Source organism: Callionymus lyra, chromosome 15 (genome assembly GCF_982586985.1).
Source record: "Callionymus lyra chromosome 15, fCalLyr1.hap1.1, whole genome shotgun sequence".
NCBI lineage: Eukaryota > Metazoa > Chordata > Actinopteri > Syngnathiformes > Callionymidae > Callionymus > Callionymus lyra.
The window spans coordinates 8,196,381-8,484,738 of record NC_141832.1 but is presented as its reverse complement, the minus strand read 5'-3'; the positions used below and the strand labels follow the sequence as shown (position 1 = coordinate 8,484,738).

General features: G+C 39.8%; 11 protein-coding genes and 1 long non-coding RNA gene across 26 annotated transcripts in view; 8 read left to right on the top strand and 4 right to left on the bottom strand.

Annotated features, from left to right (window-relative positions):
* The first annotated feature begins 53,856 nt into the window (after positions 1–53,856).
* Positions 53,857–78,611, top strand: tlcd4b (TLC domain containing 4b). The gene is made up of 7 exons (XM_087809026.1): positions 53,857–54,162; positions 60,782–60,934; positions 70,714–70,803; positions 76,398–76,456; positions 77,044–77,138; positions 77,600–77,673; positions 78,017–78,611. Exons 2-7 carry the CDS (start codon positions 60,789–60,791, stop codon positions 78,378–78,380), a joined length of 828 nt encoding a protein of 275 aa, XP_087665152.1. The 5' UTR covers positions 53,857–54,162; positions 60,782–60,788; the 3' UTR covers positions 78,381–78,611.
* A 9,907-nt stretch (positions 78,612–88,518) lies between these two features.
* cnn1b (calponin 1, basic, smooth muscle, b) lies at positions 88,519–97,118 on the top strand. Of its 2 annotated transcripts, none has more exons than XM_087809451.1 (7): positions 88,519–88,687; positions 93,972–94,093; positions 94,161–94,227; positions 94,290–94,427; positions 95,181–95,297; positions 95,477–95,503; positions 95,577–97,118. In XM_087809451.1, exons 1-7 carry the CDS (start codon positions 88,628–88,630, stop codon positions 95,826–95,828), a joined length of 783 nt encoding a protein of 260 aa, XP_087665577.1. In that variant the 5' UTR covers positions 88,519–88,627; the 3' UTR covers positions 95,829–97,118. The 2 variants fall into 2 exon arrangements, with proteins under 2 accessions (XP_087665577.1, XP_087665576.1); XM_087809450.1 differs by having other exon boundaries at positions 88,520–88,687; positions 95,357–95,503.
* elof1 (elongation factor 1) lies at positions 97,119–98,778 on the bottom strand. Its single transcript, XM_087809452.1, has 4 exons — positions 98,720–98,778; positions 98,314–98,431; positions 98,175–98,245; positions 97,119–98,076 (listed from the first exon to the last, which is right to left on the bottom strand). The coding sequence occupies exons 2-4, from the start codon at positions 98,427–98,429 to the stop codon at positions 98,012–98,014; spliced, it is 252 nt and encodes an 83-aa protein (XP_087665578.1). The 5' UTR covers positions 98,430–98,431; positions 98,720–98,778; the 3' UTR covers positions 97,119–98,011.
* Positions 98,779–99,206: 428 nt separating this feature from the next.
* tmem205 (transmembrane protein 205) lies at positions 99,207–101,744 on the top strand. Its single transcript, XM_087809148.1, has 4 exons — positions 99,207–99,303; positions 99,828–99,936; positions 99,996–100,159; positions 101,177–101,744. Exons 2-4 carry the CDS (start codon positions 99,837–99,839, stop codon positions 101,477–101,479), a joined length of 567 nt encoding a protein of 188 aa, XP_087665274.1. The 5' UTR covers positions 99,207–99,303; positions 99,828–99,836; the 3' UTR covers positions 101,480–101,744.
* Positions 101,745–102,882: 1,138 nt separating this feature from the next.
* rab3db (RAB3D, member RAS oncogene family, b) lies at positions 102,883–114,509 on the top strand. Its single transcript, XM_087809030.1, has 5 exons — positions 102,883–103,095; positions 106,232–106,471; positions 111,716–111,834; positions 111,896–112,020; positions 112,975–114,509. The coding sequence occupies exons 2-5, from the start codon at positions 106,232–106,234 to the stop codon at positions 113,160–113,162; spliced, it is 672 nt and encodes a 223-aa protein (XP_087665156.1). The 5' UTR covers positions 102,883–103,095; the 3' UTR covers positions 113,163–114,509.
* A 491-nt stretch (positions 114,510–115,000) lies between these two features.
* epor (erythropoietin receptor) lies at positions 115,001–122,492 on the top strand. Its single transcript, XM_087809017.1, has 8 exons — positions 115,001–115,769; positions 115,843–115,978; positions 117,789–117,958; positions 119,161–119,312; positions 119,383–119,536; positions 119,603–119,690; positions 119,768–119,855; positions 120,802–122,492. Exons 1-8 carry the CDS (start codon positions 115,679–115,681, stop codon positions 121,483–121,485), a joined length of 1,563 nt encoding a protein of 520 aa, XP_087665143.1. The 5' UTR covers positions 115,001–115,678; the 3' UTR covers positions 121,486–122,492.
* Positions 122,487–124,727, bottom strand: swsap1 (SWIM-type zinc finger 7 associated protein 1). Its single transcript, XM_087809029.1, has 2 exons — positions 124,459–124,727; positions 122,487–123,046 (listed from the first exon to the last, which is right to left on the bottom strand). Exons 1-2 carry the CDS (start codon positions 124,720–124,722, stop codon positions 122,516–122,518), a joined length of 795 nt encoding a protein of 264 aa, XP_087665155.1. The 5' UTR covers positions 124,723–124,727; the 3' UTR covers positions 122,487–122,515.
* Positions 124,728–124,994: 267 nt separating this feature from the next.
* On the top strand, positions 124,995–145,033 carry znf653 (zinc finger protein 653). The gene is made up of 16 exons (XM_087809612.1): positions 124,995–125,280; positions 125,349–125,389; positions 126,820–127,370; positions 128,505–128,698; positions 129,837–129,948; positions 130,021–130,135; positions 130,234–130,333; positions 131,241–131,414; positions 133,868–133,970; positions 137,960–138,037; positions 138,109–138,324; positions 142,961–143,035; positions 143,290–143,397; positions 143,460–143,600; positions 143,663–143,752; positions 144,744–145,033. Exons 1-16 carry the CDS (start codon positions 125,000–125,002, stop codon positions 144,801–144,803), a joined length of 2,439 nt encoding a protein of 812 aa, XP_087665738.1. The 5' UTR covers positions 124,995–124,999; the 3' UTR covers positions 144,804–145,033.
* Positions 145,034–146,420: 1,387 nt separating this feature from the next.
* Positions 146,421–156,680, top strand: LOC148064765 (tetratricopeptide repeat protein 39A). Its single transcript, XM_087809407.1, has 18 exons — positions 146,421–146,610; positions 147,521–147,625; positions 147,935–148,066; positions 148,656–148,714; positions 149,302–149,369; positions 149,434–149,498; positions 150,539–150,638; positions 150,699–150,764; positions 150,827–150,935; positions 151,003–151,070; positions 152,090–152,149; positions 152,203–152,364; positions 152,426–152,517; positions 153,482–153,602; positions 153,664–153,775; positions 154,765–154,879; positions 156,225–156,341; positions 156,406–156,680. The coding sequence occupies exons 1-18, from the start codon at positions 146,576–146,578 to the stop codon at positions 156,512–156,514; spliced, it is 1,695 nt and encodes a 564-aa protein (XP_087665533.1). The 5' UTR covers positions 146,421–146,575; the 3' UTR covers positions 156,515–156,680.
* gadd45gip1 (growth arrest and DNA-damage-inducible, gamma interacting protein 1) lies at positions 156,672–158,711 on the bottom strand. Its single transcript, XM_087809408.1, has 2 exons — positions 158,308–158,711; positions 156,672–157,122 (listed from the first exon to the last, which is right to left on the bottom strand). The coding sequence occupies exons 1-2, from the start codon at positions 158,694–158,696 to the stop codon at positions 156,819–156,821; spliced, it is 693 nt and encodes a 230-aa protein (XP_087665534.1). The 5' UTR covers positions 158,697–158,711; the 3' UTR covers positions 156,672–156,818.
* Positions 158,712–200,355: 41,644 nt separating this feature from the next.
* Positions 200,356–205,537, bottom strand: LOC148064763 (uncharacterized). The gene is made up of 3 exons (XR_015713397.1): positions 205,422–205,537; positions 202,654–202,733; positions 200,356–200,802 (listed from the first exon to the last, which is right to left on the bottom strand). It is a non-coding gene; the product is annotated as an uncharacterized LOC148064763 (long non-coding RNA).
* A 117-nt stretch (positions 205,538–205,654) lies between these two features.
* nfixb (nuclear factor I/Xb) overlaps positions 205,655–288,358 on the top strand; it is a 169,475-nt gene continuing 86,771 nt past the window's right edge. For 3 of the 14 annotated variants that reach the window (XM_087809014.1, XM_087809003.1, XM_087809000.1), the window contains exons 1-3: positions 205,655–205,708; positions 220,286–220,369; positions 262,082–262,613. In XM_087809014.1, the coding sequence (XP_087665140.1) occupies positions 205,706–205,708; positions 220,286–220,369; positions 262,082–262,613 (619 nt within the window). In that variant the 5' untranslated portion in view covers positions 205,655–205,705. Of the gene's footprint in view, positions 205,709–220,285; positions 220,370–229,186; positions 229,373–232,819; positions 232,856–260,677; positions 261,680–262,081; positions 262,614–288,358 lie in introns of those variants that run through there. The other 11 variants (XM_087809004.1, XM_087809009.1, XM_087808998.1 and 8 more) reach the window with 7 other exon arrangements.

Here is a 288,358-nt window from a genome sequence, read left to right as displayed (position 1 = left end):
TGAGTGGACTCGGACTGGGACGGGTCAGTGAGTGGACTTGGACCGGGACGAGTTAGTTAGTGGACTCGGACTGGGACGGGTCAGTGAGTGGACTTGGACCGGGACGAGTTAGTTAGTGGACTCGGACTGGGACGGGTCAGTGAGTGGACTCAGACTGGGACGGGTTAGTGAGTGGACTCGGACTGGGACGGGTCAGTGAGTGGACTTGGACCGGGACGAGTTAGTTAGTGGACTCGGACTGGGACGGGTCAGTGAGTGGACTCGGACTGGGACGGGTTAGTGAGTGGACTCGGACTGGGACGGGTCAGTGAGTGGACTTGGACCGGGACGAGTTAGTTAGTGGACTCGGACTGGGACGGGTCAGTGAGTGGACTCGGACTGGGACGGGTTAGTGAGTGGACTCGGACTGGGACGGGTCAGTGAGTGGACTTGGACCGGGACGAGTTAGTTAGTGGACTCGGACTGGGACGGGTCAGTGAGTGGACTCGGACGGTGACGGGTCAGTGAGTGGACTCGGACTGTGACGGGTCAGTGAGTGGACTCGGACTGGGACGGGTCAGTGAGTGGACTCGGACCGGGATGGGTCAGTGAGTGGACTCGGACTGGGACGGGTCAGTGAGTGGACTTGGACCAGGATGGGTCAGTGAGTGGACTCGGACTGGGACGGGTTAGTGAGTCGACTCGGACTGGGACGGGTCAGTGAGTGGACTCGGACTGGGACGGGTCGAAGGACGATGTTTGTTTAGATCCTGCCGATCATGTCTTCATTAACTATTGATGCTCCTGCGGCTCCTCCTCCACCTGCTCCTCCTCTCACCCTCCCCCACGACGCCTCCTTTATTCTTTCACGCCTGCATTCTCCTCTCAACAACCCCCTTTCACTCTTCATCCTCGCGCTCACTTCAACACACACACACACACAAACACACACACACACACACACTTCACTCTTTGCATTATCTTTCCCGGAAATTGCATTTCCAGCACAGCCAGGGCTCCATTATGAAGAGCGAGCGACATGTTGTAACCTTTTTAAAAAGCCATTAGTGATGCACCTGCCCCCGCCCCCCCCCCCCTCACAGCACCCCCCCACTACTAGACCCTCGCCCCCCCGCCCCCCCATGCCAGAGGTAATGACATTAGACTGATCCTCCGAGCAGATGCACAGAAGATCCTCCAGGGTCGACTGGTTCGATGGACGGAGTCGTCGACGATTCTCCACCAATCACGTGCTGCCAAAGGAAGGAGCGGAAAATTGTATTTTCAAAATTTCTTACTTTTGAATTTTTCGTTTAAACTTGTTTTTCTCACTTGAAATTTTTGTTATTTTTCCTTTCGAACCTTCCAAACGGGATTATTACCTCTGCCAAGGAGATTTTTATTTTTCATCGTTAAGTGTAAGTTCAAGAAAACTGGAAGTAAATCAGTGCCATCGGAATATAAAATTTAAATGTTTGTTTATTTTTTTATTTTTAAATAATTGAAATAAATACTGTCTGTTTTGAAACGTTGAATGACTAAATCATTGAATCAGCTTTAAAAAGGTGGCGGAGCATAATGTATCCTCTTGCCCTCAGTCATGGCCAAGATCTGGCCAAAAAAATGATTGTTCCTTTATCTGCGGTGGACGTAATGACTCTAGTGGCTGGAAGTTGAATTGCAACACAAGCAAACACTGAAACATTTTGAATTGTTAATTGTAGAAAAATACAAAAACATTCTTATTATTTATTTTTATTTTATTTTAAACTTTATCACAATATGAACCATAAAAATAAAACATGATTTAAAATTTAATTAAACGTTTTTCTATTTTTAAAAAAATATATATTAATACAATACAGTTTTTAAAAATCTAATATTTTCTACTTTTATGAAACTCATAGTTTGATATTCTCAATACAGTAATTACAAAATAAATTTTCTAAATTCAATATTTTAACATTTGTAGTATTTTAAATTCAATATAAAAAATATTGTGTACAATAGAGTCACCAGAAAAAAACAATAGAGCACCGAGCTACTTGATTGAACTTTCAGCCAATCATGTGACGTACAGAGGATCACATGACTTATAATTCAATGCTTTAAAAAACAACTTCGGTAAAAAAAAAAGTCTCAACATTTGAACTTGTAAATTAAATCAATACATTTTCTGATAAACTTCCAATAAAAAAATATGAGATTCAAGAAAGTAAGTTAAACACTTCTAGGATCAGCCTGTAGGGGCGTCAGTGAGCTCCGTCCCCTCCAGGAGGATCAGGTCTAATCCGAGGTCTCCGTTAACGACCGGTCCTCTCAGGGTTCTGATAATGAAGTCAGTCTCTTCCTAAACGGTCCGGAACCGGAACCGGCGCTGTAAAAAAACAGGTCAGCATTTTTTTTTAAACTCTTGCTAAGTGAGTTGCACTGAGGAATTCTGGGCCGCGGGCCAGCGCCGACCAATCAGAAGCTGAGGAATGAAAATGAACGAATTCAAACACAACTTAAGCATCACACACACACACGCACACACACACACACACACACACACACACACACACACACACACACACACACACACACACACACACACACTTACACACACACACACACTGCACCGTCATGTCTCGTCATGTGGCGGCTTCATCGTCCAATTAGAACGCAGGGATGAAGGAGGCGTGAGCAGGAAGTGAAGAACGAACGATAGAAGGAGGGATGAAGGAGGACGAGAGACAAACCAGACGCACAACTGACTCTAGATTCAATTTGTCCAGGAAGTGAAGCTTCTGTCCATCTTTTCTCCTCAACACCTCCTCCGTCCTTCTGTCCATCCCTCACACCTTCATCTCCTCCTTCAACCATCCCTCCATCTTTTTACTCTTGAAATGGAAGTATATCAGTCTGAATGTATATTTTGTTAATGTAATTTTTAATTGAGATTTTGTAGTTTTTTATATATTTTTTAAAATATTATTTAAATATATATTTGAAATAAAACATGTCATTTTTTTGAAGGTTGAACTTGTTTTATTAAACAATTAAATTCAAAAGGTCGCACATTTCTTTTTTTTCACTATTGAATAACTTTTTTTTTTTAATATTTTCAAAATAAATTGATTTATTTTTACACGTAGTTTAATATTCTAATTCCAATAATTAAAAAATAAATTGTCTACATTAAATGTGTTTTAATTTGTAGTCTTTTTAATTCAATATAACACCAACATTTTTATATTGAATTTTAAAAGACTACAAATTTAAAAATATTTTATTTTGAAATTTATTTTTGAATTATTGGAATACAATTGTAAAAAAATGTTTTATTCATTTTGAAAATATTATTAAATATTAAATATTTTATTTATTTTTTATTTAAAAAAAATTGTGTTTAACTAAATAAAAAATGAATCAATGCTTTAAAAACATTTCAATAAAACAATTAAAAGTTTTAAAATGTAAAATGTTGAATATTCTGATGCCACTGAAATACTTCCATATATTTCTTCTTCTGGTGTAAATCTCTCCATCCAACCGACATCCGACACTTCCTCCTCCTCTTCCCTCGTTCCCTCCAGACACCCGGTCGATCGATGACATCATCAGGGCGGGACGACCGTCGGCGTCTGTGGTTCTGACCCGTGAGTCGGCTCCGACCGATGACAAGGCCTCTCCAGAACCTCCCTCCTCGCTCCGGCGCAAACAAGCGCGCCTGCAGACGAGGAGGACGTCTCCCCCGGGTGGGAGCGCGGAGAGGAGGAGGCAACGGGTTTAAGAGACGACGGCGTCTCTGGAGTTGGATCTGTCGCCTCGATCTGCTCGCCTGGATGATGGAGGACCAGGAGTCCTGAGTTCATCCTCCTGTCGGGAACTTCTCATCATTGATGGAGCGTCAGAGAGGGGGGTTCATCCAGGTGATCTTCAGAACGTCGTGAGGATGCCACGCTAGGGAGGAAGAGGGCGGGATGATTGACAGTCGATGGACGTTTTCAGATCCAATCATTGCGAACTGTCTGAGAAAATATTGATACTTTTAATTATCGCAATGTTTTTTTCACGATATCGATATTCAACATTGTATGTTTTTATGGTTTGTATTGTAATAAAGTTTCTTAAAATATGCATTATTTGCATTTTTCTAATATTAACATTCAAATATTTTCAGGGTTTGTTTGTGTTGCGATTGAACTTCCGTACTCTAGATGGCAGCAGTCATGTCGTCCACCGCTGACAAAGGAGTACTGCGAGATTCCGGCGATGACTGAGGACGAGAGGATACAGTGAGTCCAGCAGCTTTTAAAGCTGATGTTTGGAAATATTTTGGTTTAAAAACAAATATAGCAGTTACGACTGAGGACGAGAGGATACAGTGACTCCAGCAGCTTCTAAAGCTGATGTTTGGACATATTTTGGTTTAAAAACAAATGAAAGCAGTTACGACTGAGGACGAGAGGATACAGTGAGTCCAGCAGATTTTAAAGCTGATGTTTGGACATATTTTGGTTTAAAAACAAATATAGCAGTTACGACTGAGGATGAGAGGATACAGTGACTCCAGCAGCTTTTAAAGCTGATGTTTGGACATATTTTGGTTTAAAAACAAATGAAAGCAGTTACGACTGAGGACGAGAGGATACAGTGACTCCAGCATCTTTTAAAGCTGATGTTTGGACATTTTTTTGTTTTGAAAACAAATTAAATCATTTACGACTTCGTCAAGAGTCATGTGGTCTGTAATAAACACCAGAGTAAGTAAGTAAGTAAGTGAGTAATCAAGTACTCGACAATACTACACATATTTTGTTTATATTCTCGGCCCTTGTTCAACGAGGTGATAGAACGACGAGGGTTCAAATCCCGTGACGAGGTGAAATGATTGAATAATAAGTGTTGCATATTTATCTGTTCTCGTCCATGTTGTCGACTCCCTGTGGATCAATTAGAGCCAATGAAAGGTGAGGGTTTGACCTCTGACACCCTCCCCTCCCCCCTCACCACCTGTCAATCAAAGTGTATAATAGTGAACGAAACAATGGTTTCACACGTCACCTTTAGCAGGATTCAAACGTATTCATTCTCAACCTGCCAGAACCTTTAGTGTCACATGAATGTTAGCATGAATGTTATCATAACCTTGGCATGAATGTTAGCATTAATTTTAGCATGATCGTTAGCATTACCTTGGCATGAATGTTAGCATGAATGTTATCATAACCTTGGCATGAATGTTAGTATGACCGTTAGCATTACCTTGGCATGAATGTTAGCATGACCGTTAGCATTACCTTGGCATGGATGTTAGCATGACCGTTAGCATTACCTTGGCATGAATGTTAGCATGAATGTTATCATAACCTTGGCATGAATGTTGGCATTCATTTTAGCATTACCGTGGCACAAATGTTAGCGTTAATGTGCGCATGAATCTTAGCACAAATCTTAGCATGAATGTTAGCATTACCTTGGCAGGAATGTTAGCATGATTGTTAGCACGAATGTTAGCATTACCTTGGCATGAATGTTAGAATGAATGTTAGCATTAATGTTAGCATGAATGTTAGCATTACCTTGGCAGGAATGTTAGCATGATTGTTAGCTCGAATGCTAGCATGAATGTTTGCATGAATGTTAGCGTAAATGTTAGCAAGAATCTTAGCTTGAATGTTAGCATGAATGTTAGCATGAATCTCCAACATTCCATGTTTCTTGACAAGATTTATGAATTATTAATTTATTCTGTCGTTATTTATTTCTCTTCCTACACAAAAAATTTGTCCAAGGAGGTCATGTGATCGTCATGTTTATGCATCTGTTAGCAAAATGCAAATACTGTTGATGCTAACTGTTCCGAAGAAGAGTTTGTCACTTTTGTGTTTGTCTATCCAGACTTTTACGCTGTTTGCACATTATTAGAAGACTGATTGTGTGTTTATTTTCTGATGTTTTTATACGTTGATTTGTTTATAAATCTATTCATTGGTTATTTGTTTATTAGTTTATGTTTTAATATTATTATTAGTTCTTATTTATATCCCAATGTTTTTATAACATAAAAATGTGTTTATTTATTATTTGTAAGTTTGTAAGTTTGTAAGCTGTTGTTTTTTAAAATATGATTAAGTTGTTTAAATATGTTTCAATTTTCTTGTTGGTTTTAAACGGTCATTTGTTTGTAATTTTTCTTATTAATATTTTGTTAATGTGTTTATTTGTCCATCTTATTATTTTTCATGTGTTTATTAGCGGGTTTTTTTATTGTAATGTGTATTAGTTTGTCTTGATGATGTTATTTGTAAATATGTATTTATATATATATTTGTTTTCTTTCTAAATGATTGTGTTCACTCGTTTGTGTCGACACTGGTGACTACAGTGAGTGATTGACAGGTCGTCGTTACTTAAACACGTTCTTTCTCACATGACTTCACGTCAGATGTCAGAGATCGACTCGACAGATGCTTGTTCAGGACTGTGTGTGTCTTTGTGTGAACGTGTATGTCTTTGTGTGTACGTGTGTGTCTTTGTTTGTATAGATGTGTCTGTTTTTTTTGTAAACTTAAGTAAGTAGGTATGTGTGACTCTGTGTGTACACATGTGTGTCTTTGTGCGCACAAATATGTGACTTTTTGTGTAAACATGTGTGTGTCTTTGTGTATGCAAGTGCATATCTTTGTTTGTTCACATGTGTGTCTTTGTGTATACATGTGTGTGTCTTTGCACACATTTGTTTGTCTTTGTGTACATACTTGTTTAACTTTGTTTGTACACACGTGCGTCTTTGTGTATACATGTGTGTATCTTTGTTTTTGTGTCTACGTCTGTATATGTGTATCTCTTTATTTACACATGTGTATCTTTGTGTACACATGTGTGTCTTTATGTACAAATGTGTCTTTGTATGTGTCTTCGTCCATACACATGTGTGTGTGTGTATCTTTATGTGTACACACATGTATGTCTTTTTATGTATTTTTGTATATACACATGTGCGTGTGTGTGCCTTTGTGTGTACACACATGTATGTCTTTGTGTATATAAACATGTGCGTGCGTTTGTGTGCCTTTGTGTGTACACACGTGTATGTCTTTGTATGTTTTTGTGTATATAAACATGTGCGTGCGTGTGTTTGCCTTTGTGTGTACACACGTGTATGTATTTGTGTATATAAACATGTGCGTGCGTGTGTGTGCCTTTGTGTGTACACACGTGTGGGTCTTTCTATGTATTTGTGTATATAAACATGTGCGTGCGTGTGTTTGCCTTTGTGTGTACACACATGTGGGTCTTTATATGTATTTGTGTATATAAACATGTGCGTGCGTGTGTTTGCCTTTGTGTGTACACACGTGTGTGTCTTTGTATGTGTCTTTGTGTATATAAACATCTGCGTGTGTGTGTGTGCTTTGTGTGTACGCACTTGTGTGTCTTTGTGTATATAAACATGTGCGTGTGTGTGTGTGTGCTTTGTGTGTACGCACTTGTGTGTCTTTGTGTGTAAAAGTAAGACGCACTCACACGTTCCTCCCCGACAACATCACACTTTTCTTCCTGCAGGTGCACAAACCACTTTTGCTAATCGCTAATTAAGGAACTCGTATCCTGACATTTTCCGCTGCACTTAGCGTCGTGAATCCAACACTGACACGTATCAATGGAAGCGACATCAGCTCATGTAGATTTATGCTGCGATACTCACACCTTTAAACCTTTCAGCGTTTGTTTCACTCGGAAAGTTGAAGAAGTTTTAAATGATTCATTATAACTTTTCATCATCTCATGTGTTTCTCTCAGAGCTAGCTAACAGAGCTAACATGCTACAGAGCTAGCACGCTACATACCACATCTTCTTCTCAGGTCATGTCCTCTACTGACACCTTCAGGCGCCTCGTGTTATGGCTGGAAATTAATAATCCACAAAAGTCAAGAGCGACTTGTGACACTGAGTTCATGCATGTACCTCAACAAATGGCGTCAGGAGTAGAGTGAGAGAAACAATTATTGGCATATGAATGAGTATGTATGTATTTTTCTGGTTTAAGGAGGGGTAGGTGATCTTAAGAGTGTTGTGTGGAAGCTTCTTGTTGTTCCTGAAACTTCCTAAACCTGTTTTTTCTAAGTGTCACTTTGCTTTTATGTTTAAAATCGCTCAATTTGCCACTTTTTAAAAAAATGATTATTTCTTCTTTCTACCTTCTAAACCGGATTATAACCTCTGCCAAGGAGATTATGTGTAAAAACAAAAGTGCAAAAGAGATATAGCGATGAGAAAAAAGTCATATAAAAACATGCTAAGCCAGACTTTTCTGCTACATTTTGGTTTTTAATTTTTTTTTTATTTAAAATATATATTTAGAAACTAGTGTCTAACTTACACACGCACAATTTAGCCTCAAAATAAAACTGTGAGAAAATAAATTCAAACTTGGATTCTTCTCGTCGAAAACTTTTGTTTCTCTGATCGTTCGTGGGTTTTTTCGATGGCGTCTTTAATTGATTCTAATTTTGGTTTTGGGTGAACGAGCGCGTGCGGAGGCAGCGGTAACCATGGTGACCACGTGCAGAGTTCAGAAGATATAAAAAAAAAAATCCAGAATCTTCCACCGACAGCTTCTGTTTTCACGCAAAACGAAGTAGAAAATGAGTTTGTGTCTTTTGTGTAGTCTCCGCCGGTGTCGCTTGTCCGTCAGTAACACACAAAAAGTGTGCGACACTCGGTCACAGCGTCGCTGTCCCCACACGACTGCTGCTGCTGCTGCTGACGTTTTCATTATTTCCCACAAAGTCTGGCGTAAGTCTGGCCGTATTTCTGCTGAGGATAGATTTGTGTAGATGTTTGGCTGCTGGATGATCGCATTACACGAGAGTTATTGGCCCTGGCTCCCGGCGCCGCGCGTCCCCTCCAGTCACATATACTTAAGGTTTATTTTACTCTCACACTTCCAGGTTTAATATAAAGTTAGCCGCGAATAAACACAACAGAGGATGTTTTTAACGCACAAACGTGCTACACACACGAGATATTAAAGTAGAACAGAAGATTTATCGCTTTATTTCTTCAAATCTCTTTCATTTAGCACTGTTAGCATGTTAGCTTGTCAAACAGGATGTTGGCAGAGCTTAGCAGGAAGTTAGCAACAAGCTAGCTCGTATAGAATATATATCCTTTAACAGTTTCTCTTATTTTTCTTTGGTTTTCTTCTGTTTCAATTAGTTTTATCTGGTTCAGTAAGACGTTTATAAACATATACAACATGTTAACATTTCTCACATTGTGTTCTAATCTTTTTACATTTTTTTTCACTACAGTTCTTTTCTTATTTTGTTTTTTTTAGTTTTTCATTTCTTTGATGGTTTGTCTTTACTTCTTGCATAAATAACCTTTTTTTTTTTTTTTACCGTGGAGACTCATCAAAACAATTCACATTTATTATTTTTATAACTATATATATATATATATATATATATATATATATATATATTTATTGTAACCTTTTGGATATCTATGTAATCATTTTATGTATTTTGGTTATATTGTTTTAGTTACAGTATTTATTGTAGTATTTATTTAATTTAATTTGATGGTCATTGTCATATTTTATATGTATTTAAAAGGTATTGTAATATTTCCATATATTTATCTAAGAATTTTAGATATTTATTATAATTTTCATGGACATTTATGTCATTAAGAAAATATATGTAATTATCTTCATATGTTTCTTTTTATATTCATGTAATTTCTTCAGATATTGATATATTTGTGTATATTGTAATCACAATTATTTTGAAATACTTACGTATTCATGTAGTACTGTTTTAGATAAATTAGATAAATTAAGTAAAAATTAATTTGAGATGTTTATTGTAATATTTTGAGAAACTTAAGTAATATTCTTTGAGCTAATTATTGTCATTATTTTAGACATTTGTCATTGTTTAAAGATGTTTATTTAATTATTTTATATATTTATCGTAATATTTGATATATTTATTGTCATTTTTTCACATATTTGTGTCTTATGTATTTTTAATTTGATTTATTGTAACATCTTTTTTGTATTTTCTCTATTTAATCTTTTAAAATATATTTTTTAGATATTTATTGTTCATTAATGTTTCTTATAATTGCAATAAATTCCTCTTCTATGACAACATGTCACAGAATCTTTAGATACTGTTGCTATACCTGCATAGCAACAGTATCTAACGAGGCTCCATCGTCACATGTGTTGGTCCAGAGTTTCGTGTCAGAAACCTCTGGGGGGGTAAGAGAAGTCGGACCCTAGACCTCGACCAGGTTTACATCACTTGACCGTGTGACCAGTGACATCACTTCCTTTTTTTTTTTTAATTTCCAGTTTGTGCCGCCGGGGTCGGCCTCGCTCAGAGGCAGGTGGCGCCGTTGGCAGCGAGGCAGTCGTGTTCTTTGATTCCTCAGCCAGTGTGTGTTTAATGTGTGTGTGTGTTTGTGTGTGTGTGTGTGTGTGTGTGTGTGTGTGTGTGTGCGGGGACGGCGGCGGCCCGGGTCTGGACCACATGCAGAGAATACTGATCAGAGAACCTGCCGCCGAAGAAAGGAAGGAAGCGCTCGGATGAACGAGGAATCACACACTTGTTGTGTGTTTTATTCCTGCGCCAGAGTGAGAGGAAGAGCGCAGGAGAGGGAGGATGAATGAAGAGAGGGAGCTGGAGAATGAAAGATCGGGAGAGTCGGTTTAATAAAGCAGCAATCTTGAGGGAGCGAGGGAGACAGAGAGGGAGAGAGAGAGAGAGGGAGAGAGAGAGAGAGAGAGAGAGAGAGAGAGAGAGAGAGAGAGGGTGAGAAATGTGCTCGTGGACGGAGGTCTGAGCAGACTGCAGAAGAGGAGGAGAGAGAAGAAGAGGAGGAGAGAGGAGAAGAAGAGGAGGAGAGAGGATGAGAGAGGAGAAGAAGAGGAGAAGAGGGGGGGAAGAGGAGAAGAAGAGAACGAGAGAGAAGAAGAAGAGGAGAGAGGGGGAGATAGAAGAAGAAGAGGAGAGAGGATGAGAGAGGAGAAGAAGATGAGGAGAGGGAAGAAGAGGTGAAGAAGAGGAGGAGGATAAGAGGAGAATAAGAGGAGAAGAAGGGTAGGAGAGATGAGAGGAAGAGGAGGAGAAGAGGAGAAGAAGAGAAGAAAAGAGGAGGAGAGAAGAAGAAGAGAACAAGATGAGGAGAGAGGAGAAGAATAGGAGGAGAAGAAGAAGAGGAGTCCAAAATCACTAATTGGAAAAAAAAAAAAACATTTTTCACCAGTTAAAAACATAAATGGTTCAAACACACTGAAGGTCAAAGGTCAACTGAGGACCTGGACCTGGTGCAGATCTTCAGTGTCCATGACTCACTGCTGAAGAACCTCCTCACACTCACATCTGGATCAATGGTTCAGTTGCTGGTTCAACTCCCAGTGAGACAGAAAAGTCAAGATCACCTGGAAAATGTTGTTTGACGGATGACATGTATGGTAACACACACACACACACACACACACACACACCCCCACACACACACACACACACACACACACACACACACACACACACACACACCTAAAACACAGAACAAAAAGAAATTCATACAATGACACACACACGCACAGATATGGAAACACACATACACTCACACACGAATGGAAACACGCATACACTCACACACACAAATGGAAACACACATACACTCACACACACAAATGGAAACACACATACACTCACACACACCGAAATGGAAACACACACACACACACTAAAATGGAAACACACAAACACAAACACAGATGGAAGCACACAAATGGAAACATAAACACAAATGGAAACACACAATCACAAATGGAAACACAAACACAAATTGAAACACACAATCACAAATGGAAACACAAACACAAATGGAAACACACAATCACAAATGGAAACACAAATGGAAACACACATACACTCACACACACCGAAAACACAATGGTAACACACAAACACAAATGCAAACACAAACACAAATGGAAACAGACACACACACACAAATGGAAAAACACATACACTCACACACAAAAATGGAAAAACACACAAATGGAAACACACGAACACAAATGGAAACAGAAACACAAATGGAAACAAAAACACAAATGGAAACAGAAACACAAATGGAAACAGAAACACAAATGGAAACAAAAACACAAATGGAAATAAAAACACAAATGGAAACAAAAACACAAATGGAAACACAAACACAAATGGAAACAGAAACACAAATGGAAACAGAAACACAAATGGAAACAGAAACACAAATGGAAACACAAACACAAATGGAAATAAAAACACAAATGGAAACAGAAACACAAATGGAAACAAAAACACAAATGGAAACACAAACACAAATGGAAACAGAAACACAAATGGAAACAGAAACACAAATAGAAACAAAAACACAAATGGAAACAGAAACACAAATGGAAACAAAAACACAAATGGAAACACAAACACAAATGGAAACAAAAACACAAATGGAAACAGAAACACAAATGGAAACACACGAACACAAATGGAAACAGAAACACAAATGGAAATAAAAACACAAATGGAAAAACACACAAACACAAATGGAAACACAAACACAAATGGAAACAAAAACACAAATGGAAACAGAAACACAAATGGAAACAAAAACACAAATGGAAAAACACACAAACACAAATGGAAACACAAACACAAATGGAAACAAAAACACAAATGGAAAAACACACAAACACAAATGGAAACAAAAACACAAATGGAAACAGAAACACAAATGGAAAAACACAGTAAGAGAAACTAAATCATGACGACAATCACCAGATGTTTCTTCTCAACTGATCCACTCCACGTGTCTCACAGACGCTGCGACTCACAGGAACCTCATCATGGAAGTATTGATTGACAGGCTTATTGATTGACAGGCGTATTGATTGACAGGCTGTGTGCAGCACTCGCTGACTTTCTTCTGCTTATGCCTCAACATTTCATCCTCCATGATGAACGGCGCCGCAGTCTCACGACGCTTCACCGCGTCAGCAATACTTATGCAAGAGTCGCCGCCGCCGCTGCCCCGGGGAGCTGAGCCGTGTAATCCAGGCCGGATCAGAAGAGGTTCGGGCAGATTTCGGGGAGCCCAGATCCCGCCGAAGCCGCCGCTGGAAATCCAGCGCCCGGAAAATCCCGTGGGATGGGATTAGAGTCGGATCCGGAGCCAGTGGAGGAGAAGTGGCTCCGGTGCTCGCCGCCCTCGCCGTCTGTCTATTGGCTCATCATGACCACCAATTACAGAGTCTGAGACCAGCCACGGCGCTGGTCCTGGACCCGGTCACCGACTGGAGGCCGAGTCCAGGATTTAAACCGGACCATCTGTGGGGAAGTTAATCAGCTCGGCGGTCCCACCCTGGCTAACGAGGACCTCCCGGTGAACAGGTTCATCGCCCAGTTGAGTTACTCTGTCACCTGCTGGAGACTCGGAGTACAGCAGCCTCTCTCTGGTCACATGGTGTGAACACCATCTTGAGTTTCTAGTCGTTAGCATGTTTGCTAGCTACAGTTAGTAAAAAACACATATTTTTTATCTTTACAATAGAGACATTTATAAATGTTTTACATTTTTAACAAATATATAACTTATATTAATGTTTTGTCTTGAGGTTTATTGTGTTTTTGTAAATAACCAAATTCATTAAATTATTTATTTATTTGTTTTTTCCAGTTATTATATTTTTTATAATTATTTGAAGATGTTTCTTAACCTCTAGAATTTTAATGTGTTCATTTTTTTTACATTTATATAATTTATAAAGAATAAATAATAATTTTGAATAAGTATTAACATATGCTATATGTCTAAATGATTCTTGAATATACATTAATATGAAATTTAAATACATAAATAAACTTTATGTCTCAGTCATTGATGAGATAACAACAGTTAGCATGCTAAGACTGTTTTTGTGATTGATTTTACATTAGATTTTACACATTGTCTTTTTATATTTCTGTTTTCCTGTCTTATGTTGTTTGTTTTACATCAAATATAACACAAATATGTAAAATAACTTCATGTTTTCATTTTTATCGCGGTGTTGGCATTCTGATGCTATCTTGCTACAAGTAAAAATACTCTTTACAGTTACTCGCTGTTCTCATCCAAAGTTTTTTACTAAATCTAATACATTCTTTACTTCTCAATCATTGTTAAATATAGATTTTAATTAAGGAACATAAACAAATTCACATGCATATAAAAAGTATGTCTTTGTTCGTCTCTGATTTCGTTAGCATGGTTGATAACAACGGTTAGCATGCTAACACAGTTTCTGCGATAGATTCTTTTTCTAATTTTGGTTAAATCTACTCCAACATATTCTTAATATAATATATATATTAAATGTATATTTTAAATAAAGACCATAAACAAATTCAAATTAAACCATTGTGTCCTTATTTGTCACTGATTTCGTTAGCATGGTTGACAACAACAGTTAGCATGCTAAGACTGTTTTTGTGATTGATCTTATATTAGATTTTACACACTTTCTTTTCAATATTGCTGTTTTCTAGGCTTATGTTGTCTGCTTTGCATCAAATATAACAAAAATATCTAAAAGAACTTCATTTTTTCATATGTTTATCGCTGGCGTTAGCATTCTGATGCTATCTTGCTACAAATAAAAATACTCTTTACAGTTACTCACTGTTCTTAAGTTGTTGTTTTTTTTAACTAAATCTAATACATTCTTTATGTCTTAATGATTTTATTTTAAATGTCCATATATTATCTTTAATATTTCTAGTTTTCTTTGTTTTCTAGTGTTATGTTGTGTGTTTCACTTTAAATGTATCACAAATATATCATGTTTGCATCAGTTGGTTGAGGGCGCGAACACACTAAAATAAATTAAAACACAACTAGAAACGAAAAACATTTAATTTCAGGGATTATCATCTTATATTGTTTGTGGGGGGAAAAAAAAGTCTGTTTATTCTCTGCAAATCCATGTGTAAAAACAAGTATATTTCCGGTGGACGCGTGTTTAATCAACAGACGCTGCTGTCAGCGGCGCACTCTGGCTCAGGAACCCCTCGCGACGCTGAGCCGCTCAATTATGAATGAGCCAGTGAGGATGAACGCGGCGGATGTTCGAGCCCCTGAATCTGATCCTGGATCCGCCGCGCCCCTTTGACCACGCTGACTCCAACAATGGGAGGAGAGACGAGAGAGAGAGAGAGAGAGAGAGAGAGAGAGAGAGGGAGAGAGAGAGAGAGAGAGAGGGAGGAAGAGCAGGAGCAGACGCTGTCCAGGATCTACAGGGAGGATAAACGCGATCTATTTTCTTCTCTTCCTCCCTTTTTTTTTTTTTTTTTTCTTCTTACCTTCATTTGTGCTCCGGCGAGGGAGAGGTTTCAGGGGGGAGGAGAAGGGGGGAGCGAGGGGGCGTTTCCCGCCTCCTGTGTTTCCACATTTGCCCAAATCCAGCGTCGACCTGCGCGTGAATTTGACAGACTTCCAACAATGAGGTGAGTATGTCACTCCTCCATCTTCTTCTTCTTCTTCTTCTTCTTCTTCTCCTTCTTCTTCTTCTGCTTCTCGTGCTGCTTTCAACAACCTCCGGGAGAATTTGTCGTGCAATTGGATGTTTTTTGTTCCGAGCGACGCGAACGCACCACGAGTGTAATTCACAGCTCTTTATTATTATTAATATTATTATTTTTTATTATTATTATTTGTGCCTCATGGTTGTCAAACTCCTGCGAGAAAAGTCCTGACGCTTGTTGCTCGCTCTGCGCAAACCACTCGTCAATTAATTTTTTCCATCTTAAATTCTCGCGTTATTTGGTCTTTCACGCGAGTTCAACCGCAGCTCGTGAGTGTGAACAATTTTATTATCTTTTTATTATTTCTTCTTATCAGGGTTGTGTAACCTTCCCCCCCCCCTGTACTTGTGTGTTGTCATGCTGCAATACAACACACAATTGTGTTACAAACTGCATTTTCTTTAAACAAATTTAAATTGAATATAAAAGTATATATATATATATATATATTTTAATTTTAAGTTGACATGTCACTCATTTAACATTTGTGTTTGTGTCGGCAATCGTGCGTTGAATTGCGGCCATAGGTCAGAATCGATTAGATTCATAGCCGTAAAAATTGGTTGGTCTCTTTTGACAGGTGTGTGTGTGTGTCAGTGTGTGTGTGTGTGTGTGTGTGTGTGTGTGCGCGGCTCACAGTGGGCTCAGCCCTCGGGCACGTTGGCGAGCGTGAACTCTCTGAACTCAATCCTTGTCCATTAAATTCCTATTGATCAAGCAGCAGAGAGAGACATAAAGTTCCATCTCCTCGGTTTTCATGTGGGCTCGGCCTTTTGGGCTCGACCCCCCTGTCAGGGGTGGGGGGGAGGGAGGGAGGGAGGGAGGGAGGAAGGGAGAGGGGGAGGAAGAGGAGGGTGAAGAAGAAGAAGAAGAAAGCGGGTTGAAACGGCGGGAATCCATTAGCGACGAAGGACGAGTTGATTAATTAGAAATTAGTGATCGTAGAAAGTGTGTTGGTGGAAAGTGTGGCCTTGGTGTGTGTGTGTGTAGCTGCTTTTGTGAGTCGGCGCAGTGTGTGTGTGTGTGTGTGTGAGTGTGTGTGAATCAATGTTGTGTGTTGGTTGAGCAGAACGGTGGAGACTTCCATTTAGTAACAAAGCAGCGGCTCCACCGGGAGCTGTCCTGAGTTCTGATCTGTGGCCTCGCACACACACACACACAGACTCACACTGACACACACTTACACACAAAACACACACTCGCACATCATCCCTCCGTTCCACCCTGTTGATTGACAACCACATGCTCTCCATTTGGCGCCGTATGCGCGCTGTACACACACCACCGGTGAAGGGTGTTTTTTCGGGTCCTCGGAGGGCCTCGAAGCAGAGAGCATGATGGGTAGAGGAGGGAGGAGGAGGAGGAGGAGGAGGAGGAGGAGAGGAAGAAGAAAAAAAAAAAGCAAATAGAAGCAGGAAAACAAAACATCTGTGTGGTAATTGGGCTCCCTTTAGTATTGTAACGCACACATCGACATCTGTTTGATAATTGGCTCCTCGGCGTGTGTCGTTCTAAACGCCGGTTTGTAAGAAAAAAAGAAAGGAATAAAAGGAGGGAGGAGGAGGAGGAGGAGGAGGAGGAGGAGGAGGTGATATTGTGAAGACTCCACAGGTCTCTCGTGCACACGTTTACTGCCATTGTCTGCTTCATAAAAAAGAAGGTGCGACGCCTCCCCGAGCACATATTCCCGCGTTTACCCGCGACAGATGAACGAATACAAGTGCGAAGTGTCAAGTGATTGTTTACAGCCTCTTCTGCCGGCGGCCTCCGGGGGGCGGCGGCGTTCGCCGCGGCGCTCCCCGATCCAGGAGCGATATTAGCTGCTCCTGCAATTTGTTCGGTCGGAAAGGGGGGAGCGGCCGTCAAATTGCATAGATAAATACGTTGAATAATTGATGCGGCGCAGGAGTCGAGGAGCCGGTTTTTTTTTCAGCCGCGAGATTTCGCCGCCTCAAGACAGACGGTCCGTCCTCGCGAGGGCGACCACATTACACCCCGCTTTTTTTTTTTACCCGGGGCCTCCCCCCTCGAAATCCCGGGCGCAATCCATCGGGCCCCGGCGACGCTGATTTATGACCCTGCCAGTGGGTGCTCGTGTCGGGGAAAAGGAAAAAGGAAAAACTCCGAACGCCTTTAATTAGGAGAGAGAGACGTTATCGTGACGGATGGATTGATGCCGGCGTACGTGCCGCGGCTTTAATCGCGAGCCGCCGCCATCTCCGCCGTAATACCCGCTGAGATTTTACCCGCGCAACGCATTTCTCACTTTCACCAGGTGTGACTTATGTTGGTTCTGGGGTTTTTTTTTTAGCGAGACCCCCGTCAAGCAGCTCACGTTGACTTCTTCTTTTTTAGCATTTGGAATTTTAGTTATTGCAGTGAGCTTCGCCCGACAGCAGGTGGCAGCTGGTGTCAAAGAAGTAGCTCGCTAAGTTGGCTAATAGTTACGTTTCCTTCAAAAAAGTTTGAGGATCCAGATGGAACTTTTGAAAACGGCAAAGTTTGTTCTGTTTTTTGTCAAATTATCAAAAGAAATTTTGACGTTTTTTTGCTAAGAGATACGTTTTTTTTTAACAGTAACACACATAAAATCCGACAGTTAAAGTGACTCGTTTTTTTGTTTTGTTCGCTTTTATAGCGCACAACTAGCAAGACTCCCATCAAGCAGCTCACTTTGACTTATTTTTTTTTAGCATTTGGAATGTTAGCTATTGCAGTGAATTGTAGCTCGTGCAGCTCAATCGCTAGCTAATAGTTACGTCTCCTTCAAAAAAGTTTGAGGATCCAGATGGAACTTTTGAAAACGGCAAAGTTTTGTCTTTCTGTTTTTTGTTGCATTGTCAACATTTTGTAAAGGTTGTTTTGCTAAGAGATACGTGTTTTTAAACAGTAACACATATAAAATCCAACTGTTAAAGTGACCCGTTTTTTTTGGTTTCTTCGCTTTTATAGCGCACAACTAGCAAGACCTCCGTCAAGCAGCTCACGGCGACATTTTTTTTTTTTTTTAAGCATTTGAAATTGAATCCATATCAGTGAGCACCAGCAGGCAGCAGGTGTTAGAGAATTAGCTTGCAACAACTCAAACACGTGGCTAATATCGACGAATCCTTCAAAATGTTTCAGGATCCAGATGGAATTTTCAAAAATGCACATTTCCAGGTCGTCAACGTTTTTCTCAACAGTTGATTTTTGTTTATGTTCTTGTTTTGCTAACAGATAAAAGTGTTTCAAACATTAACACACACTATTATCATACATACAATTACCTCACGTTTTTCAGCACACAGCTAGCAAGACCTCTGCCAAGCAGCTGACGTTGACTTTTTTTGGGGCATTTTAATTGCTTGCAGTGAGGACCTCCAGACAGCAGGTGGCAGTTGTGTCACAGAATTAGCTTGAACAACTCAAACAAGTTGCGATTGTATTACTAATGACTTCTTCAAAATCTTTGTGGATCCAGATGGAACTTTAGAAAAAATGTGAAATTATAAATTTCTGTTATTTGTTCGGTTGACATTTGTTGAGTTGTTGTGATCACAGATACACATGTTTTGAATCGTTAACACACATTATCATCGCACATTAATATCAGAACGATTCACTAAAAGTGAGTCGTTCACGTAGAATCGTTACGTCTCCTGACAAAACACTCGATGATTTCATGAAGTGAAATCAATCACAAGGATTGTTGCGGGTGTTTTCGGCGTCACGTTGTGTAGTTCTATAGACACTAGAGCGAGTCGTTGTGTAGTTACGAGGAATGCAGAGTGTGTTGACGAATACGAGGTTTCGTGACGATCTGACTCTACGCTCGTGAAGTCGAGTTGATTGAAGTTTTTCTAAAGATGGTTCAGTAGACGTTCAGTGTGTTGCCATGGTGATGTCTGAACAACCTTGTGTTGGTGAAGAAAAGTACCTTCAACACAACTTTGTAATCCTACAGTACAGTGAGTTTTATTTGGATGGAAAGCAGTAACATCACGACAAATAAGGTTTTATTTTGAAATAAGCATCGAAACATTGTGTTGTTTTTAATTCACGTTAAATGTTTCGTCGTCACAATTGTGTGTTTGATGTCAGATGATTGACAGATGAGAGAACAGAAGAATCTGATCACAATAATTTGATTTTTGTCTTTTAAATCAACTGAGAGACTTCATGTGTGTCCTGAGTCCGCCCCGGGGCCTCCCCCCAGTTACACTTTGGTTAAAATAAAATAATTAATAATTAAGTCAAAGTTTAAAAAGAAATAAAAGATCAAATGTTTCTTTTACATAAAAGGATAAAGAAGATTAAAGATTTATTGTATTAATAAATCTTGCATCACAGCCAACATCATTTTCATTAATTAATAATAATTAAAATAAATAAATAAAGTTTTTTTTTTTTTTTTAACAGAAAGTAACAATTGATCAAAAGCCAACCAAGTGTTTTATAAAATTGAAATTATTTTCAATAATTCAACAATTTATTATTTTTACGCAAAGGATTTGTCGATAGCCTCCGTGATGCTAATCGTTGTGTTAGCATCCCGACGGCTACTCTTGAATAGCACTGGTCACTATGATGAGTCAGCAGATTTACGTTCGTAACCATTTAATCGAACAAGCTGTCGGTGCAAAACTGAATAAGATAAGAAGCATCAGTGTTTGTTGATGAAAGAACTCCAGAGAAGTTGCATGCTAACGATTAGCATCGCGTTAGCATCAAGTTAGCATCAGCGAAGAAATATGAAAGAAGAAGTAAAAGGTTAAGTTAACAAAAATACTTAAAATAGAGGAAAAAACTGAAAGTTGATTCAACTAAATTTTTTCCTAAACCTTGAGATACAAACTAGATTAAAAGTTAATGTTGTCAAAACTAAACAGACTATAGAAGCGAAAAGTTTGTATCACATTACAATACTCAATACTGTAAATATTCCCTAATATATGGTTATGCACAACATACGACTTGAAATTATTGTTCTAATCTTTATTGTTTATTTATTTTTTTTTATTTTTTTTGCTCTACCTCAACCTAAAACATATAATAGTTGCTTCAATTATTTTTATAATAATTATTTAACATTAAATATTGTGCTTCTGTTCATTGTTACACGTTGGAAGCGTTTACTTACGCATTTTTCTCGATGACAGAAATATATGATTTTAAAATTTAGCGAATTTTTTATTGAATCCTTGTGGTATAAAAAATGTGACTATTTTCTTAAGTTTGGGTATCAAGTTGAAAATGTTAGCATCGTGACAACAATAGTTACAGAACGAACATTTAAGCTTTTAAATAAAATATCACTATATCAGGAAAGATTGTTTGAAAAGTAAAAGGATGACGTTAAGATCCGATATAGTAAAAATATCTGAAGCGTGACGTGAAAACAAACGTGTGCTAATGCTAATCGTGTTAGCGTGAGACAGCTAGCATGATGTGGAGAATCAAAGCCGCTTCGACTCCCTCGGGTGTGACTCGGCGAGAAACGTCGTATTAGCGTCGGGAGGGTTGTTTTTTTTTTCTTTTCTCTTCTTCGGTGAAAGGAAGCTAAAGTCCGATAAGAGCGGCGTAATCCTCCGACGCCGACCGCCCGTCCGCGGCTTAGCGTTAAATGGACAAAAGGCCGGGGTTCGAGGGATTTCTCTGGGATGACACTCGCCGGAGATCGAACGAAGGTTAAGAGCGAAGGAGTCCCACAGGAAGTGGGCGAGCGAGTGGGCGCGGCGTCGCCTCCTCTAATGCGGCCTAATGGGGGGGCTTTAGCGAGCGGAGGGAGTCGGGGGTTTTTTGCAATCACTTCCCACCACCACCCACCCCGGCGCGGTGTTCCACGTGCCGGGGTGTTTGGAATAATAGCGGGAAAATCACGGCTTTCATGTCTTTTCAGCGGCGCCGCCGTCGTCTCCACTGTTTGATTCCCGGGCCTTGAAGAAGCGAGTGAAGACTTCTTATCTCCTCCTGACACAGCCAATCATGTCGTAGGATGACAGTCCAGATGATACACACACACACACACACACTCCATCAACATCTTTTGAAATTACACTCGTCTCTTCCTTCCTTGACATTTCTCTTCCTCCTCAGAAAACCCAACGAGCTTTTTCTACGCCGTCGACGACGAACCTTCACAAGTCTCTCTCTCTTTCTTTCGCTCTCTCTCTCTCTCTCTCGCTCCGCCGAGCTTTTATATCTTTTCTTCCTGCGCCGCCTTTCATCCTGTTCTCCGCAGTGTGTGTGCGGCGGCGCGGGGGGGCATTGCGGGGGCAGCGAGCGCCGCCCTCGCGAGTGGCGGCCGATAAACACCGCTTTCCTAATCGATGGCGAGGACGACGGATTCTACCGACAGAGATTTAGCTCAAATATTTAACATCGAATTTAAAAAATAACATTTTGGAAAAAATCGATCAATAAAGAGCTTCCTGGAATTGTCCTCCAGCCTCCAGGGGGCGCCATTTTGATAGGTACACAGGTGGTTTTAATGAGTAAAGTGTGAGTCAATGAAAAGAAAACAAAGCTGAACAATGTTCTGTTTTTTTATAAGTAACAGAAATAAGCAGAAATTTCGTCCTCGATCAGCACTTTGCGTACAAAAGACACCAATTTACTATTTGATTTAGTCAAAGACTAATTTTATATATAATGAGTGGATTATATTCCTTGATTTTCTGGAACTCCTGCTGTGTTTTATCTTGCCCTTTAAAGTATATACTTTATTGAATATTGTTTTGATTGTTTAAGCGCTTCGTGACCCTGGTCTGGAAAAGCGCTATATAAATAAATATTACTTACTTACTTACTTAAGGTCTCATTGGATTAAGGAATGTTGCTTAAAGCACATATTTTTAATTAATTTTTTTTACAAAATAAGATTTTTTTTATTTTATTTTATTTTTTAATTTTTAATTTTTTAGTAATTTATCAAAAGCCTATTGAGTGTTTTTTATAAAATTAAAATATTTTTTTTTAAATATTTTCATTTATTAAAAATTTCATACTTTCTACACAAGGGCCACATGGTGACACTAATTCGACCCAATGAGGCCCTTCAGCCTCGACCTTAAAGGGATGTAAATGATGTTTCAAATTTTTATTTTTGTTGAGTTTTTTATGTGTTTGTTTATTTAACTTGGCCCTTGTATATTGGCCCACCACTGCTGTAGGGGGCGCTCTAGGAAAGTGAACCAAAAGACAAATACTTGCCTCTTGAGCAACTGATCTACCTTATTGGCTTTTTTTTAAGGGCATCTGAAAAGATTTTTTAAGTTTTAAGACCAGTAATCCTCTATAGATGAAGTCTTCATCTGGGTGGAGGCCCCCGGGCAGACCTGGGTTAGAGATGGTGTCGAGGTGGTCCTTCGTTTACATCCGCAGATCTGAAACCAGTTGTGTTGCTACTTTGTGGTGTATGGAAGTATATCAGTGGCATCGGAATATTGAATTAAAAAAAATTAAGCCTTTGAAACTTTTTATTAGTGGAGTGAAAGTATCTGGATGTTCTGTTCTATGTTAGTCTTTATATCCTTTGTCTTTGTTGTTTTTCTTTGATCTATGTTCTTTATCTTTATCTTTAGACTTAGATTGTGTCATCTTGTTCTTCCTCTTTATGTTCTTGTTTTTATTTTATTTTGATTTTTTTTATAAAAAATTGCTGTATGTATTGGCTATTGGAAAAAAAACATTTCCCAAAGGAGACCTCCTGAGGGATCAATAAAGTTTTACCTTACCTTACCTTATTTTAATGCTTTTTTAAGGATTTTTTTTTGTTGTTGTAATAGTTCAATACACATTTTATATATTATATATATATATATATATATAAATTCATCTTTACAGTAATCGAATAAAAAAAATCGAATATTTTTCTAAATAAATGATTTTACACAAATACTTTAATATAAGTAAGTAAGTAAGTAATATTTATTTATATAGCGCTTTTCGAGACCAGGGTCACAAAGCGCTTAAACAATCAAAACAATACTCAAAAAAGTACATAAAGATCAAGATAATACTGAGAACAATTACTTCAAAAACAAATTTCGAAATTCAATATTTTTTAACCGTAGTTTTTAAATTTAATGTTAAAATAATGCCACCAGTTAATACCAAAAGAGAACTGAGCTACTTGAGCGGACCTTCAGCCAATCACAGGCCCGCAAAAAAAAAAAAAAAAAAGTTTAACATTTGAATATTTCATATTTTGATGTCCCTGATATACTTCCATAGTTGTTGTTGTTTTTCCCCGTAAAGAAGATTTTTCCGAACTATATCGCCCCCTATAGGCTGGTGTGCGTCAGACAAACACTTGTTTCTCTTGTGTCGCATTCTAAAGGAACAAGTGCGAGACTTCGTCCGACGCCGTCCATCGGCTTTCCCGAACTCCTCTCACCCCTGCTGGCCGTCCCCGTGAACTGCACCTCCCCCCTCCAGCTCCCTCCTCCAGGGGGGGCGAGGGTTGGGGGGGGGGACCGGTGACCCCTCCGAGTTTTGCTCCCGTCTCGACCACGGGTATTCTTGGGTTGATAATACAGATGTCGATGTTATTGCTTGAGAATACGCGTAGCTGAGCGGAAGCCGTCGTCGCCCGGAGAACAAAAAATCGAAGTCACCGGGAGCGTCCGAGGTGAAGCCGGCAGGACTCGCAGGAAGTAAGAACCTCCCGGGCGTGCATCACACACACCTTTTTAGCTCTGATTGTTCATGCGCTTGACAGATGCCCTTATCAGAGTGCACGTGAAGAGGGGAATCCAATAAGTGCACATGAGGCGGCGGGGGGGCGGCGGGGGGGTGGTGGTCTCAACGGAACAGAAGGTCCAGCAGTCACACTTGCTCCTGTGGCTCGCCCGGTAGAAGGTCACGCTGAAAGAGCAAATCCAATATCCAGACAGGCTGGCGGGCAGACGGAGCAGCAGCATTTAGAAAAGTCAGAGATAAATCTGCGTCGACTTCCCGACGACAGAGACGGACCAAAAAAAAACAAACCTTTTTTGAGGTTTAAGTCACGTTCAAGTGGCTGTGAAAGGGTTTTATCTTGTTCAGGGAACTAAATGATAAACGTTGAGCTCCTTAGCTAGGTTAGCATGTTAGCTTTGTTAGCTTATGTCTTTGTGTCGAAAAGAAAAGTTAACTTGACACGTAACATTTTATTATTCACTTCATCTTGGTTAGCGTTTGTTAGCATAAGAGTGCTATGTGCTAGCACACTCAAAATTAAGCTACAAGTTATTTAAGGAATCCACACATTCCACACATTTTCATTTATTAGCTTAAAATAGTCATCTTGGTTAGCATTTGTTAGCATTAGAGTGCTATCTGCTAACACCTGTTGAACTGATTAAAAGTTTAGATATTTAGCTTGTGTCTACTTGATTTATTTTACACAATGTGTCAAATTGACATATTTATCTTCCACACAATTTTCTTTATCAGCTTAATACCGTCGTCTTGGTTAGCATTTGTTAGCATTAGAGCGCTTTGTGCTAGCACATTCAAAATTAAGCTACAAGTTATTTAAGGAATTTCACTTGTGTCTACTTGATTTATTTTTCATGGTGTGCCAAGTTAACATTTTTATCTTCCACACATTTTCATTTATTAGCTTAAAATAGTCATCTTGGTTAGCATTTGTTAGCATTGGAGTGCTATCTGCTAACACCTGTTGAACTGATTACAATTGTAGATATTTAGCTTGTGTCTACTTGATTTATTTTACACGATGTGTCAAATTGACATTTTTATCTTCCACACAATTTTCTTTATTAGCTTAATACCGTCGTCTTGGTTAGTATGTATTAGCATTGGATTGCTATGTGCTAGCACATTCAAAATTAAGCTACAAGTTATTTAAGGAATTTCACTTGTGTCTACTTGATTTATTTTTCATGGTGTGTCAAGTTAACATTTTTATCTTCCACACATTTTCATTTATTAGCTTAAAATAGTCATCTTGGTTAGCATTTGTTAGCATTGGAGTGCTATCTGCTAACACCTGTTGAACTGATTCAAAATTTAGGTATTTAGATTGTGTCTACTTGATTTATTTTTACACTATTTGTCAAATTAACATTTTTATCTTCCACACAATTTTCTTTATTAGCTTAATACCGTCGTCTTGGTTAGCATTTGTTAGCATTCGAGTGCTATGTGCTAGCACTTGTTGAACGGACAGCATGATTTATTTTTCATGGTGTGTCAAATTAACTTTTCTCTTCTACAATTTGACTTATTAGCTTACAAAACACTCATCTTGGTTAGCATTAGCATTAGTTCTACGTGCTTTTAAAGTCATTAAAAATGTAGCTACAAATTTTTCAAGGAAATTGGCTTTTCTCCTTAATTCTTGTTTCCGTTTTACTTTCTTTTCACCATAAATGAAATTTTTAGTCCAGCGTAACATCTGTTAGCATTAGATTGGTGCATGCTAGCAGCTGACCAAATTAAGTTTTTCAGGTTAGTGATCTTAGCGGCGTGTCAGATAATTTTTGATTTTAAATGTGATTTAATAATCCCAAATTATTTGACCTTTTTACAGATGATACTAACCAAAACCCCCATTACCCCGACCTAGGTTACAAGACAAATATGTTAGCATGTTAGCTCTGTTAGCTTGTGTCTTCTTTATCTATGTTTTCGTTGTGAGCCAAAATAACTTTTGTCTTCTACATAATTTCACTTATTAGGTCACAAGAAAGATGGGTTATGTTAGCATGTTAGCTTAGTTAGCTTGTGAAAAGCGCTATATAAATAAATATTACTACTACTTACTTACTACTACTATATGATTCTGTTGCTAAATTAACCTTTTCTTTGACTCGACTTTACTTTTTAGGTTCCAAGAAAGTCCATCTAGGTTAGCATGATAGCTTTGTTAGCTTGTTCCCACTATATTGATGGACTTTTCTGAGGTGACCACGATGTCGTTGGGTGAGTAGCCGTGTGATGCCGTAACATTATGACCACCAGGACCTGGAGAGAGTTTTTTTTGGGTCCCTTTGACGTGTTGTTTCCTGACAGGACGAGGAGGATCAAGTTTCTTCAACGTTCTTTATCTTCATGTCAATCAAGGTAAGTAACGAGCAGCTGTTAGCACAACGTTCATCACGCAACAAACTTTGACACACTTTCAAACAAGAGATGTGAATATACAACCCATAAATGTTTGAGATGTTAGTAGGTGACGGCCCGGGTCCCAAATCCAAATACGATACATCGTGATACTGTAGTAACAATTATATATGTGTAGTATTGTCCAGTACTTGACTTGTTGCAGAATTTACAGACCACATGACTCTTGACGAAGCTGTAACTGCTTCCACTTGTTTTTAAACCAAAATATGTCCAAACATCAGCTTTAAAAGCTGCTGGAGTCACTGTATCCTCTCATCCTCAGTCATCTCGAGAATATTGCAAAAATAATTGTGATATTTAAGTGTATTGATAGTTTTTCTAACAACCTGGTTACAACCAAGTATTATTATGAATAAAAAGATATTGAATGCATATTAAAGCTGCTGGAGTCTACTGTATCCTCTCGTCCTCAGTCATCGCTGAATTTTTATTGTTCCTTCAGCTGCGGAGGACGTATTAAACGCTTCCATCTAGTGGTCAGAAGTTTAATTGCAACGCAAAAAAAGACCGGAGTGAATGTTAGCATGTTTATTGTTAATAAAAACGTCAAAAAGTTAATTTTAAACACATTTTATTAAAATATAAACCATATACAAAAATAGAAAACAAAACATCACTTGAAAGCAACCCCCCAAAAATAAATAAATGCTCACAGTATTGTTGAAAAATATGTTCTTAAAAAGTAGAGATACAGATGCTAAATGCTAATATAAGCATAACAACTCTAAGGAAATGTCATGTTCATCTGCTCAGCCGTGACCACGTTTACCGACAATGTCGTGTTTTCTATCTTCGCACTCGTGCGACCGGTTTCCTCGGCGCGCGTGTGGTTCGTCCCCCGACTTGAAGGATTTGACGCGAGCGTCGTTGTCGCGGCTCGTAATGAGATTATTCAAATCCCTCCATTTCACAGATCGTGGCTCATCCACCAAAGACCCTTTGACAGGAAGTGTGTTTGTGTGTTAAACCCCGGCCAAGACGATTCTCCACGCCACTCCCTCGACACACGCTCAAGTGTGTGTGTGTGTGTGTGTGTGTGTGTGTGTGTGTGTGTGTGTGTGTGTGTGTGTGTGTGTGCGCATCCTCTCCTGCAATTAAAGCTGTAATTGATTTCTCTGCCGACACTGATTACCTGCTTCACCAGTTTGGTTTCCGAAGGTATCGGATTTAATCCGACGAGCGAGCGACTCTCCGGCGCCCCCCGGTGCGTCTCTATCGTAAAAAAAAAAACTTGCTTATGAAACAAAGACGGGCGACGCCGAGCGCTCGAGATATTTTAATAGAATTTTTGATCAAGAATCGGACTTTGGGAAAATTGCCTGATAAATAATTGCCGAGTCGCTGAAAAAGCGAGTCGACGTCAACCATCAATGATTCATGGCGATCGTTAGCGCCGTCGATACGAGCAGGTTAGCGCTCGCCGATAATTCCTCATCCTACACTCGTAAGTGCTTCTTAGTCAGCGGAGGCCAGATTAGCTCCGATTGGTTCCCAAAAACTGAGTGTGACTCCATCAAAAACTCGGACTTTTTAACGTGGTTTTCTCCTTTCAGACGGGATGAGGATCAGCTCCTCTGAATCGTAAACCATGGTTCTCAAACAGGGATCATCACCGGGTGGTTGTAGTATCTTAGGTGAGGGGGTTATGGAAGTTTACTCCTCGATTCAGGGGGGTCTAAAGTTAGTGGAGAGTCAAAATGGTGGATTTATTGTGTACGATGTTATGAAGGAAGTGATTGCACACGTGTGTACATGAGGGGTGTGTATTGTAAAGAATCTGTTGATACGATACAGGGTCAATAATACGATATATCGTGATACTGTAGTAACAAGTATATATATGTGTAGTATTGTTGAGTACTCTGGTGATGTAGAATTTACAGACCACATGATTCTCGCTTTAAAAAACGACTGTCGCAACTACTGTTGTGTATTGACATGTATCACGATACAGAGTCAACGATACAGTATATCGTGATACTGTAGTAACAAGTATATATGTGTAGTATTGTCAAGTACTTGACTCACAATTTACAGACTCTCGTCCTCAGTCGTAACTGCTTTTATTTGTTTTCAAACCAAAATAAGTCCAAACATCAGCTTTAAAAGCTGCTGGAGTCACTGTATCCTCTCGTCCTCAGTCATCGCCGGCATTCCATTGTTCCTTTAGCTGGAGGAGGACGTATTGACTGCTGCCATCTAGTGTTCGTAAGTTTATATGCGACACAAAACACTGTCAACATTTGCATGTTAATTAAAAAAATGTGTTATTTTATTTGATACACAGTATTGAAATATAACCCACATAGAACTGTGATAGAAAATACATTTTAAAAACTCATTTTTATCGATGCTGTTGAAATATTGATACGCTATCGTAAAAAAAAGGGATGTTAAAGTATATGTTCTCACACTCCGAGTCGTCATGTCTTCAGCTCGTCGTAACAACACACATATGCGTTTTTATATCCGCCATTAACAATAAAACACATTTTATGGACATTAACGTTGACGCTCGTTGTTTTATTATCTTGTTTACGTCGTCTTGAGGTTTAAAAAAAACTTTTTTTCTTTTTTTACAAAAACCCATCAGAGATAATTAGTCTTCTTTCTAAATTGGACTTGTTTTCGCCTCGGTCACGTGATCCCAGCATCAATAATGCAATATTGTATTACGGCGTGAGTCGCCGCGAGTGTGAACGACACATAAAGTCTGAGGACGGAGCCGCTATGAGGTCGTCCATCAAAGTAGAAAGTCTTGTTCCAGTTCGTCCTGAGGGGCTCGAGACCCGGAGCTGCAGGTCTGACCGAGACTTTCTCTTCTGCTGGACGTTTGAGGGGGAAAAGGGATTGGAAGAAAAAAAGTGGGACACCTGCAATGGGTGGAGGCCTAAGGACAGACCGGGCAAGCACTGCAGAGATGCTGTCCCTCGGTAGACAGTGATATCTAGTGGGAGTAGTAGAACCTCCATGTCGCCTCTGGTACTCAGCACACGCTCGGAGGCAATAAAAAAAACGTATTGTTCACAGAGGAAGAGACGCTGCGACTGTTCTGAGGCCCGACATCCTCATGTCTGGCATTTTCGTCGCTTTCGATCAGCTGACCAAGAAGTCTGCAGGTCAGACTTCACCACAACTAGACTTAAACAGAAGTATTTTTGTGTATTTGTTTGTTACAAAGTTTGACAATAATATTTATCATTATTCAATTCAGGAGTGTTTATCGGCAAGAATCTAGCATAAGATTCGTATCGCGATACAGAGTCAACGATACTAATATCGTGATACTGTAGTAACAAGTATATCTGTGTAGTATTGTCGAGTACTTGACTCTGGTGTTGTAGTATTTACAGACCACATGATTCTTGACGAAGTCGTAACTGATTTAATTGGTTTTCAAACCAAAATATGTCCAAACATCAGCTTTAATAGATGCTGGAGTCATTGTATCCTCTCGTCCTCAGTCATCTACGGAGTTTTTATTGTTCCTTTAACTGCGGAGGATGTAATGACTGCTACCATTTAGCGACAGGAGGTTTAATTGCAAAACAAATATTCGTTTTTTATTATTACTATTTTTAAAGTAAAAACTAAATGTAAACAGTGTTGTTGAATATTAGTAGTGTTTAGTGAAAAACGACGTTGCGATATTTACCCCGAAAATTTACTTTACACTCATATGGGATATGGGATTGTGGTGTTTAAATACGTTAGCGTTAAAATGTTTCTCATGCTAACTAGCTGCTACTAGAATATACTAGTAATAACCAGCGTCTGCTAATTGAACGCTAACGTCTGCGTGTGTAGCCGGTAAAGCTATCATGGCTAACACCAAAGTTGCTCATTTACCGGCGGAGGACGTAATGACTGCTGCCATCTAGAGGCCGGAGGTGTTTAATCGCAACACAAAAATGAACAAACACAGTGAATATTATGTCAATTTAAAAAATATATATATATGTCGATATATACGTGTGTGTGTGTGTGTGTGTGTGTGTTTAGGGTTATTCTCTTACACTCACAATCCTGATGACATTGTTGTGTTGAATCTAAGCTTCTAGCTCAGCTCTGAACCAAACACCCTCTAATGAAACATACAAAGACTCATCAGGCGTCACGCCGGAGGTTTCTTCCTCGTCCTCCTCATCGTCGGCGCCGTAATGACCAGGATCAGACAAAAGCTCCGGTGACGGCAGTAATTTCCCGCCTTGATGGGTCACTCCATTAGCCGAGTGTTTGTCCGGACAAACAAAGAAGCGATCTGATGGACGGAAGATAGCGCAGGTATGGAGGAGCGGGGGAGGAGAGGGAGGAGCGGGGGAGGAGAGGAGGAGGAGAGGGAGGAGAGGGAGGAGAGGAGGAGGAGAGGGAGGAGAGGAGGAGGAGAGGGAGGAGAGGAGGAGGAGAGGGAGGAGAGGAGGAGGAGAGGGAAGAGAGGGAGGAGAGGGGGAGGAGAGGGAGGAGAGGAGGAGAGGAGGAGGAGAGGGAGGACATCACGGAGCAATAAGTGGTCTCTCATTAGCGCTCGTCTTTATCACGAGCAGAGGAACAGAAGGAGAGTCTTATTGCTGCCATGATCACTGTTGCTCCCTGAACTCATGCTCACACCTGTGTGTGTGTGTGTGTGTGTGTGTGTTGTATGTGTGTGTGAGTGTTTGTGTCTGTGTTTGTGTGTGTGTTGTGTGTATGTGCGTCTCTGTGTATAGGTGTGTGTGTGTGTGTGTGTGTGTTTGAGTGTGCGTGAGTGTGTGTGTGTTTATGTGTGTGTGTGTTTGTGTGTGTGTGAGTGTTGTGTGTGTGTGAGTGAGTGTTGTATGTGTGTGTGTTTGTGTTTGTGTGTGTGTGTGTGTGTGTTGTGTGTATGTGCGTCTCTGTGTATAGGTGTGTGTGTGATGGTGTGAGTGTGTGTGTGTCGCTGTGTGTGTGTGTGTCTCTGTGAGTGTGTGTGTGTGTCTCTGTGAGTGTGTGTGTGTGTCTCTGTGAGTGTTGTGTGTGTGTGTGTCGCTGTGTGTCTGGGTGTGTCTGTGTCTCTGTGAGTGTTGTGTGTGTGTCTGTGTGTGTGTGTCGGTGTGAGTGTGTGTCTCTGTGAGTGTGTGTCTGTCTGTGTGAGTGTTGTGTATAGGTGTGTGTGTGTCGGTGTGAGTGTCTCTGTGTATGTGTGAGTGTATGTGTGTGTCTCTGTGAGTGTTGTGTGTTTGTCTAGGTGTGTGTGTTTGTGAGGGGCCTGGTGTGTGTGCCTGTGTGAGATTGTGTGTGTGGCTCAGTGTATTTGTGTGTGATAGAGGGTGTGTTCGTGTGTGTGTGTTTCTGTGCGTATGTGAGAGAGAGCGAGAGAGGATGTGTGTGTGTAAGAGAGAGTGTGTTTGTGGCTCAGAGTTTGTGTGTGTTAGAGAGGGTGTGTGTGTGTGTGTGTGTGTGTGTAAGAGAGAGGGTGTGTGTGTTACAGAGGATGTGTGTGTGAGACACATTTAGAATGAACAAATAGATAAAGATAGAATTAAATAAATAAGTAACAATCACATGCATTGCTCTCGGTGCCTGGCAACCGGATCTCTGCGTTGCCGTGGAAACAGTTGCTACAGAATGTGCGGTGATTGGCAACCGTGAGAACAAGGAGGGAATAACATTTGACCTGCTGACGACAGGACGCACGCCTGGGGGGGGTGAGGGGGGGTGAGGTGAGTGGGGTGGGAGGGGGAGGAGGGGGAGGAGGGTGAGGGGGGGGGGGTGAGGAGGGGTGAGGAGGGTGAGGAGGGGTGAGGAGGGTGAGGAGGGGTGAGGAGGGTGAGAGGGGTGAGGAGGGTGAGGAGGGTAGATGGTATCGTGAGTGTGTTTAGAAATCCATCCTGCTTTACTTCCTCAATACTAGTCTCTGCCACACACACACACATGTACACACTCAAACACCTGCCAACACACACACCTGCTAACACACACGCACACAAACACACACACCTGCCAACACACACATCTGCTAACACACACGTACACACACAAACACACACCTGCCAACTTACCTTACCATGCACACATGTACACACATGCTCTCTCTCACACAAACATGTACACACACAAACACACACCTGCCATCACGCACACCTGCTAACACACACACAAAAAACACACACCTGCCAGCACACACACGTGTACACACATGCTTTCTCACACACACGCACACAAACACACATCGGCCAACACACACATATACACACATGCTCTCTCTCACACACACACATACAGACACACACACAAACACACATTTACACACGTACACAAGCAAACAAACACCTGCTAACACACACACACACTTGCTCTCACAGACACACACACACACACCTGCTAACACACACACAGACACACTTTCTCTCTCTCACACACACAAACACACACAATCACACGCATACACACACCTACACACACCTGCTAACACACACGCACACACACACTTGCTCTCTTACACACACAAACACACACAATCACACACATACACACACCTACACACACCTGCTAATAAAGTTTTACCTTACCTTACCTTAACACACACACACTTGCTCTCTTACACACACAATCACACACATACACACACCTACACACACCTGCTAACACACACACACACTTGCTCTCTCACAGACACAAACACACACAATCACACACATACACACACCTACACACACCTGCTAACACACACACACACACTTGCTCTCTCACACACACAAACACACACAGTCACACACATTCACACACCTACACACACCTGCTAACACATACACACACTTGCTCTCTCACACACACAAACACACACAATCACACACATACACACACCTACACACACCTGCTAACACACACACAAACACTTGCTCTCTCACACACACAAACACTCACAGTCACACACATTCACACACCTACACACACCTGCTAACACACTCACACACACTTGCTCTATTACACACACAAAGACACACACACATCTGCTAACACACACACACTTGCTCTCTTACACACACTCTGACAAACACATATGCTTGTGTTCACAAACATACACACATCTCCACTCAATCATTACACAAACGAATACAACTAACACACACACATACCTACATACAAACACACCTTCTTGTGTTTTCAAACACACACACACACACACTTGCTCTCAAAACGACATACACATGCTCACACGTACACACAACTTCTAACCCTAGCGCACACTCACCCACATCACAAACACACACCTGCACACACAAGCTCGTTTTCACAAACACACACACGCACGTTTGTGTTCACATACAAACACACACATGCTTGTGTCGACACACAGAGTGAGACTTGTGCCACCAGAAGCACTCAGACTGATGCGGACGACGATCAAGTTGGCAAAGATCACACGTGGAGCGAGAAACACTGATGCGGAGGAACAGCTGTGTGTCGGCATCAGCTCCACGGCGCCCCCAGGGTGTGTGTTACGGGGCGCGCGCCCCACGTTTGACTCAAGGAAAGAGAGACGGTGTGTCGAGTAGTACGAGAAGATGTGTTTTTAAAACGAATTATTGTGTTTTCTTTTTGTCTATTAAGAAAACACAACCAGGAAGTAAAAAGAACGAGTACTTAAGTCCTAATAATATATTTAAATCTTTGCTTGAAATGTTCCTCGATAAACAAAACTGTCTTTGTGTTGTTTTTATTTAAAACATGTAAAGTTTCATTTATTTTTTTCTGCTCATGTTTTTTTTATAAACCAAAAGGTGATTGAAATTCCTTTTAACACAATTATTCAGAATTTTAGCCTCAAGCTGCTCAAACCCCACCACCTACCAGACTCACACACACACACACACACTCACACACACTCACACACACACACACACTCATATACACACACACGCCCTCATATACACACACACGCCCTCAGGACTTCACATCTACTCTTCATATATCACTTGTAGAATCTTTATGTGTCTGGAAAAAAAAAAGTGTGTATTTGCCTCATGGTTATTCAACACACGAGCTGATATGTATGCACACACAGACACACACACGTACACACAGACACACACTCATGCACACACACACACTGTGTAAATCAAGAAGGTTGTTTTGCTCCTCAAGCTACAATAAGTGACAAAGGAAGTTGTGAGAGATCTCAGTCATCTTCGCCACCCGAACCTCCGTTTCTCCCGACTCCCCTCCTCTCCTTCCGTCCCTGGCCCTGGCTCCGCCCGGCTAAACTAATAAGGCTGTGATTAATGGTCTGCTAATTGCTGTAATCTCAGTTCATTAGAGTGAAGATTCTTCAGGGGAGAGAGAGAGACGCGTTGTGTTGATCCGGAGCTACAGTCGCACACTCGTGGACGCGTCGCACACTCGGCGAAGCTGGCGCCGATCTCCGTCCAAGTGTGTCTGTTTGGCTGCCAGGCGCTGGCGAGCGGCGATGAAGTACTGATGTACTTCGAGGTCGACGTGTTGCGTTCGGGCGAATGTTTGTTTGTTGTTGTCGAGCGATTGTCGTCGCTACAGGTGCTCGCTTTCGTTATCAAGCAACACAACCACCTGGACGTGTGTGTCCAGGACAGGAGTTGGACGTCCAGCTGTGACTTAGCTTAGCATCCGGAGACAGTTGAGGTGTCCCTTCCATCTTGGTTCAACTGGGAGGAAGCCACGGGGCCAACCCAGGACACATCGTATCAGTGCAGTCTAAGTCTAACATTTGACCCAAAAACACTAAGAAGTTGGTTCAACATTCAGGAAGTAGGTTCAACATTCAGGAAGTAGGTTCAACATACAGGAAGTAGGTTCAACATTCAGGAAGTAGGTTCAACATTCAGGGAGTAGGTTCAACATACAGGAAGTTGGTTCAACATTCAGGAAGTTAGTTCAACATTCAGGAAGTAGGTTCAACATTCAGGAAGTAGGTTCAACATTCAGAAAGAAGGTTCGATATTCAGGAAGTAGGTTCAACATTTAGGAAGTTGGTTCAACATTCAGGAAGTAGGTTCAACATTCAGGAAGTAGGTTCAACATTCAGGAAGTTGGTTTAACATACAGGAAGTTAGTTCAACATTCAGGAAGTAGGTTCAACATAAAGGGAGGAGGTTCAACATACAGGAAGTTCGTTCGACATTCAGGAATAAGGTTCAACATTCATGAAGTTGGTTCAACATTCAGGAAGTAGGTTCAACATTCAGGAAGTTGGTTCAACATTCAGGAAGTAGGTTCAACATTCAGGAAGTTGGTTCAACATACAGGAAGTTGGTTCAACATTCAGGAAGTTAGTTCAACATTCAGGAAGTAGGTTCAACATTCAGGAAGTAGGTTCAACATACAGGAAGTTGGTTCAACATTCAGGAAGTTAGTTCAACATTCATGAAGTTGGTTCAACATTCAGGAAGTAGGTTCAACATTCAGGAAGTTGGTTCGACATTCAGGAAGTAGGTTCAACATTCAGGAAATTGGTTCAACATTCAGGAAGTAGGTTCAACATTCAGGAAGTTGGTTCAACATTCAGGAAGGAGGTTCAACATGCAGGAAGTTGGTTCAACATTCAGGAAGTAGGTTAAACATTCAGGAAGTAGGTTCAACATTCAGGAAATTGGTTCAACATTCAGGAAATTGGTTCAACATTCAGGAAGTAGGTTCAACATTCAGGAAGTTGGTTCAACATGCAGGAAGTTGGTTCAACATTCAGGAAGTTAGTTCAACATTCAGGAAGAAGGTTCGATATTTAGGAAGTTGGTTCAACATTCAGGAAGTAGGTTCCTAATCCAGGAAATTGGTTCAACATCCAGGAAGTAGGTTCAACATTTAGGAAGTTGGTTCAACATTCAGGAAGAAGGTTCGATATTTAGGAAGTTGGTTCAACATTCAGGAAGTAGGTTCCTAATCCAGGAAGCTGGTTCAACATCCAGGAAGTAGGTTCAACATTCAGGAAGTAGGTTCAACATTCAGAAAGAAGGTTCAACATTCAGGAAGTAGGTTCAACATTCAGGAAGAAGGTTCAACATTCAGGAAGTAGGTTCAACATTTAGGAAGTTGGTTCAACATTCAGGAAGAAGGTTTGATATTTAGGAAGTTGGTTCAACATTCAGGAAGTAGGTTCCTAATCCAGGAAGTAGGTTCAAAATCCAGGAACTAGGTTCAACATTCAGGAAGTAGTTTCAACCAAACTACCGTGAAGTAAAAAGGCAATTCTTACGTCATAATGACATCATAATGTCAACATTTTACTTGTTGGTCATTCTGGGACAACAATCACAAACGCTGCCACCTAGTGGGCGTAGTCCATTTTCTCCACCCTGAAGTCATTCAGAAAATAAGTAGATAAAATTTGTTTACAAGAAGTACTAGTTTTTTTAATTGATCGGCCCAATGGGAGAAAATAAGAAGTTCACAAACACACACACGTTGGTTTTCAAAAACACACACAGGTTGTGGTCTTTACACACACAACGGCAACACAACGCTCATGTATTCAACATTCAGAAAGTATTTGTGAAGTCAAAACATCTGTTTAAAATAACTAATACTTCTCTGCGGATTCTTGAACTGATGAGAATTCAGAAGCATTTAATCAGATACGCTGCCCCCTTGTGGACGGGAGGCAATTTTCTTCAGTCTTTAGTCATTCTTAAAATAAAAAAAAAATTTGCTTCTTTTGTCACAAGACCGGAAATCGAGTTCAAACAAGTAAAATGTACGCGAGTATAAAAATACTCTTTTTTTCTCCTTGAAGTCAAACGTTTGACCCGAATCTGCTCGTCGTGTCTTTCTGCTCTCAAGCCAGAGGTGTGAAGTCTGGGGCCTCGGCCCCCGCGGGTTTGAATGTAACCGAAGTGACATCGCACACACACGCACACACACACACACACGTGCACACAGATCCTCAGTGGCGTCGGACACTAATCCGAACACGCTCCGACGAACATGCACACGCCTCACCTCGACAGGGCGCCGCAGGTAACCGGCAGTGACAGCGAGGTGTCTGCGGGATGTTGTCCGGGGGCCCGAGGAGCCGACGTGGCATCGGTCGTCGCTCGGGATCGAGGAGGCCACAGCTGCCGGAGGAAGAGTCGCGGAAACCTGGCTCTTCTCGTGCGATGGCTCGTCAAACATCTCGACGTCTGGCGTCACGAGTGGGGTTAAATCACCCTGACAAGAGTGGCCGGTTCTTGTGCACGCATTTTGTTTATTTATGAGTTTCTCTCGGTGGAAGTTTGGTCGTGTGGGCGTGAAATGGAATAGATAGCACATGGCAACACACAAACTTATGGCACCCCCCCATCCCCCCCTCCCTGACGCCTCCACACACACACCCACACACATACTGGACCTGGCACCGGCTGCTCTTCCAACCCCGGCTGCTTTACATTCGCCAACGTTGCATAATGTTCCGGGGATGTTGAAATTGAGCCGAGGAGGATCTTCGCCGGCGTCCGCCGAGATTTGAGTTTGAACAATATTTGCTGGATCTGATGAACGCGGACTTCTGTTGCACTCGCGGATCAGTCCAGCTCTGCCGGTCTCAGGATCAAGTCTGCCATCTTGTGCGCCTGAGCTGAATAACAAGAAGATCCGAGATTCATTCTTACGTTTCAATCCTCATCTGACACCCTGGACAGGACTCCAGCCACACATATATTTGTCAAGATCATGAGGGACACCCTGGACAGGACTCCAGCCACACATATATTTGTCAAGATCATGAGGGACACCCTGGACAGGACTCCAGCCACACATATATTTGTCAAGATCATGAGGGACACCCTGGACAGGACTCCAGCCACACATATATTTGTCAAGATACTGAGGGACACCCTGGACAGGACTCCAGCCACACATATATTTGTCAAGATCACGAGGGACACCCCGGACAGGACTCCAGCCACACATATATTTGTCAAGATCACGAGGGACACCCTGGACAGGACTCCAGCCACACATATATTTGTCAAGATCATGAGGGACACCCTGGACAGGACTCCAGCCACACATATATTTGTCAAGATCATGAGGGACACCCTGGACAGGACTCCAGCCACACATATATTTGTCAAGATCATGAGGGACACCCCGGACAGGACTCCAGCCACACATATATTTGTCAAGATCACGAGGGACACCCTGGACAGGACTCCAGCCACACATATATTTGTCAAGATACTGAGGGACACCCTGGACAGGACTCCAGCCACACATATATTTGTCAAGATCACGAGGGACACCCCGGACAGGACTCCAGCCATACATATATTTGTCAAGATCATGAGGGACACCCTGGACAGGACTCCAGCCACACATATATTTGTCAAGATCATGAGGGACACCCTGGACAGGACTCCAGCCACACATATATTTGTCAAGATCATGAGGGACACCCTGGACAGGACTCCAGCCACACATATATTTGTTAAGATCATGAGGGACACCCTGGACAGGACTCCAGCCACACATATATTTGTCAAGATCATGAGGGACACCCTGGACAGAACTCCAGCCACACATATATTTGTCAAGATACTGAGGGACACCCTGGACAGGACTCCAGCCATACATATATTTGTCAAGGTCATGAGGGACACCCTGGACAGGACTCCAGCCACACATATATTTGTCAAGGTCATGAGGGACACCCTGGACAGAACTCCAGCCACACATATATTTGTCAAGATACTGAGGGACACCCTGGACAGGACTCCAGCAATACATATATTTGTCAAGGTCATGAGGGACACCCTGGACAGGACTCCAGCCACACATATATTTGTCAAGATACTGAGGGACACCCTGGACAGGACTCCAGCCATACATATATTTGTCAAGGTCATGAGGGACACCCTGGACAGGACTCCAGCCACACATATATTTGTCAAGGTCATGAGGGACACCCTGGACAGGACTCCAGCCACACTTACAGTATATTTGTAAAGATCCTGAGGGACATGTATCACAATACAGTAGCAACAATACGATATATTGCGATGTATCGTGATAGTGTAGAAACAATTATATATGTGTGGTATTGTCGAGTACTTGACTCTGGTGTTGTAGTATTTACAGACCACATGACTCTTGACGAAGTAGTAACTGCTTTCATTTGTTTTCAAACCAAAATATGTCCAAACATCAGCTTTAAAAGCTGCTGGAGTCACTGTATCCTCTCGTCCTCAGTCATCACACGGATCTCACTTGATTTTATGGTTCCTTTAGCTGCGGACGACGTAATGACCATCTAGTCGTCGGATGTTGAATTGCAACAAATGACCAGAATATCGTGGAAAAATAGAATTATTTCATTCTAAGAATAGTTTATTGTAATAATAATAATAATAATAATAATCTGTATTTATATAGCGCCTTTCTAGGAACCCTTAGAGTCGTAACTGCTTTCATTTGTTTTGAAACTAAAATATGTCCACCGCATCCTCTCGTCCTCAGTCATCGTCGATACGTTGTACCTTTACCTCCTGAGGATGTAATAGCTGCTGCCATCTAGCGGCCAGATGTTGAATTGCTACACAGAAATGAACCAAAATCCCCTGAATAATTGCGTGTTAATTGTATATTAAATGAATTAAAAAATGTATATATATATATATATATTTGATAAAACACACTTTATTGAAATATAAAAGAGCTAGCATAAAAAATAAAATACAATAGTTATAGTTCCGTTCATTTTTGTTGCTGTTCTAGTCTAAACCCAACATTTATTGTGTATTTATTTGTGGGGTGATTCATCCACACACAGTTGACCCGGAATCACTCTTGGTTTGTTCAACAGTTTTACTCCCGAAATCCCCGCCGGCGTCTTAATCCGCCAAAAAAAAACTTGAGCGCGGCGACGAATCCAAAAAACGCCGTGTTTAGCGGTTTGTTTGAACAACAATAACTGTTTTTGATCCACGACCTGCGCCCGGCTCTCTAATGAGCCTCCTCCTGAGATAATGAAATATATTCCGAGCCCTGCTGAGTTCAAACATTGCTCAGCGGGCCCCGGGGAGCTCCATAATTACCGTAATTGACTAAAGACGGAAGCCGTTTATTCGCTAATGTATCTGCCGCTGGAGAGCCAATCGGAAGGCGGCGTCGACGTACGTCGTTTCCATCGTCTCGCGTGAAGATATCATCGTCGAAATATCGAGGCCGCGGGCGTTTTTTTTTTAACATTTCTGCAACATTCAGACGGAGTTTTCCCGGCGAGCAGATGGTGGAGTGTTTTCTCATTATTCGCCGCGCTCGTCCTTGCGAGATTGTGGTTCTCGCCGAAACCTTTTGTGTAACGCCGGCGTACGAGCGCTCGCCGGTTTAATTTCATTACGCCATGTGGCCTTCTCGCCGCGGCCTGATTGTGTTTTATAGGTTCTCGGAGAGAAAAGATCCAATCAAGGGGCGGCAAATGGCCGTGACCCCGGGGCGGCGCCCTGACATTTCCTCGGCGTCTGGAGCTCTGTCTCACCACTTTGTCTCTTCTAGTAAAAAAAAAAACAACAAGGAAGACGGTGAACACGAGACGCAGACGGATGTGGTCGAGACGTTTACGGCGACCGTTGATTGGACCGTTCTGACATTTGGAGCCGCGGCTTTTTTTTTTTTATATATATATATACGGCGAATAAATGTGAAATCAAGACTCGCTCTTTGCACCACGTCTGCGTCATCAACTGTCGTTTTATTATGTTATACAGTTTTATATTAAAGGGGAGGAAACTCTTATGGAAGCTGTGGCTCTTGAATCGGGCCCGGGGGCCATTTGTGGCCCTTGAACAGATTTTATGTGGCCTGACATAAAAATATTTTAAAAATAAAGTTGTTTTTATTTGATTTGACAACTCGAATGTATAAAAAAAATAAAGCGATGCTAAGTGTCGATGCTAATTACTAAATTATTTTTTTCTGTCGGTGAAGAAGACGTTTTGTTGATGACGCAAGAGCTTTTATTTTGAAATTCTGAGTGAAATAACTCATGTTGCTGCGTGTCAAATCGTGCACTTCTCTTAGTGCACTGCTTTACAGTACATGTTAAGACAGTGCACTTACTTCAACAGGGTAGTACTGTCTCAAATCAAACTCTACTGCTACACACTTACAGGAAATGACTCGACAACTTCTTCTTCTACTACTTTTTAACGCTGATTGTAACCAGTCATTATTATCACTGACACTTGACAGCACTTTTCACCAATTAAAACAAGTTATTAAGTTGTGTTTCATTGTGTTACTACTGTTGTTGTGTTGTTTTGTGGTCAAATTAGTGTTTTCTAAAGACATTTACGTCGATATCTGCTCCGAAGACGCGCCGTCAGCTTCAGTTCAGCGTCATCTACGTCACTAAGATGGCGGACGTTGAGGGTGGAAAGCGTCCATCAATCCACACTCAATTTTCAGGCTGTTTCAGTGCTCATAGTGCACTACATTTTCACACACTCGGTGTGAACAAACAGGTGTACCCAAAATATTCAGTGTGTACAAGTGCACAGAAATGTGCGATTTGGGACACGTTATTTTATTTTATTTTATTTTATTTTATTTTATTTTATTTCATTTTATTTTATTTTATTTTATTTTATTTTATTTTATTTTGTTAACTTCACGCTACTTCACTTTAATTTAATTTAATTTAATTTAATTTAATTTAATCTCATTTTATTTTATTTATTATTTTTGTTTTATACATTTTATTTTGTAATTGTCCACCAAAACAAAACCCAGTTATTTTTTACAATACTGGCAATAAATGTTTTCTGACTTTAATATACAGTAAAGAAAACAACATTAGTTTATTTCTGTAATATTATATTTTTTTCTCATAATAACAAACTTTTTCTTTACCCTTTTTTGTTTATACTTCGTTGTCGCCCCCGTCACAATATATTATGTGGCCCATTATTATTACGTATATATATATATACATAACTGTATATTAACATGTCTAAATCAACACGTTAACTCTTGTATTTATCGATCTATTTCGACCGTATATCACAAACTAATCACGACTGAACCGGGCGACGGTCGTGACTGCATTAACGTCAGAAAGTAATACTAATAATGAGGTGTTGAGGGGGAGGCCAGACTGCTGCAGGAGGTGCAGGAGGTGCAGAGCGGACCTGCTAATGAGGAGCGCAGAGGCGGAGGTCTGCAGGAGGCTGGGGGGCAACACAAGGATTTGTATGTGAGGAGGAGGATTTTGTAAGAGATGCGGGAGTTGACGGCGAGCCAGCGGAGATGGATGAAGGTGTGTGTGTGTGTGTGTGGGGGGGGGAGTGGGGGGGGGGGTGGGTTGAGGGGGTGATGGGCTGCCAGGGTTCGGGTGAGGGGTCTGGCAGCTGAGCTCTGCACACACTGGAGCCTTTCCAGGGCTTTTCTGCTCACCCCGAGACACAGGCGAGCGCTGTAATGAAGCTGGAGGCGGGGGTTCGGGGTGGTGGTCTCGTGGGGTGGGGTTGGGGGGGTCGGAGGGGTTCTGCGAGCGGCGGCTGGATTCTGGAGGTGTTTTACAGCTGCTTATAAGCGGATTTGTTGATTGATTAGATAAGTCCTAAATGACAGCTGCCGGGATTAAAGAGTAGCTCGAGCTAACACACCTCAGCGAAACAAAAATATGTTAGCCGCTGCGCTAGCTACACACACACACACACACACACACGCACACGCACACGCACACGCACACGCACACGCACACGCACAGGAACGACTCCTTCGGAAACACAAAACAGCAAACGCGAGGTCAGATTGTTTCTCGCTCCGTCTGAACTCGTTCGTCCACTAAGCCCGGAGACTTTGAGGAACACGAGTCAAGGGTTGGACTTAATCGCGGCGAAGCAGCTTTAATGCCGGGTCAGAACATTTCATCCTAAATGAGCTCCGGCGCAAGGAGTTGGACTTTATTTTCTTTTTTACTTCCCGACTTGTTGAAGTGCAGACGAGTGAATCTACAAAGACCTCGGGGAAAACTGCGCTAAACTCTGGTGTCCCTCAGGGGTCCGACCTCGGTCATTTTTTCTTTTCTCAACCTTCGTACTTTTCTTTTGTCTTTTCATCATGACGCAGAAATACTTAAACACTTAATTGTCGCAATAATTTTTGATGATTTTGTCTTTTAAAACGTTACTATTTCCATAGTTATTTTAGGATTTATATTATAATCAAATGTTCGTACTGTGATATAGTTCGATTTTTATTAACAATTAATGTGTAAATATTCACAATATCTGTTCATTTGTTGCAAATAAACCTCCGGCCGCTAGATGGCAGCAGTCATTATGTAGTCCGCAGCTAAAGGAACCATAAAATCCAGTGATATCTTGGCGACGACTGAGGACGAGAGGATACAGTGACTCCAGCAGCTTTTAAAGCTGATGTTTGGACATATTTTGGTTTGAAAACAAATGAAAGTAGTTACGACTTCGTCAAGATTCATGTGGTCTGTAAATACTACAACACCAGAGTCAAGTACTGGACAATACTACAAATATATTCTTGTTACTACGGTATCACTGTATCGTATTGTTGCTCTTGTATAGTGATAAGGTAAGGTAAAACTTTATTGATCCCTCAGGAGGTCTCCTTCGGGAAATTGTTTACTGTTTATTGTTTTTGATACTTGATCGCCAGATTCTTGCTAATACAGATCCAGAACAAACACAGAACATACCTCTGCCAAGAGGCAGATTTGACTTGATTTTATGAGCAGTTCAAATACATAACAAAACTTTGCCGATACTTGAAACAATTGAACAAACTACTGTCCATCATGGATGATGACAGTCATCCTCTGAACACTGTCATCAGTGAACAGAGAAGCAGAATGAGAGCACGAATGCTCCTTCTCAGGTGCAACACTAATAGACTCAGGGACTCATTCATTCCTCTGGCTATTAAATTGTACAATTCTGAGTTCGGGGGCAGGAGTGGAGTGAAAGTATCTGGATGTTCTGTTCTATGTTAGTCTTTGTATCCTTTGTCTTTGTTGTTTTTCTTTGATCTAAGTTATTTGTCTTTATCTTTAGACTTAGATTGTGTCATCTTGTTCTTTATCTTTATTTCTCTTTGTTCTTGTTCTTCTTTTATTTTGATTTATTTTTTATGAAAAATTGCTATATTTTCTGTGGCTATTGGAAAAAAATAATCAATAAAGTTTGACCTTACCTTACTTAGGCGAGTACCCTTGTCTTTTAGCTTTAGCAACCTAGCATCGGAAACAGCGCGAAGTCAAGTGAAACGAAAATAAAACATTTTTTAACGACAATGAACATCCTGGTGATGACCGAGGACGAGAGGATACAGTGGACTCCGGGGAAGCCTTTTTCAAGCTGATGTTTGAGACCGACACTATGACCTTTAACCTTTAACCTTGTCAATGCTGCCACCATGTCGACAATATTGTTTTGTTTATTGACAATTCAGCCCAGAAATAGAACCAACGTTGCAAACATTTTTTTAGTCTTCAAAAACACTTTTGTTTGTCGGTGAGATCTCGGATCAAAATTCTCTTCACGAAGCTCCTGAACCTGAACCTGAACCTGAACCTGAACCTGAACCTGAACCTGGACCGTGACTGCAGCTCAGTCCTGCTGCTGCTGCGTCATCCCCTGCTGACCACCTTCTATACCGGCAGGTCATGTTCATGATGTGTGTGTGATGTGTGTGTTCAACAGTCACAGGACACACTCGGACTAAAAACATCCAGAACATTCAAAATGAACAAATAGATTCTGTTGGGACTCAACTAAATGATTTTCAAAATAAAAGTTTGATATCATTTCATCATTTATGTTCGTCCTGCACTTGAAACACAACAAACTGTTACAGAGGTTTAAGTTTTGTCATGACGTTGTTCAAACACTCGCAGGAGCCAAGGTCTCAAGCAGGTCATTTAGTTAGAAAGTGGATTAATGCGAAGGGAATTTTAAAATGAATGCTATGTTTCGCTAGCCAAGCTAGTGGCTAACAGTGCTAGCTAGAGTGAGGTGAACTTGTGTCGTTGTAAATGTAAACGATTTTATATTGTGTATGTGTGTAGCTACAGTGAAACAACAAAACACAATTTCTTATTTTAAACGGAGACAGGAACATGTTGAACGCTGTCAAATGAATGGAGTGAATCTTATCTTTTTACGGAGCGATTAACACGTCTTTAAAAACTTCAATATATTAAGTGGTTAAGATCGAAGAAGACGCCGAACAATGGCTTCCATTTTAATGAAGAAAGTTAAGAACTGAGCAGGAATGAAAGGCTCTAATTAGAAACATGTTTGTGTCGACAGATACAACATTTCATTATTTCATGGAGGATGAAACTCGATGTGGAAATTAACCCGAACATATTCTTTAATTAAAATCTCAAAACCCGTCATTTCAGGCTTTAGTCAGCAAGTCATTTTATATGACCACATGTGGCCCTTTAATGCAGTCAAAGGGCCACATGTGGCCCCCGATCCACACTGATCATGATTAAATAGGGTCTAATTATTCACATTATTTAAAAATAATGATAATAAAAACAATAAAAGCAATAACAATAACAACAATAATGATAATATTAATAATAATAATGATGATTATTATGATAATCATGATAATAATAACAACAATAATAATGATAATAATAATGATGATAATAATAATAATGATAATGATAATGATAATGATAATGATAAAAATAATAATAATAATGAAAATGATAATGATAATGATGATGATGATGATGATAATAATAATAATAATAATAATAATAATAATAATAATAATAATGAAAATGATAATGATAATGATAATGATAATGATGATAATAATAATAATAATAATAATAATAATCATGATAATAATAATAATGATAATGATAATGATAATGATAATGATAATGATAATGATGATAATAATAATAATAACGCTTATGATAATCATAATAATAATAACAACCATAATAATGATGATAATTCAACACGTCAATTATTGTTTATTTTAGTTTATTCATCACTTTTTAAAAACTTAAATGCATCTTAAATTAAACAATCTTCCGCTGGATCCTGTTCTTCCCATCCTCATGACACGCTTCACCTCCTTCCTTCACTCCTGCATCCCTCCATTCTCTTCTCCTCCTTGAATATCCTTCACATCACATCATTCACTGATTCGAACAACTCGTCTCCTGTACCTCTGTATCCTCCTCTCCTTTCATCCATATCTAATCATATCATTTTCTTCATGAATTTCCTTTCAATTGCATCTTTCCTTTATCTCGCTCTGTCCGTTTACATCACGCAACTCCTGCAGAAATCCTTTCTTATCTTTCTATTTTTCTATCCTTCCTGCATCCTTCCTTCTTTCCTCTTCCTCCTGTTACAGGTGTTGGTGGTGACCCAGCTCCCCGGGGTGAGGGGTGAGACCACCCTGAAGAGGTCGACAATCAATACGGACAGACGTCGACTCACACCTGCTCTTCACTCACCTCTGCTTTTTCCCAGAATTCCAAGAAAAAATCAACCTATGGTTGTTCAGATGCTGAGGAATAATCACAGCCGTTGATGGTTTAATTTCCTCTACATTATTAGAGAGAGGGACACCCTGGAAAGCTTGGTAGTATTTTACAAGAACAAGAAACCTGCCATTTCCTCTTTTTTACTTTTCTTTTTTTTTTTAAATCATCATCAATATACGGAAATGTAAGTGTTATGAGATCGAATGACGATGTTTATACTATTAATATTTATATATATATGTAAATATATAATATATATAAATGTATATGCGTATGTAAATATATAAATGTAATTGCAAATATCCACTTTGTTTTGCTTGTATTTCTTCGGTGCTATGCTATGCTATGCTAGGCTATGCTATGCTATGCTATGACAGTTCTCCTAGAAAGAAACTCATTATATATCATATATATATATATATATATATATATATATATATATATATATATATAAAACGTTGTTGCTACAGTATCGTGTATTGTGATACGTATCTTATCACACGTTTTATTTCTTGTTATTTCCTCATAGATTACCACAATTTATTTTCTGATCTTCAACGTATAAAAAGATTTTTAAAAATGTGTTAAACTTCACCTCACTGCAGCTAGCACAGTTAGCAGCTAGCTAAGCTAGCAATTGTAGCATTCAGTCAACAATAACATATATTATAGTATGTCATAAATTAATTTAAGTTAATATGAAGCTTTTGTGCTTGAGGCCTAGGCTCCTGAAAATGTTTGAGGGATGACGCTAAAAGAAAAAAATATTGGTTCTTGTTATGAAGAAGGAAACATTTTTATATTTACTTAAATCATTTTAAAAGTATTATTTTAATTTAAGTATTAAAAGTATTATTTTACTTAAATAATATTTTAACTCCAGTATTAATATGAAGGTGGTTTTATTATTTATTGTAAACAATTAGTATAAAAAAGTTTAATCAAAATAATATTTTCAATTAAAAACGTTTTTTAATCAAATAAAAAGTGTTTTTTATAGAGACTGTTTTCTTTCATTAACGTATTCTTTTCTGTTTTAAGTGTCTTGATTATTAAATCCCCCCAAAAAGAATATAAAAAAGATTAATTATTAAAAATGTATTTAAAGAAAAGTCGTTTTTTGAGTTTTGAGTCGTTTTTTGAAGCAAATTCTTTTTTCATTGATTTTTTTTTCTTAATTGAAAATGTTTTTTTGTTATTGAGGAATTTTAAATAAATAATAAAGAAACAAAATGACCTTCGTATTTAAAGAGTAAAATAATAAATATGATGTTGTTTGACTTTCATTAGGAAATTGTTTTTCTAAACAATGACTAAAAAGATCAATATTTACAAAAAATACTCACACACGTCAGAAAAATAGGCAGCATTAAAAAACAAACAAAAAAAACAGTGTCTGTGCAGTTCTGCTGGGTCGGTCCCGGGTCACCCTCTCCTGCAGGAGCCGGAGCTGGATTTAATGACTAATACATGTCGTCTTATCATCATTACAGGTTCATTACAGTGAGTTCACGAGCAGCCACGTGTAAATTAAGTAGTTTAAACTTAATCCATTCAACTAGTTCAACAAAGGAAAGTCTGTGGAGAATTGACTTTTTCTGCGCTGTTTATTAATTTCTTTTTTGATTTAATTTATCTTCACTCACGAGCCGTTAGGAGAGAAAAAAATCTATTCATGGGAAACAAAAAAAAAGATAAATTCATTCATTTCAGAGTGAGAGGCGAGAGATGAGCGGGAGTGTAGCGCCCCCCGGTGGCTGTTTTCTTGCCACCGCCTGTTTTCATTCTTTCTTCTGCCTTTTTTATTGCTTAGAAATGAAAATAAAAAGAGACAGCACTCTTCAAAAATGAAAGAAAAGCAACAAAAAAAAGATGCTTGAGTTCTGTGTTTGTTTACTAGCTAATGCTAGCTAATGCTGGTTTATCTATTTTCTAAAAGCTTCAGTAATGAATAAAAAAAACGTTTATCTTCTCTAAACCTAAACATGTGTGTTTTATTAGTAATACAATAGTGAATAAATGTTTTTAGAAGTGGAAAAAAAGGACATCACTCTTCAAAAATTAAGGAAAAGCAACAAACAAAAGATTCTTGAGTTCTTTGTTTGTTCATTAGCTAATGCTAGCTAACACGGGTTTATCCATTTCCTAAAAGCTTCAGTAATGAATAAAAAAAAACGATCTATCTATCTATCTATCTATCTATCTATCTATCTATCTATCTATCTATCTATCTATCTATCTATCTATCTATCTATCTATCTATCTATCTATCTATCTATCTATCTATCTATCTATCTATCTATCTATCTATCTATCTGTCTGTCTGTCTGTCTGTCTGTCTGTCTGTCTGTCTGTCTGTCTGTCTGTCTGTCTGTCTGTCTGTCTGTCTGTCTGTCTGTCTGTCTGTCTATCTGTCTGTCTGTCTGTCTGTCTGTCTGTCTGTCTGTCTATCTGTCTATTCTGAACTTATTTTTGACTCCAGCTTCCTCACATCGTTCTAAGGAACATCTACCTCTCCTTTAATCATAACATGGTCCCTGACTCGTGAATCTGATGACATTTGTGTCCGAACTATTGTTGCATCTTTATACAAACAATCGACTCATCTCAGCTGGTTTTATCCTGATGTTTGAAAATGCAGTTATTAAACCAGAGAAGAAGAAGAAGAAGAAGAAGAAGAAGAAGAAGAAGAAGGATCTGGTTCAACCAGATATGCTGCCTTGACTCGTCTGCAGCCTCCAGCAGAACAAAGAGATAAGATGTTTGAACCACATCGCTCTTTGGTTTGATCAACTTTAAACAGTTTCTGTCCATATGTCCATAATAATGGACTGGCTAGCTTTCCAGGGAGTCCCTCTTCTCTCACACATACCTGAGATGAGCTTCGTCCACTTTGAAAATCTGCTGCTAAATGAAAGTTTCATGATAACAATGAATACTTTAGTCTCTTTCATGTCTTTTGTTCTTACAGGTTTTGGAAAATGTTACATTGAGATGATCTTTCAACAGGAAACTCTGGAATAATGTTGTAGAGCTGAAGTTACGACGGTAGATCTCTGAGAATGTTGATGTACAGGTTCATTTATCTTATTATGCTGCGAAGATTTAATAGTAAAAAGAGATATTTATTTATTTTTATAATTAACTTATTATCTATTAATCTCCTGAATATTGTTTGATTAATTTACATTTTATTTTTGTTTTTCTGTGACTATAATATTATATTAATGTAAGAAAGTTGGTGTTTTTTCTTAAATTGTATATAAATACAATATACACAAATTTATTTAAATATTTCGATGTTTTTGTCTGTTCTTTGTGATTTCCAGAACAACGTAAATCTTAATTATGCCCATTAAAAAAGATGTATCTTTTTATTATTTTAATGTAATTTAAATAAATTATCTTGATTTTTTGTTTTCTACATGTCAAATATATATATATATATATATATATATATATATATATATATATATATATATATATACAATTCAAGAAAATCATAAAGTGAAAGGGTAAAATGTTTTTTATGAACAGTGTTTACAAAAGTAAAAAGTATATTAATTTAATTAAATTAAAGGATAAATAAAAGCATTATTTATTTATTTTTAATTCGACACATCATGAAGAAATAATACAACTCTAACTTTTACTACAATGTGTGTGTACTTCTATGAATATAAAGAGTGTCAACAGTTTAAAAAAAAGGACAAGTTTGTTTATGTAAATTAAGAAAAATAATGTCATTATATTTATTTACACAAAATTCAAGACAAACCATGAAGTAAAACTGGACTCGTGAATATTGCTTCCCACAAAAAAAAGTAGATAATTAAGTAAATAAGTTTAAAATAACTTGAAAAATCATGAAAATATTCTATAAATATTAATACAAAATATTACTTTAACTTCAACTACATTTTTCAATACACAGTGTGTTAAAGACAATTTTAACAAATGTTTGTATAAATTTAGGTTTTTTTTTTTTTTTTTCATTTTATTTTCATGCAAAATGTAAAATTGAATTCATATATTAATATAATTTTATCACTTTTGTGTAACACAAATATTTTTTTGATCAAACATCATGTGATAATTCTCTCTCCAGGTTCAAAGAATCCACTGATTTCTTCACAATCATTTGATTTCATCACTTTGTGGCTTTTTTTCCTCTAACTAGTGATTGTTGTTGTCGTCAATATTGACTCTTATCAGCCTGATGTCTGATGACTTCACCTCCTCCACTCGTTTGCTTCTCTTTTTCAACGTGTGGGGATCTGTGTGGAAACTGGGTCAGAACCTGAAGTGACCCGCGTCGGATTTAGTCCGTGACCGGAGCCGCCGCAGTCGGACCCACTTGTGTGAGTACATGCAACACAAACATCTCTTGTGAAACCACTTCCTGTTCCATGGAACTACGAAAACCACGAAAAAAAAAAGACTATTCAGTTCCACGAGTTGTTGTTTTTGGACAGCGAGGACGTTTACGATGAACAAACTGGAGCGAGAGTCGAGGACTGTGACAGTTGGAATAAAAATAATCAGGTCCTGGATCAGCTGCTGTTGGAATAAATATCTAATAATACTTGACAGTTTATATTTGCTGATCTATTCTTAGATACTGACTTCACTTTCAAGACACGGAGCTGAGATTAAATCTTGGAATTGAAGTGTTTTACTGAGATAACATCAAACTAGTTTTTTCCCTTTCCTTTTTTTTAATCATTTCTATGTTGCAAAGTTGTTTTAAATTGATCAGTCACATGATCGTCTGTGCGTCGCATGATTGGCTAAAAGTTTGATCGTGTAGCTCGGTACTTTATTGGTAATGTCTGGTGACTCCATTAAAACAACATTTTTATATTGAATTTAAAAGACTACAAGTTCATATATATATTAAAAAAAATAGACTTACATGTGCTTAAAGGAGAGGTAGATGCTCTTCAAAACCATGTGAGGAAGCTGAAGTCAAAAATAGGTTCAGAATATTCCAGAGATATGTAACATTGACGCTGAAAGTCATTCATTTGGAAAATATTTGAATTCTTTAATTCAGTTATAAAAATAAAAAAAACAATCATACAATGAACAAATTATTTAATTCATTTATTCAAAACTGTTCAATGCTTAAAAACATAAATAAAATAATAAACATAAATACAACTAATATTCTGATGGAACTGATTTACTTTCATTTTCAATCTATTAAATTATTTCTAGGTCAAAAATTCAAGAAAAAATGACTGTAAAATTTTTTGTATGTTTTTAAAGTTCAGTTTTAGAATTCAATGTCAAAAATGTTAACATCTGGGAAACCAAGGAAAAGCAATGGATCTGTGGCTTCACACGTATTCACTCGTACTTCCTGTGACCTCTTCCTGTCAGTGTAACCTGACGACAGGGATCCATTGCTTCTCCTTGTTTTCCAGATGTTGTACAATTAATTTATCTTTAATTAAAATGTTTCTTTTACTGAATTAATTTAGATATAATTAATATTTTACAAAATATTTGTATAACATTAGTCTTTTTTTCACATTGATTTCTTAACTCGGAATATTTTTTCATGTTATATTATTTTACACGTCCAGTTTACACTGAATATAGATATCATTTTAATGTATATATATATACGTATATTACAAATTAATATTTTTTTAATTGAATGGTTAACAATGAATATTTTTTAAATAGATGTTTTTTCACATTCAATTTTTCACTGAATCTATATAGAATTCTACCATATACGTATATTACATGGTATTGTTTAAAATGAATATTTTTACATTTAACTTTTTTTTACGTTTTATTATTTTACACATTAAATCTTACATTAAATTTACATAGAATTTTAACATATATTCATTTTACATGGGATTGTAATATTTTGTAGTACTATTTTTTTTAATACAGAATGGTTTACAGTGAACATATAATTAAAATAAAAAAACACAAGAAATTTCTAATGTAAGTAAGTAAGTAATTTTTATCTATATAGCGCTTTTCCAGACCAGGGTCACAAAGCGCTTAAACAATCAAAACAATCATAGATAAAGTATATACTTTAAAGGTCAAAATGTTGATGTTAATAATGCTTGACATTTGATGGTTATTCAAGTTTAAATTAAGATTTTGATACTAAAAATTTCAGTTTTTGAAATATATTCAAATTCTAATCAATTTAGTTACATTGAATTTTAACATTTACAGATATCTTTAAAATTGTACATTGAATTGTACCCGCTGAATATTTTTCTCACATTCCACATTTTGACTAATGCATTGAGAAAAAAATCGACTTAAAAAAATTCCCAGTTCTTGAAAGTTGATGACGTAAAAATTCCGTGTTTTCTAAGTCACACGTGACACATTTACTTCCACAAACCCTCCGACTGCTGCCCCCTTGATCTGACCTCGATATGCAAAAAATAATAATGATTCACTCTGGCTCGGGAACATCTTGTAACTGCAGTTTTTTCAAGTCAATATCCAGGTGTGAAATAAGAAAGTCACGCTTTTTTTTTTATTATTTAAATTTTTTCTTCCTGTGGGCGTGGCCGCCGGAAGAAAGGGGGCGTTCCCCGCCGGGGTTGAAAGGAAGGCGTGACGTCATCGGTCGGTACAAACCTGTCAAAATAAAACGAGGCTAAAAAACTTTTCACCGCGAACGTGTCCGTGTCACGACGCTCGTGGACGAGCACACACACACACACACACACACACACACACACACACCAACACACACCCCTCGCGAGCGGCGGTTATGGTCGTCCGCGCGTGTCCCTCGTCTGTCCCCGGGCTCGCGCCAGCGGGCTGGAGCACTTTAGCCGACGTGCTAGCAGCTGAAGCTAACTTGTAAGAAAGTGGAGGAGGCGAAGAAGAAGAAGAAGAAGAAGAAGGAGACGTAGAAGAAGAAGAAACGGGGGGAGCTCGCCCGCCCACGCACGCACACATCCCTATGCGACGGATAGCAGGTAAAAAAAACACCTCGAGTTTTCCTCCTGCGGCGTTTTTTTTAGCGCGTTTTCACCGGCGATGTTCCCTCGTTTATTACCGGTAACGCAGCGAGTGTTTCTGGGGCTCAGCAGCAGCAGCAGCAGCAGCTCCTCGACAACAACTTCTTCACGTTCGCGGCTCGATCTTTTGTTTTAACGCCCAGATACGATCTACTCCGTGTACCCCCCCCTTTCTCCTCCTTTCTCCTCCTTTCTCCTCCTTTTCTTCTCGTGCTCCTCCTGCACACACACCGTGTCTTTTGTTGCTCGTTCATCTGCATTCATTGGAGGAGCTTCAGCCGCAGCAGCATCAGAACCACCAGAACCATCGCTGTTGCAATGCGGGCTCGGTTCGTGTTTCACTGGAGAGATTATTTACGTTCAGGTCGATGTGTCAGGGAGAAGGAGAGGGCGATGCTTTGCTGACAACAGCAGCGAGCGAGATGGTCCAGGACATCCCGGAGGTTAAACGTGGAAGAAGAAGAAGAAGCAGAAGAAGAAGAAGCCGCAGTGGAGAGGCTTCCTCTGGTGCCTCCTCCTCCTCCTCCTTTTCCTCCTCCTCTCCTTCTTCATCTTCCTCCCATGAGGCTTTGTAAACCAGGTGAAGAATTATGAATTATTCAGACGCAAGTCTGGCACCTTTTTTTTTAGGAAAATAGTGTGTACAATTCCATAGATAAATACATTTAAATGAAACCAATATAAGCAGACAGGTCTTTTGAAGAACGAGTCCAGTCATGTAAGCATCATTTTTCTAGTGATAAATAATAAGAAAGTTATGTATAATTTCAAAAACCAGTGATTATAAACTTAAACCTTCAAGCGATGGCTCGCCCCAAACTTCACTCGTTTTCTACTCGTTTCTACTTCACTACCTACGCTAATAACATGGATTTAATTGATCTAAAACACAATATAATTGAGCTTTACATTACTCTACGTTTAAACGACTAGGAATTAACGGAAAATGTCGGTGTGTGAATCGATAAGATTTAAAAGTATGTGTGAATGGCTGAATTTCCCCTCGCGGGACTAATAAGGGTTTCTAAAAAAAAAAGAAAAAAAGACAACAACTTAAGACACTTTAATTCTTTCAGGCTTTTCCTTGATTCTCTTGAGACTCCTGTGTTTGTCTCGGTGTTGTCTTGACCTTTTAAGTATATATTTTAGTGGGTATTGTTTAAGCGCTTTGTGACCCTGGTCTGGAAAAGCACTATACAAATATTACTTACTTACATTTCACAGTTAAATGCATAACTTATATTATTTTAATAATATTTTCCAATTCATATTTTACTCACCTTAGATGTTTTTCCAGGGAGTTTTTGTCGAATGGAAACAACGTTGTCAAAGATTTGTGGAACTACTACTTGTATTGTTGTGTAGTGGTGATTCATTCAGGAAATACACACATACCTACTTGAAATGATGCCGAGACAAATAATCCGCCTTTTCTTCTTTGTCCGAGTAAGAATAAACCACATGATATTCATTAATACAAACATTTTTCTAAGAGCTTGTTGATCCCCCGGAGTGAAGCGGAGTTTTGCGATGGCGAGATATTGAAGAGGGTTGTTTTGATTCTTTTGCGAGATTCAAAAGTGGTTTTGTGGTCGACCGCAGTTGCACGGCAGCGTCTGTCGCTCACCGCCATATGTTACTTTCTTGTTTCCTGTGTTCTCTGAACCTTTTTACAAGAATAATCTGTTCCTTTTTTAGAGTCGGAGACAAAACATTTTTGTTCATTTTAATGTAGCGACTGGAGCTCAGTTGTCTTCGTCTTCATCTGCGTCCAAAAAAAGACACTAAAAAACATCAAAATACCTCCATAACTGCTCGTCTGTAACCTCCATCTTGTATTGAAGCATCGATACGAGGAATTGTTTTTCAAAACAATTCCACAAGTCTGTGTTTTAAGGTTTGATTTGAAAGTTAACAGCCTCTCAGTTCCTGTCTGGCGTCTCGCCTCATTGAAACAACTGTTAGCCTAGCATCGTCCGCTAAAAACAAGCTAAAAATACAGACTTGTTTAATTTATCTTTCCCAACAATTTCTAACGTCGAGGCTTTATTTCAAGATGGACGTTACAGACGAGCAGTTATGGAGGGATTTGGATGTTTTTAAGTGTCTGAAGACAACTGAGCTCCAGTCGCTACATTAAAATGAACAAACATGTTTTGTCTATAACTCTAAAAAGGAACAGATGACTGATTACTGAAAGTAGTTTGAATTTTGGGTGAACCATCACTGCATGTCCTTGTGATCAAGATGGACACAGTGTGTTGTGGTGTAAGAAAATATTGATACTTTTGTAACATCGCAATGTGTTTTTTTTAAGCACAGTGTTGTTTAACATTCAAATATATTCACTTTGTTTCTCTTACGAAATACAAATATCTTTATTTTCTAATTGAGTAACAAAACCTAATATATTGTCGTTCACAGTATCACAATATAATCGGATTGTTGCCCCAGTATCATGATGTGTATGGTAGTATCTTGGCAGTACACACCCCCTACACAGTAGATGTTTTTATTGCACATACATCTGTTTGGACCCGTACTCAGTTCCTCTTGTTTTGTTCTTTTTACGACGTCAAACGTGCCAAAACAAGTCGACTCGGGCAACATTGTCGTGTTCTTCTCCCTTGTGTTGTTGTTAAAGATGACCGGTTGTGTAGTTGTTTGATCAGATTCTAAATAAATACGAATATATATTTCTTTATTCGTCTCACACTATTGGTGTATTTACACATGTAGACTAAACTTCATTCCAATAACAGTCCGTTGTCCTGACTCGTATTGGTTTCATTTTAGATGCTTTCAAGTCACGTCTTGGTCCAAATTAAATTCCGCTTTCAAAAGAAAATGCTGCAATTTTCTTTCAAGGCCGCCGGTGTGTTCCTCCCACTATTATCTGCTGTCGTCCTCGTGTCTCTTCAAGCCTTTGTTCGCCGCGGCGGCCAAGAATGCTAGCATGACGGTCGGCATTTTCACTGTAAAAATAGAACTTTAACGTCGGTACTGAAGTGTCATGTGGAGTTAGCAAGCATGCTAACTACTTCTGTTAGGGGGCCCTTCACATCCGACCACATTATTTTGAGTTCCCGTCCAGGTTCTTGCGCAACATCTGCAGGCGGTTTGTTGTCGTGTGTCGGGTCAGAGTCCAGACGAAAACAGCCGTGTTGCAACAGATGCTGCCGACGACCGAGTGGGAAGTTACAAACTGCACACGTTGCTCTGGAGGTTATTGACGTTCATGTATCTCACTCCAGTTGGGAAAGTGTTCAAGTGTTTTCTTTTGAGATTCCATCCATTCTCAATTTTTCTTTTGAAGGGAAAAAAAGTTTAAACTTGTTTCAACTCACCAATGATGATTAACACTTTGGTCTAATATTTGTTTATGCTGTATATTTGACTTTGCAAGTTATTATCTGTGAAATTATCTTTAGTTATCTTTTAAGTATCTTGTAGCCGATCCCAGATACCCGCCCTCGGACCACATGAACTGGTTCGGATAGTGGGAGGCAACTGGAGGGCCACAAAGGGCAATAAAGTAGGGATGTAAAAAAAAAATCAATACACCAATGTATATTGATTTCTCTTTCACGTTATTGTATTGTTTTTTAATGGGTGTTTTAAATCAGTTTTTATACTTATCATAGTATTTATAGCTTATATTGTATACAAGTGTATATAGATTAAAAATACTCTAAATACTAATATTTATTTCAACCATTTATCAATTAACATGCAATTAAAATCGCAGATCACGGCCATGTCTGAGGACAAGGGGATACAGTGACTAAAGCAGCTTTTAAAATCCTCATGCACTAAAATATCCCCTGAAATCGTACAGAAAATATGCAAGTGCGCTGAAATGTATGGAATCGCATTGTATGAGATCTATCATGAGATGAGTGTATTGCTGCGGCTTGTGAAGTTTTTGTCGGGTTCTTAAACAACTTCTTTACCAACTGACTTACCCGAAAAATAAGACCGTCTGGTAGCCTCTTTCTTTTCCATCCATTTATCCTTCGACATTCATTAGAGACTCAAAATGAACTCAAAGCTTTTAACCCATGTTTTATGAAAAGACAGTTCTTTAAGTACAGAGTTTATTTGTAGAAAAGAAATGTCTGAAATTTAGCTGAATAGTTGGACTTGGTATTGACAACTTTTACGCTTCTCTGCATAATTTATCGTCTATTAAAAGCAGGGAAGCAAAGAGCGTCACTTTATATCCCGACTATCTCCTGTATACTGATCTTTAATGTGGATTTAATAAGAACTAGTTGAGCTCCGTCGCACAAGCTTTTGAACAAACACTGTCATTCCTCAGCCCTCGATTAACAAGATAATCGTGAACAAATGTGAGAATTCTACTGAAGTTACTCCAGAAATAAAGTATTTATTACTCATAATTATGCAGCATATTTCAGTGTTGTGTTATTATTGCATGACTGTGCATGCAGATGGTTCAGATACAGTCTTCAATTATTCAAGTAGAGTGGCTTCTTAATGAATTATTCTATTGTCTAAATGAGTGCAGGCGGGGACAGAACAAGTACCAGTTCTCACCGAGGTACTCGTCCCGATGGTCCGTCTAAGAAGTTTATTTTCTGGATATTTGCTTTTGAATTGTAATATTCTTTTTAGGATTAAATCACTTGAAGGCACGTGGGAGTGTTGGCGGACCAGTGCGGTTTGGCAGGAGGCGTATGAGGTCCTTAGGCGTGACTCTGGTGGATGTAGAAATTGTGTTGCTTTATCAAAGAGTTAATATTTGTGTTTGACTGATAAGTGAGTTTAAACATTTTGTCACTGATGGTTGTGATCGGTGCGAGCAAACAACTTTGTCGGGCTTATCGCAGAACACTTGTACACAACTTTGTCATCTTGGTAACTTAACTTTTAACTGGATTTTTTTGTTGTTTTATCTCAAAACTGTAACCTGGAAACTATAAGCAAGGCTTTGGTCTTCATTCTTTCCCTTCTTGTCTCTGGTAAAATGAGCATATTTTTCAGACTGTTGGTCGCACCAGATTACAAGGTGTGTTAAGCGAATCAAAACAGTCGGCATTGTTCAGTTGTAACACAAAAAACACAGAACAAAACATGCACTTTTGAAGTTTATTCCGTCGGCATAAATCAGTCGATTCATTCTGGTGTCCGAGTTCAACAGTTTCGGCATCAATCGTGCCTGAATCCGTCTGTCGTTGTCCGAGTATCGTAGCCGCAATTTCGACGCTCCACCAAGCACTGGCTACGTAGCTTAGCAAATTATTACTCAAACATTTTTACAGATTTTTGAGAGCCGTGTACCACATAAAATTGGTAAACCAGAATTAATCCATAAAGCCTACAAGGTAATAATCTGTAAAATCTTTGAGAAAATTCAAGGATATTAAGTAGGCCTTAGAGTCCATAAAAACCACTATCAACAAGGTAGTGTCTGGTATCAAACTTTGGTTCTTTTGTTGCACTAATGGAAAAGCTTTGGTAATAGTGTTTAAGTATCCAAGGCTTGATGATGTTTCTGAAGAAATACTGATGAGTGACAAAGGAAGTGAACATCAGTTTGATTTCTCACTTGTTAGCAAGTGTTTTTTTTATTGCACTGGAAATGATGTGTAGATTGTTTTCCTGAAAGGAAACGGCTTGTTGGTGTTAATTGACCGAGGCTGGAAAAATTCAACTCTAGATTTGTACTGTGTGTAATTGTATCTGTTTGTTATTAAACTTGTTATTGGTATCGGAAAAAAAGTATGGTTCAAGAACCGGTATCAAAGATTTTCAGCGGTACCCAGCCTTAGAACAAGGGTTCCCATCTAGTTTGGAGTCTTTCTAGACCTCGACCCGGTTTAACCAACTTCCTGTGGGACGTCGTTGAGTATGTAAAGTGGTGGTTATGGACGCTCATAAAAGAACCATGGGTTACCCAGAGAGAAGGAATCAATGGTGAAACTGTTAACAAGATCTTAAAAAGTGCTCTGAAAATCACCTTGTGGAACCGGAAGTCAGACGAGAAGATCCACTTAAGATGATCCCCTAATGTTTCAATAGAAGGAAGAAAAAAAAAACGTGGATCTTGCAAAGACCCGTCCTGAGGAGGTGGGACTCATGGGCGTACAAACGCTCCGAGCAACGTTTCGACACGTTGCTAGACCAGGTTTCCGGTGTGCCCTCTGACCCGCATCTGTGCCAGGAAACCAGACAGAACGCCTCCGGGCTCAGGAGTTGCTCCATCTTCACAATCCTCTTTGCTTCCCTCACGTAGCGCTCGTTTCCCCCTAAAGCTTTGTCCCGACAAACGCTGTAATCCTGTCAGAAAGAAAGTCGACGTGACGAGGGCATTTCACCGTTAATCCCGGTTTTGCAAGAGTTGAAAAGTTCTTGTTGGTTTGTACTTCCTTCTTTTGAGAGGCTCCGTCGGGCTCGCAGCCGTCACTTCCATCGGACGCTCTGTCGCCACTTCACATCGCCGGCGTAGCCCTCCTCGCCCTGCCGTCGCCCCCTGCTGTCGCCCCGATCGACGGACGGCCGTCGACCCGAGCCGTGCACCTGTCTCACCTGGTGTGTGTTCTGTTGTGTTTAGGTGAGTGATGGAGACGAGAGAGTTGACGGTGGTCGCCGGCAGCTTCGTGGGTTTCCAGCTGTTCTTCTCCGTGGTCAGCCCGCGGATCTCCTCGGCGCTCTCGCTCGGCTATGGACAACTGCTGCCCACCAAGCAGACGGAGTGGAACTCCAGGTTCGTTGCCACGAGTTCTTAAAAACTCATTTTCATGTTGATGTGCTGACAAAACTGAGGTTGAAGGAAACTTATTTAATGGGAATTTAATCCTACCTGTTTAGGCTTGTGTTATCTATGTTATCTTTGTGGTATCCCTTGTGTTGTCTATGGGTCTAAATGACCCTGAAGGCCCAAAAACAAATGTATTTGTAAGTAATTAAGTAAGTTATTTTTATTTCTATAGCACCATATTATTATTATTTCTAGACCAGGGTCACAAAGCAGTTAAACAATCAAAACAATATTCAATAAAATATATACTTTAAAGGGCAAGATAAAAACTGATAACTCGGGGTCACGGTGACCCGAAGGCCCAAAAACAAATGTGTTTGTATTATCCCTTGTGTTATCTCGGGGTCAACGTGACCCAAAGGCCCGAAAACAAATGTGTATGTGGTATCCCTTGTGTTATCTCGGGGTCGAGGTGACCGAAAGGCCTGAAAACAAATGTGTATGTGGTATCCCTTGTGTTATCTCGGGGTCAAGGTGACCGAAAGGCCCGAAAACAAATGTGTATGTGGTATCCCTTGTGTTGTCTCGGGGTAAAAATGACCCGAAGGCCCAAAAACGAACGTATTTGTGGTGTCTGTTGTGTTATCTCGGGGTCAAGGTGAAAAAAAAAAATGACAACAAAAGGGATACCACAAACACGTGTTGTTTTTGGGCCTTTGGGTCACCTTGACCCTGAGGTAACACAGGGTCAAGGTGACACAAGGGTTAAGACAGTTTTCGCTTGCAGGGCAAATGCGTTTGATATTTACCAGAATGTCTAAAGATTTTGAAAACATTCTTCCACCTAAAATAACATCTTGAGACTGCAGAGTATGTTGTTTTGGTTTTTTTTGTATTCTATTTAAATATTAATTAAATATATAAAGCATAATATTTAAATTCTATTATTTTTTAAAATTGACTCCAAATCTCTGAGTTCCGACTGAGCTTCTCATCTCTAGGCTATTGACTCTCGTTAATATTTTTAGATGAGATTACTCGCCTAGTATTTGACTAGTTTAAGTGGTAAATTTTCTGTTTTTTGATGCGTTTAAATCCGAGTGGTTACGGTAAAAAGGAGACGATGGATAATCTCTCGGAGAGACTTCAGGGAATCCAGTGTCTCGAGTAAATCTTTCAGCAGCAGCAGAGGTTCGTTACCTCCTCACATGACGTGTGACTCCAGACAACACAACACCTACTTTTGACCGACGAAGAAACGCCGCCTTGTTTTCTCGAGGGAATGATGAGAATTTAAAGGGTTTAATTCCTACCGGGATGACACTCTGCTGCCTCGTGTGACACTCGCTTCTTCCTCTCAACACGTGGGAAACACTCGGCGTTTGTCGAGACTGATCTAATTTGAAGTGAAACTGGAATTGGATTTATTGATCCCTTAGTCGGTCTTTGGTGGTTTATCAGTGTCACTGGAATATTGAATGGTTGAATTTAACGTTTAAAATATGGGAATTAAAAGAATAATAATAATTAAATTAATTATTTGTTTATTAAGCATTTCTTTTAATCATTTTATCCAATAATGTGTATATAGAAAGGTTGAATTTCTTTGAAATAATTAAATTGTATTTTGTTTTATTGAAAGGTTTAATGTGTTTTATTGAATAATGTAAATTAATAAAATGTATATTTGAATAAATTAAAATTAAATCAATTTAATAATCCGGATTGAATCTGACTACGGATAAAAAAAATATGGAATTAAGAACATTTACTACTGAATTTTTAGAATTATGATATCAAAATTAAATACAATTTTACTTGTATTTTTTTTTTTTTTTTTTAAATAACTCTATATACGAATTATTCAATTGGACTTTAATAAAAACAAATTCTTAGTTTCAATATCGGCCCTTTAAAGTATATACTTTATTGAGTATTGTTTTGATTGTTTAAGCGCTTTGTGACCCTGGTCTGGAAAAGTGCTATATAAATAAAAATTACTTACTATTGAATCCAATGCATGAAAAATGGTTCTATTCTTTAAAAAAAACAGAAACAAAATTCAGTAAAAAAATCTAAAAATGTTAATTTGACCATTAAATATAAAAAATGTTGTGTTTTAACAACAGAAATATTCACTATAACTATTTCATATTTAATCAATATTTTGACATCAGACGCTCACGCAGCCGACCGAGGAGGAAGTATTTTAGACAAACGCCGCCTCGACGGCTTCATTACACGCGAGTGACCTATTCCTCACTCCGCGCACGTCACATGACATTAGCGTGTCGCTAACCCACTCCGTCATGTGTCATCTCCACCAGCAGGTCGTGCAGGTAGGACGAGGCTCAAGTGAGGCGTGGGAGCAATAATGGCGAGTGATGTGAAACTGGCCAAACGAGAGCAGGCGAAGGCATTTACAATAAACCGACATTTAACCGCATCTAGTGTTTCAGAGGCGAGGGTTTCTCTTAACAAAACCTCAATTATTCAGCAGTTATTTAAAAAGAAATGGACTTTTATTGAATATTTTAGTCAAATTTTTCGCTCTTGTTTGATGGTTTCATGAATTACGTCTCTTGTTTTGATCTCGTTGAGTTTGAAGGATGATCCTGACATGGTTCCACGTGTCGTGTTGCGTATGTGTGACCCGGGAGCAGCACCTGGTCGCCGTTGAACCAGTAAACACTGTTTATTTTGGCGACGCTGCAGAGTTAGAGGTTGAGCGCCGACGTGGCCTCGGGACAACAACACCAGGCGCTCGCACACCAGGACGCGAGGGAAGCGGCGAGCGGAACGCGGCTTCGGGTTTCAAACGGAAACTTTTTTTTGCGGGGTCTGTGGTTCAAGAGGGCAGCGACGTCTCGCTGAGGATCTATCTTTGGATCACTCGAAGGGATCAACTTGAAACCTACTGTACCAGCTGAATTACAAGCAGCTATTCTAGCTCTTCTGTTATGTTAGCATGTTGCTAAATGTTTAACACAACAGCTGCTATTGAGAGTGATAAATCAGTTATTTTATGGTTCTGATATTTTATCAGCTCTTTTTAGTTTATATTGTAGCCAAAAGCTAATCTGTTGGTTTGAAATTTGATAGTAAAGCTCGCGCATAAGATCATATCTGTCTTCTGCGTGTTAGCTAGCTAGCTATGTTGAGCGACTTTCTGCTAATAAATTGAATAAACCTTTTAAAAACTCCCGAATTCAGAGCAGGTGCTGAAAGAAATGTACATTATACATGTATTTTGTAGCCAAAAGCTAATCTGTTGGTTTGAAATTTGATAGTAAAGCTCGCGCATAAGATCATATCTGTCTTCTGCGTGTTAGCTAGCTAGCTATGTTGAGCGACTTTCTGCTAATAAATTGAATAAACCTTTTAAAAACTCCCAAATTCAAAGGCAGGTGCTGAAAGAAATGTACATTATACATGTATATTGTAGCCAAAAGCTAATCTGTTGGTTTGAAATTTGATAGTAAAGCTCGCGCATGAGATCATATCTGTCTTCTGCGTGTTAGCTAGCTAGCTATGTTGAGCGACTTTCTGCTAATAAATTGAATAAACCTTTTAAAAACTCCCGAATTCAGAGCAGGTGCTGAAAGAAATGTACATTATACATGTATTTTGTAGCCAAAAGCTAATCTGTTGGTTTGAAATTTGATAGTAAAGCTCGCGCATAAGATCATATCTGTCTTCTGCGTGTTAGCTAGCTAGCTATGTTGAGCGACTTTCTGCTAATAAATTGAATAAACCTTTTTAAAACTCCCGAATTCAGAGCAGGTGCTGAAAGAAATGTACATTATACATGTATTTTGTAGCCAAAAGCTAATCTGTTGGTTTGAAATTTGATAGTAAAGCTCGCGCATAAGATCATATCCGTCTTCTGCGCGTTAGCTAGCTAGCTATGTTGAACGACTTTCTGCTAATAAATTGAATAAACCTTTTAAAAACTCCCGAATTCAAAGGCAGGTGCTGAAAGAAATGTACATTATACATATATATTGTAGCCAAAAGCTAATCTGTTGGTTTGAAATTTGATAGTAAAGCTCGCGCATAAGATCATATCTGTCTTCTGCGTGTTAGCTAGCTAGCTATGTTGAACGACTTTCTGCTAATAAATTGAATAAACCTTTTAAAAACTCCCGAATTCAAAGGCAGGTGCTGAAAGAAATGTACATTATACATGTATATTGTAGCCAAAAGCTAATCTGTTGGTCTGAAATTTGATAGAAAACCTTGCGTGTAAAAGCATAGCTGCTGCGCTAATACCTAGCTTCTGTATGTTAGTATTCTAGCTTTGTTGGAAGATTGAGTTAGTTTAGGGATTAGCTCGCAATTTATGAGCAGAAATGATTATTTTGAAACTGAGTCAACTTGTTAATTACGATCATAATAAAACCGATAATGTGATGTACTGGTCTGAAATCAGATAGAAAAGTTTGCATATAAGAATAAGTTGCTGTGCTTATTAAGCTTCTGTATGATAAGGTAAGGTAAGGTAAAACTTTATTGATCCCTCAGGAGGTCTCCTTTGGGAAATTGTTTTTTCCAATAGCCACAGAAAATACAGCAATTTTTCATAAAATAAGAACAAGAACAAGAACATAAAGAGAAAGAACAAGATGACACAATTTAAGTCTAAATATAAAGAACATAGATCAAAGAAAAACAACAAAGGATACAAAGACTAACATAGAACGTAACGTAAGTAAGTAAGTAATATTTATTTATATAGCGCTTTTCGAGACCAGGGTCACAAAGCGCTTAAACAATCAAAACAATACTCAAAAAAGTACATACTTTAAAGATCAAGATAATACTGAGAACAACACAGGAGTTCGAGAAATTCAAGGAAAAGCCTGAACAAATAGAAACGTCTTAAGATGTTTCTTAAAGGAGTCAGTAGATCCATCAAGCGCAAAGAGAAAGGAAGATCGTTCCAAAGCTTAGGAGCAACAGCCTGAAAAGATTTCTCTCCTCTGGTCCTGAACCGTGTGCGAGGAACCATCAGTAGATTCTGATCCACGGACCTCAGAGCCCGAGCTGGGGTGTAAGGCTGGATCAGATCAGTGATGGAAGGTCTGACCATGAATAGATCTGAAAGTACGAACCAGAATTTTAAAGTTGATCCTGAAAGAAACTGGAAGCCAGTGAAGAGTTTTAAGGACTGGAGAAATGTGAGTTCTTCTACTTGAGCGGCTCAGAATTCTCGCTGCAGAGTTCTGAATCAACTGCAGGCGAGACAGATCCTTCTTGTTTAGACATGAAAACAAACTGTTGCAATAGTCCAGACGAGAAGAAACAAACGCATGGATTACAAGCTCCAGATCATGTTCCGACAACATTTTCCTAAGTTTAGAGATTTTTCTCAGTTGAAGGAAACAGTTTCTGGTCAGTTTTCTGCAGTGTTGAACAAGAGACATGTCTTTATCAAATACAACACCCAGGTTTCTCAGGCTCAGTTTGACAGACTGACCTAAGTCATCCAAGTACTGACTCAACCCTGGAATCTTATCATCAGGAGCAATCACCAGTGTTTCAGTTTTGTCCACATTTAGCTGTAAAGTGTTTTCACTCATTGTTTGATTTCTAGCAAACAATTGACTAAGCTGTTCAGCCTCTGGGGCTCAGTTGGATCAAAAGAGCAGTAGAGCTGGATGTCATCAGCAAAAATGTGATAAGAAACATCTGGAAATCTCTGAATGACTTTACCGAGGGGAATCAAGTACAGCAAAAACAATAAAGGACCCAGAACAGAACCTTGAGGGACTCCACACAACAGATCTGCCGCTTCAGACCTCATTTGATTGGCAGATACACTAAAACTGCGCCCAGAAAGGTAAGATGAGAACCATTCTAACACAGACCCAGACAGTCCCACTTCATCCCTCAGTCTTCTCAGCAGGATCTGGTGATCAACTGTGTCAAAGGCTGACGACAGATCCAAGAGAACCAGAACAGTGGATTTACCCGAGTCAGCCGACATCATGATGTCACTGGACACTTTCAATAAAGCTGTCTCTGTAGAGTGATGTTTACGGAAGCCAGACTTAAACTTCTCATGGATGTCGCTCTGATCCAGGAACAAAGACAGTTGCTCAGACACCACCTTCTCCAAGATCTTGGACAAGAAAGGGAGCTTAGAAATAGGCCTGAAATTACTGAGGTCAGTTGGGTCTAAGCCTGGTTTTTTGAGCAGAGGCTCCACAATGGCATGTTTAAATGCATTGGGAAAAACCCCTGTGGAAAGGGAGAGGTTCACCATATTGGTAACCCAGGGGCCAATTACATCAAATACTTTGATAAAAAGCCAACAAGGAAGGACGTCATCTGAGCAAGAGGAGGGTTTTATCTTGTTCACTAAACGTCATGATACTTTCACTCCACTCCTGCCCCCGAACTCAGAATTGTACAATTTAATAGCCAGAGGAATGAATGAATCTTTGAGTCTATTAGTGTTGCATCATGGGAGGAGCATTCGTGCTGCATGTGCTTCTCTGCTCACTGATGCTGAGAGGATGACTGTCATCATCCATGATGGACAGTAGTTTGTTCAATGATCTCCTCTCAGCAACTGTCACCAGTGAGTCCAGCTTCATGCCAGCCTTCCTGATCAGTCTGTTAATATAATATAATATGTTAGCATGCTATCTATGTTGGAGAATTGCATTAGCTTACATTTTGTATGCAGAAAAGATTTTTATTTATCTTTTAAACTGAGTAGTCTTTTAAAAAAAAAAACGCCCAGACTTGGAGCAAGTGCTGATTATGGTCTGAAATTTTAATGAAAATCTTTGCGTATAAGAACATGGCTGCTGTGCTAATATCTAGATTCTGTTCGTTAGCATGCTAGCTATGTTGGAAGATTGTATTAGCTAAGACATTAGCTCACAATTATGAGCACAAGTTGTCATTTTGAAATTGAATTAACTTTATCAAAAAAGGTATTTATGTTTTTTATATACATATAATGTAGCATATACATATAAAGTCGATGTTTTGATCTGGAGTTTGATAGAAACGCATTTAAGGTCATCGCTTCTGTGGTAATATCAAGCTTCTGTATGTTAGCATGCATGTTAGCTTAGACTGTAGCTCACAATTCATGTCCTGAATTATCATTTTAAAACTTAGTAAACATCTTAAAGATGCTCAGAATCAGACCAAAATACTTGTTTTATTAAAAATTTAATGATTTAAGTTGTTTTTCTTCACCTTTATCTGAAACAACATGTTGTGCAACAGGACTAGATTCGTGTTATTGGCCAAGATTAGAAGAACTTTTACTGATAAGTTCGTCCGAGGTCGCAGGTCGGATCCGAACGAGTCAAAGGGCATTTACTAATGGTTCTCTTCAGACCGTCCTGCTGTTGCGTAACCGTCAACTCCTCATTGTGCTGTTTACGTAACCAGCGCTGAAGTGCGAGGAGGGAGAAGGAATTCCTGAAGAAAAGGCCACGACAATATTCCCCGTCGTCGTGACGACGCTCCCTCTGTCTTTACCGTCATTTGAGAGTCGATCCTGCGCCGACTTAAGACTTCGACGACTGCACTGAGCGGATAAGAACCCGACTGTTGCTCCGTCGGTTCTGGACGCTCGGGCCCGGCAGCGGTCCTTCTGCACGGGCCGCCGACTCGCAACGGCTGCGCGGTCACAATGGAGGACGAGTGGTTCTGGTGGAGCGGCGATAAGAGCCCCTGCAGCCCACGAGGGTCTCTTCAGTGGCCTAGATAGCCTCTTCAAATCCCAGGGGCAGGAGTTGAACCAGGGTTTATTAAAAAATAGTTTCACTCAGGTGCTCGCAGCTAGATAGGAGTTCTCGGCTCAGATTTAACCGAAAACTCGTCTTTATCTGAAGTGTACGTGCTCCACATAAATTAGTTTTTCACGTTTTGTTTTTTTCTATGTGCCTTGAATTACAGAATTGATTCATATTTAATTTGTTTCTCATATCAGAGACATTTTCCCGTATTAGTTAGAAATCTGACAATATACGTATACAGTGTACAGTGGCAACGATTCAATATATAGTGATATTGTAGTAACAAGTATGTATGTGTAGTATTGTCCAGTACTTGACTCTGGTGTTGTCGTATTTACAGACCACATGACTCTTGACGAAGTCGTAACTGCTATCATTTGTTTTCAAACCAAAATATGTCCAAACTTCAGCTTTAAAAGATGCCGGAGTCGACTGTATCCTCTTGTCCTCAGTCATCGCCGAGATTTAATTGTTCCTTTAGATGCGGAGGATGTAAATAGTAGTGCCATCTAGTGGCCGGAAGCTTAATTGTAACAAAAAAAGGAACAACTGTTCAATGTTAATTTTAATTAAAATAATCGAAATGATTGTGTTTTAAACACTTCATTGAAAAAAACGTCAAGAACGATGATAATGATGTGATTTGAATATCAATAGAGTATCGTGATTTGTGATATATCACTGTATCAATATTTTTTACTACCTTTTGTAATGTGTGGAAGTTACATTGTAACACAACAATGAAAAAACACCCTGAATATTTGCAGAAATATATATGCATACATGTCTTTTTTTAATATTGATCATGAAACAAACTGCAACATTTAGGTTTGTCGATATTTTCTTGCATCGCTAGTATTGGTTATGTATCCTGAACCAGTACTGTGGTGTCAGCCTTTACTATATAGAAAATATTGTAGATTCTCCATCTGTAGCTGGACCTGCTGCCAGGTAGAACCAGAACCAGAGACGGACGACGAATCTTTGGTTGACTCATGTTACGAAGTGATCAGAATGAACTTTATAAAACTGTGTCCTCGATCTAAAACAAGTCCTGGTTTATAGACCAGAACACACAAGTGTCTGTAAACCAGAAAACTATCTTTTGGCCGATTAAAGCGCATGACTTTTTTAAAAACTCTGATTATTATGGGCTGTTATAGCTTAGGTCACATGGGTCGCCACGAACCACTGCTTACTTCACCTGAACCGGGGCCGAGGACACATGTCCTTAATGTTGCACCGGTGGTCCTGGGACGTCTGGTCCACCATCTGAAAGTTGTTTTATTTTGAACAAAAAGATGTTATTTTCTCTAAGGCTGTGACTTCAGTCAAGTTTACTCCTAAAAATAAACCCGGAAAATAGCGAAAATTCCTGAACCAAAAACTGTATGATTAATCTTAACGCGTGTCCGGGACTGAAGCCTCTCGGATCAGGAACACAACAGTAAATCGGATGTTTATTTGTGTCTTAACGGCTGTAAAAACTTTATAGATCCCACCTTAAGACCCAGCCGTAAATCAAGCGGCGTCTTCTCTTAATCTGCTGGTCTTGAGTCGTCGTGGGAAAGTGTGAGTCAGGTTGTCGTCACCAATGTTTTCGGAGGCGGGTTCGCTTCCCTTGTCTGCTTTGTTCAAACCTCACAAAGAGCGAAGACCGTGATGATTGACGGCCTACGCTCCAGCGCGGGCGACCGTCAAAATCCTAGGAATGCCGAGTAAGCGCCTCGAGCGCAATTTTCAAAACGCAGATTATCAGAATATCTGCTGAGTAATGCCGAGCGAGTCGAGACTAATGCCAGGCCTTGAGTGACGCGGCGGCTGGTTTTGGGATCTGCCGAGACCAGCGTGGTGTCTGAAGGATCCCGGCGTCGGGATAAGTGTAGTTAAATATGGACGAGTGGCACGAGTGGAAGTGTTCTCTCTCTCCCTCGTGGAAAAAACACCCGTCGCTCGGTGACACCATGATAAGACGAGTGTTCCTGAACAACCATCTTAACCGTCTCTGTTTTTCCGCAGGTTGGTGTCCACGGTGCACGCGCTCATCGTCGGGCTCTTCTGCTTGTACATCCTGTGGTTCGACGACGCCGTCAACGCAAACCCAGTCTGGTAAGACCCGCTCCCCAAGAATTCCAAACTCAACTCGTGGCCACTTAGAGGGAACGTCTCGGAGACGATAAGAAGCTTCGACGAGATCGACAAGCGCTCTGATGCCCGAAATAGAAGTTTGTGTCCCGGAAATGACTCGTAAAAACTCTAAAGCGCCGGGCCTGGGTACCACTTCCTGATTGGACTGTGTGAGATGCAACCTTCTGGACCTATCCAGGGTCACCCCTGATATTTAGGGGTCTCACGGGTACAGTGGTCCTTCGCCATAGCGCGGTTCACATTCTGCGCACTCGCTGTTTTAAGGATGTTCTGGGTTTTTACATGTAGTTCCTGAATATCAAGGCCAGGAAAGGTTACGTTTTGCAGAAAGTCTTCTTTGTTTTAAGCGTCTGTTATATTAGAAAGTTACTGTAGAAACAAGGATATATTCATAGTATTGCCAAGTACTTGACTCTGGTGTTGCAGTATTTACAGACCACATGACTCTTGACGAAGTCGTAACTGCTTTCATTTGTTTTCAAACCAAAATATGTCCAAACATCCGCTGCTGAAGTCACTGTATCCTCTTGTCCTCAGACATCTTGCGTAATTTCTTTAAGTGCGGAGGACGTAACGAGTGCTGCTATCTAGCGGCTGGAAGTTTAATTGCGACACAAAAATGAAAAAATGCCGTTAATATTTGCATTGTGGTTGTCACAAGAGCCAATACTTATACCAGTAGGACAAAAAATACAACAATACCAGACTGTATCCACTCATCCTCAGTCATCTGGCGGGATTTCATTGTTCCTTTAGCTGTTGTGGACCTAATGACTGCTGCCATCTAGTGGCTGGAAGTTTAATGGCAAATTAAAAATGAGCAATGTGCATATTTGCTAATTAATTGGAAATAATAAAATATTGTATAATAAACCATACAGAAATATGAAATAAAAAGACCAAAAAACTAAGTGCTATGCACCAATCACCGCACAGATCTTACTTACGGTGCCGACAAAACTGTGAACTCCCATGATGCCTCATTACACACTGCTCTATTTGGTGACGGCTAAGTTATTGCCATAATATTATAGATCTGTGTAAAAAAGTGATTGACTGGCTGGGCGGCAAAGTATCAACGGAGCCGCGTTACTGGGAGTGTTGTCAAGAGAGATGTCGGCTTATATGTCGAGATAAAAGTTAATTAAAACAAGTAAAAACTGCGTATCTCGTTGAATATGCGGGAGTTTCAAGAACGTGATACTGTTACGAGCAACGACTAGTTGTTGAACGTAAATACCTTTGAATGACAATTTCTCGTAGCGTTTTCCTTTCATATTGCGATATTTTTTGCCGCGAAGGCAAAAACCCGATCCGGTGACAGGACTCGCTTCACGCGGCGCCGGCGCGTCAGACATAAGAATCAGCGCAGCGAAGATCTGCTGACGCCTGACCTGTCATCGATCTCGCCGTCTGGACTTCCTTCCTACATGCGACAGAAGCCCGAGTCTGGATGAAGCAGGAGGAGGTTTTTAATCCGTAAGTCATGATACGTTTCTCCTCCATCAGAACCAACGAGTGAATCTCTGCAGAGATGATTCCTAACGTCGTTCTTGAACTTTAAACGTTCCTGCTCAGATTCTCCTCAGCACTAGAAACCCACCAACAAGGCTCCTTTCATAGCGAACAACAGCCTCCCCCCGCCCTCCCCCCGTCCTCCCCCTCGCCTCGTATGCCCTCCACCAGCAGGCTGTCGAATCAATGCACCTCCCTTCGCTCTTATTGTCTCTTTGTCGGGGGCCGGCATCGCTGATGGGGCGAAAATCGGGAGAAAAGTGAAAAGGGACCCAGGAGGAGAGGAAGGGGGGAGAACAGGGGTGAAAAGGATGGGGGACAAAAGAGGGGAGAGGAGGAGGAGGAGAGTCTCATCTTCCTCCTCCTCCTTCTCCTTCTTCTCAGATCCCAGCTCTCTCTCTCCCTCTTAAACCACTTTCACCGAATTAATTCCCGTCATCATCCAGAAGATCACGAGGGTTTTACTTCTCCGGGGGCCAATCGGAGCGGGGCCGCCGCTAAGAGCCGTCACACGGCGTCATTGTTCCGCCGGAGAAAATCCGCATTGTTGTCGCCGCCGCCGCCGCTCGGCGTCCGATCATAATTCATTCACTTGGACGGCCGCGAGACTCCGCCTCCTGCTGGACCTGTCAATTATTTACAGTCATGCGAGGGTCATGTGACCACGAGTGTGAAGCCGTTTTAGAATAAAGATGAAAGATTTAAGACGCGACGCTGCTGCCAAATTCAAGTTGTATAATGACTGTAACCAGAGGAGGTGGAAGAAAATATTTATGCACTTAAAAATGTTATTTAACGATGCCATTTACAATTAACATGCAAATTATGGTTGTCACGATGCCCACATTTCAGTAGTTGGTACAAATACCAGTACTTTTCTTTTCTTTTTTAAATACTTTTCGATACCTTGGTTAACAAAAGAAGCCTGTACTTTGAAGTAGAAAACTTTATTAAATAAATAAAACTTATACAACTGTTAAAAGACTTCAAGTATGATAACAAACTGTGTAACATATGTGCAAATAAAAATGAAAATCAACCAATATTATATATACAATCAGTGGCACACGTGTATATACTGCCCCTGTTGGTTCTGTCAAGAAACAAGGTACCAATACATTCTGGTATCGTTGTATTTCTTGCGTGCTGGTACCAAAGTATTTGTTCTTGTGAAAACCCTGATGCAAATATTAACTATATATTTTTTGTGTTGCAATTAAACTTACTGCCGCTAGATTGCAGCGGTCCGTACGCCCTCTGCTGGAAAAGAAATCTGGCGAGATGACTGAGGACGAGAGGATACAGTGACTCCAGCAGCTTTTAAAGCTGATGTTTGGACATATTTTGGTTTGAAAACAAATGAAAGCAGTTACGACTTCGTCAAGAGTCATGTGGTCTGTAAATACTACACCAGAGTCAAGTGCTCGATACTACTACTACTACACATATATACTTGTCACTACAGTATCATGATATCGTATCGTATTGACCCTGTATCGTGATGTGTATCGTGACAACAAATTCCTGCCGATAGTAGCCGGAGAGCTGAATCTTGGTCATTAGCCGCTAACGCTAGCATCTCTGTGGTTGGTCACCTTCACCTTCAGACACTATTGCTGTGTCTCAAATCGCATACTACTCTTAGTATGCTAGAAGTTAGTATGCATGAGTCTAGTGTACGTACTAACTAGTACGCAAATTCTCCGCAGATAGTATGTCTCAAATCAAACTCTGCTGCTACACACTAACCGGAAATCACATGACAGCTTCTTCTTCTACTTCTATTTAACGATGTTTCAACCAGCTGTTTGAACGCTATCGCCACCTGCTGGCAGCACGTATTGCAACTTTGGAAAAAGAAATAAAGAAAAAATATGAGAATCTAAATAATCGCGAGATATTTAAACTGGTATCAGCAGCGAAGACGTGTTTATCCTCCTACTGCTGCTGAAAATACACCTGTAAGTATATGAATATATATGCATTTATATATGACGTAACTTCCGTTTAAAACGTCACTAAGATGGCGGCTGTTTAGTGTGTTTAGTGTCCATCGAACCATGCTAGTTTTGTGGGAGTGTTAGTACGCCAATTTAGTGTGCATGGCGCACTAAATTTCGGATACTAAGAATTGAGACGCACTAACGCACTAAAAATACTAACTTTTAGTACGCTAGTATGTGATTTGAGACACAGCATATATATATATATATATATATATATATATATATATATATATACTTCCTGTTGTCATAGATATGTTGTCGTCATTGTTGTGTACTTGTTTCTCTTGTACAGAACGACGACAAAGTTTATTTTCTCGACCCTGCGCTCCATAATGGACTTGATATTTAATTTGCGAGACAAATCCTCGTTGTGTACATGGACGCCGGGATCAGCTGTTATTTAATTACCCGGAGCCGGCTCGCACTCCAAGAGATTACCCTGCAGCCCTTTGGACTCTTTATCTCGGCGTGTTATCGAGGCGTGTTTGCATCGGAGGTGGAGAACAGGAGGAGAGGTGATGGCAGCGATCTTCATCAGCTCCACAGATTAGTTTCCGAACAGGAGAAGCTTCCTGTGGTCGTGACCTTGCAGAGGACGCATGAGATGGTTCTTCGTGTCTGCAGGCGGTTTATTTCTGGTCCTCTTCTTCAGAGTCGACCTTGATCACTCAGTAGGAACTCACCTTCGGATGGGTTTAAAGTTTGATGTGTCGACGCTCGTGATGGTTGTTACACTTTCTGAAACACTCTTGATATCATCGCCACGACGACCCTTGAAGTGAAAGTGAACCGTCACTGACTCATCAGGGAATAGAGCCGAACCGCTTTAGGACAAATGTAATTTTAATCTATTAAACTAATACTCGTGTTGTATTACTAGGGATGGATATCGATTAAAACATTTCGATACTGATGCCTTCAATCCGATACTGGAACCAATACATTATCCATAGAACATATCTTGAGTTTGTTATATTTTCACTTCAAGCCGTTTTCTTTAATGAAAAATACTATTTCCAGTTAAAAACACCAGAATAATCGACACAGTATCAAGACCTTTAGATGAACCATGTTTCGATACTTTAACTTTAAAGTATTTCGGTCGGTGCCACAAAAGAAATACACAAGTCATTCGTAAGTAATACTCCTGCCCTGTAGTCCAGGTCTGTATATGTTGTATTATTACATTATTATTATGATGATGATGACATGATTGATACATACATTGATTAGAATAAAATGTCTTTATTTCACTTTTTAACTCGTAATAATTGTCATGGTTTAAAAACCTTAAGTAACACAGAACAACACACCTGGAATAGACAATATAACAAGTTATTGCAATTATCTCACACATTTAAGTTATTCAAAATTCACACAATATAGTGAAGAATTGTTGGATACACCAGTGGACTCATCTTAAATTAAATTAAAAAAAGATAAATATTTATTTTTTTTGTCACCAAAAGCACTTGTTTCTGGCGCCACCTACCGTAGAGTCCGTGTAAGCGTTTCTTTAAGAAATCTCAATTTAGATATGAATCAGATATGAATTAATAAACTGTATTGATCTCTCTGAAAGGTCTCCTTCAGGGAATTCTTTAATCCTTAATTGTTCATCCCTTTCAAGGAATGTCAATTAAAATGTTAAAATGTTGCTATCGTTACAAAACCATCTGGATCCACCCGTCGTTTGAAGGGTCTGTGGTGCGGAAGAAGCTCTTCTTGACTGTGTTAATAATGCAGGAGAGTGTCGGGGGGTCGTCTGGGGTTCACTCTGACCTTCTGCACTCACGGATGTGTCGATTCACGCCGCGGGTTCAATTACACTCACAGCTGCCGGTCGACGCCTGCGAGCGTCTCGTGTGTCGGCACCTGCACGCCATCTTGTCAGACCTTCACTTATCGTCCGTCACCTGGTGAGGCCGGCGCTTATCCACGGAGACGTTTACCGTCGCTGACCTCCCGTGACCTCCCGTGACCTCCTTCATTGTTAATGGTTAGTGTGTGACGTCCATCTGGTCTCTCCTGCAGGGGCGAGCCGGGCCTGGTCAAGCTGAACGTGGCCATAACATGCGGCTACCTGCTGTACGGTGAGTCCTGCTGGAGCCTCCGCCGCCACCAGGGGGCGGAAGAGTCTCCAGCTGAGTGTGGTTGTTATTGTTGTTGTTGTTGTTGTCGTCCAGTTCCTGTCGCACACGAGTCACAAACATTACATCATTTATGATCTAGTTTGTGTTACAAAAAATGTTAATTTACACTAAAATAAGAAGATATAAATTAAATAAATTACATATAAAGACTTGAAAAAGATGTTTTGCTTTTCCCCCTAAATACTTAATATTTAATCAGAAAATACACACGCACACAAAATCAAGGAAAAAATACAATATCAATAATAAAATGAAATAATATTTCAGTCCATAGTCCAACGTATTTATTATTAACTGTGTAATACCTATGAAATAATCTTAATATTTCGATAAGTTATAAAATGTTAAGAATATCAACTACTAAACAAACTGTTTTTCTAAATTTATAAAATAACAAAAAAATAGTGAATTAATTAATTTTTGATCATACATTACATTTAGTTTAAAATGTGATTATCCACATGTGTTCTGCTGTGAGGGCCGCAGTGGTCAGTACCCGTTCAAGCCTCTCTGTGTCTCTCCGACAGACCTGGTGCTGCTGGCCTGTAACTGGAGCACAATGGGAGACACGTTTTTCGTCTGTCACCACTTGGCGGCGCTCTACGCTTACGGTTACGTGCTGGTGAGTGTGAAGTGTCACTGAGTCGTCAGACTATTGACTGAATTGAACTGTTCAGATGTTGGAACTTTGATTCTTATGATTAAAATGTTTTGTTTTTTTAAGTATTTAATTATTATTCTAAATGTTTTAATTCATTAATTTATATATTTCTTTGTAATTTAATTGAATTACTTGACTGTTTTCCAAATTATTTACAGTTTTACACGTATAGTTTGATATTCGAATGCAAATATATATATATTTTTTTAAATTCTCAAGTCAATATTGTGTAATACATGGCCTTTTAATTTCAATATGAAAATATTGGTTTGACAGTATCACGTTTTTATCTTGAATTTAAAAGGGTGCATATTGAATTTATAAAATGTATTTTTGGAATATTAAACTGAGTGTAGTAATAAAAATAATATATATATTTTACATTTTTTTCTGAGTTTCTGACCTGTTTTGTTTCTGCTCAGACTCGTGGCGTTCTTCCGTACTTCGCCAACTTTCGTCTCATCTCGGAACTTTCCACGCCGTTTGTGAACCAGAGGTGAGACGGTCGACACCCGCGGTGTCAGAAAATGTGGATACACTTAAATTATACTGCAATAAAGGAACAATTAAATCCTGCGAAACATCGGAGCTGGGGACGAGAGGATACAGTGACTCCAGCAGCTTTTAAAGCTTATTTTGGTTTGAAAACAACTGAAAGCAGTTACGACTTTGTCAAGAGTCATGTGGTCTGTAAATACTGCAACACCAGAGTCAAGTACTCGACAATACTACACATATATACTTGTTACTACAGTCACTATATATCGATGTATTATTATACGTATCCTATCCTCGGATTGGAAGCACTGCTCTGGTCGTGACTCAGTTCCTGTCCTCAGGTGGTTCTTCGAGGCGCTGAAGTTCCCGCGCTCGCACCGCCTGGTGGTGATGAACGGCGTTGGCATGTCCATCGTCTTCTTCCTGGTGCGTATCGCCGTCATGCCGTCGTACTGGGCCAGCGTGTTCGCCACCTTCGGCACCGAGGACTTCGCTCGGCTGGGCCTGGGCGCCCAGGTGGCCTGGATCACCTCCTGCATCGCCCTGGACATCCTCAACACCATCTGGATGTACAAGATCACGCGCGGCTGCTACAAGGTCATCACGGGAGCCGGGGCCAGCAGGCGGAAGGAGGCGGCAGCGGTGGCGGCGGCGGCGTCATCGTCGCCGGACAAGAACAAGAATGTCAACAACCACACGGACTAGGGCGGGAACCGGGCGTCACTGGAACTGCTCCTTTTAGCACCAGCAGCCTCGGCGGTCCTTCTCGGACAGATGGAGCCCACGAGCACACCTCCCTCACCGCCCCCCCACCCGACCCCTCTCTGCCAAAGCCGGATCCTCTGAAGTGCCTGTGATCGACAGGAGAGCAATAATCCTGAGGACGGTTTTTCAGAAGGTTCACCTCGCTCCACAGGGAGGTCCCGTCACGCTCCGTCCACTCTGGAGGTCACTCTGCAGGGCTCCCGTCTGGACTACGGAAAGAAACACCATAATGCCTCTTCTACAGTCTCACCTGCTGTGGCCTCCGAAGAAAAAAAAAGAAAAACCCACCAGCCATGCACCTTAACCGTCACCAGGGGGCGCCCACGTGAGACCGGACTCATGGGTGGCTCGTCCCCCCGCCAGATGCCCCCCCCGATCCTCACGGGACGGATTACTCTGGTGGTTTTCAGCCCCACGACGGTTTCGAGTTCCTCGCGTTCCCACTTCATCGCCACTGTAGCCGGACCACAGCAGTCCGGAGTTCTAGTTCTACCTCCTACTTTCAGGATCGCCCTGTCTCCCTCTAGTGGAGAGGAGATGGAATTACATGAGTCTTCTCTGGAGAGTCTTGGGGTTTTTTTTCGCTGCGTCCACACGACTCTCGATGCAACTTTTGAAACTTGTTATTAAAAGAGCAGGCGACAAATGTTTCTCTCGGTATGACTTCATCGGAAAAATGTGGAAAAACAGATTTAACTTATTCGTCGCTCACGGTTCCTGGAAAGTCGACTATGAGCCAAAAATATTATTATTTTCCAACCATGTGACTGTTTAGTAATATTTGTATGGAAGTGAATCAGCGACATCTGACTATTGAACGTACTTTTTGTTGGAAATTTCCTTTTTTTTTTTTGTGATGAAATGTTGTTTTTCTTGAGCATAGATCATGTGATCACCCTTGTGTCGCATGATTGGTCGACGGTTCAATCAAGTAACTCATTTTCACATTGAATTTAAAACGCTACCAATTAAAAAAAACATTGAATTTAGACGTTTTATTTTTTAAATATTGGACTGTAAATGTCAAACTCTGTGCAAATAAAATATACCTATTTAAAAATATTTGCATTTTTTTTAATTCGATTGATTAATAAAAGTAATCAAAAAAATCAAATTTTCTATTCATTAAATATTGTGATTTTTCAACATTTAAACCATTAAATAAACTGATGTCACTGATTTACTTCCATATGTTCGCAACTATAACTTCCTGAACCATCTTCATTATTTCACTGGTGAAGTATCTCTGAGGAGCACTCGATTTTTCCACCACAGCTCCACGTGTTGTCGCTCAAAGTTGTCGTCGTAAAGCTCGGGCGTGTGGACGCAGCCTCGGACCGATCCACGGTTCTCGCTTCTTCTTCGTAGAATTCCAGCAAAGACGACTTGACCCGGGAATTAAAAACTCTAAATGATCGGAAGATACAACAGTGTCGTCGACTTCAGCGTCAAACCATGTGATTTTAACCAAGAGTTTGATTGACATGCAAGATGGATTCTCGTCCGACAGTTTGAAAGATTACCATAAATTGAAGGTCGTCGTGTCTTTGTTTCACAATGGATTACTTTCTCCATCATTGATTTAAATAACGTCTTTATTTAATTTAATAATTTAATTCAGTTATTTATAGATTCAATTGTTAAATTTGTTTTCTTTAATTAAATACATAAACTGTATATGCATTTTTTTTTTATTACACATAGAGTTTGAGATTGTAATTCCAATAATTTAAAACTAAATCTTCTAAATTCGATATTACTTTATTTTAATTCAGTATAAAATTGTTGGCCACACAATATTGAATTTCAAAGCTGCAAATTAAAAGAAATTGTGTATTTAGAAAAAACTTTTAACTGTAGAATTAAAATATCAAACTACGTGTAGAGTAACAATTGTAATTATTATCCAAAAAAAACAAACCAATTTGACCATCAATATTCAAATTATTTAATTAAAAGAAGAAGAAAAATCAACATTTTAAATGTGAAATTCAATTTTCTGACGCCACGTATTTACTTCAATAATCCACTAGAGGCTGAACATCATCAATAGTTTGCCATATTTGCTGGAATCCTACAGAAGTCGTCATAAATCCGTCCCTTTACTCTCGGCAGGAACAGCAGTGAAAACAAAAGTGTACAAAGTGTAAAACTACAGCATGTTATTGTCTCGACGGGTTCGACCGCCGCTCGCCTCCTGGTTCCTCGCATGTCTCCACAGCAGCGGGACTCGAAGCGTATTTGCATGTTTTAATTTCTGTGGTCCGAGCCCCCCGTCCCGTCCGAAGCACACCCCCGACCCCCCCCTCCCCCCGCGGAGCAATACCTGTGTTGGGGTCACGACCCCCCGAGGAGAGGCCGCAGACCCTCGTGCCTTGTTCACCTCGAGGACGGACTCGCATGACTTTCTAACAAGTGTCCCACCTACTGTATACTCCACCTGTGTACTTTTATAATCTGCCTGCACAACCAGTTATCCGGCCAAGTATTATGTAATCCAAAGCTGATCCCCCCCCCCCAGGGGGCGCTGTTGTGTCATTTCTAAGGGGTTTTTTTTGTTTTTGTTTTTCTCTCCGCATGAATGTTTGTGCGCTGCCTTCACGGTTCAGTCGTCGCTCAATTTCCACTTTTGAACGCAAGAGTATCGTAAGAATATTCACTCACTTAGTCAAAGTTATTAAGAAGATTCCTTTGATGTTCTCGACTAGTGACGTCAAACTAGTCGCGACGAGTCACTTCCTCGCGCGTCACAAAAACACAATCGAGTCAATTGTTGCCACAGATAGTGTCGTTTAAAATGCTGACTCATCGATTCAAATCATTTGCCTAAACGTGAAGCGGATTCGTTCACATGAAAGGAAATCGATGATTCATTTGCACTGTGATTATTATTGCTGACTCATGATATGTACCAACTTTAAAGAACCTTGAACAGTTAAAACAAACATCATTCAATGACACCGTTCTTTAAAAACTAGTCCATGACTGATCATTGAAAAAAAAATGCTGACTCATGTTAGTGTAGCTAATTTTCATGTGTTGCAAAAACTTTTCCTGAACATCGTAATCGTTGTAAATCGTCACGTAACCATGACGGTGTCAATAATGAAGTTGGTTTTTCGTTTAATGATTTCACATCAAAGGAAATTGCTGATTAATTTGCACCGTGATTATTAATGCTGACTCATGATATGTACCAACTTTACAGACATCATTTAGTTCCTCAATTCAGTGACATCGTTCTTTTAAAAACTAGTCCATGACCGATCGTTGAAAAAAAAATGCTGACTCATGTCAAAGTAGCTCAATGTTGGTCACTAGTCCCGACATCAAAGGAAAGTGCTGATACCATGAGTTTGCCATGTGATTAATAATGCTGACTCATGATGTATACAGACTTTACAGAGTAAGAATCTTAAACAAACAAAAAAAAAAAAACCGTCCTCGAACGCAACACAACTCTGGAAACTGATAACTGGAAAAACGCTGACTCATGTGAGAGAAGTGCAATTTCATTCACTACGTCTTGTACTTTATAACGAACTTTATAATTCTATTAGACTAGAAAATGCCGACTCGTACTAAATAACTGTTTAAGACATTATGCTGAGTAATCCTTTCACTGTAACATCACACGTCTTCGGTATGCTTTTGAAGAAAAAAAATGCTGATTCATGTTTAAAAGCGCCGAGTAAGTCACGCTATAACGACGTTAGACGATCATAAACATACAGAGTCACAAACGCTCGGTGGTGACGTTCAATTTACGCTGACGTAATGGTGCGGATACCAAAAAAAACGCACACTCATGTTTAGTTAAAGTTAAAACTTCAGACGTCAATCAATTTTTTCCAAACCTCCATCAGCGTCTGCGAGGTCAGTGAACGCACCACCGCATGAGGCGACATTGTAGTTCCGACGACAGACCTTCAGGAATTTCGGGATAATCCCGTTTAATCCGGTTCTGATGAGATTACGCCGGGTTCGGGTCCAGGTCCAAACGTGTCGAAACCAGACGACCGGACCTTTGAGCAACGCACGCACAGATCCCGCTGAGATTAGCGGCGGCGGGTCAGTGAACGCGCCACGTCTGGTCATAGAGCTCCTGGAAAGGAGTCCAGGAAATCAGTGGGTTTTTTTTTTTTCTTCCTCTGATTGAATGATGTTCGGGTCGAAGGTTTGAAACTGGTAATTGAGCAATGCGTCTGAGGCGGTGTGGACGAGGCCTCCGTGGCATTAGAGCGACTCTTGTGTTTGTAATTAATCTGAATTTAAGCTGTGAATAATCCTACAATCAAGATGGACGCTGACGACGATGATGATGATGATGATGATGATGATGATGAGTCGCTTCTGTCTCGTGTCCAGAACTCCTGGTTCTGACGGACTTTCCTCCACCGGAGGTTCATCGGTTTCTCTTGCACGTCGTTTTTCGTTTTTTTTTTTTTGAAAGAATCTGCTGCTGCCGCGTCTTCTTCTCCGGTTCCCTCAGAATCACTGGTTGGAACCGGGTGTTGGCGCCCCCGTGTGGCGATTATTATTATTTGTGTCGTCGTCGCCGGTAACGAATGTTTGTTGTAACTGGAATCACTTTTGACGGCGTCGACGTTTTCAATGCAGTTTTTTTTTTTTTTTGTTCTCACTCATGATTTTGTTCTGTTTTCCTGACTCTGGAGATTTTAATGTGAAATAGATCCGCACGAGCGTCGGTACCGAGGCGTGAAGGTGATGAAGATGAAGGTGATGATGATGATGATGATGATGACGGAGGCGGAGATTTACTTGAAGGATGACTTCAATAAAGTTGAAGACCAACACAACTGTGTCTGTTTCTGTGAGTCCAGTGAGAAGTTGTTGTTTTTAAATGCTACAAAATATGAAATTAAGAAAAGCTTTTTTTTCCCTTTATTCTTCTTTTTTTTTTTTCTTTATTCTTCTTTTTTTCTGTCATTGTTTCATCCCTGTCTTCACTCTCCTCTTCACCTCCTTCTTACTGTCTACAGTCAGATCTATGCTGATTCATTCGTGATGAAATTTAATTATTTTTAATTTTAATTTAATTCTAAGCATTTGAGTACTTTTTAAATTCTAAAACTTCTATATAACATTTTATTATTATTTAATATTTTCAGAAGGATTTCTTTTTTTTTTTACACAAAGTTTGATTTTCAGAAATTGTATTTTTTATTAAAATGTTATTGTTTTACAAGTATTTAATTCTTCCTTTTAAATAATTAAATTAAATAATTGTTTTTTACACATACAGTTTGATATTGTAATTCAAATATTTAAAAAATAAAATTTCCAAATACAATATCTTTCAATTCGTAGCCTTTTAAATTCAACATAAACATGTATAATAGTCACCAGACATCACCAACAGAGCACCGAGCTGCTGGATCCAACTCTCAGACCTCGTAGAAGAACATTTTTATATTGAATCTAAAAGTCTACGAATTAAAAAATATTCTATTTAGAAATTATATTTTTTTATTTATTGGAATTAGAATATTAAACTCTTATGTGTAAAAATAGATTTATTTAATTCAATAATTTTTTTAAACATTTTTTAAATGTTGAATTCAATCAATAAAGATTGTGATGATTTAATTCTATATGTGCAGATGTGGTCTGTCTGATGAGTGTGTTTGTGTGTGTGTGTGTGTGTGTGTGTGTGTGTGTGTGTGTGTGTGTGTGTGTGTGTGTGTGTGTGTGTTCTGAGTGTGTGTTCTGAGTGTGTTCTGTGTGTGTGTGTGAGTGTGTTCTGAGTGTATGTTCTGAGTGTGTCAGTGTGTGTTCTGTGTGTGTGTGAGTGTGTGAGAGTGTGTTCTGAGTGTGTGTTCTGAGTGTGTCAGTGTGTGTTCTGTGTGTGTGTTCTGTGAGTGTGTTCTGTGAGCGTGAGTGTGTGTGTGAGTGTGTGTGTGTGTGTTCTGTGAGCGTGAGTGTGTGTTCTGTGAGTGTCAGTGTCAGTTCTGTGAGTGTGTTTGTGTGAGTGTTCTGTGTGTGTGTGTGTGTGTTCTGAGTGTGTCAGTGTGTGTTCTTTGTGCGTGTGTGTGTGTGTGGGGGGGTGTGTGTGTGTGTGTGTGTGTGTGTGTGTCTGTGTCTGGAGGGAATTCCTGGTCACAGGGTTCATCCGAAGCTACTTTACCAAACATGGTCACGTCAGACTCTGCTAGTCTGCGGCTGCTTCTCTGCTGGACTCGCTACTGTGAACAGGTCCGGCTGTGACCCGGGTCAGAACCTGGACCTCCCGCGGTCGCGTTGTCAACAGGTGTGTGTGTGTCGTGAACGGCAGATCTGTCGCCCCCTGCTGTCGGGGGGGTATTTTTGTCAATCCAACAATCCTGTGAACAGATTTATTTTGAGTGTAGCCATTAGCTCCATCAACGTGGAGCGAGAGTGGACGTCCGTCTGAGCCTCGGCGTCTCGGCGTGTGCGTTCAAGTCAGAGGTCAAAGGTCGGACCAGCGACAGCTTTATCAACCGAGTCCAGGTTTGTTTGAAGCTTCCTGTCCGGCTCACGCGAGTTATGGAGCCTCGGGTCGGCCCGCGGACCCCCCCCCAGAACTTCTACCTTAAATAGTCCGACGGAGAGAGGAGGATGAGAGGAGGATGAGAGGAGAGAGAGAGGAGAGAGAGAGGAGAGAGAGGAGGTTTTACAACCGTGTGACCTTCAGAATCAGAAAACCAGAGCGTCTCCAGGATCTTCTTCCTCTGATGCCTTCGAGTCACGATTATCTTCGTGATGCGTTCAAGTCCCGCTCGTTCATTTGCTCTGAGCTCATCGATTCTCTCAGTCCCAGCTCTCCGGGGTCGCAGGGCGATTCTACCAAAAGACTAACTTCCCCCGAAGAACCACAAAGATTTCACATCAAATTTACTGAATCATTTTTTTTTTTTAAATGATATAAAATATTGAAGAAATAAATCGTTTTTATTGTTTTAACAAAAAATCAATTCATTATACAAATAAAAAAACTAAATATTCAACTGATTTATTTGATAATAAAACGTATTTCCTTGTGTAATTAAAAAATGATTTTAAAAATCAATATTACATAATTATAGTTTTTATTAATATATAATAGTTTTGCTCATTTAGTTTAGTGACAAGAATCTTTTTACTACATGTTTCTACTTATTTTTAAACACAAAAACATTCAGAATAAAGTTTAATACAAATAAAAATCACTATAAACTTAATCTATAAAAGGTAAGTAATATAAATAGAAGAATTATTAACATATATACATAAAAATACACATATATGTTCAAATACACACACAGAATTATCATTAAACAAATTAAAAATACCTAAATAGTAACATTAATGTAAATGTAATTAATTAAATAAAATAAATATGAGTTTAAATTAAATATATATATTAAATAAGTGATAAAAATGAATACTATTCCACACATACGATGGTTGAACAAAAGTGTCGTAACGACGACAACTTTAAGCTTTTTATTGAAAGTTGAAAAGACGTTTTAATCGTTTCTTCATTGAGAAAAGCTGTTAAAAAGTTCCAATAAAATAGTTTCTCACACGAGCTTCATGTGAGAGATTCTCGTTCTGCAGATCTGGACCCTCGTCATGACCAAATAAAGAGTCTGAATTCCATCAGAGCGTCTCGTCTGTTTAGAGAGTGAGAGCGAGAGTGTGTGTGTGTGTGTGTGTGTGTGTGAGTGTGTGTGTGTGTGTGTGTGTGAGTGTGTGTGTGTGTGTGTGTGTGTGTGTGTGTGTGTGTGTGTGTGTGTGTGTTTGTGTGTGTGTGTGTGTGTGTGTGTGTGTGTGTGTGTGTGTGTGTGTGTGTGTGTGTGTGTGAGTGTGTGTGTGATGAGTGTTTGTATCTATGAAGTCTGTTTATTCTGTCGCTTTGATCATGAATCTCTACTTGAGTCAAAGATTTTTGTCTTTGAATTATAAAAAAACATTAAATATACTGATTATAAAAAAACAAATACTTCTGTATAAACAAGTATATCAACAATTTTATAAGTTTAAACGCGATAATACACTTTAAAGTGTTGTTAATGTAAAGGATATTTACACAGACTCTGGTCAGGGAACATCTCGTCGGTCCAGAACGTTCCTCCTGGTGAGTCACGCTCGCTGGTGTCGCTCGACCCACACGTCACTCGCACACATTCCTGGAGGGAGACGAGTGCGACGACGACAACTTTAGCTACACAAACATGCTGCGAACCTTTTGTTACAGTCGACAACACAACGTTGTTTGAATCTCTGTTGGATATTTTCGTGATAATACTTTATATATTTGTTTTCTTTTTTTTATAATTTGATTTATTTGATTATAATTGTATTTTTCTTTGTTTATTTCCCTTTAAAGAATGTTGGATTTATGTATAATTGTGTAATGAAAATTCAACAAAAACATGTTTAAAAAAGTACTTGATTTAATTAAATAAATGAATACATATATAATGATGTAAATATAAGTAAAATATATCAAAAGATTTTTTAAATATATTTATACTGTAAGAAAAAAGCTTGTAGAGATTTTTATTAGCAGTTTATTTTTACTTCTGTTTTGTTGTTAAATAATAAATAAATAAAATTATAACTATCCACACATGAGTAGAAAATCAAAGATTATGGTTAACAAATATTTAAACTGTAATGAAAATTTTATACGAATGTTATATAATCTTTTTACGTTACCTTTGCAGTTAAAATGTACAAAGATTATAGCAAAGATGAGCGAACAATACTATTACTATATTTAAACAGACAAGTGAGAAACTATTTTTTAAAAATGATGAAAACATACAATTACAGAAAACAAATATTTATACTGTAAAAAATGTACAGATTTTAATTAGACAATGTCTTTATATAATCGTTTTACTCCTGTTTGTCGTTAAAAAATAAAGAAATGAAATTATAACGATGTACACACTTAGAAGAAAATATTAAAAATATCGTAAACAAATATGTTTTCTTTCAGAAATTGGTAAAATTTTGATTGTTGTATAATCTTCTGACGTTCTTTTTGTACTTAAAACATACACAAATAAATCAATAAAATAAAAATGAAGTAAAGGTTTTAAAAAATATGCAATTATAAATATTTATATTGTAAAAAAAAAAGATTTTTCTTAGACAATCATTTTACAATTTAAATGATTCTACAGTAAAAGATGTATAATATTTATGAGGCTCTCTAGACGTCAAAGTAGGATCTTATACCAAGACAACAGTAAGAGTTAACTAATGATTTTATTTTGTATTTATTTTTTATATTCATTTTTTTTCCTTTTTGTTACTTTTATTTATTTTCAAGTAAATTGAATAAACTTGTGTTTGTATAATTCGCCATTTATTTTATTTTATATATAATAGAATAACAACTATATAGCTTTTTTAGCTTCATTATAAAACGTCATGGAATAATGGCGTCTTTTTTATCTCTTTTTTAGAGTTTGATTTTTTTTCTTTCTTTCGACGGCCCCTTACAATATTTACCGTATATAATGTGGCCCCTAAATGTAGTTCTAGGGTTTACATCAACTGACTTTAAAAACACTAAAATATGAAATACAAATAGAACATTTGGTAAAAGAGTTTTAGGTCATTCGCTTTTTAGAAATACAAAATACACATATTTCGATATTGATATACACATTTATTGCTGTATTTGTTTCACAGTAGCCATTTAAAGTTGTTTTTCCCTCTTTATGTCGCTATTTCCAAAGTATTTATTATTTACGAATTATGGCACTCTTGGTACGCCATAGAATTCCATGGTTTCAAACTCAAAGTCTATTTTTATATTAGCATGTTTGTTTCTGATGCTAACGTTAGTAAACGAGTGTTTTTTTCTCTGATAAAGTTCAATATTAATCAAAAGGATTAAAAACAGATAATTTTTTGGAATAATAAAAATAATTCGTGGCGTCAAAGCGGAAAAAGTGACACTGATTGGCGCCAATTCTCCAGCGATGACATCACCTCCCGTGATTGGCTGCTGCGCTCGGCCAATCAGCGCCCGCGCCCGGAGGAAGACTTTTAAAAAGAGAAAAGTCCAGAAGGTTCGGCTGCAGGTCCACTTGACGCTCCACGGGAACCACCGCCGGAACCGGGACTAGGACGTTCGCGAGCAGCGGCCCCCCGCCCCCCCCACACCCTCCGAGCCTCCATCTTTAAACCTCTGGTCCACGAGGATGTCCACGCACTTCAGGAGCGGACCCGCCTTCGGTCTGTCGGCCGAGGTGAAGAGTAAGGTGAGCCCATGACGTCATCACGGCGCATCGCTGCCCGTGTTCACTTGTTGTTTAAAGTCGACATTTAACGCCTTTTTTTGGAGGAAAAACGAGTCAAATGTGAAGAAACGAGAGGCTGGATTTCACAACAGAGGTCAAAGTTCAAGTTTGTCGATGATAATGATTAAAACAAAACTCGTCAATTATCCACAAAAACACACGTTAAAGTTTTATAAATGTTATGGCAAAGTTTCGTTTTGTTTAACAACTAGTCATTATGTTCTTCTTCTTATTTTATTTTTTATTAATTATTTTTTATTGTTTATGAAAAATTGCTGGCTATTGGAAAAAACAATTTATCAATAAAGTTTTACCTTACCTTACCTTACCTTACAACATTTCAGTTTAAAAACAAGATATACAAATTACTTACTTACTTATTAAAAGAAATATAGTTTATTCAGATCAAAGGAAACTAGTGCTATTAACTCATTTCTAGTTGTATTTATTTTGTTTAATGTTTTTAAAAAATATATAAGAATAAATGTTGTGTTTTTTTTATTCCACCTTTCATAAATGATCCTTTATCTCCTTTTTTAATTTAAGAAATCATAGTAGAAGAAGCTACTATTGACTAAAAGGTCAATTAATATATATATATATATATATATATATATATGTGTGTATATATATATATATATATTGTTGTTGTTTTTTATTTTTTTATTTCTTATGTTCTTGACTATTTTTAATAAATACTTGTTATGTAGGAAGCACTGGATGAACCGAGCTGATCAACAACTTTTATACCAAACTACGTTGTTGACGAAGAGTGAAGGGATTAAAAGAAAATCGTAACGTGTTGATGATGTCATCACCCTGCGTCACTCGTCGATGTATCACAACAACTTACAGGGTTAATTCTGTCACTTTGTTTGTTGTTGTTGTTGTACTTCTGTGTTGCACACCAGCTCTTGAACTTTGTTTTTTGTGAGTGTGTTACGGCGCCACCAACAGGCCTCTGGTCTTCACAGGGATGACGTGTGTATTTGTTAAATCTAGGATGCGAGTGTGTCTCTACAATCTGATGTGTTGGTGTCTCTGCTGATGCTCAGCAGCGTCACTTCTGTCCGTGGGTCGGATCCACACTAATGGCCTTTTAAGGAGTTGGTCTGTGGAGGAGAAAGTGTCTCGAGTCCAAACAGTTTACATCCCAGTCAGGTTGAAGGAAGGCAGGTGGACCGGCTTCGTCTGGCGGGCGTCGGCGTCGTGCCAGCAACCACTGTCAGAGTCTGACTGTTAGAGCTGAAACAAGATGATTCTCGCTTTAAAAACTACTGTTTAAACTACTGTTGTGCATTGACATGTATCACGATACAGAGTCGACGATACAGTATATGGTGATACTGTATTAACGAGTATATATGTGTAGTATTGTCCAGTACTTGACTCTGGTGACCACATGACTCTTGACGAAGTCATAACTGCTTTCTTTTTCTTTTTTTTAACCAAAATATGTTCAAACATCAGCTTTAAAAACTACTGGAGCCACTGTATCCTCTCGTCCTCAGTCATCGCAGACGCGTTTATTTTCTTCTAACTCCGGAAGGATGTAATTACCGCTGCCATCTAGAGGCCTAATGTTTAATTGAAACACAAAAATAAACAAGCTCTGTGAATATAAATTGTAATTTAAAATATGTGAATTATTGTATACCCATTTTTTTTTTAAATATTACCATAAAATAACTATTTTGAAAATGAAAATATTCTTTAAAATTTTTGCAGTGCTTTTTAACATCAATTAAGGGTTTGTATCGGCAGGAATGTATTGATACTATACTTATCACGATACAGAGTCAACGTTACGATATATTGTGATAGTGTAGTAACAAGTTTATATTTGTAGTATAGTCCAGTACTTGACTCTCGTGTTGTAGTATTTACAGACCACATGACTCTTGACAAAGTCGTAACTGATTTAATTTGTTTTTCAAACCAAAATATGTCCAAACATCAGCTTTAAAAGTTGCTGGAGTCACTGTATCCTCTCGTCCTCAGTTGTAACTGCTTTCATTTGTTTTCAAACAAAAATATGAACAAATATCAGCTTTAAAAGCTGCTGGAGTCGACTGTATCCTCTCGTCCTCAGTTGTAACTGCTTTCATTTGTTTTTAAACCAAAATATTTCCAAACATCAGCTTTAAAAGCTGCTGGAGTCACTGTATCCTCTCGTCCTCAGTTGTAACTGCTTTCATTTGTTTTTAAACCAAAATATTTCCAAACATCAGCTTTAAAAGCTGCTGGAGTCACTGTATCCTCTCGTCCTCAGTTGTAACTGCTTTCATTTGTTTTCAAACAAAAATATGAACAAATATCAGCTTTAAAAGCTGCTGGAGTAACTGTATCCTCTCGTACTCAGTCATCGCCGGGATTTCATTGTTCCTTTATATATTTATTATATTTATTTGTTTTAAACACACTTTGATCGAAACCATTATCACAATAAATATGTCATTGTTTTAAAAAACAGCCGTAAACTGAAAATCCACATCAACCCAACAAGACACGAGACGTTGACATGAACGTCCGCACGCTGGACGACATGCTTGTTACGCCGCAGGAGCAGCTTCCTCCGTCAAATCCCCAACATTTGTCATTCATTTGCTAGATTCTTCACGGGCACGCGAGCGCTCGCTCGCACAGCACCGTCGACACCAGAGTCTGGTGACAACGGCTGCAAACATCCACGAGGTCGGCAAATAATTCCGGTCGTCAGTGACGTCAGCATGAGACAAAACCTGCGATTCCAAACATTCTCGGCAGCTCCGGTTGAAGGTTCAATCGCACACGAGTGTCACTGCTGTGTGCGTCTGTGTTGTTGTTGTGTTGATCTGATGCTGTCGTGACCCTTGAGCTCCGGCTTTAGTGGAGCGTGATTGTTCCGCAGGAACCTGCTTGACATTCAGCTGCTCGACACGAGCGACGCACAACATGTTCCTGCTCCAGCCGCACAACTGTGTTTGCTGCCATGATGCCTTCGAGCAACTTCCTCAGTGCGTTCGTCCTCATGGATGGAGTTCAACTCCAAGATGGCTGTGGTTACAACTAATATCAATATATTTGAATATCTTTTCCACAATACTCATGATATCCAACAACACTGTGTTTATTTTTAATGTTTGTTTTTTTTTCAAATCATAATTCATGGACTAATGTCATGACATTTCAGCATAAAGCCGATGACTTGGTACGAGAGGATACAGTGAGCAGCTTTTAAAGCTGATGTTTGGACATATATTTACAACTAAGGGGTTGACTGAGGATGAGAGGATACAGTGACTCCAGCGGCTTTTAAAGATGATGTTAGGACATATTTTTACAACTAAGGGGTTGACTGAGGATGAGAGGATACAGTGACTCCAGCGGCTTTTAAAGATGATGTTTGGACATATTTTTACAACTAAGGCGTTGACTGAGGATGAGAGGATACAGTGACTCCAGCGGCTTTTAAAGCTGATGTTAGGACATATTTTTACAACTAAGGCGTTGACTGAGGACGAGAGGATGCAGCGGCTTTTAAAGCTGATGTTTAAACATACATTTACAACTAAGGCGTTGACTGAGGACGAGAGGATACAGTGACTCCAGCATCTTTTAAAGCTGATGTTTGGACATATTTTGGTTTGAAAACAAATGAAAGCAGTTACGACTGAGGACGAGAGGATACAGTGACTCCAGCATCTTTTAAAGCTGATGTTTGGACATATTTTGGTTTGAAAACAAATGAAAGCAGTTACGACTGAGGACGAGAGGATACAGTGACTCCAGCATCTTTTAAAGCTGATGTTTGGACATATTTTGGTTTGAAAACAAATGAAAGCAGTTACGACTGAGGACGAGAGGATACAGTGACTCCAGCAGCTTTTAAAGCTGATGTTTGGACATATTTTTACAACTAAGGCGTTGACTGAGGACGAGAGGATACAGTGACGCCAGCGGCTTTTAAAGCTGATATTTGGAAATATTTTTACAACTAAGGTGTGACTGAGGACGAGAGGATACAGTGACTCCAGCAGCTTTTTAAAGCCGATGTTTGGACATATTTTGGTGTGTGAGGAGAGGGGGGGTGAGGAGGGTAGTTGGGTGTGATGGCCTGGAAGCTGCTGCTGCTGCTTTTTAACACTTGTTGCTGCTGCTTTAAAACACTTGTTGCTGCTGCCTTTTAATACTTGTTGCTGCTGCTTTTCAACACTTGTTGCTGCTGCTTTTAAACAGCAACATCAAACTGATCTATGGACCAGTGTGTTGTTGTTGTGCGATTGTGTCAAAGTAGTGTTTGAGTCGTAGAAGTGAAGCTGAAGTGTCTTTAGACTCTTCATCCAAATCTATATATATATATATGTATTTTTAATGCATGAAACGGTATTTATAAAGTAGGATAAAGACTTTAGTGATGTTAGTTACTATATACATCGACTCTGACCTCATTTCTCTTTTCAAATTCTCTGGGTCATCACAGGTATATGAAGTACATCAGTGCCATAATATTATATATGGTATATGAAGTACATCAGTGCCACAATATAATATATATGGTATATGAAGTACATCAGAGCCACAATACATATGATATATGGAAGTACATCAGTGCCATAATATTATATGTATATGATATACTGTATGAAGTACATCAGTGCCACAATATAACATTATATGATATATGGAAGTACATCAGTGCCTTATATGTATATGATATATGGAAGTACATCAGTGCCATAATATTATATATATGGAAGTACATCAGTGCCATAATATTATATATATGGAAGTACATCAGTGCCACAATATAACATTATATGGTATATGGAAGTACATCAGTGCCACAATATAACATTATATGATATATGGAAGTACATCAGTGCCATTATATGTATATGATATATGGAAGTACATCAGTGCCACAATATAACATGATATGGTATATGGAAGTACATCAGTGCCACAATATAACATTATATGATATATGGAAGTACATCAGTGCCACAATATAACATTATATGATATATGGAAGTACATCAGTGCCACAATATAACATTATATGATATATGGAAGTACATCAGTGCCACAATATAATATTATATGGTATATGGAAGTACATCAGCGCCATTATATAATATTTAAATTCAACCATCAGATGTCCAGGTGGTCATAATGTTTTTGAAGTGAAGGTTCAGTCTGTTTTTATTATTATGGGATGTCAGCGGCTACAGGTAGCGTGATCTCCTCTGACCTTTGACCCCAGCTTGCGGGGAAGTACGACCGCGGCAAGGAGGAGGAGCTGCGTCTGTGGATCGAGGAGGTGACGGGCAAGAGGCCGGGCGAGGGCTTCATGGAGAGCCTGAAGGACGGCGTCCTGCTGTGCGAGTGAGTGACCTGGAGGTGGAACTCTGAGGAGTGTGTGTGTGACGTGTGTGTGACGTGTGTGTCGTAGACTCATCAACGTCCTGCAGCCCGGCTCCGTGAGGAAGATCAACCAGTCCAGCCAGAACTGGCACCAGGTACGGCTCCGGTGACCCGGGGTTCTCTGCCGGACCTTGAACTTTAACCTCTCCTCCTGCAGCTGGAGAACATCGGGAACTTCGTGCGAGCGATCACGGAGTTCGGACTCAAGCCTCACGACCTCTTTGAGGCCAACGACCTGTTTGAGAACGTCAACCACACACAGGTCCAGAGCACGTTGATCACTCTGGCAGGCATGGTGAGGACACACACACACACACACACACACACACACACACACACACACACACACACACACACACACACACACACACACACAGACACACAGACACACAGAGACACAGACACAGACACACGCACACAGACACACGCACACACTTGTGATATTGCATCACTGTTGCCATAGCAACTCTATGGACTCTATTGAATTTAACATGTTAAATGTTTAAACTTTTCTTTTATTGACATTTTGTTGTTAATATGAGCATTGAATAATATTTTTTATTAATTTAATTCAATTAATTTTATATTTAAAAGTAGATTTCTTTTTCATTAATTTAAAACAAAAAATTGTCATATAAAAAAAAATGAAAATCTAATCATAAAAAAATAAATGTACACAAATAATTGAAGTAAATTAATAAATAAACATTATTCATTGCTTAAGTAAACAAGGCTACCAATGAGAAAATATTGAATTTGGAATTTTCTTTGAGTCTATGGACTTAGAATATCAAACTCTGTGTATTTTTTTTTTTTTAATAAAATAGAATTGATATCCCTTTTTTAAATGTTAATATTTTAAATTTAATTATTTAAAAAACAAACAACCTTTCAATACAAAAATTGATTTAAATGATTCAATAAAAACTAATTGAGCGTTTCATTAACAAAAACATTAAATTCATTTTATTTTTTACTCTGAAAATGAAATCCAAAGTTTCAACATTTAAATATTCTGACGACACCGTTCCATGAAACTCTCTCTCAGGCCAAGTCCAAAGGTTTCGAGTCCAAGTACGACTTCGGGGTCAAGTACGCCGAGAAGCAGCAGCGACGCTTCGCTCCGGAGAAGATGCGAGAAGGACGGAACATCATCGGGCTTCAGGTTTAGAAAAAACCAGATTCTCAGTTCTCGAGCCGTCGCATCATTGCCCACCTCTGCAGATGGGAACCAACAAGCTGGCCAGTCAGAAGGGCATGACCTCCTACGGGACCAGGCGTCACCTGTACGACTCCAAGATCGGCATGGACAACCCGGAGGACCGCTCCACCATCAGCCTGCAGATGGGCACCAACAAGGGCGCCAGCCAGGTGAGCCGGCGTTCCATCTTTGTACCTCAACACCCGCAGCTGTCTGACTGAGCCCCCCTCTGTTGACCCCAAGGCCGGCATGACCGCCCCGGGGACCAGGAGGCTCATCTTCGACAAGAAGCTGGAGCTGGAGAACTGCGACACGTCCACCATCTCGCTGCAGATGGGCACCAACAAGGTGGCGTCCCAGCAGGGCATGACCACCTACGGGCTCCCGCGCCAGGTCTACGACAACAAGTACTGCACCCATCCCACCGAGGCGCTCTACGACGACAACGGCGAGGTGGTGGAGGACTTCGACGGCTACAACCAGTTCTCCGAGTGACGCGGGCCGGCGGTTCCGAACTCTTATTTAACGTTCTTAGATGTGGCCAGTTTAAAGTAATATATTCCTGAGGCTGAAGCTCTGAAACAAACTGAATCCTGTGCGAACGTTTCAAGCTGCTCTTTAGACACATTAAGTCCAGTGACGCAGTCTTGGAATGTTCTGTTGCTCTTGACCCACATTCAGTTTTTTTTTTGTTTTTTTTTCAGGATTCCAAACCCGGTTCGGAGCTGTTTTAAGCTGCTTTGTCGCCATCTGCAGGCTGATCCGCGCACTGCATCTTAAATAACTAAAGTGCGGCACATATTTTTTCTTAATATTTGCTTTGCTAGTTTATTTTTTAGTGATTTTTGTACGTGTGACGACGTAACAAATTCAAACAACGTTACGTTGATTTTCTTCGGCTTATCGCTGAGTTTGCACTTTAATTTTGGCGACACAGAATCTTGTGAAAAATTCTTGCCGAAGGTGTTGAATGTATCGCTTCGGTCGGAGCCACTAGCTTAGGACGCTCAAACGCTCACAGATGCTTCAGCGGTCAACCTGTCGCTCGACTTTTATTCCTTAAAGTATCGGATCACAATTGTCAGTATTATGAAGGAACATTTTGGGACGGTTTTTTTTAGACTTTTTTTCTTATCAAAACTGTAAGATTTGGGCTCTTTGATGAGCCGGGGTGACCTATTTAAGTGACACTGTTAATTAATAGTCAAATTAATAATATTTCAATTAATTTTTTATCACAAACTTTTCACTTAAGACACCTTTTTCTTTTCTTCGTGCACACAAAACAATCACAACATTTTCTATTGTTAAAATGTACTGTTTAATTTTTTCTTTCAGTAAAATCACCCCAGTTTAAAAACACTTTTGTTATAAAATAACTGTTTTTTTACGTTGAGTTTTGATCGCCCAAAATGAATTAAAATGTGGAGGTTTTGAAGGTCCAAATTTACGAGGTCAGTGAACACACCGTGTTGCGTTTATAGATCATTTCATTTACACTTAAAATTTAGCTGTGAAACCATTTAACTTCTCTTAAGGTTTTTTTAAATGTTAAATAACTATTTTATTGTCAAAATTATATCACAAAAAGTGCCAAAGCTTTTGATTGATTAACGTGGATACAGCCTTTGATTGACAGCATTTTTTTTTCCATTTAATAAAAAGTGTTGGATTCTAAACTTGATTTTTAAGTTCCAGACGATTAACTGTTGGACTTTTTCTTTCTTTTTTTAATTTGACTTTCACTGAACATGACATTTGTGCAATAAAACACTTGGAAAATCATTTAGTTTTTTTCTCTTTCTTTGCGTTTAAAAAAAACACAACATGTTTGTTACATCTTCAAAAATACTTTCACGTTTTAAAAAGACAACGGTTTTCAGTGCAGAGTGGACGAGACTAAAACACATGACGGTTTAAAAACAAATGGAATGTGTCGCGACAACTTTTTCTCTTGTGCTGTGTCTCAAATCACACACTTCTCTTAGTATACTAGAAGTTAGTATGCATCAGATAGTGTACGTACTAACTAGTAACTCATTCTCCACAGATAGTATGTCTCAAATCAAACTCTGCTGCTACACACTAACAGGAAATGACACGACAGCTTCTTCTTCTACTACTATTTAACGATGATTTCAACCAGCTGTAGGAACACTATCGCCACCTGCTGGCAGCACGTTTGGTTTGGATCAACAAATATGAGAAACTAAACCAAAGGTGAGATATTTATGCCGGTATCCGCAGCGAAGACGTGTCGTCCTCCTACTGCTGCTGAAAATACACCTGAAAGTATATGAATATACTGTGTATATATATATATATATATACCATTTACAACGTCAACGTCACTAAGATGGAGCCGTTTAGTGTAGAAAGTGTCCATCGATCCATACTTAGTTTTGTGGACGTTTAAGTACAATTTAGTGTGTATGGAGCACTACATTTCACATACTAAGAATTGAGACGCACTTGTGCACTAACAATACTAAGTTTAAGTACGCAAGTGTGCGATTTGAGACACGGCTCAGCTCTTATTTGTCAAAAAATGGTGGACGTGGTCGGGAGCGATGAGGTTCAGAAGGTGCACCGGCCCAGCCGGAGCTTCAGGTAAAAAAAAAACTAAAAAAAACTGGAGAGGTGAACTGGCTGATGGGAGGAGGAGGAGTAAACCGGGATCACTGATTGGCCGATTCGCAGGCGTCAATCCAGTCGCTGTAGACGTCCACCGGCTCGGACAGATCTTGGAAAACATCAGGTTAAGGAACAAATCGACAGACTTTCTTGAGGCGTTTACGATCTCTATGGATATCTATGGATCTCCATGGATGAAAAGGATACAAGTTATAGGAGTTTGAAACTCCTCCAGGCAGACGCTGCAGGAGATTATCCCAGTGTTCCGAGTTCTCTCCCTGGAAAAAACGGAAAAAACGGATTATTAAGATGTTGTTGAACTTCCTGGAGTTTTAAACAAACGTACATCTTAACGTCGCAGGACTTCTCGTGGTTGCAGAAAGGACAGGTGAACTGCGTGTCCAGGTTTCCGGTCATCTTCTTCTTAGGAGGAGGTTTCCTCTTGGACTTCCTGCGTCCCATTTCTGAAACATTCCTGCTTCAGTTCATCGCTTACGAGACGCAAACGTTGTCGTCATTCATCCGCCTCAGATGTATGAACGCCATGAATAGATTTAGATGTTTTTTTTTACACAGTAACTCGTATTGATGCAAGTGGAGGATGGAGGCTAACAGGCTAACATGCTAACGGCTAACAAGCAGATAAACGTGACGTAATTCAAGCGAATCATCAACAATAGTTGTGTTTAATGTGTTCATGACGATCATCTCGCTGCTTTCTTTAAAGCTTTTATTGTTTTTGTTCGTCTTACCTGCGGATGTTTGGCGGCAGATGATGATGATGCTGTGAGACGCTGCAGGCGACGGGCTGGAGAAGGCGGAACCCTTGAGTGAAAGGACGAGCTGATTGGATGTAAGTTGATCGACAGCCCCGAGAGCCAATGAGGTGACTCGACGCGGAGTTTTGGATGCTGCGTACATTGGGATGGCGTCAATAGAAACACATTTAAAATTAATAAAACATGAGACGATTTCCCAAAGAAGGGCGTTAATTACCTTAAATGTATTAATTAATTAATAAATAGTAGAATTGTGAATTTCGTTGCGATGATAAATAGTTGCTTTAATTAAAATAAAATAAAACAGTCTAGGTCAGATTCTGAACCACGCTAAAAACCTTTTAATCAAGAATATTCCAATATATTTTGTGTCAAATAAATAAATAAAGAAACTTTTAATTTATTTATTTTTTAAAACTAGAAGAGCGTCATTGGTCCGTGAGGGGAAGTGGGCGTGGCTTGTGCGCGTCAGGAAGTGGAGCGATGCTTGAACTCTGGTCTCATTTTTGAACTACTTTCTCTGCAACTTTTTTAGACTTAACCGAGGATCACACGCGGTGAGTGCATGTTTATTCTACATTTGAGAAAAGAATGCATCCAGAAAACGATTTAAAAAAGGACGTTAAAAGCTGTTAAAAAAAACAAATTGTGTAACTCTACTCCAGCTACGAAGCTAAAGCTAGTTAGCTTCTCACACAGCTGCTAATAACAACATTAATTCTATTACAACTATTTCCTGTTTTTTTATACGTGTATTCGGTGTTATTTTGCTCATTTTAGGGCGTGGGTGCATAAGTTATCTCTGCAGCAGCAGACGAGGAGTCACTGAGGATCTTATCTTGTCCTCACACACATTAGTTTAGTCTCCAAACGTAAACATTAAACTACTTTTTTAAATGAATGACGAGTTTTATCAGATGAAAACATGTCAACAGTGGGTTTTCATTGACGTTTATATATTGAAACGCTCAGCCAAACTAAAAACACTCTTTTATTGTTTTATTATTGACACAATGATGCGTTCACTGACCTCTTGAAACTGAACTTCTGACACTTTATACTGGTTTTGTTCTATGGAAAGTGGGTCATCATGGTGGCGGAGTCGGCGCCGGGCGACCTGATCAAAGTCCTCCACCTGCTGGTCCTGTCCTTCTCCTGGGGCATGCAGGTCTGGGTCTCCTTCATAGCAGGTCGGTTGGTGTCGGCGCCCGTTGCTGTTGCGTCTCTTAACGTCTGGCGCTGGTTGCAGGTTTCGCTCTGGTGTGGCAGGTGACGCTTCACACCTTCGGCCTGGTGCAGAGTAAACTCTTCCCCGTCTACTTCCACTGCCTGCTGGCCGCCAGCTTCACCAGCCTGGCCGTCTACGCCGTCTATCACCCGAGGGAGCTGCTGGACGCACACGAGGGTCTGCAGGTCCGACGCCGCCACACGTCCTCACACTCATGTATATTCATATAAAGACATAACATTATGACTTGGGCTGTAGTGACGCACTTATCTCAGTATATACGATATATTTCAATACACTTGCGTATTATTCACTTGTTGTTGATAGTTTAACTTTCTTTTGAAAGAACTGAAAGCCAAAATATTTCCAAACATCAGCTTTAAAAACCGCTGTAGTCGACCGTATCCCCTCGTTCTCAGTCACTGCCGGGATCTCGCAGGACTTCTTTCTTCCTCTAGCTACAGAGGTCGCGATGATTGCTTCCATCTAGCGGCCAGAAGTTTAATTGCAACACAAAAATTAACAAACGCTGTGAATATTTGCATGTTGCTTGTGAGTAAAAATTCGATACAGTGCTTTTGAATATTGATGTTATTTGGTTGTCTAAGAACATTAAATCAGAGTTCGGCAATTTTGGTCTAAACTGGTCCTTGTGAAGATAAAAAAATCTTCCAAGTTATTATTCTGACCAAGATTCTTCAATACCAACACAAAAATAATAACAAAGACAAAGAAAAGAACCACATTTTTTATCTAATATTTTAACACTTTAACATATTTTAAAATTCCTTGGTTTACTTGTTGCTAATGGCGTTGAACTTAAGGAAAATGGTTAGAAGAAGTTCCAGTTTTGGAACCAACAAAGTAGCGTCAAGGATGGATTGATTGATTGATAACAATATTTTTCAAGCACCTCATAAACTGGCACAAGGTATGTTTATTATGTTTTATTTCTTGCTAATTTTCTTTTTAATTTTCACCAGTTCAGTTTGGAGTCACTTTTACTGTTTAAACTAGTCCACTCGTGTTTTGTTTTGGTAATGCTACGCTACGAGCTAATGTGCTAACGTGATATGCTCTGAGCTAACGTTCCTGCTGGTGCACTTTAGCGCTAACGGTGACTTTGGGATGAATACAAACCATAAAGACTTGATTAAAAACTCGCATCCCACTTTTTTTAACGAAAAACCTTCCTCACACAGATGTCCCTGTACTTCGTCACGCTGGTCATGGCGGCTCTGAACGCCCGCTGGTTCGGCCCGGCGTCCACCGAGGTGATGTTCCAGATGAGGGCGGTGGAGACGGAACACGGCCTGGGAAACCAGATCGGACTCAAGAGCCAGAAGGAGGACTACGCCAAACTCCGGGAGCGGGACCCGAAGTACGGTGGTTACCGACGCACCTTCGGCCGCTACCACGGACTGTCCAACCTCTGCAACCTGATCGGGTTCATCTGCACGACGGTGAACCTGGTCTATGCGGCTCTGAACCTGTCCACCATTTAGAACCTTTTTAGGATCTTTTAAAAATGATTGTGACACAGTTTATGCCTTCAAATACTGACCTACATATTTCTGCTCCTCACGCTTTCAATCCTGTTCCAAGAAGTAAAATGTAGCTCACCATGTTTGTACATAAAGAAAATACATTTATAATTCATGCTTTTCTTTTTAATGTAGTTTGTGCCTAATCCCGCTGGGGGCGACAAACACTCGATGATAAGATATTTTTCTCTTGATTTAAATCGACAATAAAAATATTCTAAACAAATTATAAGTTTGTTGGTAAATGAAATGATATGAATGAATTTTTCAATATAGTTCTGTGTGTGATACAAATACTTAATTCTTAAAAGAATTCTTCTTTACGTCTTCTACTGTCTCCTCCAACAGTGTTTGACCAAAGACGAGTAAATCCACTTTGTAAGTTTTACAGTTAAAACCAGAAGTGACGAGTCATGCTAAGATGCACTCAAAATTCTTCTCGTGTCAAAAGTCACAAAACTGTTTATTATGTTGAGGCATGAGGAAGCAGCAGAACAAAAGAAACGTGCCAGACAAACGACGATTCTTGTTCCTCTGATGCAAGTCTTCCTCTTGAGAAACCTGGACCTCCACGTGTGCCCGGGGAGCCTGCAGCTGAGCAAGTAGATCCAGTCACTGAACAATCATGTGGTCACTGGGAGGTCAGTCGACCATCGGGGACTCGGAGCTGAGCCTCAGGTGTCAACATTCGTCTCCACTCTGGCTCTGGAACATCAAGCTGAGCTGGTTTCAATGTAAATGTGACACATCTTGAGCTGCTGCTGATTCTTTCAAGACTATTTCAAACAACAACACAAACCTACACAAGATGATTGTTTTAGGACTTCATTCTATTGTTTTCTCCCCTAACGGTCGCTTTGAAAAGTTCTGTTAAATTATATTTATTTTTCGAGTAAATGTCTGTTTTTAGTTCGAACTTTTCGATTAATTCTTCTTCATGATGAAGTTCATTTTAAATGTTAATTAATTTCCGCCCAAACTTCTCTATTTTATAAATATATATATATATATGTATGACGTCACGGCGATACACTTGTTCCCTTTTTTAAAAGTTCTGATCAAGATTCATTGATCGAATATTGACTCGACAGATGTTACTCTTGAGGATCAATATAAATATATATAAAAAATATATATTTATATATATATATACAGTATATGTATATATATCTATAGATATAGATATATATATCTATATATATATCTATATCTATCTCAATAAACCTGTTTCTTCCTCCGTCAATCCTCGTTGTTGACTCTCCATGTTGGTTTAACAGGGCGTGTGCGTCCTGCAGCGGGAGCGCGCACGTGCCGCGGGAGCGCGCCCCTCCTCCTCCTCCTCCTCCTCCTCAGCATCGGTCCAGCGTGGAAGTGTCATAAGGTCGCTGGTTCCACTCTCACGCGCACGGACTCCCACCCGCGGACTCACCACAGAACCTCCCACAGATCCGGGACCTGCTGCTGCTGCTGCTGCTCGCGTGCAGGCGGAGAACCTGGTGCCGGAAAAAAAGTTCTGGAGATTGACCCGCGAGGACCCACGGAACCCCGGGACTAGAAGTTGTTGACACAACAGAACCGTGAGTCAAAGTCTTGGTCGTTCACTTCCGTTTGTGTTGAAGCCGCTGACGTCACCGTGTATCCCGAGAAATCTACATTTTTATAAATATTTAAGCAGGTTTAATGACCTCGTCATCAAAGTTGTGTTCTTGTCAGAGATGAGGATCAGCGCCTCATATTCTTTCAGTGAGGTCGTCATCGATAAATGAGATGTACAGTAAAAACAAAAGAAGAAAATCAAGTTTCCAGAGGAAACAAAATCCAAATCGTATTGATGTCGGATGATTTTTTTCCCTCTTACCTGTCTTGGCTTTCCAGAGTGTCCCTTCCGACAGCTCATTTGAGCTTGGAAATGTATATTTATTTATTAAAAATATTAGTTTTTCTCTATTTGACGATTTACATTCTTGTTTTAAAAAAAGAGTCTAAAGCATTTAATCTATATATTTTAATATTATAAATAGGGGTTTACGTATCGCGATACAGAGAGGAACAAGTATATATGTGTAGTATTGTCGAGTACTTGACTCTGGTGTTGCAGTATTTACAGACCACATGACTCTTGACAAAGTCGTTACTGCTTTCATTTGTTTTCAAACCAAAATATGTCCAAAAATCAGCTTTAAAAGCTGCTGGACTCACTGTATCCTCTCGTCCTCAGTCGTAACTGCTTTCATTTGTTTTTAAACCAAAATATGTCCAAACATCAGCTTTAATAGCTGCTGGACTCACTGTATCCTCTCGTCCTCAGTCGTAACTGCTTTCATTTGTTTTCAAACCAAAATATGTCCAAACATCAGCTTTAAAAGCTGCAGGACTCACTGTATCCTCTCGTCCTCAGTCATGACTGCTTTCATTTGTTTTCAAACCAAAATATGTCCAAACATCTGCTTTAATAACTGCTGGACTCACTGTATCCTCTCGTCCTCAGTCATGACTGCTTTCATTTGTTTTCAGCCCAAAATATGTCCAAACATCAGCTTTAATAGCTGCTGGACTCACTGTATCCTCTCGTCCTGAGTCATGACTGCTTTTATTTGTTTTCAAAACAAAATATGTCCAAACATCAGCTTTAAAAGCTGCTTGAGTCACTGTATCCTCTCGTCCTCAGTCATCGGCTGGTACTTTCTTTAGCTGCGGGGGGACGTAATGGCTGCTGCTATCTAGCAGTCATTATTTAGTTATATCGCAAAACAAATACTGTTAATATTTTCATGTTAATTGTGAATACGAAAAAAAAAATCAATGTATTTTCTTTTATACACACAAAATAAAAAACATACATTTTGATTTGAAAGCCAAAAACTAAAATGTTCGTGGAAACAAAATCAATATTGATACAGTTTTGTTATACCAATATTTTCTCTTGAATTTGTAACCAGGGTATAAAAACTTTTATAGGTAGTATTATATATGAAATAATAAAGTATGTTTTCATGCTATAATGAATACGTTTTAATCTTCCTCGTGTTCTGGTCGCGGCTCCAGGTCGCCCCGTGTGACTCGCTTCAGCGCCTTAAGCCCGGTTCACAGAGTCATGTGACCCGTGGAGGTGCTGACGACCTTTACATCGTTGTGTGTGTGTTCTCTGACGCACAACTGCTGCGAAACACACTTGAACACAAACAAACTTCTCACGCACAAACACACAACCATAAAGGCAGTTTTGAGGTCAGTGTTACTTCCTCACGCTACGGCGCCCCCTTGTGTTCGCACCTTCGCCTGCTTCCTGTCTCAACACGATCGATATCTGACCACGAGCGGACATCTGGACACGTTCGGCTCCATAGAGTGGCAGCTGGTTCCTGCTGCGTCGTCACGGCGACGGGTCTCATCAGAGCCCGGGGGGGGCGGAGCCTAAGTGTGATCAGCTGTGTTTGTGTAGACGATTGTGATGAATCGAGGGAGACACTTGTGTAACCTGAGAACTGCTCTCACCTCATCAGACACACACACACAATCAACTACGCACACACACATGCGTATATGAAGATAAGGACGCACACACACACACACACACACAGATGCGTATAGACTCAAGCACTTATTGTGTTGTATACACTTCATATTGACACACACTAACAATCAGAAGCACACACAGAGGCATCAAAACACACACCGATGGACACACACAAAAAAACAGTAAAATACAGCTATACACACAACAGACGCACGTATTAAGACACACAAAAACACACACGTGCATGGACATACGTAAAGAAAACACAAACTGACATGCAGAAACACACAAAAAAACACCTGCATGGACAGAGATGTACACAAACAGGCACACACTGATGCACATATAGACACTCACACAAATACTTACACATAAAGGAACACAAAAAATGCTAACTTGCTAACACACTGACGCACACATAAAGACACACAGTCAGACACACAAACCTATACACTCATGGACTAAGAGACACGCACACAAATACGCACACATAAAGACACACAAAAAGCAAAATGGAATGGATACACGTGGAGACGCACACACAGACAAGCACTCAAAGACACACACACACCAATGCACACAATGGACACACAGACACACAAATATCCAAACATGAAGTTGACAAAAAATGTACACTTACATGTACTGACACACAACCACAGACCTACACAAAGAGCTAACACATTGATACGCACATGGACACACACAAATATGCTCACATTAATTAACACAAAAATGGACACACGTCTCAGACACTGACACACTAAAACGCAGACCTACACAAACAGCCACACATTGATACTCACATGGACACACACAAATATGCTCACAAATTATGAACACAAAAATGGACACACGTCTCAGACACTGACACACACAGACCTACACAAACAGCCACACATTGATACACACATGGACACACACAAATATAGTCACATTAATGAACACAAAAATGGACACACATCTCAGACACTGACACACACAAACACAGACCTACACACGTTGTTACACACATGGACACACACAAATATACACACATTAAATAACACAAAAATGGACACACATCTCAGACACTGACACACACAGAACAAACGTCATTTGAGTAAAAGGACCGAAATTTGGAAACACCTGTGTGTTGATCGAGTTTGTGCATCTTTTGGCGTCGCGCTCTGATGACATCATCGCCTCCTCCTCAGATGGCGTCCACCACCGACTCGCGGCTCCAGACGCAGCCGTCCCAGAAGGACGCGGCGGACCAGAACTTCGACTACATGTTCAAGCTGCTCATCATCGGCAACAGCAGCGTCGGGAAGACGTCCTTCCTGTTCCGCTACGCCGACGACTCCTTCACCTCCGCCTTCGTCAGCACCGTCGGCATCGACTTCAAGGTCAAGACGGTGTTCCGCAACGACAAGCGGATCAAGCTGCAGATCTGGGTGAGTTTGTCGACCGCTAACACACACACACACACATGGGTGTGTGTGTGTGTAGCTGGTGTTCTGGGCCGCCGGGTCGACGGCGGCCGCTGACGTTGAAGTTCACGGACGCACACAACGGTGTTGACTCTGCAAACACAATGAGTCACAGAGACGACAGTGTGAGACTCTGCTCGGAGCGTCGCGGTCCAGCCGAGTCCACGCCAAAACCAACACACACAATCGCACACCGGCCATGGAACAAACACACACCTTTGTTCAACACAAAGATGGAAGACGTCCGTTCTGGACTCATGAGTCAGCACTTTTCTTCATGCGTTGACCCTCATTCTGAGACACAAAACCTAAATCTAGAATTTAAGGTGAGCGGGGTCTGCAGTCTTGACTCCACCACCAAAAAGAAAATGGTAGCACGGCTAATGCTATCATCAACACAACACTATAAATGGACCAATCAGAAGTCTGTATTCCCAGAGCAGGAAGTCGGTTCACTCGTACTTGTATTCCCTTAATAATGAGTTGGTAGTTCACTCTTCCATTCATTCACTTCCTTGTATTCCCTTAATAATGAGTTGGTAGTTCACTCTTCCATTCATTCACTTCCTTGTATTCTCTTAATAATGAGTTGGTAGTTCACTCTTCCATTCATTCACTTCCTTGTATTCTCTTAATAATGAGTTGGTAGTTCACTCTTGCATTCATTCACTTCCTTGTATTCCCTTAATAATGAGTTGGTAGTTCACTCTTCCATTCATTCACTTCCTTGTATTCCCTTAATAATGAGTTGATAGTTCACTCTTCCATTCATTCACTTCCTTGTATTCCCTTAATAATGAGTTGGTAGTTTACTCTTCCATTCATTCACTTCCTTGTATTCCCTTAATAATGAGTTGGTAGTTCACTCTTCCATTCATTCACTTCCTTGTATTCCCTTAATAATGAGTTGATAGTTCACTCTTCCATTCATTCACTTACTTGTATTCCCTTAATAATGAGTTGGTAGTTCACTCTTCCATTCATTCACTTCCTTGTATTCCCTTAATAATGAGTTGGCAGTTCACTCTTCCATTCATTCACTTCCTTGTATTCCCTTAATAATGAGTTGGCAGTTCACTCTTCCATTCATTCACTTACTTGTATTCCCTCAATAATGAGTTGGTAGTTCACTCTTCCATTCATTCACTTTCCTTGTATTCCCTTAATAATGAGTTGGTAGTTCACTCTTCCATTCATTCATTTCCTTGTATTCCCTTAATAATGAGTTGGTAGTTCACTCTTTCATTCATTCACTTCCTTGTATTCCATTAATAATGAGTTGGTAGTTGACTCTTCCATTCATTCACTTACTTGTATTCCCATAATAATGAGTTGGTAGTTCACTCTTCCATTCATTCACTTCCTTGTATTCCCTTGATAATTGATAAGATTATGGGGGCCACATGTGGCCCTCAGGCCGCACATTAAGGGATCTAAGCTTTCCCAGCTACCTGGGGAGACAGGTAGGGGACACCTTGAACAGAAATGGACAGAAAAATCATTCACGCCTAAGATTGTGGGAGGCAACCGGAGTTCCCACAGGGAAGGATTCCGGGTCTGACTGTGCATGGGCGTGTTCCCTCGGTGCTGACTGACAGGCAGGTGTTTCCTCGAGGCAAGGAAGTAGACGAGCAGCAGACATAACAAAACGATCTCAGATCTGGTTTCCTTCAACTCTGCAGAGATAACAGAGGAAACAACAGCCCGTCATTCATGTGTGCCATGGAAACATGAAAAGCAAACGCACAACTTACACACACGCACTTGATACCACCAACACAACACATGTGCGTTTTCTTTTACTGATACACTATCTTGTGTGTGTTGTTTGGCAGCACAGACTCACAATAGTCGTGTCAGTGGCGACTCAAGCAACATTGAGTTGAGCTAAAAGGCATCATCGCGTTAATGGCTACATAAAAACCTTTTGTTTTACCCTGTTTGTTCAACAAATTAATATTTGTTTATGGACGTCTAAGTCACAGGTGATGTTGTGTCGTGTTGTACTGTGTTGCGGTGCATTGTGGGAGCAGCTCGAGTAGAGTTACTGACGTCATGAGTGACGCAAAGACAACACGTTGCCATGACAACCAAACGTCACAGAGCAGTCGACAGTTCGACTGACTGGCTCGGACAAGTTTGACGGAACTTGTTGAATTTGTGATGACAACCCGTTAAATAAAGTGTTTCAGTTGCCATGACGACCAGATGTAACACAATCAGAAGTACATTTACTTTAAAATTATATGTTTTTTTGTGTTGTCTCATGCTGTATTGTGTTGTCTTGTGTCGTGATGTTTCATGTCGTATCGTTCTGTATCATCTTGCATCGTATGTTTTTTGTCATTTTGCTTCTTGTTGTGGTGTGTTGTATCGTGTTTTGTCGTCTTGTTGTATCGTGTTTTGTCGTGTTGTGCCTTGTTGTATCGTGTTGTGGTGTGTCGTATCCCATTTTGTCGTCTTGTATCATGCTATCGTGTTGTTTCATGTCATATGTGTATCATCTTGTGGCGTGTTGTATCGTGTTTTGTCGTACTGTGTCTTGTTGTATCATGTGTTTTCATGTTGTATCGTGCTGTGGTGTGTCATCTTGTCTTCTGTCATGTTGTGTTGTGCCTTGTTGTGTCGTGTTTGTATCATGTTAAGATGTGTTGTGTTTGTATCATGTTGTGTTGTGTCATGTTGTGTTGTGTTGTGTCGTGTTTGTATCATGTTGTGTTGTGTCATGTTGTGTTCATTAGACTTCGAACACACATAACTGTAAGAAAATATTCAGGAGCTTAAATTAGATTTAAACCTTCAGAGCTTCAGTCGTTGCAGTGCATTCTGGGACTTGTCTCGGTCCATCTCGTGCAGAGTCACCGACATCGTGAGCGACGTCGCCATGACGACCAAACATCACATCACCTGTCATGGCTTCGACTGCCTGACTCACTTCAAACAGACACGCTCGACGTCACCTGTCGAAGCCGTGACGACGACTTGTCAAACATAGCGTCTGAGTTGCCATGACGACCAGATTCAACACAGTCGGGAGAATATTTCCATTGAAATGAATTCATGTTTTTAAATATATTTATTTATTCTTTTTATTTCTATTTCATATTTGAACCTTCAGGTGGATCTGAATGTTGTTCGACATCATGATTTAAATGTTATATTTATTAAACGCTGACGTTGTATTTGTAGATGATTCATTTGAATCAGGGAGGATTATTACGGCAGGTTCTCTCGGTTCTCGTGGATATAAGTGTGTCTTCAGGCGAGTTGACTTTCATCAGCAGGATCTTTCAGGGACGACTGCCCGGAGCAACTTCTGGCTCTAATGGAACATTCATAACCTTTAATGGCCTCTGGTTACCTGGGCAACCGTCTCACCCCCCCCCTCCTTCCTCCTCACGGACCAGAACGTCGGACAAACAGGACGTTGGAAAGTGTGCGACTTGTAACCGAGGAAACGGAGAGTTTACTTTTGTTCTGGTCGTCACGTCTCACTGGACCTCTGAGCTTCTGTTAGCATGTAGCTAATGAAGCTTTGTTAGGCTTCTGTGAGACTGTTAGCATGTAGCTAATGAAGCTTCTGTGAGATGGTTAGCATGTAGCTAATGAAGCTTCATGAAGCTTCTGTGAGACTGTGAGCATGTAGCTAATGAAGCTTCTTTGAGACTGTTAGCATGTAGCTAATGAAGCTTCTGTAAGACTGTTAGCATGTAGCTAATGAAGCTTTATTAGGCTTCTGTGAGACTGTTAGCATGTAGCTAACGAAACTTCATGAAGATTCTGTGAGACTGTTAGCATGTAGCTAATGAAGCTTCATTAGGCTTATGTTAGACTGTTAGCATGTAGCTAACGAAACTTCATGAAGATTCTTTGAGACTGTTAGCATGTAGATAATGAAGCTTCATGAAGCTTATGTAAGACTGTTAGCATGTAGCAAATGAAGCTTCATGAAGCTTCTGTGAGACTGTTAGCATGTAACTAATGAAGCTTCATGAAGCTTCTGTGAGACTGTTAGCATGTATCTAAGGAAGCTTCATGAAGCTTCTGTGAGACTGTTAGCATGTAGCTAAGGAAGCTTCATGAAGCTTATGTGAGACTTTTAGCATGTAGCTAATGAAACTTCTGCGAGACTGTTAACATGTAGCTAATGAAGCTTCATGAAGCTTATGTGAGACTGTTAGCATGTAGCTAATGAAGCTTCATTAGGCTTATGTTAGACTGTTAGCATGTAGCTAACGAAACTTCATGAAGATTCTGTGAGACTGTTAGCATGTAGCTAAGGAAGCTTCATGAAGCTTCTGTGAGACCGTTAGCATGTAGCTAATGAAGCTTCATGAAGCTTCTGTGAGACCGTTAGCATGTAGCTAATGAAGCTTCATTAAGCTTCATTTTCAGTAGGTGGCGCTCTCATCTTAAAGGTTTCATCTCAATAATTTCCTTAACCCAAAAGGTTAATCGACTACCACTGACTTTGATGAGTTCACTGAGAGGGGGTGAGGTGAAGAAAGTGAGTCTGGAGTCATGCAAACTTCTCACTACAATAACTCCTGAGCAATAGGTGACATTTTAGAAAATTAACAAAATCCATGAAAAAACGGCTTCACATGAGTTCGATGAGAGGGAGTGAGACAAAGAGATTGTTGTACAACAAGTGTGCAGTGAGTTGTAGAGCGTTAATTGCATCTGAAAAATGATTTGATTTGAGTTTGTAGACTTAGTTGTTTAGTGTTGTTTTCATATGTGTGAATCAAAACCAAATAATTTTGTGCGTTTATACTTTGTTGTTGGTTTTTTTATTCAGATTTTTCAAAAGTATTTTCTATTGTCTTCATATAAATTATATTAATGATTATTATGATTGCTCTGAAGCCACGTTTGTCTGTAAAATAAATAATTATTTTAGGTATTTTAAGGCCGAATTTTCAATTAAAAAAAAAAAAAACATCTCCCCCTGGTGGTGTTTATGAGCAGTGCCTTTATTTCGTTTATCGATTGTTTTGAAGAGAATATTTGTGTTAATATATGTTTTATGCGTTTGTTATTTAAGTATTGTTACAAATACAAATATTTAAAACGTAAATAACTTCGTAATTATTTATTTTACCTTTATTCAAGCTTAGTGGAAGTAAATATTTGACTTTTGTAATGAAATATCAATTATTTTGTACATATTTTGAAACTATTCTTAGTGAAGTTCTTCTCCTGCAGGACACGGCGGGTCAGGAACGGTACCGGACCATCACCACGGCGTACTACAGAGGAGCCATGGGCTTCCTGCTCATGTACGACATCACCAACCAGGAGTCGTTCAAGGCCGTCCAGGACTGGTGAGAAGATGATGGTCCACGAGATCTTGAAGGTTCATCTGAACCAGATCCTCTTCTTCAGGGCGACGCAGATCAAGACCTACTCGTGGGACAACGCTCAGGTCATCCTGATCGGGAACAAGTGCGACCTGGAGGACGACAGACTCATCCCGACCGAGGACGGCCAGATGCTGGCGGAGGATTTAGGTGAGGAGCGCCACCTGCTGTCCACTCTTGGATAAGAATTGTTTACGTGCTGTGACGGCCAGGGGGCGCTGTTGAGCCGAAATTAAGAAGAGACGTAAAAGTTAAAAAAACGAAAAGAAATCAAGTTAGTTTATAAAGGACTAAACGTTTACTGCATTTAAGAAAATATTGAAATAAATCAAATTATTTTAAATATATATATTAAAAAAAAGGGGTAATAATTAAAAATACAACAATACAATAAAATAAGAGACATTCAATTAAAGTGGGATTTAAAATGATTAATTCATAGAAATTAAATGCCTTGAATTAAATTAAAATGTTATTCCTGATCTGGACAAAGTTCAGGAAAGAAAGAAAGGATTATTGTTTATTTATCATTTTATTGAAATATCTACAATTTATTTTTCTACTTAAATATAGAACAACAAAACAATTTATTTGCACCTTATAGACTTTTTATTAAATAATCGTTATTTTATTTATTATATAACAGACAAACAATGTTTTCCTAAAAAAAACTAAGTTAAACCAAGAACCATAAGAACTTAAATTATATTTTACTTTATACACACAATAAAACCAGATAAGTGGAAGTTGGTATAAAGAAGGTGTTTAAAATAATTTTTTAAATCTTATAAAAGTGAATAAAAATACAGACGATATCCAGACACTGAGCAGTAATAAAGAAAACGTAGATTTTGAATTAAATGAGTTAAATTCAATAAATTAAATGTTAGAAACGGTTAATTTGACACCATCACTTCAGTTTTCGTTCCTTTTTTAACATTTTCTAATTATATTTTTTGGTTACTTTTATCCTCTAGGTTTTTTTTAATGGAAAAAGATAATCAATGAAAAATAGTATTAAAAAATGTAAATAATAAAAAAAAAAAACATGGCAGAAAATAAAAGTAATTATTAAAAATAAATGTTTTTTTTACTCTTCTCCAGGGTTCCAGTTCTTCGAGGCGAGCGCCAAAGACAACATCAACGTCAAGCAGGTGTTCGAGCGTCTGGTGGACGTCATCTGTGAGAAGATGAACGAGAGCATGGAGGGAGACATGAACCTAATATCCAACCACAGGAACCAGAACCTCAGAGACTCGCCGCCCGAGAGCCAGGGAGGCTGCTCCTGCTGAGACCCCCTTACACGTGAACACACACACACAACCACACACACACACACACACACACACACACACTGTGCCTCACAACAACATCTACCTGCTGATCTTCTATCAGACTCTGGTCTGTGTTGAGCTGATGGTTCAACTCCCGACACTTGACCACGTCTCACATCATCACCTTTTATTTATTCTGTCCAGAAAATGTTCTTAAATAACTGAGTCTCAGCGACGGAGACGAAATCCAAACTTTATTCATCCCAGTTTTTACCAAAGAAACAACCTCGAATAACATGCAAAACGATAGTTTAATCACAGAAAACTTCACTCGCGTCACTTAAACACCAACAGTATTGACGGTTCCTACTTTAAACAGTTATTTTAAAGCAGATATTTTCAAAGTAAATCACCTGTTTTAACTTGAAATTCAGTCGTTTCCTGCTGTAGCTCAAATAATACGTAAACACGTTTAGTTCTGCTGTAAATTCCCACATATTGAATAAATTTTATTTTAATTTCTCTTTGATTCAACATTGTTTTTACTCTTTTGTTGCCAAAAACTGTCTCTACTCTTACAAGAATCTTCTTAATTTTGTGTAACTTTTCTTCTCATCAATGAATCGTTTACTTCAATTCTCAACTCGGGAATTCTTTGTGGAATGTAGCCATTAGCGCGACAATGCTAACTAGCTTTTGTCTTTTCCTCAAATAAATCAATAGTTTCCTTCACAGGAAATCATTTAGCTTGTTAGCTTGTTAAGCTAAAGGCTAGCTGTCGCATGTTAGCATCACATTGACGAGTCTGAGACTGTTGCTGTGTAGACGACACTTGTTGTGCGACTCTTGTTGTTTTCTGGCAGTGAAACCAAAAAGGGTTTGTCTGAAAATAGATGGTCAAACTGTTATGGGGGGGTCTAATGCTATTGGAGAGTCAAAATGGAGTTTCAGAATTAAACCTTTACCTTTTATTTAAACCTTTATCTAAAAATCAAACACACAATGAAATCCTTGCTCCCATAGTGTAGTTTGTAATAGTACCTGTTAACAAAAGTAATAATAACCGTTAATAAAGTGTAGCCATCAGCGCAACAATGCTCGTTTGTTTAATTTTATAAAGGTTGAAAAAAAAAAGGACCATCGACTGGAGTCGAACTCTTTTTGTCGTATGCAACACAACTGTAACACAAACTAGATTAAAAAAAAGTTGACGCAACCTTTTTCAAAAACCCTGCCTGGTATTGCACAAGGGTTGTGTCAGGGCGGTCGCGCCCCCCGGCAGCGGTCAGTTTTATGACGGGTCGTGTCGTCATGTTTGCAGCGACCGTCGGGCGTGTAAAGAAATAAAGATCCTGTTACACTTTTTGTGAGTTTGTCGTAATTTACGAGCTTTATCAGTGCGAGCAGCGACACACACACACACACACACACACACACACACACACTCACAGGTTTCCTGTCCCAAACACGATCCTCCATTTCTTTTTCGTCGTAGCTCTGGCTTGACGAGGGATTCATTTCGTCACCCAACTGATGCAAATCCAGGGACGAAAACACCCCGAAACGAGCGCGTCTGATAAGACGCTCAAACGATCGGCGCTCGATTGATAAGAAACCGTTGGATGAAAATCAGTCGTTTCTCTCGACGCCTGTCGTCACCTTGAAGTTGTTAATAATATTTAATATCATTTATTTATTTAAATTGACTATTACAACGATAACTCCTGAGGAGTTTGCACGGTTTTCTTCTTGAATCTGGTTAACACAGTGATGAGTTTAATGAGAGGGAGTGAGATGAAAATAAAAGTGTTGAAAAACAAGAATAAAGTAAGTTGTGGTGGGTTTATTGAGTTAGAAAGTGAGTCTGAAAGTGAGTGTTGTTTAAATTAAATTGTGTTTTTGTGTTTATTGGTTCATATTATTGTTTTTTGTGTTTGTATATATCGACAGATTTGTTTGTATTCTGTTTAAAACACACAAAAAAAACATCGACTGGAATGGAACTCATAATGCATCATCATGTCGTGGTTGATTTTTTTCTTTTTATTGTATGCATTGAACCAACAAACACAAAAAAACACAATATTTGTGTAGCAGGATGTCAGGAAGTTTTGTTTGTAATAAAACCTCTTTTTTAACAGTAGTTCTATGAGCTGCGCTTTAAATATCTTGGTTTTAAGTATTATTCTTATTATATTGAATACTATAATAATATTTTACTATTTAATAATACTTCTAATGTGTGCATAAAAATACAGATCTATGCAAGTATGACTTTTAAATATTCATATTTTTTGAAAATAAACATATTTGATTTGCCTTCAACGTCCATCATCATCAATGAAGAACGCTGATTGCTCCGCCCCCTTTTTTTTCCCGAGAGTAAACAGCCTCTCGGCCACAAGCGCACACTCACTTCTTATCACGGCGCAACAGGCGTGCAACGGTGTCGCGCTATCCTCGGCATCTCAACCAACAAACAAGCGCTCGTCTGTTATGAGCAGAACCTTCAGACGCTCACTCAGGACTGAAGGATGACATGTGATCGCGGGTCGTTGGTGCTGCTGGTCGTCGCTTGTGCGGCGCTGGACGTCCAGGGCGTGTGGGAGTTGAACCACAGGAAAGGTAAATAAGTGATGACCTTGTGTGACCCCACACACGAGTGTTAACCATGTTTTTTTACCCCCGAAAACTTCAGTGTCCATCATGCTGGAGGAAGAGCCGAAGAACCCCAAGTGCTTCGCTGAAGGACGGAAGGACTTGACGTGTTTCTGGGAGGAGGATGAGGAGCGAGCCGGGCCTGTGGACCAGTACTCCTTCACCTACACCTACCAGTGAGACACACACCTCTCACACACACTGAGAAGTCCAATGAGTTCGTAGATCCTCTTCATCCATTTTTGGAGAAAACACAAGGGATACCACAAACACATTTGTTTTCCAGCCTTCTGGTCACCATGACCCAGAGACAACACAAGGGATACCACAAACACATTTGTTTTCAGGCCTTTGGGTCACCACGCCCCTGAGACAACACAAGGGCTACCACAAACACATTTGTTTTCCGGTCACCATGACCCAGAGACAAACCAAGGGATACTACAAACACATTTGATTTCGGGCCTTCCGGTCACCATGACCCAGAAAAAACACAAGGGATACCACAAACACATTTGTTTTCAGGCCTTCAGGTCACCATGACCCAGAGACAACACAGGGGCTACCACAAACACATTTGTTGTCGGGTCACAATGACCCAGAGACAAACCAAGGATACCACAAACACATTTGTTTTCGGGCCTTCGTGTCACCATGACCCAGAGACAACACAGGGGCTACCACAAACATATTTGTTTTCGGGTCACAATGACCCAGAGACAACACAAGGGATACCACAAACACATTTGTTTTCGGGCCTTCGGGTCACCATGACCCAGAAAAAAACACAAGGTATACCGCAAACACTTTTTTTTTTTAGCCTTCGGGTCACCTTGACCCCGAGACACCACAAGGAATACCATAAACACATTTGTCTTCGGGCCTTCAGGTCACCATGACCCAGAGACAACACAAGGGATACCACTAACCCATTTGTTTTCGGGCATTCGGGTCACCATGACCCAGAGAAATCACAAGAGTTGAAGACTCTAAATTGAAAAAAAAAGTGTTACTAATCCATAAATAATGGTTTGATATTTATTTTTCATTCCATATTTAGTTTAATCTAAAAACAAAATGATCTAAAAGCTCGACCAGCAGCTAAAAAATTAAAGTTATATGTGGATTTAACTAGTAATAGAATCGTTACATGGCTATCAGAAATATTTCTCAACGGTCGGTTTTCTAGTATTATTTTACCCCAAACTTCAGGTCAAAGGGCGGTGTGTGGCCCCCAAAACCCCCCCTTCCTGACCCTTGTTTTCCAGAACACACACACTTTCTCCATTAATCTGGAAATATTCACTTTTGTCCTTTGTGACATTTTATTTTGTGAGGTTTAGAGTCTTTAACTCTTGCGATTTCTCTGGGTCATGGTGACACGAAGGCCCGAAAACAAATGTGTTTGTAGTATCCCTTGTGTTGTCTCTGGGTCATTGTGACTTGAAAACAAATGTGTTTGTGGTAGCCCCTGTGTTGTCTCTGGGTCATGGTGACCTGAAGGCCTGAAAACAAATGTGTTTCTGGTATTCCTTGTGTTTTCTCTGGGTCATGATGACCCGAAGGCCAAAAACAAATGTGTTTATGGTATTCCTTGTGGTGTCTCAGGGTCAAGGTGACCCGAAGGCTCCAAAAAAAATGTGTTTGCGGTATACCTTGTGTTTTTTCTGGGTCATGGTGACCCGAAGGCCCGAAAACAAATGTGTTTATGGTATTCCTTGTGGTGTCTCAGGGTCAAGGTGACCCGAAGGCTCCAAAAAAAATGTGTTTGCGGTATACCTTGTGTTTTTTCTGGGTCATGGTGACCCGAAGGCCCGAAAACATTACTTATTTTATTAACATTACTACCTCACGTAAACCAACATATCATCAGCGTAGAGAGAAACCTTGTGTTCTTTACTTTTTCAGTGGTTTTAAGTGTAGAAAAGCGAAGTAATACTGTGATATAAAGTAATATCTGGAGGTTGATGTATTTCTCCGGCTCAGGGGCGAGAGCAGCGGTCAGTGTCCTCTGGTTCTGGTCCGACGGGCCGGAGGGAAGAAGCCACTGTACGTCTGCCACCTGAACCAGACCCTGATGTTCGTCAACATGGACGTGAAGGTTCAACGCCGGGGGGTGCTGATCCACAACAGCAGCCTCCAAGTCGAACTCGTCTGTGAGTGACCTTGACTGACCCTTGTTTGACCCCGTGATGTCATCACGTCATTTAAAATCTGCTGAGTCTGGGGTTTTTTTGTCTCACTTTCCATGTAAACAAAAGTAACTAAAGTTCATCAAATCATTCTCAATGTTTTTAGTTTTTAGTTAATTACATTATTGACTAATAACTAAAATCAAAGATTATATGATTAATCTTTTTTTAATATCTATATTTTTGATTTGAACATTCTCAAAATAATAAATACTGTTGCTGTGGAATCCTTGAATGGTTCCGGGTCGTCACATGATCGCCTGCATGTCCTGTGATTGGCTGAAAGTTCCATCAAGTAGCTCGGTGCTCTATATATTTGTTTTCTTGTATTTAATTATTGACCTAAATATAAACATACATAATAATACACAACTACCTTCACACACACACACACACACACACACACACACACACACACACACACACACACACACACACACTTGCATAATAATACACAACTACCCCCCCCCCCCACACACACACACACACACTTGCATAATAATACACAACTACCCCCCGCCCCCCCCCACACACACACACACACACTTGCATAATAATACACAACTACCTTCACACACACACACACACACACACACACACACACACACACACACACTTGCATAATAATACACAACTACCCCCCCCCACACACACACACACACACTTCCATAATAATACAAAAATACCTACACACACACACACACACACACACCAATTAATACACACAACTACACACCTAAATATACACCTACATAATAATACGCAACTACCTTCACACACACACACGTGTTTATACACATCTACACACCTAAATATACACTTACATAATAATACACAACTACCTACACACACCTATTAATATACATATACACACCTAAATATACACTTACATAATAATACACAACTACCTACACACACACCTATTAATATACATATACACACCTAAATATACACTTACATAATAATACACAACTACCTACACACACACCTATTAATATACATATACACACCTAAATATACACTTACATAATAATACACAACTACCTGCACTTTAATTAAATAAAAAAAAAAAGTTCAATATATAAAATTATAATATATATTATATTTCTCATCTAAAATGTTATACATTTTAATTTTAATCAAAGTATCTTGTCTGTCGTTGCTAGTTCTGTTGGACCCGCCTGCGAACGTGACAGTGACCAGTCTGGACCAGCAGGGTCAGCTGATGGTCCGGTGGCTCCACCCCCCTCTGAGGTACATGGATGACAGCATGATCTATGAGGTCGCCTACACGGAGGTCGAAGGTCGAGTTGAAGAGGTATTTTTTTCAACAAAAAAAAATGGGTTGGACTGCCGGTGAGGGGCTTCAACTGTGGTGCCATTTCCAGGTGGAGGAGGTCCAAGCCTTAGAGCTGGTCCTGAGGGGCCTCCAGCCCGGGACCAAGTACAAGGTCCGAGTCCGGGTGAAGCTGGACGGCATCAGCTACAACGGCTACTGGAGCGAGTGGAGCGAGCCGGTGTTCCTGGAGACGCTGCCGGCAGGTTAGACTCGTGTTCACGTCCTCGTTGGGATTCAAAAGAGATTTAAAATGTTTGCCATCAAACTAGAAATCAACCCACTCATCGTGTCCTTGACCGTCGTCATCACCTTCATCCTCCTGATGTTCACGCTCATGGCGCTCATGTCCTACCGCGGGTCAGTCCTGATGGAGGACGACTTTCCAACTGGATCTCTGGACAGAGTTCAAGAAACTTTTGTTTTTGTCGTCTCAGGTATCTTCTGAGGAAGATCTGGCCCGCTATCCCGACTCCTGACAACAAGTTCCAGGATCTTCTCACCATCTATAGAGGCGACTTCCAGGTGGGCTTCAAGAAAACATGTGCAAAGATACGATATATAGTGATACTGTAGTAACAAGTATAAATGTGTAGTATTGTCGAGTACTTGACTCTGGTGTTGTGATACTGTAGTAACACGGATATATGTGTAGTATTGTCGAGTACTTGACTCTGGTGTTGTGATACTGTAGTAACACGGATATATGTGTAGTATTGTCGAGTACTTGACTCTGGTGTTGTGATACTGTAGTAACACGGATATATGTGTAGTATTGTCGAGTACTTGACTCTGGTGTTATGATACTGTAGTAACACGGATATATGTGTAGTATTGTCGAGTACTTGACTCTGGTGTTGTGATACTGTAGTAACAAGTATACATGTGTAGTATTGTCGAGTACTTAACTCTGGTGTTGTAGTATTTACAGACCACATGACTCTTGACGAAGTCGTAACTGCTTTCATTTGTTTTCAAACCAAAATATGTCCAAACATCAGGTTTAACAGCTGCTGGAGTCACTGTATCCTCTCGTCCTCAGTCGTAACTGCTTTCATTTGTTTTCAAACCAAAATACGTCGAAACATCAGCTTTAAAGGCTGTTTGACTCCACTGTATCCTCTCGTCCTCAGTCGTCGCCAGGATCCATCTAGCTCCGGGTTTTTTGTTTTATAGCAACATAAAAATGAACAAACACAGTGACCAATTTGAAAGCAATATCGATATATTGTTTTTGAATATCGATCTGGTAATGTGGAAAAAACAACGTTACGATATTTCAGTGTATCGACATTTTCTTACAAGCCTGGTATCATCGCCAAATACAAACTTACATGAACACTGCAGCGCCCCCTGGTGTTCAGAATGAACCCTATTAAGGCCCAGGGGAGACCAGTTGTTGGTGGACCAGATGTGATCCTCTTCTCATTCTTCCCACTTAAATCTGAGGTTCTGTTGGTTGTTTCCACAGGCATGGTTGGGACAGACGGACGGACCTCTGTGGTTGGGTCCACCTTTGGTCTGGTCCGAGGAACGCCACAGTGCCGTGGAAGTCCTGTCAGAGCGGAGCCCCTCACTCCGTTCACCACCTCTTCCCCTGAAGACCTCCACGGCCGGTGGGGTCACCGTGAAGGAGGACAGGGGGCAGCTGGAGCGCGGGGACTCTGCCGAGACTTGGCGGTCCGCTCGGAACTCTTCGCTGATGGACCACCTCCGTGGGACCCACAAGCACACGGTGCCGTGTTCGCGCTCTTCCCTTCTGGAGTCTCAGGACGCCTACATCACGCTGAGCGACCAGCACCCCAGCGAGGAGGAGAACCTGGAGGAGAGCGTTCCTCTGGAGGTTCTGTTCGCGTCGAGAAAGGCGGCGCGATCCGAGTCCCACTCCGACCTCGGGTCTGTGCGGCAGGGTTCCGGGTCGGGGCGTCTGTCGTCCGAGTCCAGCTTCGAGTATCCTAACCCCAGCTTGAGCCACAGGGGCCCCGGGTACACCTACATGGCGGTGGCGGACTCGGGGGTGTCCATGGACTACAGCCCCATGAGCAGACCGGACGACTTCGGGAAGGTGGTTCTGTACGCCAACGACATCCCGGCGCACAGGAAACACTTCCTGTCCAGGCCGCAGGTCCTGGATGAGACCTGGCGGGACACGTGAGGTGGGCCGCGGACAGGGGTCTCCTTCCAACAACCAGTCGATACTACTTTTCTTTCAGGTCTTTATTCACTTTGAATACGTTTCTTTCAACACTGTCTCGGATTTGGTCTTTAAAACTGTAGATATTTTTACCCAGAATTCTTTAAATGTAGATTTGTTGGGAGGTAAAGTTGTCACCACACCTGTGTATTTACTAGGGGTGTGTATCGTCAAGAATCTAGCCATACCATACGCCTCACGATACGATATGTTGCGATACTGTAGTAACAAGTATATATGTGTAGTATTGTCCAGTACTTGACTCTGGTGTTGCAGTATTTACAGACCACATGACTGATTTCATTTGTTTTCAAACCAAAATATGTTTAAAACATCAGCTTTAAAAGCTGCTGGAGTCACTGCATCCTCTTGTCCTCAGTCACCGCCTGGGTCTTGCAGGATTTTATTAAATATATTTTAAAATATATTTAAAAATACTAAATAATAATTTGGATTATTTTATTCTGCCAATACTTTAAAAATAAACCATAAAATAGATTTTATTTATAAAAAAATATATACATTTCTGTTAAATATCAAAACAGTATCTTAGAAAAAAATACCCCACACCCCTAGTATTATAAAAGTACACATTTTTTGTACGTGTCTTGTTGCATTAAGCTGTTTAATCAATTACTTGCTATATACATTTTTTTTAATGCGTTTAAACTAGATTAGTTGTAGGTTAAGTCACATCTTAACTTTGAGGTCTTGACTCGTTGTGTTTAGTGCAGTTTAATGTTAATTTATGATTAAATAGATACATTTTCTATAGTAGTTTTTATTGTACATTTTTCCATCTAATAATTTCGAAACAACATAAAAATACTTTTTTTTAACATTTCAACGCTTTTTTTTTTCTACTTTATGTCAGAAATATATGTTGAATTATACATTTTGTTGTACAGAAGTCGACGTGAGAAAAATATTTTCTGTGGAATAAATAAACTTCAGCAACAAATCTTCAACGATTCGTCTCTGAGTGTATTTTTCATTTTTTCACCAACTTGAACTCCATGGACTCGTCCGTGGCGACCAGCAGCTGCCACTCCCGCTCCACGCCCGTGACCCCCGTGACTCCCGTGACCCCCGTGACCCCCGGGCCGGACAGGTAAACGTTCCAGATCTCCTGCAGGCCGGCGGCCGCCGCTTCGTAGCTGGCGTCTTTGTCCAGAGTGCACCTCGCCGAGAAGTACCGGTCCAGAACATCCAGGACGGGATCGGTCCCCGAAGACTCCGCAGCGGCCTCTCCGGACCAGAAGGAGGCGAGGACTCGGCAGGACCCTGAACTGGACACTCGTGCGAGGAAGGCGGCGGTGTCGCACAACAGTGCGGCGAGGTGCGCGGCGGAGGATTGTTCTCCGGTGTGGAGGCCCGGGTGGCTGCTTCCTCCGGGTCCACAGAGGAACTCCTTTAGTCTGTCCACGATGATGAGGGAGGGTCGAGGGCTGTCGGGCTCATGGAGGGACGCCACCTGCTGGAGAAGGTCCTCCAGTGTCCTCGGGTAGGAAAACTTGATTTTCTGAAGATGGAAAACACACAATTTAGTTAATATCCAAGGATTTGTATTTACATTCTACACATAAACTACAATTAAACAATGTTAAAAAAATTAAAATTAAACATTTAAACACCTTTTTACTTGAGGTGTGTATTGATCACGATACAGAGGCAATCATACGATATTTTGCGATACTTTAGGGATATATGTGTAGTATTTTCGAGTACTTGACTCTGGTGTTGTAGTATTTACAGACCACATGACTCTTGACGAAAGTCTTAACAGCTTTCATTTGTTTTCGCACCAAAATATGTTTAAAACATCAACTTTAAAAGCTGCTGGAGTCACTGTATCCTCTCGTCCTCAGATCAATTGGTCCAATATAATTTGACAGGCATATCTATGGAATGCCAGAAGTGCCGCAACTGAGTATTATAGAAAATGAATGGAAAGAGGGTTGCGTATTGTATTGAAGAAGGAACCAGAGGTTGTCGACTGGAAATGAGTGAACCCAGACCTGGTCAACAGGATGATGGATTTTATTAACTGTGGGTCGAAGCCCAGCAGATAATTCACGAGCAATCCGTACAAGCTTAGAATCCAGAAATCATCAAAGTCTTACAGCATTCACATTGACTTTATTCAGTGCACAGTGGGGTCGGCCTTCCGGACCTCCTCGGCATGACGATGCCTGGACACTCGGCCAAGGTGATTTCAAAAGATGTTTCCCAATCTCATTATATAAGATGTTTGTCTCTCAAATGTGTGTGTTTCTGGTTTCTCCAGTAGCTGGAACAGTCATTAGGATGATGTCAGTGATCTTGGACCAATAACCCTTTACGCCACAACAATTGGCAAATTCTTGAGATGCGATACATACTGATACTGTAGTAACAAGTATATATGTGTAGTATTGTCGAGTACTTGACTCTGGTGTTGCATCATTTACAGACCACATGACTCTTGACGAAGTCGTAACTGTTTTCACTTGTTTTCAAACCAAAATATGTCCAAACATCAGCTTTAAAAGCTGCTGGAGTCACTGTATCCTCTCGTCCTCAGCGATCAATATTTTGGTCCAATTTAATTTGACAGGCATATCTATGGAATGCCAGAAGTGCCGCAATTGAGTATTATAGAAAGTGAATGGCAAAATTCTGGAGATGCGATATATAGTGATACTGTAGTAACAAGTATATATGTGAAGTATTGTCGAGTACTTGACTCTGGTGTTGCATAATTTACAGACCACATGACACTTGATGAAGTCATAACTGCTTTCATCTGTTTTTTTAAACCAAAATATATCCTAGTGTCACCGTATCCCCTCGTCCTCAGTCATCCCAGGATTTCATGTTTCCTTTAGTCGTAATGACTGCTGCCATCTAGCGGTTTGAAGTTTAATTGCAACGTGGTCGTGGAGAAGTGTTTACCTTGAGACTCTCCGGACTCAGGTTCTTAACGCACTTCTGCACAGATAATGGCAGACTTTGTATCTTCGTCTGGGTGAAGAACTGAACTCTGACGCCCGCCTCAGCCGCAGCCGTCACGGCCGCCAGCACCAGCAGCGACCGGCAGACGCGGTGCTCGCCCACCAGCAGCGCGCTGTCAGCCGGCGGAGTCGAACCGGCGGCTTCATCTTCTCCTGCGCCTTGTGACGAGAACGTTTTGAAAACTCGTGTTAGAATGTCCACCATTTTTTCTAAGCGAGTCCACTTTCCCGCGTCTGTTTACATGTCGCACGCTTGTGTCACCGCGAATCTAGTCCCTCGTAACAACACTAGTTCCGCGTTGTTATTTTTTGTGCAAATTCGATTTAAAATACATTTAAATAGATATAAATATATTTAATAATAAACCATAATTTATTATGTTTTTAAAATGTAGAAGATGCTTTTTGTAATAAAGGAAATGGAAGATTTATTTTAAAAGCGGGAGGACTTCCGGTGTCGGGATCAAAACAAGCCAAGCAAGATGGCGCTCAGCCTGACGGAGTCTCCTCTGGACGTGGAGCCGGGGACCAGAGCCTCGGCGCGGCGGTGCCGGGGCCGACCCAAGCTCACGGACTCGGACCGAGCCCAGAGGCGCCTGGAGTCGCGGAAGAAGTACGACGTCCGGAGGGTCTACCTGGGAGAGTCGCACACGCTGTGGAGCGAAGTCCGCCGGAGGACCAGCCTGAGCGACGCGGGTCTGGCGGACTACCTGATCCTGCTCTACTCCACCTTCGGGGAGAAGTACCCGGAGGAGCACGGCGGGTCGGTGGTCTTCAGTCACCTGCTGTGAAGGTGGAGATGTTGTTTCTAAAGATGTCGTTTCACTGCAGGAAGAAGAATGATGGAGAGAATGCAAAGAAACAGAAGAAAGGTAAGAGAAACAACTGGGTTTTAAACAGAAATAGTTTGAGATGAAAGTGTTTTTTTTTTTAGTTTCTCATCTGAGATGTTTATTATTGTATGTACGTTTATCAATGTCATCCGAATATTTAAAGGTTAAATTCAAAATTTCAAATGGATTTTTCTCTTATTAAAAGGTTTTTCTTTAAGCAAAGATTTTTTTGATTTTTTAAAATAATTGAATTGAATATTTTTAATGAAATGTTTTAAAAAAAATCTTATTTATGATTGTATGATTTTTTTTTTTTTTTAACAATTTAATCAAATATTTCAACAGGTTTTTTTATACACAATAAACAAATACAATTCAATAAATCAAAATGTTCTAAATTCGGTTTTTTTTTAAAAATGTAAAGCTTTTTAAAATTCAGTCTTGTTTTTTTTTTACTAACATATTAGTATTAATAATAATAATATATTTTATATAAACTTGTGAGACATTTAATTTCACAGCGTCCTTCAAATAAATCAAAAACATGATTAATTAAAAAACAGAACAGTAGTAACAACAATTTAGATTCATTAATAAAAAGCATATTAGAGTAAAACTATTATGAAAGTCAGTAAAAAAAAAAAGTGAATCCATTTGACAGTTAAATATGATATTAAAAAAAAAGCAACGTCTGTTTTTAAAACGTGTTTCTTTGTCGTCATGTGATCGTCTGCACGTTGCATGATTGGCCGAAGTAGTTCGGTACTTTTCTTAAATATTATTTTTCACATAATAAATTGATACATTTATTTATTGTCTTCTTTTTATCTTGTGTATGTTTTATTAGTTATAGTTTTGTGCTTTTAGCTTATTTAATTTAGTCACTAATTCTCAAAACTCTTATTTTACTTTTCATCTTACGATTGTTTAATTAAACATTTATTTATTGTGTGTATTATCTCATTTTTTTATTTTATTTATTAACATTTTAAAATGTTCTTTTCTTGTATTTATTCTCAAAACTATTTTCTATGTTGTTGATTTACTATGGACGTATATCAGTTTTATCAGATTTGTCTTAATAAATAAGTATTAAATCCTTTTTTTAACGATTGAATTTGTAAATTTCTACCTTGAAACTTTCAGCCAATCCTGTGCGACGACGACAATCACGTGATTTCGATCTAGTAGCTCGGTGCTCTGTTGGCTTTGTCTGGTGACACTATTATACTAACATTTTTATATTGAATTTAAAAGGCTTTAAAAATGTTAATATTGAATTTAGAAAACGAATTTTTGGAATAAGAATATCAAACTCTATGTGTAAAACATTTTTAATGTAAATATTCGAATTTAAATGTTGAAAAAAATCTTAAAAAACAACATTTAAAAAAAATCAAATCAAAATTAAACCACTTAAAAACTGATATACTTCCCTATGGAAACCTAAAGAAACCTATGTATTCCAGGCATGAAGGAGTGCGTGACGAGCCTCCGCAGCCTGGTCCGCTGGTACCAGGAACACTCGAGCTCCTGCCCGAGCGAGCCGCACCTCATCGCCCTGCGTCCGCACTGCAACTTCTCCAGCGCCGCCGTCTGGAAGTGTGACTCGGACCACTCCTTCGTCCAGTACCTGATCTCCGTGCCGAGGGCGGCCAGCGACTCCGAGCGAGACGAGGAGGAGGACGCCGGGCCGGAGCGCACGGGCCGGAGGAAGCGCAAGGATAGACGAGGCGCAGATGTAAACATGGAATCGGATGAAGATGATCCACACGAGAGCGCGGCTGAAGCTCTAGAGGTCTCTCCTAAAGATCTACCCCACGAGTCTCCCTGGCCCGGATCGGCTGGAGTGGATGGTTCGGCCATGTTGTCGGAGGGTTGTTCGGTTCACCTGGACTCTGAGGTTCTGGTGCCGGCGTCGCTCCAGGAGCCGGAAGAAATGTTCGACGCGCAGGAGCTTCAGAGTGTGGCGAGCGGAGGTGTCGCGGCGGAGCAGAGGACGGCGTTGGAATCTTCTCAGGTGAAGACGGCGTCATGAGTCTAAATATCACTTAAATCGCTACCATTCTGTGCATTTTATTATGACATTATATCAGTGCCATCAAATATTAAATGACAGAATTTTACATTTAGAATGTGCAACCTTTGATTTTGTTTTATAGAAACAAACAATTTCTATATTAAAACGATGGATTTGTTGTCACTGATGGAAGGTCTGACCATGAATAGATCTAGAAGTAAGAACCAGAATTTTAAAGTTTACTCTGAAAGAAAGTGGAAGCCAGTGAAGAGTTTTAAGGATCGGAGAAATGTGAGTTCTTCTACTAGAGCGGCTCAGAATTGTTGCTGCAGAGTTTTGTATCAACTGCAGGCGAGACACATCCTTCTTGTTTAGACACCAAAATAAACTGTTACAATATTCCAGACGAGAATAGAAAAGAGCTTTACAAATATTACTTACTAACTTATTTTTATATTTAAAGACTGATTTATTTATTTTTTAGGTATTTTCACAATAAATATTTTTTTTACATATAGAGTTTGATATTCTAATTCTAATAATCCAAAAATAAATGGACTAAATTCAATTTTTTTTTATTTTAGTCTTTTGAATTCAATATTTAAATAGTATAAATGTGCCACCAGACCATACCAAACGAGCACCGAGCTGCTTGATCTTGTGCTTCTATGTTGTCACATGATCATCTGCGAGTCACATGATTGGCTGAAAGTTCAATCAAGTAGCTCGGTGCTCGTTTGGTATTGTCTGGTGACACCGTTATACCATTTGAAGATTGAATTTAAGAGTAGATATTAAAGAATATTGAATTTGGAAAATATAAATTTGGAATTATTTGAAATAAAAACCAAACTATGTGTAAAAAATAATAATAATAATAATTTAAAACGATGTCAACCTTTCAATATAGAAATGATTAACTTAAATTATTCAATACAAAATAGTTTAATGTTAATAAAACAACAACATTTCTATAAAAATATTCAATGTTAAATTCAATTAAGACACTGATTTACTGCCATAGATTTTACGGGTTAGAAATATAAAAAAAATGCTGTTAAATAAGTTAAAATGTCATAAAAGTGGATGTTTCAACTTCACGCTGGTCAATAAAAGGGTCGATGTTGGTTGTAGTTGATCATCATCACCGGACCCTCGTACCAGGCTCTGGCGTCCGAGGGGATCCAGCTCAACATGGCCGACGTGGGTGCAGACGACGACCTCTCGTGCGCCGCCGTAGAATCCAAGATGGCCGACGCTGAGGACGAGCAGCTGCTGCAGCCTTCGGGCGACGCTCTGAGCTGTGAGAGCGAGCAGAGTCTGAGCAGGTGACGTCCTGAAGTCCTACGATGATGGAAGTAAATCAGTGCCAGACTATTTATTGAATTTGAATCTGATTATAATTATGTAATATTGAATTCAATAATATATTGAAATCTTGAATTTTTAATGTTTATATTTATTAATAATTGAATAAAATAAAAAAAATGGGTTTTTTTTTTTACACACATTGGGTTTGATATTCTAATTTCAAACAATTAAAAAATAAATTGTTGTGAAAAAAATGTTGTAAATTGAATTTTTGAAGCCTTTTAAGTTTTATAACCAGAACTGAGTTACTTTCAGCCAATCACACGACACACAGACTGTCATGTGACATTTTTATATGGAACTTAAAAAGCTACAAATGGAAGAAAAAAAATTGAATTTAAAAAAATAGATTTTTCACTATTGGAATTTTGATATCGTACTCTATGTAGAAAAAAAAAATCCTTTTTAAAAAAAAATGATTTAACGTTTTGAATTTGGAAACAATGGAAAAAAATCTTTCAAAAACAATAAAGTTTAAACATTTTTAATGTTGACTTTTTTTTATGTATTTTTATGCATTTAATTATAATTATGAAATATTGAATTCAATAATATATATATATATATATATTAAAATGTTGAATTTTTAATTAAATAATTTGTAGATTTAATCATTAATATTTAAAAAATAATTGAATAAAAAATAATTTCAAAATGAATTATTTTTTAACACATAGCGTTTGATTTTCTAATCCAACAATCCAATAGTAAATGTTCTAAATTATTTTCTTTGCAGCCTTTTAAGTTCAATCTAAAACTGTAGTATCATAGTTTCATCAGACAATACCAATGGAGTACCGAGCTACTTGATTAAACTCTCAGCCAATCACACGACACACCGACTGTCATGTGATTGTTAATTTTTATATTGAATTAAAAAGGCTACAAATTAAATAAATATTGAATTTAGAAAATGTATTTTAAATTTTTGGAATTATTATATCAAACTCTAAGTGAAAATGTCCTTTAAATCCCATTTAAAAAAAATAATTGAATGTTTTAAATCTGGAGATAATGAAATAAAATAAAATAAAATATACAGTTTAAATATTTGTAAGATTTAACACCTAAATATTCCGATCCCGGCGTGTGCAGGTCCAGGAGGACCAGACGGGGTCAGGTGATCGAGGCCGACGGCATGTTGAAGATGTTCCACTGTCCGTACGAGGGCTGCAGTCAAGTCTACGTGGCGGTCAGCAGCTTCCAGGTCAGACCTCCAGGAACCTCCTCCTCCTGGACCTGGTTCAGTGCTGATCCTAACGTCTTGCTTCTCCGGCAGAACCACGTCAACCTGGTCCACAGGAAAGGAAGGACCAAGGTCTGTCCTCACCCCGGCTGTGGGAAGAAGTTCTACCTGAGCAACCACCTGCACCGTCACATGATCATCCACTCAGGTGAGGAGGAGACGCCTGACGGAGGTCGACGTGTGTGTGTGTGTGTTTGTGTGTGTGTGTGTGTGTGTGTGTTTATGTGTGTGTGTGTGTGTGTGCAGGGGTCCGAGACTTCATCTGTGAGACGTGTGGAAAGTCTTTCAAGCGTAAAAACCACCTGGAGGTTCACAGACGGACTCACACCGGAGAAACTCCTCTGCAGTAAGTTTCACTGAGTCTCGTTCAATACATACTAGTATTTGAATGAAGAAAACTTGAATATTGTAAACTTTGGCATCAGAATGTTGAAGATTTAATTAAATATTTCAAATTTTTAAACTTTTCTTTTTAATAATTCAATTCATTTGTTGGGGGGTTTTAAGAAAAAAATGTTTTCCACATACACTTTGATATCTTTATTCCCATCATTGAAAAAACCTTTTTCAAAATTCAAATATTCCTCAATTATTAACCTTTTGAATTCAATATAAAAAATGTCTGCGCGTCGCCTGACTTTTCAAATATAGGAATTATTGTATTTAATTATTTATTTATTTTAATTCAAACAATGTTATTAAATTCTTTAAAACCGTTTTTCAAAAATCATTTAAAATTTGAAATTCAATCATTCAAAACTCTGATGGCCGTTATACTGTTTTACATCATTTAATCTTGATTATTTAACTAAAGAAAATGTAGAAGAACTCAATTTTAACATTTAAAATACATTTTATTTTAGTAACTAAATTAAAAATGTTAAAAACATCAAAAAGATGAGTAATTATAAAAATATAAAATGATACATTTCATTTACAGTTATTATTTCAAAAGTAAGAAATAATGATTTTACAATAAATATGATTAAAAACCATTTTAGTAACTCGATAATAAATGTTAAAAACACAACTTTAACAAGAAAAGTATATAAAAAACATGATACCAATCAAAATAAATAACTGTTCTATTATAAAGTTATAATGCAAAAGTTAATCAAATAATAAGTAATACAAATGACAAAGTTTTAGTATCTATAGAAATAATGTTAAAAATACATTAAATAAAATAATAACGTATAGTTTAATTGCGTGTCTCTTAATTCCCGGTGGTTCTGATGATGCTGTGCTCACAGGTGTGAGATCTGTGGTTACCAGTGTCGTCAGCGGGCGTCGCTCAACTGGCACATGAAGAAACACACGACTGACGCTCACTTCAACTTCACCTGCGACTTCTGCCACAAACGCTTCGAGAGGCTGGACAGCGTCAAGTTCCACAAGCTCAAGAGTCACCCGGACAAGCAGGACCCGTGAGGCCCTTGGGGATCCGTGAGGCCTTCAGGGACCTGTGAGGCCTTCAGGGACCTGTGAGGCCATCAGGGATCCGTTAGGCCTTCAGGGATCCGGGAGGCCACCAGGGACCCGTGATGCCCTCAAAAACCTGTGAGGCCTTTAGGAACCTGGAAGCCTTCAGGAACCTGGAAGCCTTCAGGAACCCATGAGGCCTTCAGGGACCCGTGAGGCCCTCAGAAATCCGCGAGGCCCTCAGAAACCTGTGAGGCCTTAAGAAACATGTGAAGCCCTCAGGGACCCTTGAGGCCCTCAAAAACCTGTGAGGTCTTTAGGAACCTGGGTGCATTTAGGAACCTGGAAGCCTTCAGGAACCCATGAGGCCTTCAGGAACCCATGAGGCCTTCAGGGACCCATGAGGCACTCAGAAACATGTGAGGTCCCTCAGAAAAACGTGAGGCCTTAAGGAACCTTTGAAGCTTTCAGGAAACCATGAGGCCTTCAGGGACTCTTAAGGCCTTAAGGGACTCTTAAGGCCCTCGGGAACCCTTGAAGCCCTCAGGAACCCTTGAAGCCCTCAGGAAACCATGAGGCCTTCAGGAACCTGTGAAGCCTTCAGGAAACCATGAGGCCTTCAGGAAGCCGTGAAGCCTTCAGGAACCCGTGAAGCCTTCAGGGTCCCGTGAGGCCTTCAGGGTCCCGTGAGGCCTTCAGGGTCCCGTGAGGCCTTCAGGGTCCCGTGAGGCCTTCAGGAACCTGTGAAGCCTTCATGGACCCGTGAGGTCTTCAGGGACCCGTGAGGCCTTCAGGGACTCGTGAGGCCTTCCCCGGACCTGTGAGGCCTTCAGGGACACCCGGCGAAGGCTGACCCAAAAGGATTTTTGGCGCCCTCGTGTGGCAAAAGCTCCGCCCTCTCGACACTGACCCAGACGACCTTCAAAATAAATGAACTTTGACACTAATTTATTTTTCTACAAACACTTTTAAGTGGACAAAGAACATTGTGTAGTAATGTGTGTGTGTGTGTGTGTGTGTGTGTGTGTGTGGGTTCAACGCTCACTCTTCCACATCCAGTTCTCAGGAAAACATCGTATTAAAAGCACTTTTTCCTCTGACGACCGATGAAGTCACTGAAAGTTTCTTTTGTGCGCTTTGTTTGTCATCATCCAGCAGGATTGATTGTGTAACTATGTTTGAGTGAGTCAGAGATGAAGAGAAGGTCGACTGACATGTTCATGTGAAGCTGAACATCTTTGTTCTTCTCTGGAGTCACTTTACACACAACTCTCTGTCTGTCTCTCTGTCTGTCTGTCTGTCTGTCTGTCTGTCTCTCTGTGTGTCCCTTTGTCTGTCTGTCTCGCTCTCTGTCTATGAGTGTCTGTCTGTCTCCTGTGTGTCTGTCTCTCTCTGTCAATGTGTGTGCCTGTCTGTCTCTCTCTCCGTCTATGTGTATGTGTCTGTCTCCCTGTGTGTGGGTGTGTCTGTCTCTGTCTATGTGTGTGTTTCTGTCTCTCTCTCTGTCAATGTGTGTGTTTCTGTCTCTCTGTTAGTCTGTCTGTGTGTGTGTGTGTGTGTGTGTGTGTGCGTGTGCGTGTCTCTCGGTGTGTGTCGGTGTGTCTGTCTCTGTGCGTGTGTGTCTCTGTCTATCTATGTGTTTGTCCGTCTGTCTCTCTGTTTGAGTTTATGTGTGTCTTTCTGTCTGTCTGTCTATGTGTGTTGACGTCTTTCTCTGTGTGTCTGTCTGGCTGCCGATCTGTGTGTGTCTGTCTCTCCATGTGTCTGTCTCTGTGTCTTTCTCCATGTGTGCGTCCGTCTCCCTCTGTCTGTCTTTTTGTGTGTCTGTCTGTCTGTGTGACAATGTCTGCCGTTTTCTTTGGGTTTGTCTTCCTTCCTCTGTGTCAATTTCTGTCTGTCTGTCTCTTCTTTGACACCCAGACCTTCTGTGTACATGTATACACACAAACAAATACATTTGATTAATATAAATACTTCCATTTGTTTTGTTCAAGATAAAAAAAGGTAAAATAATTATTTAAAAAGATGCTACTAAACCAAAACTCCCTCACAACACTGTGTACTGAGTTTAGTTCTTCCTGGGAATCTGTCCAGAGACCCGGAGAAGCAGCTTGAGTGGGTTAATATTTATTCTAGAAATAAACTCAAATATTGTGTTTCTTCTTTTCTACAAAGTCAGCTTTAAAATATCTATCGTAGACCTGAACTCAGAAGTGAAGACGGAGCGAGGACGGAGCCCTGAGGTGCGCCCGACGAGTCCCCCTGACACATTGACGTTCCCTCCTCCGAGCAAATCTGGGAATCGTACTCGGGTTGCCAGGAGACGAGATGATATGATTGGGTCTCATGTTCAAACCAGTTCCTCCTGTTTGGATAATGGCAGTAAGGTCAGACGCCGTCTCCCCCTCCCTCCCTCCCTCCCTCCCTCGGCGGGGGAGACGGCTCCATGGCGATGATGTGTTGCCGTGGTCACACCCACTCGCTCTCTCTCGCTCGCCATCTCTCAACGCTCTCCCTCAGTTCGTCTCTGGAGCCACGAGAGGTTCTTCATCCAGACGAAGGTAAGACGTGTTTATTCTTCTGTGGAAGGTCTTCACCTCCGACTCACCCTCCTCACCCTCCTCACCCTCCTCACCCCCCTCACCTGTCGGACTCACCTGTCGGACTCACCTGTCGGACTCACCTGTCGGACTCACCTGTCGGACTCACCTGTCTCTCTGCCCTGATTGTCTCAAAGCCACTCGAGTGCAACATGTCGACTCGTGGGCACAACACACAGCTGGTCCCACACGATTCCCTCGAAAGGAGTCGCCTGTTGCTCAAAGGGTTGAAAACCCGAGGCAGGGTTTTTGCTCCGTCACCGCTGAAGATGGTTTTGTGTGTCACTGACAAAAGGGAACTTTGTTCTCGTCCGCGACAAACAAACACATCTTCATTCGACTTCTGTTTCCTTTGTCACGACGTGAAACCGCATCGTGGTGTTTTCACCACAAATGTGTGTTATGATGTTAAACATTATTAGTCACGTTTTAAACAATTATTACTTTATTTTCTCTTCACATGTCTTACTGATGCTGTTAATGCATTTTTTCTCATTAATTACTATTTAAGTTGTTTAAAATGTGTGTGGAATCTATTTTATATATATTAGAACTAATTATTTTGGCCTAATATAACGTTGCAGGCCTTATAAAAAGTTTATTATTTTTATTCTCATTTTTGATCATGTTGTTTAAAATATATTTAATATAACCATTATTTTTTCAATATTGGAATTTGTGACTTACATTTGTTATTGGCATTTATTAATGTATTTACCGAACGATTTAAATTTATTTTTGTAAAAAAGTCATTTAGAATAATTTATTTTCTATTTATTTACAGTTTCTACCGAAAAAAATGTCCCGTAATAATTATTTTTCTATAGATAACAATTTATTTAGCCTAATATTATATTGAGGTCTTATCAATTTTTTAATCTTTTTATTTATTCTCAGCAGAATATTTTAATTGTTTTTTTTATTTTTAAATATGTTATTTAATATAATCATTTACTTTATATACTTGTACATATCTGAAGTAAATGCTCACATTTTGACTTGATGAACGTTTCTGTTAGTTATTTATTCTCTCTGACTAAAATATATTTAAAAAATATTTCATACAAATTCATGGCTAAGTTCAATAATGATGCTTTAATGTGTATTTATTATTTAATATTATATTTATTATTTATATAACCTGTTTATATTTATTTTTAGAACCATTTTAATTATGTAAAAGTTTCACATTTATACGATTTATTTATTATTGCCGCATTTTAATTATTTATTTATTTACATTTTCTACTGAAATTGTACGTTATATTTTCTCATGAATTTGCCTTTTTTACTACATTCATTTTGATAGTTGTTTTATTTTTGTCTCATATTATGTTGTTCATGCCGAAAGGTTTTTGGAAAAAAAAAAAAATATATATATATATATATATATATATATAGATTTTATTATTTATTTTAAACATTCAACCTTATTATTCCATTTTTCAATAATACAGTTTAATATTTTCAATAATACAGACAAAATACAGTGTAACATATATATATTTTTAAAGTGTATATTCATTCTATGCTACTTTTCATTCCTAACCTTCTTCCTGTATCGAATCTAACGATGACTGTAAACTTTAGACCTCAGTTCTGGTCAAATGTTGTTCTGGTTATTGTGGTAGAGAAAAAGAGGAAGTTTCTCGTTTATCTGACTGAACCTTCTTTCATTTACATTTAATTTGACTGTTGAACTCACCGCCACTTCCTGGTCCAGACGTCAGTGCACGTGAGCAGCTGGTCTGAGGTCAGTTGAATAGAGGGACAGGTGTGGAGGCGGGAACATGGCTCGCTGCTCATTGTTGACCAACACAGAATCACTTGTTGTGTGTTTGCTGTTGATCGACTAAACACATCAGCAGAGATGACATCACAGGTGGTTTTATTTGTAATATATTTTCAATTTAATGTCGTACATCTTTAAACACAACAAACGTCAACTAGATCTTTAAACACGACAACAAGTCAACAAGTACATCTTTAAACACAACAATAGGTGAACAAGTACATCTTTAAACACAACAATAAGTGAACAAGTACATCTTTAAACACAACAATAGGTGAACAAGTACATCTTTAAACACGACAACAAGTCAACAAGTACATCTTTAAACACGACAACAAGTCAACAAGTACATCTTTAAACACAACAATAAGTGAACAAGTACATCTTTAAACACAACAATAAGTCAACAAGTACATCTTTAAACACAACAATAAGTCAACAAGTACATCTTTAAAGACAACAATAAGTAAACAAGTACATCTTTAAACACAACAATAAGTCAACAAGTACATCTTTAAACACAACAATAAGTCAACAAGTACATCTTTAAAGACAACAATAAGTAAACAAGTACATCTTTAAACACAACAATAAGTCAACAAGTACATCTTTAAACACAACAATAAGTCAACAAGTACATCTTTAAACACAACAATAAGTAAACAAGTACATCTTTAAACACAACAATAAGTCAACAAGTACATCTTTAAACACAATAATAAGTCAACAAGTACATCTTTAAACACAATAATAAGTCAACAAGTACATCTTTAAACACGACAATAAGTCAACAAGTACATCTTTAAACACAACAATAAGTCAACAAGTACATCTTTAAACACAACAATAAGTCAACAAGTACATATTTAAACACAACAATAAGTCAACAAGTACATCTTTAAACACAACGATAAGTAAACAAGTACATCTTTAAACACAATAATAAGTGAACAAGTACATCTTTAAACACAACAATAAGTCAACAAGTACATCTTTAAACACAATAATAAGTCAACAAGTACATCTTTAAACACAATAATAAGTGAACAAGTACATCTTTAAACACAACAATAAGTGAACAAGTACATCTTTAAACACAACAATAAGTCAACAAGTACATCTTAAAACACAACAATAAGTCAACAAGTACATCTTTAAACACAATAATAAGTCAACAAGTACATCTTTAAACACAATAATAAGTCAACAAGTACATCTTTAAACACGACAATAAGTCAACAAGTACATCTTTAAACACAACAATAAGTCAACAAGTACATCTTTAAACACAACAATAAGTCAACAAGTACATCTTTAAACACAATAATAAGTCAACAAGTACATCTTTAAACACAATAATAAGTCAACAAGTACATCTTTAAACATGACAATAAGTCAACAAGTACATCTTTAAACACAACAATAAGTCAACAAGTAAATCTTTAAAGACAACAATAAGTCAACAAGTACATCTTTAAACACAACAATAAGTCAACAAGTACATCTTTAAACACAACAATAAGTAAACAAGTACATCTTTAAACACAATAATAAGTCAACAAGTACATCTTTAAACACAACAATAAGTGAACAAGTACATCTTTAAACACAACAATAAGTCAACAAGTACATCTTTAAACACAACAATAAGTCAACAAGTACATCTTTAAACACAACAATAAGTCAACAAGTACATCTTTAAACACAACAATAAGTCAACAAGTACATCTTTAAACACGACAATAAGTCAACAAGTACATCTTTAAACACAACAATAAGTCAACAAGTACATCTTTAAACACAACAATAAGTCAACAAGTACATCTTTAAACACAACAAGTCAACTAGTATGTGCTAGCTACAGCTTAAAAAATAACCCTCACACACATGGCAATACATTTTGTTGTTGTTTTTGTTGCCAAATTCTCCAACGATGATGTGAGGGTAGATTTTTGGCTGCGTGTGACCTTGACATACATTTTTATTTTCTATACCATGACGACACAAGCTGCTTGGAGGAGGTATGCGCGCTAAAAGACAACTTAAAAAGAACATCTTGCTGTGGTTTGCGTTGCCAGACTCACAACGATGAGCTCCTTGGAGGAGGTATGTGCGAAGCAGGTGAAAATATAAAAAAAACGTGTTCCTCTTCTGCCAGGTCTTCAAACCAGCAGGAACCATGGGCTGCTTCGGATTCCTGAAGTTCATGATGTTCGTCTTCAACGGCATTATATTCGTAAGTCCCGACTCCACGGAGACATGAACCCCCAGATGTTGTTCTCCAGAGAAGTGTGCTGTGCTCCTCAGCTGGCCGGTGTCGCTGTCCTGGGCGTGGGCATCTGGGTGAAGGTGGACAGCGGCTCCATGTTCGACCTGCTGGGGAAGATCAAGAACCTTCCTCCGGAGCTGAACCAGGTGCTGCACGTGGGATACCTGCTCATCGCCGTCGGAGCGCTGCTGCTGCTCATCGGCTTCCTGGGCTGCTGCGGCGCCATGAAGGAGAGTCGCTGCATGCTGCTGATGGTACGTGACCTTATGAACCCGTGACCTTATGAACCCGTGACCGGTCGACAACGTGTCGCAAATATTCACAAACAATATGGTCCGAGGTTAAAATCCTCAGTCGTAACTGATTTCATTCGTTTTCAAACCAAAATATGTCCAAACATCAGTTTAAAAGCTGCTGGAGTCACTGTATCCTCTCGTCCTCAGTCAACGCCTAAGTCGTAAAAATATGTCCAAACATCAGCTTTAAAAGCAGCTGGAATCACTGTATCCTCTCGTCCTCAGTCATCTCGGGTTAAAAACAAGGAAACGTCCAAGATGAGTGGAACAAGGAGAAGAAGAAATACGAGAAGTGTCTTGAACGTGAAAAAGGGAGGATGAATAATAACAAGAAGAAAGAGTCAAGGACCAGGAGGAAGAACGAGAACAACAACAATAAGAGCAACGACATTGACAAGACAAATATGTCCAACAATAAGAAAGAAGAAAAACATTGAGATCAATAAGATGAAAAAATACAAGAAAACTTGAAGAATGCTAACAAAAAGAAGAGCAGAAAGGTCAAAGGTCAAGGAGGTAGGGTTGGAGAAAAAAGAGGAGAAGCAAAAAGAGGATGAGAAGGTATGAAATGAAATGGTGAAAATGAGAAGAATGGATGGATGGAGCTGAAAGAGGAGGAGAAGAAAATGATGTAGATGGTGAAAGAGGGAAGTGAAGGAGGAGGAGGAGTTGGGGAAAGAAAAGAAGATGTAGTATGAGGAGATGAGGAAGGTGGAGAAGAGGGAGGAGAAGAAGAAGTAGCTGGAGAAGGAGAAGAAGATGGAGAAGATAAAAGAGATGGAGAAGAAGATGTAGATGGAGGAAGAGGACAAGAAGACGGAGAAGGATGAGGTGGAGGAGGAGAAGGTGTGGATTGAGAAGAAGCAGGTGGAGGTAAAGAATAAGGCGGAGAAGAAGATGTTGACGGTGTAAGAGGAGGTGAAGAGGAACGAGAAGAAGATGTAGATAAAGGAGGAGGAGAAGAAGATGTAGATGGAAAAGAATAAGGAGGAGAAGATGGAGATAAAGGAGGAGAAGAGGATGGAGAAGGAGGAGAAGGTGTGAATTGAGAAGAAGAAGCAGGTGGGGGTAAAGAATAAGGAGGAGAAGAAGATGTTGACGGTGTAAGAGGAGGTGAGAGGAACGAGAAGAAGATGTAGATAAAGTAGGAGGAGAAGAAGATGGAGATGGAAAAGAATAAGTAGGAGAAGAAGATGTTGACGGTGTAAGAGGAGGTGAGAGGAACGAGAAGAAGATGTAGATAAAGGAGGAGGAGAAGAAGATGGAGATGGAAAAGAATAAGGAGGAGAAGATGTTGATAAAGGAGGAGAAGAGGATGGAGAAGGAGGAGAAGGTGTGAATTGAGAAGAAGAAGCAGGTGGGGGTAAAGAATAAGGAGGAGAAGAAGATGTTGACAGTGTAAGAGGGGGTGAAGATGAAGGAGAAGAAGATGTAGATGAATGTAAAGATAGAGCAGGGGAGAAGAAAATGTAGATGGAGGTGGAGAAAAAGAAGATGCAGATGGAAATAATGGGGAGAAGATGTAGATAAAGATGATGAGAAAAGATGGAGATAAAGAAGGAGAAGATGGGGATGGAAAGGATTAAGAGAAGAAGATACAGATGAATGAAGATATAGAAGGGGGAGAAGAAGAAGGAGAAAGATTAGCTGGAAAAGGAGGAGAAAAGAAAATAAATTGAAGAGGAGAAGAAAAAGATGGAGATGGAAAAGAATGAAGATAATAAGATGGAGATAAAGGAGAAGAAGAAAAAGTACTTGAGTTCATACTATGATGATGACATTTATGATGCTGTTGCTTGATGACATCATCATGATGACATCACCACGACGACCTAACAAAGGGAAATCTTATCCTCACTATAAAAGTTGCGTGCGTTCCATCTTTGGGCGTCATCAGAGTTGACATTAAGAAGAGTTGAGTTGAGAAGAGTTGAGAAGAAGAGTTGACATGAAAAAGAGTTGAGAAGAAGAAGAGTTGACATGAAGAAGAGTTGAGATGAAAAAGAGTTGAGTTGAGAATAAGAAGAGTTGAGATGAAACAGAGTTGAGAAGAAGAAGAGTTGACATAAAGAAGAGTTGAGAAGAAAAATAGCTGAGAAGAAGAGTTGAGATGAAGAAATGTTGAGATGAAGAAGAGTTGAGATGAAGAAGAGTTGAGATGAAGAAGAGTTGACATAAAGAAGAGTTGAGAAGAAGAAGAGTTGAGATGAAGAAGAGTTGAGATGAAGAAGAGTTGAGATGAAGAAGAGTTGAGAAGAAGAAGAGTTGAGATGAAGAAGTGTTGAGATGAAGAAGAGTTGACATAAAGAAGAGTTGAGATAAAGAAGAGTTGACATAAGAAGAGTTGACATGAAGAAGAGTTGAGAAGAAGAAGAGTTGAGATGAAGAAGAGTTGAGAAGAAAAAGAGTTGACACGAAGAAGAGTTGAGAAGAAGAAGAGTTGAGAAGAAAAAGAGTTGACACGAAGAAGAGTTGAGAAGAAGAAGCGTTGACATGAAGAATAGTTGAGAAGAAGAAGAGTTGACATGAAGAAGAGTTGAGAAGAAGAAGAGTTGACATGAAGAAGAGTTGAGAAGAAGAAGCGTTGACATGAAGAATAGTTGAGAAGAAGAAGAGTTGACATGAAGAAGAGTTGAGAAGAAGAAGAGTTGACATGATGAAGAGTTGAGAAGAAGAAGAGTTGACACGAAGAAGAGTTGAGAAGAAGAAGAGTTGACATGAAGAAGAGTTGAGAAGAAAAAGAGTTGACACGAAGAAGAGTTGAGAAGAAGAAGAGTTGACATGAAGAATAGTTGAGAAGAAGAAGAGTTGACATGAAGAAGAGTTGAGAAGAAGAAGAGTTGACATGAAGAAGAGTTGAGAAGAAGAAGAGTTGACATGAAGGAGGTCGCTGAAGGTCACGTGACGAGCTCGTACCTCAGGGTGAGGCACAGGCGTCTGGTCGCCCTGTTCTCGAGTGAGGTCACCGAGCCGCTGACCGACGACGGCAGCTTCTCCTCCGTGGACCTGAGCGAGGACGGCGAGGAGGAGGACGAGGCGGCGCTGGAGAACTGGAGCGTGGCGGAGGTGAAGTGGATGTCGAGCGCCTGCGACCGCTCCACGCTGGCCAGCGTCTGCCTGAGGAGGGCGGGTCGGCGGGTCAAGGACCTTTGCTGCAGGTGCTTCAGGAGGACCAGGGTTCAACTCCTGAAGCTCAGGGACAACCTGCCCTCGTACAAGTCGCTGTGACCTTGAGTTCAATAGTGTCATCGATGGAGGAAGGTTGAGGGTTCCAATCCCACTTGAGGCAAATTAAGGTTTCCTCCCAGCAACATTTAAAGGTCAACCGTTAACTAGAGTTATCGAGTGGTTGTCCGTGGATGGACTGGTGACCTTTCCAGGGTGTCCTCTCCCCGATATCAACAACAGCACTTTATCCATTTTAAAAAAGTGTATATTTTATTTTTGTGTCTGTTTTGGTTTATATTTAAATACTGTTTAAAATAAAGTAATTTTATTTATTGCAAGTATTCAAACCATTTTTTCATTTATGTGTTACAAATAAAGTTCCGGCCACTAGATGGCAGCAGTCCTTACGCCCTTCGCTACTAAAGGAACATTGTCGTCATGTGTCGGCGATGACTGAGGACAAGAGGATACAGTGATTACAGCTGCTTTTAAAGCTGATGTTTGGACATATTTTTACGACTTAGGCGTTGACTGGGGACGAGAGGATACAGTGACTCCGGCAGCTTTTAAAGCTGATGTTTGGACATATTTTGGTTTGAAAACAAATGAAAGCAGTTACGACTGAGGACGAGAGGATACAGTGACTCCGGCAGCTTTTAAAGCTGATGTTTGGACATATTTTGGTTTGAAAACAAATGAAAGCAGTTACGACTGAGGACGAGAGGATACAGTTACTCCGGCAGCTTTTGAAGCTGATGTTTGGACATTTTTTTGATTTGAAAACAAATGAAGGAGTTACGACTGAGGACGAGAGGATACAGTGACTCCAGCAGCTTTTAAAGCTGATGTTTGGACATTTTTTTGGTTTGAAAACAAATGAAGGAGTTACGACTGAGGACGTGAGGATACAGTCACTCGGGCAGCTTTTAAAGCTGATGTTTGGACATTTTTTTGGTTTGAAAACAAATGAAGGAGTTACGACTGAGGACGAGAGGATACAGTGACTCCGGAAGCTTTTAAAGCTGATATTTGGACATATTTTGGTTTGAAAACAAATGAAAGCAGTTACGACTGAGGACGAGAGGATACAGTGACTCGGGGAGCTTTTAAAGCTGATGTTTGGACATTTTTTAGGTTTGAAAACAAATGAAGGAGTTACGACTGAGGACGAGAGGATACAGTGACTCGGGGAGCTTTTAAAGCTGATGTTTGGACATATTTTGGTTTGAAAACAAATGAAAGCAGTTACGACTGAGGACGAGAGTCATGTGGTCTGTAAATACTACAACACCAGAGTCAAGTACTGGACAATACTACACATATATCCCTGTTACTACAGTATCACTATATATCGTATCGTTGACCTCGTACCTGGTCTTGCAATAAATCTTTATACGACTTTAACAGTCAAATGTTTTCCTGCCAGTTCTTCATCATTGTCCTCGTGGTCTTCATCGCTGAGGTCATCGGGGCCATCGTCATCCTGGTCTTCAGACCTTTGGTGAGTCTTCGTAGAAGGTTCAAACCCAGAGCGGCAGGAATTCAACCAACGTCGCTTAAGAGATGCAACAAAGATTTGTATTTATTTGTATTTCAAGGTGAAGTCATTGATGGAGTGATGAAGCTTCATGAAGCATCCTCTTCACCCTCCACTAGGGGGCACTCTCTAAGCCAGTAGCTTCACCTACTGAACCACAAGACGATGCTTCGTGAAGCTTCATCACTCGTCCTTCACTTCCTTCTCTGCCTCATCAGGTCGGAGAGATTCTGGACAAGGTCGGCGCGGTGGCGGTAAAGACCATCAAGAAGGACTACGGGAAGAACCCTGACATCACCATCCTGTGGAACGCCACCATGAGCACCGTGAGTCACGAGCGACGCCCCCTACTGTTCATGCAGGGGATTAACTTAACATCTGTGTCCAGATGAGCTGCTGCGGGTTCTACAACTCCTCGGACTTCACCGACTCGCCGTACTACGTCGGGAACAACGACAAGTTCCCGCCGCTCTGCTGCGCCAACGAGTCCGACGCGCCGTGCAGTGCGAGCGAGGTCGCCTTAGGCCCGGTGAGTCACGCAGACTCGGCGTCTTCTCGGAACCTGGTTCACCATCTTGGTTCCTCTCGCAGGTTCCCGGCTGTTTCCCGAAGATGAAGAAGATGATCGAGAGCAACACGGGAGCCATCGTGGCCGTGGCTCTGGCAATCGCTGCCCTAGAGGTGAACTTTGAACTTGACAAGACCTGGAGGAGCTGATCCTCATCCTCCTTTAGCTCCAGGATTTGGATTCCTTCAGGGGCCACATTATGTACTGTGAATGTTGTCGTCAAGATAAAAGAAAGAAGGGACTAATAAAAGGAGCATTCATATGATGGAGAAACTTCGAATTAAAAAAGAATAAAAAGGATAAAATAAGCTTAAACTATGATAGGATTAATGAAAATATACATTTAGGAAAATTATTTTCCTATATTTTGTTTAAAAATAATAATAATAAAATGCAAAAGCTATGGTCGTGTAAAAGCGTAGGTGTTTAATTGTGTAATAATTATTTTTAAATACATTTTATATTAAAAATATTATAGGAAAACACAAAAAATACATTACAAAATGAGCTCAAGCTGTAATTTATTTGAATATTATATGGTATTTCATTAAATATAAAATATAATAAGATTTATATATTTTTTCAAGAAAGAATATTTAAAGGGGAATTGTAGTTATGTCATAAAATAAAACCAAATATGCTATAGTTGTTATTTTAATGTGTATTATTTAATTTTAAATGTGATTTATTAAAAAATATATATATAATATAAAAAACACTTCATATAGAAAGAGGACATGGTAAAATTAGCTTAAGATGTCATTTGATTTCATATTATAACATATTTCATTCATTTGTTTTAAGATCTTGAAGAAAAAGAAAAATGTTTATATATTTTGTTACAAAACTAAAAAAAATATTAATGCTAAGTGAAGTTTACCTTGTCATGACATTATTAAAATTAAAAATAAATAAGCTAAAGTCCAAAAAAGGACCAATAAAAGAAAGAAAATAGTGAAAAAAAGGGAAATCTTCTGGAATATCGAGGTAAACAAAACTATCAATAACACTTGGAGGAGCTGATCCTCATCCTCTTAGCTCCAGGTTTAGCAATAGCTCTGTAAAGCGACACAGTTGTGCTAAAAGAGCGTCTTCTCTCTGCAGATGTGCGCCATGATCGTGTCCATGGCGCTCTACTGCCAGGCCAAGTCCAGGACCGTGTGACGAGGAAGGATCTCGTCGCCTTCGTCCAATAACTGCCAATTAATTAAATTTACACTTTTTACCGAAGGATTTCTACTTTTTACGAATAAGTTTGTTGACTCAATAGCAACTGAAATAATCAATATAACTGTTGAAAGTAGTTTTATTTGACTGTACAAGGCTTTATTTTTATGCCTTATGTGAAAATGAATTAGTGGGGATTTAAAAGTAAATAAAGGGCTTTATAATGATTGTTTTCATCTCTTTTATTTGTTTATTGTGCGTTTGTATCAAGTCAACAGTAGTACTTTGGTTTAAATTCACAATTTGACTCTTCTTTCTTTTTTTACCTAAAAGGACAAAAGTGTATTACAAATAAAATGTATTATTATTATTAATAAAGTGTATCTATCTCTCGATCTAAAAGCGTGATGGAAGCGCACCCTAGCGGGCAGAAGGTGCTAATGCTATCTTTGCGATTATAATAATTTGTAATATAAATAGTTTTAAAATTATATAAATGTAAACCATAGAGTTTTATTTGACGTTACATTAAAAAAAATAAAACCTGTTAAATAAATATTTTTTACTCTTAAAAAAAGGTTTTCTGTTGAAGTCATATATTAATGGATACATTTAAAGATCATGTCTATGGAATCATTGAATAGTTTATCTAATACTTTGAATTAAATAAGTTATGTATTAAAATGTTTATAGATGAAAACAATTTCCATCGGACTTTGAATATGAATTTCTAACACTGATTTTTTTTAACATTAAATGTATTTTAATTGAATTTATTTATGCATTGAAAAAAATAACAGTGCATTTAATTTGATGTTTTTTTAAATTCAAAGTTTGGTTTTGATGCTGTAAAAATATTTGATGCTGTAAAAATACAGTGTAAGTAATTCATATTCAAAATCCAATGGCACACATTTACTTCCATAAACATTGACATAGTTTTAGTTTCGTAGTATTTTAAAAGGTTTACATTAAAAACTTTTCAATATTAATTTTCTTTTACACATAGATTTTTATATACTTATTACAATAAATAATTTTCGGAATTCATTATATTTAATTCGTAGCCTTTTAAATTCAATATAAATGTTGGCACTATTATACTTGCATTTTTAATTGTCTTAAAAAAGGCTACATACATGTTTGAATTATTAGAATAAAAATGTCTGTATAATATGTTTCAAATAATACATTTGAAAATAAAAATATAACCTTCTGAAATTCAAGTAGTACCATTACCATATAAATAAATAAAAAAAATGTTTTACTAAAATAATAACCTTCTAAAAAATAAACTACCACACATTGTTGGTTATTTATTTAGCAGCCGGTTTTCAGTAAATTAAGTAGTTCTGGACAAATATTACTTACTTACTTAATGACTTACATCCAGTTTGTGTTTAAATAAAAAACAAACAAAGCAAGATAAACAAGTTTCACTTCCTGGTGAAAAATAATATATTATTTTGATTAATAAGGATTAAAAAAATCCTGTCGAATGTAAATATGAAATACATGTATGTTTGTAAAATAAAATAAATATCGTATGTGTGCGTGGCAACGTCGCAAGGGGGGCGTGGCCATGTGTCTCTCTCGCTACTGCGCATGCTCCAGGTTTGTGCTCACACTTGACGCACAGATGCGAGTCAAGAGTCAAAAACTTTACTTTTTTCGCTCGATTTAAAGCAACTTTTCAGCCTCTGCTGAACTCAAACCTTCTGTTTCACGGATTATTCGGCGGCAGCAACTTTCGTGTTGCTCAAGAGAACATGTCCAATGGGAAAGACGAACATTGTACAACGAAGTAAGTCGTTTAAAGTTGTTGTAAAAAAAAAGTTGAACCTACTTTTTTATTCGACATTAAAATCACGTCATGTTTTAGCGTCTGTAATAGTTCACGTCATTATTTTTGAAGTATTGTCCCTGAATTTTTAGTATTTAGTAAAACTTTTTTTTTTTTTTTTGAGGATGTTAGGGAATGAGGCAGGTGTATAGTGACGTCACGCACTGTATTTAATTTTAAATGTTTTATTGCTTTTAACTTATCTTTTCTTTTTATTCATAATGTATGTCTCGTGAAACTTAAAACAAGAAAAGTAAATTTTAAACGTTTTCTTTCCTCATGTCAACATGGCGGCCAATGTAAATAAAACCGTAAAATACATGTAAAGTAGCTGTGATACATTCACGTTAATAACCAGTACTATACAAACGTGTACTACATGTTTAACTAAAGGATTTTACTAAAGGATGTGAAATACACTTTTTAAATAACGGAAAAAAATTGCAAAATTAACCAATTCTGTGTTAGCATAGTTAGCATAGCATTAGCTCATTGAATTAATAATGTTCTGAAAATACAAACTAATAATAAGCATAATGCATGAAATAAAATGTAACTATTTATATGAGTTGTCAACTTAAAAACACAATTTGGAATTTCTAATGTTCTAATAATAAAAACGAACAAGTATAACACATAAGATTAAATAAACATATTAATACAAGTTAAACGGGGAAGAGCAAACAAAAAGAATAAGAAAGAGTCAAATATGAATAAAATTGAAATAACTTTGTTTTAAATGAAGTTTTTGTCGTGTCTTGTTTGAGTGATAATATTATATTTGAAATAGTCTTAAAAATATGCTGTATTTTTAAGCACAATAACAAGTTAACACGAGTCGTAGTCGAGCTAAAGTGTGTTTGTTTGTTAGCTCCTCACAGATGACCCTCAAAGAGAGTCTAGATGAATGCATGGAAGCGTTGGACCTGTTCCTGAACAACCACTTCAACGAGAGTCTGGAGAAGCTGCAGCCCAAGTAAGTGCACCGACAACCCTCCCTTCCCTTCCCCCTGCCTTGCTCAACCGGCAACCGAAGTCAACACCAGCTCGCCCAGGAGGCTCCATGTTGAGCTTCCTGTCAGTCTGGAAGCAGATATGAGAACGCCAGTCCTCCAGGATATGAGTGTTTGCCGAAGCTGACGCCCTGAAATAGTGATTCAACGGCAGAATAAACAAAAGCGTTTTGACCTACTGGGAGATGTTTGCACTTCCTCAACACGGCCGCGTCACACTCAAGATTGTCAACCCCCCTTGAAGTGATCATGTCGCTGTTGTTGTGTTGCAGAGTCAACGTGAGCATGTACCACGCGCTCATCTACGCCACGGTGCTGGAGATGCAGGCCATGATGACCTTCCAGCATGACGACATCAGCCACGCCGGGAACACCATGAAGATGGCGCAGGACGTGTGTCAGAGGTCGGATGTTCCCCCCCCCGTCGTCTCGTGGAGTTACGGGGATGGGATTTGAATGTTGAAGCGTGTCAACAGAGGAGGATGTTTAGTTTTCAGATTAAACTATTTTATCCGTTTCTGCTCCATGAGCTCAGACATGAAAAATCAAACCTGGATGTTAGTTTTCGTCAAGTGGTTTTGACTTAAACGTCTGAGAGAATCACTTGACAAGCTAATAAAATCACTTTCTAGCTCAGAAAAACAACTATTTGTCTCACTCCCTCTCATTGAACTCAGCAGCTGTGTTCAGCAGACGTTGCTTTCAAAATAAATGCTCGTGTTTTTCTCTTTCACTTGGAGTTATTGTCCGCGTAGCTCTTGATTCATGTGCGGAAGAATCTGCTCCGTGTTCGTCGGCCATGTTGTCAACGACGGGATTGTCAATAATATTATTTAAAAATACATAGAGTTACTTGTGGATTTTCACAATCCATTTCTTTGTATTGATCGATTTGTTTACTGCAATAATCATATTCATAATATTACTTGTGTATTTGTGATTATTAAACATTATAATATCTGATAATAATGTATTTTTTAATTTATTTTTCAGGGTTCGAAACAAATCTTCTGGTTTGGTTTACAAGATCGCAGGAGAACCACTCACTGAAGGTAGCAGTGCTTTTATTTTGAAATGTTTTAAATCCTGATAGTAACTTTCACAGTTTTTATACTATTATTGTTAAATATTCCTCAAGATTTCTGGATCATTTTCTCTTCATTTAATCATTTAAATCCTCTGTTGTATGATACAAATTTTTGTTTCTTTAATTCATAGATCTTTTTAAAACTACATCTTCCTGGATCATTTCAAAATAAGACTGTTAAGTGAGTTAAAAGAGGAAGTTGGTTTGACCCTTAACAGGAAGTTTAACTGTATCTCTATCTGTCTTTAAAAATCTTCTAAGTCATCAAAGGTTGATCAACACTGACATGAGAAGTTTTTTGAGTTTTTTCTTGAGTTTTTAAAGAGTAAAAATCAACAATAAACTGAAAGAGGATGTTTAAAAAAAAAACACAGACAGAAGTGACTAAAAAAGAACATGTCTGTCTGGAAAACTTCCATGTGAGGAGATCAGCTGATGGAACAGTCGTTGAATCAGAACTGAGACCAAAAAAAAACTTTTGAGGACCAAGCTCGGAGCCTTGGGGAACCCCAAAAACCCGAAAAACCTCTTTCTCTCGCCTCATGTTTTCAGAGCAGCTTCACGCCGAGGTCTGTTACGCCGAATGTCAACTCCAGAGGGCGGCGCTCACCTTCCTGCAGGTACAAACATCTTTTCCATCGCGACAAAAACGTCAAGTCTCGTAACACTCGCTCGTCATTCCAGGACGAGAACATGGTGAGTTTCATCAAAGGAGGGATCAAAGTACGCAAAAGTTACCTCATTTACAAGTGAGTCTGATTCAATTAAGTCCTTTTATTGTTCCACTTACTCTGGATTTTTTTTGCTAATCTCTAATTATGTTGGTGTTCAAATGTATTTTTAGTTTAAGAATGTAAAAATTAATTGGATATTAATTAGTGCTGCACGATATTGGAATTAAGTGTGATATTCGATATCGGTGTCACGTAGTGCGATATCGATATTAATGCAATGTTTTTTTCCTTCACCTAAAAATGTAGCTGTGTGCAGGAGCGAGTACTGTAGTGTAGGTTCCGGGGGTTTAGGGAAGGAAAAACGATGTGATATTTCCCTTTCATTTATTTCCGCACTTTGTTGCCGACATGATCGGTAAAAAATATCACTTATAGCGCTAAGTTTTGTGTGACTTGCATCGATTTCCCACGAAACTGAGCGACACCAGAGAGGAGCCGCCGGCGCATCGGGATATCAACAAATAAATCCTACTTCCTTGTACACGCACACGTAACAGTTTATAAATGACCTGACGCTAACAACTTAGCTTGTTAGCATACGGCGAAAAGTTTACACTTGTTTGGAAGTTCACAATTTTATAAGAAAACAACTGAGACGAGATGAAAAGTTCTTACGATATGTTGCTTTAACAAAGGAGGTTGAAAAAGACGAGTGACTGGATCACTAGTGTTTGACTAGATCATAAGTTAGTTTTACTTCCGTGTTTATACTGAGCTAAGTCAGCGCGCCGGCAAGACGCCAAGTCGCCATAGCAACCGAGTCTAACAAGCTGTGCCGCACAGTTCACAGACGGACGGAGACGTACACAACAACGAGACATAGAAGTACAAATTGACAACTTTACAGAACGTGACACTGATTGGTCGAAGTGCGCATTTAAGAAATGCTTGATTTATACTATAAAAAATTATAGCGTGCCAACATCGCAATATCGATATTTTTCCGATATATCGTGCAGTATTAATACTTCATGTCATTATTTTTGACCCATAATTGCACGTCGAAAAGTAAGTATCGTGGCAGTGACGTGATATTTTTACCCGTCACCACCCAGAGAGCTGCACTCGTTGATACAGTCCAACAACTGCGTGATCGGACCGTCTCACAGTCACCTGGTGGGCGGAGTCTCGTTCGGAATGGGCGCCTTCAACCTGGTGCGTTTGGATTTCAAAAAATAAAAAAAACGGCGCCACTCATCGATCTCCCTTTTGCAGACGTTATCTATGTTCCCTCCTCGGATACTTAAACTTCTGGAGTTTGCCGGCTTCTCCGGCGACAAGGTGGGGTTTTTTTGTTTGTTTTTCTCTCTTCGTCGAATACTTACGTCGTTTTTTCCCGTCAGGATTACGGTCTTTCTCTGCTGAACGACGGCGCCACGGCCATGAACCTGCGCTCCATGCTCAGCGCTCTGCTGCTGCTGTGTTACTACACCTTCCTCACGTTCGTCCTCGGTGAGTCCCGGCGTCAACGACTCGCGTGTCGATAAAGATCCGTCCCGAACCCGACTCTTGTTCTCAGGCACCGGGGAAGGGGAGGTGGTCGAAGCCGAGAAGCTGTTGGAACCTTTCCGACTCCGTTACCCCAAGGTACGTGATCCCTCTCTGCGCCACCTGATCCGCTCCTGTGACGCTTTGCCGCCCAGCCCACCGAACGCAGCCGTAGATCACCTTTTGTCATACAGACAATAGACGTAGAATTTAAATACAGTATCGTAGCGACCAATCTGCCAAAATGCATCATGGGAGTTCACAGTTTCGGCACCATTAATAAGCGGTGTGTGGTGATTAGTTACTAGATTAAGTTTGGTGTTAAAGTTAATCTACTAATGTTTGGTGAACGTCCTCTTCCTGGAAGTCGTCTCGGTACTTCCGCATGATGGAAATGAAAGCAACTGCCGTCTCTGCACTACTACATTTTAAAAGTTTGATGGTCGATCGGGTTCATCAAGTTACGTCATGACGAGAAACAGAGCATGTTTCTATGTAGTTTGTTTATTTTAAACTGTCAGTGAATTTGAGATTTATATTCAATAATTTAATCTTTTAATTAAACATAAAGAAAATCATTCAATGGGTTTGTGGTATCCCTTGTGTTGTCTCTGGGTCAAGGTGATCTGAAGGCCTGAAAACAAATGTGTTTGTGGTATCCCTTATGTTGTCTCTGGGACAAATGTGTTTGTGGTATCCCTTGTTTTGTCTCTGGGTCAAGGTGAACCAAAAGGCCCAAATACAAATGTGTTTGAGGTATCCCTTTTGTTGTCTCAGGGTCAATTGGACTGTAGGCCCAAATACAAATGTGTTTGAGGTATCCCTTTTGTTGTCTCAGGGTCAATTGGACCGTAGGCCCAAATACAAATGTGTTTGTGGTATCCTTTGTGTTATCTCAGGGTTAAGGTGACCTGAAGGCCCAAATACAAATGTGTTTGTGGTATCCTTTGTGTTATCTCAGGGTCAAGGTGACCCAAAGGCCCCAATACAAATGTGTTTGTAGTATCCCTTGTGTTATCTCAGGGTCAAGGTGACCCAAAGGCCCAAATACAAATGTGTTTGTGGTGTGCATTGTGTTGTCTATTTGACAAACCACAATAACACTCTCCTCCCTCCAGGGCGCCATCTTCTTCTTCTTCGCCGGCAGGACGGAGGAGATCAAAGGCAACATCGACGAGGTTGGTGCGCCTCGTTTTCCTCTGGTGGAATTGTAATGACGGCGTGTCTCCAGGCGGTGGCGCTCTTCGAGGACGGCTGTAAAGCCCAGCAGGCGTGGAAGCAGTTCCACCACATGTGCTACTGGGAGCTGATGTGGTGCTTCACCTACAAGCGGGCGTGGAAGATGGCCTACTTCTACGCCGACCTGCTGAGTCAGGAGAGCCGCTGGTCCAAGGTGACGAGCCGAGTGTTGATACCTGGTCGTCATGGTTACCGATTGTGTGTTTGTCCCTCAGGCCATGTATGTTTACATGAAAGCCGCTTACCTCAGCATGTTGGACAAGGAGGAGGCTCGGCCGTTCGGGGAGGACGAGGTGGAACTCTTCAGGTGAGCAGCGCCCCCTTGTGTCTTCCATGAAGCTTCACGAGGCATCATGAAGATTCGTCATTTCAAAAGTTTTTAGTTATTTTATTCAATGTTGTTTTTTCAGCTTTTAATATATATTTTTTATTATTTAATTCACTTTTTAAAATTATTTTTTTAAGGCATTCATTTATTTCTTTGAATAATTAAATTACATTATTTCCATATTTACAGGTTTATTTTCTTTTAGTTTTTTTCCAAATAATTCAAGTTAAATAATTATAATATATTTTCAAAATATATACTTTTTTCACATATAGAGCTTGATGTTGTATCAAAGTATATCAGTGTCATCAGAATATTTAGGTTGAATTAAACATTTCAAATGTTTAAACTTGATTTTTTATTTTTTGATTCAATAATTACAATATTTAAAGTTAGAATACGTTTCTTTTTTTATTTTCAAAATAAATTATTTTGTTTTACAGATACTTTGATATTTCTAATTCAAATAATTGAAAAATTAATGTTATAAATTCAATATCTTTTTTATTTTCAGCCTTTTAAATGCAATAGAAACAACAGTTTTATAATCGTCGCATGATTGATTGACAGTTTGATCAAGTAGCTCGGTGCTCTATTGGTGATGTCTTGGTGTTTTTTTTTTTATATTGAAATGGCTACGAATATAGACATTTTGCATTTAGAACATTTATTTCTGAATTAATTGGATAAGAATATCAAACTGTATCTGTAAAAAATATTTGTATTCATTTTAACAAATTAGAAAAAAAATTAAATTGTTTTTAATTTAAATTGTTTGATAAAATATTGAATTTCTTTAAAAAAAAAACATTTCAATAAAGTTTAAACATGTGAAATGTTAAAATAAACATGATGTCACTGATGTACTTCCATGTATTATCAGGATGTTTAACTGCGTCAATATTGACTTTCAAAGTTCTCTAAATACACTCGTCACCTGCAGACAGGTTCCCACCTTCAAGCAGAGGATCGCGGGCAAGTCTCCGCCCACTGAGAAGTTTGCGATCCGTAAGGCCAGACGCTACAAGGCCGCCGGCGCCGTCAAGCTGCCGCTCCCCGTGCTGGTCAGTCTGACCCGTGACCCGGCGCCGGAGGAACCCAGAGCCTGAACTCTTGTCTCTGCAGGAGATGATGTACATGTGGAACGGCTTCAGCGTCATCAAGAAGCGACCGGAACTGACCGCCGGGATGTTGGAGACGATAGAGGAGGCTGAGCGCGCCCTGCTGGAGGTTCCAGGTATTACATTTTTTTTTATCTTGAACCACGAAACGAAAGTTTTTAATGTAAAGATTTGTCTTCAATGAGTATTGGGATCACTCAAAGAATTTATTTTCATAGTAGTACATTACTTACTACTAGACAAAAGTAGAAGGAAAATACTGGAACTCCTGTGTTGTTCTCAGTATTATCTTGACCTTTAAAGTATATACTTTATTGAATTGTGTTTTGTTTGTTTAAGCGCTTTGTGACCCTGGTCTGGAAAAGTGTATATATATATACAAATTACTTACTTACTTACATTTATTATTAGATTAAAGTCGTCGGAAAATATTTTACCACGAGATTAAAGTTGTACAAAAAATACATTTATTAGTCATGATATTGTATTTTCCAAAGACTTTAATTTGTAATAAAGTGTTTTTCACAATTTAAATCTTGTAATGAAGTATTTTCCTAAACCTTTAATCTGGCAGTATTTTGTATGACATTAATTTCACAGTTAAGTATTTCTTACGACTTAAATCACGTAATCAATTATTTTCCTTCGACTTTAATCTTTTAATGAAGTATTTTTCTAAATCTTTAATCTGGCAGTATTTCGTACGACATTAATCTCATAGTTAAGTATTTCGTACGACTTAAATCACGTAATCAATTATTTTACTTCGACTTTAATCTTGTAATAAAAGTATTTTCCCACGACATCTCGTTGTAATCTTTTAATGAAGTATTTTTCTAAATCTTTAATCTGGCAGTATTTTGTACAACTTTAAACTCATAGTATTTTCTTTTTTGAGTGGCCCTGATAATCCAACGTAGACTTCCGTCAAATTTAAAACAATAAAGTTATTTCAATTTAGTTTCAATTTACAATTTGATGTACTATTTCACTAGCTCTTTTCTTAAAAGGGGCGGAGTCACACGTCAGTGATTGACAGGTCCATCATGTCTGTGAAAAGAAGGTTATTTAAGGGTTAAAGTTGAACATGTGGTTTGAACTTCAGAGCACGAGTCGTCGACGGACGACCAGTGTCTGATCCACCTGCTCAAGGGCATGTGCCTGAAGAACCAGAGACTCGTGCAAGCTGCTGAGGAGAGCTTCAACAACGTGTGCGCCGGGTGAGTCCGTGTATCCCCCCCGATCACACCCACAGCTTGAGTGTTGTTGAAATATTCACTACAGGTGTGTGTTAGAGAGAATCTCATGATATGATGCGTATCACAGGGTCAACGATACACTGTGATAGTGTAGTAACAAGTATATGTTTGTGGTATTGTCGAGTACTTGACTCTGTTGTGATAGTGTAGTAACAAGTATATATGTGTAGTATTGTCCAGTACTTGACTCTGGTGTTGTGATAGTGTAGTAACAAGAATATATGTGTAGTATTGTCCAGTATTTGACTCTGGTGTTGTGATAGTGTAGTAACAAGAATATATGTGTAGTATTGTCCAGTATTTGACTCTGGTGTTGTGATAGTGTAGTAACAAGTATATGTTTGTGGTATTCTCGAGTACTTGACTCTGTTGTGATAGTGTTGTAACAAGAATATATGTGTAGTATTGTCCAGTACTTGACTCTGGTGTTGTGATAGTGTAGTAACAAGAAAAATGTGTAGTATTGTCCAGTACTTGACTCTGGTGTTGTGATACTGTAGTAACATGTATTTATGTGTAGTATTGTCCAGTATTTGACTCTGGTGTTGTGATAGTGTAGTAACAAGAATATATGTGTAGTATTGTCCAGTACTTGACTCTGGTGTTGTGATAGTGTAGTAACAAGAATATATGTGTAGTATTGTCCAGTACTTGACTCTGGTGTTGTGATACTGTAGTAACACGTATATATGTGTAGTATTGTCCAGTACTTGACTCTGGTGTTGTGATAGTGTAGTAACAAGTATATGTTTGTAGTATTGTCGAGTACTTGACTCTGGTGTTGTGATACTGTAGTAACAAGAATATATGTGTAGTATTGACGAGTACTTGATCACATGACTTTCGTCCTCAGTCGTAACTGCTTTCATTTGTTTTCAAACTAAAATATGTCCAAACATCAGCTTCAAAAGCTGCTGGACTCACTGTATCCTCTCGTCCTCAGTTGTAACTGCTTTCATTTGTTTCATAAATAATTTAATACACACTTTTTGTATACAAGAACTTAGGTTAAGGTTAAATATGATTTTTTATTTTATGATGGTGTTGAATATTAAATATTACAATATTCAAGTGTATATTTTATTTATCCTCGAGCATCTACTGAGATAACTGGACACTCCTGTGAACAGTTGTCGAGAGTGTGAGTCCGTCAGGCGTGTGTGTATCCAGGCAGCTTAACATGATGTTTGTTTGACATTTTCTAAGGCAGTGCGAGTAAACGCTGCTTGTTGTCATGAGAGGAAGATAAGACGACGACCTGCAGCACAGACCGTTTTCTCAACTGACACTTGTGTGGTTCTGTCAGCGAGAAGAAGATCAGGTACGAACACTACCTGGTGCCCAACGCCATGGTGGAGCTGGGCCTGCTGTACCAGGACCAGGGCCGGCGCGAGGAAGCCATCAAGATCCTGAACAAGGCCAAGTAAGTCCCGGCGTCCTCCCCCTCGAACCCACTTCCATCTTGAACCGCCTCCCTGTTTTCCCAGACACAACTACAAGGAGTACTCCATGGAGTCGCGGACGCGCTTCAGGATCCACGCCGCCCTCGCCAAACTCAAGGCCGACCCCGGAGACGAGGAGCCGCTCGACGCCTGACACGAACTTTTTAAATATTTAACCGTAAGACGATTTAAAAATAAGATATATAAAATATTTAGACACCAGTATTGACGGTGAGAGGCCAGCAGGGGGCGCCAGATTCAAACCAAAAAATCTTTGTGTTTTGGGATGTTTTGATGAATAAACCGACATGTTTGAGGAATCGAGGAGGATGGTTTATTCACACCACATAAACACGGATCCATCTGTCGCAGTGAAACATGTTGACTCCAGATGGCGCCGGATCCTGAGCCGGTTTCGACGTCATTAAGACGTGACAGTTCGTTATATCAGTCCAAGACTACGAGGAGGAGGCGTCAGGAGGAGGAGTCGTGGCCTCAAGCGCCGCAGTCTGCTCCTGCTTCAGTCGGCGCTTCAACAACTTCTTCTTCTTCTTCTCCTCCTTCTCGATCTCCTCCACCATTTCCAAGAACTTGGAGCTGCGAGGGTCCAGGTTGGTGCCGAAGCGTATCCGGGCCTCGTCCATCAACTTGGCGCGACGAGCTTTCTCCTCCTTCAGCTTGACTTTGGCCTCGCGCTTCCCTCGCCGCCAGTCCTCGATCATCTGCGGCATCTTCGCCATGTTGGCGGCGATCAGCTTCTCTCTGCCGCGACAACACGAGCGTTAACATGTGGTTCCTGACCAACGTTTATGTTTAAAATCCTGCATTTAAGAGAATTATGTGAATAAACCCTCGAGAGTCGTCGACTCCTCGTGTCTGGTTCTGTTCCAGCAAAGTCCAAAAAAACATGTGAAAATATAAATGTTGCTTCATTATAATAGAATTTTTAAAGAACAATATTGTTGATTAATTGAACAAACAAACAAACAAAAAAGTAAATTAAAAAAATATTTGTTGCAATAAATATACAAAGAAATAATTGAGTGAGTAAAAAAAATATTCAGTTAAATAAATGTACATATTCAATAAATAAATATACAAAAGAATTATGGCGTAAATAATTTTTTTTTTTAAATAAATATACAAAATAAATTAAGTAAACAAATATTCAATAAATATACAAAGGATTATGGAGTAAATAAATATACAAAATAAATCAAGTAAACAAATATTCAATAAATTAATATACAAGAAAATAAACATTTCAATGAATATGTAAATAAGTAACAAATGTTCGATAAATAAATATACAAAAAAATAAAAAAGTGAATTGAGTAAATACACAATAAATAAGAATAATATTAAATATACAAAGTAAAAACATGAGTAAATAAAAAATGTGAATTAAATAAACATGGAAAGAAGTAACAGGTTGAATACATAAATATTCTTTAAATAAATATTTAAAAAAAAAGTAAATTAACAAACGTCAAATAAAGAAATATACAAACATAATGGAGTAAATAAAGACATAAATTATATTTTAAAAATAAATAAATAAAGTAGTAAATAAATAATAAACATCAAAAATATATATATTAAATTTAAATTAATCAATAACAACCAAAATACTATTAACTCCCTTTGCAAATTGTTTAAACACTATTTCAGAGAAGACTTCACTTTTACTCACTGTTGCCGTCAAAACAAATACAAAAAAACAAACAATAATATTGTTAATTGATGTAAGTGGGCGTGTCTTCGTCGTCGCACCTGGAACTGTGATTGACAACCGGAAGTGAACCATCAATGACCCCCTAAAGTTCTGCGGGGTCAACCTCATCTGTACGACCCTCACCAGTGCAACTTTTAAATAAACAACTACACGTCAAACACCGATGTGTAATAGTTGTGTAGCACATTATTGTGTATTTTATCATCACTCACTTCGCCAGACGAGCTTTCGTTTCCTCTCGTTCTTTCTCGGCGAGGTTCGTCAGCATGACCTCCAGCGAGGGGTTCCACTCGTGCTCCTCCGCGATCATCTGCTCCAGCTCCCCGGCGCTGGGCCACAGGGTCGCCGGGTCGATGCCCGACGACGAGCCGTACTTGGCGAACACTTTCCGGTCGTAGCGCTTCGTCTTCTGCCAGTGCGGCGTCTGCTCGCTGTCCTTGTCCGGGATGTACGGCTTCCGGAAGTTGATCTTCAGGGGTCTGGGGTTGTAGGCCGCGGTCTGGAGCACGAATCCCCCGACGAGGCTCGTTTTAAGGACGTGTTTCGTGGACGAATTGAGGTTTAAACCTCGGTAAATCCTGCACAACACGGGCGCCGCCATCTTTGTGCTGCGAGGACCCCCGGGAAGACTAGCGGGCTGCCCTTCTCGATGCCTGTCTTTTATTATCGATACATCAACCACAAATATTTAATTAATAAATGTCTGTATTATTCTCATTTTAGTTTAGTCGTTAAAAAAAATGTTTACAGGAAAGTCACAGTGAAACAAACCGCAACATTCCTGGATCGACCGGAAGAGGGCGCCCTTGTCTCCTGCGGAAAAGAAGATGAGTTGATCATTTTATCCTTATTTTATTTACGATGTGTGCGTGTATCACAATTAATCAACATTCCATATTTTATTCGTTTTTGTATTTTATTTGGCACATTTAGTATATGTACTGTATGTCTGGATATGATGTGTTTCAATGGTTAATAAGTGTTTTATGAACGGCTTAAATATTGGAAGAAGAAAGGCTTTTTTATCTTTGAAAAAATTCTAAAATTGTTGTTAATCTTGTCACTTTCAATTAACTAACTTTTTTTTTTATTGAAGCTCTTGTAGCTGGAGGAAATTATTTCTCTAAAATATATAAAATACATTTTCCTGAAAAGGTTATTGGATGAAAAAAAAAAAGCAATAACTTGTTCAACATTCATCATCAAATCAAGTATTTATAATACTATACCAACTATGGTAATAGAGTCCGAGATATCAAATATGTTTAATTAAAATGTATAGAATTAAAGTTTCTACCTTGACTTCCTGGGGCCACATTTTTACTCCCTAATACTTTTTACTCAGACATCTGCTTCCATTCATTTTCTCTCTGAATATAAATCACTATATCATCTGCAAACAACATGATTCCGCCATTAAATAGTCGCAGTTACAATTAAATAAGAATATATTTGAAGTTTTTCTTACTTTTTTTTAGGATACAATGATATATAAAATGGGAGAAACACTTTTTAAAGAGGAAATTGATACAACTTAATGGATCCTTTGGTGAAATCCATCTGGGGAAACTAGGAATACACTTTCATAAAAAGGCTAATTTATGAAAAAAGGCACAGGAAAGTGTAATTTATAAGTACTTCGGAAGGAGTGCTAGATATTTTCTGACGTCACGAGGCCCCCGGGGGCCACATTCATACTTTTGAATCACTCTTTATTCAGACGTCTGCTTCATTTAATTTAACCCCGAGTATAAATCACTATGTCATCTGCAAACAACATGATTTCCTGTTCATCACAGTCACAATAAAACAAAAACAAGTTTGTGTAAAATGTTAGTCTCACACTGACTTTATGAGGCCCTTGATCTCTGCTTTAATTCATCTTCACTCTGAGTATAAATCACTATGTCATCTGCAAACAACATGATTTCTTAATAACATCGTGACAGTCACAATAAAATAAGACGCAAAGACCCCTCGTGGGACGTGGATTTGACTGGAGTGTGTTTCAATGGAACCTGTTCTTTTGTTGTGTCGTCGCTCTCGTCTGAGGAACGCGTCCTTCAAAAGAAGGATCGTCTCGTGGTCGTCGTCCTTCTCTAATGTCATCGTTTCCTCGTCAACAAATGGCTTCTTTTTCTTTTTTTTTTTCCTGGAGAGCTGCACTTGCCGAGACAGATGTCATGTGCTTTTATGTGGCGGGAGCGAGCGAGCAGCTCTCAGTCGTCATTAAAGATTTAGGGTTCCCACGGCTGGGGAGCCACGAGGATGAAGGTGGGGGGGCCGGGAGGGGGGGCATGACGGAGCCCTAATTTGGCTCTGGAGCGATCTGGTGCCAACTCCAGCGCTTCAGGGAGCCCATCAACGTCAGTCACTGGTAAATAAGCGAAGACACGATCTATTTGTGAGTGAAGTGACGAGGAGGAGGGTCTCCGGAGTCCATCGAAAAAACACAGGTTGATTGACAGGTGCCCTTTGATGGAGAGATGACTCTCCCGGGGAGGGGTTTTCCCTCCTTCTGCCCTGAGTAGCTGGGACAGAAAAAAGACAATTTCCCTCGTTCAATCGTTAGCCGAACCAGTGGACGCAGAGAAATAATGTCTTCTTTCCGGCGTCCACTGCCTCTCACCCAGCTAGCTGGGACGGAACTCTCACCCAAGAAAAGGAACTTTGTCATGGAAGTATTTTTTTATTTTATTATTGACGATTATTTTTGTATAATTAAAGTTATTGAAGTATTTTTAGTTATTGACAATTAATTTTGTATAATTAAAGTTAATGGAGTATTTTAATTATTGACAATTAATTTTGTATAATTAAAGTTAATGAAGTATTTTTAAGTATTGACAATTTTTTTAATTATTACATTTGATAACGTATCCATTGACAGATTCAATATACAAAAATTAACATTAATATAATTGAATTAAATTAATATACAGTAATTAAATAAAACAATAAAAGTGAATATTTTATTTTATTTTGTCTATTATTATGCGACAATAGATTTCTTAATTTGTAGCCTTTTAAGCCTGTTAGTCTAATAGCAATATAGTTATATTATTATTGAATTAAAGAAGCTCCAAATAAAAGATATTGCATTTATAAAATGTTTTTGTATGATTGGAAATTGAATATAAAACTCTTTGTTAAAAAACAAATGATTGATTTAGAAAACGCTCTATTTAATTCTTTTTTTTTTAAACACACACAAAAAAAAAACCTTTAACTATAGACATGGATGAATTCAACTATTTAAAAATGTTTTAATATATATTCCATTAAAACATTTTTTAACGTTTTAAAATGCTCCATTTATTTATTTAGTGCAGATTTATTTTCTATTCTATTTAGATTTCCTTTTTCTTTTTATTATTTTATTTCTGGGTGTCTTATTTTTTTTTGGTATATTGCTGTTGTTAAACCGAATTTCCCCTCGCGGGACAAATAAAGGTTTCTGATTATTTAATGGTACTGATTTACTTTCATACTTCTCCTACAGGGGGCGCACTGCACCCTTCCAGTCCCATTACTCAAAGCTCTCTTATCTCTAGTTTTAATCTCGTTGGTTCATTTTTTTTAACGTTCTTATCGACGAGATCGACTCGAACAGACTCTTGGAGTCGAGCCGGCGTTGACGTCTGCCAAGACCACGTTACTATTTATTGAAGCGACGAGAAACGATAACACGCGGCGTCTCGGTGCTTCTTTGTTGTTCTTACACAATGACCAGACTTAAGTCAGAGCTTGGCTCGGTGGTTTTTCGTTTGTCAGCGTTTCTCCCTCCAAATAAAAGAGAGAGTGTCATGGTTTCCCGGTAGTGATGCCGCGTGTGTCCGATGTCTTCCACCGCAGGATAACAATCCTCGCTGAGCGGCTGATGACTGGAGCTCAGCAGGAAGTCTGCTGTTGGTCTTGGACTCCAGAGCGTCTGGCCAGAGTTGGAAATATGTTTCATGGTGGGCAGCGTCGCGCCGCTACACAACGAGAGGTGTGAAGCCGAAGCTACACACTCTCTGACAACATGACGACTGGTGTGGAAGTTGGACGGGAAGATGGACGACCGGCCAGGAACAGCAGAAGACAAAGTATTTTTAGACGTTCTCAGAGTCGCGGTCGTGTTTCTTTAATCTTTGAGCTGCTCGTCATGTCGTTCGGAGGTTCAGAGGAAATAACAAACACACTAGAGATGATGGAACAATGACGACAGGTTTATGGAAGGATGATTGATGGTGGGTGTAGAAGGGATGAAGGATGATGGAGAGATGATGCATGGATGATGAAATGATGAAGAATGGCCGTTGAAGGGAGGATGGAGGTATAGTTTGATGATGGAAGGATGGAGGAGGGATGGTGTGATGATGAAGAATGGCTGTTGAAGGGAGGATAAAGGGATGATGGAGGTATAGTTTGATGGTGGAGGGATGGTGTGATGATGAAGTAAGACTGTTGAAGGGAGGATAAAGGGATGATGAAGGTATAGTTTGATGATGAAAGGATGGTGGAGGGATTCTGTGATGATAAAGTAAGACTGTTGAAGGGAGGATAAAGGGATGATGAAGGTATGGTTTGATGATGGAGGGATGGTGGAGGGATGGTGTGATGATAAAGTAAGACTGTTGAAGGGATGATGGAGGTATAGTTTGATGATGGAGGGATGGTGGAGGGATGGTGTGATGATAAAGTAAGACTGTTGAAGGGATGATGAAGGTATAGTTTGATGATGGAGGGATGGTGGAGGGATGGTGTGATGATAAAGTAAGACTGTTGAAGGGATGATGGAGGTATAGTTTGATGATGGACGGATGGTGGAGGGATGGTGTGATGATAAAGTAAGACTGTTGAAGGGAGGATAAAGGGATGATGAAGGTATGGTTTGATGATAGAGGGATGGTGGAGGGATGGTGTGATGATAAAGTAAGACTGTTGAAGGGATGATGGAGGTATAGTTTGATGATGGAGGGATGGTGGAGGGATGGTGTGATGATAAAGTAAGACTGTTGAAGGGATGATGAAGGTATAGTTTGATGATGGAGGGATGGTGGAGGGATGGTGTGATGATAAAGTAAGACTGTTGAAGGGAGGATAAAGGGATGATGAAGGTATAGTTTGATGATGGAAGGATGGTGTGATGATAAAGTAAGACTGTTGAAGGGATGATGGAGGTATAGTTTGATGATGGACGGATGGTGGAGGGATGGTGTGATGATAAAGTAAGACTGTTGAAGGGATGATGAAGGTATAGTTTGATGATGGAGGGATGGTGGAGGGATGGTGTGATGATAAAGTAAGACTGTTGAAGGGATGATGAAGGTATAGTTTGATGATGGAGGGATGGTGGAGGGATGGTGTGATGATAAAGTAAGACTGTTGAAGGGATGATGAAGGTATAGTTTGATGATGGAGGGATGGTGGAGGGATGGTGTGATGATAAAGTAAGACTGTTGAAGGGATGATGAAGGTATAGTTTGATGATGGAGGGATGGTGTGATGATAAAGTAAGACTGTTGAAGGGATGATGAAGGTATAGTTTGATGATGGAGGGATGGTGGAGGGATGGTGTGATGATAAAGTAAGACTGTTGAAGGGAGGATAAAGGGATGATGAAGGTATGGTTTGATGATGGAGAGATGGTGGAGGGATGGTGTGATGATAAAGTGAGACTGTTGAAGGGATGATGAAGGTAAGTTTGATGATAGAGGGATGGTGGAGGGATGGTGTGATGATAAAGTAAGACTGTTGAAGGGATGATGGAGGTATAGTTTGATGATGGAGGGATGGTGGAGGGATGGTGTGATGATAAAGTAAGACTGTTGAAGGGATGATGGAGGTATAGTTTGATGATGGAGGGATGGTGGAGGGATGGTGTGATGATTAAGTAAGACTGTTGACGGGATGATGGAGGTATAGTTTGATGATGGAGGGATGGTGGAGGGATGGTGTGATGATAAAGTAAGACTGTTGAAGGGAGGATAAAGGGATGAGGAAGGTATGGTTTGATGATGGATGGATGGTGGAGGGATGGTGTGATGATGAAGAATGGCTGTTGAAGGGAAAGTGAAGCGATGAAGGAAGATGGAGGGATGATAAATTGATTATGAATGATGATGGAGGGATGATAAATTGATGATGAAGGATGATGGAGGGATGATAAATTGATGATAAAGGATGACGGAGGGATGATAAATTGATGATGAAGGATGATGGAGAGATGTAGAATGGCTGTTGAAGGGAATGAAGCAATGAAGGATGATGGAGGGATGTTAAATTGATGATGGAGAGATGTAGAATGGCATTTGAAGGGAGAGTGAAGCGATGAAAGATGATGATAAATTGATGATGAAGGATGATGGAGAGATTAAGAATGGCTGCTGATGGGAGATTGAAGCGATGAAGGAGAGATGATAAATTGATGATGAGAGATGGAGGATGGCGGCTGAAGGGAGGGTGAAGTGTTGAAGGATGATGGAGAGATGATGAACTTATAAAGGATGGCTGTTGAAGGGAGGATGAAGGGATGATGTGAGGATAAAATGATGATGAGGGGATGATGGAAGGACTACAAAGAGATGGAGGAACGATGAAGTGATGATAAAAGGATGATGAAATGGTGATAACATGATGATGGAGAATGATGGAAGGATGAAGAAGATATGGAGGAATGATGAAGTGATGATAAAAGGATGATGAAATGGTGATAACATGATGATGGAGAATGATGGAAGGATGAAGAAGATATGGAGGAATGATGAAGTGATGATAAAAGGATGATGAAATGGTGATAACATGATGATGGAGAATGATGGAAGGATGAAGAAGATATGGAGGAATGATGAAGTGATGATAAAAGGATGATGAAATGGTGATAACATGATGATGGAGAATGATGGAAGGATGAAGAAGATATGGAGGAATGATGAAGCGATGATAAAAGGATGATGAAATGGTGATAACGTGATGATGGAGAATGATAGAAGGATGAAGAGATGGAGGAATGATGAAGTGATGATAAAAGGATGATGAAATGGTGATAACGTGATGATGGAGAATGATGGAAGGATGAAGAAGAGATGGAGGAATGATGAAGTGATGATAAAAGGATGATGAAATGGTGATAACGTGATGATGGAGAATGATGGAAGGATGAAGAAGATATGGAGGAATGATGAAGTGATGATAAAAGGATGATGAAATGGTGATAACATGATGATGGAGAATGATGGAAGGATGAAGAAGAGATGGAGGAATGATGAAGTGATGATAAAAGGATGATGAAATGGTGATAACATGATGATGGAGAATGATGGAAGGATGAAGAAGATATGGAGGAATGATGAAGTGATGATAAAAGGATGATGAAATGGTGATAACGTGATGATGGAGAATGATGGAAGGATGAAGAAGAGATGGAGGAATGATGAAGTGATGATAAAAGGATGATGAAATGGTGATAACGTGATGATGGAGAATGATGGAAGGATGAAGAAGATATGGAGGAATGATGAAGTGATGATAAAAGGATGATGAAATGGTGATAACATGATGATGGAGAATGATGGAAGGATGAAGAAGATATGGAGGAATGATGAAGTGATGATAAAAGGATGATGAAATGGTGATAACGTGATGATGGAGAATGATAGAAGGATGAAGAAGAGATGGAGGAATGATGAAGTGATGATAAAAGGATGATGAAATGGTGATAACGTGATGATGGAGAATGATGGAAGGATGAAGAAGAGATGGAGGAATGATGAAGTGATGATAAAAGGATGATGAAATGGTGATAATGTGATGATGGAGAATGATAGAAGGATGAAGAAGAGATGGAGGAATGATGAAGTGATGATAAAAGGATGATGAAAGGGTGATAACGTGATGATGGAGAATGATAGAAGGATGAAGAAGAGATGTGGAAGTGATGATGGTGTTAATGAAAGGATGATGAAGTGATGCTAGAGAATGATGGAGGGATGAGAGTGATGACAGAATGATGGAGGGATGAGAGTGATGACAGAATGATGGAGGGATGAGCAAGACTAACAAACTAGTTTAAACCAGATGAACAAACACCTGCTGGTGAAGGATCAGTCCTGGCTTCAGACCAGAGTCTAATCACTGAACCTCTGAGTCACATCAAGGACCTCCATCTTGAACAGTCGTCTCCTCGTCCTCCTGATCACTGTGGACAACATCTCAGCAGGTCCTGAGGAGATGACGGATGTGACGAGGACGGTCCGCCAGAACAGGTCGTCCAGAGACCGAAGACGAATGGTGGTCATTATGGTCCGGTCTGCTGCTGCAACACTGGTGCGTTCCTTCAAGAAGGTCCAGATGAAGAGAAGATCTCTTTCATTTTTCTTCTCTTTCTTCTCCTTGTTCTGCTGGGGTTTGTGATGGACCCAAGCCAGGACTTCATCTCCAGAAGAACGCGCCACTGGAGCTAAACTGAGGGTCTTCAGGGACCAGTAAAAACATGGAAAACACTGTAACCAGAGCAACAAAGCTGACCCTAGATCTGCTGCAGCCTCCAACATTCCTGAGCTTCAGAGTCTCTCAATGTTACGTGTTGATTTTCCCTGAATGTCACATATATATATATACATATATTTATATATGTATATATATACTGTATATATATTTTAATCACCACTTTCTTTCACACTAATCCTTCTAATCAATGTGAAAATTGATTATTTGTTGAATGATGACATTCACAGACAGTATCATATTGTTCAGACTTAACATCCTATTAAAACTTTAAAACATCTCAATTGCACCTTATATATATATTTTGAAATGAACGGTTTCTCCAACGGATTATTTTGAAATTCTGACCTATTACTCCTCAATACTCCAACATATTACTTTTCTAGGCTTCGACATATTACTCCATGTGGCTTCAACGTATTACTCTTAATTACTCCGACATATTACTCCACGTGGCTTCAACGTATTACTCCTAATTACTCCGACACATTACTCCACGTGGCTTTAACGTATTACTCCTAATTACTCCGACATATTACTCCACGTGGCTTCAACGTATTACTCTTAATTACTCCGACATATTACTCCACGTGGCTTCAACGTATTACTCCTAATTACTCCGACATATTAATCCACGTGGCTTTAACGTATTACTCCTAATTACTCCGACATATTAATCCACATGGCTTCAACGTATTACTCCTTGCTACTCCGACATATTGCTCCACATGGCTTCAACGTATTACTCCTAGCTACTCCGACATATTACTCCACATGGCTTCAACGTATTACTCCTAGCTACTCCGACATATTACTCCACATGGCTTCAACGTATTACTCCTAGCTACTCCGACATATTACTCCACTTGGCTTCAACGTATTACTCCTAATTACTCCGACACATTACTCCACGTGGCTTCAACGTATTACTCCTAATTACTCCGACATATTACTCCACGTGGCTTCAACGTATTACTCCTAATTACTCCAACATATTACTCCACGTGGCTTCAACGTATTACTCCTAATTACTCCGACATATTACTCCACGTGGCTTAAACGTATTACTCCTAATTACTCCGACACATTACTCCATGTGGCTTCAACGTATTACTCCTAATTACTCCGACATATTACTCCACGTGGCTTAAACGTATTACTCCTAATTACTCCGACACATTACTCCATGTGGCTTCAACGTATTACTCCTAATTACTCCGACACATTACTCCATGTGGCTTCAACGTATTACTCCTAATTACTCCAACATATTACTCCACGAATCTTAAACTTATTACTCTTAATTACTCCGACATATTACTCCATGTGGCTTCAACGTATTACTCCTAGCTACTCCGACATATTACTCCATGTGGCTCAAAGGTATTACTCCTCAATAACTTCAACATATTACTTTGCAAGGCTCAGAAGTATTACTCCTCAATACTCCGACATATTACTACACGTAGCTCAGACGTAATACTCCTCAATACTTCAACATATTACTTTGCAAGGCTCCGACATATTACTTCACGTGGCTCCAACGTATTACTCCTAAATGCTCTGATATAATACTCCACATGACTCCAATGTATTACTCCGCGAGGCTCAGACGTATTACTCCTCAATACACTGACATATTACTACACGTAGCTCAGACGTATTACTCCGTGAGGCTCAGACGTATTGCTCCTCAATACACCGACATATTACTACACGTAGCTCAGACGTATTACTCCGTGAGGCTCAGACGTATTACTCCTCAATACACTGACATATTACTACACGTAGCTCAGACGTATTACTCCGTGAGGCTCAGACGTATTACTCCTCAATACACCGACATATTACTACACGTAGCTCAGACGTATTACTCCATGAGGCTCAGACATATTACTCCTCAATACACCGACATATTACAACACATAGCTCAGACGTATTACTCCTCAATACTCCGACATATTAATTTTCACGGAAATCCAAAACGGTAACGTATGCTCCAGAGTTAGCGTTAGCGAACAATAGTTGAGTAAGTCATCTGCACAGACTCGGTGTGGAGCTGCTGCGTCTCTTCGTCCTTCTCCTGCTGCCAGACGCTGTTGGCAGGAACGATCCGGAGCGAGGATCGTAAGTGGTTTTGGGATTGTTTAGAATTCCCCGGTCGACGTAGGATTGAGTAAGTGGCGGCAAATGAATGGAGAGTCTGGTGACTCGTCTACACGCGAGCTAATAAACGCGAGTGGGTCCATTAATCTCTCGGTTAAGTGATGAATGTTTCGCCGCCGTTGCAACAACGTTCACGGATCATCGGGCGGCGTCGACGCCGAATTAGAGACGCCTGAGTCGCTCGCGAGTAACAAAGTCATCTGCGGCGTTCACGACTTCATCTTGAAAGATGGCGAGCGTCTCTTCTACCTGTGCTGAGTCACCACCTGTGCCGACCACAGATACCGACACGGCGACGCTAATTCTCTGATGTCATTTGTACATTTTGGGACTCGGTGTATTTGGGGGGGTGTGTGGGGGGCTCCAGTCTGGCGCAGACATGGTTTCCCGACGCTCCCCGAGCTCCGCCGCCGCCATCTGTCATCTGCCGGAACATCTGCACGCCGCACAAGGTGCCCTTGTCGCCCGACGTTGGAGCGGGATGTTTGGCCGCATCCACCGAGGAAGCCCGGAGTGATCCTTCCAGAACCAGCTCCGGGTCGGATCAGCTGAGCTACTGAGCCGTGCTCGGATGTCACGTGACGCCAGCGCCCGGGCTGTCGAGTGTGTCTGGCAAACGCGGCGCCCCGGCTAGCGACTGACGAATTTGGCCGGTTTTTCGTTACGAGGCTGGTTCGTCGCGAACAGATGCCGTGCGTCGTCACGCGGGTCTCTTTGCTCGTGTGGTTGTGACCGGGTTTGAGATCAGGTCCAGAACCGACAGTGTCAGCAAATAACAGAATTAAAACACAAGCATGTTGGAGTTTCAGGTGCGCTAGCTAGCTAGCTGCTAATGGTGCTTATCGTTAGCCGCCAGCTAAGTGTAAGTTTTACTCAAAGTTTATTTATATATTTATGCTTTTAGGTGATTTAATTGAAAACCCAAATTAGTAGTTTTTATATGTAGCCTTAGCTAACTTTGTTTATGGTGTTGAAATAGTATATTTAATATTGTTTAATCCATACGATAATCCTCCTTTTCACACATTTGTATCTTTGTTGCATATCTTTTATCATAAACCAAATGAAAAACAATAAAACATAGATTCAAATGTCACAATAAAAGGACATAAATCCTGATGAAGTAGCACTAAAATGATAAAAGTGTTTTATGTTTTGAAGACAAATCAGCTCGGTTGTCTGAGTTGCTAATAGCATTAGGGGTTTTATTATTTAATCTGGTTTGTTATGTTTATATCTATCTCTATTGGAATGACTTTTTCTAAGCAAAACCACATGATAATAGATAAATAAATCAAAATACAAAGTTAAATAAATATACTTATTTCATGTGTTTTGTCCTTTTGCCAGTTATGTTCTATTCCAATGGGTTTTTTTCAACCACTATTTTAATTTGCTATTCCAATATTATTTTCAATTATTTTCTTCAGACAATTTATTTTTTCAACACCAAGTTCTAACTCCGTAGGTTCTTTTTCACACAGTGTGTACTTTTGTCTTGCTTGGACTTTATGTTTTTTTTATCTATATATTATTGATGTTTTTTTCCATTATAAACCAAAAAAACATCAATCAAATATAGATAGAAATAGAATATTAGAAGAACATAAATAATGATAAAGTGGCACTAAAATGATCAGGCAGAGTTTTATGTATGAATAACAAGGAGCTAATCTTTCTGAATCGCTAATTGTTAGCATTGTTAGCATTTGTTAGCGAGCTAAAATCAAATGTTAACACTATCTATCTATCTATCTATCTATCTATCTATCTATCTATCTATCTATCTATCTATCTATCTATCTATCTATCTATCTATCTATCTATCTATCTATCTATCTATCTATCTATCTATCTATCTTATCTATCTTATCTATCTTATCTATCTTATCTATCTTATCTATCTTATCTATCTTATCTAATCTATCTTATCTTATCTATTTAATCTAATCTATCTAGTGGTGCTAATATTTCTAATCTAAGAAGAACGGAAACAAAATGATTTGTTATCGTCTGAGGATCCAGAGCTCACTGTTAGCATCACTAGCATCTCTTGGCAAGCTAACATAGTTAGAGGGGAAAACCAACTAAGCTAAGACAACAAAACCCACATTTAATTCAATCTTCTGTTTTTGTAGCTTCTCCTGGTACACATTAGTATTTTTTAAAGTATCTTGTTACGGTGTAGTTGTGGCTCAACGGCGGTTTTGTGTGTTTTTTTTCCACTGAAATCAAGTGGATTGTTGGTCAGATGTGGAGAAGATTGTTCATCTCAGGAGATCTTCTCTTTCTGCGGCGCTTTGATCTGGATTAATGTGACGTCGCACAACAATGTGTTCTTTGTGCGACGCACACTCGCACATAATCTCACGGATTACACACCGACGGTAGAAAAACAACTGACGCTTCAACGTAATTAGCTAGTTAGCTCGATAGCTAACGACGGTGTGTAGCAGACGCCGTTGAAAAGACGACAAACACTCGTGAAGATTCTGGCGCCATCTTGAGAAAAAAACACTCGTCTTCGCACCGACAACAAAGAGGTTTTGCTCACTGGCGCCGCGTCACCTGGTGTGTTTACTCTTCTTTGTGCCGGTCCAGGACGTACCTTTTGTCCTAATGGGCTCATTAGCCGCGGCCCCGGGCCAGCGGGTCAGGGCCCCGGCACTCTGAACCCGCCGGTCCCGGGTCCAAGTCTAAATGAGGCCCCGGCGGCGCCGGGAGCGAAGAGACGCGCCAACAATATGTTTTCATTTTTATACATTTTCATAAGTCGTCTGTTGGACTGAGAACGTGATGTTTTACAGAGTTGAAGGTTTTCCAAGAAGCAACACATTGATCCCTGCACTCGCTTTCCTGCTTAGAGGACACCAGAGACTTACACACACACACACACGCACACACGCACACACACACACACACACACACACACACACACACACACACACATGTATATACATATAAACTGCTTCAGGGTTCTTCTGTGTGACGAGACTGAAATAGACCTCATGTGTGTGTTTCTGTGTGTGTGTGTCTGTCCGTGTGTGTCTTTGTGCTCTGTGTGTGTATGTCTGTCTGTGTGTGCCTTTGTGCTCTGTGTGTGTCTTTGTATGTCTTGTGTTTCGTTGTGCGCGGTGTGTGTGTCTGTCTTGCTTGTCTTTGTGTTCCATTTGTGCGTGTCTGTCTTTGAGCTATGTGTGTGTGTCTGTGTGTGTGTCTTTGTGCTACACGTGTGTCCAAGTGTGTGTCTTTGTGGTCTGTGTCTGTGTGTGTCCATGTGTGTGCCTTTGTGCTGTGTGTCTACATGTGCGCGTATGTGTGTGTCTGTGTGTTTGTTTGTGTGTGCGTTTTATATATGTCTATGTATTTGTATGTTTTTGCGTGTGTGATTGTGTGTATATGTGAGTGTGTGTTTACGTGTCTGTCGGCCTGTGTTAAAGTGTGTGTCTTTGTTTTTCACTGTGTGTATGTACGCATGTTTTGTGTGTACGTATGTGTGTATATGTGTGTGTCTGTCTGAGTTTCTGTGTGTTTGTCTGTGTGTGTGTGTGTGTGTGTGTGTGTGTGTGTGTGTGTGTGTGTGTGTGTGTGTGTGTGTGTGTGTGTGTGTGTGTGTGTGTGTGTGTGTGTGTGTGTGTGTGTGTGTGTGTGTGTGTGTGTGTGTGTGTGTGTGTGTGTGTGTGTGTGTGTGTGTGTGTGTGTGTGTGTGTTCTTTTATTTATACCTCCGTAACGACATGTCGATGCTGCCGTTGACAACAATGTAACACAGGACTACACACAACTACACACAACAACACAACTGCTTCTGATCACACTGCTGTTCCTGCAACAGACAGTAAAGCTTGTAAATATTTACTACGGCCACTAATACTTTTACGTTTGTGCTGAAAAAAAAAGAAGCCTTTATTTGAATTAAAAGTATTTTTTTTATTTAAAAACAAAAGGTCAAAGTTGTGCGATGTGTGTAACCGTTTATTTTAGTCTCATCATAATAAATGTATTTTATCCTGGTAACAAAAACAACATTTTTATATTAAATTATTATATTAAATTATAATTTATTATAATTGATTTAATTAAAATATTGATTTTTTTTTTGTTTAATGACGAGGCGTTTCCGGTCACCTGGTCGTGTTGCAGCGAGGTGAGCCTGGACGTGTCTTGGCGGCGATTGGTGCGTTCAGGGACAGTCGGGGAGGAGGAGGTTGGCTGAGGCAGTCAGACAGGGAGGTAAAAGTGCAAGCAGATGGCCGAGCTGGCACCTGTCTCACTCTCCAGTCTGTTCGGAGCCGTTTTCCACATGTCTTTAAAACAAAAAGACGCCGATTCTTCACTTTTCTGCCAGCGAGGGTTTAACCCTTCAGAGCCCGCTTCTCCTCGCAGTTCTACTGCTTAAAAACACGTACTTGTACTTCTAACTTTACCACTCACTCGCTGGGTTAATGTCCCGTTACATTATGACCACCCGCGCGCAGCTTTCCTGAGGGTCAACCTCTCCTCGCAGTGGTCAGTGGTCAGTCAAAAAAAAGATGACATATTGTCAGGGAAACGTCTAGTTCCTCGTGTCGCCGGCAGAGGGCGCCGCAGACTCGAACCTCGCGAGTTCACCTGTCAAGAGTTTGTCGTCACGCGCACTTTTCAACTCGCGCTGAAAACTATAACGAGATGAAAATGGCCGCTTCTTTTTTCCCGCCTTATTTTCTCCTTCTTCTTTCTCTCTCCAGGGAGACGCAGATTTCGTCCAGATTTTTCACACATAGTAAGTCCAGTGTTTCTGAGAACCTGAGACTATTTAAAGGTGATTTGTTGAGACTCACGACACAAATGACTAAAGAAAAAAGTGAATAAAATTAAATTAAAGAATGACGTTTGTTTAACACTTTAACTTTGGGCACTTTTGTTCTATTACCGTCTGATTAATTAAGGATTTAATTTAAATAGAAAAAGTTATAGCAATATATATTTTTAGAACCTCTGTATTTTTCCCCAAATAAACGCTAACACTGCTGTTGCTAAAACTGTTTATTTTGACATCAGAATCATCAAGAACTACCACTGGTACTACTACGACACGTTTTACTATTAATATTTATACTGTTAGTACTTTGTACACTGTTTTACATGGAAGTATATGAGTGGCATCAGAATATCTTTTAATTCATTGAATTAAATCATTTGTGTATTGAATGGTTGATCTTTTTTTTTATTCATATAATTTGATTAAAACGATAAATAAAATAATCAAAATGAATCATTTGTTTTTCTGTGGTTACTGATATTATAATTACAATTATTAAAAAAAAGAAAAGTGTTCTAAATGGATTTCTTTTCAATTCCTTGCCTTTTTAAATTCAATATAAAAATGTTGGTGTCGTCTGAGCGTCGCGTGATTGGCTGAATCCTTTCTGTAACATTTTTATATTGAATTTAAAACATTCATTTTTGAAATATTGTAATTAAAATATTAAACTATATGTGTAAAAAAAAAAGTATTCATTTACTCACCGTCATTAACCACAAACAAATCTCGTTACAAATTATTTAATTCAATACCATTTTTGAATTATTACAATTCGAATTTCCTAATTAAATTGAGAAGAAACATTTAAATAAAAATAATTAAAATTTCAACGAAATATCATATTCAATATACTTTTGTCACTGATATACTTCTATAGTTTTCTTACGTGAATTTGTGTACTTTCTCAGACAAACGTTTATGTTTGAGCTGAAAAATGTATTTTTAGTTTTAATCTCTATTTCTTTAAAGTCGACACTGAAATAATCCAGAGTCGCCTCATGTGTAACTATTTAACTCCTAAAGCAACACAGATTAAATCTGGTAATAATCCAGGATTAATTCCCGGAGTCGTGTTTTCCACTGGAGTTTCTTCTATCGCGAGCCGTCGCTCACGACCCCGGGTCGCCGGATCTGGTGTCGACTCTGTTGACAGACGATCCGAGCGTCGCCGCCTCAGGAAGGTGAGACGCCGGAGGATCCTGCAGGTGAGAGGAAAGAATGAGGAGCTTGTTTGCTCTGGGCTGGCACCGGACTTCTGCTGGTGCCCAGAGGTGGTTGCCATGCGACGCACACGCGCTCACGCGCACGACGCCCCAACAATGGTCCGCTTCATGAGGTGCCCGCGGGTGCCATGGTAACCCCTCGTTCTGGGCACGGCGGGCACAGCGGTCTGCCAGAGAAATGCCACGTTTTTTTTTTTTGTTTTTTTTTCTTCTCCTCCTCTCTCGTCTTTTCTGGAACCAACGTTGCCCAGAAACCTTTTGAAAGTTAATAAGTGAGACCGGTGGGCAGACAAATTACGCCGGGAGAGTGTGAGGGAGAGACTTCCCGCCCGCGAGGCATAAATTTAGCCGCGAGTGGAAGAAAGTTTCTACGACCGAGGAGAGAGAGTTCGTCCGGCTCTTGAATCACCAACTTTTCTGGGTGACTGAGCGAGTGTGAGCTGCTGACCTTTGCTGCAAGTGTCTGTGAGCTCGCATGACTGCAGGATCAGGGAGGGTTCGTGCTGTGGCCCAGACCTGCAAAACACATTTGCAAACTGTGTAACACATTTGCAAACTCTGACACACATCTACAAACTCTTAAACTCGTTTATAAACTCTGAAACACATATACAAACTCTGAAACACATCTACAAACTCTGAAACACATTTACAAACTCTGAAACACATCTACAAACTCTGAAACACATTTACAAACTCTGAAACACATCTACAAACTCTGAAACACATCTACAAACTCTGAAACACATTTACAAACTCTGAAACACATTTACAAACTCTGAAACACATCTACAAACTCTGAAACACATCTACAAACTCTGAAATACATTTGCAAACTCTGAAACACATCTACAAACTCTGAAACACATCTACAAACTCTGAAACACATTTACAAACTCTGAAACACATCTACAAACTCTGAAACACATCTACAAACTCTGAAACACATCTACAAACTCTGAAACACATTTACAAACTCTGAAACACATCTACAAACTCTGAAACACATTTACAAACTCTGAAACACATCTACAAACTCTGAAACACATCTACAAACTCTGAAATACATTTGCAAACTCTGAAACACATCTACAAACTCTGAAACACATCTACAAACTCTGAAACACATCTACAAACTCTGAAACACATTTACAAACTCTGAAACACATTTACAAACTCTGAAACACATCTAGAAACTCTGAAACACATCTACAAACTCTGAAATACATTTGCAAACTCTGAAACACATCTACAAACTCTGAAACACATCTACAAACTCTGAAATACATTTACAAACTCTGAAACACATCCACAAACTCTGAAACACATCTACAAACTCTGAAACACATCTACAAACTCTGAAATACATTTGCAAACTCTGAAACACATCTACAAACTCTGAAACACATCTACAAACTCTGAAATACATTTACAAACTCTGAAACACATCCACAAACTCTGAAACACATCTACAAACTCTGAAATACATCTACAAACTCTGAAATACATTTGCAAACTCTGAAACACATCTACAAACTCTGAAACACATCTACAAACTCTGAAACACATCTACAAACTCTGAAACACATTTACAAACTCTGAAACACATCTACAAACTCTGAAACACATCTACAAACTCTGAAACACATCTACAAACTCTGAAACACATTTACAAACTCTGAAACACATCTACAAACTCTGAAACACATTTACAAACTCTGAAACACATCTACAAACTCTGAAACACATCTACAAACTCTGAAATACATTTGCAAACTCTGAAACACATCTACAAACTCTGAAACACATCTACAAACTCTGAAATACATTTGCAAACTCTGAAACACATCTACAAACTCTGAAACACATCTACAAACTCTGAAATACATTTACAAACTCTGAAACACATCTACAAACTCTGAAACACATCCACAAACTCTGAAACACATCTACAAACTCTGAAATACATCTACAAACTCTGAAATACATTTACAAACTCTGAAACACATCCACAAACTCTGAAACACATCTACAAACTCTGAAATACATCTACAAACTCTGAAACACATCCACAAACTCTGAAATACATCTACAAACTCTGAAATACATCTACAAACTCTGAAATACATTTACAAACTCTGAAACACATTTGCAAACTCTGAAACACATCCACAAACTCTGAAACACATTTGCAAACTATGAAACACATCTACAAACTCTGAAACACATCTACAAACTCTGAAACACATTTACAAACTCTGAAACACATCTACAAACTCTGAAACACATTTACAAACTCTGAAACACATCTACAAACTCTGAAACACATCTACAAACTCTGAAATACATTTGCAAACTCTGAAACACATCTACAAACTCTGAAACACATATACAAACTCTGAAACACATCTACAAACTCTGAAACACATTTACAAACTCTGAAACACATCTACAAACTCTGAAACACATCTACAAACTCTGAAATACATTTGCAAACTCTGAAACACATCTACAAACTCTGAAACACATATACAAACTCTGAAACACATCTACAAACTCTGAAATACATTTGCAAACTCTGAAACACATCTACAAACTCTGAAACACATCTACAAACTCTGAAACACATCTACAAACTCTGAAACACATCCACAAACTCTGAAACACATCTACAAACTCTGAAATACATCTACAAACTCTGAAATACATTTGCAAACTCTGAAACACATCTACAAACTCTGAAACACATCTACAAACTCTGAAACACATCTACAAACTCTGAAATACATTTGCAAACTCTGAAACACATCTACAAACTCTGAAACACATCTACAAACTCTGAAACACATCTACAAACTCTGAAACACATTTACAAACTCTGAAACACATCTACAAACTCTGAAACACATTTACAAACTCTGAAACACATCTACAAACTCTGAAACACATCTACAAACTCTGAAATACATTTGCAAACTCTGAAACACATCTACAAACTCTGAAACACATATACAAACTCTGAAACACATCTACAAACTCTGAAACACATCTACAAACTCTGAAATACATTTGCAAACTCTGAAACACATCTACAAACTCTGAAACACATCTACAAACTCTGAAACACATCTACAAACTCTGAAATACATTTGCAAACTCTGAAACACATCTACAAACTCTGAAACACATCTACAAACTCTGAAATACATTTACAAACTCTGAAACACATCTACAAACTCTGAAACACATCCACAAACTCTGAAACACATCTACAAACTCTGAAATACATCTACAAACTCTGAAATACATTTACAAACTCTGAAACACATCCACAAACTCTGAAATACATTTGCAAACTATGAAACACATCTACAAACTCTGAAACACATTTGCAAACTCTGAAACACATCTACAAACTCTGAAACACATCTACAAACTCTGAAATACATTTACAAACTCTGAAACACATCTACAAACTCTGAAACACATCCACAAACTCTGAAACACATCTACAAACTCTGAAATACATCTACAAACTCTGAAATACATTTACAAACTCTGAAACACATCCACAAACTCTGAAACACATTTGCAAACTATGAAACACATCTACAAACTCTGAAACACATCTACAAACTCTGAAACACATCTACAAACTCTGAAACACATATACAAACTCTGAAACACATCTACAAACTCTGAAACACATCTACAAACTCTGAAACACATCTACAAACTCTGAAACACATCTACAAACTCTGAAACACATCTACAAACTCTGAAATACATTTGCAAACTCTGAAACACATCTACAAACTCTGAAACACATCTACAAACTCTGAAATACATTTACAAACTCTGAAACACATCTACAAACTCTGAAACACATCCACAAACTCTGAAACACATCTACAAACTCTGAAATACATCTACAAACTCTGAAATACATTTACAAACTCTGAAACACATCCACAAACTCTGAAACACATCTACAAACTCTGAAATACATCTACAAACTCTGAAACACATCCACAAACTCTGAAATACATCTACAAACTCTGAAATACATCTACAAACTCTGAAATACATTTACAAACTCTGAAACACATCCACAAACTCTGAAACACATTTGCAAACTATGAAACACATCTACAAACTCTGAAACACATCTACAAACTCTGAAACACATCTACAAACTCTGAAACACATTTACAAACTCTGAAACACATCTACAAACTCTGAAACACATTTACAAACTCTGAAACACATCTACAAACTCTGAAACACATCTACAAACTCTGAAATACATTTGCAAACTCTGAAACACATCTACAAACTCTGAAACACATATACAAACTCTGAAACACATCTACAAACTCTGAAACACATTTACAAACTCTGAAACACATCTACAAACTCTGAAACACATCTACAAACTCTGAAATACATTTGCAAACTCTGAAACACATCTACAAACTCTGAAACACATATACAAACTCTGAAACACATCTACAAACTCTGAAATACATTTGCAAACTCTGAAACACATCTACAAACTCTGAAACACATCTACAAACTCTGAAACACATCTACAAACTCTGAAACACATCCACAAACTCTGAAACACATCTACAAACTCTGAAATACATCTACAAACTCTGAAATACATTTGCAAACTCTGAAACACATCTACAAACTCTGAAACACATCTACAAACTCTGAAACACATCTACAAACTCTGAAATACATTTGCAAACTCTGAAACACATCTACAAACTCTGAAACACATCTACAAACTCTGAAACACATCTACAAACTCTGAAACACATTTACAAACTCTGAAACACATCTACAAACTCTGAAACACATTTACAAACTCTGAAACACATCTACAAACTCTGAAACACATCTACAAACTCTGAAATACATTTGCAAACTCTGAAACACATCTACAAACTCTGAAACACATATACAAACTCTGAAACACATCTACAAACTCTGAAACACATCTACAAACTCTGAAATACATTTGCAAACTCTGAAACACATCTACAAACTCTGAAACACATCTACAAACTCTGAAACACATCTACAAACTCTGAAATACATTTGCAAACTCTGAAACACATCTACAAACTCTGAAACACATCTACAAACTCTGAAATACATTTACAAACTCTGAAACACATCTACAAACTCTGAAACACATCCACAAACTCTGAAACACATCTACAAACTCTGAAATACATCTACAAACTCTGAAATACATTTACAAACTCTGAAACACATCCACAAACTCTGAAATACATCTACAAACTCTGAAATACATCTACAAACTCTGAAATACATTTACAAACTCTGAAACACATCCACAAACTCTGAAACACATTTGCAAACTATGAAACACATCTACAAACTCTGAAACACATCTACAAACTCTGAAACACATCTACAAACTCTGAAACACATATACAAACTCTGAAACACATCTACAAACTCTGAAACACATCTACAAACTCTGAAATACATTTGCAAACTCTGAAACACATCTACAAACTCTGAAACACATCTACAAACTCTGAAACACATCTACAAACTCTGAAACACATCTACAAACTCTGAAACACATTTACAAACTCTGAAACACATCTACAAACTCTGAAATACATTTACAAACTCTGAAACACATCTACAAACTCTGAAACACATCCACAAACTCTGAAACACATCTACAAACTCTGAAATACATCTACGAACTCTGAAATACATCTACAAACTCTGAAATACATCTACAAACTCTGAAATACATCTACAAACTCTGAAATACATTTACAAACTCTGAAATACATCTACAAACTCTGAAATACATCTACAAACCCTGAAATACATTTACAAACTCTGAAACACATCTACAAACTCTGAAACACATCTACAAACTCTGAAACACATTTACAAACTCTGAAACACATCTACAAACTCTGAAATACATTTACAAACTCTGAAACACATCCACAAACTCTGAAATACATCTACAAACTCTGAAACACATCCACAAACTCTGAAATACATCTACAAACTCTGAAATACATTTACAAACTCTGAAACACATCCACAAACTCTGAAATACATCTACAAACTCTGAAATACATCTACAAACTCTGAAATACATTTACAAACTCTGAAACACATCCACAAACTCTGAAACACATTTGCAAACTATGAAACACATCTACAAACTCTGAAACACATCTACAAACTCTGAAATACATCTACAAACTCTGAAATACATTTACAAACTCTGAAACACATCCACAAACTCTGAAACACATTTGCAAACTCTGAAACACATCTACAAACTCTGAAACACATCTACAAACTCTGAAACACATTTGCAAACTCTGAAATACATTTGCAAACTGGGTGTGGCGACATAGCTCAGATGGTAGAGTGGTTGCCTGCAGTCCGAAAGGTTGCAGGTTCAATCCCAGCTCCAGACAAGCTTGTGTCGTTGTGTCCCTGAGCAAGACACTTCACCCTGATTGCTCCTGATGGTGAACTTGGCGCAAGTGTGCAGCCTACTCCCATCAGTATGTGTGAATGGTTGAATTTCCCCTCGCGGGACTAATAAGGGATTCTAAAAAAAAAAAAAAAAGAAACACATCCACAAACTCTGAAACACATTTACAAACTCTGACACACATCTACAAATTCTTAAACTTGTTTATAAACTCTGAAACACATCCACAAACTCTGAAATACATTTACAAACTCTGAAACACATTTACAAACTATGAAACAAATCTACAAACTCTGAAACACATTTACAAACTCTGAAACACATCCACAAACTCTGAAATACATTTACAAACTCTGAAACACATCCACAAACTCTGAAATACATTTACAAACTCTGAAACACATCTACAAACTCTTAAACGCGTTTACAAACTATGAAACAAATCTACAAACTCTGAAACACATTTACAAACTCTGAAACACATCCACAAACTCTGAAATACATTTACAAACTCTGAAACACATCCACAAACTCTGAAACACATTTGCAAACTCTGAAACACATCTACAAACTCTTAAACGCGTTTACAAACTATGAAACAAATCTACAAACTCTGAAACATATTTACAAACTCTGAAACACATTTACAAACTCTGACACACATTTACAAACTCTGACACACATTTACAAACTCTGAAACACACTAGCAAACTCTGAAACACATCTACAAACTCTGAAACACATCTACAAACTCTCAAACACACTAGCTAACTCTGAAACACATCTACAAACCCTGAGACACATTTACAAACTATGTAGCACATCTACAAACTATGAAACACATCTATAAACTCTGAAACACACTAGCTAACTCTGAAACACATCTACAAACTCTGAAACACATTTACAAACTCTGAAACACATCTACAAACTCTGAAACACATTTGCAAACTATGAAACACATTTAAAAACTATGAAACACATCTACAAACTCTGAAACACACTAGCTAACTCTGAAACACATCTACAAACGCTGAAACACATTAAAAAACTCTGAAACACATCTACAAACTCTGAAACACATTTACAAACTCTGTAACACATTTTCAAACTATGAAACACATCTACAAACTCTGAAACACATTTACAAACTATGTAACACATCTACAAACTATTTAACACATTTACAAACTCTGAAACACATTTACAAACTATGAATCACATCTACAAACTCTGAAACACATTTATAAACTCTGAAACACATTTCAAAGCTCTGAAACACATTTACAAATTATGAAACACATCTACAAACTATGTAACACATTTACAAACTATGTAACACATCTACAAACTATGTAACACATTTACAAACTCTGAAACACATCTACAAACTCTGACACACATCTACAAATTCTTAAACTTGTTTATAAACTCTGAAACACATCCACAAACTCTGAAATACATTTACAAACTCTGAAACACATTTACAAACTATGAAACAAATCTACAAACTCTGAAACACATTTACAAACTCTGAAACACATCCACAAACTCTGAAATACATTTACAAACTCTGAAACACATCCACAAACTCTGAAATACATTTACAAACTCTGAAACACATCTACAAACTCTTAAACGCGTTTACAAACTATGAAACAAATCTACAAACTCTGAAACACATTTACAAACTCTGAAACACATCCACAAACTCTGAAATACATTTACAAACTCTGAAACACATCCACAAACTCTGAAACACATTTGCAAACTCTGAAACACATCTACAAACTCTTAAACGCGTTTACAAACTATGAAACAAATCTACAAACTCTGAAACATATTTACAAACTCTGAAACACATTTACAAACTCTGACACACATTTACAAACTCTGACACACATTTACAAACTCTGAAACACACTAGCAAACTCTGAAACACATCTACAAACTCTGAAACACATCTACAAACTCTCAAACACACTAGCTAACTCTGAAACACATCTACAAACCCTGAGACACATTTACAAACTATGTAGCACATCTACAAACTATGAAACACATCTATAAACTCTGAAACACACTAGCTAACTCTGAAACACATCTACAAACTCTGAAACACATTTACAAACTCTGAAACACATCTACAAACTCTGAAACACATTTGCAAACTATGAAACACATTTAAAAACTATGAAACACATCTACAAACTCTGAAACACACTAGCTAACTCTGAAACACATCTACAAACGCTGAAACACATCTACAAACTCTGAAACACATCTACAAACTCTGAAACACATTTACAAACTCTGTAACACATTTTCAAACTATGAAACACATCTACAAACTCTGAAACACATTTACAAACTATGTAACACATCTACAAACTATTTAACACATTTACAAACTCTGAAACACATTTACAAACTATGAATCACATCTACAAACTCTGAAACACATTTATAAACTCTGAAACACATTTCAAAGCTCTGAAACACATTTACAAATTATGAAACACATCTACAAACTATGTAACACATTTACAAACTATGTAACACATCTACAAACTATGTAACACATTTACAAACTCTGAAACACATCTACAAACTCTGAAACACATTTACAAACTCTGAAACACATCTACAAACTCTGAAACACATTTACAAACTCTGAAACACATCTACAAACTCTGAAACACATCTACAAACTCTGAAACACATTTACAAACTCTGAAACACATTTATAAACTCTGAAACACATTTCAAAGCTCTGAAACACATTTACAAATTCGGAATTAGCATTGTTGCTAAAAGCTAACACGTCATTCTTTATGTTGATGGACCTTTAAAGCGTAACGAAACAGAAATCATTATTTCTGTCACTTAAAAATTTCACGATGCTTCATGAAGATTCAGCTCTAGTTATTTTAGTTTCAGTATCAACAAATGTGCGTCTAAATAAGTATCAGTGTCAAAGGTGTAATTGCATGAAGTGACCACTGTGTGTCAGCATTTAAAACGAGGCGTCACTGACTTTTGTCGGGATCACGGACGACCTCATTGACCTCGGAGGCCACCATAAAGGTCGTCACTCACAGTTTAAAACAATCTCATCGTCGTCATCGCAACATTTTCAGGTGGAACTCCGGCCGCGTCAGCACGGGCCGGGACGACGGCCATATTTCCAGAGGTCACCCGGGCGCCGGGCCCAGTCTCTCCGTGGGCCCCCTGTGGAGAGGCCTGGCAGGATCGGAGACGCCTCTGAATCACCGACGAAGGAGCGGCGGAGGCGGAGACATCAGCAGGTCACATGATGGGTCGCCTGGTCATTTTTTAAAAACGACGTCCCTTCGTGCCAACGAGAGCGGGCGGTGGCGGTGGCGGCGGCGGCGCTCCAACTCGTCCGGTAATTGCCTTGCGTGTCTCTCCTCGCCACACGGGAATACACAATGATGTCTCTCTCGGCTACGCAAGCTGTTGCTAATAAAGCCGCAGACAGACAGGCATCACAGGGACAGACAGGTTTCACTGGGAAATACAGGCTTCACTGGGAAAGACAGGCATCACAGGGACAGACAGGCATCACAAGGACAGACAGGCTTCATGGGGACAGACGGGAATCACAAGGACAGACGGGAATCATGAGGACAGACAGGCATCACAAGGACAGACAGGCATCACGAGGACAGACAGGCATCACGAGGACAGACAGGCATCACGAGGACAGACAGACATCACAAGGACAGACGGGCATCATGAGGACAGACAGATATCACGAGGACAGACAGGCTTCATTAGGACAAACAGGCATCACATGGAGAGACGGGCATCACAAGGACAGACAGGCTTCACATGGAGAGACAGGCTTCACAAGGACAGACAGGCATCACAGGAACAGACGGGCATCATGAGGACAGACAGGCATCACGAGGACAGACGGGCATCACAAGGACAGACAGGCATCATGAGGACAGACAGGCATCACGAGGACAGACAGGCTTCACGAGGACAGACAGGCATCACGAGGACAGACAGGCATCATGAGGACAGACAGGCTTCACGAGGACAGACAGGCATCACGAGGACAGACAGGCATCAAGAGGACAGACAGGCATCACGAGGACAGACAGGCATCACGAGGACAGACAGGCATCACGAGGACAGACAGGCATCACAAGGAAAGACAGGCATCACGGGGACAGACAGGCATCACGAGGACAGACGGGCTTCACAGGGAAAGACAGGCATCAAGGGGACAGACAGGCATCACAGGGACAGACAGGCATCACAGGGACAGACAGGCATCACGGGGACAGACAGGCATCACGAGGACAGACAGGCATCACGAGGACAGACAGGCATCATGAGGACAGACAGGCTTCACAGGGAAAGACAGGCATCAAGGGGACAGACAGGCTTCATGAGGACAGACAGGCATCACAGGGACAGACAGGCATCACAGGGACAGACAGGCATCACGGGGACAGACAGGCATCACGAGGACAGACAGGCATCATGAGGACAGACAGGCATCACGAGGACAGACGGGCTTCACGAGGACAGACAGGCATCACGAGGACAGACAGGCATCATGAGGACAGACAGGCATCACGAGGACAGACGGGCTTCACGAGGACAGACAGGCATCACGAGGACAGACAGGCATCACGAGGACAGACAGGCATCACGAGGACAGACGGGCTTCACGAGGACAGACAGGCATCACAAGGACAGAAAGGCATCACGAGGACAGACAGGCATCACGAGGACAGACAGGCATCACAAGGACAGACAGGCATCACGAGGACAGACAGGCATCACGAGGACAGACAGGCATCACAAGGACAGACAGGCATCACGAGGACAGACAGGCATCACGAGGACAGACAGGCATCACGAGGACAGACAGGCATCACGAGGACAGACAGGCATCACGAGGACAGACAGGCATCACGAGGACAGACAGGCATCACGAGGACAGACAGGCATCACGAGGACAGACGGGCTTCACGAGGACAGACAGGCATCACGAGGACAGACAGGCATCACGAGGACAGACAGGCATCACGAGGACAGACAGGCATCACGAGGACAGACGGGCTTCACGAGGACAGACAGGCATCACAAGGACAGACAGGCATCACGAGGACAGACAGGCATCACGAGGACAGACAGGCATCACAAGGACAGACAGGCATCACGAGGACAGACAGGCATCACGAGGACAGACAGGCATCACGAGGACAGACAGGCATCACGAGGACAGACAGGCATCACAAGGACAGACAGGCATCACGAGGACAGACAGGCATCACGAGGACAGACAGGCATCACGAGGACAGACAGGCATCACGAGGACAGACAGGCATCACGAGGACAGACAGGCATCACGAGGACAGACAGGCATCACGAGGACAGACAGGCATCACGAGGACAGACAGGCATCACGAGGACAGACAGACATCATGAGGACAGACAGGCATCACGAGGACAGACAGGCATCACGAGGACAGACAGTCGCCGCAGAAGATAAAAATGGTTCCGAGCGACTGCGGCTCTGAACTCAAACAAACTGCTCAGTCGTCTCGTTCTGTTGAGAGTCACAGGCGTGACGACTCTTCACTAACGTCGTCCGCATGTGTTTACAGCGAAGAAGTAGAGCCTCGCGTGTGTTCGGACGACCTTCACACGACCTCTGTCATATATAGAAATATATAAATGTATTTTGTTCTACACATAGAGTTTCATAATCTTATTGCAATAAATGAAAAATTACTTTTCTAAATAAAATACCTTTTAAGTTGTAGACTTTTATATTCAATATAAAATATAATAGATATTGAACTTTTCAGCCAATTAAACGACATGATTTTTATATTGAATTTAAAAGTGTAAAATTTAGAATTTCTTTTAAAATTATGATGATTAGAATATCGAACGCTCTGTGTAAAAAAGCTGAATATTTGAAATCCTTCATTAAATTATTTAAAAAGCAACTTATTTATAGTGATCTATAATATAGAAATGCTTGAATTATATGTTAAATTATTAGGATTATCATATAAAATAATAGGAATTTAACTAGAAAATATTCAAATTCTGAATTCAATAAAACCTTTTAATATAGATTTAATAAAATTGTTTATTTTTTAACTCATCCTTTTTCAATATATAAACTATTCAATTCTTCCAAAAATGCTTTAAAAACAAAATTTACATAAAATAATCCATGTATGAACTTTTATTTTTTCGAATTATTTTGATTAAAAAATCATTTTTGCGTAAAATAATAAATAAATCAATACAAAAAATAAAAATAATTAACTTTAAAAATATTCAAATTTTTTTTTAAAATAATTTATCCTTTCAATATAGTCGTTTTTGATTTAAAGTTGTTGTTTAAAAAAAACATTTTGATAAATAAATTCCTAGTTTGATCTTTTTAAATGTAAAATAAAATAATTAATTGTTTAACTTCTATAAACAAGATGATAATAAATAGGTTTCTAACCTTCATTCTCTTCATGATGTCCCAGCTACACGGGGTGAGAGGTGGAGGTTCCTCGTCCAAACAAACCTTCTTCCCGCTCGCGTGTGTGTTCGCCGTGTCAAACGACCTCAAAGGATTCTGGGTAAAGGAAGTGGCCACGGCCGACACCGTCACTCAACATGCTCGTCTCGGTCCGGACCACACACGACCACGGGCTGGACCGAGGCCCGGAAATAAACCCAGACTGAAGGCGAGCAGGTCAAAGGTCAAAAAGAAGAGGTGATGATTGTGATGATCTTGTGTTTTGATGAAACTTATTAATGATTTATAAAAGTGCTGACTCAGTGGGTTTTTTCCACACTCAACAGACACAAGTGTGTTGTGACTTTTATTCAGTTGTGTCCAGACTTGATCTCGCTTGTGTTGTTTTACTCATTTGTGTCGTGAGTTGTAATCGGTTGTGTTAAAAGTATTACTCGGTCGTGTCGACAGTTTTACACGGTTGTGTCGAGAGTTTTACTCGGTTGTGTCGAGAGTTTTACTCGGTTGTGTCGAGAGTTTGACTCGTTTGTGTTGTCAGTTTTACTCTGTTTTGTCAAGAGTTTTACTCGGTCGTGTCGAGAGTTTTACTCTGTTTTGTCAAGAGTTTTACTCGGTCGTGTCGAGAGTTTTACTCGGTTTTGTCAAGAGTTTTACTCGGTTGTGTCGAGAGTTTTACTTGATTGTGTCGAGAGTTTTACTCGATTGTGTCGAGAGTTTTACTCGGTTGTGTCGAGAGTTTTACTCGGTTGTGTCTACAGTTTTACTCGGTTGTGTCGAGAGTTTTACTCGGTTGTGTCTACAGTTTTACTCGGTTGTGTCGAGAGTTTTACTCGGTTTTGTCGAGAGTTTTACTCGTTTGTGTTGTCAGTTTTACTCTGTTGTGTCGAGAGTTTTACTCGATTGTGTCGAGAGTTTTACTCGATTGTGTCGAGAGTTTTACTCTGTTTTGTCGAGAGTTTTACTCGTTTGTGTTGTCAGTTTTACTCTGTTTTGTCAAGAGTTTTACTCGGTCGTGTCGAGAGTTTTACTCGGTTTTGTCAAGAGTTTTACTCGGTTGTGTCGAGAGTTTTACTCGATTGTGTCAAGAGTTTTACTCTGTTTTGTCGAGAGTTTTACTCGTTTGTGTTGTCAGTTTTACTCTGTTTTGTCAAGAGTTTTACTCGGTCGTGTCAGGAGTTTTACTCGGTTTTGTCAAGAGTTTAACTCGGTTGTGTCGAGAGTTTTACTCGTTTGTGTTGTCAGTTTTACTCTGTTTTGTCAAGAGTTTTACTCGGTTGTGTCGACAGTTTTACTCGGTCGTGTCGAGAGTTTTACTCGGTTTTGTCGAGAGTTTTACTCGGTTGTGTCAAGAGTTTTACTCGGTTGTGTCGAGAGTTTTACTCGATTGTGTTGTGAGTTTTACTCGGTTGTGTTGTGAGTTTTACTCGGTTGTGTTGTCAGTTTTACTCGGTCGTGTCGAGAGTTTTACTCGGTTGTGTCGAGAGGTTTACTCAATCGTGTCAAGAGTTTTACTCAGTTTTGTCAAGAGTTTTACTCGGTTGTGTCGAGAGTTTTACTCGGTTGTGTCGAGAGTTTTACTCGGTTGTGTCAAGAGTTTTACTCGGTTGTGTTGTGAGTTTTACTCGGTTGTGTTGTGAGTTTTACTCAGTTGTGTTGTGAGTCGGGGTCAGGTGCAGGTCTGGTGGCTCTGGTCACATGAGAGACGACACAGCTGCTTTTCCGCAGTAATCCTTAGTGAGTCTGTTTCCTCTTTACGTATGAAAACACACACACACACACACACACACACCTGCAGAAGCACTCTCTCATCAGTATTTACATATTTATGGGATGGCGTGGGAAAAGGGAAAGGCGGAGTGTTCATGGCTCAGGTGTTTCTGCTGTTGCTCTGCAGGTGGTGGTTGATGGTAGAACGAACTCTGAGCGTCTGTCATACCTCTGCCAAGGAGCTCATTTCTCAAAACCTAGCTTGACCAGCTGTAAATGTAATGACGTGTTTTGACCACTAGGGAACACATATATGAATCAATAACTTGTTTTATTGACCAGCGTTTTTACGTGAAAAAGTAAGTGACATAAGCTCCTTGGCGGAGGTATGTGTCATCTCAGTGCTTCTCTAGTTTATATTAGAACTAACGATGGTTTTGACTCTCATTCCAATTGAATAATTTCCCCACTTTCTATTTAAACAACTAGTCATGGTCTGATGAAGCTTCATGAAACAGTGCCATGACTTTCCGGGCTCAGCAGGGGGCGCTCTTGTCTCAAAGATGATGGGAGGTTTTTTTTAAGTTCCTCAGATATTACACAGGAGAGAGTGACATCTGGTGGTCTTTGAAAATAAGGATCAAGCTTCACAAAGCAGTGTCATCATTTTGAGCGCTCAGCAGGTGGCGCTCTTGTATTAAAATGAAAGACTACACAGTGGACGGTTCCAGTGTTCTTTGAGGACGGCGCTTCATGAAGCTTCACGAAGCAGTGTCATCATTTTGAGAGCTCAGCAGGGGGCGCTCTTGTTCTTAAAGATAATGCCTTTTTTTTAAGTTCCTCAGATATTATACAGGAGAGAGTGACATCTAGTGGTCTTTGAAAATAAGGATGATGCTTCATGAAGCTTTACGAAGCAGTGTCATCATTTTGCGAGCTCAGCAGGTGGCGCTCTTGTATTAAAATGAAAGATTACACAGTGGACAGTGCAAGTGTTCTTTGAGGATGACGCTTCATGAAGCTTCATCATCTGGTTCTTGTTGCTACAGAAATGTCAGTAAATTTGTTTTTGTTCGTTGTAAATGTAAAATAACACATTAAAGGGTCAAACAGTTGCGTCAGAAAGGGGACGGCGAGTGAGTTTGGTCGTCCTGCCAACTTTATTAACAACGTTTCCTCTCGTTCAGATCATCATTCTCGTCGACGAGGAATAAATCTCCGGTTCCTCGGGTTCCTGGACTTATCTACGGCTGCAGCTTCACTTCCTCGTCACCAGATAATTCGGGCGATTGCGTTAATGACTGATGCTTCAAAGATATGTGGAGCTTCTCCCGGAAGATTAGCGGCTTTAATTAAAAGCACATTTTCACCAGAGGGGAAGGATTGTGAGTTTATTAAGGCCAGCAAACATTTTAGGTCACGTCCAAAAAACATCATTGCAGACTCTTTCGCACATTTACCCACGAAACCAAAACATTCTTAGATCGAACGACGGCAGGAATGAAGTCGGGGACGAATCTAAACTAATTAAAGAGAAATAAACAAATGTCTTCACTGGAAAAATTAAGCTTTAAACAAGAAAAAATGTAAATAAATAAAGAAAAGTGTTGAAACGTAAAAATCAAAGCATTAAAATGACATATTTAAATATAATATAATGTCTATTTCTTCAATTTAACAATGGAAAGAATGTATTTTAAAGATTCTTTGTCAAGGAAAAGAAATCAATTTAAATTAAATGTTGAGACATAAAAAAATTGCATCGCAAAAGAAACATTAAAAATGACATAAGAAACATTTTTACATTTAATGACAGGAACTCTGAGCTTCTTTGTGAAATACTTTAAACAATAAAACATATTACAATTGTCATTTATTTATTTTAAATTTGTCACTTATTTTATACAACTTATTTATTTTATTTTATTTCATTCATTCTATTTTATAATGTATCCACATAAATAAGAAAATAAAAGAAAATAAATAAATATTATAGAAAGAAAATGCTAAGGTCTTTAAAAAAGAAAACATATTCAGTTACACTTTAATTTTCACAAACTGGATCATACGAGTCACTTGTTTTATTTCATAGTATTTATTTATTTTATTTAATTAATTGTATTTTATAATCTATAAATATGTTGTGTTTAAAAAGGAAGAAAGTCACATCAAAGGTGAATCAATAAATAAAAACATCAAAAGAATTAAAAATAACTGATATATTTTTAAAAAACAAGCGCAATAAATGCAGTTTTAAATGAATATATTCTGATTGACATTTAGAGGATGACACACAAAATAAAGTAATTTAATAATTTTGATTTTTGAAAATGAAAGAAGGATGAAATAGAAACTTAAATCTGTGGGACGAGCAAATGAATATTTTTATCTTTAATAAAAGAACAACAAGAGTAAAAATAAATCACATTTATTTTCATATTTAAACGTCAAAAGAGCCGAGTAATTATGATCAATATATATGGGCTTATTTTTAAAAACTAACAATTTTCTTTTTAATAGTTTAAAGGGAAAATAAATCAAAATTAAATGGAAAAGTCTTGTGTAGCTGATGTTTGTCCGTTCTACTTCCTGGTCCGACCACAGGTGCGCCGTGATTGGCTGAGGATCTTGTTTTGTCGCCTCGAATCAATTTAATTTCAATTTCCTGAAGAAAAAAAAAAAGCTTTCGAGGTCGTAGCAACAGGAAGTGACGTCATCACCGGTGGACACGTAAGCCAGACTCCCTCCGGTCTGCGGCGCGACTCCCTCGCCGCGCATCGGAGATAATTTATTCCGGATTTATATTGACAGCATCAATCAAAGCGTCTTCGCTGTCGGCCCTCATGTGGCGTCGCTGTTGATCACAGCGGAGTCTGGAGGCCTGACACACTTAGTAGACCCGGGGGTTCCTGCCTGTGCCAGCCTTCTGCCTCGCCCGCTATGTAGGCCAGGACCAGACCCTCCGCCTGGGCGGGTGAGGGGGGGCGGGGATGGCGGCCAGAATGGGGGCCCCATGCAGGGATGCAGGAGATGGCGGGTGCGGGGGGCGAGGGGTGACGGGGGTGCTGCAGGGGGCAGAGAGGGGGCACCGGCTGGGTACGGCTGGCAAAAGGAGCAGTTCCTCCATCTGTGTCCGCGACTCCCCCCTCCCTGACCCCCCCGATTGAGAGGTCATGTGACCAAGTGTCTTTTCACCGTCGCTCAAGTTGTCGTAACTTTTCCAGAAGATTCTACTGTGGAATCACCAGTTGTATGTCCTTGAGTTCACGTTCTTCTTCACGTTCTTCTTCACGATCTTCTTCATGTTCTTCTTCACGATCTTCTTCATGTTCTTCTTCACGATCTTCTTCACGATCTTCTTCACGTTCTTCTTCACGATCTTCTTCACGTTCTTCTTCACGGTCTTCTTCACAATCTTCTTCACGTTCTTCTTCACGTTCTTCTTCACGTTCTTCTTCACGTTCTTCTTCATGTTCTTCTTCACGTTCTTCTTCACGATCTTCTTCATGTTCTTCTTCACGTTCTTCTTCACGTTCTTCTTCACGTTCTTCTTCACGATCTTCTTCATGTTCTTCTTCACGATCTTCTTCACGTTCTTCTTCACGTTCTTCTTCATGTTCTTCTTCACGATCTTCTGGACGTTCTTCTTCACGTTCTTCTTCACGTTCTTCTTCACGTTCTTCTTCACCATAATGACTGGTGCAATAATACTAATAAACTGAAGCCTTGCCCGCGTATTACTGTCATTACGGTACGACAGGATTCACCTGCTCGTGAAAAACCTTCAGGAATCAATTGTACGATGAAAGAGAAGATCAAATACAATCGACAGCTTCATGTTGGTTCGACCAGTGGAACCAGTTTGACCTGCTGTTTATTCTGGTTTCAATTGTTTGGCATCTTTCACTGGTTTCACTGGTTTACATGGTTTTACTGGTTTCACCAGCATATAAGCTGGTTTTACTGGATTCAAAGGTTTTACTGGTTTCGCTGGTTTCACTGGTTTCTCTGGTTTACATGGTATACCTGGTTTTACTGGTTTCACCAGCATATAAACTGGTTTTACTGGTTTCAATGGTTTTACTGGTTTCACTGGTTTATCTGGTTTCACCAGCATATACATTTAATGGTTTCACTGGTTTCTCTGGTATACCTGGTTTTACTGGTTTCACCAGCATATAAACTGGTTTTACTGGATTCAATGGTTTAACTGGTTTACATGGTTTTACTGGTTTCACCAGCATATACGTAAGCTGGTTTTACTGGATTCAATGGTTTTACTGGTTTCACTGGTTTCTCTGGTTTACATGGTTTCACTGGTTTCTCTGGTATACATGGTTTTACTGGTTTCACCAGCATATAAACTGGTTTTACTGGTTTCACTGGTTTCTCTGGTTTACATGGTTTTACTGGTTTCACCAGCATATAAGATGGTTTTACTGGATTCAATGGTTTTACTGGTTTCGCTGGTTTCACTGGTTTCTCTGGTTTACATGGTTTTACTGGTTTCACCAGCATATAAGCTGGTTTCTCTGGTTTACATGGTTTTACTGGTTTCACCAGCGTATAAGCTGGTTTCTCTGGTTTACATGGTTTTACTGGTTTCACCAGCATATAAGCTGGTTTCTCTGGTTTACATGGTTTTACTGGTTTCACCAGCATATAAGATGGTTTTACTGGATTCAATGGTTTTACTGGTTTCACCAGCATATAAGCTGGTTTCTCTGGTTTACATGGTTTTACTGGTTTCACCAGCGTATAAGCTGGTTTCTCTGGTTTACATGGTTTTACTGGTTTCACCAGCATATAAGCTGGTTTCTCTGGTTTCTCTGGTTTACATGGTTTTACTGGTTTCACCAGCGTATAAGCTGGTTTCTCTGGTTTACATGGTTTTACTGGTTTCACCAGCATATAAGCTGGTTTCTCTGGTTTACATGGTTGTACTGGTTTCACCAGCATATAAACTGGTTTCTCTGGTTTACATGGTTTTACTGGTTTCACCAGCATATAAACTGGTTTCTCTGGTTTACATGGTTTTACTGGTTTCACCAGCATATAAACTGGTTTCATTGGTTCTTCTGGTTACTCTAACATATACAGGATTCAATGGTTTCACTCAAATCTACGCTGGTTTAAATAGTTTCTCTGTTCACAATGGTTTCAGCAACACTCTCGAACACTCACTCGTCTATAATGTACACATTATTTAAACTCATCGTGTCAGTTTGATTATTTATGTCGTGAAGCTTCTTTTATCTCGTCAGACAATCAAACATGTTCGATATCTTGACGAAAAAACACTGAGTCAGCAGATTTTCCTACAGACATGTAGTGACGTGTGCGTCAAATGTTGTGCACTGAACGAAGGTGTGTTGTTGTCGTTCACACGTGTGTGTTGATCTCTCTCTCTCTCCCTCCCTCTCTCTCTCTCTCCCTCTCTCTCTCTCCCTTCTCTCTCCCTCTCCCTCTCTCTCCCTCTCTCTCTCCCTCTCTCTCTCTCCCTCTCTCTTTCCCTCTCTCTCCCTCTCTCTCTCTCCCTTCTCTCTCCCTTTCCCTCTCTCTCCCTCTCTCTCTCCCTCTCTCTCTCTCCCTCCCTCTCTCTCTCTCCCTCTCTCTCTCTCCCTTCTCTCTCCCTCTCCCTCTCTCTCTCTCTCTCTCTCCCTCCCTCTCTCTCTCTCTCCCTCTCTCTCTCTCCCTTCTCTCTCCCTCTCCCTCTCTCTCCCTCTCTCTCTCCCTCTCTCTCTCTCCCTCTCTCTTTCCCTCTCTCTCCCTCCCTCTCTCCCTCCCTCTCTCTCTCTCTCTGTCTCTCTGTCTCTCTGTCTCTCTCTCTCTCCCTCTCTCTCTCTCCCTCTCTCCCTCCCTCCCTCTCTCTCTCTCTCTCTCTCTCTCTCTCTCTCTCTCTCTCTCTCTCTCTCTCCCTCTCTCTCTCCCTCTCTCTCTCCCTCGTCCTTCAATCTGTCCCGTCCCCCCCGTCACCCGCCCGACCTCTGCCAACACCCTCGTCTGGCTCTTCAACTACTGGAGGGTCCGCCATGTGCATTTCCCACCTCTGATGTCATCACAGCCGCTCTTGTCGCGACTCTTCCTCCTCTCGTCCTCTTCCTCCGCACAGATGTCTGGCTTGGACGGCAACAGCTGTCCCGCCATGTGCCGCCACCAAGTGTTGCCTCCGACTGCATGGCACGGTGTGACGGGGGGGGACGGGGGGCGTTGCCATGAATATTCATGCAGTCTTGGATGTGCCACCAACAGAAAATGGCACCACAGTTGGACCCACCAGAGACGAGACGGGCAGGGAGGTGGAGGAGTGATGGACGAGTCTGGAACACAAAACACCTTAGAACAGAGGAGGAGGTTTCGCTGCAGGAGCACTGCCGGTTGATACGTCAACATATGTCGCGAAGCTTCATGAAGCGTCGTCCTCATTTACTCAGCTCACTACATGTCAATCTTTGTTTTGTGGTCTCATGGTCTTTGGCTTGGAGCGACTTCTCTACCTACATTATATTCAACTTGGCTCTTTAAAAAATACTACTGTTTCACAAAGCTTCATGAAGCAATAACCCCCCTTTTGAGCCCACTAGATGGAACTCTTTTCTGTATGGTCTTTTGCTTGAAGAGATTTATCTACATACCTTATATTCAACTTGGCTCTTTGAAAAATACTACTGTTTCATGAAGCTTCATGAAGCATTAACCCCTCTTTTGAGCCCACTAGATGGCACTGTATGATCTTTGGCTTGGAGTGACTTATCTACCTACATTATATTCACCTTGGCTCTAAAAAAATATGACTGTTTCATGAAGCTTCATAAAGCATCAACCACCCTTTTGAGCCCACGAGATTTGGCTTGGAGCAACTTACCTTCCTACCTAATTTTAGCTAGGAAAATATTACACTGTTTCATGAAGCTTCATGAATCCTCATGTTCATTTTCTGAGCTCACTACAAGGCGCTCTTTGTTGTATGATCTTTGGTTTTGAGCATCTTACTTACCTACGTCTTTTTCACAAGTAGAAGTCGGGAAAAGCCGACACTGTTTCATGAAGCTTCACGTTCCCTATTTTCTCAGCCCCACTAGATGACACCCTTTTTGTGTATTATCTTCAGCTTCGAGCAAACTACTAACCTACTACCTGATTTCATATTTGGCAAACTGACACTGTTTCATGAAGCCTCGTCCTTATTTTCTGAGCCCTGTAGATGGCGCTCTTTGCTGGACCATCTTAGGGTTTGAGCAAAACCTAGTTCACCACTTAGCTTGGGAGAACATAACAGTTTCATGAAGATTCATAAAGCGTTGATCTTTGGCTAGGATCAACTTACTACCTAATTTTAGCTTGGAAAAAGGACAACACTGTTTCATGAAGCCTCATAAAGCGTTAATCTTTGGCTGGGATTGACTTACTAACTAATTTTAGCTTTGAAAAAGACGACACTGTTTCATGAAGTTTTACGCCCCCCCTTTTTCGCAGCCCACTAAATGTCACTATGCTGTATTATCTTCAGCTTTGAGCAAATTGCTAAGCTACTACCTGAAAATAGATGACACTGTTTCATGAAGCTTCATGGAGCATCATCCATTCGTTTGAGACCACTAGATGGCACTCTTTTCTGTATGGTCTTAGGCTTGGAGCATCTTACCTACCTACCTAATTTTAGATAGGAAAATATGACATTGTTTCATGAAGCTTCATGGAGCATCATCTTCAAAGCCGCCACTAGATGGCAATATATACCGTATTATCTTTGGCTTTTCAGTACTTACCTAACTAGATCATTTGAGCTTGGAAAAATCCGCTGTTTTATGAAGCTTCGTCAAAGTTTCTCTAAAGTTCACTTCTGGTTTACGGACCTCTGATGTCATCGACGTGACAACAGCGATGACGGCTGATCAGGGTGTGACGCTCGGCTGAAGATCTGCTCACTCCGAGGTCGTCCAGCTGGTTTTCAACTCGCAACCGAAGAGCCAAGAGCTCGAGAGGAGGACCAGATTCATCATCTCAACGTTGAGTCAGATGTTTGCTCTCCGTCCGTGAGTGATGGAGGAAGAGAAAGAGGATATCTGAGAAGAGACGGACAGTTTGGCTCTGCAGCAGAAGATCTGAGGAGACCAGAAGAAGTTGGTCGTTTGACGTTCTTTCATGAAGCGCCAGGAACAAAGATCCTCGTGTTTCTCTTGACGGATGATGGCGGCGGAGCTGGGACTCTGATGACTTTCTGGTCCAGCGTTCTCCACTCGTCAGTTTCATCCTTCGCTCCAACCTTCTTGTCCTTGTCATGTTTGAAAAATGTTGCTGATGAAGTTACAACTGCATTTTGTCACATCTGTTCCTGATCGAACTTGTTTCTTCTTCTTTCCACAGATGTCTCGACCGCTTGTCTGAGCGTCGGCCTGCAGGATGTTCTACTCTGAGGCTCCCCTGGATGACCGAGCATTTTGACTCTCCACTAACTTTAGACCCACCAGCAGATTGACCATGAACCCGAGTCCAGGGTAAGAAATATGTCACATTTAGACAGAAGACATTTTATTGATATTATTATATCATCTTATAACATAATAATAATTTTTTTATGTCATTTCTGACATCCTGGTCCACTATTTTGACTTTCCACTAACTTTAGACCCACCAGCAGATTGACCATAAACCAGAGTCAATGGTAAGAACTATATCACAGTTTGACAGAAGATATTTAAAGGCTTTAATTTTATTATCTATAATATAATCATTATAATTTTTACCTCATATCGGACTCCCCTGATCCACCATTTTGACTCTCCACTAACTTTAGAACTGCCAGCGATTGGCCATGAACTTGAGGGAAAACTGTAATAAGTATAGCATTTTGACAGAAGAACTTTCAAGCTATTATTTCAGCGCAACTTTCGAAAACAGCTTGATTTAGTGAGCTGGAGACGGCGTTTTCATTCATTGCCATAAAGACTTAAAGTAAAGAGAGGTCATCTAGAGAAGTTAACAAGGAAAAAAAGAAAGTAAAACGACCCAAACTAAGTCTTATTTTGAAAACAAATATGGCAGCAACTTCAAGGAGGGCATTTGAGTTTTCACGAAATTTGTGATTGCGGATGAGGGGGAGCCCAAAAAAAGAAAAGTGTTAATTTTTTGTTGTTCTTTTTAAGAGAAGGTCTAGACACCGGCAGAGGTAGCTTTTATTTATTTTGGTCACTACTTATCCTTGACCACAGGCAAGGGTAGAAATCTAGCCGGAGACACTTATCTTTTAGCTCAGCTCAGTGTCGCTTCAAACCGTAACTGAAAAAATAACTGAATTATTTTCAAGTGCTTACGGTTCAGTGAACCGGAGATGGCTTTACTGTGTAAACAAACATGGCAGCAACTGGAGCTTCAGTTTTCAAGAAAATGGCGGTTACACAGTTCTAACTGCCAGAAGAGAAAAGTGTAATCCTTTCGTTATTCTTTAAACTCACAAAAGAAACGTTTATTTCCTTTAGAAAATTTTTACAGATTAGTTGTTTTTTTTAAAAAGTTTGGCAGCAAACTTGACCCGACACCCGAGCACGTCACTCGACGCCGCGGCTTTTTGTGCGACGGGCGAGGATGTTTGCACACCTACTTCACTCCAATAAACACACTCGCACGGCAAACACTGAAAACTCGGGGCCCCGCGTCCGCATCACACCGTTACACGCGGCGGCGCTCCATTCTCCTCGCTCGCTCGCTCGCACAACACACTCCAGCGGCGAGAGCTAATCAGACCTGTAAAGCCTCCTTTGCCAGCCCAAGATAAGCAGCGTGGCGGTCGCTCCTCTCTCCTGAGAGCAGCTCTCCTCTAGCGCTGCCGTGTAGCCGCCTGATAAGGCCGGGGAGTGTGGGATACCCTCAGAGATCCAAGCTGCAACACACACTCACACACACACACTCACACACACACTCACACACACACACACACACTCTCTTGGCATCGCTTCGCCAAATCCTGGCCCGAACCAATCGGCAGCCTGCAGGGCCCGAAGGCTCCACCAATCGCGCGTCGCCATCAGGTGTCGTTAATCAGTGTCAGCCCGCAGGTGCGACGCACTTCCTGCGGTAACACGAAAATGTGCGACTCTGGCTAGAGGTCAAAGGTCGTCGGACCACGGACACAACGGAGACGCACACGGATAGAAATGTTTAGCGTAAATATACCTTTTTTTTAAATTACATTTATTCACAAACGTAGACATGAAAATATGAATGCTATGAATCCTATTGAAAATAATAATGTTTATATATTTATATGTATATACACGTATATATTTGAACATCCCAAACAAAATAGATTTATCAAGATAACTATTTACTATTTAGAATTATAGAATTATAGACTATTTAGAATTATATTATTAATAACCACACACATACTGAATAAAACAATTCAATCTAATAATTTACAGACTTTCAATACAGTTTTTTTCAAGTTATATACATTTAATTCATACTTTTTTACCTTTAAAAAAAGTTGGGAATAAAATCTGAAGTAATGACAACATGAGCAGGATTTTATTTAGATACTATATGGAATAAAAGTAATACAAATATAAATACATTGGAGTCAAAATATGAATACAAATAAAACATGTATTTATATAAATATTTTGTATAAAAATATGGAGAGAAATTGTATGGAAAAAAATTGGTTATACACAGTTTTTTCAATTATATAATATAAAAAACATATTTTTTACATATTTAATCATTTATTAAATATGTAAAAAAAACGTGAAATGTGCATCATAATGTATTTAACTTAAACTTAACTTAAATTTTTAATAATGAAGTAAAAACACGTGTGTGAATGTATTTATGGTTTATTTAATATCTGTCAATAAAACATAAGAATCAACATTTTTTCTCTTCATATGTGTCCAGTCCTCGGGAGTCAAAGGTCACCGGGCTCCTCTTCAGCCGCCCGGCGGCCATTTTGGCTCCACGGACACACAGCTGGACCTCCGTTCTAACGAGGGGGAAACAAAGATGGCCGACAAACAGATGCTCCAACCCTAGGTTAGTATCGCCTTAAAAATAAACACCTTTCATGTTTCCTGCATCCACGCTCGCTCTCTGAAGACTCGATAAGATGATTTCAGAAGTCGACGAGTCCAGATGTGTTTTCATGATCACTTTGTTGTGTAATCTCCCAACGACTGCTGTTTTTGAAGATTTCCAGTTCAATCCTTCCCTCGCCTTCATCTCGCGCTCCCTCCTTCTTCCTCTCCGGGGTCTCGGTAATGAAGTACATCTTGAAAAAAAAGGAAACTAATTAATCTTCCACCTGCGTTCGGAGGAACCTCCGGGATAGTTTTGCAGATGAATGGAGCTGTGAAATATGGCTGGTAGAAGCTAATGGTCTGATGAAAGTGTTTGCTGACGCTTTGTGTGCGTCTCTTCTGAGCGAGTCGCTCTTAAAGTAACACAAACGCACACACTGACGAACTCGTTTGTTTTCTGACAGCTGTCAATCATCGTAAACCTCCTCTCTCTCTCGCTCTACTGCTAGAGTTAGCATTAGCATGTAGCTTTAGAGCAATATGGATTGTAGAAGCTAATAGTCCGATAAAAGTGTTTGCTGACGCTTTGTGTGCGTTTCTTCTAAGTTCCTTGCTCTTAAAGTAACACAAAAACACACACTGATAACTCTTGTTTGTTATCTGACAGCTGTTAATCATCATAAATATCCTCTCTCTCTCTCTACTGCTAGCGTTAGCATTAGCATGTAGCTTTAGAACAATATGGATTGTAGAAGCTAATAGTCCGATAAAAGTGTTTGCTGACGCTTTGTACGCGTCTATTCTAAGTTCCTTGCTCTTAAAGTAACACAAAAACACACACTGATAACTCTTGTTTGTTATCTGACAGCTGTCAATCATCATAAATCTCCTCTCTCTCTCGCTCTACTGCTAGAGTTAGCATTAGCATTTAGCTTTAGAGCAATATGGATTGTAGAAGCTAATGGTCCGATAAAAGTGTTTGCTGACGCTTTGTGTGCGTTTCTTCTAAGTTCCTTGCTCTTAAAGTAACACAAAAACACACACTGATAACCCTTGTTTGTTATCTGACAGCTGTCAATCATCATAAACCTCCTCTCTCTCTCTCTACTGCTAGCGTTAGCATTAGCATGTAGCTTTAGAACAATATGGATTGTAGAAGCTAATGGTCCGATAAAAGTGTTTGCTGATGCTTTTTGTGCGTCACTTCTCAGTTCCTTGCTCTTAAAGTAACACAAAAACACACACTGATGAACTCTTGTTTGTTATCTGACAGCTTTCAATCATCGTAAACCTCCTCTCTCTCTCTACTGCTAGCGTTAGCGTTAGCATGTAGCTTTAGAACAATATGGATTGTAGAAGCTAATAGTCCGATAAAAGTGTTTGCTGACGCTTTTTGTGCGTCGCTTCTAAGTTCCTTGCTCTTAAAGTAACACAAAAACGCACACTGACGAACTCTTGTTTGTTATCTGACAGCTGTCAATCATCCTAAACCTCCTCTCTCTCTCTACTGCTAGCGTTAGCATTAGCATGTAGCTTTGGAACAAATCTATATTTATTTTCTCGTCACTATATCATCTTTATCATCTAATCCAAACAAATATTTCGACAGCGTTACGTCAAGAAAAACCTTGAAAATGAGTAGATAACAAAGATGTTGATACTCTTATGAGCGCCCCCTTGTGGTCGACAACCTTTTTTTTTTCTTCTTTTTTTCAAAAAGTGCTATGTTCTTTCATCTGTGGCCGTTTCTATCATGTTCTGGCTCTTTGTTTTGTTACGAATTGTGACGTTAGGAAGTAAAGAACTTCCTGCTTCTGCAACACAACCATCATGGCTTCTTTTAAGTCTTTAAGACCATTATTTTTTAAATCTCATTTTCTGTGTTGTTCTTTCAATCAAATTGTTTTATTATCTCTGTCTTAAAAGTATGTTATTGCCGTTTTGCTAGATGTGATTAACAATAACCGAATTTCTTCTTTTGAATAATTAATTTATTATTGAATTTAATTAGTAAAATTGATGATAAACAAACATTAAATGAAATATTTCACATACAGTGTTTCTGTGTAGGTTTATGAACATGACATTCATACATAATTTACCTTCAGGTAATGCCTTTATTCGGTTGCCAGGTGAAATCCAAGCTACCCAGGGTGAGATGAATGCGGGAGGAAACCAGAGCCTATAGAGACAAGTCAAGCAAAAGAAAAAAGTAGTAACGACATCCAATATATAAATATACACTCTTTTTTTAAAGATCAGTTTTAGTCTATTTTTCAATTAAATAATGACTAAATCAGTATTTTTAATTGTGACAATACCTTTTTACTGAAAACAAGAATATAAAATTAAAGAATAAACTGAAGGATTAGATTTTATAGGTAGAAGAGAGAAATACACACTTTCAAAGTATGACGTCAGGTTATGATATACATGTAGGAGCAGAAAATGTATAGATTTACACCGGTAGTAAACACAAGCTTTAAATTTAACTTTGTAAACTTTTATGTTTGGTCAACAAATAGAATTTTAGTCGAAGATGCGTAAAAAAAAAACGAGAAAACAATTAATGATTTAAATCTTTTCGTTTCGGCTCGTTTCCAAATCGATTCTTAACTATCAAATATTGGTTGTTTATTGAAGAGCAGATGATGAAGATGAAGATGAAGATGATGAAGAGCAGCTCAGATGATGGTTCAGAAACGAGCGATGACGCACGAGTCTCCCGCACGTCGCTGTCGAAACTTTCGTCAAAGACCAATAATATTATTATTTCTCTAATAATATCCTCCAGTTATTAAACATATTTAACTGAAATCATGTTTCTTTTTCCAATTTTCTTTTAGATTTTTACAAAAGTATCAAACGAATCCTAGACTTTTAACGAGAAATCCACAGTTTTTTAAAAGCTTAAAATAAACCTAAATGATCAAACGCACGTGGTCGCGGAAGACTTCTGCTGCGTCATATGGCAACACTGACCTGTGGTTGTCGAGCTCGAAGAAAATAATGTTTATTTTATTGCTCTTATTAATATGTGGAGCACAGCTGCTGTGTGAGCTGAGGCCTCAACAGGCCGCGAGTGTGTGTGTGTGTGTGTGTCACAATAATAATGAATGCATAAATATGGCATTACGTCATACTCTTAATATAAAATGCTTCACATAAATAACGCATTCTTAACATAATAAATCGTATTCAAACATGTTTTTTTACACAAAAATATATAGATATACTTATAATACAATACATTAATTAAGAGTTTCGTTAGAAATGTCACATTATTTAAATATAAATAGGCTTTTATGGTAATGTACACTCAACAAATATATGTATTTATAGCCAATTAATAACATTATTGTGTTAGAACATAATCGATATATTTCACAAATCTATAAACTCATACATACAGCCATGTATTACAATAATAAAGTACAAAATAGTTAAGTTTCATTTTTATATTTTAAACGTTTGTATTTATTGCGTCTTAATATCAATCAAAATCAAATGTATATGTAAAAAAAAAGAAAGGTTTGGAAGAACATCTAATCAATGTAAACTATCCAGAAGTGTTGAAATGTTCGTTTTTTAATATGTGTGACGCTTAAAACTAAAAATAACAGAACAGTTGGAATCATTTATCACGTGTGTTTGTTAAGTTAAACTAGACACGCTGCTGGACTCCATTTTGTGCCAACGGTTGGTCATGTTTTTCGCACAAAATGGTGATTTATTCATGAAAAAAGTCATCAGTTTTCTGGAGACAAATTTGACATCGGGACGAGAATAAATATTGTTTTTAGCCTCATCAGTGCTTCTGCTGCACCTGCTTCAACAGACACACATTTGACCAAAAAAAAAAGAAGAAAAAACATTGTTCACGGTGGTGACGTTGACCTGCGGGCGGGAGACGGTTATTAAAAAAGATGATACAGATGAATTATATTATAGGGTGACAGGTTGGTGAGTGATGACGCGTCACCCGTCGGCGCCCGAAGCGCAAAGACGTTTCCTGCCAACTCCCTGTGACACTTTTTATTTTGAGGGATAGGAGGGGGGGATTAAAAACGTTTAAAAATAACAGAGAATATCCAGAGGTGTGGGAAACAAATGCAGTTAGAAGTTGATCAAATATCTTGTATTTAAAGAAGAAAAATCCGTTAAAAATAGGTCCGTGTTTAAAGGAAAAGGGGGATTTGAATAACCAATAAAGCACTCGCGTCTGTTTGCTTTAATTCGGGGTGTATATATAATTTAAAAAAAAAAAGAAAAAAGGTGAGATCCGCGGCTCACCTGCCTCCCCCTCCGCCGCTTCACCTCCGCTCCCTCCGCCCATGCCTGTCTCTCCCGCGGCCCCGGGCTGCCCCTGCTCTGTAGCCGGCGAGGGCGACTAATCCCCTGCGTCCACGCTTTACTCTGAGCCGGTATTTAATTCCTCTAAACCCCCAGCTGCCGCCCTGGTTCCCTCACTGAACACGCCAGACTGCGAGCCGCTCGGGTGTATTAATAATTCACCAGCTCCTCCGCTGCGCTCCTCCGGCCGCGGCTGCAGGGACACGCCGCTCCTCTCGCGCCGGAGCCCCGCGTCTCACACCCTCTTCCAACGACTTCCATCTTGCATTCAGTCGCTTCTTCTTCTCCTCCTGGATTCTCTTCTTCTTTTTTTCTCCTGTTAGTCCAGAGTTGGACCAACTCCGGGTGAGCTCTGCGCTCTCACGCCCGCTTTTTTTTTTTGGTTGCGACTTCTCCCGGGAACAGGTGGAGGAACAACCGAGGGATCAGACTTTTTAGTCGCGCGAGGAATCCTCTGGATCATCCGCTAACTTTTTTTTTTTTTCTTTCCTGTTTTTATTTAACCGGAGATACTCACAGCGGGGACTCCTGCGCTGTCAAGCCGACTCACGGAGCGCGACTCCCGGCTGCGCTCAGCGGGGGCGCCTCGGTGGACTGAACCGGAGCTCTCATGGAAGTATAACCAGAAGTCCTTCAATCACACTTTTTTCCTCTTCTTTTCGCGACAAATCGGACTTTTCTTTTCACTCTTTCACTCTCTCCTTTTTTTTTTTTTTTGGGAGCCGAACTTTTTTTTTTTTTTTTTTTTTCGGAGTGGAAAATGGGTCTTTGAGAGTCGTTGGCTCGCTTCCCTGCACCACAATGGTACGTGCTATGTAAACCAACAATTTCCTCATTTATGCAGTCAGCTTTCACGTTCGTAGTCATTGCTCATGTGTGATGATATCCAGAGAGAAAAAGTTTCGGCGGAATTTTGATGTTGAACGAAGGAGCCAAAGTCCCTCCAAACTACACTACATTTGAAAAAATAATTACAGGAGGAATTAGTGAGAAAGAAAAAAATGGATGTATGTTGTGACATGTTGCCAAAATGCATGCTGGAGCTCAGTGTCCAGCCTCCTCGGGTCGACCACCATCCGTCTGCCCAGGTTATTTATAGCCACTTAAATGATACAAGTTATCAAATATCACTCCGCATAAGCAGCTTATCAAAAGGCGCCTGTTTGTGCAGAGGTCAGGGGGGGGGGGGGCTTCAGGCGAAAAGTGTTTAATATCCGCAGGTGTGAGAGAGAGAGAGAGAGAGAGAGTGAGAGAGAAAAAAAAAGTATTAAATTCCTAATCAGGCCGAAAATGAGTTTTTTTTTTCTTCTTCTTCTTGTTTCTTGGCTGCATATGAGTCGAGTCAAGTTAGAAGAACCTCCCACATACAAGCTCAGAGAGCAGGAACCAGATCTGATTTGCACATGAATATGGAAGATTATTAGTATGAATAATGATTTGTTTACGAGCGTGCTCGCTGACATGGCAGCTGCCCAACAAGGCTCATCGGGAAGAAGAAAAAAAATGATACAGAATTCTGAATTCGGGACAGGCCTCGTGTGGGGATTAGCTGCACTTGTTATTTCCCCCCCACTTTAGGAGAGAATCTCACCTCCGTCTCTGCCCTCCGTGAAAGAGTGTGTGGTCGCGGTGACTTCATCGCTCTTGTGAAACCTGAAAGTTTTCAAATAAGGTGATGGAAGATGAGACACTTTCTCGTAGGGAGATGAAGAGGTCATCGGCTAATTGCTTCATTTTGGGATCAGGCCGTTGACACTTGAGCTACACTTTCGCTTCTTTTTGAAGCAGAAACCTTGACATAACCGGACTCGGGTGTGAGTGAGGCTTGTGTTTGTTGACCCTAAGTAGTGTTGACGGTGATCTCGGTCGCAAAAATTCCTCAAAATCGAGTGAAAAACTTCATGTTCATAGTTTTTCGATGAAGTTTTTTGCAAGATCTCACTTTGTTGTTTTTTTTACAAGATTTTTTTACAACCTGTCATCTGGAAAGTCAAATGAAAGTGTTTCACAGCAGTGGTTCTGATAAATGATGCCAAAAAATGTCAGTTAAAAAAAGTTTTTGAAATGAATTATCGCTCAAAACCTTTTTGAATACTCTCCAAAAATGAATGATTTTACTCTCACTAAAACGATTTGAAAATGTGCTACAGAGACTCCAACATAATTGATCTCTAAGTTAAAAAAAAACTAAAAAAAACTATAAACAACAGTAAATAAATAATAATTAAAAACGTGCTACAGGTAGCTATTAGTGCAACGACGACAAATTGAAGAACTTTGAACCGCTGCCATTAGTGTGACAATGCTACCCTTAATAATTATTGTATTACACAGTGTGTGTAGTAAGTGTTGTAACGTATTATTAGCAGGTACTGAAATACAATTTACTTTGATGTTGTCGTAAAAGGCTGAGTCACTCTTTTGTAACGTAGCCATCAGCACGACGGAGCTACTTCACTGGGTTATTAATGATTTATTTTTGAGGCTACATAACTGCACGGATAGCTTTATAGCTTCATGCTAATGTGTGGACGGATGTTTGTTTTTTGTAGTTTGACGTAGCCATTGGCGCAGCAGTGCCATCTCCCTAAGTAAAGTGTCTGTGTTTGCTTGTTGGCGTGATAATGCTACCTGCTATGTTAGCGTAGCGTCGGTGTGACAAAGCTACCTGGAGTCGGAACAAAAGGATGAGTCATCAGTTGAAAAGATCTTCTCGTGGATCTCTTTAAGATCTTAAGTGTACGAAGTTAAGAAGATTAATCTGACGATCTCTGAGCAGATTCAAACTTCTGAGGGTTTTTTCGGTTCTTAACTCGAGGCCAATCTTTCCCGCCGCTCCGACGTGCTGCTGATTGACAGCTTGGCTTTCTCTGGATAAACAAAAATGTGACTCTTCAGTTTTCACATCAGGAATGGGAAAAGTTAAAAAATAGGTCACAAGGGTTACAAGGATTATGAGTCGAGCCAAGATTAAAAAGATTGAACCAACGTTTAGATCGAGTTTTTTGTGATTGTTTGTCTTTTTTCAATATGTTTAGTCTTTGCTGTAGAAATATAGTGTGTGTGATGGTGAGGTTTGTTGTTTAATTAGAAAAGTAGTGTTAATAAACTAAAGAGTTGCTTTAATCAGTTACAATATGTTAAAAAAAAAAGTATATATTTAAAATATAAAAAAAGTTTTCAATTAAAAAAGTTGCTTCAGTCAAATAATAATCCCAAAAAGTTGCTTCAATTAGAAAACATTTTCATCAATTAAAACAACTTTTTTTAAACTGGAAATATCTTTGAAATTAAAGCTACTTTTTCCATTTCAATCCAAAAATATTTTCAATAAAAAAAGTTGCTTCAATCAAAAAAGAACAACGTTTTTTTTAAACAATTTTTAATAGTAGCTTTGATTGGACGAACATATTTTCAATCAAAAGAAGATTGCTGCGATCCAAAAAATGTATTTCATACAATTAATTAAATTAATTAAAATTTAAACAAAAAAAATTGCTTCAATCCCAAAAATATTTTCAACAAAAACAAAGTTGTTTTAATCCCAAAAATACTTCAATGAAAAAGAAAAAATAGAAGAAAATGAAGTTGCTTGACCTATTATTTTTCTTTCTTTTAAAAATGTTTCTTGAATTATTATTATTTTATACTTAATACGTTTATAATTAATCATTTTCTTTTTTATTGAAGTGAAATTGTTTTTATTAGTTAAAGAAAAACAGTTGTGAAATCATTTTTTATTGGCGTTTAATTGACGTTCTAACAGCTCGACTCTGAGATCGATTAAGTTGGTATGACGTCTCTCTTGAGCAGCACCAGCCACTGATGAAACCACTTCTGTGTTTGCAACACTCCTTTACTCTCCTACCAGCCGTAACCAGGTTCTTAATAATCCGCCACCCGTTGCCAAATGAGCCCCGAAAACATCCCAAAATCCTCGTCTAATTACCCTCCTCTTCCTCCTCCTCTTCCTCCTCCTCTTCCTCCTCTTCCTCCTCAGACGCAGGTGTAAAATATCACATTTTTCCAGCATCTCTCCCTGAGGTGGCGCTGGCTCCAGCTCACACGACGGGAATTTTCCTCCTTTCATTTTCCCCTCACTCGTTTTTTTTTTTTCTTCCTACAAACAAGCCTCCCCCCCTTCACTCCCGTATCTCCCCCCCCTCTCCTCCTCCCCCCCTGGCTTTGATGTGTCTGCCACATCCTCACAGGTTTGCTAGCTTGTTAGCAGGTGAAGGACCAGGAGTCTCTGATGGAAGCATCACCCACTTTATATTTGTTTATTTATTTAGTTTTATTCACTAAACTGTGGATTCAATAATTCAGGGTGCCCCCCCCCCTCACTAGAAGAAGCTGGTGTGTCAGTAACAGAATAAGCAGAAAACATAAATTAATAAATTAATTTGTATATTGAAAGATTCCATTTTATACATATATATATATAATTTTCATTTTATTTTAGTTTTTTTGTTTTTATACATAGTTTGATTTTCTTATTCCAATCATTCAAAAATATATTTTCTAAACACAAACATTTTTAGTTGGTATTCATTTAAATTCAATATAAAAAGGTTGGAGTACCGAGCTACTGGATCAATAAGTCACGTGACTGTGTAAAATATAATGTTTTTTTAAAGCGCAAAAAAAGAGTAGAAATCAACATTTTTTACCATGAAAACTACCAAAAATCAACATCTCTGGAAATGGAAAATAATGTTGGAAAACTAAAGTATGATATCCGACGGACCATGGGAACGCAAATAAATGTTGCCCAAATATGTAAAATGTTTAATGTCTTAAAAAAAAGGTTTGCCTGTCGCATCATTAGCAATAAAAAAATTTGATCAAATAGCTCGGCACTCTGTTGGTATAGTCTGGTGACACTATTAAACTAACATTTGTATATTGAATTTAAAAGAGTATGATTGATTAAAAATTGAATTTAGAACATTTATTTTTTAATTATTGGAATAACAATATCAAATTGTATGTGTAAAAAAAAAGAAGAAAATAATTCATTAGAAAATGTTCAAAACAATTATTTAAAAAATAAGAACAACGCATTCAACCTTTAAATTTAAACATAATTATATCCAATTATTAAAAAAATAAAATGTAATTGTTTCCGAAACGACAAAATTTAGTTCCCGTTTTGACTAAAAAAACTTTTTTTAATCCATGCAGATTTTTTTGTGTCGCAGACCGTAGTTATGTCGTCATTATATCAACAGAGTGATTTAAAACTGTAAAAACAAAGTTGCATGATCGGCAAAAAAAAGTGAACGTTAACAAGTGCATGAATGCATGAGAAATGCATCTCATCATAAACGCTGAATCAGCAAAAACTAGTTTTTCTGCAACAAGTTACTCTCATAAAGTTCGTTTAACTCATTTTCACTAGTTCACAGGTTTATTTATTGATTCAACTCAACTTAAACCAGTGTCTTGACGTGTCAAGAGTCACGACTTATGTTATTCAGAGAAAACACAGTCTTTTTATTTCAAAGTAAAACACATTTCAGACACTAAAAATCGATAGTTTTGACCTTTGAATATGGTCATGTGACCTAAGAAAGTAACTCCCTCATGAAGCAGAGGATCATGGGAAGTCTTGCAGAAGATTCTTTGAAGTCCAAACCACGGGAAGGCCCGGGGGCCAAATCCGGCCCGCCTCGTCATTTAACGTGGGCCCCCTCGGGCGGTTTGGCTCCAGAATCAAAGTCGATTATTGTTCGTGTTGTTTTGACCCAGAAAAAGATTTTCTCGACGTCAACAATTTATACGGAGGTTTCCTGAAAAGAGTGAAACTGTCTTTGAAGGCATCAAAGGAACTCGATGGAAGTTGTAAAGAGGACACACGAGGAAGAATCCAACAATGTTTGCTAAATATACATTTCGTTGGATCGTGTTATAGATTTTTGACACTAAGAGACGATCAATTATTGTGAAGATAAGCTTCGAAGAACCAAGAGAGTCCGATATTTGACTTCAATCGACGGTTATTGGTTGATTTTTATAGGAACGTCTGAAGGATTTTAACCATCGATGAAGATCTCGAACATTCTTTGCATCTCCAGGCAGAACATATGGAGGCACCAGCAGACATATGCTGCATACGTCGATAGAGGAGGACGTTAGAGAAGGAGGTCAGAGCTGCAGGGATCATCTCTCTATGTATGTAGAGATGATGTCCTCCTGCTGACCCTTGTTCTCTCGACACCAGTTCTTGACGATGTCCCTGTTGGGACATGAGGTGTCGATGGACTCACAAAGCTTCACGAAGCATCGTCCTTGTTTTTAAAAAACACTAGATGGCGCTCTTTGCTGCGTAATAGTCGATGAAACATGCAGTCGTTGAATTTACAAGGTTCAATAAATAATGACTGAATGAATAATGATAATAATTTTTTAGAACTTAATGTTGCTTTTAGTAAAAAGGCGAAGTTTTACTGTAATGGAGGTAGATTTGTTTCTTAATTATTCCTTTTAAAACTAAATAAAAACTACTTAAAAAAAAGATTTGATTAAAAAAACGACTTCAATGAAAACGAGTGCAATAAAAAGTATAAATAAAAAACTTCAAAACTTTTTTCATTTCAATTAAAAAAATCAACTTGAATACAAAAAAACTTTAATAAAAAAATAACTCCAATCACCAGAAAATGACAAAAAAAAGGAATATAACAAATAGAAAATCACTTTAAAACTTTTTTTCAGTTAAAAAAAAAGACAAATTACATGAAAAGTAAAAAAAAAGGCTTCAATAAAAAAAACTTCTTGAAAAAAAAACACTTTTTTTTTACCTCAAACAAAAAAAAGGAAAAGCTCAAGTTTGAAGCAGTGTTTTGAGGATTTAACATTTAAGTCACAAATGTTCATAATATGACGCAAACACAAAGAAGTTAATCTCAATCAAAGAAAAAAAGTTTAAATTTTTTTATTCAAGCAACTATTCTTTCTTTATTAATTATCTTTCTTTAATTGAAACCTGTTTTAATTGAACAATAAAGGTACAAATTCACCTCCGTACAACTAATGATCTCCGATGAAAGTGACGTTGACATGGAAAGTAGAAGATTTGGATGAATGGACAGAAAACTATCTAAAATACATACTAAAGATATTCCCATGAGCCTCTTGTGTTATAGGAAGTCTGCAGGAGCATAACTTATCTGTTGCTATTTCAATAAACAAGTGATAAATGATAAATATAATAACAATATTCTGTTTGAATGAGTAACATTAAACAGGTGACAGTAGTCGAAATGCTACTTGGACATTCCTGCGCCAGAGTGCGGTCGATCCACGAACATGTGGATTCTCTCCTCGTCGTGTCGACTCTCCCGCAGAAGTCAAGTTCAGGGGATTCTATCCACTGCTCAGCGACTGCATCAAGCAGTGGTTTGTGGAGCAGGAGGCATGTAGAACTGCTCCGGGAGCTCCTCTGTGATTATCGACACCGTAAAGTACATCCTTCACCGGACCGGGCAGTTTATAGGCAGAGCCCGGGCCGGCTTTTCTTGACAAGGGCCTCAGTTAGTGGGACGGATGGTTTCCACTGGTTTTCCTCCCGCGCTCGCCCACATATGGAGGACGACAAGTGGAGGATCTATGGATGCTGAGGAGGAATGTGGAGGGTTTACTCCGGGGACTCCGGCTCTACCTTCGTGGCGAGCGAGAGGCGGTCGGATCGATGGGTCGTGATGAGAAACGAGCGACACAGACGCAGGGAAAGACGGGAGTGGAAGCTCTGGTTCTGCAGGATATGAATAGCCTGGAACTGCAGCTGCACTCGGGTTGGACCCAGTCTGGGACTTATTATAGCACCGTGTGTTTATGCATGTGTCTGTGGACGCCTGTGTCAGGAGGGTACGGAAGTATATATCAGAGTATTGGTTGAATACATGAGTGTACGGAAGTATATATCAGAGTATTGGTTGAGTACATGAAGGTACGGAAGTATATATCAGCGTATTGGTTGAGTACATGAGTGTACAGAAGTATATATCAGAGTATTGGTTGAGTACATGAGTGTACGGAAGTATATATCAGAGTATTGGTTGAATACATGAGTGTACGGAAGTATATCAGCAGAGTATTGGTTGAATACATGAGTGTACAGAAGTATATCAGCAGAGTATTGGTTGAATACATGAGTGTACAGAAGTATATCAGCAGAGTATTGGTTGAATACATGAGTGTACGGAAGTATATCAGCAGAGTATTGGTTGAATACATGAGTGTACGGAAGTATATCTGCAGAGTATTGGTTGAATACATGAGTGTACGGAAGTATAACAGCAGAGTATTGGTTGAATATATGAGTGTACGGAAGTATATCAGCAGAGTATTGGTTGAATATATGAGTGTACGGAAGTATATCAGCAGAGTATTGGTTGAATACACGAGTGTATGGAAGGATATCAGTGCCATCAGAGTATTGATGGAATACATGAGTGTATGGAAGTATATCAGTGCCATCAGAGTATTGGTTGAATTCATGAGTGTACGGAAGTATATCAGTGCCATCAGAGTATTGATTGAATTCATGAGTGTACGGAAGTATATCAGTGCCATCAGAGTATTGGTTAAATTCATGAGTGTACGGAAGTATATCAGTGCCATCAGAGTATTGATTGAATACATGAGAGTATGGATGTATATCAGTGCCCTCAGAGTTTTGGTTGAATACATGAGAGTATGGAAGTATATCAGTGCCATCAGAGTATTGGTTGAATTCATGAGTGTACGGAAGTATATCAGTGCCATCAGAGTATTGATTGAATACATGAGAGTATGGATGTATATCAGTGCCATCAGAGTTTTGGTTGAATACATGAGAGTACGGAAGTATATCAGTGCCATCAGAGTATTGATTGAATACATGAGAGTATGGAATTATATCAGTGCCATCAGAGTATTGATTGAATACATGAGAGTATGGAAGTATATCAGTGCCATCAGAGTATTGGTTGAATTCATGAGTGTATGGAAGTATATCAGTGCAATCAGAGTATTGATTGAATACATGAGGGTATGGAAGTATATCAGTGCCATCAGAGTATTGGTTGAATTCATTAGTGTACAGAAGTATATCAGTGCCATCAGAGTATTGGTTGAATTCATGAGTGTACGGAAGTATATCAGTGCCATCAGAGTATTGATTGAATACATGAGAGTATGGAAGTATATCAGTGCCATCAGAGTATTGGTTGAATTCATTAGTGTACAGAAGTATATCAGTGCAATCAAAGTATTGGTTGAATACACGAGTATATGGAAGTATATCACTGCCATCAGAGTATTGGTTGAATTCATGAGTGTACGGAAGTATATCAGTGCCATCAGAGTATTGGTTGAATACATGAGTGTACGGAAGTATATCACTGCCATCAGAGTATTGATTGAATACATGAGTGTATGGAAGTATATCAGTGCCATCAGAGTATTGGTTGAATACATGAGTGTATGGAAGTATATCAGTGCCACCAGAGTATTGGTTGAATTCATGAGTATACAGAAGTATATCAGTGCCATCAGAGTATTGGTTGAATACATGAGGGTATGGAAGTATATCAGTGCCATCAGAGTATTGGTTAAATACATGAGTGTATGGAAGTATATCAATGCCATCAGAGTATTGGTTAAATACATGAGTGTATGGAAGTATATCAGCGCCATCAGAGTATGGAGGAGCATAACTTATCTGTTGCTATTTCAATAAACAAATGATAAATGATAAATATAATAACAATATTCTGTTTGAATGAGTAACATTAAACAGGTGACAGTAGTCGAAATGCTACTTGAACATTCCTGCGCCAGAGTGCGGTCGATCCACGAACATGTGGATTCTCTCCTCGTCGTGTCGACTCTCTCCGCCATCAGAGTATTGGTTGAATTCATGAGTGTACGGAAGTATATCAGTGCAATCAGAGTATTGATTGAATACATGAGGGTATGGAAGTATATCAGTGCCATCAGAGTATTGGTTAAATACATGAGTGTATGGAAGTATATCAGTGCCATCAGAGTATTGGTTAAATACATGTTTGTATGGAAGTATATCAGCGCCATCAGAGTATTGGTTGAATTCATGAGTGTACGGAAGTATATCAGTGCAATCAGAGTATTGATTGAATACATGAGTGTATGGAAGTATATCAGCGCCATCAGAGTATTGGTTGAATTCATGAGTGTACGGAAGTATATCAGTGCAATCAGAGTATTGATTGAATACATGAGGGTATGGAAGTATATCAGTGCCATCAGAGTATTGGTTGAATACATGAGTGTATGGAAGTATATCAGTGCCATCAGAGTATTGGTTAAATACATGAGTGTATGGAAGTATATCAGTGCCATCAGAGTATTGGTTGAATACATGAGTGTATGGAAGTATATCAGCGCCATCAGAGTATTGATTGAATACATGAGTGTATGGAAGTATATCAGTGCCATCAGAGTATTGGTTGAATTCATGAGTGTACGGAAGTATATCAATGCCATCAGAGTATTGATTGAATACATGAGTTTATGGAAGTATATCAGTGCCATCAGAGTATTGGTTAAATACATGAGTGTATGGAAGTATATCAGTGCCATCAGAGTATTGGTTAAATACATGAGTGTATGGAAGTATATCAGCGCCATCAGAGTATTGATTGAATACATGAGTGTATGGAAGTATATCAGTGCCATCAGGGTATTGGTTGAATTCATGAGTGTACGGAAGTATATCAATGCCATCAGAGTATTGATTGAATACATGAGTTTATGGAAGTATATCAGTGCCACCAGAGTATTGATTGAATACATGAGTGTATGGAAGTATATCAGTGCCCTCTGAGTATTGATTGAATACATGAGTGTACGGAAGTATATCAGTGCCATCAGAGTATTGATTGAATACATGAGAGTATGGAAGTATATCAGTGCCATCAGAGTATTGGTTGAATACATGAGTGTACGGAAGTATATCAGTGCCATCAGGGTATTGGTTGAATACATGAGTGTATGGAAGTATATCAGTGCCATCAGAGTATTGGTTGAATACATGAGTGTATGGAAGTATATCAGAGTATTGATTGAATACATGAGTGTATGGAAGTATATCAGTGCCATCAGAGTATTGGTTGAATACATGAGTGTACGGAAGTATATCAGTGCCATCAGAGTCTTGGTTGAATACATGAGTGTATGGAAGTATATCAGTGCCATCAGAGTATTGGTTGAATACATGAGTGTACGGAAGTATATCAGTGCCATCAGAGTCTTGGTTGAATACATGAGTGTATGGAAGTATATCAGTGCCATCAGAGTATTGGTTGAATACATGAGTGTACGGAAGTATATCAGTGCCATCAGAGTATTGGTTGAATACATGAGAGTATGGAAGTATATCAGTGCCATCAGAGTATTGGTTGAATACATGAGTGTATGGAAGTATATCAGTGCCATCAGAGTATTGGTTGAATACATGAGTGTACGGAAGTATATCAGTGCCATCAGGGTATTGGTTGAATACATGAGTGTATGGAAGTATATCAGTGCCATCAGAGTATTGGTTGAATACATGAGTGTATGGAAGTATATCAGTGCCATCAGAGTATTGGTTGAATACATGAGTGTATGGAAGTATATCAGTGCCATCAGAGTATTGGTTGAATACATGAGTGTATGGAAGTATATCAGTGCCATCAGAGTATTGATTGAATTCATGAGTGTACGGAAGTATATCAGTGCCATCAGAGTATTGATTGAATACATGAGTGTATGGAAGTACATCAGTGCCATCAGAGTATTGGTTGAATACATGAGTGTACGGAAGTATATCAGTGCCATCAGAGTATTGGTTGAATACATGAGTGTATGGAAGTATATCAGTGCCATCAGAGTATTGGTTGAATACATGAGTGTACGGAAGTATATCAGTGCCATCAGAGTATTGGTTGAATACATGAGAGTATGGAAGTATATCAGTGCCATCAGAGTATTGGTTGAATACATGAGTGTATGGAAGTATATCAGTGCCATCAGAGTATTGGTTGAATACATGAGTGTACGGAAGTATATCAGTGCCATCAGAGTATTGGTTGAATACATGAGAGTATGGAAGTATATCAGTGCCATCAGAGTATTGGTTGAAAACATGAGTGTATGGGAGTATATCAGTGCCATCAGAGTATTGGTTGAATACATGAGTGTACGGAAGTATATCAGTGCCATCAGAGTATTGGTTGAATACATGAGAGTATGGAAGTATATCAGTGCCATCAGAGTATTGTTTGAATACATGAGTGTATGAAAGTATATCAGTGCCATCAGAGTACTGTTTGAATACATGAGTGTATGAAAGTATATCAGTGCCATCAGAGTATTGTTTGAATACATGAGTGTATGAAAGTATATCAGTGCCATCAGAGTATTGTTTGAATACATGAGTGTATGGAAGTATATCAGTGCCATCAGAGTACTGTTTGAATACATGAGTGTATGAAAGTATATCAGTGCCATCAGAGTACTGTTTGAATACATGAGTGTATGAAAGTATATCAGTGCCATCAGAGTACTGTTTGAATACATGAGAGTATGGAAGTATATCAGTGCCATCAGAGTATTGTTTGAATACATGAGTGTATGAAAGTATATCAGTGCCATCAGAGTACTGTTTGAATACATGAGTGTATGAAAGTATATCAGTGCCATCAGAGTATTGGTTGAATACATGAGAGTATGGAAGTATATCAGTGCCATCAGAGTATTGTTTGAATACATGAGTGTATGAAAGTATATCAGTGCCATCAGAGTACTGTTTGAATACATGAGTGTATGGAAGTATATCAGTGCCATCAGAGTATTGGTTGAATACATGAGTGTATGGAAGTATATCAGTGCCATCAGAGTATTGGTTGAATACATGAGTGTATGGAAGTATATCAGTGCCATCAGAGTATTGGTTGAATACATGAGTGTATGGAAGTATATCAGTGCCATCAGAGTATTGGTTGAATACATGAGTGTATGGAAGTATATCAGTGCCATCAGAGTATTGGTTGAATACATGAGTGTATGGAAGTATATCAGTGCCATCAGAGTATTGATTGAATTCATGAGTGTACGGAAGTATATCAGTGCCATCAGAGTATTGATTGAATACATGAGTGTATGGAAGTATATCAGTGCCATCAGAGTATTGGTTGAATACATGAGTGTACGGAAGTAAATGCTAAAAAAGAAACGTCATTCAAAAAAGTTTCAAGATGTGAAATGAAAACCCAACATGACTCACTAAAGTCGTTCCTGTGTCACAGTTGTTGCTGCAGATCATATATTTCTGGATGTGTTCCAGCAGACTTCAAGCTCTGCTTCCTGATCCTTCTCGTTCCACTTCAGCTCCTGATCAAACTTCTGAACAAATGTTTGTTCGGAAGAGACTTTGTGTCAGTTGGTCTTGAAGCGTGTTTTAGCCACGAGCGAGCTAACGAGGCAGAACTGCATTCTGGGAACTACATCTTCAGCTGTGGTCCGACTCCACTTCCTCTTCCTCCTGCTTCTCTTCCCCCTCTCCCTACTCTTCCTTTTCCTCCTATTCCTCTTCCTTTTCCACCTCTTCCTTTTCCTTTTCCTTTTCCTCCTCTTCCTCTTCCTTTTCCTCTTCTTCCTTTTCCTTTTCCTCCTCTTCCCTTTCCTCCTCTTCCTTTTCCTTTTCCTCCTCTTCCTCTTCCTTTTCCTCTTCTTCCTTTTCCTTTTCCTCCTCTTCCTTTTCCTCTTCTTCCTTTTCCTTTTGCTCCTTTTCCTTTTCCTCCTCTTCCTTTTCCTCTTCTTCCTTTTCCTTTTCCTCCTCTTCCTTTTCCTCTTCTTCCTTTTCCTTTTCCTCCTCTTCCTCTTCCTTTTCCTCCTCTTCCTCTTCCCTTTCCTCCTCTTCCTCTTTCTCTTCCTCATCTTCCTCTTTCTCTTCCTCCTCCTTTTCCTTTTCCTCCACCTCCTCTTCCTCTTCCTTTTTCCTCCTCTTCATTTTCCTCCTCTTCCTCTTCTTCCTCCTCCTCCTCTTCCTCCCCTTTATCTTCCTCTTCCTCCTCCCCCTCTTCCTCTTCCTCCTCCTCTTCATCCTCTTCCTCCTCCTCCTCTTCCTTTTCTTCCTCTTCCTCCTCCTCCTCTTCCTTTTCCTCCTCTTCCTCTTCTTCCTCCTCCCCCTCTTCCTCTTCCTCCTCCTCTTCATCCTCTTCCTCCTCCTCCTCTTCCTTTTCCTCCTCTTCCTCCTCCTCTTCCTTTTCCTCCTCTTCCTTTTCCTCCTCTTCCTCTTCCTCCTCCTCTTCTTCCTCCTCCTCCCTGGTCCATGTCTTCTGACTCACCAGTGGAACTTCAGCGAGTGTTCATTGAGAGCTGAGTCTGCGCTGCTGAATACAAATGAACACACTTGTAGCTTTATGTCTATGTGTGTGTTGGTGTGTATTTGTGTGGGTGTGATTGCCTGTGTAATTGATTTTTTTTGGCATCTGTTTGTCGATGTGTGTTCGTAAATAGGTGTGTTTGTGTTTTAATTTGTGCTACTGTGTGTGTTTGTATGTGTGCCACTGAATGCATGTGTGAGTCTTTGTAACTGTGTGTCCGTTTGCATGTGTTTGTCAATTTTATTGTCTATATACTTGTGCATGTGTTTGAGATTGTAATTGTGTTTAGTTGTGTATCAGTATTTAGTTGTGTATTTGTGCATGTATGTATGTTTTGCCACGTGTATACTCACGTATTTGTGTGTGTGCTTACGGCTGTTTGTCTTTTTTTGTGTGTTGGCATGGTTGTGTTTATGTGAGTGTCTGTGTCTGTGTGTGTGTGTCTGAGTCAGCGAGAATGTGTTTATTTGGTTGTGTGTCCATTTGCATGTCTTCTTCCCGTCTATATGCGTGTGTTTGTGCATTGTGTACTTGTGTTTTGTTGTATATCTGTATATATTTGCGTATTTTTGCATGTATGTGTGTTTGTGTAAATGTCCGTCTTTTTTTGTGAGTCGTGTGTTGGCATGTGTGTGTTTCTGTGTCTGTGTCCGTGTGTGTGTCTGACTCGGTATATTATTCTGGTTGTGTGTGTGTCTTCGTCTCTTTGTGTGTCCATTTGCGTCTCTACATGTGTGTGCATGTGAGAATGTTTGTGTGTGTATTTGCTTTCCCATGTGTGTTATGTGTATTTGTGTGTCTGCCTGTGTGAGTGCTTGTGTAAAACGTTCAAGTGGTTTTGTGTGTTTTATTTTCCCCAAGATTGGTTAGAAAGGTACTAGAGCGCCACCTACTGCCCCATTATTATTATTGTTTTCAAGTGCCAAAAAAGTATCAGCGACACACTATAATTGTGTGCGAACCGTACTAACACACTTTCGATCCTCAGGCCGCCGAAACCTTCCTGTTGAACGAAGATCCCTCCAGAGGTCCTGGGATGCCCGAGTGCTTCGTGGTGTCCGACTCCTACAGGGTGAGTGTAGCGTCATGCTAACCGCTTTGCTAACTAGCCAAACGTTTATCTTCCAAAATCAGGTTAACTAACTACACAAAAACATCTTCTGAAAACAACACTGACACACACACACAATGGTATCGTCAAAACTCCCATGTTTGTGTATTTATTTTTTTAATTTAATTTCGTTTTCCATGTTTGTTGTTAGCCGCTTTGTTAGCCGCGCGTCGTTAGCGTGAGTGACAGTTGTTTTCTCGCTGGCGGTAATTGTAGCCGCAATCATAACGTGGTTCACGGCTCCCTCTACTCAGCTGCGAACCATTACGACCATTACGTCCTCACGCTCGCACCGGGCGCCTCAGCCTCGGCTGCAGGAGTCGGGATTACGACCACGAGCGGGAGACGTCGGGTTAATAAAGGAGGGCAGCAGGACTGGAAATGTTAATGAGACCTTCTTTTTTTTTTTTTAAGGTTCTTTGTTTCCTGAAGTCGGAGACTCGAGCCAAGTCTGAGAGAATCTGGGTTGCTCGGGTGTATCGGGTGTCGCGGGCGCAGAAATGAGCCATTATGGCTGTAACTGAGTCGCGCGGCTGCTCCGGAGGGGGCGGAGCTAGATTCCAGGGGGGCAGCGGGTTCAAGATCTTCCGTGGGAGGGAGCGGGGTTCCTCCGTCAGAGTGTGAGCGCGTTCCTGCTGCTGCGACACAACCAAGATGGCGTCGGTTACTTGAATTGTTTTCCTCGCCTTTTGAATCTTCTCCGCAAAGCACTGGTTCCCGTGTTTGTTTGTGGCCCTTTGACTGTGATGATGTGGCCCTTATGAAATTACTCATGACTAGTTTAACATAAAACTTTTATTTCTTTTTTAATTTTTAAATTCATGTGTGTTTATGTGTGCGATTGTTTGTGTGTTTAGTTTTGTATTAGTTTTTGCTGTGTGTGTATTTGTGTTCTTGTCAATGCCGGCTTGTTAGTCTGTCCATGTATTAATGGGATTTGTTATTGTGTGTGTTTCTGCGTGTGTGTGTTAACATGTGTGTATGTCTGTGTGCATTTCTAAAACGTTTGTATTTTTTGTGTGTGTGTCTATGTCAATATGTGTGCATAAGTGTGTATTTGTTTTTGCTGTGTTTGTGTATTTGTGTGCGTGTTTGTGTGTGTCTGTTTGTGAGCCTGTCCATGCATTGGTGTGAATTTTTTATTGTATGTCTTTGTGCATGTGAGTTTATGTTTGCGTGTCTAAATGTGGGCGCATGTATGTTAGATTGTTTGTGTTTAGTTGTGCATTTGTGCGTGTGTATTTGTTTTTCGCTGTGAGTGTATTTGTGTGCGTTTGAGGCCGGGTTGTGAGTCTGTCCATGTATTAATAGGAGTTTGTTATTGTGTGTGTTTGTGTCTGCATGCTTGTGTGTGTATGTATGTAAGTGTCAGTTTGCGTGTCTACATGTGGGTGCATGTATGTTAGATTGTTTGTGTTTAGTTGTGCATTTGCTTTTTTTGCTGTGTGTGTATTTGTTTGCATGTTTTTGTGTGTCTGTTTGTGAGCCTTTCCATGCATTGGTATGAATTTGTTATTGTGTGTGTGTGTTAATATGTGTGTACGTCTGTGTGCATGTGTGTGTATGATTGTGTGTCGACATGTGGGTGCATGAATGATAGATTACTTGTTTAATTGGCACTTGTGCGTGTGTATTTTTTTTTTTCACGCTGTGTGTTTGTGTGTGTTCTTTCGTGGGCCTGTTTGTGTGAGTCTGTTCATGAGTGTGTCCATGCCTTGGTGTGAATTTGTAATTGTGTGTTGGCGTGAGTGTGTTTATGTGTGTGCATGTTTGTGATTTTGTTTGTGTGTTTCTTTTATTCAGTACATGTGCGTGTGTGTGTGTTTTTGTGTGTACATTTCTCAAATTTGTCCTTTTTTACGTTTGAAAGAAAAGTGATTTTATCATATTTCTAGACTAAATTAAACATAATTAAAATATAAATTGAATTAAATTTGATAAAACGTATTTAATTATATAATGTCATGGTATGAATACACTTTATTACACTATAATTACACTTAATATTTGTGGTAAGTTTGACATTTTCTCAGGTTTTCAACTTTATTCGTCTTGACGGTCCCTTACAACCTGTACCTATGACCCTATGTAGCTGGGACAAGGTCACCTTGTGGAGTAGAGAGTCTTTGGAACAGTTGAAGCATCTCATCTCAAGTTGTCTTTACGTCATATTATGTCACATCAATCATGTTTATGACATCAAGGAAATGAACGGTTTAAAATAGACAAAGTCAAATTCCAGGGTCGAATACTTTTCGCCGAACCGGGTCACCTGACGACTCCCGACCAATCAGAGGGCGACTGACGATTTAATGGACAAGTTTGTGGTTTTGATTGTTGAACCAGTTCCTCTGGTCGCGTCATCTCCGAGAAACTCCAGCGGAAATGAACCAATGTTTTTAGCTTAGCATCTTTTAGCATAGCATTAGCATTAGAACGAATATAAGCTAATATAGACTTTTTTTTCTGTTTTTAACTTTTTTTATTTATAAAAAAAAGTGATACTTTCTTGTGTATTTAGTTCTTTTTTGCTTTTGTTTTTTTTGATGCTGTCAACCTGGAATATTATATGGTCAATTATTTTGGTCTTTTTATTGTAACGCTCGTTGACCTTGAGTTTTTAAATTCCTCTTGGAATTGTTTAGAAGCTCAGTCGACCAGGAGAGACTTGGAGTAGAACCATGTCTTTTATTGGGAGGAATAAATCCCAATTCCAGCAAAAATGAACCAATGTTTTTAGCTTAGCATGGTTAGCATCTTTTAGCATAGCATTAGCATTAGAACGAAGATAAGCTAATGTAGACTTTTCTTTTTTAAATCTTTTGTATTTAAAAAAAAGTGATACTTTCTTGTGTATTTTGTTCTATTTTGTTTTTGTACTTTTGATGCTGTCAACCTTGAATATTATATGGTCAATTCTTTTGGTCATTTTATTGTAACGCTCGTTGACATTGAGTTTTTAAATTCCTGTCGGAGTTGTTTAGAAGCTCAGTCGACCAGGAGAGCCTCGGAGTAGAACCATGTCTTTTATTGGGAGGAATAAATCCCAATTCCAGCGGAAATTAACCAATGTTTTTAGCTTAGCATGGTTAGCATCTTTTAGCATAGCGTTAGCATTAGAATGAAGATAAGCTAATGTAGACTTTTCTTTTTTTAAATCTTTTGTATTTTAAAAAAAGTGATACTTTCGTGTGTATTTTGTTTTTGTACTTTTGATGCTGTCAACCTTGAATATTATATGGTCAATTCTTTTGGTCCTTTTATTGTAACGCTCGTTGACCTTTAGTTTTTTAATTCCTTTTGGAGTTGTTAAGAAGCTCAGTCGACCAGGAGAGCCTCGGAGTAGAACCATGTCTTTTATTGGGAGGAATAAATCCCAATTCCAGCGGAAATTAACCAATGTTTTTAGCTTAGCATGGTTAGCATCTTTTAGCATAGCGTTAGCATTAGAATGAAGATAAGCTAATGTAGACTTTTCTTTTTTAAATCTTTTGTATTTAAAAAAAAGTGATACTTTCTTGTGTATTTTGTTCTATTTTGTTTTTGTACTTTTGATGCTGTCAACCTTGAATATTATATGGTCAATTATTTTGGTCATTTTATTGTAACGCTCGTTGACCTTTAGTTTTTTAATTCTTTTTTGAGTTGTTAAGAAGCTCAGTCGACCAGGAGAGACTCGGAGTAGAACCATGTATTCAATTGGGAGGAGTCCCCGGGACACGCCCCGGAGAGAAGAAGGCTCCGGACCTCTTCGCTCCTCACCGCTGCCCCCTCGATCCGAGCGAGTCGTCCCCGTCCTCGGGTGTCGGTGTCATCCTGGTGTCATCCCGGGTAACGCGTGTTCAAATATTAAAAAAACCCGGACGGACCAGTTCTCGCCGACGTCACTCGGTCAATACATAAAGATGTATTTATATTCGGAGCGTGTGAAAACACCGAGGCATATGGCTGCGCCATGTGTTGCTTAATGAGAGATTTACTCGCGCAGACCACGAAATGTGTGGCTGGTTTACGCAGCCTGTGTTTGTGCATGTGTTGCATGCGAGACGACTCTATAAAGCCAGCGAAGGGGATTTTCTCGTTCCTGACCTCCTGCACTCGTTTAGTGAGGAGGTGATGTGTTGTGATGACTCATGTTCGATCCACGCACAAACAACCGCCTTTTTCGGACTGAAGGGAGGAAACCGGAGTGGGAATAGGAAACCTCGACTCGCTTGGGAAATCCCAGATGTTTTGGCCTTAGACGCCATCTTTGTTGTGTTGCAAGAGCAGGATGAAGGTGGGGACCTCTGACCTTTACAGGTGCTTCTTTAAAAAAAAAAGAAAAAGTTTTTAGACATGAAAACGTAATTCAAATATTAAAAATTTAGTAGTTATCTTGAAAGAAAATATGATTAAAGTTTTCCGGAAGCGTTTATTGTTTATGAAAAAAAATAAATGAAAAAAGGCGAAAATTACGAAATGATAAATGATACAAATATCCATTATGAGCAGATTTATGAAACATTAAAACAAGAACAACAATACTTGTATCCTCTCGTCCTCAGTCATCCCTATATCCTCTCAACCTCAGTCATCCCTGTATCCTCTCGTCCCCAGTCATCCCTGTATCCTCTCGTCCTCAGTCATCACTGTATCCTCTCGTACTCAGTCATCCCTGTATCCTCTCGTCCTCAGTCATTACTGTATCCTCTCGTCCTCAGTCATCCCTGTATCCTCTCGTCCTCAGTCATCACTGTATCCTCTCGTCCTCAGTCATCACTGTATACTCTCGTCCTCAGTCATCACTGTATCCTCTCGTCCTCAGTCATCACTGTATCCTCTCGTCCTCAGTCATCCCTGTATCCCCTCGTCCACATTTATCACTGTATACTCTCGTCCCCAGTCATCCATGTATACCCTCGTCCTCAGTCATCCCTGTATCCTCTTGTCCTCAGTCATCACTGTATCCTCTCGACCTCAGTCATCCCTGTATCCTCTCGTCCTCAGTCATCACTGTATCCTCTCGACCTCAGTCATCACTGTATCCTCTCGTCCTCAGTCATCCCTGTATCCTCTCGACCTCAGTCATCACTGTATCCTCTCGACCTCAGTCATCCCTGTATCCTCTCGACCTCAGTCATCCCTGTATCCTCTCGTCCTCAGTCATCCCTATATCCTCTCGACCTCAGTCATCCCTGTATCCTCTCGTCCTCAGTCATCACTGTATACTCTCGTCCCCAGTCATCCCTGTATCCTCTCGTCCCCAGTCATCCCTGTATCCTCTCGTCCCCAGTCATCCCTGTATCCTCTCGTCCCCAGTCATCCCTGTATCCTCTCGTCCTCAGTCATCCCTGTGTCCTCTCGTCCTCAGTCATCACAAGGATTGAATTGTCCCTGTAGCTGCGGATGATGTAACAACTGCTGCCATCAAAAGTTTGGAAGTTCAATTGCAACACAAAAATGAACAAACGCTGTGAATATTTGCCTGTTCATTTAAATAAAGACAAATAAATAAAAAAAGAAATGCATTCATTTTAAAAACACAAAGGAAAAAAGGGAAAACTCAATTCAATGCAGTTCTATTGAATATTGATACAGTATCGTGGGAAAAAATACATTGTGATACATGTTTGTATTGTAGTTTCCTCACACGTTCACCGCTACTTCAAGTGCTAGAAAAAGCAATAAAAAAACATTAGCGTTGGGTGAAATTGAGCTGCTTGGCAGAGGTCTGCTGAGCCAAACAAAGTCAATTTCCCGGCTCGGGGGGACGAGGGGGTCGTTCTGACCCTGCGCGATCCTTTGTGTGGCCTGCGGAGGCTTGTGGTGCCGAGGCTCGTGGATCCGAGGGACTCCGGTGTCAGAGGCGGTCGCTCCTCCTCCAGCCGGGCCTGGACCCGGTCCAGATCCTAGTCCTGTTTTCTCTCCTTCTGTCGGCGGACGACAGAAAGATGTCCGACTTCCTTCTCCGTCCGAGTCCGAACCCGTGATTACACGTCTGCCCCGCGGATCTTCTGGGCCTTGTTTGGCTTGGACTCGCTTCACTGCTTTCAAAGTACAGTTGTGGCTTCTGCCGGGTCAGGACCGGTTCAGTCAATAAACACCAGCAGCAGCGGCAGCAGCACGAGGCCGGTCCGTGAAGACGGTTCCGATGTTTGAAACCTCGGCTCATGTTGCATCAGAACTTCTGCACAAAGTGTGTCGGGAACTCCTGTTTCCTCCCATCACTCGCCGAGACCTCGAACATTTGACACTTATGATCACACACAACAAACACAACACAACACTGTGTGAGTCTGTTCACGATTAGTTGTGTGTCCGGTGGGCTGTCGGAGCATCCTCTCGCCCCGACTAGCTGGGACAAATAGGGATCGGCTGAAAAGCAAAAAAACATTTTTAGAAAACTGAGTCACGACTTTTAATCACAACAAAATGTTACACACAAAAATGCACCCTGAGTCACGAACCACAACCTCGACACAACTCCATGACAAAGACTCACAAGAGTCAACATTAATCAAAACTCAAACACTGTGACTCATATAGTGCAATCGTGAGTCAATGACTCATCTCTCATAGTATAAACACAACACAACTGTGAATCACACAGCAATGACTCACTACAACAACAGAACACATGAATGAAGACTCATCAGACACAACCACTACACACTCAACAAAAAAATGACTCGAACAACAAGGATTCATTTAACGCAACTTACCAAACGGCACAATGAGTCACATTTTACCCCAAAAAATTACTCACTACATTCAACGATAACATTACACAATAACGACTCACTAAAAACACTAGAAAGAGTCACTAAAATTAACAATGACTCACAGAACACAACAATGACTCACTGAAAGTAACAGTGACTCACTAAACACTAGAAAGAGTCACTAAAATTAACAATGACTCACAGAACACAACAATGACTCACTAAAAGTAACAGCGACTCACTAAATACTAGAGTCACTGAAATTAATCATGACTCACAGAACACTAGAAAGAGTCACTGAAACTAACAATGACTCACTAAACACTTGAAAGACTCACTAAAGTTAACAATGACTCACACAACACTAGAAAGAGTCACTAAAGTTAACAATGACTCACACAACACTAGAAAGAGTCACTGAAACTAACAATGACTCACACAACACTAGAAAGACTCACTAAAGTTAACAATGACTCACTAAACACTAGAAAGAGTCACTGAAACTAACAATGACTCACACAACACTAGAAAGACTCACTAAAGTTAACAATGACTCACACAACACTAGAAAGACTCACTAAAGTTAACAATGACTCACAGAACACAACAATGACTCACTAAAGTTAACAATGACTCACACAACACTAGAAAGACTCACTAAAGTTAACAATGACTCACACAACACTAGAAAGACTCACTAAAGTTAACAATGACTCACACAACACAACAATGACTCACTAAAGTTAACAATGACTCACACAACACTAGAAAGACTCACTAAAGTTAACAATGACTCACAGAACACAACAATGACTCACTAAAGTTAACAATGACTCACACAACACCAGAAAGAATCACTGAAGTTAACAATGACTCACAGAACACAACAATGACTCACTAAAGTTAACAATGACTCACACAACACTAGAAAGACTCACTAAAGTTAACAATGACTCACACAACACTAGAAAGACTCACTAAAGTTAACAATGACTCACACAACACCAGAAAGAATCACTGAAGTTAACAATGACTCACAGAACACAACAATGACTCACTAAAGTTAACAATGACTCACACAACACTAGAAAGACTCACTAAAGTTAACAATGACTCACACAACACTAGAAAGACTCACTAAAGTTAACAATGACTCACACAACACTAGAAAGACTCACTACAGTTAACAATGACTCACACAACACATTAATGACTCACAGAACACTAGAAAGACTCACTAAAGTTAACAATGACTCACAGAACACATTAATGACTCACAGAACACTAGAAAGACTCACTAAAGTTAACAATGACTCACAGAACACAATAATGACTCACAGAACACTAGAAAGACTCACTAAAGTTAACAATGACTCACAGAACACAATAATGACTCACACAACACTAGAAAGACTCACTAAAGTTAACAATGACTCACACAACACTAGAAAGACTCACTAAAGTTAACAATGACTCACAGAACACATTAATGACTCACAGAACACTAGAAAGACTCACTAAAGTTAACAATGACTCACACAACACTAGAAAGACTCACTAAAGTTAACAATGACTCACAGAACACATTAATGACTCACAGAACACTAGAAAGACTCACTAAAGTTAACAATGACTCACAGAACACTTTAATGACTCACAGAACACTAGAAAGACTCACTAAAGTTAACAATGACTCACACAACACAATAATGACTCACAGAACACTAGAAAGACTCACTAAAGTTAACAATGACTCACACAACACATTAATGACTCACACAACACTAGAAAGACTCACTAAAGTTAACAATGACTCACACAACACAATAATGACTCACAGAACACTAGAAAGACTCACTAAAGTTAACAATGACTCACACTTAAATCACACAAACACAAACGCAACACAAAGTTCAACAAACACAACAAACACAACACCACGTGACCCTCCAGCACCAGTTCGTCATGTTGCACTTTTTTCTTTTTTTTCCCCCCCTCCTCCTTGAACGTGGGTCCGCGCGAGCTCCCGCACACTCGTCCACCTTGCAGGAGCTCGAGTCAGAGAGGAGGAGGAGGAGGAGAAAGAGGAGGCAAAGTTTTTCTTTTTTTTTTTTTCTTCCACTTTTTTGTGCAGCTTTCACTTTCAAGGCGGGGTTTACAGTAAGTGCAGCATGAGAGCGAGCAGGACGATCATGCAGCAGCAGCTCTGACTCCAGCCTCACCCTCCAGCGCCATGTACTCGCCCTACTGCCTCACCCAGGTAACTAGACTAACTAGACTAACTAACCCACTAACTCAAGCTGGGAACAACGCAACAAACTTTTTCCCCCTCTCTCTCTCTCTCTCTCTCTCTCTCTCTCTCTCTCTCCTCCACTTCGCGCGCGGCTGAGGAGGAGAAAATGGCGCTTCTTGTCAAATTCATATTTTTTTTTTTTTTTTGAAGGAGAGGGTGAGGAGAGGGGAGGAGGGGGGAGGAGAGGGAGGAGGGGGGGGGAGGACTCTTGGTGTCGCCGCCGTTTGTGTTTGTCCGCCGCCCGAGAGCGGGAGTGTGTGTGTGTTAGTGTGTGTGTGTGTGTTGTACAGTATCCGTGCGCGCGCAGTCGTATCTTTTTACTTTATTACGTGCTTTGGCTGTTATAATAATTCCCGATTGCATTTGAACGCATCACCGTTGTCTCACGTGTAGACGCAGCAGTTTCGTGTTTTTCTTTTTTTTTTTTTTTAAATCTCTTCCCTTCTTTTGCTCTTTTTGTTCCTGCGAATTTTAACTGTTTCCTTTTCCCTTTCGTTTTACTCCCACTTTTTTTTTTTTTTTTTTAACTTATAATGTATTAAAGTAAACGATAAAAATGTCTCGAAAGTACTTTCAGCAACTATTTCACTTATATTTATTTATTTTTTGATTTATATTAATTTCATATTCTTATAATTCAAGATAAATTCGGTGCTTGTTATTCATAATAAGTGAATTTTTTATCATTTAAAAATGAACTAACGCACAAATGTATCTTTATATTTTGAATTATTAATCATTAAGTTTGTGGATTAGTTCGTTTTTTACAAGTTTAAACCTAAAATAAATAAATAAATAGTATATAGAGTCAATTGTCAGACATTAAGTTGCTGCGTACGAATGAAAAACTGACATTTTCTTTTTATTCCATTTTAAATAATTTCAAAAAAATACTTGACCAGTTTGAATAAAACTTTATTCGTTCCCGTCCCAGTCACGACCGCCCGCACACACACACACACACACACGTTTTATTGCTGCATTCTTGATCAAATTAAAACATGATTAACGAGGAAACAAGTTTTTACACTTCGCTCATTCCTGCCTTCACTTCTTCTTCACTTCTTCTTCTTCCTACTCTTTTTTTTTTAACTTTCCACCACTTTTTTCCACCACAAAAACCTCCACGACGTGGTTTTAAACTTCACTTTTCCCTCCATCTCCGTAGAAACATGCAACGTTTTTTTAATTATATCTGATCCTGTGTGAGTCCGACACGTCTTTTTGTGCGTCTGTTGTGCGTGTCAGTTGTGTGTCTGTTGTGTGTGTGTGTGTTGTGTGTCTTGACCTCATGCACAAAATGTCACGTTGTGTTTATTTTAATATGACACCTTGTGGTGGAGGCTCGTCCTCCGGTACCTGGACCCTCTTGTAGTGACTTGTAAAAAAAAAAGCGCCGGCCCCGTCGCACACATGCTCGCGAGGCTCTTGTAAAGCAGACTTGTTTATCCCTCGCTGGCTCCGGCTGAGGCTGGAGCGCCGGGGCCCCGCTTGAAGTCTAATTCATTCCTCGTTTGTACAGTGGTTTTATTAACGGGGCTCCCGTCCCTGTGACTGTAGTGTGTTGTCGAGTGTGATCCTTAAACTTAGTCTTGAGGAGGTTGACCACACACACACACACGCACACACACACACACACACACACACACACTCTCACACACACTGGGCTCAGATATCAAACTTGTTTAATTGCTGTAAATTATTAAGTCGATGAGGATTAGACTTCGGATATGACAATTGTAAACAGTGAGTGGATGATTGACAGGTGGTGACGTGTGCCTTCGACATGAAGGCGTTTCTGCTGCTTCTCCTTTTTTTTATTCTTTCTTTCTTTCTTTCTTCTTCAGTTTAATATGTATCCGTAGCGACGTCTACTGTATAAAAAACTGTAATAACCGACAGAGCGAGTTGTTGTTTGTCGAAGGTAAATATTGAGGCGTTCATTATTAGGTTAATTAAAAAAAAAGAAGTTTATTTGTGAGAAATAAATATCATGGATGTCACGTGTGTGTAACGGTCGATGGTTGATCTGTGTTTGTTTAACGTGATGTCATTTTAAAACGCGCAGATATTTGTATTTATTTTAATAAAAAAAAGTTTTAAAATATAACTTATATGACCGAAGGAGGATAATATACATATTTATTTTTTAAAAATGACTCATTTAGGTTATAGATATATATTTAAAGATACACTTCTCAGTCAGTATATGTATCTGTTATTGCTTTCATCATTTGATATTATTATTAATATCATATTTGTACAGCAATATTCAACCATGAATTCCTTCTGGAAAAATATTGACTTTTAATTTAGTAATAATGAAGTTGTTGATCATTTATTACCTTATTTTTTCCTTTTTTAATTTTAATAGTAATAATAAAAAATATAATTGAATGCCTTTTGACTCGTATATAACTCACAAATGATTTGTTCTTTAGTCATTATTATTGATAAATGTGTGTTTTTTTAAAATTATTATTGATAAATGTGTGTTTCTGGCTCATGATTCGTGATAATCAATAACCAATATGTCTGTAAAATATAACTCTCTAATCCAACATGTTTTATTATTAGTTTTTTATTAGTTTTCATCAGAGTTCACGGTTTATTTTCAGACGTGAACTGCTTGCGGCCGAACATCATCGATCACCGTCGACTGATCCAAGAAACCCTTTGTCACATTCGGAATTAAAATGATTTAATTTAATCGGTTATTCGAAGGATTAAAAACATTAAAAAAATGCGTTATTATTGTTTAAAGTTGTTCGATGTTTCCATGAGTATCGACTCCACGGTTTGATGGATGTTATTATTATTTCACGTGTCGTCGTAGCGACTCTTGTCCTCCATGATTGACGCTCGTCCACCATCACTTCAACCCTTGTTGAGTTACTTCTCTGCCGCTCGTCCATCGTCCGGCGTCACATCCTCCGTGAAGAACATTGAATTATCGTCTTTTAATTAAACGCCGTAATCGAGATTAAATGACGATTAAAAAAAACCCGTCTCCCAGGCAACGTTTTCATGATGCTGGAGTCGATACCTTTATTATCCTCCTGAATTAAATGATATTATTTAATTTACTCTCTGATTAAAACTGAAGTAACAGACACTCGTTCATCTCTGTTCAGTGTTTCTTGTCTGTTTTCATTTTCTCTCACACACACACACACACACACACACACACACACACACACACACACACACACACACACACACACACACACACACGTAGGTCTCTGGTTAATTGTGTTATTGATTTCCTGGTCAGTGTGTGTAAGAGTTGTGTAGCTGCTGATGTTAACCGATTGCTTCCCTCTTGCCCCCTCACCCCTGACCCCTGACCCCCCCGTGCCCGCCTGGACGCTGACCCCTGCTCCTCCTGCTCTTTACACCCTCTCGCCACTAAAGTATTACCCCACTCACCTTCTAAACAATGCCCTGGTGGTAAGTCCGTCCCTGTTTATTCCGCATCATTGTGTCTCTTACACTCCATCTCTGAAACTGTGTGTGCGTACGTGTGTGTGTGTGTGTGTGTGTGTGTGTGTGTGCGACCGCCAGGTTATATAAACGTGCAGCTTTTTATTTTATAATGTCACCATGAGCTCTTTTGTTGGATCGTTTCTCATCTGTAAATGACCTTGAGTTGTGCAAGAGCCATTGAGGAAGGTCAGGGGTCACGACCTGAGATGACCTTGACATTGAGAAGTTTTTTAACTTGAGCGTTCTTTCCTGTCGTTGTGTCAGCGTGAATTATATTTCATTTCATACTTTAAGTTACTTTTGTCATCGCACCATGTTTTATTTGAACTTTTTTTTATTGATCTTTATCATTTTCTGCTGTAAGAAAAGATAAAGAATCATGGCTTCATTTCTTTTTATAAGTCAGTTTATACTGTAATAAAATATGACATAAATAATGTCACTATGATAATAATAACTATTTTTTTAGTCGGCCCGAAATGTTGGTGAAATAAAAGTGATTACAATTGAGTGTAACGCACACGATTCATGCAGATGAAAATAGTACAAATGGGCAATTTGCACATTTTTTTAATTAATTATATTTCATTATCATAAATTCAACTAATAAAATATGGAGTAAAATGTCCAAATATCAGATTCTTTGAATCGCATATTGAAATTTATATTTTATTTTTACAATAAAGTGTTAAATAAAATCAAGATATTTATAATGTATTAATTTAAAAATGATGTATTTGGATAGTAAATTGATTGATAAATAATACAATAAAATAAAGTAAATGCATATAATCACATAAGATAACCTAAGAGGTAAATAAATGTATATTTAAAAACTGAAACTCGAGTGTAAAGAGCAGACGCCATGTTTGTTGTGTGGCAGGAGCGACTCTTCCTTTCTCTACTGACCCCTTCAGGCGAGTCATGGAACTGAAAGTTCACCGTAATCTATAATCCAGAGAGAGTTTTCCACCTGGTTCGACCCGGAGACTCGTCCCATTAGCTCGAGTCTCATCGTCGGCTCCGAGCGTCTCGTCGACGACCCTGAGATTAATAATCTCTCTTTCCCCGAGTCGCTGTTTTCTCTGAAAACACCATCATCTCATCCCGGAGAAGAAGAAGAAGAAGAATCGTGAGCTAATTTGTTTTCACGTGGAAAGTGAGTTAACTCTTCACCGAGTGCTGAGTTGGCCTTAAACGCCCCCCTGCACCCCCCCGCTCTCTTCCCAAGGTCTGGAAAAATGAGTCGGAACAGCTGCTGTCGGGATTAGAATCTGATGGAAGCTCAGTCTGAGTAAACACAAGCTCGGCATCTTCGGATCGAAGACATATTTACGCTCGGCTGGTAAACAAACAACAAATGAGCCGTTTATTAAAACATCGCCGGCTCGACCTTTTGATTGACGGGCGGGTCGGCGTGAGCGTGCACGAGGAGCGGCGTGCACGAGGAGCGGCGTGCACGAGGAGCGGCGTGCACGTGAGGCGGGATCTCCATCACGGGACACCAGAAGGTCACGATGCCAGACGCTGCCAGGGACACCATGTTCCCTTTTTTTTTACTAATTCATTCATGCCACAGTGCCGGCGCCGGGCCAGCCCGCCCGCCACAGACCCGCGCCCAGAACCAGGCTCGAGTGTTCGCGCACATGGAGCCGTGTTTATGGGATGTCATTAGCGGAATTAGGGGCGAGGACGCGATCCGAGGACCGTCGGTGTCGCCAGTGACGTCCAGCGAAAAACCTCGATTCTGGTGCGGTCCAGTCTGGTGTCGCACACGGTTCCGAGTCCTCGAGTCCTCGTTTGACCGGAACCAAAGGAAGCGTGACGGGAATATTTTCACATTAGTTAAAAAAAAGTCAAATTTAAACAATAATGATTGTCATTGAATTACATTTTTTAACCATCAATCATCTTCATTTAAAAATATATATTTTTAATCTAATAATGTTTATTTATTTTCCCATTATTTAGTAAATAATTAAAGTCAGACAATCTAAAAATAAAGTAAAAATGTTAATAATTAAATTGAAAATATGCATAAAAAGTTATATATATATATATATATATATATATAGAAAAACACAAATAATAACACTATCTCTGAAGGTATAATTACTCAATACAATTATTTACCAAGACAACCTAAGATAGAATTAAATATATATTTTAAAATGTTCATTTTAAAGTGTCAAAATGTCAAATAAAACCGAAACATTTTCTTATTAAATTGCGTTTTAGTCACATGTGATCTTCAATCTTCTCCATTTAATGGTTATTTGTACTAATAATAATAATGTTATTTAACTTTTTTTTTATAGTAAACAATTGTAGTTACAATCATCAATGTTTTATAATCTTTATTTAATGTGAAATTATTAAAAATGAAAATAAGAATATAAAGAAAAAAAAGCAATGTTACTTAAGGTTTAAGTTATGATGATTAAAATACACATTTTTAATTGTATAACTGAATAACATTATTTACTTCAGTCACAAAATAATATATATTTTTAAAAACCTAAATTGAGAGTTTAAAGAGAAGTAACAAAAGAAAATAAGTAATTTTTATTTAATTATATTTTTGTCAATTGTCAATATTTAAAAAAAAATTGTACTGATCATAAATAAATGAGCAGAAAAACAAGATTTAAATAAGATATAAAAAAGTCAAAATATATTTTCTCAAACATCATAAAAACCAAGTGTCTAAATAAGATAGAAAATATGTGAATGTGTGTCGACGTGCGTCACTTGTGCATCTGTTAGCATGTGTAGGTGTTAAATATAGCTTTACGCTAACACATTAGCAGCTACAAGACTTTTTTAAAAGTGTTAAATACATCTTAAATCCCTTCTGTCTATGCTTAACGTGTTAGAGTTGATGATTTAATTCAGTTTGAGGCCATTTAAACATATTTTTATGCTAAAGTATTAGCATGCGTCACTTTCGCGTAGAATGTTAGCATCATATAACTGAGTGTATCTGTAGTTTTCATACCATATTCCATAATTTTGACCTAAATATTAGCATAGCAAAATATTGAACTTATATTAAGGCTATACAAGCACAGCGGCAGGTTTGCCTCTTAGTATAGCATAGCAGGAGCATGTTAGTGTGTTAGCATGAGCTAGAATGGATACCTTCAGCAAAATAGCATGTTAGCACCAACAAGAACAATAGTGATTATTTATTAAATTCATTTATAGAATTTTAAAAGAGTGTTAGCATAAACACAACTAAGGATATTTGACTCTTAGTATAGCTTAGCAGTAGCATGTTACAGTGTTAGCATGAGCTAGAAAAGATTAGCTTCATGACAGTTTAGCTTTAGAAAAATATCATGTTGGCACTAACAAGAACAATAGTTATTATTTATCAAATTAATTTATAGAATTTTAGCATAGTTTTAGCATGAACACAAATCGGGATATTTGACTGTTATTAAAGCATAGCGGTAGCATGTTAGTGTGTTAGCATGAGCTAGAATGGATAGCTTTAGCTCAATAGCATGTTAGCACCAACAAGAACAATAGTTATTGTTTATCAAATTAATTTATAGAATTTTAAAGAGTGTTAGCATGAACACAACTCAGAATATTTGACTCTTAATGTAGCATAGCATAGCGGTAGCATGTTAGCATCTTTAATCGTTGTGTGTTTAAATGAAGCATGAATATTCCTATAACATGTTTTGTTTTTTTACGAGTCAGCAGCTGTTTATTTGTTGCCAAGTATCATTTGAACGTGTCTTGAATGCGCTAAAGTGTTAGCATTAGCGTGTCGAGACGTTGTTGTTCCGGACTCGGGTACAGAACGTCTCTCGAGCGAACGCGACCCGGGGTTCGTGCGACGAATCCGTCGCGGCGGCGGTTTTTGGTGGTCGACGGGCACGTTGGCAGGGGGCGCTATAGAGAGGGAAGTTAAGTAGCGTGTAGCTCTTTCGCTTTTAATCTGGAGTCGCGCGGCGTCGCGCTACAGTCTCTCACAGCTGCCCCAGCATCCGTGGAGAATGGATTCCTCCTGCTGTTGCCACGGGAGACCGAGGCCAAGAAGAATGGGAGGATATCCAGAGTGTGTTTTAGGAGGAAGACCAGGCCTGGTCCGGGACTTTGTGTGTGTGTGTGTGAGAGTGTGTGTGAGTGTGTGTGTGTGAGAGTGTGTGTGAGAGTGCGATCATCTTCACCAGCCTCACTTTTCCTTCATGTCACCTCTGGCATGGATTAGTTTCTGGCTCCGTCCCGTCAGAGCCCACAGGCCCGGTGCGGTTCTGTGGTTGCTGATATGTTGCTCTGTTGCCATGACGACTGAACACACACACTCTCACACACACACACACACACACACACTGGTGCTAAATGACATAATTGAGCCAGGATATACAGCAGAAGACAAAGTACTCAGTGTAGCGGGAGTGAGGTTCAGACCAGAGCTTCGCGGTTTGACCAGAACTTCAAATGGGTTTTTTTTTTTCACCCGAGTGTTGTCGTCGTTGTCGTCGTTGTCGTTGTTGTTGTTGTTTCATGACTTGTGTGTTGTCGTTATTTTTGGTGAAACTCCTGCGACTTTTTCACGACGGTCGTTTTTGTGAATCTTTGATCTCGGGTCATTTTTCTAGATCACTTTAAACGTTTTAAATGGATTTAATTGTGTGTTTTATAAAAGTTTGTTTTCCTGCTGTCGATTCAAAATAGTGCAAAATATATAATAAACTTATATATCAAATCAAGATTTCACAATTAATATACTTCTTTTTTTATTTAACATCTTTTCATTCTAGTGCATAAGTTTACTTCATTTTTAATTTAAATTTCAGTTTTAATTTAATTCTGTATTTTCATATTTTTCTGCAATTCATTTTTTTTATTCAACAATTCTTCTTTTCAGTGGATTAATTTACTCTTTATCTTCATTCTTAACTTCATCAAATTTAATTTAATATTTTTAATGAATTTAATTAGCTTTTGTCGATTATTTTGCTTACTTTTGATTTTATTGAATTTGTTTCATATTTTGAATTAACATTTTTATTACTTATTTTTGTCTTTATCTGAATTTGTATGTATTTCATTTAATTTCATCAATTTTATTTATTTATTTGTTTACCTTTTTTTCTTATATGAAGATCAATTTAATGTCATTTTTATTAGGAGTTTATTTTAAACACTTGACAATTTAACTTCTAATAGTTATTTGGTTTATATTAAACACTAACTAACTAATAACTAATAACTAAATTACTAAATAATTTACAAATGTTTTTCATCCTCTTAATAAACGTGTGATATTCTCAGTCATTCACACATTCAACACATTTTATTTATTTATTTACAATTGGATTATTAACTATTTTTCCAATATTTCAATAAACATTTTTATTGCTTGAACAACAAAGTGACATCTTGCGCTGGTTCTGATCCAAAACACCAGATCCACGGTTGGTACTGATGCTTCAGAATGTGACAGAAGGAGTGTTTGTCGAGACACGTGCTGTGGTGTGTGCGGGTGTGTGTAGGGGGAGTGTGTGTGTGTGTGTGTGTGTGTAGGGGGAGTGTGTGTGTGTGTGTGTGTCATGTTTGGGTTCACAGATGCACCACGAGGGCCGGCGCTCATATTTCTGTCCTCGTTCTTCTTCTCCTCCTCTGGGCGTCTGCTGGGTGGAGGCCCCGGGTCGGCTCAGGTTGCTGACGACCGGTGACTTGTAGCATCCTTGTAATGTGCCTGATGGAGTCCTACAAGCCCAGAGAGTAGCCCCGGATTATCCCCCCCATCTCTAGTATCAAAGACTTTATTTAGTTTGTTTCTCTTGGGTCATATTAGATTGTGTTATAGGGACTCTCTTGGACCTGTAGGACTCTCTCGCTTCCTGAGTCGCATTCAAGACTCAAACCGTTACATCATTTGTAACATATTTTAAAAAGCTGGGGACACCTCCTTGTCTGGCAGGTCAGAACCCCTGGGAGTCACCTGGACTTGTGGGACTCTTTCAGTTGGAGCCACATCTGTTTGCGAGTCGTGAGTCTCGGCGAGAGAAAAACCTACAAGCCCACAAGAGAGTTGGACTTGTTTTGAGGTTCTCTCTGTGGTGGCCCTTCTGTTGTGTGTCAAGGGGACTCTCCCGCATCTGTAGGACTCTCTCTCACTTATTGAGTTTGAGAAAGTTAGTTGTTAAGTTAGCTTCTTGTCCAGCAACTCAACTCATATCGGCTCACCCAGGTTTGTGGGACTCTTTAAATATTCAGGCTTGAAGTGGAGTTTGTGGTGAGTCCCACAGGTCGTCCAGATTCTTGCATAAGTTGAAAAACTTTCTGTTAATTTCCTACATATTAAGTATGACTCACTCGGACTCGTGGGACTCGCGGGACGGCGAGTCCCTCCTGATGCTGTGAGAACAGGCGACCGTGACAAACCCAGAAGTGGAACAATGTTCTCGGTGGTTGATGGTCCAACAGGACGAGGTCCCACAGGAGCCTGAACTCCACGAGTGAACAGCGCGTCTGTTGCATTCCACGTCTCCCGCCGAAGACAGAGTGGAAAATGCTTGTGAGCTTCTTTGTTCTTATAGTGAGTCGACGGCGTCGCTCGCCAACATCAACAAACAAAGCGACAGTTGACGGTAATTTGTTTACGCTTCTTGTTTTTAATCAAGAGAAATATCTGAGCAAACACTGAGTCTCACGAGTCCACCTCGACCTGCTGAGCGTCTCCCATCACACCTGAGTCCAACTCAAGTCCTCTTTATGTCCTCCTCGCGTCCTCCTTACCTCCTCCTCAAGTCCTCCTAATGTCCTCCTCACGTCCTCCTCACGTCCTCCTCACGTCCTCCTCAAGTCCTCCTCACGTCCTCCTCAAGTCCTCCTCACGTCCTCCTCACCTCCTCCTCACGTCCTCTTTATGTCCTCTTTATGTCCTCCTCAAGTCCTCTTTATGTCCTCCTCGCGTCCTCCTCACGTCCTCATGTCCTCCTCACGTCCTCCTCATGTCCTGCTCACGTCTTTATGTTCTCCTTAAGTCCTCCTCACCTCCTCATCATGTTCTCCTCACGTCCTCTTTATGTTCTCCTCACGTCCTCCTCACGTCCTCCTCACGTCCTCCTCACGTCCTCCTCAAGTCATCGCGTCCTCCTCGCGTCCTCCTCGCGTCCTCCTAGCTTCCTCCTCATGTTCTCCTCACTCCCCCTCACGTCTTCCTAGGGTCCTCCTCATGTCCCCCTCACGTCCTGCTCATGTCCTCCTCACGTCCTCCTTGCATGTTTTCATGACCTCCTCAAGTGCTCCTCATGGCTTTCTCAATGTCCTCCTTGCGTCCTTCTCTTCTCCTCCTCATGACACGTCCTCCTCATGTCACGTCCTCCTTGCATCCTCCTCTTGTCCTCCTCCCTTCATCCTCACGTCCTCCTTGCATCCTCCTCTTGTCCTCCTCCCTTCCTCCTCATGTCCACATCACTTCATTATCTCCTCACGTCCTCCTCATGTCCACATCACTTTATTATCTCCTCACGTCCTCCTCATGTCCACATCACTTCATTATCTCCTCACGTCCTCCTCATGTCCACATCACTTTATTATCTCCTCACGTCCTCCTCATGTCCACATCACTTCATTATCTCCTCACGTCGTCCTCATGTCCACATCACTTCATTATCTCCTCACGTCGTCCTCATGTCCACATCACTTCATTATCTCCTCACGTCGTCCTCATGTCCACATCACGTCCTTATCTCCTCACGTCCTCCTCATTATCTCCTCATGTCCTCCTCATATCCTCCTTGCGTCCTCCTTGTGTCCTCCTCACGTCCTCCTCACGTCCCCCTCATGTCCTTCTCACATCTTCATGTCATCCTCCTTGGTCCTCCTCATGTCCTTGTGTCTTCGTCATGTCCTCCTCGTGTCTCCATGACTCTCTCAAGTCCTCCTCATATCCTCCTTGGTCCTCCTCATGTCCTTGTGTCTTCGTCACGTCCTTCTCAAGTCCTCCTCGTGTCTCCATGACTCTCTCACGTCCTCCTCATATCCTCCTGATGTCCTCCTCATGTCCTTGTGTCTTCGTCACGTCCTTCTCAAGTCCTCCTCGTGTCTCCATGACTCTCTCAAGTCCTCCTCATATCCTCCTTGGTCCTCCTCATGTCCTTGTGTCTTCGTCACGTTCTTCTCAAGTCCTCCTCGTGTCTCCATGACTCTCTCACTTCCTCCTCATATCCTCCTTGGTCCTCCTCATGTCCTTGTGTCTTCGTCACGTCCTTCTCAAGTCCTCCTCGTGTCTCCATGACTCTCTCACGTCCTCCTCATATCCTCCTTGGTCCTCCTCATGTCCTTGTGTCTTCGTCACGTCCTTCTCAAGTCCTCCTCGTGTCTCCATGACTCTCTCACGTCCTCCTCAAATCCTCCTGATGTCCTCCTCATGTCCTTGTGTCTTCGTCACGTCCTTCTCAAGTCCTCCTCGTGTCTCCATGACTCTCTCACGTCCTCCTCATATCCTCCTGACGTCCTCCTGACGTCCACCTCATGTCTTCTCACATCATCATGTCATCCTCCTTAGTCCTCCTTGGTCTCTTAACTTGTCCTCCTGGGACTGTTTGTCTCCGAGAGAAGATCTAAACTAGATTCAAACTCCATTAAAGTTCTCGCGACTCGGCAGCTCTGGGGTTAAAGCGAGCGGGAAAATCTCTTCCTGCCTCGGGGGGCTGGAGGAGCGTCGACGCTCACGCCAGTCAGCAACGAAAACACTGGTGACCTCATTCCTGAGCGGCCATAGATGAGTCCGTGTCACTCCCGAGGAGTGAGATCCCGGGAGCTCACTCCTCGGAGCAGGAAGCTGGACGTGAGCCAGCGCCGGGGAAAAAAAAAAATCTATACTGTTGCATAATCTAACATTTCTTTACCTCGGGTGAACTCTGGAGGAGGCAGCTGTGAGCAAACAGAGTGTGTGTGTTATTAACCGCCTGCTCGTGTGTGTGTGTGTGTGTGAGTCTGCAGAAGAGTCGCACAAACCTTCTCGTTCAAATAACAACCGGATACATCTGAAGTCAAATATTTAAGGAGTGCAGCAGCTGCGTCTGCGAGCGACTCACATGTAAACGTTCTGCTCTGTTTAGGCCACGAAATATCTCGGGATCAGAGCGTCCGCGGAAACTTGTGTATTAGTCTGGAAAAGTCAACGCCGGCCCGGGAGTTTCAGGGGAAAATATCAAACACAGATGGAGCAGATTTGTCTTCTCCTACCTTTTTTCGTTATTTTTCGGAGGAATTACAAAAGCGACGTCGATCGATTTGTTATTGTGTCGGCGAAGAATTCCGTGTTATTTATTAGTGCGTCGGCCATTTTGAGATTCGAGAGCAGCTTTCGCACAGACGCCGCTAAACGCTGGAGCGGCTAACGGCTGCTAGCTTGAGCTTTAAGTTGATAATATTTAGTTAATGTCGCTTTCTACGTTCACATTTCCAGAGTAACTGACCGATTATACTTCCATAATTACATAATGTAAGATGTTTTTAACTTGGTTAGTTATTTAAAAGAGCAATTTAATAAAGAAAAAAACTGTAAATGTGTGGATTTAATAGCACATTTTAAGAAATGGTAAATAAACAAAACATTATACTGAGGATTAATTAGAAAATGTAGTTAATAGTAAAGTAAAATACATTGAAATTTTGTAGAAAAATCGGAGAAATAGTAAATAAAAAAATTATTGAATTGAGGATTAAGTAGAAAACCGGATAAATGGTAAAGTAACAAAACATTATAACGAGGGTAGAAAACCTGAGAAATGTTAAAAAAAAACATTAAAATTAGAATTTTAGTAGAACATTTTAAGGAATAGTAAATAAAAAGTAAACATTTTAATAGGCATTTTGCAGAAAACTAATAAATAGTAAAGAAAAAACGATTTAAATCTCAAGAGATAGTAAAGAAAAAACTGATTTAAATGAGAATTTAGTAGAACATCTGAGAAGTAGTAAAGTAAAAAAAAACATGAAAATAAGGATCTAATGGAAATCTTAGGAATACAAAATTAAAAAAATTAGGATTTAGTCTAATAGATAGTTAAGAGAAAAAGAGAACTCACAAGTATCCTAAAATAATAAACACCATAGGATGTGAACAGGAAACTAAAAACTTATGTCAATTAAAAAAAAGATTTAATAGTAAATCTGAGAATGATGATGGTTAAAAGCACAGTTAGTCAAAAAGTAAGAAAAGCAATATATTAATAAACAAGAAAATATGCCGATAGAAAATAAAAACACACAAAGAAGTAAATCAACCATTAGAAAACAAAAGACCAAAACCTTCACTGGCCTTCACAAATCGAACGTGTCAATCATTCTTGAGCTAAAAACTAGCTGCTGATTGGTCAGATTTTTAAAAGCGTTATTACACTTGTTCATTGATGATGTGAATCTTGTTTAAAATTCTATAACCACAAAAACCCCGTAGTAACGTGTGACTGAGGCAGATTCTGGGCAGATACGAAGAACAGCAGGTTTTAAATCTGTTGCTGAGACCAGTGTTGGCGCTCGTGCAAATCCTGCTGTGTCACGACCTTTGACCTTTGGATCAATGAGCGACACTCAATGAAAAAAAGTTGGCGGTTTAATTCCGCCCATAAAATGAAAGGAATAAAACAATATAATGTCTAAGGACCAAATAAATAAGAGTAATAATAAAATCGACTACAAAAGATATGTGAAATGACAATAATAGCAACACAAAAATGTTATTTACAACATCAACGAGGACAGTAAACACATCAGCAACAACTAATGATGGAGTTAATATTTAGTTTGTGATGGTATTCGGACCAAATCCTATCGTCAACCGATGTCCGGACGAGGTTTAAATAAAGTTGTTGGGTAAGGTTGTTTGAAACCGCCTCCAAGTAAAAACGTTCTTTTTCCAATCTTCGGTTTCTGGCGAGGAAGCGATCGGAGCGAGCTGTCGAGTCTACGGTTCCCTGATCCCGTCGCTCGTATTAGCGAGTGAAAAATATCCTGTGAAACTCAAAACGGGCCTCATTACGCTCGTCACACGGCACCACCTGCAGGACCCGCTCGCATTCCAGCCTCCGGTGCTCGTGTCCGTATATTGTTCCGAGCTCAGGAACTTCATAGTCTCGGCGAGGAAAACCGTAAAAAAAAAGGAACTCTTTGTCTCCTCTCGAAAAGCGGCGTAATTAGTTTGATTCGATCAATCAGCGCGGGACGAACTTAAACAAAGTGGAAGTAAACTTTGGGGAGTCTTTGGAGCCCGGGATTGTTTGTGCTCTCCTCTTACTTTCCTTGGACGCCGGGCCTGATTGAAAGCGACGATATAGCCGGATTGTGTTTCCTCCGGGAGTGGAAGGAATGTAAATGCATCATAACCATATTATGCTAGTTAGCGGAGTCGCCAGGAGAGAGTGGACGCACACACTCCCCGACAGGATCCCACGACACAACCTGACGACATCCGACACTGTTGGACGGAGTCTGACTCCTCAAATACACCCTGGAACCTTTTCCTTTTCTGTGAGAAAACCCACGAATCCCCCCTTGAATTTAGCCGTCGCGGCTCTGGGTCCGTTTGGCATTTTGGTTGCGAGGGAAGCATGTTGCTGGTGGGACTCTGGCCCGCACAATCCCTCCTCTGTTGAAACAATGCGGCAGTTGTCCTCCCTAACCTAATTACTCCCTCCAGGGGGAGAAAGGCAACAGCACCAAATCCCATAGTTAGGAGCTCTGATCTGTTCCAAAAAGGCTTCATTCATTTCCACCGCACGTGTACTTTTATTCCTTCTGATCGTTTTCGCCGCCGTCGTTGTCCGCGACATGTGTGCGTCGCTGTGAAAACTCTCGTGCGGACGTCGACATTTTTTCTCTCTGCTATGAAATAATAATCTGCCGAATTTAAACACAAAAGTGCGACGGAAAGGGAAACTCTCGGCCAGTAACGAGAATTGAAAGAATACGTTCCGGCAACCGCTGTCTAGATCAGTCCTGGTCCGGGACACATTTGTTACCGGGTCGCACGCAAAAAACAACAAGAATATTTAGTTTATTTGTACTGCCATAAAGGCAGATTTAATTTTAAAAAAATAAAATAACATTAGCTTCCTCTGGGGCCACATTATATACTGGACTGTTATAAGGGGCCAAAAAAGAATGAAATATGATGGGAATACTTTCAGTTTTAGTGTTCATTTAATTTGATAATACTTTTTATTTTAAATTAATTTATACTATTACATTTTAGATTGATTTATTTTTTATATATTCTAAAGAAAAATTTCCAAAAATGTACAATGTAAAATTAATAACAATGCAAAACATGTTTTATTCTATACAATATATTGTGTAGTATTTCATATATAAAAACCACCTGTCGTGCTGTATCTCTAAAGCTGTTTTTTTATGTTATTAAACTTGTATTTTTCTTCAAACCTGTTTTGAAAGAAAGGAAGGAAAATCTCACCTTGTTCACCGTCCTTGTCTTTAGCATATATAAGCTAATGTTGCTAAGCTAATTTTTGTTTTGCACCACGGACCACTAATATGTCGGCATTATTTTCACCGACCCACCTTCAGATAAAAGTCAGTAAAAATAAATCGTACACAGTTTAGATTTTCACTTATTATTTTGCTAATTTACACATTTATTTTAAAAGATCTTTATCAAGAAAGGAGTATTACACACGTGTACATCGTCAGCATACAAAGAAACATACAAACATGTAAACACAAAAACCTCTTGCTGTAACCAGTCCACAAAAAAGGTTCGGGGCCCCTGGTCTAGATCCTGCATTCTAGCGAGAACATGCTAGCCAGTATTCTGCATGCTAACTAGCTTAGCAACGCTTAAGCCTATCTCAGGTTTTCCCGCCTTTTTCCACCCTTGTTTGCCAGCGGCCAAAACTGTTTCGTTGTTGTCTTAATTTGTGTGTAAAATTGCCGACTTTATTCTTAATCGTTGTAGTAAAGACAGAGAGCACAGACCTCTGCCAAGCAGCTCGCTTTCACTAATATTACTCAGAATCAGAAACTTTTATTGCCAGTTGTGTAGACACAATAACAATTTTGTGGTGTAAGTACAGGATTAAAGAATAACACAAAAAAGAACAAACAAAATAAGCAAAAGAAAAACAGAAAAAAACATCACTTTTGTTTAAAAATTGCTTAATTTTTGGCATTTGACATCTCGTAGATACTGAAGAGCTAAGGGAGACAGCAGGGTTATGGAACTTGCTCGCACAACACACACGGGACAAATCTTCAAATTCTTTTTGGATCCAGATGGAAGTCAAGAACTGCATCAATGTGAAAACATTTTTTTTATACCAGAATAATGTTATTTAATTGTTAATAATTCAGAACAAAAACATTAAAATAAAATGAATTTTACTCATCAAAGGTTCAGGAAAGCAACTCAACTCAAGTTCGCTTTTACATTCTTGATTCACTCCTGAATTTTTACGACAAAAAAGAAATTCAATATCCAAATTTAAGTGGACACCCTGGACAGTCACGCACAGAAGGACAACCGCTCACACACGAGCTGCACAATAAACATTTACAAGTGTGTAACTTAACCTGATCAATTAATAGTTATGATATTTTTCCTCTCATGTCGTCTCACGTTGCAGCAAAAAAAGCTTCTGGTTTTTCCTGGAAGACGCGTAAACACGAGAGCGTAGATGTTTCTTCTGGAATAAAAGGAAAGTGTGTCGAGGCCCGAGTCTGACCTGGTGTTTGTTTGTTAGCGGATCTGGTCTCAGCACGATCAGCTGTTTACGCTGCGAGGTTTATTTATCTAAGAGAAAGAGAAGCAGATTTCAGATCAGTCGGCAGGTTGGGAGGATATTTAGAAGACCTTGTGTCGAGGTTTTTCCTCTCAGTGTTGACCCGTCTTGACCCGCCTTGACCCGACTGTCGCGCCTCTGCTGCTGTATCTCTGAAGCTGTTTTATTTATGTAATCAAACTGTTTTATTTATGTCATTTATTTATGTACATTAAAATGTAATTAAGAATATGTATTTTTCTTAAACCTGTTTTAAAATCTCATCTTGTATCCTTGTCTTTAGCAAATAAAGCTAATGCTGCTAATCTAGCTAAGGTAACTAGCTAAGCTAGTTTTTTTGCGTATAGAGTTTGTGTTTCACCTATTTTCACTAGTATACAGGTTTATTTCTTTTAATAAACTTGACTTAAACTAGTGTCTTGATGTTTCAACAACCACAAGCTAATTTTGCTTCGGAAAGATAACCTATTTTTACACAAAAAAGAAATTAAAAATACAAATTGTTATTCTTTTTGTGTGGCCCAGTAACAAATGCCAGAATCAGAGAAATATATTTATTTTGTGCTAAATTGTGTTCAAAAAAGTTACTTCAATAAAGAAATAGTTCAAAGGCGCATAGTTAGCATGGGAGCTAATATAGCTAATGGCTAAATGCTGTTTCATTCTTAGTCGCGTTGCGTCAATAACTTAAAATATATTGACAGGAAAGAATCTTGAGTCGTGATGCGTTAATAAAATAAAAACAAGAAGCTTTTTGACTCAGTGGTGATAAAAATGCTAACGTTAGCACAACCATAACTTAATGATAATTGTGTAGCTAGATTTGTGCTAATGCTTTAGCTTAGAAAATACCATAACATAGCAAATACAAGCTAATACTGCTAACGTTCTGCAATTAAACATAGATACAAATATATCTGGAATAATATTTAGTACTATTTGGTAATTATAATTTAAAAAACAACTTTAATGACCTTTTAATACCAAAATAATGTACTGATTGATTTTAATATACACGCTAGACATTTTTTTTTTGTGCTTTTATATTTATTATTGTATTAATTATAAAAATATTAATACATTTTAACAATATATAATAAAATAATATACATTTTAAGCTTAAAAAATGTATCTTCATACAGAAATAATTGACTTTACAAAAGCCTTTATGTGGACAAACCAAATATTCAATCCACTCATTTTTATGGATGGATGGATCTGAAGCTTGCACAAAAAATGACTATAACAAAAAAATAATGAATAAAATACTTAAATAACTATATAATACAAATAGAATTCTGAAAGGACTTGTTCATTGACATACATTATATAATATATACAACAATTACAATAATAAAGTCCCTGTTGGTTATTTTCTGGTTCAGTTTTTTCCGTGGAATCTGTTGCAAAATAAATATAAACATTTGTCGTGATACTTTCCGACGTCGACGTCACCGTCGCTCACAGACGCCTCGTTTTAAAAACGCCGCCGCCGCGAGTCTTGGACGACGGCTCTCATGCTACGACGACCCGCTAGCGTTAGCTCTGTTGCCGCGTCACATGTTCCGGTGGTTCCACGAGAGAGCGAAGGGGGTACATTTAAAAAAAAAAAAAAAAAAACCCAGACAGTGGGGGTTGAGATTTAGGGACGGTGGCGGAGCATTTGCATAAAGGGCAGGGCAACATGCCCGATGGTGGAAAAGGTTGGCATCACGCCTTTCAGACTGGCATGGAGGCGAGCGAGACACAGAAAGAGAGGGGGGTGTAGTCAATAGTGCATCCCTTGTTTTGGGGAGAGAGGAGGTCCCTCACTGTTGGCAGGGGAAGCGGCTAAGTCTCTGCTTCGATTGTGTGCTAGATTGCCCCTTTATTTGTCTGATTGCAAAGCGCTCAACACCGCATTAGTGGCTTTACTTTTCCTGGAGCTTTTATTCAGCTTTTTTTTTTTTTCCTCTCTCTCTCTCTCTCTCTCTCTCTCTCTCTCTCTCTCTCTCGCTCTCTCGCTCTTGGCCTGCTCCGCGTTGTCGCCTCGCATATGTCGACGACTTCCTCGAGTGTGCGACCAGCTCGACAGGGAGGCCGGTCGGCTGTGACGGCTCCGAAAAGAGCTGAGCCAGAACACAAAGATATGGATCTTTTTTTTGATAATGTCACCTTCGGTCAGGTGTTGGAGAGCGACCTCCAGCATCCAGGAGAGACTCTGTGTAGCGTTGTGTCTTCTAGTAGATTTTCTTTTCAGAACTCACAATAAACCGAAATTGTAAACATACAATTCTATATAAATGATGCAAATTCTTTTACAATTTCACTCAACGTTTATTTTATTGAGTCCAAGAAAAATCTACTAGAAGACAAATTGCCACAAACACAAAACAGTCATATTTTGCCTCAAATGGCAACAAAAGATCTTGTACCTGAGGCTCAAACCCCGAAAAAAATGGCTACGAAAAAACGAGGTACCTTTAAAAAAACAGTGTTTTATGACGCCATCGTCGTTTGGACAAGACGACATTAAGAACTTAAATGTAAATGACAATTAAAATACCACAAAATAATGTTTATTTAACTCAACCTGACCTCGGATACACACTTGCTGTATAAGCTCTTTTAATTTTGTTTTATTTATTTAATTTTTGGTCCCTTTCATTTATTATTAGTGTGAATTTTACATGTTGAAATGTTATGTTGAATGTTATTTTGTTACATTATTTATTCCAATGCACGTTTGCATGTAGAACCTTAAATGTTGCAAAGTTAGGTATGTTTTACTTAAAAAATTTGTCTTGTGTAAAAATGCAGTAAAATTTTGTTCGGTATGCACTTGTGGATAATTGAATGAGCAGTATTAGTAGTATTAGTCTCAGTCTAAATAATAATAATAAAAGTAAAGTGAGTAAAATATCAGCTAAGATGGAGACAAAACTGCAATTTTATAAATGCAAAACAAACTACCAAAAAGTAAGTAAGGAAGTAAGTTAATTCTATTTATATAGCGCTTTTCCAGACCAGGGTCACAAAGCGCTTAAACAATCAAAACAAAACTACAATAAAATATATACTTAAAAAGATCAAGATAACACGAAAACAACACCAGGAGTCTCAGAGAATCAAGACAAATCCTGCACAAATAAAAACGTCTTAAGAAAGTGCGAAAAAGAAGACAAAAGCTAAAGAAAGAAAGGCCAGTACGGAGCGTTGAAAAAAAAACGTTCCGGCGACCGCATTTTTACTAGATCCTCCATTCTAGCGAAAAAACATCTGTTTTTAAAATCCACTTTAATTCAGAAAAGTTTCACCACAAGCACAGAAGTCACGGGGTCATGATTTCGAAATGCATTGTGGGTGATACATTTATCAAGTGACCTCGTATCGAATACGTGGTCACACGGAGGGGCTGGGGGGGGGGAACGACAAAGTGACTTGAAAGGGCCGGATTTGTCCTCCGGGGCCCGACATGTGTGCCTTAAACGTTCCGCCTCTGTTTGTTGTCATTAGACGACTTAACGATGCATGTTTAATCGGACGGTTCCATCGCTGTAGCTCAGCGCGGCCGACACTTGCCACAGGAGGCGAGGAAGTCGCGTGACCGTCTGCGGCCGCCGAGCGCCGCCGGCAGCGCCGCCAACCCCATCATCGTAATGGGTTTTTCACGGGGATTTCAAGCGTCTGTGTTGGAGAAAAGTGTCCCACAGTCAGTGACGGGAATCTCACCAAAAATACATCCACAGAGTGTGTGTGTGTGTGTGTGTGTGTGTGTGTGTGTGTGACTTCTCCTGTGTGTACGGCTGGTGTTTGCTCAGGTGTGCGTCGGCTTAATTTGGGATTCTACGTGAAGATATTAAACACCGGAGTTGTGTTTACTTCTACTCTGAGATGTGAAGGGTGTTCAGTGAGTGAGTCGTCATTAACGCTGGATAAGCGATCGTTACACGAACCTTCTTCACACGACTCGCTCACAACCGACACTGTTGGATATTTTTAAATCAAGGAAATTCAGAAGTTTTTATTTTGCTAATGTTGTGAAAGAAGATTTTCGGTTTGTTGAAGCTCCACCAAAATTGACTAAAGAAGCAAAAATATTACCGTCTCCGGAGAGGTTTTCATATTTGACGTTCGGTCGAGGAGTTATAAACCGAGCTGAGCCAGAAGGCAGAGCTCTTAGTTGTTTGTGGAATTGCAGTATGTTTTTCTCGAATGTAGCCATTTGCTCGGAGGTGCCTCAGAAGCGGCTGAAAAAAATATAATATCTAAACTCATTTATTTTTTAATAATGTTTGACTTATGAACTAAAAGAAAAATGACACATACAATCCAAAAATGCACAATTTAAAAACAAAATAAACTGGATATTAAAAGAAAAACAGGAAAAGTCTGTACTTAAAGTACAAATAAAAACACTAAGACAAATAATATAATATTAGTAATTTAGATATACAGATAAGGCCAGTACAGGGTAAATAAAAAAGACGTTCTGGTAACCATTAAATCTACAGCTGTGCACATTTTTTCCATAACAAAAGAGAAAAATGACACCATTTTGTTTCTGGCGTCTTGTTCGTCAGATCAGTGTCATTCCTGGATACCCAAAGTGTCAGTATTCGTACGGATAAATTCTAGAAGATGTTGACGAATTAAACACCAAACGTTTGTTGCAACAAAAAGCTATTTTGTGATTATCTAAACAAGTGAATGACCCAAACCTTTAAAACCTTCTTGGATCCAGATGGAACACCATCATTTTTCTTCAAATTTATCACCAATTTTCTGTCGACTCACAAGCAAAACCAATCCAACCTCGTGTCAGCGTCTCCTCCTCAAGTGTTGTCTTTTCCAAAACTTGCATCGCCTCAAAGTCAAGAGGATGTTTTCAAATCTGTCAGGGCGACATCGCTGTTTGCTTCCGGCTTTGTACCTTCAAACGGGTCTTCGCTCTCTCGCTCCGAAAACACAATCTTGTTGTTTCGGCTTCACTTTCTTCTCGGGGAAAAAAGTGTGTGAAAAGCCTTTTCTTTTTCCCTTTTTTTTTTTTCTACCATTCGCGGCTTTGAAAAGAGGAGCAAAGCCCTCCAGCTTAGTTTAGCTGCAAGTTAATACTTGAATCTGTAGATCCGTTTCATTTCAGGCCATGTTGAAATTCTAATTCCAAATGAGTGCACAGAGATCTTTTCATAACCGGGCTTATGGTGTAACCCTGCTTTTCCTTTTTGAGCTCATAAATCAGCTGCCGTGTAATTCTCTGTCAACTTATTAGAATATATAGAGCGCAGATCAAATGACGCCGGCTTTATATATACGTCGCTCCATTCATTCGGGGCTTTTTTTTCCTCCGTCATGAAAAATGCATCGACTCCGGCGCGGATCCCGACAATCAAAGAGAATCGATGAAGCTGCTTTGTTGCCGAAACTGACGGCGAGATGTACGAACGCGACGGTCAACAAACCTTGTCACGATTTCCGACGGATTCTTGTTTTTTTGCGGCTTCATTTTTAGAACATTTCTCTGTGAAATTCCTTTTTTTTTTCTTTCCCCCCCGCATCGCCGTTTCATCATGAATGACCGAGTGAGAAGGACAGAGCGTCGCTCGTGTCGCCTCTCGACGCTGGCAGCCGTGTGAGCAGCAGTCGTCTGTTGGCCGGCGCTGTGAGAGGAGAAAACACTCCGTCACGGCCCGGGTCCGGGTCGACCCGGTTTCTCAGACCCGGGTCTGAGTCGACCCGGTTTCTCAGACCCGGGTCCGAGTCGACCCGGTTTCTCAGACCCGGGTCCGAGTCGACCCAGTTTCTCAGACCCGGGTCCGAGTCGACCTGGTTTCTCAGACCCGGGTCTGAGTCGACCCGTTTTCTCAGACCCGGGTCTGAGTCGAACCGGTTTCTGGGTCTTCTGCGGGTTCAGGAAACTGAATTTTTCTTTTAATTATAAGGGAATTAAATGAGTTTTTGTTTCTCTTACCGTCAATTATTTAAATCTAGGAACTTTATTCCAAAAATATTTTTTGACAAAATCAACTTGGACCCGCCTTCGGTTCCCTGAAGACTTGCTACATCTACACACCCCAAAATAAAAGACAAAAACATACAAAATGTCTCCGGAAAAGCTGGTTCACTTTGACACTGGACCTCGGTTGATCCCTACCAACTATGGACTCTCAGGTCTGGGTTTTTGTTCTGTTTTGGTTCTTCATATATTTGAGTGTTTTAGTAAAGAAGTTTTTTAAGGAGTTTGGTTCTTTATAAAGCATTCCAAAAATATTCCTCCCCTGAAATACATCCTTTCAAACGAGAAAATAAACTTAAAAACCACCTCCGGTTCCCTGAAGACCCCGCAGCCACCCGGTCCCGGGGTCTTCTGCGGTTGCAGAAAAATTCTCGAACGGTCTTTTTTTCTCTTTAGTATAACTGAATTAAAATAGTTTTGGTCATTCATTCATTCAAGTATTTTAATTTTAACTCCACGCCCCGAAAAATATCCTTCTGAAAACAACATCATCTCGGCGCCATCTTTGGTTCCCCGAAGACCCCGCAACCATCGCTGGGACGGCACACCCAAAACAAAGACCAAAAAACACACAAACGCTCACGAGAAGCTGGTTCACATTGAAACTGGAAGTCTTGGGTCGCCTCATAGTCTGGACCTCAGATGGTCACTGAGTAGTCCTCAGTCTCCTTCGGGATATTGAGTATTTGTTCGGATTTATTCAAGTATTTTAGTTCAACTTAAGAGTTTGGATCTTGAAACCCACCTTCTGGTCCGTGAAGACCCCAAAACCCTTTGCTAAAGCGACACAACCACAAGCAAGAAACGCCCCAAGAAGTGTTGGTTTGGGTCGTAGCTCACCCCTCGGATGAGCCTGGATTATGTTCTTGATCCAGTCTGGTTTTTTTTGCTGGTTTCTGACAGCGGTGGTGTCGGACTGGTCATAGAGAATTCCGGACCACGTAGTCCATGATATCATGAACACCTCAAGATACTTATTTTGCTAACTATGTCTCGAGAATGATGCCCAGATTGTTGTAGACCTACTTGTTGCACTTACGTCCCAGAAGTCCTAACCCTATGGTAGTCATGGTTTCAGTTGCTGGACACAAGTGTTTGTTATGGTCCATGGTTAGCTCAGATGTTTGCTCAGGACCATCCCTGGAACTTCCTAAAGGATCAGAAAAGTTATCTATAGAATACCTACTACTACCTACTACTTTCTAGATGTGACGAGAAGATCAATGAAGGTCAAAGAATCTTTGCTATCTCAGAGGTCAGGAGTGTGTATCTGGAGTTAGATCTTTGGTAACCTTGACAAGGTTCTTGGTTCTGAGGGTGACTGAAGCCTCCATGAGCTTCCATTTTCTGGGTCTGAGGAATGTCTTCCCAGGTCCAGGAATGGTCTAGATCAGACGTTCTCTCACTCTGTGATCGACGTTTCAACATCACGTCACCGGGAGATTGATTTGACATGCCCGGCGTGTCATTGAACGCACCGCGATCCATGCAACATGAAGGACTGGAGGAATGTTCCTGAGCGAGTTCCTCCCTCCGCGCTCGTCGACGCTGACATCTCCAACATCTGCGTGTCTCGATCCGCTTCGTTCATCTTCCAGCTCTCAGGAGAGGCAAGAACTAAAATGGCCTCCGGTCTTTTTTTAAGTCACTTTTTGTGATTCAGTCGATGTAAGGATTGTACGAAGCTAAATGTTTGCTACATCTATAAATTTCTTTTAAAAAACCATCGTTGATACATTTTTATTCTCCTTTGTGTTTTAATAAAATAACCTTCATTTTTGGTTTGTAGCTAACGGTTAGCTCGTTTTAAGATAGCAGTTAGCAAATAACAACTATAACTCTGTTATAAAAACAGAAAATCAACAGAACAAAATAGTTTGTAAAGAAGCAAGACTTTATTTTGAACGTGTATTCAAAATACATTTTCTTTATTTGTTTTTTTCATTGTTTAAACAAAGAAAATGTACTGTAATGTTATTATTTTAGTGAGCAGTTATCTTGTTTAAGCTAGCAGATTGCAAACAATATCTTTAACTCTCTCACATAAAATGAAAATTTACGAACTAAAATAGTTTGTGATGTTAAAGAAGCGGGACACAATATTTTAATCGTGTATTCAGAATACGTTTTTTTGGTTTAATTTGTATTAATAAAAGATTGTGTCGTAATGCTAGATTTGTAGCTTTCGGTTAGCTTGTTTTAAGCTAGCAGTTGGCAAACGACAACCATAAAACTCTCTTTCACAAAGTGAAAGCGACAGACAAAAAGTAGTTATCAACGCTAAAGAAGCTATGATTTGATCTTATGATTTGATTATATGAGTCAGGCTAGCCGGGGTCACAAGGATGCTAAGCTACTCATTGCTAATCAAACACAAAGGAGTCTATTTACTTCAGCTAGTTACAGCAAATAACTATTATTTAATTTTCTACTTACAGTCTGGTTCTTCATAATATTTAAAAAGATGTCTAAACTGTGTTTTAACTAGAATTTAAATGTTTTTATTTGTGTGCCAGACGAACGTTGTCGTGACACTTTTGTTCGCGCTACGACGACGACGACGCAGCGAAGGATGGAAAAGTGTTTATTTTCCCAACATACGCAAAGATCAGAATCCAGCCAGTGAAAGAGTTAGAAGTCGAAAAAACCCCCCCGAGCCAGAAAAAGCGTAAAATGGAGGCCGCGCTCCCTCCTGACTTTGGCAGATTATTTATAAAACACAAGTTCTAGAAAAAAAGGTCGGATCCGTCCAGACGATTTCGACTCGATCTGAGATGACACGTTGAATTACTTCAGCTCGAAACGTTCCTCCGAAGAACGTACGAAAACATATTCGAGATAAACTCGTAAAGTGGAGGAACCGGCGTGGAACTCGCGCCCGGGCGGTGTGTTGCGGCGCGGGCCAGGCAGCCGATCGGCTTCTTTGTGGTCCTGGAATGTGCTGTACGTGCCTCTTCCTCCATGGTTCCCCTCTGGCCCACCCTGGGCACGTTAGCACGCAGCCACCGCAAATTGCTTGCAGATTTTTCACACATAGTAACGTGCTGGTTTGTAAACTGGGATAAGTGCAAACCGCTCGGATCTGTACGCATCACTTTCTCACCACAGAGGGCAGGCTGGCAGTTTTTTGTTTTTTTTCTTTTTTACTCCGTCCTAATCCAGCGTCTTTGTGCTCGTAGCTGGCACCGGGGGCAGGACGGTAATGTTTTCTAAAGCGAGGGGAAACACACAACACATGGTCGGGTGTGCGTCGACTCGTGTAACCTCCGAGAATTCTTTTTTTTTTTTTAATTTCTCTGAATGTTCTAATGCGTCTAATGTCTCGCAGAACCAGATATGGTCGTTCCTCGGGGAGTCAATTGTTCCAAATAGTTTGTCTTCGTGTGGACTTTTTAAGATAAAATGTTATTGTTTGTTTAAGATCGGATTAGGAAAAAAAAGGGTTTCGATGTTTTTATCTGCCTCTTCAACTACTAGTTAATGAATTAGGTTGTAAACACAATTATTGACATAAGTAAATATCAATTGTATATATGTTAAAGTAGTGAGCGGTGGCCATTTTCTTTTCTCAATTAAAAGCTAAGATGCTAACAGCATGTAGCTTAGCGTAGCAGCACATTGTCATCCATTATCAAGGATGAATTAAACACTAAAGGTTTGTTGCAACAAAGAGCTATTTCGTGATTATTTAAACCTTTTAAAACCTTCAGATGGATCCAGATGGAACACCATCATTTGAAGTTGACTTTCTATCCACTCGTGGAACATTTTCTTCCAATTTATCACCAATTTTTCTGTTGACTCCGAGCACATTGTCATCCATTATCGAGGACATGGTCCTGCTTTATACGGATAAAATGTCTTCATGGAAAATAATGATTTTATCATCAAACTCAAGCAAATACTGGACTCAAGCATGTTTTTGAAAGTAAATACCATCTTATTTTATGAATACATATAGTTTGGTGATGCAGATTATATTAAATATTTTGTCTATTTCACATAAACGAGTGCTAATCGATGAACTCTCTGAGATTCAACGTCGGTTTCGATGTGCAGTCGGATTTAATTCGAGCTAATTCAAGCCGATAAACTTCCACCAGCCGCCACTTACTTAACAATGAAATCCTCTTAACGGTCTCTTTCACTTCCCGTCTGGCCCCGTGTCAGGGGGTCAGGGGTCAGAGTCGGCCGGTGTCAGGCTCGGTTCAGGGTCACAGACGGTCGGGCCGGGCGGGGCCGGGGACAGACGAGGAGTAGGCGCCGGGTGCCAGGCCGTGGGGCCAGGAGGAAGTTTAATTGGCCTGGTGAGACGCCGGCGGGTCAGGGTTTCTTTTTTCTTTCGAGGGCGGAATACGAAAGTGGGTCGAGCCGAGATGCGCTTCGTGTAAAACCTGGAAAACGATAAACAAAATGATGAAATCATGGCGAAGAGTGTGAAACGAGACTCATTCATATTCAATTGAGGAGGAAAAATAAATCCTGTGAGAGATTGTGATCCATATTAGTAATTGTTGTGAATTGAATCTCATATTTGTTGGAATAAACTAAGAAACTTACATTTATTTTAGATAATAATTAATACAAATATTAGTTTATTTTAAGGATATTATGAAATTGAAGTGAATTAATAATAAATAAGATGGTTATAAATAAGATACACATGATTTTGACTTCAAATAACCTTTATTATTATATATTCATTAAAAAAACGCTGAAATCGATAAAAATGAGTTTCTTTGTGAGAGATTCAGATCAGGTTTTTTTCTAAATACTTTTTTTTTAATTATTCAAATTAATCTCGCAAAACATCTCCCTTTTTTTAAAACATTTGTCTCTCCACCGAAAGAGTTAATTTCAAGTTGGCAGCCTCCTCGACAGTGTCGGCCAGACGTGCGGAGAATAGAAAAGTAAAAGGACCCCAAAAAAAAAAAAAGCACCGCTTTTGTTCGGAAAATGGACACGTTTAACACCCGAATACTACACATAAATATTTAAATTAATACACATTACAGACAAGTTATAATTATTTTTATTATAAATTCATTTCTAATAACCGGTGTTGCCTTCAAGTCCGCCACAGATTTCTAATCGGTCATATTTTCCTGCTTCGCGAGTGGTTTTTGGCTGTTATATTTTCGTTAAAAAAAAGAGAGAAAAATATTCATTTGTTTCGCCTGCCAACGTGTATTTTCTCCTCCGCAGTTGTTTGATTTTTTTCCAGTTTTATTTTAAGCGAGTGTTTCTGCATCTTAAATGTTTGGCTCGTTCACGGGCCCGCGGAGCAAACGTGGCGCCGCAACTTAAAACGGCACATTTAAATAAATAACATTTAAGAAGAACAAAAAAAAATGGCTGGTGAGGAGAAAAGTGGGGGGTTCATGTCGCGGGTATTATTTTTTTTAATACTATAATAAAATCATTGTACGGATTAAACGAGTGTGTCCGCTGCGGACTTCTTTTTTCTTTTATTGTTTGACTTATTAACGGGGACCAAATTGAATGTGACACAGCGGGGCTCAAGTGTAACGTGTCACGGTGAGTAAGAAACTAGATTTTTATTTGCTTTTATCGCTTTATCTTCTTCTTTAAAAAGTGTTTTATTAATCGTTATTAGTGCTTATTTGGTTTTATCGACAACTATTAAAGTGTCAGAGACGTCGGAGATGTATAAAAATAGTTACCTAAACACTTCCGTTTTCAATTTGATTTAATCTTAAATCATAACAAAGTTCTTTGGTTTTCTTTTAAATAATTCATAATGTCGGTTTTAACTCGATAATGAAATATAAAGACACGAGGCCTCATGGAAAGTAGTAAATTAAATTATAAATGTTTTTCTTTTGCTTCTGTTTATACTGTAACAATTGTTAGATTGATGTTTGATAAATGTAACAATTATTATTATAACGTGTGGGACATAAATTAAGTGCAAATTATTAGTCAGTGTTTCACTTCACTGAGAAACGTCCTAAAAATAATGTGTCATATAAAGTGAAGCAGCAGCTCTGTATACTATGTTTATTTTAAAATATACATTTATTAAATTTGTTAAATGCATATTAGATTTGGTTATAAAGAAGCAGAATCATTTATATTTAGAATCGTGCAGTTGAATGTATGGTCATGAGAATGAAAATATTGTTTTCATTTATCTCATCATATACGTTTTTGTTGATAATAAATGTCAGGAGCTTATTCAACGTCGCTCCTGAACGACCTCACTTCCTGGAGAGACGGACAACAAATCTTTTATTGATCGTCTGACGACCGCGACAGTCCTGACTCGAGTGACTAGAAGGGATCTAAGAGCTTCTTTTATTTGTGGGATTTATCTCTCAATCCAACTTACTTCAGGAGCTTTTTTATTTATCTCGCTTTAGCATTTCCGCGAGTATATGATGCGTTTAACTGCAAGGTCACCTTCAGCGGTCGCCATGTTTGACCAGAGAGTCCAGTTTTATCATCAAGCGCTTGAGTTTTTTGATTCTCTACAGATAGTAAACACGCCTGCAGTCGATTACCTTTTGAATATTCGTCTTCATCGTCTTCTGTCGGAGCGACACACGAGTCAGAGACAGAATAACTGATTTATTGAGCGTCTTCCCTTGTTTCAGAGGGTTTTTGTTGTATAATGAAACTAGTTATTTACGGTAAACACGTGAAGATTGATAATAATTCGGACCACACGCTACTGAGCGTCATCGTCTTATCAATCTTTTGTTTAATCTCAGTTTAAACTAGTGACCAGTCAGAAGATATTTGGCAACATCTGCTTGTAGCAACACATTTACAACTTTCTTTTAAAGGCTTGGAAGTAGTGGTTTCCTTTTTCAGTAGGTGGCGCTGTTGAGTACTGTCTGGGCGAGCGTTGAACTTAAGGACGAAGCTTCATGAAGTGTCGCCAGTTGCCAGCCCTTACGCCATCGCTCGTAGCGCTCACTAGTGCTAGCAGTGCTAACTGGCTAATCTGCGCTATTTTCCTGTCTTTTGATTGGCTGTCGTGCAGTCATATGATCGGACGGACCAGGAAGTGTCTCGTCAGGCACGGATTATGTATCGTAGCTTCACCAGTTTAGGGTAAAAGTGAGGTCTTTGTGTCTCTGGTTCTAGTGTCGCATCATGAGCTCTCAGCGAGACAGTCGTACGGGAGGAAGTCTGTCGTTTGACTTCCTGCGAGGTCAACGTGTCGACCACGGCGTGCTCGTTCATCGACGAGTCTTTCTCCTCTTGTGTGTTTACAAACGGGGGGTCCGGCCTCTGAAACGACTTAAAGTTCCTGATGTGTGCATAAAGACTCTTTGTGTGGTCGTCCATTATCAACCTTCGTCGACATCGGGCGAGCGAGTCCCGCTCGCCCGATGTCGACGAAGGTTGATAATGGACGACCATTTTTTTTTTTTCTTCCCCTCTTCGTGTAAACATGGCCGTTTCCAGACGAGAGAGGGGGGAACGAACGTGTGTTCCGGGGGGCCCCCACGACGACACGCTTTAATGACGAGGCAACATGGCCGCCACCGAAACCGTCTCGCGTTTCGTGTGTCTGCGGAAAAAAAACGCCGGTCGTTCACGTGTGCGGCGACGCGGCGCGGCTGTTTTTTTTTTTTTTTTTTGGTGTTTCTTTGTTTGCTGTGGTTTAACCCGCGAGCAGCTGCCGGTGGCTCTGGAGGGATCCTGGAGCCGTGTCCTCTTCCCTGCCATCCTGTGCCAAGGTGGCATTATGCAAGGGAGGAAGGGGGGGGATGGGAGGAAGAGGAGGGTGGTGGACGATGGCGAGCAAAGATGGCTGCGGGGGGAACGTCACAACTCCCCCCTAAACTTTGCCTCGGTGTCACGGCGGAACTTGTCGATTTGGCAGATCGTGCGGTGACGGACAAGACCGCGAGAACCCCGCACCCCCTCTCTCTCTCTCCCACCATCACCCACCTGCTCTCTCTCTTTTGCACGCCGCCGCCGCCGCTACACCCGCTTCCACACCCTCCCTCTCCTCCTCCTCTCTTCCCTCCCTTTTTCGGCTCTTGAAGCGAAGGCATTGGCTGCGCTACAGGCGCGCCGCTGCCAAATAGGTGGGCCCTACTGGCGCTGGCAGAGGCTCAAGCGATGGTTAGGGAAAGAGCGCGGCGAAGGACGAGAGACGGCGAGCGCGAGGCAGGAAGCGAAAGAGAGAGAGTTGGAGAGACGAGGGGAAAAAAGAAGCAGCACTCGGCTCTGCCAGCGGTCGTACACGCTCGTCCAACATTGATTCGGGCTCTATTTTTTTTTTTTTTTTTTTCTTCTCTCTCGCTCTCTTCTGGCCCCCCCATCTGTGTGTGAGTGTGTGTGTGTCTTACGCCGGGATCACACACACCACCAGTAACACTTTGCCAAGGATTTTTTTTTTTTTTTCCCCCCAAGCACAAAGGATTTTTGTCATTTTTAAGTGCAAGTTTGATCAAATATCTTATCAACTTCACGCAACTTTTTTTTTTTTTAACCCCCATGACCTGCTGGTCCCACTCCAGCTTTTTTTTTTTTTTTTTGGCGCGAACTCTGACCTCCGCTCTTGGTCAGCCTAATTATTTTACTCCGACCTCCTAAGTTTTTTTTTTTCATCTGCTAATTCTCCACCCCCTCGCCAAAAAAAAAAACAGCGCTCGCTTTACATTGGGGAGCGAGGGAGGGAAAAAAAAACTGGTGCAGGAGATTTTTTTTTTTTTTTTTTTTCACTTTAAACCCGGTGCCAAATTTATGATGAGAGTGCAAAATGGTAACTACCGAGGCCGTCTGTCTTACTCTTGCAGTGTGCGCCGGTTTGTTCAGTTTGTTGTGGAAATGTGAGTCTGGTCGGAGCTCGCTCGCACACGCTCGCCACCGACAGGAAATGGTATGGCTGATCTCTTAGCGGCGCATTTCAACAGCGGTCTGGTAGCGGCAAAGCTTGGCGGCGGCGGCGGCGGCGGGGAGCGACCGGTGTGTGGCAACCCTGGCACGGGAGCGCTGTGGCGAGATCTGGGCTTTGTTGCTCACAGATATGTTGTGAAGGTATTTTAGCGGAGACAACTTTGACTCTTGGACGGCGGGGAATTGTTCGCCGCGGCGGACGCTCGTCACCGGAGCCTTTTTTTTGGCAGAGATGGCGGGAATTTAAACGCGTTTTTGATAAGAAAACGCTTCCATTTATTACAGTTTATTGTGTGTTTCTACTTCTACTTATTCTATTTACTTTAATTAAATGATTTTTTTCAATTTATCTCATATGCTTTAACTTTTTTCTTCCTTAATTCTTGGATATTTTAAATAATTTATCGATTTATTAGAAAGTTTCTGAAGCTAAACGTCGTATTACGGACATAAATGCATCTGTTTTCCACGTCTTTCGACAACGATAAGACGCGTTCTTCCCGTTCGAGTTGAACTCACCGCCGCCTCTCTTCCCGTCCGCAGGATGAATTTCATCCCTTCATCGAGGCCCTGCTCCCGCACGTCCGTGCCTTCTCCTACACCTGGTTCAACCTGCAGGCGCGCAAACGCAAGTACTTCAAGAAGCACGAGAAGAGGATGACCAAGGACGAGGAGCGCGCCGTCAAGGACGAGCTGCTGGGCGAGAAGCCCGAGATCAAGCAGAAGTGGGCCTCGCGCCTGCTGGCCAAGCTCCGCAAGGACATCCGGCCCGAGTTCCGCGAGGACTTTGTGCTCACCATCACGGGGAAGAAGCCGCCGTGCTGCGTGCTCTCCAACCCGGACCAGAAGGGCAAGATCCGCCGCATCGACTGCCTCCGCCAGGCCGACAAGGTGTGGCGGCTGGACCTGGTGATGGTCATCCTGTTCAAGGGGAGCCCGCTGGAGAGCACGGACGGCGAGCGGCTGGTCAAGTCGCCGCAGTGCTCCAACCACGGCCTGTGCGTGCAGCCGCACCACATCGGAGTGACCGTCAAGGAGCTGGACCTCTACCTGGCCTACTTCGTCCACACACCAGGTACGAGCCGCCGCCACCTGCTGATCCCAGAGACGCGTGTGTGTGTGAGTGTGTGTGCGATGTTTGTTCTGTAATTGTGTGCAAATTCCTCCTAATCTGTCAACAAAACCTTTTTATCTGCACACGTGTCACTTTGTCTCACGTCTATAATGTGTGTGTGCGCGGAACTGGAGTGTGTCATTATTGTGTGTGTGTGTGTGTGTGCAGCACTGTGACAGCTGACCTACTACCAGGTAGTTTAGAAGGCAAAGGGAGTCGGCACCTTCAACACATGGTCACACACTCATCGACAAACACACAGTTACACAAACAGAGACTCGCACACGGAGCCGTAAAGAGACACGCACAAGGTAATGCACACGGTGACCAACACACAACCATACACGGTCACACACGGACATAAACGGACACACAGACACACACAAGGTCACACGCACAATCGCACACACACTTACGTAAACACAGTCACACACACTTAAGTAACACAGATACACATCTAGACACACAAACAATCACACACAAAAACACACACAAACACACACGGTCACACAGGCACAAAAACACACACAAAGACACACACCCAAGGTCACGCACACAGTAACACACACAAACACACACACACTCGCAGCCATTAAAACACGTGCACATACAGACACAAACACACACAGACAGACAAACACTAACACTCTCACACACAGACACACAAAAACACGAATGCACAGACACAAATAAACACGCACAGACACAAAGACACACACACACACACAAGGTAATGCACACAGTAACACACACAGACACAAACACTCACAGACAGACAAACAATACACACACACACACACACACACAAAGAAATACACACACACACTCTCTCACACACACATACATTCACACACAGAGATACACACACACAAAGAAATACACACACACACACACACACACACTCTCTTACACACATACATTCATACACAGAGATACACAAACACTCTTACACACAAATAAATACACACACACTCTCACACACACACACACAGAGACACACAAACACTCTCTCACACACACACATACATTCACTCACAGAGACACACAAACACACGCACATACATTCACACACAGATACACACAAAGAAATGCACACACACTCTCACACACATACATTCACACACAGAGACGCACACAAACACAAACCCTCTCACACACACATACATTCACACACAGAGACGCACACAAACACAAACCCTCTCTCACACACATACATTCACACACAGAGACGCACACAAACCCTCTCACACACACATACATTCACACACAGAGACGCACACAAACACAAACCCTCTCACACACACATACATTCACACACAGAGACGCACACAAACACAAACCCTCTCACACACACATACATTCACACACAGAGACGCACACAAACACAAACCCTCTCACACACACTCTCTCCCTCTCGCCTCTGCGTGTGTGTTCATGTTTTATTTTCCACGTTGAGACGCTCCTGCTGTGACGAGAGTTAAAATAGAGAAACAAGGTTTCAGTTTCATCTGTAAACAACCGTCGGTGCTGCCGTGCTGAGCTCGTCACGTCTGCAGCTGTCGAGCAGCGACGCACGCCGAGATAAACGCACTCCTTCTCGTTCCAACCCGGAGACCGAACCCCATCATTTCAGGGGGTTTTAATGAGAATTTCAAGATAATTAAAAAGAACATCTTCGCGCTTCAGTCGCCCTGGAATATTTTACTTCCTCCCATCGATCTGGAGCGAACATCTCGTCGCACGCGTTTTCTACTTCCCTCCAACTCGTCCTCCTCAGACTGGCACACGGTTCCGCGGGCCTTAATTCCTCTCCTTGGCAGAGGGCTGCGGCGCTCCTGTGTGACGGAGAACCTCATGCCAGGCTGCTTTTCAGCCCAGTGTGTAACGCCGCTGGAGTCCGCGGGGCCTCGCGAGCCAGTCTTTCCTCGTCCACAATGCGCCGCCGCGAGAAAGCGCGGCTCAGATTAGCTCCCAGCGCAGCCGCTCGCCCCTCGGAGGCGACGGTCGCCCCCTTTTTTGTGCCCGACGCCAGCGCCAACCTCTGCCTTTACGATGGTTTATAGCGAATATTTGAACCTTTTTCATAAAACAATGAGAACAATACTCAAGTTAATAACAACATTAACAACCTAAATACATCGTTAATGTCAACATTGTCAATAAAGTTTTTGTGAAGACAACAAAGCAGAGGCTAATAACAACAATGACATTCATGCCAATAAATTATATTAAAGACCACAAATGATAATAACGGTGATGAGATGTTAACAGTTTCAACAACTTAAACAACATTGTTAATGTCAATATTGTCAATAAAGTTTTTGTGAAGACAACAAAGCAGAGGCTAATAACAACAATGACATTCATGCCAATAAAATTATATCAGAGACCACGAATGATAATAACAGTGATGAGATGTTACAGTTACAACAACATCGTTAATGTCAACATTGTCAATAAAGTTTTCGTAAAGACAACAAAGTAGATTCTAATAACAACAATACCATTCATGTCAATTAAAGTATATTACAGACCACAAACGATAATGACAGTAATGCAGACGTTAACGGTTACAACTCCTTAAATGACGGGGCAGACGAAAAGGCATCAATTTTATTGACAATATTGTCATTAACAGCGAATGCTAATGACAACAGTAACGTTAGTAAATAAATGCAATAAATATATACAAAACTTATAAAAATGCATGAATAAATAATTCAAAAGTTGCCAACAACAAGTAAAAAGTTAAGCAGATGTAATAGCAGAACAAAGGATATTATTGACATTAACAAAGACAAATATCAGTAATTGTGATGTTTACAGTAACAACAACTTGAATAACATAGCAGACAAAACTTTATTTACAATATTGTCGAAGACCATAACAGCGATGCTAGTGAGGATCATAACATATACCCCAAAAAAAAAAAAGAATCATAGAAAAAACAATAACAACATAAATAAAGTTACAGGAAGTTTATAAACATCACGACTAGGACAACAACTTTATTGACAATATTGCCATTAACGAAGACAAAACTAGCAATGCTAATAACGTCAACAACATGAATTGCCAAAAAAGTAAATCATAATTAGAGTAATAATAACATTAATCTTAACAGTAACTATAAGTCAAATAACATCATAGATAAAAACAGCAACTTTATTGACAACAGCAGTAATAACTAAGAAATGAATATTAATTTAGTGGTAGAATCTACTCCTCTGTTCTTCTTTAACCTTTATAACTCATGATTTTAATTTAAAAAACTAGTTTTTGATCAGTAACTAAGCAGATACGTTTGTTTTTTCCCGACATTTGTTTCTTTGGTTGGTTTCTTGGCCGCGTCAGGTGAAGCGACATGAACCGACACGCGTGACGTCGTCTCTCCCCCTGCAGCTGCCGACACATGTCGTCAGTCCACTCGCTTCTGCCAAAAAAGAAGGGAAAAAAAACCCTCAAAAAAAGATCAGTTTGTCTTCATTGAATTTGCATGTCCATGAGTCAGAGCCGGGATCCGCGGACCACACATGCTCCGATCACTCACATGTCTCATTAATGTGAAGGAAAGTGGAGTCACGTTGCAGGGACGTTGGACGGCGGTGCCGTGTGGGGTGAACTGGAGTTTACGTCTCCTGTGATATTCTTAGTGCCCTCGGTGTCTTGTGGAAGATATCAGCTTCCCTCTCTCTCTCCCTCCTCTCTCTCTCCCTCGCTCTCTCGAGGCGAGGGTTCCACTCCTCGTGATGTCACCGGGCCAGAGTGACGGACGCAGGTCCCTGCCTCGCTCCCCGGCGAGCTGGGACGCATCAAAGCGGGATCGGAACTTCGACGCTTCTGCTTCGCAGCTGCGCCCGGGTTCCACCAGAACCCCGAGATAAGTACCTGGCGACGGCACACGTTGGGAGCTGAACCCTGAAAGTATTTGCTCTCTGCGGCTGATGATGATAATGGCTGAAGGATGTGCAGGAAGTGGGAAAATAAAAAAAAAAAAGTCTGAGCTCATCAAGTGAAATCTGGGCGCCGCCGCAGGCCTTCCTCCACCTCGTGACCCCGGCTCGGGTCGTGTTTTTTTTTTTTTGTGTGTGTTTCGGAGCGACGTGTTCAGAATTCGTAGTATCTGCCTCGCTCCAGAATTAGTCATATCTGGAACCGGCACCGGCCCATACGGGTTTCATTACGGCTGTTATGTTAAAAAGATGTTTGAGAGTGCGGTCGCTGTATCTGTTCTCTCTCTCAGTGTGCGAGCGCCAATTATGTGTGTGTGTGTGTTCGTGTGTGTGTGTGTGCGACACTCGGCCACCACACCTCCACGCCGCTCCTGAGCGAGATGTTCATTTACCCATCAATGTGTCGGCGCCACGTTACGAATGGCGGCGCGAGCGGCTTTTAATAGCGGCGAACAAAGAGGCGAGCGGACAGACGGGGAAGGCGAGCGCCAGCCAGAGAGTCTTAGCACCTTCTCAGTCACGCTAATCCATCAAACGCATCTTATCTGTCTTGCCCAATATCCTGGGCCTCAAAGAGACGCCGCCGCCGTCAGATGTGCCGAGATAATGACGGCGAGGGACAAACAGGAAGGAGTGGGACTTTTTTTTTAAACACGCCTTTATATATATAAACCCGTGAGACTGGCACTGAGAACATTGTGATATCAAGGTGTAGCTCGTCTTGTTGTCTCACCTGCTTAGATGTTCACCTGGATTCTAACCTGATATACAGGGAAATACCGCAAGAAATCAACCAGTCAAGTACTCTAGCAATACTACAAATATCGTAGATCCTAAAGTATCACAATATATTACAAAATATCCTATCGTTGTCCCTCTATCGTCATAAGTAAGGAAGGCAATGTTTTGTCAAGTGTAGAGATTCTTGACCTAAGCTAAAGCTAAAGCTAGCTGTAGAAGTGTAGAAAAAAACTGACATGAATCGCTTAATTTCAAATAATAACATTTGTGTACTGTTCTGATGATACTATTTCCATTTATGGTGGGATGAACAAAATGATCATCTTAATTTATTAACTACCGTTAGCTGTTTTGCTAACTATGCTAACAGCTGTAATTACTAATGTTACGATCTGTTATTTGAGCAGCTTCGTTCACGTTAACTTGAACATCCAAAAGTTTGTAGACTCGCAGCTTAAACCAATGTCTTGTTAGCATGTTACTAAAATAATGCTTAAGCTAGCTCGTCTTGTTAGCATGCTAGCTCTGCACTTCGTTGCCTTAAATAATCTAAATATGATATCATGTAATCTATTATCAGTTAATAAAAATGTGTACACAGAAAGTGGCACTGATACTTTTTGAAACAATGCTAGGGCTAGGTCAGTATGCTAGCTTTGCACTACTGTGCCTAAAATACTTGCCCTGGAATCAGTAATTTGTTGTTTTTAAAAATGTGTTTATGGAAAGTGCTACTGGTAATGTTGTACTTAACTTTTTGAAATGATGCTAAAGCTAGCTCATGTCGTTTGCATGCTAGCTCTCCACTAAAATTATCTAAATATACCATGGAATGTTATCAGTAATTTAAAAAGTGTACACAGAAAATGGCAATGATATTTTTTTCAGTTCACTTTTTGAAACAATGCTAAGGCTAGCTCGTTTTGTTAACATGCTAGCTTTTCACTACTGTTCCTGAAATACTTCACTTATGTCCTGGAATGTTATCAGTATTTTTTTTATTTTTATAAATGTGTTTACAGAAATTGCTACTGCTAATGTTGTAGTTACCTTTTTTAAATGATGCTAAAGCTAGCTCATGTTGTTATCAACTACCCGCGGTTTTATTTATTTATCTATAGCCTCCTAGCTTAGAGCTGCGCGCCATTGTCGTCTACTTTTCCTTGTGACAAATTAAAGTTGAATTTGATTGACATGTCACTTAATACGAGTGGTTGACGCTCTTACGCGAGTGATTAAAAGTATAAATAGTCTTTTTTTTATGTGATTCTATTGACATTTTGCTGATATTTAAACATCAAAAAAATATGTAACGACGAAGTCAAGAATTCTAAAACACTTGGATCGAAGACGTGAATAAAAAATGGACAGAAGAGCAAAAGTAACGGCCAAATAAATCAAGTAATTGTATCTTCTTGACTTGTACTGGTGAGATAAATGGTTTTTGTTCGGGACAAAGAGTTCTGGCGTCGGCCGGGAGAGAGAGAGAGAGCGAGGGAGAGAGAGAGAGAGAGAGAGCGAGAGAGAGAGAGCGAGGGAGAGAGAGAGAGGATGCTGGGAAACACATTCATCTGGTGTGAAAACCTCGGCTGGAGACACTTCGAGGGGAAAACTTTCTTACACTTTGTTGTCGTTCGGCATAATGTGGCCAATAAAGTTTGAGCCCCGGTCGAACCCGGGGGCCGCCGTCAGCGCCGCGGCCCCCGGGGTCTCCAGCAGCCGAGCTCGGCTCCTCATCTCTAAGAGTGCGAGGGGAGAACACAGGAGGAGCTGCTGGTGAACACAATATTCCAGAACAATCGCTGCTTCCAAAACAAACTTGAGGTTTTTATATCGTCTTCTGTCGACGCGCCTGACCTCCCGTGACCCCCGGCTCTCGCTATAGGAGGCGCCGCCTCGTCCTCGCCACAATTATCCAGTTTACTGACTAGCGTTTCAAAGACGGCACGTGTACGAGTGAAAGAAATTAATTTGGACACAAAAGGTCAGGTTTGAGCTCGGCAAACAAACCTCTCGTACCAGAGAGCGCTTATTGTGGATTAGCTTTATTTCCTAATTTCACTGTACACTGGTTTTTAATTATTTGTGCAATTAAGGTTCGTAAATAAATGTAAAAAGCTGCGGCTAAACTGCTTTTTAATTTATTGTTGTGAAGGTTTTCCCCTTTCTTTAACCAAACCCATTAGTTTGACTTTAAAACACCAAATGCTAATTGATATTGAGTTTTTCATCCTTAAATTATTTATTTAAAAGTTGAGTTTTTTTTAAAAGCTTAAATCTGTGAAAGGCAAAATCACATTTTTATTTATCCCTCACTACGTATATGCCGTGGATAGTAAATTCCAATCGAGGTACAATTCCCGAAACGGAATAAAATGTTTTTTTCCTTTTTTTTCTGTTGAACTCACACCTTCATTTGCAGACTGTCCCTAATTCCTATTTCCATCATTAACTCACGGACACACTCTTACTCTTGTTGTAATGTAGCAAGAATATAAACGGCAAAATGAGATTATAACATTCCAAAATTGTGCTTTATGGCGTCTTCTATTGATCACAATAAATCCAGCCTTGATAAATATACAACAACATCTGCATTTTAATGATTTTAAAACCCAAAATACTAAAAAAGTAACTTTTGTTTGGGAATATATAATTGAAAAGGCTGGTTTAGTTTGAGCCAGTGTTTAATTTAAAACACTATTTTATAGCTGTGGTGCTGAAAATACATAATTAAATACAAGTAATTATATTGTAGCTTCATTATTAACAGAAATAAGAAAAAAGACTGAAAATTGACAAATAAATAAATTCTGACATTTTTATTAATTGATAAAGTGGCAAAAATGTGATTTTGTGTTTAAAAAAAAAAAGGAAAATTCAAAATAAATCAGTTTGTATTGTGTTGATAAAATAAAGTAAAAGGAGATTTTACGTCATGTGATGTCAAAAAAACACTATAAAACTGGACACTTAGAGAAAAAACCCCTTTAAATTTAAGATTATTTTCTTCTTTCTGCTGCTCCGTGTGTGTTTTCCCTCGCAGTGCTGTGAGATTTCACATGTGTCCGTCTCTGCTGCCAGACCCCAACGCCGTCCGAGACCCGGCAGCGCGATGTTCCGAACCGACCCGGGGGTCCGACGCACAGATCGGCGCCGCACGGTTTTTCCACCCCGCGACCCGGGTCGACGTTTCCCACACGGAATAAAAAAAAAAACGCACACTTTTCTATCGCAGATCCCAGAATGAATTTTGCCGAACGCTGACGTCCGTGGCGGCGGCAGATACGAGGCGCTGATACGAGCGAGGGGAGGAAGAAGCGAAGGGGAAGAAAGATGATGCAAAGCGGCGCCGGCAGACAAAGGGAGAGGGAGGGCAGATATTCAGGCTAGTGGGGCTGGTTGGCAGCGTTTGGCAACCGAAAGCTGCGGCTCCGTTTAGACGCTGCCAGCTTTTCAAACCGACACAAGCGTCGCTGCCAACTTCCCTGCTTCTGATCCTTTCTTTCTCCCTCCTATTTTCTACATCTCTTCCAGAAAATCCCCCCTTTTTTCTTTTTTTTTATCCCCGGCTCTCGCTCCTATACGGTCCTCGCTGCAGGGATCCCGAGAGCGGCTGCAGAGAATTTAAACGTTTTTCTTTCCTTAAGCCGGTGATGTAATGGACAAACAGCACAACAAACCCCCTTTTTTTATTGTGGGTGATGTAAGGAAGGGACAGAAACGTGCCTGCGAGCCAGGATTGTATAGCATCGCGATGATTTCCTCTTGAAATCTTCATTTAGTTGGAAAATAACACACTTGAGATGAAGGTGTGATTTAAAAATAAATGACAAAACAAAGTGTATATTTGTTTTTTCAAGCTCTTAAAGGAATAAAACCAACTGCAGTTGATTTGTTTTAAATTAAAATCAGTTTTTTATCTCCTTAATATTCACATGAGGGTTAAAACATTCATTTATGCTGCAGTTCTTCTTTAAAAAGTGGTGAAATCCACCAAAAATATCGCCTTATTTTAAATATAAAAGCAACTCATCTGCAGGAATATGTAGTTCATGTAATAATAGACTAATAACATTTAATTATACAACATAATATGTATCTTTATCCATTAAAAATACACCATTATTCAAAGTTTATTTGAGTTTCGTTTAAAAAAACAACCCAAAAGTAAAGCATTTTGTCGTGAAATACACAAATAAAAGACACAAACCGATGCACACGAGTTAATATAATCAATAAAACCATGAATAAAACCAACATAAATCTGGTTAAAGTCGACTTTTTTTTTTCATCGTGTGTTTAATCAGGAAAATCGAGGTTTTGGACTTTGGGCCTCCGGGCGAGACAGGAGGGATGTGCGAGCGAGGACGGGGGAGGAAAGGGGGGGTGCGAGGGGGGTGTCGGTTCAACGCCGGGTGGTTGTGAAAATGACCCAATAATGATCCGAAAATTAGAGCCATTATTCAGGGAAAGTAAACAGGCCTCTCCGGCTGTGAAAGGCCTCCATTCAGGCGGGAGCAGGAGCAGGACTCCTTTCTTCCTCTTCACGGATCCACCCACGGCCTCGAGAGCCTCGCTTTTGTCCGGGTGAATGTTCGGGGTCGTGGGGGTGGGCGAGGGTGGAGGGCGGGTGTGTGTGTGTGTAGGGGGGGGGAGCGTTGTGTTGTCAGCGAGGGCCGCGAGTTAAGCTGCCGCAGGTTCATAAAAGTCTCGGAATTAATGGAATCGTTTCAGTCTTTTATTCCAGTGGAGTTTGGAGGTCGACGACCCCGACCTACGGACGACCGGTTTATCTTAGTGATGTCACTTCCTGTCTCGGAGGATTCACGTTGAAACGCGGTCGATCGACGAGCGCGGATTCGTTGGACGTCGACGGTCTTTTGTTTCCGTCGGAGGAAACGAGTCGATGGTTTTTTTCTGGCGTCTTTTACACGTTTAGTTGTTGTTGGCGTTGCCGTTTATTCGTTTTTTCTTTCTTTCGTTCGTTGGTTCAAAAGAGCGAGGGATGACGTTCAAGACTCAAGTCCTGTTGCTGCGTAAATTCTTAACCATTAAATGTAGGTTAAGTTAAGTATGTAATAATCACATTAATTCTGAGGAAAATGTTATAAATATAGAACCAGAAAAACCTTTATTTACAAAGTTTTTATCGACAAATTTTTGGCACACAAGTTAAATGTAAATAAAAATGCCGATAGAAATTGAGCGAGTGATGGAATATAAATGATATTTACCAATGTAGTGTTTACTAATATAAATAATAATATTTTTAATGACTAATGTTGATAAGAATAATTTATGGATCTATTCATAAAAATGTGTATTAAGGGCCAAATATATATTTTAACGATGTATATTTGTTTTCATTTCCATCTGCGAACATTGACTCTGATGTTCTCTCCGAAGCGCCGGGCTCGCCTCCCGGGTCGGTCCCGGGCGCCCGATCAAAACTCACCTGACGTCTTCACTCGCTCGCACCATCTGTCGGCCGTGTCTCCGCTCGCGCCCGCCGCCATGTTTTCATCTCCGTGTCGTTCACGCCGTACATCAGCTGGGCTCGAGTCCCGCGGTTGCCATGACGGCGGCGGCGGCGGCGGCGTCACGTATATATTCTCCTCTTTTGTGTGTCGTGTTCTGGTCCGGGTCCAAGCTCGCTCGGCCCGGTTGGCACGGCGACTCGACACGTCGAGCTTGGACGTGTTTCCGCGGCCCACAGCGTGAGCGAGCGGCGCTCTGCCAGAGGATTCCACCCGGATCACTTTCAGCGTATAGACGGCGTCTCGCGTCGTACGGAGCCGGCTGCACGCCCGGGTCACTCACCGGGCTTTGTTTGATCCAGACTTCACGCTCTGATCACAGTTGTTGTCTTTCCTGAAATGTCACGCTGACGCGAGGACGTTTAACAAAACCTGTCACTTCCTCTCCAGTGATTCATCGACACGAAGAACACTTTCCTGCTTCAGTGACTAATAATAATAATTAACTTGAAGATTGAAAGTGTAAAAGTGTAGTTTTGTGAGTATTTGTATTATTGCACCGACGTAACTAGTTTGAACTGGACCGCACATACCTCTGCCAAGGAGATCATGTCACATGAGGATTGTGTCGGCTCATGAGAGAGACTGAGCTTCACCACAGGGAATTTAACTCACTTTAATTAGTTCCTTCTTCTGAGTTAGTCTTTCTTGGTTAGTTTTCTTCCAAGTTACTTTTTCTTAGTTAGTTTTCTTCCAAGTAATTCTTTCTTAGTTAGTTTTCTTCCAAGTTACTTTTTCTTAGTTAGTTTTCTTCCAAGTAATTCTTTCTTAGTTAGTTTTCTTCCAAGTTACTTTTTCTTCCTAGTTAGTTCTCTTCCAAGTTAGTCTTTCTTAGTTAGTTTTTCTTCCAAGTTAGTCTTTCTTAGTTAGTTTTTCTTCCAAGTTAGTCTTTCTTAGTTAGTTTTTCTTCCAAGTGAGTCTTTCTAAGTTACTTTTTCTTCCTAGTTAGTTCTCTTCCAAGTTAGTCTTTCTTAGTTAGTTTTTCTTCCAAGTTAGTCTTTCTTAGTTAGTTTTTCTTCCAAGTGAGTCTTTCTAAGTTACTTTTTCTTCCTAGTTAGTTCTCTTCCAAGTTAGTCTTTCTTAGTTAGTTTTTCTTCCAAGTTAGTCTTTCTTAGTTAGTTTTAATTCCAAATTACTTTTTCTTAGTTAGTTTTCCTTCCAAGTTACTTTTTCTTCCTAGTTAGTTCTCTTCCAAGTTAGTCTTTCTTAGTTAGTTTTTCTTCCAAGTGAGTCTTTCTAAGTTAGTCCTTCCTTCAATTTGGTCCTTCTTATTTAGTTCTCCTTAGTCTTTCTTCATGTTGATCTTTGTTTACATTCATGAAAGTGTTTTAATGTAAGATAAAGTAAGTCAGTAGTTATTTGTTAAGCATGTTTCTCAGACCAGGGTCACAAAGTAAGTCATTTTGGATTTTTAGGTATAACGTAACTAGTTGATAAAATTCTCTCGGGTCGTCAGCCTCATGGGTTGTGTGTGTGTATATGTGAGTGTGTGTGTGTGTGTGTGTATACGTGTGTGTGTGTGTATATGTGTGTGTGTTTGTGTGTATGTGTGTGTGTTGACGGTGTTGTTTTGCATGTCCACTGAAGCTATTTCTTGATTTAGTTTTTCAAGAAAAACCCCAGAAAAACACTTTATTCACTGTAATTGAAAACCGCGTCTACGTTGACGTGGTCGTCATGTTTGTATCGATGTCTCTTGGTCTCGCTCCGTCGCTCTCGACGCCACGAAGCGCTCGTGTGATCCTCGTATCGACACGTCGTCACGTCTCAGCGGCGAGCGTTCGTACGAGCGTTCGTACGAGATCCCCGGAGTGTCTCTTGAACTTCAGAGGAGCGACGTGTGTGTGAAGTGCTACATCGAGGTGTGTGTGGAGAGTGTGTGTGCGCCTCCATGCATAATAACGCGCACCATAGAAGTGACAACAAACGCCGAGTGTCCTCCCAGGACCCCCCCACTCCCCGGCACCTGAACCCACTTTGCACCTGATGCCCGGCGGGCGCGGCGTGTGCTCGGGGAAGACAACGAGCACATATGCTGGAGGACAAGCTGCAATATGTTCACGCGGCGACGCGACGCAGCTGAGACCAGAGGCTTCCTGCAGGGGGGCCGGGAACGCTTCAGCAGAACCCAAATAAGAAGCAAACCAGGCTCCGACAGGACCACCCGTGCTGGTTCTGGCTGCAGGCAATCTGTTGCCTTAAAAGAGCTGATGTCATGATACAAGTATGAGAGGAGTCGTCCAGTCACCGTGTTCATGGGAGAAAGGTTCATGTAGCCATTAGCTTCGTTAGCATCGCTTAGCTTCTGCATGCTAACAGACCTGCAGACACCAGAACGAATGTTGTACAACTTTATTTACAGCACAAAAGTCATGTGTGTGACATGAAAACTCAATTTTATTTTGTATTTTTTAAGGGCCCGGTATCGAACTTTGGTTCATGGAAATACTTGAGTAGTACCAAAGTATCGAAACATGCTCTCGATACACACTAGTGATTTAAACTTGATAATACTTGGATTTTTCCGAAGAAAAACTAACTAGCGTCAGATTGATTTGTCACCGGAAAATGATTTGTCATTAATTTTTTTTAGAAAACTGTTGAAATTAACCCGAAGATGAACAATTCAACTGAAGGTTTTTACCTTGTTTAATGTCATTTTTAATGTGTTTAATGTTATTTGTCTTTGTAGGAATCAAGTTTACAAAATTTGCATCGAAAAAAAATAAAGTATTGTTCAGATACTGGTATCGAAGTGAAAGTATTGGTGTCAGTACAGGTATTGAAAATGTTTTTTGTATTATTATTTAGTTCAACTCTAAATAGAACAATAGGGCTTTTGTTTTATTTCCTCTGTTTTTGTCTATTTATTTCAACTCCAAAAAAAGTTTGCTTTTACATCAGATAAAACCGGTTATATAAAATAAAGTTAAATAATGATTGTACAGATTATAGCTTATTTTATTAGGTTTCCATTATTTTGAGCCTTTTCACTCCTCCTTTATTTTTTGGTGGCCCTTCATAACCATCACTGTATAAGATGTGGCCCCTGACCACTTTACTAGGCGTTGCTATTCTATGCTATTCTTTTTTTTTTTTAGCGTCGTTGATCGTGATAATCTGCAGATTTAAACGATTCACAAATTCTTAGCTTTTAGGTTTTCATTGCAGAAGTTATTTATTGGTTTAATTTAATGACACCACGGGATTACGGGAGCTAGCTGTCATGCTAACTAGCATTAGCTGGTCGTCACATTAAATAATTTGGGAAAAAACATTTTGGAACGACAAGTTTCACCTGTGAAAAGGTAACGTTGAATATTCGCTTCAATAATATGTCAAATGGTGAGTTTTGGGTCATTGTTGTCAAGTAGCTTCGTTTGCTAACGCTAGCTTGAACTAGCTACTAACTGTTGCACATGACAAATTTTCGAATGTTGTCATGTTTCTCTCGTCTCTGATTGAATTTCCCGAACCTCCCTGAAGAAATGGGTCGGGCGTCGGGTCAGAGGAGATGTTTATCATTTGGCCTTTAATAGCCGCGATCGCATTACTTCGTACAAGTCTATTAATGGACGATTAGCTTTTAAAATTCTCAGTAGCTCCAGTCGCTCACCAGCTCCGCCTCGTCCAAGCCTCTGTGGTCGTCTTTTATACGCGCCGTCACTAGACCACCCTGATCCCAACCTTCTCGCCCGGCAACCCAAATATACACCCGCACCGACACCAGTGACGGAGGAGGCGATCCGCTGTTTATTTTAAGAGCGGATGATCTGGAGACGGCCATTAAAAGCAGAGGGCAAACAATTCAAGGGTCGTAAATCTGAATGGAGGAGAGCGGAGGGCGAGGCGGGAGGAAAATACTGGCGATGACGGGAGAGTTACTGCGACCCGGACCTCATTCTGTGGCCAGATTTCTATCTGTGGTTTTGGCCCGAGATCACCCCGGGTCTCTGTTACTCACTCGTTGTCTTTCATCCCAGTTCACTCTCCCTGCCGGGCCCGGCTGTGGAGTCATTACCCAGCGAGTCGCCCGGTGGGTCTCGGACCACCATTTATGAGCGTCCTGATCAGGACACGAGCAGTAAAAGTCCCGCCTCCCTCTAATGACCTGTGGGTTCAGACCCTGGCAGGAGGGATCAGCCAGACTATTTCGGGGTCACCCGTGGAAGCGGGAGGAAGTTCCGGGAACTACGCTGGACCACCTGTAATGTGTCGTGATGGAAATCCAGGATCATCCGCTCGTCTCAGAACTGAACTCATTTGACTTATTGATGAGCGGAATGTATCTTATTTCAAGATCTTTATACATAAAGATGAGGGTTTTCACCATCCAAAAACTTTCACCTCAATACCGAAAATATTTGATACTCGATACTATTTATTGATACCACGAAGATGAAATAAAGACCTTGAATTGATCAAATATTTTTTATTAACGAAAAAATTAGCAGCGTAAATGATTTACAGAACTTTAAATATATTTATAATAAAAAAACAGTTCTAATGTTGATACTTTTATTTTACAGAATTTACAGACCACATAACTCTTGACGAAGTCTTAACTGCTTTCATTTGTTTTCAAACCAAAATATGTCCAAACATCGGCTTTAAAAGCTGCTGGACTCACTGTATCCTCTCGTCCTCAGTCATCATTCTTCCTTTAGCTGTGGAGGTCGTAACGACTGCTGCCATTGCCATCAAGAGGCCAGAAGTTTAATTGCAACACAAACATGAAGAAATGCCACAAATATTTACTTTTTTTTTTTTTTTTTAAATACTTTTGAAATAAAAATTCTTGCAGTCATTATTCAATAATTCATGCGTTTAGATGTTTTTATTTAAAGTACGATAGTTCTTAATAGTAACATCTTGAAAGAAGAAAACAAGATCAAACATTGGATTTTAAACTAATTCTTGAGTAATTTGCTTTATAATGTTCCTAAAAATCGAAAAATAATTGAACTAATATTGTAGATTTAAACACATAAATAATCACATTGTTGCCATTTTAATTCAGCTTGAAATGTGATGGAAAAAAAAGATAAATCCAAGACTTGTACTGAAGCTTAAACATGTTCTCTGTACTCGTAACTTTCCTTCAAGTCTCTGCCCGTTCAGATCCACCTTTATCTCCGCTCGCTCCTCGTCATCCCGCGGAGAGAAAAGTTGGGTGTGTGTTGGTGGACGTTGACGAATGAGAGCCGACACCGCGAGCTACCAGCGCCGCCGCCGCCGCTTTAACGAGAAACACTCGATACGTTACTTAAAACCCGCCTCACAAAGAAGCTGTGGTTCCCCTTCGTCTAAACTCTCGCCTCGTCTCCCTTTCTCCGGGCGCTCGCATGTGCGGTGAAGTCATCCTCGCCGCCGTTACACAAACACGCTCTCGCCCACCGCTTGTAGCAGCGAGTCGAGATCCTTCGCCGTCGTCGGGCGCCACCTTCGTGGTCCAACATGTCCGCCTCTCCTGAGCCGGTCCACGAGCACGTTCTGGAGGTCCTGGGTTCGCTCCACTCTCTTCTTGGCATCGTTCAATCCAAAGGATCCCGTTTCATTTTCCACGCGTGTAAACCGATCCCCACATACATGTGCCAGCTGCGCCACACATGTCAATGACGTCTGGTCATACGAGGGCAACCGTCGCTCTGGGTTAGCATGCTAGCTCTTACCGCGGTCGCCTCCTTTCCGCGGATTTCACTGTTCAACGGAGCGAACGAGGAGTGTGTAGTTGTGTTGATACGGGATAGTGTTGTGTTGAAGTGCTGCATCTCACTGGGAAAAAATGAGTTATAGGTTTGATTCCATTCTAATTTAATCCGAGTAGTTACATTTAAATGTTAATTTTTAGGTTTAAATAACATTTTTCACGCTTCTGTTCTGAGTAGTTGTTTATTCAAAGGCAAACCTGACTTAAAAATACTGAAGTAACTCATAAACAAAATATAAAAAACTGTTCTAGATATAATCTCTTTCTTCATTTTAATTGCTTTTTAAAAACAAACCTGTAATTTTGCACCAAAAGGAACTTAAGTGTAAGAATATTGATAGATAATAAAAATGAAATCTGTTCTAAATTGACTGTAGGTGCGAGTGTGTAGCGTTTATCTGCCTCTTGCCCTGAGTAGCTGGGATCAGGATTAAAATTAAATGCTTGGAGGCTTTTAAAAAAAAAAAAAGAAGGTGATTATTTAAAAGTTATTTATTATTATTGTTATATGGTTATTTTTATTCATTAGATTTTGTTTTGCTTTTGAATGACTGAAGTCTAAAAAAAAGGGGGAAAAATGTCTTTTTCCATTGAAAAAATGCCAATAAAATCAAAGTTCATGATCCAGTGGGACATGTGAACAAAAATGAATGTTTAGAGAAATGTTTTAAAAAAAAGGGTTATTTACTGAAGTCTTAAAAAGAGGAAAAAATTATCTTTTCATTTGAGTTATAAACTGTCGACATCTTTAAAAATAGGAAAAGATTATGCAAAACCAAAGTTCATGATCCCGCGGACCATGTTCTCACAAATAAATGTTTTCTTATTCTGAGATGAGACTGCAGTAGCGAGATGTTCCTGAATCTGAGAAGCTAAAGAGTGTCTCGTCTGCATAGAAGTTTATTTTGTGTCGTCTTAGCTGCTCACACTGACCCCTGACATCACAGTCTTGTACCACAGATGTAACCGCTTTTATGACAAACCGGGGGGAGACCCGGGGCAGACCCAGGACAACATGTCGGCTGCTTGACCATAAGAACAATTGAGTTGTTCCGGGGATGGAGGGAAATATTTCTTGAGCGAGGAAAGTCTGTTTTCATAATGTAAGTTTCCTCTTTAGTCACTTCTGGCCACTGCCACCACAACACCTGCTGATGGTCATAATGTTTCGGCCTTCCGGTGAGGAACGCGGCGATATTTATTGACGAGAAACCAACATGGCCGCCGCTTGTTTACCGCGCCGGGAGTCGTGGCCGCGGCGCCGTCACTCAGCGGATTCATAAAGTCGTGCCGTCGACAGAGTAAACACGCCGACACCGCCGAGTGACTGAGTGTCATTTAATGGCTGCTTGTGTACACTCCGTGCCTGTCGAGTGTCGCTTTGTGGTGTGCATGATGTACTGTGCATGTGTCCGTGTAGAGCATAATGACTCGGTTAAATGAGTCACACACACACACACACACCACCGGGGCCGACATGTGTTCAGCACAGCCTGTCATTACAGCCGCCCTTGATGTGGTCGCTGGGTGGCACTGAGGCCTCTTATTATTGTCGTCTTTTACGACCACTTTTACTCTCCGCTTCTAAAATATCCCTCCTCCTCCTCCTCCTCGTCCTCCACCTCCTCCTCCTCCTCGACTCCACCAGGTCCTCCACAGGAACACACTTCTTCTTCTTCTTCTTCTGCTGCTGCTGTTTTTGTCGTCGCTTTTCTCGCCCAACAGTGGACGACATGGATGAGAAGGTTATTTATCTTTATCGTTGTGTGTAGGTGAAGAAAGAGCTGAGCCAAGAGACTGTCGAAAACCTGGCGATACGTATCACGATAAATATACAAGTATATATGTGTAGTATTGTCTAGTACTTGACTCTGGTGTTGTAGTATTTACAGACCACATGACTCTTAACAAAGTCGTAACTGTTTTCATTTGTTTTCAAACCAAAATATGTCCAAACATCAGCTTCAAAAAATGCTGGAGTCACTGTATCCTCTCGTCCTCAGTCGTAACTGCTTTCATTTGTTTTCAAAACCAAAATATGTCCAAACATCAGATTTAAAAGCTGCTGGAGTCGACTGTGTCCTCTCGTCCTCAGTTGTAACTGCTTTAATTTGTTTTCAAACCAAAATATGTCCAAACATCAGTTTTAAAAGATGCTGGAGTCGACTGTATCCCCTCGTCCTCAGTCGCCGTCCCTTGATTTCATTGTTTCTTTAGCCGCGATGGATGTAGAGACTGCTGCCATCTGGTGGCCGGAAGTATAATTGTAACACAAACATCAACAAAAGACGTTAAAATGTGGATTGTGAATTAGAAAAATTGTAAATATTTTTTAGAGCTTATGTGAGCAGCTCAGTCCTTCAGGAGAGACTCGAAGTAGAACCTCTGCTCATCCACGTAGAGAGACGTTTGCTGAAGCAACTTCTAGGGAGTCGTCCTGGACAACCGGGTGGAGACCTCGGGGCGGACCCGGGTCACGATGAACTCGTGCCACCAGAACATATGAGTAAGAGGACGTGAAGTAACTGCATGTTCTCGTCGTCAAGTGTCGTTGTGTCACATGACGTGGAGCGACACAAGATGTAACCACAAGACTGAACCACTCTTGACATGACCTCGCCAGCTTGATTTATTCGCCTCCGAGTCTCCCCCGGGGCGGGCGGGGTGAGCGGGTTCATGTCGTCGCTCCGGAGACGCTCCTGTCGGAGCAGAGCGCGACTATTAAAACTATTTTGGCCGTTGAGTAGAAGAGCACTTGGAGATTCTCCTGCCGCTGCCAAGGTCGCAGCGTTTCTGTTTTTGTTTGTCCTGAAAGAATCTGATGCGAGAAGTGTTTTTTTTTCTTGAGATGTTTACGAGTGTTAACGTTGAAACATCTCATGTTTTCTAATTAATGTTTGAATTGATAAAACAGAGACTTTATCTTAAGATGAGTTGTTTTTTTTCACCAAGTTATCTCAGCTTTTTAGTTAATAGTTTTACATCATGGAAGAGTTTTGTTCATAAAAAGTGAAATATTTTTGCTGTTGCACATTTTTACAAGTTTTCCAAACATAATATTTATCTTTTTTCTAGTCGATGCATTTATTCTTTTCTCATACTTGTGTTTTATCCATATTTATATATTTATATTTTATATGATTGAACATTTTGTATTTTATATTAAATATTGTTTTTCCTCAGAATTTTGTTATAAAGTCAACTTTTTATTCAAATTTTCCTTCCTTAGAATTTTGTAATATTTTCAACATTTAATTTTTTTTTAAATCCTCAGAATTTTCCATTATTCAATATTTTACTAAATACTTATTTCCTCAGAATTTTGACACTAACTTAACATTTTCTTCAATATTCTTTTCCTCAGAATGTTGTTATTTATTAAACATTTTATTCAATATTTCCTTCCTTTGAATTTTGTTAAGTCAACATTTTATTCAATTTTTTTTGACAATAACATAATTTTTATTTAAAAAATTTGAATCATGTTCATTTACTTTTTTAATATTCTTTTCTTTACAACAAATGTGTTTAATGGTATCCCTTGTGTTGTCTCTAGGTCAAGGTGAAGGGATTTTACAATTACCTTTGTTTTTGGGCCCTCGGGTCAACTTGACCCTGAGATAACACAAGGGTTGAATTAAAAGTAAGATAAAAGTATGAAGTTTAAAGAAAGCTAGCTTTAGCGTTAGCTTCCATTGACGGTAGAGTCGAGCCGATGCAGATCCTGAGACTCGAACCCGTGGAAGGAAATATTCTCGTTAAACACTCGCGCTGACACACCTTCGTGAGCGCTGGAGTCACCTCAGGACAGCACCAGGTGAATCCTGTTCGGATCCGCCCAGAACCAGACTCGCGAACGCACCCGGAGGTTCGCTGGCGTCCCTGCATGTGGACGGTCGGGTCGGCGACCTGGACCGAGGTCAGCGGAGGCACAAGGTCGCGCCGACCTTTGGCCGGTGTTTCAAGATGGTGATGAGACGAGGACGCTGCTCATCACCTTTGACTTTGTTAGCGTCTGATTTAATTTTCCTCTGAAGCCCCCGTGACCGGCCCGCTAACCTCTCGCCGCTAGCCTCGCGCCGCTAGCACCGCTAATCCACCGACGGCACTTTCTCTCTCTCTCTCTCTCTCTCTCACTCTCTTTCTCTCTCTCCGTCTTTTCATCTCTTCAGAGTCAACAACGCACATTTAAAAATATTCCAAACATGGACTTCACAAGCGCTTAAAGGATGAAAAATCCTTCCAAACAAAGTTAAATTCATTCCAAACACGTTTGTTTTCAGTCGGACACACGTCATCGTGAGCTCACTCCTTCTTCCACCTTTTCTTTTATCTTCCGAGAGTCTTTTGTTTCTGGTGAAAGAGCCAATATTTGACTCCGACCTGCACGAGAGAATGAACTTGTGTCGTTTAAAATGTGTTGTTGGTTTATTCAATTATGGAGAGACTTTCAATTAGAAGCGGGTTTGAAAATGTATACGATCACAAAATGGAATATTAAATATATGAATATTGTTCACACAAGCTTCATATTTTTCTACTTTTTAAAAAATGTATTTACTCTTTAAATTCTTTAATTTAATTTATTATATTTTGTTTAGATTTGTCATTTCATTGTTTTCCATTTATTTGAATAAGTTTATGTTTAAGTCAGTTGTTATTATTATTATTACTTTTCTCCATAATAATGACACTTATAACAATAACAATAATGACATTTTTACAACTAAGTGTGTTTTTAAAAAAAAAAGTAAATATTGGCATTAATTTGAAACAAAATAAACATTTTAATAAGATAGAAAGAGACAGAAAAAAGATTAAACAAACATTATATTTAAGTGTATTTATTTTTTCTATACTTATGTTTTATATCATCAACATAACCTTTGTATAATTAACATGTATTTTATACACGTTTTTAATTAATATCAAAAACAGTAATACGTTAAAACAATGATATATTCCAAAAAAACATTGTTAATAATGATGATTTAAAATAAATCTATACAATAAAATATTTTTTCTTTTAAAATCTAGTTTAAGTAAAAGCTTAAATTAAACTTAAGATCCCTATTTCTAAAGTGGTTTAATAATGTAATAAACAATAAGAATAAACCAGAATAAAGAAAAAGTTAATAGATTCATGAAATAGAATAAATTAAAAAAAATATATAAAACATTAAAATGTGTAAATGAATAATTAAATACATCTAAATAATAAATGTAAATTAAATTAGAACCCATCATATTAAAAAAAAGGAAGATTATTTTAAAAAACAGTAATAAAAGTGATATTTATGTCCTGTCGTAGCTTCTTATATGTATATCTGGTGCAAATTGGCTTTAAAGTCTAATGTTCTCCACACGTCCGTCCTTCACCTCATCAGTTCTTCGGCGCCGACAGCGTCGCTCCGGCTGCAGAGAGGAAGGTGACGAGTCGGGTGTTTCCAGATCCTCGCGGCGACGACTGCAGGAGTCGAGCGACTCCGTCGGACGAGTCGTCGCCGCAGAATTGATGTTGCAGCTGCAGCTCGGCTGAGGGACCGAGAGGGTTTTTTTTGGAAAAGTTCTCCGTCCATCTGTTCTCCTGGTGTGAGTGTAACTTACAGTAGCGTGGAGGGTCTCCTGAGGTCAGGGAACTGAAAATCACAAAGACATGTGGAATGCTGAGCGGCGGCCAACGCAAACAGAGTCGTCCTGGCTCTCCATCCGAGCACCGACCGCAGCTCGCATGTGGCCACTAGGAGGCTCCAGGAGGGTTTTCTGGTGGAGATCCGATGATATGACAGCGAGCACTTGGTTTTAAAAATGTGTGTTTGCTTCGTCGGTTTGAGTTTAGAAACAATATATTTCTCTCAACTAGCTGCGCTTTTATCAGAATTTATTTCTAGCTAGGTGTGTGTGTTAGCAAGAATCTGGCGATACGATATATATCGTGATTTAAGTATATAGTATTGTCGAGTACTTGACTCTGGTGTTGAAACTCTGGTGGAGTCAACTGTATCCTCTCGTCCTCAGGCATCGCCATATTTTTATTGCACCTTTGGCTGAGGACATATTGACTGCTGCCATCTAGTGGTGTGAAGTTTAATTGCGACACAAAAATGAACAAATGCTGTAAATATTTGCATAGATTTTAATCATCATGTCCACACATTTTTAAAAATACTTTATTTTAACGGATTAGTTCTTAGTTCACTAAGTCACTGCTGCTAATATAATGCTAGTGTTACTTTAACACCACTAACAAAAAATCACCTTATGGGTAGCAATATTTATAAGTAGCTTCTAACTGTTGCCCTTGATAGATTTAGCTTCTCTGCTAAATTGCTAAAATCCAAGTTGTGATGTCATGCTACACATCAGGTGATGTTGTCTTAGTTAGTTAGTAGCGTTTGTGATCTTTGAGTCTGGTTGTTACCTTTGCTAACATTAGCTTCCAAGCTAAATTGCTAAAACCCAAGTTGTGATGTCATGCTACATATCAGGTAATGTTAGTTAGTTAGTAGCATTTCCGATATTTTAGTCCGGTCGTTACCTTTGCTATCATTAGCTTCTGCGCTTAATTGCTAAATGTGCAGACCCAAGTTGTGATGTCATGCTACTCATCAGGTGATGTTGTGTTAGTTATTCAGTAGTTTCTGCGATCTTTTAGTCTGGTCGTTACCTTTGCTAGCATAAGCTTCTGTGCTAAATTGTTAATGTGCAGACCCAAGTGGTGATATCATGCTACATATAAGATGATGTTGTGTTAGTTAGTAGCATTTGTGATATTTCAGTCCGATTGTCACCTTTGCTAGCATTAGCTTCTGCGCTAAATTGCTAAATGTGCAAACCCAAGTTGTGATTTCATGCTACACATCAGTTGATTTTGAGTTAGTTAGTTAGTACCTTCTGTGATCTTTTATAATGGTCGTTAACTTTTCTAGCATTAGCTTTTGCGCTAGTTGCTAAAAGTTCAAACCCATGTTGTGATGTCATGCTACACATCAGGTGATATTGTATAAGTTAGTTAGTAGCTTCTGTGATCTTTTAGTCTGGTCGTTACCTTTGCTAGCATTAGCTTGTGTGCTAAATTGCTGAAGGGGCAAACTTCAGTTTTCTCTGTGAGTGTTGTGAGCTAGCTGGCTAAGCTAGCTGCTTAACATTAGCGTTAGCATTTTCTGGACAGCCTTGTTCTCCGTCTATGGAACCAACAAGGCGACAGAAGTGGCTTCTATAGTGAAGGTTGTCGTGTGCGTCTCTCGAACCCGATGACTGACAGCTTGCGGTCCTGCTGCGACAAGTGAAACCTAAATTAGCGCCGCCGCATGATTGGCTGATGACTGGGTGAGTGCGGCGACAACCTTCAGCCATCTTTTTCTTTTGTGGGACGTTTATTCGTGACAGCAGCGAAAACATGACAAACTCCAAAGATGTCGAGGATGTTTTCTGGTCGTGGACCAGGAATGGAGAGAGAGACCGAGGTGGTGGGGGGGGCAGATGCAAAAACAAACATTCTGGGATGGTGGAATTATGGGTAAGGACAACTGAGGCTAACCAGGGTTGGTTTCCACACGCGGCTGATTGAAAAACAAAGTCTACGCATGAGTCAGACTCCAGCTCAACATAAACAGTCCAATATAACGGCGAACACCTTCAAAAACATTAAGCTCAGCGGTTACAAAAATGTTCCACGTATCCTCCGGGCCTTTGCCAAGAGGGGAGGCGGGGGGGAGGGCGGGGGGAGGAGGGATCGTTCCTCACATTTGCTATCAATTTAGTGCACTGAAAATAAGCAGCAGGTTTCTCCGGAGCCAAGTGGAACACCAGGAATGTTTTTCTATATAAAAGCCGATGGAGGGAGGGAGGGGGGGAGAGAGGGGGAGGAAGGGGGGGTGAGATTGAGAAGAAGCCGGAGATACAGTTCAGAAACGGACCTTCTCGTAACACCTTGGATCCAGATGTGAAGCGTCACCGACGGCTCACCGTTGCGGGCGAGAGCAGCGACCTCGCTGACCTGCAGGCAGGACGCCATGACGGCAGCGAGGAGGCTTTTTGTTTTTACGGCTTTCGTCGGAGGTTTGTCGTCGTTTGTGAAGCGACGTTGTGTTGCTGAAGGTCGACGACGTTGTGTAATTGCGAGTCACAAACAGTCTTGGTGCCTTTTTTCTTAAATGTTACATTATTTGACAAATAAAAGGTGTTGCCATGAAGACAATATAAAAAAAACAACAATTAAATAAAATCTTATTAATATTCATTATAAAATGAGTATTTTTGTTTGGAAATTAATCTTAAAATGATCATTAAAAAGAAACATTTGAATAAAAAAGAAACATGTTTCTATTTCATAATGAAAGGATTCATTGATCTATCGTTGTGGACACAGGTGCTGGGCTAGCGCGTCGCCCGCTAACACAGCAACAGTGTCTCGGAAACAAGAACCCGCTGGGAAGTTGTAACTCGGGCGAGTCGAGTGTCTGACCCGGCAACAAAAAAAAACCCCTTCGCCCGACTCGTCCCACCAACAAAGTGCTGCTCTCGACCGAGGTTTGAAAGAGCGCAGAAACAAAGAAGGAGTTAACGATAAAAGGGGGGTGATGTAGGGGGGTGATGTAGGGGGGCGGGGCGGGGGGGTAAAGAGCCGGACCAGATGTGTCTTTTGTTTAGATTTGATCCGAGCGAAAAGTACGGCTGCAGGAGTTAGGAGGCGAGGAGAAGGAGAGTGGGAGTAAAAGGTTTTTTCTGTAGTTTTCGGGGCGACTGTAATGGAACCAAAGCATTCCTCGCTGAGCGCTTGTGTGTGTGTGTGTGTGAGTGAGAGTGTGTGTGTGTGAGAGAGAGAGTGTGTGTGTGTGTGTGTACAGTATGTTATTACCTACCAGCAAAACCACATTCATTATACTAATTGCTAGAATGGTCCCGGCGGTCGGGGGCTGGAATCGGGGCAACACAAGAGGGGGTGCATTGTTAACATTTGTGAGGCTCGTTGACTGCAGCGTTGTCTGTCGTGTGGAGAGACTTGAGCTTCACGTCTGCTCGTGTGTGAGAGAGAGAGAGAGTTAACGTCCACATGTGTCGACGGGTAGAAAGTTAACGTTTAGAAAAGTCAAGAACCATCGTTTGTTTGTCTCTCGTCAACGTTCACCTGTGAGTGAGGCAGAGCCACCGCTGACCAATCAGGCGCGAGTGCTCCGGTCATGTGACGTGAGACGACAATAAAGTTTTGTAACTTAAGTTACAGCGAAGACTCACATTTTTTTTATGAAGTACATACAAGTACAACAATACGTAATAAGTGTTTTTTTTTTGTGCTATACTAGTTGTAATATGTTCATAAATTGAAAAAAATAAATACATGTTGAGTAATACTTTAGAGTTATACTTTGAAAGTCGCGTAGTAATACTTTAAAGCCTTGTGTAGTAATACTATAGAGCCTCACTGAGTAATACTATAGAGCCTCACTGAGTATTACTATGGAGCCTCGCATAGTAAAACTATCAAGCCTTGCGGAGTAATACTACGGTGACTTGCCGAGTAATATTATGGTACTTGGGGAGTGCTACTACAGAGCCTCGCGGAGAAATACTACTTGTTGAGTAATACTATGGAGTTTTGCACTAATACTACGGAGAATCATGGAGTTGTAATATAAAGCCTCACGGAGTAATACTAAGACGCCTGAGGGAGTAATACTTTAAAGCCTCGATGAGTAATACTACGTAGCCTCACGAAATAATACTATGAATCCTTTCGGAGTAACACTTCGGTGACTCAC

Bases quoted from the DNA above. Each gene is read 5' to 3' on its own strand.
- swsap1 (XM_087809029.1), bottom strand. From the start codon at position 124,722: ATGGTGGACATTCTAACACGAGTTTTCAAAACGTTCTCGTCACAAGGC. The intron at 123,047-124,458 runs GTAAACACTTCT...TTCCATCTTCAG, and splicing joins TGAGTCCGGAGAGTCTCAAG to AAAATCAAGTTTTCCTACCC.
- gadd45gip1 (XM_087809408.1), bottom strand. From the start codon at position 158,696: ATGGCGGCGCCCGTGTTGTGCAGGATTTACCGAGGTTTAAACCTCAAT. The intron at 157,123-158,307 runs GTGAGTGATGAT...TTGTCGCGGCAG, and splicing joins ACGAAAGCTCGTCTGGCGAA to AGAGAAGCTGATCGCCGCCA.
- rab3db (XM_087809030.1), top strand. From the start codon at position 106,232: ATGGCGTCCACCACCGACTCGCGGCTCCAGACGCAGCCGTCCCAGAAG. The intron at 111,835-111,895 runs GTGAGAAGATGA...CCTCTTCTTCAG, and splicing joins TTCAAGGCCGTCCAGGACTG to GGCGACGCAGATCAAGACCT. The intron at 112,021-112,974 runs GTGAGGAGCGCC...ACTCTTCTCCAG, and splicing joins GATGCTGGCGGAGGATTTAG to GGTTCCAGTTCTTCGAGGCG.
- cnn1b (XM_087809450.1), top strand. From the start codon at position 88,628: ATGTCCACGCACTTCAGGAGCGGACCCGCCTTCGGTCTGTCGGCCGAG. The intron at 88,688-93,971 runs GTGAGCCCATGA...CTTTGACCCCAG, and splicing joins CGGCCGAGGTGAAGAGTAAG to CTTGCGGGGAAGTACGACCG. The intron at 95,298-95,356 runs GTTTAGAAAAAA...CCACCTCTGCAG, and splicing joins GGAACATCATCGGGCTTCAG to ATGGGAACCAACAAGCTGGC.
- znf653 (XM_087809612.1), top strand. From the start codon at position 125,000: ATGGCGCTCAGCCTGACGGAGTCTCCTCTGGACGTGGAGCCGGGGACC. The intron at 138,038-138,108 runs GTAAGTCCCGAC...TGTGCTCCTCAG, and splicing joins TCTTCAACGGCATTATATTC to CTGGCCGGTGTCGCTGTCCT. The intron at 143,036-143,289 runs GTGAGTCTTCGT...CTGCCTCATCAG, and splicing joins TCCTGGTCTTCAGACCTTTG to GTCGGAGAGATTCTGGACAA.
- elof1 (XM_087809452.1), bottom strand. From the start codon at position 98,429: ATGGGACGCAGGAAGTCCAAGAGGAAACCTCCTCCTAAGAAGAAGATG. The intron at 98,246-98,313 runs GTACGTTTGTTT...CGTTTTTTCCAG, and splicing joins AAGTCCTGCGACGTTAAGAT to GGAGAGAACTCGGAACACTG. The intron at 98,077-98,174 runs GTATCCTTTTCA...ATGTTTTCCAAG, and splicing joins GTTTCAAACTCCTATAACTT to ATCTGTCCGAGCCGGTGGAC.
- LOC148064765 (XM_087809407.1), top strand. From the start codon at position 146,576: ATGTCCAATGGGAAAGACGAACATTGTACAACGAA. The intron at 150,936-151,002 runs GTGAGTCCCGGC...TCTTGTTCTCAG, and splicing joins CTTCCTCACGTTCGTCCTCG to GCACCGGGGAAGGGGAGGTG. The intron at 152,518-153,481 runs GTGAGCAGCGCC...CGTCACCTGCAG, and splicing joins GACGAGGTGGAACTCTTCAG to ACAGGTTCCCACCTTCAAGC.
- epor (XM_087809017.1), top strand. From the start codon at position 115,679: ATGACATGTGATCGCGGGTCGTTGGTGCTGCTGGTCGTCGCTTGTGCG. The intron at 115,770-115,842 runs GTAAATAAGTGA...CGAAAACTTCAG, and splicing joins GGAGTTGAACCACAGGAAAG to TGTCCATCATGCTGGAGGAA. The intron at 115,979-117,788 runs GTGAGACACACA...TCTCCGGCTCAG, and splicing joins TCCTTCACCTACACCTACCA to GGGCGAGAGCAGCGGTCAGT.
- tlcd4b (XM_087809026.1), top strand. From the start codon at position 60,789: ATGGAGACGAGAGAGTTGACGGTGGTCGCCGGCAGCTTCGTGGGTTTC. The intron at 70,804-76,397 runs GTAAGACCCGCT...TCTCTCCTGCAG, and splicing joins GTCAACGCAAACCCAGTCTG to GGGCGAGCCGGGCCTGGTCA. The intron at 76,457-77,043 runs GTGAGTCCTGCT...TCTCTCCGACAG, and splicing joins ATGCGGCTACCTGCTGTACG to ACCTGGTGCTGCTGGCCTGT.
- tmem205 (XM_087809148.1), top strand. From the start codon at position 99,837: ATGGTGGCGGAGTCGGCGCCGGGCGACCTGATCAAAGTCCTCCACCTG. The intron at 99,937-99,995 runs GTCGGTTGGTGT...CGCTGGTTGCAG, and splicing joins CTGGGTCTCCTTCATAGCAG to GTTTCGCTCTGGTGTGGCAG. The intron at 100,160-101,176 runs GTCCGACGCCGC...TTCCTCACACAG, and splicing joins ACGCACACGAGGGTCTGCAG to ATGTCCCTGTACTTCGTCAC.